Here is a 203119-nt window from a genome sequence, read left to right as displayed (position 1 = left end):
ATTGGCATCGGCCGATAATTGGCCGGGGCTGATAATTGGCCGGGGCTGATAATTGCCCCTGGCCGATTATCAGCCCAGCCAATTATCGGTCTATCCCCACAGAGCACCCAGAGGGATTATCATCCAATGCCGATTATCAGCCCAACTGATTATCAGTCTATCCCTACAGAGCACCCAGAGGGAATGCCGATTATCGCCCCAACCGATTATCGGTCTATCCCTACAGAGTACCCAGATGGATTATCACCCAATGCCAATTAGCGGCCCAACCGATTATCAGTCTATCCCTACAGAGCACCCAGAGAGATTATCACCCATTGCCGATTATCGGCCCAACTGATTATCAGTCTATCCCTACAGAGCACCCAGAGGGAATGCCGAATATCACCCCAACCGATTATCGGTCTATCCCTACAGAGCACCCAGAGGGAATGCCGAATATCACCCCAACCGATTATCGGTCTATCCCTACAGAGCACCCAGTGGGAATGCCGATTATCACCCCAACCAATTATCGGTCTATCCCTACAGAGTACCCAGATGGATTATCGGCGAATGCAGATTATCGGCCCAAACAATTATCAGTCTATCCATAATACAGAGATACATACATACACACACACACACACACACACACACACACACACACACACACACACACACACACACACACACACACACACACACACACACACACACACACACACACACACAATGACAAACACTAAAGCGCGCAAAGCTAATCAATGAACTAAAATTTCAAAACACAACCAGACAAACAATGGTGCACAACACACAAGCCCAAAAATGAGATACAATGCAGGGATGCAAGATACAAATAACTAAGCCATAAATGTGTTCATTGCCCCAAAAGGATGCAATGCCAACCCCAAGGGGTCACCTGATTTTCCTTCATCTCTGCGCAAGCAAGAACATTTTCTAGAGGTACCACAGAATTAGGTGTCGGCCTGGTGGATGTTACCCCCAAAATGGCTGTGAAGTGTCATCTAATTCGAGAAAAGTGTCCCCTTCCAAAGTACAAATTGTTCTAAATGCCTACATTCATTCATTCATGGGTTGCAGTGGCAGTACACCAACCCACACATCCCTATACTCAACTAAGTCCTCTAGCGTTTCCTGGGAGATTCCGAGGCATTACGATATCAACTGGGAGATATAATCCCTCCAGTGTGTCCGGGGTTTTCCCCGGGGACTCCTTCCAGTTGGATATGCCTGGAAGGCTTACATTCAGTCTCTGAGTGTAAGACCAGATACCCAATGGAAGAACCACGTTGCCGCAGCTTTGTTCTAAAAGCAGGCCAATATAATTTTAAGTCCATCACAAATAAAGTCCCTTCACATTAGTTCATCATATAACACATTTCCACCAGAGGGTTTCCACTCAGCTTGACTTGGTTTTGGTACCAGGTGCTTCCTTTTTCCACACTGAAAAAGAACTAACTTAAAAAGCATTGCAATTGGTAAAACCTGAATGAATTAAGTTGTTTGAACTTAAGTTTACAAGTTAGATCAACTCTAACTTACAAACTTAAGTTCAAACAACTTAATTCAAATATTGCATTAAAAAAATCCACAAACCTGTATGGGGAAATGACAGCTTTCAAATGGAACTGTCACTTTTAAAAAAAAATGTGTCATGTCTCTAAAAAGTGATTTTAATGTAGTCAAACCAATGACATGCTAGCAATATTTGCCCACAGTTCACACCAACTGTCGTATCAGAGAACCAAGTGAACTATAATCAAATTTTTAACTCTTCTTCATCATCATCATTATCATTACAATTATTATCATTTATGTCTTTTCCCATGTTTGTGTAGGGTTGACATTTTGGGGGCATGAGATCTTCAACACTCAGTAGCAATCAGGGATTGAACCAACAAACCTCTTGGTTGGACAGCCTACACAGCAAAAATCACCAGTGTTAAATTAACACTGCCATTGTACATATGGTCCTACACTGACCCAGTGTGGGGAGGTGATGGTCTAGTGGTTAAGCAGTGGACTTTATACCAGAGGATCCTCTGTTCAAACCCCAGTCTGGCCGGACAATCACTATGGACCCTTGGGCAAGGTCCTTAATCCACAAATTGCTCCTGTTGTGTAGTGAGCACTTTGCATGGCAGCACCCTGACATCGGTGTGTGAATGGGAGGCATCATTGTAAAGCGCTTTGAGCATCTAATAAAGATAGGAAAAGCACTATACAAATGTAGTCTATTACATTTACTATGACGAACTGAGGTTTTGTTCCTTGGTTGATAGTTTAACGTCAGTAAAAACACGGTACTGAGAGCAAATGTACTCTTTTTACACAATTGGTTTTGTATTATTGAATATCAAACTGGCCATACGAAGTGTTAGCTAGCATGACTCACAAAAGCTATGGCCATGCCACATTGTCTATTTTTTTTCTGTCCACCTAACGTATAAGCTGTTTGAAACACAGAATTTGTTTGAGGTAATAATGAATAGTAGAAATACACTGCCTTCAAATAATTGTTAATTTATTATTGGATTTTGGCCACAAGACATTGTGGCTAGCTAGCTAGCTAGCATAGTATAGTCTCTAAATGTGTAGATAAAAAGGAAAGATGTTTGCTCACATTTTACTGCATAAAAAAACCCCTACAATTCTGCCCAAATTAAATTTTACATAAAACAAGTAAACAGCAGTCAATATAAAATATTTAGTTTGCAAAAATAATTCCAGAGTTTGAAAACACAATAAGGAAAAACACTTTCAATCTCACAAACACTTTCATCCCTTTAATTACACTCAACAAAAATATAAACGCAAGACTTTTGGTTTTGCTCCCATTTTGTATGAGACGAACTCAAAGATCGAAAACTTTTTCCACATACACAATATCACCATTTCCCTCAAATATTGTTCACAAACCAGTCTAAATCTGTGATAGTGAGCACTTCTCCTTTGCTGAGATAATCCATCCCACCTCACAGGTGTGCCATATCAAGATGCTGATTAGACACCATGATTAGTGCACAGGTGTGCCTTAGACTGCCCACAATAAAAGGCCACTCTGAAAGGTGCAGTTTTGTTTTATTGGGGGGGATACCAGTCAGTATCTGGTGTGACCACCATTTGCCTCATGCAGTGCAACACATCTCCTTTGCATAGAGTTGATCAGGTTGTCAATTGTGGCCTGTGGAATGTTGGTCCACTCCTCTTCAATGGCTGTGTGAAGTTGCTGGATATTGGCCGGAACTGGTACACGCTGTCGTATACGCCGGTCCAGAGCATCCCAAACATGCTCAATGGGTGACATGTCCGGTGAGTATGCCGGCCATGCAAGAACTGGGACATTTTCAGCTTCCAAGAATTGTGTACAGATCCTTGCAACATGGGGCCGTGCATTATCCTGCTGCAACATGAGGTGATGTTCTTGGATGTATGGCACAACAATGGGCCTCAGGATCTCGTCACGGTATCTCTGTGCATTCAAAATGCCATCAATAAAATGCACCTGTGTTCTTCGTCCATAACAGACGCCTGCCCATACCATAACCCCACCGCCACCATGGGCCACTCGATCCACAACATTGACATCAGAAAACCGCTCACCCACACGACGCCACACACACTGTCTGCCATCTGCCCTGAACAGTGTAAACCGGGATTCATCCGTGAAGAGAACACCTCTCCAACGTGCCAAACGCCAGCGAATGTGAGCATTTGCCCACTCAAGTTGGTTACGACGACGAACTGGAGTCAGGTCGAGACCCCGATGAGGACGACGAGCATGCAGATGAGCTTCCCTGAGACGGTTTCTGACAGTTTGTGCAGAAATTCTTTGGTTATGCAAACCGATTGTTTCAGCAGCTGTCCGAGTGGCTGGTCTCAGACGATCTTGGAGGTGAACATGCTGGATGTGGAGGTCCTGGGCTGGTGTGGTTACACGTGGTCTGCGGTTGTGAGGCTGGTTGGATGTACTGCCAAATTCTCTGAAACGCCTTTGGAGACGGCTTATGGTAGAGAAATAAACATTCAATACACGAGCAACAGCTCTGGTTGACATTCCTGCTGTCAGCATGCCAATTGCACGCTCCCTCAAATCTTGCGACATCTGTGGCATTGTGCTGTGTGATAAAACTACACCTTTCAGAGTGGCCTTTTATTGTGGGCAGTCTAAGGCACACCTGTGCACTAATCATGGTGTCTAATCAGCATCTTGATATGGCACACCTGTGAGGTGGGATGGATTATCTCAGCAAAGGAGAAGTGCTCACTATCACAGATTTAGACTGGTTTGTGAACAATATTTGAGGGAAATGGTGATATTGTGTATGTGGAAAAAGTTTTCGATCTTTGAGTTCATCTCATACAAAATGGGAGCAAAACCAAAAGTGTTGCGTTTATATTTTTGTTGAGTATAATAAGAAAAAGGACTGGAAGTGTGGGGGACTATGGATGAAAAAAGGCACTTATGTTACAACGGTGCATTTTTTTTTTTTTTTGTCCGATCTGTGTCAGACGACCACTCGTGGATTCCACAGCACTGGCCAGTTCTTCATCTCCCTCTCGCTCTCTTTCCCCCCTCTCTCCCATCAAGAGCTCTCCACTGCCTCTGCCCCTGTTTCCATAGTGACACTTTCCCCGACTCCAGCTCCACATAATTAAGTGAGCGGGATAGGGGTGGGCGAGAGGAGGAGAGGCGGGGTGGCGGGGTTTGAGGAATTGGCCGACATGAGAAAGATAAAGAAAGGGCAAACAGTGAGAGATAAAAGAGCAAATAATGAATAAAGAGAATGTCAATAAATGGTTTGTCAGTGGAAAACATTGTGTTCGGCACTCGTCCATCACTGCCTACTGATTTCAGATCAGGTGGCTTAGAAAGCCTTGGCATATGGCTGAAATAATTATCATGCTCATCAAACAACTGGATGGCCACTTGTACTTTGCAACAATGCTGCCACCAGAGCAGAAATGAATTATGGGGTAGAGTTGATCAATCTGAATTTTAATGCGAGTGCGCTCAGCATGGGTTGAATGCATGGCGTTCGAGATGGAGACGCCCTGAACGCTGGAACATACTGCTTAGCTTTTAAAAGACATTTAACTGAATCTGTTGCAGGAAACAAAACCTTCAGTCACATTTAATCTTGATCTTGTGCTGGTATCCTTCTCTTTTTCAACTCTGGACAGTCCATCCATGGAGATACTGTAACTATCTTGAAGATAAATCTGGTATTTTTTTTGCTGAAAATCATCTTTATGCCGAACTAATCTGTTGGAGGTGATTATTGCCGATGGCATGATCAATGAGCAGCAGCATTACGGCTTGTGATGTCTCTTTATTGATCTCCGAGCTGTTGTGTTACCACCTCCCTACCCCCCACCAGCAAGGTCAGGTTGCAGGGTCAAGCCACTATTGGATCTGGAACAGATTTAGAGTTGTGATTAAAAGTGCATGTCTGCAGTGTGGAAGCCAGGGGTTATGAGGATCGAAGGTGGGACTTTATAGCTACAGGATGCTTCCTGTTACTACAAAGCTACTCTGCTGCTGCTACTGTCCCCGAAGAAGCACAAGATAAATTCACCCACACCCTTGAAAAAGCTCTTTATTACCTCTGCCAAGAAGGTATTGTTTTCACCTTCGTCTGTTCAGAATTGTTTCCGCTTATGTCACCAGGATTACTCAAAAACCTATGGACTAATTGTTAGGAAACTTTGTGGAGGATGTGGGGTATCAAGGAAGAAACCATTAGCTGTTCTCAATAATATGTGTTACCAAATGTTTTGGCATTTTTTGCAAGTTTCATTAAATAAAATAGGTGTCCTCATTGGCGGTTGAAGATTTTACTGATCTTGACTATGTGGATGATGTTGTGATCTCTGTGAAATCAATGGATGGCCTCCTTATGGGATTTGAGGAGCTGAGTGAGGAGTCAGAGTGTCTGGTTTTGCAATTGTCTAATGACTTCTAGACTCGGGCATCAGTGTTGAACTTTTGGACAAATTCACTTCTCCTGGCACTGACATTCATGCCTGTGGATCCTCGGACTTTGAGACTAGGAGACACCTAGGAAGAACTTATAGAATCATGAGGTCACTGCAGGTGGTAATCATGAGGTTTTGGTTATGCCAGTTGCCTTGCAGGAGAACAAATGTCCAAGTCTTTGTGGTCCTGTTGCTTTCTGTCTTACTGTGTGGTAGAAACAATGCATTTTGTTTAAGAATGGAATTATTTATAATGAATTGAAGCTGTTTAGCATTGTTGGTTCCCCACTTTTACTTGATATATAATGACCAAAAAAAAAAAAGAAGAATGCATACCTTTTTTTTTTCTCATTAAGACCGAAATTGGATGTCAGACTTTCCTCGAACCATCATCCAATTTGGCGATCGACCTGCCTGCACAAGCTCTAGCTGGCCGAGCGCAAACTTGCCGGGAAGATTTCTGTCTCTCGGCCTCTAAATTCCAATTGGAGGCGGTTAGTTATCCCTGGCTTTAGTTTAGTTGGCAGAATGATTGACACCTGGCTGATTGGAGAGTTGTGGATTTCTGTGTCCTGAAGTCAGATTCTAGAGGGATTCAACCAATTACTGCTCAAGGGCATCAAGGCGAGGTGCACAGGGTTGACACCACCAGTGCAGGTGCATTGAATCCCTCGCGATGCCTTTGCTCGCCACACGATTCAGTCGGAAAAGGAAGCGCTGCGATTACCGAAACACAGTCAGGCCTGACAGGCTGCGCGTGCGTCGTAACCAGACAACAACAAGACCACCGGCGGCGTACGATCTCGACATGTACAAATAAAAAGGAGGTGAGTGATAATTATGTGTCTTTTTTGAGCTTTTGTGTATTTGTGTGCAGGGGAGAAGAATCACATGCCCAGAACAGGTTGTTCTCCTGAAAATCCAGTTTACGTTCAGGCTTATTGCGATCAATAATGTAATCACGAAGAGACAAAAGGTATTATATACTGATAACTGCCATGGAATGTCAATCAGATCATCACATTCAGTGTATTTAGATTAGATTAGATTGAACTTTACTGATCCCTTGGGAAGACTCCCTCAGGGAAATTGAGGCTCCAGCAGCATTGTATAGCAGCACACAGGGTAAGAAGCACACAAAGTATCAAAAGTGAACTTAAAAACAAAAAAACAAAACCAAAACAAAACAGTTTGCACATACTGATCAATACAGGTTTACTGGCTACTACTGTTCCTCTCCTTCCTGTCCTCTGTCTTCCTGTTATTCCTCCTCCCTCTGAGTCAGTTATGGCAAACACGAAATTCATGAGTGCAGATCATTTCCCATTTATGAAGACCATTTGCTTAACATATAACCATACTTTTAAAACTATAAAGTACACATTTTCAGTGGTATGTGTGTGTAATGGGATTAGATTTGTTTCAAAAGTACTACAGTTTCTCAAACATAGAAATCATAATAAAAAAGATCTAAACAACAACAACATTATAGTTTGATTGTCAGTCATTATTTAATTTTCCACAGCACAGTTTTGTCTTAATTAATAATCATGTTGTTTTTATAAAACTTATAATTGTTTTGAAATCAAACTTTATTTTTATTATTGTAATGTTTTTTTTCTGTATTTGCATGAAGTGTTACAATTTCTCAAGCATAAAAACAGAAAAAAAAAAACTTAAAAACTGACTGCAATACAAATAATAATAAAATCTACGATTTAATTTTCAGTCATTCTTCTATTTTTTTCAGGTCATGACTTTCTCTTAATTATTAAGTATGATCTTCATGTATAATTACTTTGTAATTGGTTTCCAAATGAACCCCCGCCCCGGCATTTTTTATTTCGGTTCATCTTCTTTTTATTTGATGCGGTGATGGTAATACACACAAACAAACAAAAACTAAACAAATATATCACAGTTAAATCAAACACAGTTACATAACGGCCAGATACTTAACATTAACATACATAATTCACTGTTAACTCAGGAAACAAGAATCTAATTATTCTTTATTTCTACATTTTCTGGAATGGGGGGGAAAAAATTCCACAATCCTTTTAACGATAAGAAAAAAGCAAAATGAGACTTCAACAGCAGCATCAAAATTGCAGGAGGGTGGTTTTCAGTCATTGTTTTCAGTTTATGATTTCTCTTAAGTAATAACTGTAATGCATTTGCATAATTACATTATAATGAGTTTCAGTAAGTTCCAAGAAATTAAACGTTAAAGGTAGAAATTACATTTTCATTCCTATGAAATGAGTAATTCAACTTCATTGTTTATGGGACTAGATTTGCTTGAAAAGTATTATAATCTCCTCAAACATTTATGTACGTCTGGGAGCATGCTCTGGTGCCACCCAGTGCAGCATCCACTATAAATCCACCTTGGATCCTGGATGGCAACCACCCAGGCAGACAACCGGTTGATCCTCACTTTGCTAAAGTAACCATCTGCCTCAGCCTCAGTGAAATGTGTTGAACTGCTGGCCAAAATGTGGTCACTGATATTTTGAAGCTTCGTCACAAAAGTATGGACTTTACCAACTTGTACTTAGACTAGAAATGTGTGCACACAGGTCTGACCATGCGCACGCACAGTACCTAGTGGTTGAACAAGGGGACTGCAACCAGAAAGCATTGCTGCCGTCACAGCATGCAACGTTGTCTACATACAGTTTGTGCTTTATTTTCTCAAATTACTAACTTCACAATTAGTAATTATCTGATTGTCTAATTAGAAACAGGTGTGCAACCTGATTTTGACCTCAGTCACAAGCACAAGCAGGCGGAGGCCTGCAGTTTTATATAAAAATTGGGGCTGTGTTATTTTTGCTCCTCAAATTTCATTAGGAGTGATTTTATCTTCATAAAAACAGCAGTGTGGTGACACAACAGGAGATCAAAGGATTCTGGGACAACTTCAATGATAAATAATTGTTTCCTTATGGTGTTAATTGGACAGATTTTTGCCGGTTGTTGTGGTGAGCTTGTTAAAGTTTGTTAAAAGTGATTGTGATGTCTTAATTCAGAAGCAACGTGCAATACTGTGAGTGATTGGTTGCTAATAATATTTAGGTTCAAAACTACTTGCAGACATGTCGTCGCCACCAAGTGCGCCTCAGTCTCTGTTTTCTTCAACCCCTTTATTTTTTGCCATTATTCCGGTGAAGAACACAAGCAGTGGGTATTAACCTGATATTTTGTTCCTGTATATGGTTAATTGAGGGCATTTCTAAATGTAAATAACCATGAATGTACATGAGCATGTAGTATAGAATGCTGGATTTATGCTGCGTTTGTTAAATCCAAGTTGATATTTCTGATGTTTGATCTAAATGCGTTCCAGTGCATCTGGATATCAAACTCCTTCCTATATGATGGTAAATGGTAAATGGACTGCATTTATATAGCGCTTTTCCATCTGCATCAGACACTCAAAGCGCTTTACAATTATGCCTTACATTCACCCCGATGTCAGGGTGCTGCCATACAAGGCGTTCACTACACACCGGGAGCAATAGGGGATTAAAGACCTTGCCCAAGGGCCCTTAGTGATTTTCCAGTCAGGCGGGGATTTGAACAGGATCTTCTGGTCTCAAGCCCAACACCTTAACCACTAGACCATCACCTCCCTGATATTTTCTTTCTCTATCTTGGGAGGGGGATTAGTTTGTGATCCACGGCTGTACTGAGAGCAACACCAAGGTCCACAACTCAAGTCAGGACCCGCCTGACATATTTATTGCATAAACCCGCCATCAAAGTCAATACACAAGCAAAAATTAGTGAAAACGTTATGTGTTTACTGCTCACTGTGGGCGGCGCCACATTGCTGTGATGTCAGATTGACGATCTCAGTCTTCACGGATCCTGCCAGAGCTTCTGATTTGGAATTCCAACTTTAATGGCCATTCTGGTGCGCTTTTCTAATTGGTCAAGTGGTTAAAGCGGTGGGCTTATTTCCAGAAGATCCTTGGTTCAAATCCCCATCAGACTGAAAAATCAATTAGGGCCCTTGAGCAAGGTCATTAATTCTGGGTGTGTTTTTGTGTGAATGTGAGACATCACTGTAAAGCATTTTGATCATTTGAAAAAAGAGGCTATATAAATGCAGTCCATGTACCATATTTTTTTCTTCTTGATGATGCATTTTTTTGAAAGGTGCAACTTTTACTCCGATATGAGCTACAGTCTAGATAATCTGGTACACACGACATCGGATCTTTTTGTTCAACACTTTGGAAATTTGCTTCACTTTGATACTTTTGAAACAAATTAAATCCTGTACCTGTGCTGTTACACTGTGTGCGTGCGTGCGCGCGTGCAGGTGCCTGACAAAATGCAAACAGACGACGCTCAGACTCCTACTTGTAAATGATGCCTTTCATCTCTTGACTTCAGATGTGGCTGTCACCCACTTCCATTATGCAGCAGGATGAAGTGGACGCATAAGACAGACGGTAAGACAGAAGTGTGAGAACAAAGGAAGCCATGAAATGCGTGTGCACAGCAGCGCGTGTGCACATTGCCTTGTAAGATCTCAGGATGGATAATCTCTGGATGTCTAGGTGGAGAAAATGCGTGAACTCCCTCAACAAACACCAATGTGCCCATGAGGAAACCACTCAAAACTCTGATCACTCCACTGGAGCTTTTCAGTGGCTCACAGTTCTGGGAATATTGCATAATTTCACTCAGGGAAAGTCTGCCGGAATTTAAATGTGAAGGCTTAACACAGTCAAGGAATCCCTCACAGGGTATTCGGAATTGCAGTGCATTTAATCAAAGGTGTGATATAAATGTCCTTTAGAGAGAATTAGTGTGCTAAAACTGAACATTCAAGTATTACAGTAATATATCACATCATGCTCACCTTGGACATCCCAGATCCCAAAGTAATTCCATTTATACTCTCCGATCGCAGCTTGGTCTTATGTATTCAATTATGGCCCTGGACAGCGGTGACTTGATGAAATTGCTTTTCCAGTTTCACCAAACTCTCATTTCCCCACATAAGAAGACATCCAAGTAAACAGAGTCCCATATGGGTTTTCTTTATTGGAAGTCTAAATTGTCATTAGCAGGATATTGGCAAAATGTCCATCCTACACCCAGATTATACATATGAACCTTTTCTACAGGCTGCAGTCATTCAGTTTTAGTCGTGATATTTCGACTCCGGATCGGGAATGTCGTTCCTGTCATGTACTAAATCTTCCACTTCATGGTCTGTTTTGTAGGCGTGGAATTCCAAGTTGTGTAATGGTTTTGGCAGAAGACAGAGCGGCACAATAGAAGGCAGGTAGAAGCACATTTATTGTCCACAGAGACAACTGGCACAGTTTTCTGCAGACAATAGGCTTGATCGTGAAACAGGCAAATATCTGGTACACAGGCGGAGTGTCCAACAGGCAACTGTCCAAAAATAGTCTGGAATTGTCTGACCACAATACAGATTTCCAACACAGATGCCTCAGAGCCCAGAGAAGGTCATGCTGTTTCTGGACAAAGTTAACATTAGGCTTCTTCTGTTGTGAAAAGTGTGATGACATGGACCCACAACAGGGGGCGTAAAGGAATGGTCAATGGAAATACGAAGTAACAATTTTAATGTTGTGAAATGTGCACAACGGATACAGATACAATTCAATACTATGGTCAATTATAAAGTTGGTGTCGTGTGGGCAGGCTCGAGGATAGGAGATGCCCGTCCAGAGAAGAGTCTGGACCCACACGATTTCCACCGCCAACGGATCTGGAACACTCCAGAGCCACCAAGTCCTGAGTCCCCAGGTGGCCACCGTCTCCAGCTGTCAGATCGGGTACTGCTGGCAGGAAACAGAAACAGTCAAGAGTGGGTGTGTGCACACACCCAGTAAAACAGTCAGCTGAGTATTCCTGATGGAGGGAGAAAACACCACCTCCCAATCTCACTACTTCCTCTGGTTATCCGTGCAGACTCCACTACACAAGTGTAAGAGTGAAGAGTGGAGAACGCCAACTCTTACCACTCTCTTCGACTCGGCTGTCAGTGGAGAAGCTGCAAACTCAGAAGGTACATTAGCTACCAGTACAGATGTGAAAGACGTCACAACTTAGCTGAATCAATATTATGGCTGAGTGTCTACCTGAACGGTTTAGACGATTTCTCAGCAGAGGTGTGGTGTCTTCTCCAGGCTTTTATGGGTGAGGCATGATGAGTAGATGAGTGACAGCTGTCAAAGTTCCTGGCGGCGACTGCGCCCTCTGGTGCCTGAAGCCCGCCTTCAGGCAGGGCGCCCTCTGGCATTGGGCCAGCAGTACCTCCTCTTCGGGCGGCCTACACAACATCTTCATGGCACAACAAAGTTTTAAGTGGCATTTGTGAATGGAACTCCACATTGTAGTGTTTGACAAAGATTTAGCAATGTAATCCCTTCCCCATGTGGTTATATCAGCTATTTATGAATGACTGTTCTTGATGCTGTAGCGTCTGAGGGATTGGATGCCCCGTCATGAAAAGTGTCCCGTTTTCATGCCCCCATCACAAACCCATAGATTAATATACTTTTCATAATGCCACCACAAACTGCCGTGAGACAGGGTTGAGTTAAGTATGCACCATGAATTCAAATTCAGGGTGGGGAAGAGGGACTGAGTCAGAGGGTAAAACTAGTTGATTTACCTTCAGTCTGTGGTCTACGGAGGAACTATAAATGGTAAATGAAATGGTGAATGGTGAATGAAATGGTGAGATGGACTGCATTTATATAGCGCTTTTCCATCTGCATCCGACGCTCAAAGAGTTTTACAGTAATGCCTTACATTCACCCCGATGTCAGGGTGCTGCCACACAAGGCACTCACTACACACCAGGAGCAACTAGGGGGTTAAGGACCTTGCCCAAGGGCCCTTAGTGATTTTCCCTTCAGGCTGAGATTTGAACCGAGGATCCTCTGGTCTCAAGCCCAACGCTTAACCACTAGACCATCACCTCCCCCAAAAACCTCCATTGATCATGAAAACAGTCTCACTGCGTGAGCAGGAGGCTTGCAGATTCCTGTACCTGCTAACCCCAACTCTGAAAGATTCCACCAATACAGCTTTTTATGGTCTGTGATGGCGGCGAAATATCAGGAATAAAAGACCAAAAAAAAAAAACTATGCACACAACAAAGAAAACAAACAAGTGAAACAATAACATGAAATTGCTGAAGGATCTGATGAGAACATCCGAAGAACCGCAACATTCACTGAAAGGGGCCAAAGTATGATAAGAGCAAAAGTTCAGGAACCATCGCTGCACAGTTTGACAGAAACACGTCACAACGTTTCTGATCTGGTGTCGCTGACTGAACGGTCCCCCCCAGAAATCTACAACATCCTGAAGTTCAATAGATGCCTCTTTCTCAAGGTGTTCTAGGAAATGACCACACAGTAGACCCAGGATATGCTTGAAAGATTATCTCATGTAACCTTGGGTTGCTGTAGGATTTACCAGGTGTAATTGGAAGATGTGGATTGGGAGAAGGATATCAACCATGGATAAGTTTTGTGATACATGGTTGGATGGTTGGTTGGAAGGTCCACCAGCAAACTCATCAGCTAATAGAATTTAATTAGCTGTCATAAATCACATAATAACATTTTCCTGTGTTTTATCAAGGACCCAAATAGTTAATGCTGGCAGTGGCCACAAGGCCTACTCCTTGGCACTTCTTGGACATGCAATTAGATGAATATATGGTGCAGTAATTGACGCGGCCACAGGGATAAAGAAGTTTAACAGACATTTGAACACAAAATGGAGAAATAATGTTTCTCTTCAGCAGCAAACCTGATCTTAATGAGAACTGGATACAGAAAATATAAGCAGCACTTCGTCAACTTACATACCTAGACCCAAAGCTGCCGAGACGGCTTCATTAAGTCCAACAGATTCAGGGCTGTCACTCCTGAAAGTGGGTGAGGTGGCCAAAGCGATGGGAAACAACAACACAGTAATAACACTGACATTTACAATAGGCATTGGATATCATATCCAATTCCTCCCACTGCAACCTTAATTCCTTTTTAATTGCTTTTGTGCATCAGTTTCGTAATAAGGCTGTCCCTCTTCATTTGAGAAAGTGGAGAGATGGGGCCAGTGCAGGTGCGTGCGGGCGCATGTGTGTCAAGTTAGTTGCAGGCCAATATTGAGATAATTAGCACCAAATTTAAACAAATCAAACATTTGTCAAAGTGCTTGAATTAAAGTTTTAGAAATAAATAGAAACTTTGAACACTTTGCAAATAATTGGGAAAATAATGTTTTTCATTCATTTTCCGACTGTTTAGAGGTTTATTAACGGTCATCCTTAAGGAGTGAGTGACGCAAGAAACCAATGGCCCTTATCTTACACTGACGTTAGCAATATTCAAGCAGAGTGCAGCGCGCGTTGGACGTTGGTGAAGTAGATTTGCTCATTTGAGTGCATGGGTGTGCTTGTCTTAAAATGAGATGTGCACAAGTGCAGTATCCCCCCCACCCCCATTTTCCCTATGTTTCCAGTGCCCTATGTTCCCCGGATTAATATGGTCTAATATAGCGCAGCCGATAACTGAAACAATATTTCAAATGGTGATACAAACACTAAACTCAGCAACAAATACTCCTTGGAATTTGCTCTTTTGAAAAAGCTGATGGGCCACTTGAGTTTTCAAAGCAGCCATGTAGGGTTCAATTAAAGAATTACACAGGGGTGAAAATTAAAAGATGATCCAATCATATTGAAAACTATACCACATTATTTGTATGATCTTCAAGATTCCAAAAAGGTATAGTTTGGATTATTTGGTAAAAAAGTGATGCAGATTATTGCTTGAGTTAATAGGATTAATAAATGGAACAGGTTTGACCATGCTGAATGTTTGGTCTCCAAACTAAAGGTCAAACAATGTCACCCGTGATAAGCATGACACGTGGTGCAAACGTCTCCTTTTTAAAAGGAATAGCCCTTTGAATCAAATGCCTTCTGTTGTTTCTTAACACTTGATCTCAGACCTTTCCATTTTCTTCTGGAGCTTCCACTTTTCAACCGTGAATATCCTCCTTGTTTTTTGCAAGATTTTCTTTGCTTGCACAAGATCGTAACTCCACTCCAAAGAAACATGGATTGTGTTTACTGACATGTAGAAACAAAACATTATGTAAAACAGGTGACCCAAGAGATACTAAGCCCCTAATTTGGAGGGGAGTGGTGGAAAGAAGCTGTCGTATTAAGTCAAAATTAATTGGTAGTGGGAGATAGTACAAATAATGAGAAGTGACTGAGTACCTTTCAGATGTACCTTACCTAGGTGGTGGATTCATGATATGCTTCAGCACACAGATTAGTGCATCAAGCTACAACAAAACTGAACTGAAAATTAAAACTGGACAAACAATTTGAAATTTATAAAAAGTTATGATTTCTGTTTGGACTATATTTTACTCTAGTTTTCTTCTAAGATTTGCAGGTTGGGAGGACCAGTGATGGTCCAGGCACTGGATCTATCTGTAACTGATGACATATAGAGGAGTTGCAGGAAAAAGATATTCAATTGCTTCACCTCAGGGAGCTTTGGTGGCTGCTGCTATAAATGATCTGCTTGTGAGCTTTGAAGGTTTGTGTGCAGATCCTTGGACTAGTCAGAAAACCTGTCACTTGAGTTGGCCATCTAAACAGCAATGCACAAAGGTCAAGCGCATGTCACACTTCAAGGCAATGACAGATGACCGTGGGATTGATTTAAACAGTGTTACACACCCATGATTAGTGACTACCAGTCAGGTAGTCACTTTATTGGGTGAGCAGGAGCAGGAAATCAGATGCCTCAAGTGGGACTTGAACCAACAACTTTCAGCATAGAAGGCCAGTGCCCCAACCACTGGGCCCCTCCATAGTTTCAGAACTAAATAAAATAATCATAATCAACATAAATGAAGGAGGAAGGATCCACCAGAATAGTGGAACTAGGTAGTTGTTGCAGATTTTTCCCCCTTGGGTTCAAACTTAAAATGAAATACATGAAAAATACAGCAATTTTGTTCTGCTTCTACAAAAATTAAGCGGTAAACAACATCAAGCGAACATCAGGTCCATCATACCGCTGACTGACGACACAGCCCAGTGCACCACATAAGTTGGCAGGCCTGAAGTTACTTTTATCCAGCAGAGTGTGTGGCGGTTAATCAAAGCCCATAATTTCCATAATTCATGGATGCCCATCTGTTTGCCACCTACTCCTATGCCCAGCACAGAATAAACAAATCCAGGAGCGGGGCCAAGGGGCTATTTAATGACAGCGCCGGCCACGGCTTGTGCAAATATCCACACTCGCACACCAGAGCACACCCAATGTGATCTAATCAATCATGTTGCGTGACTATAACTCACTCTAAACACAATTGTTTAATCCATCCTCAGGTGCAATATTTGCATCATAATTGTGGAAGTGACTTGAACTAATTAGGCTTCGTAATCGTGATGATTTTACTCAGCCTGATTTGCCGTGGAAGACTTTGTGCTTGCAGCACAGTGGATTAGCGGTTTGCACTGCTGCCTCACAGCAAGAAGGTCTTGGGATCGATTCCCACCTGTGGCCTTTCTGTGTGGAGTTTGCATCTTCTCCCGCATCCAAAGACATACAGATTAGGTGGACTGGAAATTTTAAATTGTCCGTAGGTGTGCATGTGGGTGTGACTGTATTTGTTACGTTCGCCAAGGACGTAATAAAATCATCGGCATTCATTTGTTTTCTGTCCATCTGTCTGTTAGCAAGATCATGTCAAAACTACTGCATGGATTGTGACGACATTTTCACCACAGATAGCTATATTAGGCCAAGGAAGACTATTAAACTTTGGAGGTGATCTGGAGTCGCCGACCGAACGGTCCCCATACAAATCCGTCCCCCTGATGACGCGGTTCATGGACTAACACCTCTTTTCTGCTTCAAACTGCACACCACTCATCTATCTCAGTGACAGATATGTGAAGATTTTGTACAACAATCATTTCCACATGAATTCAGCATTATTTCGTCATAAAAGGCAGTGGAAGCGATCAGAGCGCCGTGGTTTAACAAGCTGCTAGCTGATGCATTCACTGTGCATCGGACATTTTAAAGTGTCACGAAATTTTGCCTCATTTCTGCTAAACACGGCCTCGTTTCTGCTCAAAACTGACCTTAGAATGACTGAATAATAATCCCATTAATCCATTTGATCGCTTTGGGTGAAGAGACTCTGTCTCAGACGTGCTGCTGTGGTTCGAAATTAACGCATGCACAGATGCAAAAGGCGGACTGATTTTTAGGGGCAGACCGTTCAGTCTGAGACAACAGATCTGGATCCGGATTCTCGATCAAGATTTCCCTTTATATAGGCTTTGAAGGATTAATTCAAAACAACTTCACAGAAAAATCTCACCAAATTTGCACCACAGATTGATATTAGGGCAGGGAAGACTCCACTGAATTTTGGAGGTGATCCAGATCCGGATTGGTGGAACAATCTCAGATTGCTTTTGTTTGTCCATATGTGGCCCTCCTGCGGTAAATTGTTGAGGAACAGACATTCTAGTAAAGGACAGCTTCATCAAGAAAATAATTATACTTTTTCTGTAACATGTTTGAACTCAGGAGTCAGAATATACTAAAAAGAAACGAGTCTTTTTTTTTATAGTTTCAACCAGATGAAACAATTACTGTCAAAAATGATCCACTCTTTTGAAATACTTGAAAAACATGAAAGCGCTGCTTCAGGAAAATTATTCACTGTTTCCATCTTTGTAAAATGCTGAATGAATCATTAGCTTCTGAATTTGAATCACTATTTCAAAGTTTCAAAATGGTAAATGAACCAGTTGCTACAGAACATGAATCACTGTTTGTGAAGGCTCAAAAACGGTGCTTCAGAAAATTATTCATTGTTCTAAGTGCTTCAAACAACAAATAAATGAGTTGTTTCAGAATATAATCCAGTCTTTTGACATCCTCAATACAACCAATGAAGCATTTAATTCAGAAAATAAATTAATATAACAACTGCTTCAGAAACATAATTTTCTATATTATAAGGATCTAAAGAGCATGGCACATAATGTGTGGTGAAAATGATTTTGGGGCATGTCAAACTCCAGCTGCTACTTAAGCTGCATGAAGTCTCGGCACAAACCGTGGCTCCGGGCACAAAGGAACGGATTAAGTCACCTAATTAATCATTGGCATGTTGCGGAATAAATAAGTCCTTTGCAGGCGCTGATGCACATCGGGCCTGCCCTTATCCCGCGGATACTGCAGTGTGAAGCAGATGAGAGTCTATGACTCCCCATGGATAGGAAAATAGTCCATCACAGGTTACTACCTCAGTCAAGGCTGGTACCCATTTACATTGTTGTGGGCAAAATATAAAAGCAATCAGTTGCAGCCCCTGTTATCCTGATTTCAGACTGCAGTATTGCTGTTGAGATGGTGCATTCAGAAATGAGAGGCTTTCTGGTGAGGAAGCTGTCCTGCTTAAACAGTCCTTGTACACGTGAAATCGGCAGACACAAGTGGCATAACACTGGAAGTGGAGTGACTGCTTGAGAATTGGATTAACACTTCGTTATGTGTGAGGATTGTTCAGTGATCACTGTGCCTGAGCCATTTATACGTAAGGTGCAGCTGTTTTGAACATCACTTAAAAAGTTACTGACACCTGATCCCTGCAGCACTTTTAAAAGGTAAGTTACAAACTGTTCAATGAGATTCTAACTGGCAAAGCCTCACTGTGTGCCTTGGAGTGTGCTCCATCCATCAATATAAAGCGCCTTGGGGCAACTGTTTGTTGTGATTTGGCGCTATATAAATAAAATTGATTTGATTTGATTTGATCTGTGCACTGCATTGCAGACTAAGCTTTAAAGTTCCTGCAAACCACTGAAAATCAGTGTAAATATATCACACAAACCAGTTATTAAAGTTTTGTTTTTCCATTAGTTATTAATTTTCCATTGTCCTATGATGCATGAATGTGGATCCCTGTGCACAGAGTGTACACACCATGGACCTGCCATATTAGTCTATTTGGTGCCCGATAACGCACCTGCATTGCACCTGAGCACACCTCATTGTTGGACCTACATGCCTGCATTGCCATTAATGCTGGTGAAGTCATGATTTCACAAACGTGGGTGTGGGAAGTGAAAAGTACAACAGCAAAACCAACTGTAATACTTGAGTTGCACTATGAAAATTTGGAACAGGATCTTGATTTTCCCCCCACAGTGTGTCATTGCTGGTTTTGAAAAAGAGCTGTTTTTGAATGGTTGTATTTTAATGGCTGGAGGCTTGCCTGCTTGCTGAGAGCTGCTGTCACTTACTTAGGAGTTTTATTCCCTAATGAGATATACTGTATAATGCACCAAGCCCCTAAAGTGATGTTTGGTAAAAATAGCCAGCCACTAAATGCAGTGAAGAGTTTACAAAAGTAAAGCAAAGCTGAATGACTGAATAACTCCACTGTGGCTGATCAATCCTGAATTTATTTATTATTGTTACGGGATTCACAGCATCACTTCATGTTTGTGACTGTTGCTTACAATGAACTGTCCTTTCAGTGTAACATTGTCATCATTGTCGAGATCTTTACTGTATGTTAGATTTCAAAATCACTTGAAACAGATGAAACAGATACAAATGTAGAAAAATTATATATATATATATATATATATATATATATATATATATATATATATATATATATATATATATATATATATATATATATATATATATATATATATATATATATATATATATATGAGGGGTTCAAATGCAAAACCCAGTATCTCCAAAACCTTACATTTTTAGTTGAGGCCATGTACTTGGCTGTCAAGGGGACCAGCAGTGTGCAAAATATGAAAGAATTTGAATAAACTGTTTTAATTTTATTGATGAAAGTCTATGCATTTCCAAATATGGTTTCCTTTAAATCTCCATTTTCAACTGCATTTTTCTCCATTAAAAAAAACCCAAAATATTTACTTGGTTTTGCATCTGAACTCTTCATATATATATATATATATATACACACACACACACACACACACACACACACACACACACACACACACACACACACACACACACACACACACACACACACACACACACACACACACATTTGCTCACACTTCTCCTTCACTCAGTTTTTGAAACTGACTACTCCACACAGATGGAGTAGATACATGAACAATGTTCATGTATCCATCCCCTGACTTGTCTGCATTAAATTGGCAATAAATTTGATTATTTACAGGTAATATGCATGTGCCGCAGACATGACTTCAGACTTCAGACTTTACTTTAAGTAAATGCTCCAGGGGAGCATTAGTATGGCAAAAACCTTTCAGTTCTGGGGGGGTGGACCCCCCCACCTTTTTAAGCATTTTCCTTATTTTGCCTTTCAGTTTCTAGAGGGGCTCTGCCCCCATACTCTCCACCTTTTTAAGCATTTTTCTTTTTTGCTTTTCAGCTGACCCCCCAATCTCAGCCGTCTTAACCCCCTGCCACTTGAAGCATTTTTTTTTTAATGTAGATGTAAATTAATATTCAAAGTTTTCAGCTAGTTGTACAATGTGGCCAAATTATCGTATCTCAATATTGTCATATAAATTGTCATGTAACTGTCACTTATATACATTCTGTCCATATTCTTGAGTTTCTTAGGTGGGTAGGGAGAGTTCCCATGGGATAAAAAAGATTTTCAACTGACCATCTCTGGTTCTCAGGTCCAGGCACCTAAGTGGCTCTACTCTCTCTTTTTTAAAGATATTTAGGTGTACCGTAGTAAACACTAGTAGAGTTCCACCTTAGATTTGGAATGTATAATAGAAGATATACGATATGACTATGATTTGACACAAAGTGCAGCAACAGTGAAAATTAAACATTTTCAAACAAAACAGTAATAATACCACACTCATTGTGCACTCATCATAATTTTAGGATACTGTGCCCTCCAAAAGTATTGGAACACTTGGAATTTCACACATTTTAATTTGTTTATGCCATTTTAAATACAAGAAATACAAGAAAATAAAGAATTAAAATTTCTAAAATTATTTTCCTCAAACTCGAACTGAAAGCAAATCTCTAAAACTTGATAAAACCTGTAAATAATAATGTTTTATTGCCAGTTTTCTTCAGACAAGTCAGGGGATGGAAACATGAACAATATGTCTTGGACTTTATTTACATCAATTATGAAGAAATACAAAAGTTTCCTTCACCAAAACATCAAATCTAGGCTTTCATCTCATCTGAAATGTACTTTCTGTCAAATTGTAGCTGAACTTTCAGGTCTTGTTTTTAAGAAAATCACATCACTTAGTCAGGAAGCTGGATTTTATATTTTTAATTCATTTATATCAAGTTGTAGAGATTTGCTGTCAGTTTGAGTTAAGGAAGATAATTTTAGAAAAAAAAATGTATTTGAAATTGAATAAACAAATTAAAAGATCAAATTTGGCACAAATAATCCATAGACATGAACTCTTTAAAAAAACTGATTGGTCACTTGACTTTTCAATAGGCAGCCAGGTAGGGGTCAACTGAAGAATTACACAGGGGTCTAAATCAGGAGTGGATAACTTGTTCCAGAAAGGGCCAAGAGGGTGCAGGTTTTCTTTGCAGCCACTGACTCCACCAGGTGATTTCACTGATTTGAGCAGATGGAATCAGTTAATCAGTGAAATCACTGGGTGGAGTCAGTGGCTGCAAAGAAAACCTGCAACCTCTTGGCCCTTTCTGGAACAAGTTGCCCACCCCTGGTCTAAATTAAAAGACGCTCCAATCATATATAAAACTACAACACATTATTTACCTGATCATAAAGATTCCAAAAAAGGTATAGTTTGGACAATCTGTGACTGAATGTTATGGAGTTATGAGGTAAAAGCAGCAAGAAAGGTGACAAAGGTCAGTTTCAATTTGTACAGGGGTCAAAACTTAAAGTTGCTCCATTAATTTTGCTCGAGCTGAATTTGATGCTTGTATCACCATTTGAAGGATTGTTTTAGTTATCTGCTGCACTAATAAGCCAACAACAATAAGCAACCCGAATTAAAGGAGAAATGCTGCTTTTAACAGCCTGGACCTCATTTCTGACATAAAATATGTGTTATGTGCAGACGCAGGTTGAGGAGCGGACCAACGTCTGACCGAACCCAGTGCTAAATAACCAGAAAGCAGTTCCACAAACAAAACGGTTTTATTTCCCCTCCAGTGCAATAATTAGTGTACAACATAAATATTTGGTTTGTCTGGCAGAGTGAAGGATGGCGCGCTCTCCAGCGCCCAAAAGGATCGAAGCCTCTGCGCTTCTGGACTCAGATTCACCGCCAAACACCCCCCAGGTGGACACGACAAACTGACTCTGTGAAGGATGGAAAAAGGTGAGGTAAGTCAACAGAGCTACAGCAAATATCCTTCAGAGGCACACACTATCAGCAACACATTCAGGTCTGAATTTAAGCTTTATGTAAATGAGCAGCTTCTCACAACAGGTGGAGGATCATCAGTCCGTACGCCACGGCAGTGAGAAGCAAACTGCACAATTCTCATCAATGTTCAAATATACTGCATAACAGAATGCCAAATTACTATTAACGATCATTCAGACAATAATCACGTCTGATGTGTGCTGACAGCATGTGTCCCTCACCCGTCCTCCTTCACAGGCACGATGTGCCAAACCCTGGCGCGGTCCTCAGCGTCTCACAAACGAACGTCACAAGGTCGTGTTCCCGGTAATTCTGCTTGAACCACTCATGGCTTAAATGCAGAATGCCATCTCATTATCTGCTTCAGCTGAAAGTCTTTAAGTTTGCACGTGAGCATCATCCACAGGTGCTGCGAGTCAGTAGGCCTGCACGTGAACATCCTCCACAGGTGCAGCTAATAATGCTGATGAGGGTGAAGGACTCTTCTGCCAGCACCTTCTCCACAGACAAAAAACAGTTTGCATACCACCTGGAGAGCAAAGAAAAGAAAACAACACAAAAACATCCAGCCAAACCCCCCAACACACAACAGTACCCCCCCATCAATGGGAAGCCTCCCGGCGACCGAACAGACCAGGCCCGAGAACAAGACCTTCCTCCGGGGTCCATGACAGAAAGCAGACGGCAGGACAGGGCACCGCGGCTGGAAGGCCGGCTGGCATCAACAAAAAACCCCAAAAAGTCCCATATACAACCCAACATAGAAGAAAAACACAAAACCCACCCAAACCCTCCCTAGGGGACCGTCCCATCCAACCCCAGGGAGAAAAGAAAAACTCCCAAATGCAATAACCCAACATAGCCCCAACACACAATACAAACATAAATTCACAAAGAAAAATAACAAACAACCCCCCCCCCCCAGAACGATATGCAGAGCCCACCCCCCAGAAGACCTTTACCGCCAGTTCCAGGAGAGACAACCAAAACCGGAATCTTACAGAGGTCCCCAGGTTTACACGGAGGAACAGCGCCCCCTAGAGGACCGTACCATCAATCCCAGGAGGCACCCTCCCCACAACCCAGGAACCCCAGAACCGGCCACACTTGGTCAATCGGCCCCACAATCAATTCCCCCCCAGAGGACCGTCCCATCAACCCTGGAGGTGGAACCTGGAAGGAAACATAACAACACAAAAATCCAACCCCCGGCGGACTTCATTAAAACACCCCGGGGGCAAAATAAAACAACTGTCAAACCCTGTTACCCCCCCCAGCACCCCGAAAGACCCCAGATCACTCCCAGAGCCTATCGTTAGCTCAATGTTGGCGAACGGCACAAAACTACTAAGCTGGGGAAGGAAACAGGAAAAACTAACCCGGTCCCATCCCCGAAGCGCAGCGGAAAACCGGAAATACGTCCGGTGCCCCTACCCGACCATACCACCAGCCCATCGGGAGGGGTGGAACTACCGAAATGGCGAACGGCAACAGATCGGCCCACCACTCTGACTGAGGTATGTTCCCGCTGCACCACACCCCGGTAACACCAATGACGAATGGTCAAAGGCCCACCGGGGCTGGAGAGGAACCGGGCCCTAACCAAACCCAAAAAAACGCCCCTGACAACCCCCCCCTAGGTGCAGAGGTCTTCTGAGAAACGGTCAGCGTGACCAACCTGCACCACCCCACAACCCAAAAGACAAACGGTCTCAGAGCAATGTGAGGTTGGGGTTAGGGAAGCAGGGAAATAAAAAACAACAAAACAAAATGACCCAATCCTCAAACAGAAAATACCTAAGTCCAAATAATGAAAACAAACAATTACCTGAGTCCAGCTGAGCTCCGAACTGCCAGTCGTTCACTCCACCAGAACCGCCTCTAAATCCCCAAACAATTTATAACCCCTTACAAAAAAAAACAAATATAGCCCAAATAACTAAACAACCAAAGGTTTTTTTTGTGTGTGTGTGTCCATTATTATGCCTGTCCCAGAACACCTGGAGATACGTCATCACTATCTTTCTTGACGCTTAGGTGACCGGGGCAATATGGCGGCTTCAGCTTGTCCAAGCTGCATGGGCTCATCCGCAAGAGGAGCCAGAGGTCCCGTCGGAGGAGTCTCAGTGGGGCGAAGAAGAGGCAGCCCAGATCTGTGTCGGGGAAAGCCCCGAGATGAAAAAACCCGCTCTGATGTCCGCCCTCTCTCGCGTCCACGCTCCTTTATCCGATCATCTAGACGAATAACCAAAGATATTAGTTCATCTAAAACTTTTGGTTCATCACGGACTGCTAGCTCGTCTTTTAATGAATCGTTCAAACCATCCACAAACACTCCTCTTAAAGCTGCGGCATTCCAACAGGACTGAGCAGAAAAAATTCGGAAATCCACGGAATAATCCGCTGCACTCCGCCTCCCCTGCCTGAGATTCAGCAACCGTTGGGCAACGGTATTTGTTTTTACCGGATGGTCAACAACCAAGCGGAACTCCCGGGAGAAATCCTTAAAGGATCCTAACAATGGAGAGTTATTACTCCACAATGCAGTGACCCAAGCTAAGGCGTCACCTCGGAGCAAATTTGTCACATATGAGACACGGCTACCATCAGAAGAGAAGGAAGCCGGTCGCTGAGCAAAAACCAGAGAACATTGCATCAAAAACGGAGCACAGGCTTCAACGTTTCCCGCATAAGGCTCCGGATGACAAATGATTGATTCGGAAGCCGAATCTCTGGGTGATGGAGTTATCTGCACCGGTATCGATGGTGCCGCAGCTGGAGCAGCAGGCTCCGTAACGCGGGCATCTGTTTGTTTAATTTGGTTTGCGAGATGCTGTAATTGCTCCCATATTTTCTCCAAGTGTTCTTGAACTCTTTCAGCAAATGGAACCGCTTCTGCCGCTGGGTCCATTTTGGAATGGCCGGGAACTACTGTTATGTGCAGACGCAGGTTGAGGAGCGGACCAACGTCTGACTGAACCCAGCGCTAAATAACCAGAAAGCGGTTCCACAAACAAAACGGTTTTATTTCCCCTCCAGTGCAATAATTAGTGTACAACATAAATATTTGGTTTGTCTGGCGGAGTGAAGGACGGTGCACTCTCCAGCGCCCAAAAGGATCGAAGCCTCGGCGCTTCTGGACTCAGATTCACCGCCAAACACCCCCCAGGTGGACACGACAAACTGACTCTGTGAAGGATGGAAAAAGGTGATGTAAGTCAACAGAGCTACAGCAAATATCCTTCAGAGGCACACACTATCAGCAACACATTCAGGTCTGAATTTAAGCTTTATGTAAATGAACAGCTTCTCACAACAGGTGGAGGATCATCAGTCCGTACGCCACGGCAGTGAGAAGCAAACTGCACAATTCTCATCAATGTTCAAATATACTGCGTAACAGAATGCCAAATTACTATTAATGATCATTCAGACAATAATCACCTCTGATGTGTGCTGACAGCATGTGTCCCTCACCCGTCCTCCTTCACAGGCACGATGTGTCAAACCCTGGCGTGGTCCTCAGCGTCTCACAAACAAACGTCACAAGGTCGAGTTCCCGGCAATTCTGCTTGAACCACTCATGGCTTAAATGCAGAACGCCATCTCATTATCTGCTTCAGCTGAAAGTCTTTAAGTTTGCACGTGAGCATCATCCACAGGTGCTGCGAGTCAGTAGGCCTGCACGTGAACATCCTCCACAGGTGTAGCTAATAATGCTGATGAGGGTGAAGGACTCTTCTGTCAGCACCTTCTCCACAGACAAAAACCAGTTTGCACACCACCTGGAGAGCAAAGAAAAGAAAACAACACAAAACATCCAGCCAAACCCCCCAACACACTGTTGTGTGGGCCGCTGAAGAGGAGGTACTGCTGGCCCACCACCACCAGTCGGTGCCCTGCTTGGAGTGCGGGCTTCAAGCATGAGAGGGCGCCGAGACAGAGAGTGACAGCTGTCACTCATTTACACCAGCTGTCACCAATCACCAACATCCCTACAAAAGCCGGATTATTACTCCACCTCCTCGCCGAGAAATCAACTACCGTCTAAGGTAATTCTCTGCTGTGATTAGTGTTAACTAACTGTTCTGTGTGCAGCCGTATTCCTGAGGATTCAGTGTTTTTGGATTGGCGTGCAGTGAGAGTCTGCGACGTCTTCACCTCTCACTCCATCCAAGGAGCCACTGTCAGGAGCTGCACGGGTGACTTTGTATCGGAGGTGGAGGTTTTCCCTCCTCGAAGATCTGTAGGTGAAGGATTACTGGGTGTGTGGATACACACTCACCATTAACTGTTTTTCATCTTCTGCCAGCAGTACCAGGGTCTGCAACAGAAGACGGTGACCACCTGGGGACTCAGGACTTGGCGGCTCCGGTGTTCTTCAGGCCGTTGGTGGTGGAAACTGTGTGGGTCCCGGCTCTCCAATCGCCAGAGGTCTCCTATCTTCGAGCCTGCCCGCACGTCACCTTGTGTTTAATTGGCATTATCTTTGTCTGTATCCAGTTGTGCGTTTCACAACATTAAATTGTTACTCTTTGTCTTATCCATTGTCCGTTCATTTGCGCCCCCTGTTGCGGGTCCGTGTTACGACACCTTCCCAACAGGATTTCTCGGCCATTCGTCATGGATCCCGAGGGGCGTCAACCACAGCTTGAACAGCCAATGGGAGAACAAGGAGCGCAGGCGTCAGCAGGAGGCGTGGTAAGTGATCTGCAGCAAATCCTTACCGCTTTCACCGCTCAGTTAAATCTGGTAGCCGAGCAGAATGTAGTCCTCAATCGGAGGGTGGAGGCTCTCACTGCCAGAGTGGAAGCGCGCGACTCGAGCGCTGCTGCAGTGACTCCTCCTGCTGGCTCTGGGCCACAGACAGACGTTCCACTGGCCGTTCAACAAACCCCCCCACCGTCCCCTGAAGCTTACATAAGCCCTCCAGAACCGTACGGAGGCTGTGTCGAAACGTGCGCTGACTTCTTAATGCAGTGTTCGCTCGTTTTTGCACAGCGTCCAGTTATGTACGCATCAGATGCCAGCCGGGTGGCTTATGTGATTAATTTGCTTTGAGGTGAGGCACGTGCCTGGGCTACGGCGCTTTGGGAACAGAATTCGTGGCTCCTGACGTCATACGCTGGGTTTGTACGGGAATTCAAACAGGTGTTTGATCATCCCAACAGAGGCGAGACCGCCTCGAGCGTGCTGCTGTCAATGAGACAGGGGCGCCGAAGCGCAGCTGATTATGCAGTCGACTTCCGCATTGCGGCTGCGAGGTCCGGCTGGAATAATGTTGCGCTCCGCGCCGCCTTCGTAAACGGACTGTCCCCTTTCCTGAAGGAGCATCTGCTGGCTAAGGAGGAACCGCAAGATTTCGACGGGCTTATCAATTTGGTTATACGCTTAGACAACCGGTTGAATGAACACCGTCGGGAGCAGGCCAGGGGGCGTGGTCGGGCTCAAGCTGTCCCTCTTTCCTCCGGGTCCGAAAGGGTGTCGTCTTCCCCACGTTCCACTGCCAGAGGGCTCCGTGTGGCAACAGCTCCCCCTGCTGATGAAGCTATGGACACGAGCAGGGCCAAATTAAAATCAAATTCAGACAAAGGAGGCTGGCCCGCGGGGAGTGTTTTTTCTGTGGCTCTTGTGAGCACAGGTTAAAAGACTGCCCCAAACGATCAAACTCCAACGCCCATCCTTAGGAACTGGGTTAAGGGTGGGCCATAATATGTACACGGGGAAAACCCATAAATCAGCACAAATCCCAGTAACAATCCTGAGTGGGGATTTAACCCTTCACGCCCCAGCACTGGTAGACACGGGGTCAGAAGGGAATCTGCTGGATAGCAGATGGGCCAGGGAAGTAGGGCTTCCTCTGGTGGCTCTGCCTTCACCATTGAAGGTGCGAGCACTAGATGGCACTCTACTCCCGTTAATTACACATCAGACACAGCCCGTGACCTTGGTTGTGTCTGGGAATCACAGGGAGGAGATCGTGTTTTTTGTGACACCTTCTACCTCCCGAGTGATTCTGGGATTTCCATGGATGGTGAAGCACAATCCCCGGATTGATTGGCCGTCTGGGGTGGTGATGCAGTGGAGCGAAACCTGCCACCGGGAGTGTCTTGGATCCTCGGTTCCACCCGGAATCACAGCTAAAGAGGAGGTCAAAGTCCCCCCCAATCTGACGGCGGTGCCCGAGGTGTACCACGATCTTGCTGACGTCTTCAGCAAAGATCTGGCACTCACTCTTCCCCCGCACCGACCGTACGATTGTGCCATCGATTTGATTCCGGGCGCTGAGTACCCATCCAGTAGATTGTACAACCTCTCACGTCCGGAACGCGAATCGATGGAGACCTACAACCGGGACTCCTTAGCCGCCGGGTTGATTTGGAACTCCACCTCCCCAATGGGTGCGGGTTTCTTTTTTGTGGGTAAAAAAGACGGCGGACTCCGTCCATGCATTGACTACAGAGGGCTGAACGAGATTACGGTTCGCAATCGATACCCGTTGCCCCTGTTGGATTCGGTGTTCACGCCCCTGCATGGAGCCAAAATGTTCACCAAACTAGATCTTAGGAATGCGTACCACCTGGTTCGGATCCGGAAGGGAGACGAATGGAAGACGGCATTTAACACCCCGTTAGGTCATTTTGAGTACCTGGTCATGCCATTCGGCCTCACTAATGCCCCGCGACGTTCCAAGCATTGGTTAATGACATCTTGCGGGACTTCCTGCACCGGTTTGTCTTCGTATATCTGGATGATATACTCATCTTTTCTCCGGACCCTGAGACTCATGTCCAACATGTACGTCAGGTCCTGCAGCGGTTACTAGAAAACCGGTTGTTTGTGATTGGCGAGAAGTGTGAGTTCCACCGCACTTCTTTGTCCTTCCTGGGGTTCATCATCTCCTCCAACTCCGTCGCCCCGGATCCGGCCAAGGTTGCGGCGGTGAGAGATTGGCCCCAACCAACAAGCCGTAGGAAGCTGCAACAGTTCCTCGGCTTTGCAAATTTCTACCGGAGGTTCATTAAAGGTTACAGTCAGGTTGTTAGCCCCCTGACTGCCCTGACCTCCACTAAAGTCCCCTTCACCTGGTCGGATCGGTGCGAAGCCACGTTTAGGGAGTTGAAACGCCGGTTTTCGTCTGCACCAGTTCTGGTGCAGCCTGATCCTACTCGCCAGTTCATAGTGGAGGTGGACGCCTCTGACTCAGGGATAGGAGCCGTTCTGTCCCAGAGCGGGGAGTCCAACAAGGTACTCCATCCATGTGCCTACTTTTCCCGCAGGTTGACCCCCGCTGAACGTAACTATGACGTGGGCAATCGGGAACTCCTCGCGGTGAAGGAGGCTCTTGAAGAGTGGAGACACCTGTTGGAGGGAGCTACGGTGCCTTTCACGGTTTTCACGGACCATCGGAACCTGGAGTACATCCGGACCGCCAAGCGGCTGAACCCCAGGCAAGCCCGCTGGTCCCTGTTCTTCGGACGCTTTGACTTCCGGATCACCTACCGTCCCGGGACTAGGAACCAACGATCCGACGCACTGTCCCGGGTGCACGAAGAGGAAGCCAAGGCCGAGTTGTCAGACCCCATCGAGACCATCGTTCCCGAGTGCACTGTCGTGGCCACCCTCACATGGGACGTGGAGAAGACCGTCCGGGAGGCCCTGGCAAGGAACCCGGACCCGGGGAACGGTCCTAAGAACAGACTCTACGTCCCACCAGAAGCCAGGGCTGCCGTCTTGGACTTCTGCCACGTATCCAAGCTCTCCTGTCATCCCGGAGTGCGTAGGACCGTGGCAGTAGTCCAGCAGCGCTTCTGGTGGGCGTCACTGGAAGCCGACGTCCGGGACTATGTCCAGGCCTATACCACCTGTGCTAGGGGCAAGGCGGATCATCATAAGAGCAGGGGCCTCCTCCAGCCCCTGCCTGTGCCTCATCGCCCCTGTTCTCACATCGGCCTGGACTTCGTCACGAGCCTCCCGCCGTCCCAGGGCAACACCGTCATCCTCACGATAGTGGACCGGTTCTCCAAGGCGGCCCACTTCGTGGCCCTCCCGAAGCTGCCGACGGCCCAGGAGACAGCAGACCTCCTGGTCCACCACGTCGTGCGTCTGCATGGGATACCATCGGACATCGTTTAGGATCGTGGTCCCCAGTTCTCCTCGCAGGTCTGGAGGAGTTTTTGTAAGGAACTGGGAGCCACCGTGAGTCTCTCGTCCGGGTATCACCCACAGACGAACGGCCAGGCAGAGCGGGCGAACCAGGAGTTGGAACAGGCCCTCCGCTGCACAACCTCCGTGCATCCGGCAGCTTGGAGTGACCATCTGGCCTGGATCGAGTACGCCCACAATAGCCAAGTCTCATCTGCTACCGGCCTCTCCCCTTTTGAGGCGTGTTTGGGGTATCAGCCCCCATTGTTTCCACTTGTGGAGGGAGAGGTCGGGGTCCCCTCGGTCCAGGCCCACCTGCGGAGGTGCCGCCGCCCGTTCTGCCCTGTTGCAGGCCCGGACGAGGGCTAAGGCCCATGCAGATCGCCAGCGTTCCCCGGCCCCTACATACCAGCCTGGGCAGGAGGTGTGGTTGTCAACTAAGGACATCCCACTGCAGGTTGAATCACAAAAACTTAAAGACCGGTTCATCGGACCTTTCCCTATAATCAAGATCCTCAGCCCGGCCGCAGTGAAGCTGAAACTCCCAGCTTCACTGCGGATTCACCCAGTGTTTCATGTCTCCAGGTTAAAACCATACCACGCCTCACCACTCTGCACTCCTGGACCCGTACCACCTCCTGCCCGTATCATCGATGGGGAGCCGGCATGGACTGTTCGTCGGCTCCTGGACGTCCGTCGGAAGGGCCGGGGTTTTCAATATCTGGTGGACTGGGAGGGGTACGGACCCGAAGAACGCTCCTGGGTGAAGAGGAGCTTCATCCTGGACCCGGCCCTCCTGGCCGATTTCTACCGCCGACACCCGGACAAGCCTGGTTGGGCGCCAGGAGGCGCCCGTTGAGGGGGGTGTCCTGTTGTGTGGGCTGCTGAAGAGGAGGTACTGCTGGCTCACCACCACCAGTCGGCGCCCTGCTTGGAGTGCGGGCTTCAAGCATGAGAGGGCGCTACAAAAGCCGGATTATTACTCCACCTCCTCACCGAGAAATCAACTACCGTCTAAGGTAATTCTCTGCTGTGATTAGTGTTAACTAACTGTTCTGTGTGCAGCTGTATTCCTGAGGATTCAGTGTTTTTGGATTGGCGTGCAGTGAGAGTCTGCGACGTCTTCGCCTCTCACTCCATCCAAGGAGCCACTGTCAGGAGCTGCACGGGTGACTTTGTATCGGAGGTGGAGGTTTTCCCTCCTCGAAGATCTGTAGGTGAAGGATTACTGGGTGTGTGGATACACACTCACCATTAACTGTTTTTCATCTTCTGCCAGCAGTACCAGGTTCTGCAACAGAAGACGGTGACCACCTGGCGACTCAGGACTTGGCGGCTCCGGTGTTCTTCAGGCCGTTGGTGGTGGAAGCTGTGTGGGTCCCGGCTTTCCGATCGCCAGAGGTCTCCTATCTTCGAGCCTGCCCGCACGTCACCTTGTGTTTAATTGGCATTATCTTTGTATCCAGTTGTGCGTTTCACAACATTAAATTGTTACTCTTTGTCTTATCCATTGTCCGTTCATTTGCGCCCCCTGTTGCGGGTCCGTGTTACGACACCTTCCCAACACACACAACAATATGGTCGTTTACTCACCAATATAAGTTTGGTGTGATTAGAAGTCCATAGTTCAAACAACGTGTTCAGTTCAAATCTGAAGCAAACATTTTTCTTCTCCTAAGGTGGATTAGAACTTTTTCTGGTACACAGCACAAACTACTGGACAGGAGGAACCTAGCAGTCAATGTGACTCACTGATTTCAAAATGCAGCTCTTTCAACCAGACGTGTGGTTCCGTGACATGTCAATCATCTGTGTCCAATCAGAGTCCAGTGAAACCCCGGCCTTCACTCTAGCTCCACTCATGCCAGGAAGTGTTTGACATTTGAACATTTCCTGTTTCACTGTGACTGATAAATTGGCACTTCCTGTTTGAGTGTGAGCTTGCCACTGAGTTCCCGTGAGATTCCATGGGATCTCATCTGTCAATCCAAGAAGTGTTTGACATGTGAACATTTCCTGTTTTACTGTGGATTTGAAAATTGGCACTTCCTGTTTAGGACACCCTGTACCATGAGTGAGCTTCGCACCACTGCGCGACGCTTGGCTCATACCAAAGAGGCCCATTACCTATGCAACCCATCATCTTGACTTTTACATTTTTAATTAATTTATATCAAGTTATAGAGATTGGCTTTCAGTTTGAGTTTAAGGAAGATACTATTAGAAATTTTTATATTAAGAGCCTGATTTACTTTTTGTATTTGAAATGGCATAAACAAAGTAAAATCAGGCTTCATTCATCCCACCTAGCTCATAGAGCCAGTGTTTCACCTTTTTTGCCCATTTATGTTTTGACCAGAGGTTAGGCGGTCCTAACCACTACCAAGATGGCAAACTGCAGAACTGCCCCATTTGAGCATCAGATTCGCTCTTCAGAAAATCGTTGTGTGACATCAGCGTGTATATATGTACTGTCTATGCTAAAAGCCACTACTACACTACTCAACCCAGTCTCACAAATTTTTTCATTCTCCCGTCACAAAATGAGTCACATTTTCGTAACGTTTTTTTTAAATTTCCTATTACTAACCCTAACACCCCAAACCCCCTCCACCACTTTTCATTTCGTGCTCCAGTTACAAAAATGTGGCACTTTTTGTAACAATATCACAAACCAAGAGATTAATAGATTAATGTATATTTCGTGATGCTGAATCATGAAATGCCATGAGATATGGTACACACTACTACAGCAGTTACAAGGAAACTAAATAATTTGATGATTGTAGTTTTACCTTTAAGGATTTTTTTATTTTATTTAAGATCTCTATTATTTATTAATAAAAATGTGATGTATATGTTTTAAAAGTCCTCTTGCTCAATTCGTGGATCTGTTTATATCAGGCTCTGTAACTCAAAATGGCTGGACACAATTGCTCGGCTCAGACACAGAGTGGAGTTGTCGAAAAAGGTTTACTGGTAAAACAAGCAGGGTTCGGTACATAAAAAGGCAGTCCAGAATAAGCAACACAACAGTAACAAGTTCATCTGGCAGATGCACGGTCCAAAAAACAAGCAGGTGGTCATGAAAACAGTGGAAGGCAAGCAGGATGAGAAAAGAATACAAGAACAAGGCTGGAAGTAAAGGCATAAAGCACAATAATCTGGCGGGGGGGAAGTGAACAAAGTGAGGCTTAAATACAGAAAGGTGATTAGCAGAAGGTGAGGAAGAGGTGTGAGGGAAAGATTCAGGGTGTGGGTGTGGAAAGACTGAGGGAAACACCCACCATCAAGCACCAAGTGACAGACAAGAGCAACAGAGACAGAAAACCCCAAGCAGAAAATGACAGACAAGAGAAATCACCACACAGAACATGATCAGAACCAAACACTCAAATGCATAACACAACAAAAACATCCCAGACCTCCCAAATCCAGGGTGTGGGTGTGGAAAGACTGAGGGAAACACCCACCACCAAGCACCAAGTGACAGACAAGAGAAACAGAGACAGAAAACCCCAAGAAGAAAATGACAGACAAGAGAAATCACCACACAGAACATGATCAGAACAAAACACTCAAATGCATAACACAACAAAAACATCGCAGACCTCCCAAACCCTTACAGTTTATCCATATTAAGTCCAAAAATCTTTTCTACCTTTCCTTAAAACTGTGCTAAATTTGGTGAAAAGTGGTTTTGAGTAATCCTGCTGATAATCAATCAAGTCCTCAAACAAACAAAAAACAGGTGAATACATTCCCTGCTAATCATGGTTCTTTAGCCTTAGACCTTCTCCTGTACCAGGTTTGATTGAAATCTGTGCAAATAACAACAGGAGACAGCTGGATGTTCTTCTTTAAAAAAATAATAAAATAAAAAAAATAAAGTTGCAGCATTTCTGACTAGAAATCTTCAGCCCCTGTCTGGTGTGAGAGGGTCGCAGATGTAATCAGAGCCCCTGTGACCCAGCAGCTGAGCTCCATTAAAGTATTAAAGCTGAAATACACTGGGGAAGTCTGAGGGACAAATGACTTTTCACACCAAAACACCTGCAAAGTTCTGAAACTCTGCAAAGTGCCGCAACAATGTCAAAGTTTTAAACTGAAATTAAACCAGGAATTGGTTTTATTTAGGAGAAACTTTATCTTTGCCGTGGCCTGTCTGGGAGCCATTCTGATGGTTACTTCACTTTTTAAGTACTGCTCAAGAGGCAATTATCAAACTATATTAAAAAATTTTTATCCATCATAGATCTAGAGAAGGTCATCCGTGGATAACCAGAAAATTCATCCTCTCATCTCCGGCAACTTTTTTCCAGCCTGTTTGAGTGCTAATTTCTCAAAAGTACTTTCCACACTCAAATAACTACCTTTGTCTCATATAATGAAAGACAGTAATATCACCAGGACTTGAAATGATTATGAGCTCTTTGACTTTGTTCTTGTCTGTCTTCCATCTTTTCCACATTTAAAGCATAAACCTTTAAAAAAAAAAAAAAAAACCTTCCCATTTTACATTATAAAATCAAATAGTCTTTTGGGCGATTTAAAAAGTTGTACTCTCAGCTCAAGCCCACGTTTTATTTTATTTTTTTTAAATATATATAACTCAATTTGCTAGTAAAAAAAAAAAAAAAATCATGAAACACTGTAAGAATTTGTTTCCTAATTTCCTGTCTTAGTTTGGATCCAACATTTTTAGCAAACCCAATGAAGATAATTTCCTCTCTTGCCTCCAATTTTGTTAAAATTTTTAGTAAAATTTTCCTGGCTCCACCCCTCTGCATCATAATGTAACTGTACCTTTTCCACAGTAGCCCAACGGTTTCACAAAATTTCATAATAATCTACTGTATTTATCAATTAAATGGCACATTTCGCTATGCAAGAAATAAAAATTAAATAAATTTAGCCACAACCATCTCAAAACTTAGAATCCACAGCAGAGCAGCCCCAATTACTTTGTCAACTTTTGCAAAATAATAAATAAATAAAAACAGCTCATTAGTTTTTTAGCATTTTTTAAAGGCAGACAGATGATCTCCTTGGCAGAGGTTAAAAGCACATTTATTTAAAAAACTCACTTATGCATATATTTTACATTAGTAGCCATATGATTACCCAAAGGGGAAAAATATTCAATTTTTGAAAAACAAAAAATACAGTAGACACATTCTAAGTACAAATTACAAAATAATAATCATGATACACAATACTTTCTCATAATTATACAAGTTAATTATATTAATCAAGCACAGTCCATCTAACCGGCATGAGGTTTATGGTGAAACATTCATGTTAAAAGTTGGTTTAAAGCAACAGGATGGCATAATTAGATGACTTTCAACTTGAATAATTTTGCAAAAAAAAAAAAAAAGTTACAACCCTGTTCAAACCAAATCATCTCTTTACATTTGTCACCAAGGCAACATGTCAGCTTGTCAAAGGACTGCAGAGAGTCACTAGAATTTTTTATCTTCCAAAAAGCTCAAAATACCTTAAACTGTTTAATTATCCCTGAGCTGCAACGTTTCGGAAACAGCTTTCAAAAGCATATGATGGTTGCTTCCATCATCATCATCTTCATCGTGTCACTTGCAATGATGGCAAAATTTTTGGAGAACAATGTCCCCAAGCAGGTGTTAGGAAAAAGATAGGGAAAACGGTCTGATGTGACTAAAAGTGACATTTTAACATGACAAGAATCTCTGTCGACATCGACAAACGTTTTGCCAGAATTAAACAAAAAAGACTGTGTTCAGGATATGGCCTCTTTTTTTCTTTCTTTTTTTGCTACTAAATGCCACATTGATGGACATCAACACATCTTTGCTCTTTGGAAAAACCCTCATTAGTTAAATGTCAAAAAGGCCCAAAACAAAACCAATCTCAGATGAATTGCATCCGTGCTACCCACTAATTGGAGTCCAAATGAAGCAGTCACTCATTATTGCATGCGCACGGCGCTGCCTACTGAACAGCGGCGTTCAACTTTTACTTATTTCTCACTGTGCATATTTCCCACTTCAACATGTAGTTAAAAATATTCTACAGACTGACGTGATATGTAGATGTTATTTACAGGCTTTTTTCAGTAAGGCATGCCATTATTCAAATCAGCCACAACTGTAACTCTCGTTTTCATACATTACAGCCTTCATACATAAATTTGTATAAAATATATACATACAAATTGGTGAATGATTTCTGAGGCTAGTCTCCAGCTCCATTTGCATTGTATAAGATAGAAATCACGTAGGAAAGGGGATTGTTATTTCATAGCAGAAATGCTAGCCTCTTCTAAAGTCTATTTTGATTCTTTTCAGTGTAATTTAATACAACTTGTGGATTTCGTCCAATTTTGTTACTTTTGAATAATGTGTGCAATATTATAAATTGACTTCAACATTGATTTTTGACATCCAAACACAATTAAGCCCTGTAGCGGTTGGGCAAAACAATATCCAACATGGTGGTGGCTGTTTACCTAAGCTACCAATGTTACCTAATCTAGGGTGTTTTTGTTGTTGTTGTTGTTTTGTTTTTTTATAATCCACCCCAGAGTTACAAAAATGGTTAAAATACATTGCCTTCTTTTAAATAATGTGTTATTCAGTATAGCAACCAAGCTAGCTAGAAAGCTAACTACGATAGTTTAGTCAGTGTAGTGCTGACTAAACTCTGGTAGCTAGATAGAAAGCTAACTACCAGAGTTTAGTCAGTGTAGTGATGACTAAACTCTGGTAGTTAGCTTTCTAGCTATCTTGGTTTAGCTACCAGAGTTTAGTCGGTGTAGTGCTAACAGCTACTTACTAGTTAACATGACTAGTTAGTATATACCTAGCTCCAGTCTACTGACCATGTTGTGAACAAATGTGTTCTTTTGCTAATTTACGCAGCTGCTACCATTTAGCAATTCACTAAAAACTTAAAACACTAAAAACTTGCAGTTGTGACATCTAGCACTCATTGCTCTAGATGATGTCCACAAAAGGTTACTAGAGGAAATATTGCTGTTTTCTTGTTTATCATCAACATAAAATTGTAGAACACTAAAAAAGAAGATATTTTGAGGTGATCTCCTATGTCGATGGGCAGAAGCGGGAAGATCTCTTTTGGAGTGTATCTGCTATCATTTTAGGAGCCAAATTATCTCCTGTGTCCATTAATTATCTTTCCGGCAAAATCTTTATCAACCATTTGCAAGCAAATGACAACAAGCTGTTAAAGACATACAATATGCAAATTCTACTTGACTCTTGGAAACACAAACCATTGGATGTATATCATACGTTGCATACATATGTCCTAAAAAGTACATTCATCTAGCTATTAATGTTTGTCACACTAGCTTTGGTTCATATTAGACATCTTTAGTTTCTTAACTAGAAATAAAAATATATATGACAACCTTGAGGCAAGATATGACTTCATGAGACATATGTTATCTTCTACGTCAGAGGACCAATATGAATATTTTCCACCATATTTGCAAATTGGATATTTCAGTCACTCCTCAAGTGTCCTAAAACCTTCAGTTGGTTTGAGGTATAACACTTGGTTTTAGAGTTAAGGTTTGATGAATTTAGGTTTAAATGTGTTGTCGTGCTGGTTAAGGTTATGGGACAGGAATGGGACATGTCGAATGTCACAGAGTCTTCACAAGAACATGAGTACAAATGTGTATGAGGTCTTTGTGGTCTGACAAACACATTGTCCAAAAAAGTCAACCATGTAAATAAAAGAAGCCAAAACATTCGACCAGGAGTAACGTCATGCTGCCTTTCCGGAAATGTTTTGGCGCCACCAAGTGGTCGGCAAGAAGGCTGCAGGCTGACTCAGAGCTCAAGCAGAATCTGTTCATATAAAAGAAATAAATGATGCTGCACGATGCTACAGAACTACTGAAATCCCGAAAGATCCCCAGAAATAATTATTTTTGTAGAAACAAGACAATACCTTGTTCTTACATCTTATTACTTTGTGCACAAAAGGACAACATCTTGTTTACAGAAGACAAAGTGATGTAATTATGATTAGAATAAGGTAATTCTCTTACTGAAAGAAATTATTCTCTAGTGAGAACAAAAATATTATCTTTTATGTAACAAGTTATTCATGTGCGCACACCATAACTACGAGAACAAATAAGTACCTTATTCCGACCAGATTTTTGACACTTTATTATCATGTGCGCACTACATACTTATCTTGTTCAAACAAGAATAAGGGAACCATCTTATAGGCACAAGACAAATTTACTAATTTACAGGGCTTACTAATTTATTCCTAAACATTTTTTTAATGCACAAGTAGTATCTTGCTCCCAGATGATAAGAACTTATTTCCACAATTATCTTGTGTATGTATGATATATATCTAATGTACAAGCTAAGATGCTTTGTTTTCCTCACAACTGATTAGATTGTGCACACAAGATAATGTTGTTTCTACAGTTTATTTTATTCGTCACCCCACTTGTTATAGCCACTTATTCATTTGTGCACTCTTGATTTCATCTTCTTCCTGCTACAGTGGTACAAGCATTTAGCATGCTTGCCTCCCAACCAGAAGGTTCCTAGTTCAATTCAACCATGGCCGCTCTTCATGCATATCTAAAGTTGTAAGGAGCCTGTGCCAAATAAACATGCAAATCCACACTGGTTCTGCTACTGCGAGTACAAAAAAAAAAAAAAAAAAAGGGAAAAACTCATAGATGGAAAGAAATTTGTAGACAATACCCATAAGAAATTATTTTTCCTGGCATTATCTCCATATAACTGTATAAAATGTTATACTATATGGTATGTTATTAATACACACTGGCATATCAAACCAATATTGTTCATTCTAACACAAGATAGAACACAACCTTTTTTTAAAACGGTATCTTTCCAAGCAATAAAATTTTGTTCTCACAAGATACACATCATGTTCCCAAAAGGTATGCATGTTGTTTCTACAGGACAACCATCTTGTTCCAATGTGACAATAAAAAATTGTTCCCACAACATAGAAATCTTGTTCACCAACAATTGTCTTTGCAAATATACATTAATAACATACCGCAGTGAAACAATTATCTTGTTCCGACAAAATTATAACCTTGTTCGAACATGATTAAAAAGAAATCAAATATAGTTATCCTGTTACCAAACAAGATGATTATCTTTTGGTAAACATTTACCTGTGTTTTGGGAACAAGATACCTATATTGCAAAACCAAAATATTAACTCATGGACACAAGCTAAATCTCTTGTTCCAACAATATAACACACTGTTCTCAGATAAGTATCCCCGTCTTATCGACTCATTTCTTTCGGTTTCCCACAAGATAGTTATCTTGCGTCCAGAATGTAATGATCTTGTTCCAGCAAGATAATAAATTGTTCTCACAATGTACAGAAATCTTGTCTGTCCAAAACAAGATACTTATTTTGCACCCACAATTGTAACATGTCCCCCAAGATCATTTTCCTGTGTGCATGATACAACTTGTGTGTTGAAGATAAAACAAACAAACAAACAAAAAACCCTACAATTTCTTGCACGTCAGGGCCTCCGTACGATGCAAATTAAAATTGTCCAAATCTATATTTACCAAATACTCATATGGCCTCCTGTCTGTTTTCTAAGTGTTTTTTTCTTTTATATCCAAGGTAGAATTTTCCATTTCTGTCTAAACATAGTGACACGTGATTTAATATTATTTTCAGTTTGAACATGAATACAAAAATTCATGTAGGGGAGGGAAAAAAGGACTGATTATTGAGTTACACTGACATCAGACTTAGAATCACCTGAACTGTGGCTACATATTTATATGACGCATAGTTTACAGTAGCTATCTTGAGTTCTGTTGCAATAAACATCTACAAACTGGTTCTTTAAATCCCAGAATAAGGCAATCAGATATGGCTGTGGTGTGGTGTTGCGTTTGTGCATGCTCGCTAATGTTACAGTTTCTGCGTACGAATGTTCGTGTGAGTCTGAATCCTGATTAAATCCTTGCTCTTGGTGTTTTAGGGCTTCCAGATAAGGTATATCTGAACCTTTTGCCCTAAACATCCTCAGCTTCGAGATACACGTCCTCCGATTAGTCGCTTTGACGAAGGAATCGTCATTCGTACAGATAGCAAGACTTGCTGTCAGGATTTGCACGCGTATGTTGACATCAATTTGACTTTTAGGCTGGAACACGAGGAATAGTGCAGGAAAAATGCAGAATACACGTGCAAGTTTTTCTTCATCGTATGTTTGTGATCAAGCAACATTGGAATCGTCTGGTGTCCGTTGTTTTGCTGCCTTGCACGAGAGCATGTTGACAGTTTGCAAGGAGACCGTCTCACTATCATCGGCCGGCGCCGCTGCAGAAATCCCAGCTCCTGTAAAAGCCTCTCGGCCCTTCTGCTCAAACATAGATGCCTTCAGGGTTAAAGCTGGAGGACACGGCGCTTTGCAGGATGCGTAGATTGCTGGGTAAGAGGCGTGCAGAGCCGAGTCTTTTCAGAGAATAACACTCCACTTCTGCAGCAAGACAGAGTTAAAAAAACAAAACAAAAACAAAAAACAAAATGAGACAGTTCCCTTTACAGACTAGATATTAAAACTCTTTAAGGGCCCCTTCACACATAGTGCAAATTTGGTCGAAGTGCACATGAAGCAGGAATCGTATGCAAAATGTGTAAATTCATAGCTGCCTCGAACCCCTCGTACACCTGTTGCTACAATTATTTATGCACACCAGCAGCTGAAAGAGTGTGTGCTCTGTGAGCCCATCGAACCCTCTCACGGCAGGTGTCGGCCAAATTCCAGGTGACACACACGAACATCTAACACCGCTTGCTTGGCACTTAGCAAATGTGTGGCCATTCGTACTGTCATCACAAAAACAGTTAGCAGACAATCGCTGTCGAGCTGGAGGTGTCTCCTCTGATCACAGAGTGACACCTTGGTCTGTGCGCAGAATGGACGGGGCGTGGCAGCTGTTGACAACTCGAGTACTTGACATCAGAGCTGCAGAACACGCACCGTGTTTTGACGGACACACGCATGTGTGTGCTTACTGTCCTCCCATCCAAATGCATAAAAACATATATCGCTTCTGCGACGGGCTGGAGAGCGCGCACATTGACAGGCTGTTCCAGCTGGACCAGACCGCCAGTTCATGTGGACATGCAGCAGGCGATCTGAACATCATGTCTGTCTGACAGGACAGTGAGCGGCACGCCGCAGGACCATATGACAGGTCAACAGTTTGACAAATATGCCACTTTCAGTCACATATCAGCAGAAATATGTCATATCTTGCTCAGTTATCACAGTGCTTTTTTTTTTTCTTTTTTTTTTTAGAAAATACATTTATCTGCTTGTTGATTTTAACCATTTCACACTCTTGTTATGAAACAGTAATTGTGGCGTAGTGGTAAAGTTTCCATCTGGTAATCAGAGTGTGTGGGTTCAGATCCCATGAGTGGCATTTTTTTTTTTTTAAACCAGGGTTATTTACTCGTGGGGTTCTGTATTGTGTCCCTTTTATGTATTATTTATATCACCCCAGTGATATTCACTAATTACACAGCTTTTTTTTTTCTTCACATCGGCAGTGCGATGTCATGCAACTCGAAAGACACCGTCACATGCACGAACTGTCGCACTGGGATCGTGCACAACTGCCTATCAGCGTGATGTTTCGTGGTGCGCTAGTTTGAAATGTTTCATCGTAATCTGACAAATTTCGCACAACGTGTGAAGGGGCCCTAACAAGTGCAAGTGGACCAAAGTTCTCAGCAAGTTCTCAGTGTATCAAAAGGAAAACTAATACTTGAAAAAACTTCTTTAACAAAATCTGGGTTTCCAGACTTAAATGTGTAGTGTCTGTCTTTTTTAAACCATTTAAGTAAAAAAAAAAAAAAAAAAAAGGTTTTCTTTAGAATATTTGAAACAGCAAATCCTCAGTACCTCCAACCTCCTGAACACAGTTTATTTTAACTTGAACTCACAGCAAATATAAAACTTTATTCATCTTATGTACTTACTGAAACACTGTACAAATTGTGTGAAAATATAAGATTTTATTCAGCTTATGTACTTACTGAAATGTTGTACAAATTGTGTGAAAATATAAGATTTTATTCAGCTTATGTACTTACTGAAATGTTGTACAAATTGTGTGAAAATATAAGACTTATTCAGCTTATGTACTTACTGAAACGCACAAATTGTGTGAAAATATAAGATGTTATTCAGCTTATGTACTTACTGAAATGTTGTACAAATTGTGTGAAAATATAAGACTTTATTCAGCTTATGTACTTACTGAAACATTGTACAAATTGTGTGAAAATATAAGATTTTATTCAGCTTATGTACTTACTGAAACGTTGTACAAATTGTGTGAAAATACAAGATTTTATTCATCTTATGTACTTACTGAAACACTGTACAAACTGTGTGAAAATATAAGACTTTATTCACCTTATGTATTTACTGAAATGTTGTACAAATTGTGTGAAAATATAAGATTTTATTCATCTTATGTACTTACTGAAACACTGTACAGATAGTGGGGAAAATATAGGATTTTATTCAGCTTATGTACTTACTGAAACATTGTACAAACTGTGTGAAAATATAGGATTTTATTCAGCTTATGCACTTACTGAAATGTTGTACAAACTGTGTGAAAATATAAGATTTTATTCAGCTTAAGTACTTACTTGAAATGTACAAACTGTGTGAAAATATAGGATTTTATTCAGCTTATGTACTTACTGAAATGTTGTACAAATTGTGTGAAAATATAAGATTTTATTCATCTTATGTACGTAATGAAACATTGTACAGATAGTGGGAAATTTGTTTGTGTTAGCAAAAAACAGATTTTAGCTAATGTCTCCTCAGTATTGTTAAGTTCAACTTAGTCGCAAGGAAAACTGACAGCATGAGTACAGTAAAGGTAAAAGTAAAATACAGTAAAAGTATTTGCTGGGATGCTGGCATTAAACATTTTTTGTGAAATGGTGCGAGCAACATGAACTATCTGACGTTGTTTAACTTTGTTACTAGTAACATCAGCGAGCCACTGCCATCTTGGAAGTACAAATGTTACAATATTAATCAAAATAAAGGTTTTGAAAATTAATTCCCAAGAATTACCTGAAAGCCACCAGACCAGCTAGAACCGAGTCATGAATTCCTGGACAGTTGCCTCTGTGCTTCTTCTCGCTGGTTTTATTTCTCATTTGTCATTTTCACACTGATGAGTCCAACTTTGCAACTCTGCAAAATCACTCTATTGTGCGCTTGTGTTCTGCGTGAATGCTCGTCTTTAGGAATGTTAAACTGTGTCTGATTTCAAAAGAATGAACAGAAAATCACTTCGCTGTTTGTTTGCACATTTAGGCTTATCTCCTAAATGTGGAGCTGCACAGAGGAAACAGGAAAAAAAGATGGATCACAGAATGCACGCTTTATACGATTTATACTCAACAAAAATATAAACGCAACACTTTTGGTTTTGCTCCCATTTTGTATGAGATGAACTCAAAGATCTAAAACTTTTTCCACATACACAATATCACCATTTCCCTCAAATATTGGTCACAAACCAGTCTAAATCTGTGATAGTGAGCACTTCTCCTTTGCTGAGATAATCCATCCCACCTCACAGGTGTGCCATATCAAGATGCTGATTAGACACCATGATTAGTGCACAGGTGTGCCTTAGACTGCCCACAATAAAAGGCCACTCTGTAAGGTGCAGTTTTATCACAGCACAATGCCACAGATGTCACAAGATTTGAGGGAGCGTACAATTGGCATGCTGACAGCAGGAATGTCAACCAGAGCTGTTGCTCGTGTATTGAATGTTTATTTCTCTACCATAAGCTGTCTCCAAAGGCGTTTCAGAGAATTTGGCAGTACATCCAACCAGCCTTACAACCGCAGACCACATGTAACCACACCAGCCCAGGACCTCCACATCCAGCATGTTCACCTCCAAGATCGTCTGAGACCAGCCACTCGGACAGCTGCTGAAACAATCGGTTTGCATAACCAAAGAATTTCTGCACAAACTGTCAGAAACCATCCCGGGGAAGCTCATCTGCATGCTCGTCGTCCTCATCGGGGTCTCGACCTGACTCCAGTTCGTCGTCGTAACCGACTTGAGTGGGCAAATGCTCACATTCGCTGGCGTTTGGCACGTTGGAGAGGTGTTCTCTTCACGGATGAATCCCAGTTCACACTGTCCAGGGCAGATGGCAGACAGCGTGTGTGGCATCGTGTGGGTGAGCGGTTTTCTGATGTCAATGTTGTGGATCAAGTGGCCCATGGTGGCGGTGGGGTTATGGTATGGGCAGGTGTCTGTTATGAACGAAGAACACAGGTGCATTTTATTGATGGCATTTTGAATGCACAGAGATACCGTGACGAGATCCTGAGGCCCATTGTTGTGCCATACATCCAAGAACATCACCAGCAGCAGGATAATGCACGGCCCCATGTTGCAAGGATCTGTACACAATTCTTGGAAGCTGAAAATGTCCCAGTTCTTGCATGGACGGCATACTCACCGGACATGTCACCCATTGAGCATGTTTGGGATGCTCTGGACCGGCGTATACGACAGCGTGTACCAGTTCCTGCCAATATCCAGCAACTTCGCACAGCCATTGAAGAGGAGTGGACCAACATTCCACAGGCCACAACTGACAACCTGATCAACTCTATGCAAAGGAGATGTGTTGCACTGCATGAGGCAAATGGTGGTCACACCAGATACTGACTGGTATCCCCCCCAATAAAACAAAACTGCACCTTTCAGAGTGGCCTTTTATTGTGGACAGTCTAAGGCACACCTGTGCACTAATCATGGTGTCTAATCAGCATCTTGACCTGTGAGGTGGGATGGATTATCTCAGCAAAGGAGAAGTGCTCACTATCACAGATTTAGACTGGTTTGTGAACAATATTTGAGGGAAATGGTGATATTGTGTATGTGGAAAAAGTTTTAGATCTTTGAGTTCATCTCATACAAAATTTTTGTTGAGTGTATTATGCACAGTTGCTGAATAAGAGATTTCTGCCTTACCGGTATGGCCGCCACACTGGTGCACTCTGGCGCATGATGTCATCGCGATGCCTTCTATACATTTTCAGCAATAAAACTAGCTGTAACTTTGCGATATATCACAGAAATAAAAGGTAGTTTATAATAACTAGATTTAACTAAAGTTTTTTTTTTTTTCAAATCTAAAAGGGACTAAAACTTTAAACAGTTGCAGCACCAAAATCTGATCTGTCATGCTCACTTTGACCTCTAGGTGGTAGTGTTTACACTTGCAGTAAAATCCAGAGTACCTCTCAAAATCATGTTTAGGCCTCATGTCAGACGTCTTATGGTGTGTGTGTGTGTGTGTGTGTGTGTGTGTGTGTGTGTGTGTGTGTGTGTGTGTGTGTGTGTGTGTGTACGTGCCGTTGACGTTCTCTCCTCCAGGCTGAGCGGGCAGCACGGTGACCTTGGTGCCCGTCTGCTGGATGAACTGCTGCAGGTTGACCTGTCGGAGCTCTTTCGTCAGCTGCTCGAGCTCCTCCTCCTTCTCCTGTGACAAGAACCCTAAATGAGTTCCACACCTGTAACCAGTCAAAGACTGAACTCTTTGGCGTGAATGCCAGGCGTCATGTTTGTAGGAAACCAGGCACCATCCCTACAGTGACGCATGGTGGTGGCAGCATCATGCTGTGGGGATGTTTTTCAGCAGCAGGAACTGGGAGACTAGTCAGGATTGAGGGAAAGATGAATGCAGCAATGTACAGAGACATCCTGGATGAAAACCTGCTCCAGAGCACTCTTAACCTTAGACTGGGGCCACGGTTCATCTATCAGCAGGACAATGACCCAAAACACACAGCCAAGATATTAAAGGAGTGTCTTCAGGACAACTCTGTGAATGTCCTTGAGTGGCCCAGACCTGAATCTGATTGAACACCTCTGGAGAGATCTATAAACGGCTGTGCATTGACGCTCCCCTTCCAACCTGATGGAGCTCGAGAGGTGCTGCAAAGAGGAATGGACAAAACTACCCAAAGATAGGTGCACCAAGCTTGTAGCATCATATTCAAGAAGACATCAGGCTGTAATTGCTGCCAAAGGTGCATCAGCAAATTATTGAGCAAAGCGTTTGAATACTTTTGTACAGGTGATTACTTACTTTTTTTATTTTTAATAAATTTGCAAAAATTAAAAAAAAAAATAATGTTGTCATTATGGGGTGTTGTGAGTAGAGTTTTGAGGGAAAAATGTATTTACTACATTTTGGAATAAGGCTGTAACATAACAAAATGTGGAAAATGTGAAGCGCTGTGAATACTTTCCAGATGCACTGGTTGGACTAGAACCTACATACATCTGCCTTTTCCTACATAAAAGGTTATTGGCTTTCTCAGCAGTTGTATCTCCACTACTGAAATGCAGCTTGGTGATGTCATCATATTTTCTTGAGTGAGTTTGACCAATTAGCATTGAGCCCTGCCCATTTCACCCCTAATAAATCACCTTTCAGGGGTGGTGGAGACATACGAAGGTGTCTGTCCCCCAAAAATGGCCTGCACGTTCCTTCAGTAGAAACAGGCCTAAAGTCCTGTTCGAGCTGCTAAGATTCCAGGGGGGCAAATAGAGCATGATGGAAAAAGCTGGAATGGGTCAAAGTAGGTGGGGGTTTGGGGGGGCCCACTCTCAAGAAACATTTTAAAAATAGTAAGAAATCTGGGAATAACTGAGACCAAATTCCCGAGTAAGAATTATGTTTTTGGGACACTTTGTGTGATATATATATATATACATATATATATATACTCAACAAAAATATAAACTCAACACTTTTGGTTTTGCTCCCATTTTGTATGAGATGAACTCAAAGATCTAAAACTTTTTCCACATACACAATATCACCATTTCCCTCAAATATTGTTTACAAACCAGTCTAAATCTGTGATAGTGAGCACTTCTCCTTTGCTGAGATAATCCATCCCACCTCACAGGTGTGCCATATCAAGATGCTGATTAGACACCATGATTAGTGCACAGGTGTGCCTTAGACTGCCCACAATAAAAGGCCACTCTGAAAGGTGCAGTTTTATCACACAGCACAATGCCACAGATGTCACAATATTTGAGGGAGCGTGCAATTGGCATGCTGACAGCAGGAATGTCAACCAGAGCTGTTGCTCGTGTATTGAATGTTCATGTCTCTACCATAAGCCGTCTCCAAAGGCATTTCAGAGAATTTGGCAGTACATCCAACCACCCTGATAACCACAGACCACGTGTAACCACACCAGCCCAGGACCTCCACATCCAGCATGTTCACTTCCAAGATCGTCTGAGACCAGCCACTCGGACAGCTGCTGAAACAATCGGTTTGCATAACCAAAGAATTTCTGCACAAACTGTCAGAAACCATCTCAGGGAAGCTCATCTGCATGCTCGTCGTCCTCATCGGGGTCTCGACCTGACTCCAGTTCGTCATCGTAACCGACTTGAATGGGCAAATGCTCACATTTGCTGGCGTTTGGCACGTTTGAGAGGTGTTCTCTTCAACTTTATGCGAAGGAGATGTGTTGCACTGCATGAGGCAAATGGTGGTCACACCAGATACTGACTGGTATCCCCCCCAATAAAACAAAACTGCACCTTTCAGAGTGGCCTTTTATTGTGGACAGTCTAAGGCACACCTGTGCATTAATCATGGTGTCTAATCAACACCTTGATATGGCACACCTGTGAGGTGGGATGGATTATCTCAGCAAAGGAGAAGTGCTCACTATCACAGATTTAGACTGGTTTGTGAACAATATTTGAGGGAAATGGTGATATTGTGTATGTGGAAAAAGTTTTAGATCTTTGAGTTCATCTCATACAAAATGGGAGCAAAACCAAAAGTGTTGCGTTTATATTTTTGTTGAGTGAGTGTGTGTGTGTGTGTATATATATATATATATATATATATACAACCCCAAACGAAAAGAAAAAAAAAATTCCTTTAACACCATACCAAAAAGCTGCCGATATCACCTAAGTCATCCAGAGGCATACGTTTTTAACTTACGGTTCAAATTTTAACCAAACAAATTTTGGACAAGTTACTTAAAATTACTGTCATGTCTAAAGTTTTATTAAGTGAAAATATCAGATATATGTTTTAGTTTTAAAGTAATATGGTAATTTTTAAGGTTTTGTGAGCACATCCTGTGACCCGCAATGCATTTTGGGTAGGATGATGTAATCTCAGTACATCACGACAGGACAAATGCATTTCAGACACTCTGTTCAGGCTCCACAGACAACAGCATTAAACTCTAGTGCCTAAAACTCTCTTGAATATATTCTCTGCGTTTATAGATGTTGGTTTTATTTGCGTTTGTTAAATTCCACGCATTTTAAATGTAACAGACAGGGATTACTGTATCTGGAATTTTGTTTTCAAGGCCTCTACCGCCATCTACTGGTCTGTAGTGTTCACTAAGCGTGTGGGAACCAGTAGATAGCAGTGTTCTATTTATTTTGACCCTGGTTATGTCAGATGATTGTCAAATCAACTTTTTGGCTTTGCAAATGGCTTTTTTGTGTGCAATGAATGTATACATTTACGTTTCACTTTTTTAATGGAATTACAACCTTATTTCTTTTACAAATTCTCCCATTTTTTGCATCCAGCCTTATTTCCTTTAGAAATTTCCTTGACAAATAATATCAGTCTATTAGGACGTCAGGTTATGTGTTACACATATACATGTGTGTGTATATATTTTCCAACTTATTCACATTGATGAAACTTTTCATTTTCTGCCTGAAAGCTTATTAGATGAGTGTGTTCAGGGCTCCGTTTGTTTACAAAATACACACGTGTTACAGACCTTGAAATCCAACAGCAGGGATTGATATTATCCAAAGATTTATGAACATACAAATTAACATGCTTACACTTTATCATGATTTTCTCCGTTGTGAGATATAAAAGTGTCTTATCGTAGCGTTCGTGTGTATATGCATTATAACGCAGTGCACGAGTGATGTTACGATATTCTTCAGAACGACAACATATGCAACATGCATCCAGCAGCAGACACGCTGCTGTCATAGACAACTGCCTGTAAAGGTTTTTGGCAAGTTATAACTTTCTAAACAGAGTAATTTGTAATGAAAGCCGCTTCATTTGTGCGGCTCTTTTTGTGCCATTTTTGTTTTTTCAGAGACAGCAGTAAGCTCCTGCTACCCCTCCAAACGGAGGAATTGGTAGCCCTTTGCCTTCCCCTCTGCCTCGCTCCAAAAAGAGGCACTTTTACCCAGAATCCTTTACGATCTGTCTGTTTGTTTCAAAACCTCAGAATTAGTGCCTTATTCAACATTAAAAGATATATGTTATATTTTAACTTTGTACAAATGACATAATTGACATTAATGGAGTTATTCTATCGGTATTAATGTTATTTATAATCAAAACCATAAGTCAGCATGACTTTATTTTTCAAGACCTGCGCCTGACCGGAGTGTTATAATTGACAGAAAGTTGGCTTTATGGCTGATCTCAGAGTGCCTGTGTGCTGGGAGTTCTATAGTAAACAAAGGCTTCCAGCAGGAGCAGAATGTAGAAAGAAAAGTGTGGTCTCATTGTTGGGGTGTGTTTTTATTTTTAATATTATTATAAGCTATTAAAGTTGTTCTACTACTAGTTGCAGCGCGCCCGCCACAGGAAAAACACCTCCGTGTTGATAACCATTTGTAAAATCCAGGCGGCTTTGGTGGCTTTCAGTTGAGTATCTGAGAAATTGTTTAACAGCAGGGCATGTTCCAACTTGTCCTTAAGGCTTCCAACTGAGGTGTTTTTCCTGTGGCGGGCTGCGAGCCGACGCACCAATCCGTCCGTACGTCTTTCATTAAAAAAAATCTCCTTTAACAGTGGAATGTCCGGATAAACTGCTGATCCCGACCTCTTCTGAAACTTCTCTGTTCTCTCATGACGTCCTGGGTCAACAGAGGCTTAAATTTGGAGGTTTTCAGCTTGAAACAGGATGAAGACGTCGCCTCGGAGCGTTGCGCGACGTCCCGCTCCGTGGGAAGTCCTTACAGCGATAGAAACAATCCAAAATCTCTCATCAGCCGTTAAACTTTTCACCGAAAACCAGCTTAATTTGTCGAATGGTGTCCACTCGGATGTGCCTCACACTTTTGGAAAAAATTTTGATGAAGCACAGCGCCAGTCTCTCAGCAACTTCTCAGACAAAGGAATTCCGACGAGGGGGGTGGACCACTCCTCCCACAAGGCGTGCTCACAGGCGAATGACGTCACCGACAGGCATGAAAAAACTCTTGCATGCCCACGAGGGTTCAAGCTTGGCTGATGTAATCACACATGATTCAAATCCATATGGTTTTTAAAAAAAAAAAAAAAGGTTGGATACTTTTCTAATAGACCTTGTGTATATATATATATATATATATATATATATATATATATATATATATATATATATATAATCTGAGTGGTATCTTATCCAATATTGTTCTTTTGGCTTTGACTCTATTGGCTTTGCTCAAAAAGTAAATGAGTCCACCCACCACTTTAATCATATCTTAGATCTTGTTTTGACTTATGGTATGGAAATAGAAGACTTAACAGTATTCCCTGAAAACTCCCTTCTGTCTGATCATTTTTTAATAACATTTACATTTACCCTGATGGACTACCCTGCAGTGGGGAATAAGTTTCATTACACTAGAAGTCTTTCAGAAAGCGCTGTAACTAGGTTTAAGGATATGATTCCTTCTTTATGTTCTCTATTGTCATATACCAACACAGAGCAGAGTAGCTACCTAAACTCTGTAAGAGAGTTAGAGTATCTCGTCAATAGTTTTACATCCTCATTGAAGACAACTTTGGATGCTGTAGCTCCTCTGAAAAAGAGAGCTTTAAATCAGAAGTGTCTGACTCCGTGGTATAACTCACAAACTCGTAGCTTAAAGCAGATAACCCGTAAGTTGGAGAGGAAATGGCGTCTCACTAATTTAGAAGATCTTCACTTAGCCTGGAAAAAGAGTTTGTTGCTCTATAAAAAAGCCCTCCGTAAAGCTAGGACATCTTTCTACTCATCACTAATTGAAGAAAATAAGAACAACCTCAGGTTTCTTTTCAGCACTGTAGCCAGGCTGACAAAGAGTCAGAGCTCTATTGAGCTGAGTATTCCATTAACTTTAACTAGTAATGACTTCATGACTTTCTTTGCTAACAAAATTTTGACTATTAGAGAAAAAATTACTCATAACCATCCCAAAGATGTATCGTTATCTTTGGCTGCTTTCAGTGATGCCGGTATTTGGTTAGACTCTTTCTCTCCGATTGTTCTGTCTGAGTTATTTTCATTAGTTACTTCATCCAAACCATCAACATGTTTATTAGACCCCATTCCTGCCAGGCTGCTTAAGGAAGTCCTACCATTATTTAATGCTTCAATCTTAAATATGATCAACTTATCTTTGTTAGTTGGCTATGTACCACAGGCTTTTAAGGTGGCAGTAATTAAACCATTACTTAAAAAGCCATCACTTGACCCAGCTATTTTAGCTAATTATAGGCCAATCTCCAACCTTCCTTTTCTCTCAAAGATTCTTGAGAGGGTAGTTGTAAAACAGCTAACTGATCACCTGCAGAGGAATGGTCTATTTGAAGAGGTTCAGTCAGGTTTTAGAATTCATCATAGTACAGAAACAGCATTAGTGAAGGTTACAAATGATCTTCTTATGGCTTCGGACAGTGGACTTATCTCTGTGCTTGTTCTGTTGGACCTCAGTGCTGCTTTTGATACTGTTGACCATAAAATTTTATTACAGAGATTAGAGCATGTCATAGGTATTAAAGGCACTGCGCTGCGGTGGTTTGAATCATATTTGTCTAATAGATTACAGTTTGTTCATGTAAATGGGGAATCTTCTTCACAGACTAAAGTTAATTATGGAGTTCCACAAGGTTCTGTGCTAGGACCAATTTTATTCACTTTATACATGCTTCCCTTAGGCAGTATTATTAGACGGTATTGCTTAAATTTTCATTGTTACGCAGATGATACCCAGCTTTATCTATCCATGAAGCCAGAGGACACACACCAATTAGCTAAACTGCAGGATTGTCTTACAGACATAAAGACATGGATGACCTCTAATTTCCTGCTTTTAAACTCAGATAAAACTGAAGTTATTGTACTTGGCCCCACAAATCTTAGAAGCATGGTGTCTAACCAGATCTTTACTCTGGATGGCATTTCCCTGACCTCTAGTAATACTGTGAGAAATCTTGGAGTCATTTTTGATCAGGATATGTCATTCAAAGCGCATATTAAACAAATATGTAGGACTGCCTTTTTGCATTTACGCAATATCTCTAAAATCAGAAAGGTCTTGTCTCAGAGTGATGCTGAAAAACTAATTCATGCATTTATTTCCTCTAGGCTGGACTATTGTAATTCTTTATTATCAGGTTGTCCTAAAAGTTCCCTAAAAAGCCTTCAGTTAATTCAAAATGCTGCAGCTAGAGTACTGACGGGGACTAGCAGGAGAGAGCATATCTCACCCGTGTTGGCCTCTCTTCATTGGCTTCCTGTTAATTCTAGAATAGAATTTAAAATTCTTCTTCTTACTTATAAGGTTTTGAATAATCAGGTCCCATCTTATCTTAGGGACCTCGTAGTACCATATCACCCTAATAGAGCGCTTCGCTCTCAGACTGCAGGCTTACTTGTAGTTCCTAGGGTTTGTAAGAGTAGAATGGGAGGCAGAGCCTTCAGCTTTCAGGCTCCTCTCCTGTGGAACCAGCTCCCAATTCAGATCAGGGAGACAGATACCCTCTCTACTTTTAAGATTAGGCTTAAAACTTTCCTTTTCGCCAAGGCTTATAGTTAGGGCTGGATCGGGTGACCCTGGACTATCCCTTGGTTATGCTGCTTTAGACGTAGACTGTGGGGGGGTTCCCATGATGCACTGTTTCTTTCTCTTTTTGCTCTGTATGCATCACTCCGCATTTAATCATTAGTGATCGATCTCTGCCCCCCTCCACAGCATGTCTTTTTCCTGGTTCTTTCCCTCAGCCCCAACCAGTCTCAGCAGAAGACTGCCCCTCCCTGAGCCTGGTTCTGCTGGAGGTTTCTTCCTGTTAAGAGGGAGTTTTTCCTTCCCACTGTTGCCAAGTGCTTGCTCACAGGGGGTCGTTTTGACCGTTGGGGTTTTTCATAATTATTGTATGGCCTTGCCTTACAATATAAAGCGCCTTGGGGCAACTGTTTGTTGTGATTTGGCGCTATATAAAAAAAAAGTTGAGTTGATTGATTTTGATTAAATTTGTTTGCCTGTGATTGCAATTATAAGCAACAGCGGTTGCGATGTGAAGAGGTTCTTTGTTGACAAAAACACTAATTTTCTGAGGGATTTTTTCTCTCCAATTTGCAACTAAATTTACAAATTTAAAAAAGTGTATCTTCCCCCCCCTCCCCGAATAATAACCCCAACATGCCCCCCCCTTTAAACCTCCTACAACCCTACGTAGTAACTGTATTATCAACCACTACTAATCATCTCAGTAACTGCAGTAGTACTATATATTCATCAAACCTCAACTACTGTATATTAACAGCAGTCTTTATGGACACAATATAATATAATATAATATAATAACATCACCAATCTGTCACAGTTTACCTAAACTGCTGTTAGCACATAAATGAGTCGCTGTAGCCGCCTCTTAGTTTGAAGGTGAAAAAATGAGGTGATTCCCACGTGGTTGGGAACAGCAGGCTTGGAGTTGTGCACTTATTCGGGCCCCTAAGTAATCATGCAAAGAATGCTGTAATACCTCCTCCAACCTCTCCTCATTACCTCACGCTCCCCACACCCTGAACCTCGCCTGTGCACATCAAGTGCCTGCACACTTTGGGTCCTACTCGGATGTCTGCAGCCAAGAAAACAAATTAAAATTTGCTTCGCCATCCAAAAATTTAATAACTCCACTTCAGTCTGTGTGCAAAATGCTGCATTTTCCACCCCGCAGAGAGACACAGTACTTTTCCAACTTTTTAAACCACATTCTGCACTCCCAACTTTTTCAGCAGCCTCCACATGTAATGGGAACTCTGAGGATATGATGGTGAAAAAAACAAAAAAAAAGTGCTCAGTGTAGAACCCGATCTGACCTGTAATCTCCTGCCGGACTGTCCAACTGAACGCTCCAACGCCCTGCAGCTGCTCTCCAGCCGCGCTGTGTGTCGACTCTGCATTTCCAGCTCGGCTTTCACTTTCTCCAGCTGAGCTTGTGTCTGAAACGCAGAGGACAGCAACCTTTCAAACCACATGCTTTGAGACTTGGATTAATGTAAGAAGGCACAACGTATTGTTTCATTTTTGTCATGGGCAGGGGAGGGGAATAAATGAATAAAATCAGATCTAGCCTGGAATACATTCTAATAAATAACAAGGTAAAATTGTGAAATGTGGCTGAAAACTAGTGCAATCCTTGTGGATGAATCCATTCTAGTCAAATTTCTCCCAAATAAAAATACTTAAAATTTGTATTTTAGTAAATGTGTTAAATTAAATGAATGACATATTTAAAATCTCCAAAATAAAAAATAGATAACTATTTTAGTAGATTTCTGTGGCCATAGTATTTATGAAATATGAGTTGATAAAATATACTTTATTATGATTGCAGCTAATAAATCTGGATAAAATCTGTTAAATCAATTTGTTTCTTTTGAGCAATTACTGGGAAAATACCAAGAAACATCTTCTAAATTATATACATTATATATATATATTGCAGTTCATAATTGGTAAGTGCTGTCATTATGTTGAAGCACTGTTTCCTTGTTTTAATAAAGTTACAGTCTTTATGTAATACGCTGTATAATTGGCATGGTGCTAGCTTGGCGTTAGCATGAACATCGTGACAAACAGGATTTATAATGTGTTTAAAAACACATACATGATAATGTTAGCTTGTTAGCATTGCTACTGTGTGAAGTTATCAAGTGCTAGCAACGATTTTGAGAATCGTGATGAAATTTTTGAACAGTTCAAAAATAGACCATTGTTACGTTGTTTGACACATGCGCACTGAGTACTCCACAAGTCGACGTGGGGAGCAGCGCCTTTCAAAGTGGGCATGCATCCTCCGTGTAACTACAGGTATATGACTGAATCTATGGAAAACACTGCGATAAATACCTGTAACTTGCTCAAAGAAACGTGGACAAAGTCTCTTAAATGTGTCCCAGATGTGACAATCAGAACAATAAGACAATATTTAATGGATAACATCGGCTCCGTGAGATGTAATCCTGTACGCACTGTGGGCATATTTTTGTCACTACTTTATTCGTAAAAAAATCATTCAGTATTACAACAGTAAAATAGCTTGTGTGAAACTGCATTTAACATCTTGATTCAAATGTACTGCGCACAAATTATAGCTGTGCTTGGGATGAAAGCCGGAAAAACAGCAGATCTTTCCATTGAAGTGCTGTCAGGGAGATTGCAGAACACTATGAAACCGCAATGTTCCATTCATTCATCAAAAACATCAAAGTGTACTGCTCCAGCCACCATGAAAAGAAAAGAAAAAACAACTCAATATTTTTCAAGCGTTTAGAAACAATAATAAAATGTGCACTGAAAGCAGCTGAGCCTCTGGCTGAGGGTGCAGTTTACTTTTGTTTTGAGTCGGGTTACCACGTCTGCACTTTATAAACCAGCCTATGAGGAGGCAAACCGGATTAAGCTGTTTCATCCTGTTTTAGCAATTTTTTTGGAACGTGGGCGATCAACAACAGCTCTTTGTTGAATAACCTGCGAGAGCCGTTACTCGTACATGTTTTGGACAAATAGGCAATTCACACCTCCCCATTTCAACAGCGGAGGTGGGATCTCACGCTTAGTCGCGCGAGATATGCACACTACTAAACATGTGCACTGAGAATGTAACAACGGTCTATTGGATCCCGATTACATGTAGAAAGTTCTTCAAATTCTCTGAATCTTCTGATTATACGTGGGCTGTCCGTAAATTATTGGTCCTTTTTATTTTTTTTAAAAACTATATGGATTTCATTCATATGTTTTTACGTCAGGCAAGTTTGAACCCTCGTGCGCATACGTGAGTTTTTCCACACCTGTCGGTGACGTCATTCGTCTGTGAGCATGCCTTGGGAAGGAGTGGTCCCGCCCCCTCGTCTGAATTTCATTGTCTGGAAATGGCGGAATGAAAAGGACTTTTTTTCCATCAGATTTTTTTCAGAAACTGTTAGAAACTGGCACCTAGAAACCATTCGAAAAATTTATCTGGCTTTCGGTGAAAATTTTGCGGGCTTCACAGAGAATAAGGACTGTTAACTGTCGCTTTAAGGACCCCTTTAAGGACGCTTGGCGCACCGCGCTCCGAGCTGCGACAACGCGGCACAAAACACCGTATCATTTCTAAACGGATAGCTCTGTGGATACAAGACGTTGTGTGCTCGTTCTCCGGTAATCACAAGAGCTGGACATCAGCCATTTTCCGGCAGATTTCACTTCTAACAAGAGATTTTGTCGTGGAACGCCGCGCGGAGGCTTCGCGCATCACGACCGATTCGCTTGATGAGCGAGACAAAGAACGCCTCCATTTCGGCATGTCAGTGGGCAAGTTTGGACATGTCTAGCTCTCCACAATTTCTCTGATACTTACTGGACTGGTAAGCACTGAAAGCCGAGATAGGCATGTCCTAACTTGTCCTCTGACACGCAGAAACGGAGGCGTTCTTTGTCTCACTCATCAAGCGAATCGGTCGTGACGCGCGAAGCCTCCGCGCGGCGTTCCATGACAAAATCTCTTGTTAAAAGTGAAATCTGCTGGAAAATGGCTGATGTCCAGCTCTTGTGATAACCAGAGAAAGAGCACACGACGTCTCGTATCCACAGAGCTATCCGTTTAGAAATGATACGGTGTTTTGTGCCGCGTTGTCGCAGCTCGGAGCGCGATGCACCAAGCGTCCTTAAAGGGGTCCTTAAAGTGACAGTTAACAGTCCTTATTCTCTGTGAAGCCCGCAAAATTTTCACCGAAAGCCAGATAAATTTTTCGAATGGTTTCCAGGTGCCAGTTTCTAACAGCTTCTGAAAAAAATCTGATGGAAAAAAGTCCTTTTCATTCCGCCATTTCCAGACAATGAAATTCCGACGACTATTTTTTCATGCAGTTTTCACAAAGTGGTGATCCTCACCCCATGTTTGCTATAACATTCATTGAAAGTTTAACTTTTTAAGCCTACAGTAGATAGAAATATATGAGGAATGTTGATGTACAGTTGGGAGATAATCTGATAATTCATCAGATAATTTTTTTATTGCATTCAAAAATGCTAAAATTTCTTTCAGGTTAACACAACATCTGTTTCATGCCATAAGTTGTGTTTTAGAGACAAATCTGGACTAGACTGTACCTCCTCCTCGTTTAGCTCGGCCTCCTTCTGCTGTCGCTCCTTCTCCAGACACACCTCCATACTCTACGCAACAGGTAAGGGAAGAAAAACTTTAATCAGCAAACACACAGAATTCTGTGAAATTAAAATTCAACTCATTTAAAACAAACACATATGACAAACTCCATGTTTCAATCTTCATGAGCATGAATTAGTTCTTCAGTTACTAATAAAATTCATTATTTTGCAATTGTTTTATTTATTTCAAGGATTTTAAAACAGTGAATTTTTCTCTGCAGGAATTGTTCAAATTATTGTTATTAATAGTTATGTGAAGCATTTTGTTCTTTTAGATTCAAACACTTCAAAACACTGAATCATTGTCTGAAGTGGTTCGTTCATCTGGAGGTTTGGGCATGTTTGAAGCAGGAAGTCATTGTCTGATGCAGTCTTAATTTTATTTTGAGCACTTTGAAGCATCCAGTTTTTTCTTGTATGTTTCATGAAGCATTATTTAGATTCACACATTTCAAAACATTCACTCATCTTCTAAAATTTGCTTAATTTGATGTTTAAGCCATTTTGAAGCAGTAAATTGTCTGAAGCAGTTGGTTCTGAGATTCAAACACTTCAGAACACTGAATCATTGTCTGAAGCGATTAATTCAGCTGGTGAAGGTTTGAGCATGTTTGAACCAGCAAGTCACAGCGTGTGAAGTAGTCGGGTAATTTTGTTTTCAACATTTGAAGCATCAAATGTCAAATTGTTGTTTTTTTACATATAAAACCGTTGGTCATTAGATTCATGCATTTCAAAATATTCACTTTTTTTCTGAAAATTGCAAAATTGCATTATGTAGAGTTTAAGTAATTCTGAAGCAGTAAATTGAAACAGTTGGTTCATGTACTGTCACAAGTATTTTGGAACTGTGAAGCATTATGTGTTGCAGTTTTTAAAATTTAGTATTTCAAACATTACAGAGAAGACATTTATAAAGTATATTTACTAGTTATGTGTGGTGTGTGTTTGTGTGTATATGTTTCACAAAGTGAATTATTTAGTGAAGCAGTTGGTTTATTGATTCAAGCAGTTTGAAAAAGTAAATCACAGTTTGAAGCAATTGGTTCAAAGTTGCATTTGGTTCAAAGTTTGTGGATGCTAAACACAAAAATGGCAAAATAAACAAAACAGACATTAAACAAAGTTGCTTCATTTGTGCTCCACACTCACCTTTAAGCAGGTTAAATATTCGGATAGCTTAGCTTCACAGTCGCGTACGTGGCCATGCAGCTCAGCTAGCTGCCGCCGCAGTTGCCTCTCGCTCTCCTGCTCGATCTGTAGCTCGTTCTGCCAGAATTCTTCCTCCTCCATCTCTGTGTCATTTCTCCTCACCTGCTGTTCCAACAGTAGCAGCGTCTCCTCCACGTTTCCTCCCTGAAAAAAAAATCCAATCTCAACGTTTTGCTTTTTGAGAACGCACAATCTGGCTAAAGGCAATTGATGCAGGAAGACAAACACACAAGCTTTGCTGACATGACTCGGATAGCCGAAAACTTGAAACCATTATCTTCATCGTGCTGCTGTTGTGGGTCTTTTTTCCTCCTTACATCGTTGACATCGCTGGCGGTATCCTCCAAGTCTTGCAACTCAACCTCGCAGCCAAGCAGACGATTCTCCAGCACCAGGAGTTTGTTGCTCTGCAACTGTACAAGCCGACTCAGCTGTTTGGCCGGACTCCCAGGTACAGATGCTGTTCCACCTCCAACCCGGCTCAGGTTCAGATTCACACCACGCTGCTGGGTCTGCTTAACTGGATGGAAGGATGGATGGATGAGCAGTAGATAAAGAGTGATTAACTAAATCATAGAGCCAGAAAGAATAAACTGCAAAATTTTTTGGAGTACCTTCTGCATTGCGGCTTCTCCCAAATATATCCCGTAGGCTCTTGGCCCCGCCAGTGAATGTCAGAGACTTCCACTTGGATTCCTTGTATTTGAGCGAACGTTCCGCCAAGAAGGGGCGGAGCTTGGCCAGCGGCGGCAGGCTCTGCCGATAGAAGCCACGCTCTGGGACACGACCCTGCCTGTCGGAAGTAGGCCGCTCAGTAATTGAAGGGCCGGTTCGTTGGAGAATGAGTTGAACATCGGTGGCATATTGACCCCACTTGTTGAGCGACACCACAGGATTCTCTTGCGGGGCCAGGTGGCGTTCTGTGTCCCGCCATTTCTCAATTAAAGTGTATCTGCCAGTACGTCCTACATTAAAACACACACACACACACAAACGTAGTCAATGATGTACTTTAGCTGTAAACATTTAATTCCCTGTAGTTGGCTCTTCCCAACTCAACCTCAGTCTTGGAGGCCAGTCAGGCCTGTGTTCCCCAAGAGTCTATTCTTGGTCACTATTCAGAATTTATTCATATATTATAGCATTCAGTTGCACCAATATGCAGATGATACTGTCGTCTACAGTAGACAATTTTGAAGACATTTCTGTATACATTTTCCCAAGTAGGACTTCATATATTAGTTAAACGTCTACACAGTCTAACTCTGGAAGTGTAGTCCATTCTTTAAAGTCCCTTCAGCGTCTCCTTTGTTTTCATTCGGGTCACAAAGGTTTTATGCTGAATACCCTTCCTGATGCAACTACATTTTTGGAGAATGGGCAGGTGTGGGTTTGAACCAGGAACCTTCCATACTGGAACCAAGCGCACTTAACCACTTGGATGGTTGGGAATAGCAGAGAATTGACACACCAAAACTGGAGAACTGCTCTCAATGTCTGTTGATGACAAACCAATAAATAGAAATGTGAAAGACCTTTGCTGTAATGGAGACACCTGTGTAAAAGCCAAAATATAGTTTTTGGTAATAGAAGGAGAGGGCGGCACACTGTTGTCATAGTAATGACGTGTGGTGGGCCACAATATGGATTATGCAATACTGTCAACATAGTGTTCAGTCAGTTTTTTCTGCTTTAATAGTACCAAACCCCTACCACGGCAGAAAGATTTGTTTAATAAAGGCAACAAAAACATAGCACTGACAAAATAATGCCAAATATCCCTGATGTTTGAAATCAGTAATCACTTTGGCAAAGCCCCAATCGGTGTTTTGATGATTAGAGTCAGAGATGGAGTTGGTCTGTCCGGCCTTTAATTGGTTTTTACCCACATCCATTCTACTGAGCGCCACATGTGAGTCTGAACACCTGTTAAATATGTTTCTTATAGCTGTAAAAGACCGTACAGTAATTTTCACATGAACACATAACAGTCACAGAAATGGTTAACCCTTTATCTACGGCGATGGTGCCCACGCCATATTTTCCCTATGCGTATTTTTTTTACCGTAACTCCACCATAGTTTGTCCAATCTGAATGATTCAAAGTGCATTGTTAAGCTAACACCAAGGGCTTTCCAATGATATATGGTGTATTACAGTAAACGTAAGCCTGTGACGTCATAACGCAGAGGAAAAACACGGAAGTTTCACACTAGTGCGCCACTGATTCTCATTACCGTAAATTCTCATGTAAGCCCTCAATCTGAAAAATTTCAACACTGACAGCAAGCCAAGAACCCGTGCTTTCCAACAGTATGCTATATGTTGCATACATTACGGTAAAGTGCGTTCGGTGACTTTTGAAATGAGGGAAAAGTATGAAAAAGAGCGCAAAAGTGATAGAAAAGTACAGAGACAGACAGGAAACATAAATGTAGTAATTTTTGAGGAAAAGGCAGGGTGTTAGTGTCATTTGTGAAGGTGTGTGTACGTGTTTGTGTGGGTGTGATGGCAAAATCAGCCACAAGCCACTGCCCGGTGCCAACAAGCAGTGGAAACCCAACTTGCCAGCGATCCACAAAGGGGCGGCGTTCTTGCAAGGTTTGCAAGAGGTCAACCTGCTGGATGTGCAAACTTTGTAAAATTGGCCTCTGTCTTCAGCCAGACAGAAACTGTTACAAACAGTAGCATACTGACTGATGTAGTTTAGATCTAATTTTGATTCTTGGTTATATATTTGTATATAGTTTGACACTTTATTGTTTTATTCATATTGTATAATTTTGCACGAAATGAGTGATCAAATGAGTGATTTACTGCACATTTTAATAATACAGATAACTGATATATTTATATATTGTTTTGCACTTTGTTGTTATTCATATTGTTTGGTTCTGCACTTTAAAATTGGTTACTTTTTGCATATTTTCGCCTTGTAAAATGTTTACTTTTGCACTGTTGCTGCACTGTTTCTGAGTTCTAGACACACAAAATTAATTATTTTGATTGTAAACACATACAGCTTCCTGTTAAAAATGTGAAATCCAAACATCCTTTACATAACAATCATTTTTCACTAAAAAACTGAAAAAAAATCAAGTTCGTTTTTGTGTTTTTCCTCATTTTAAATGCTAAAACTTACAAATAATGTGTATAAATAGTTAATCAGGTGTAATATAATTGAAATTCAGGTACTCTTGGAAAAGGGTACCAAAGCCCACAAACATAGAACATTATTTCTTAATTTTATTTATATAACCAATCGTCCATTTATAGCCTCAGTAGGTAAAGGTTAAAGTGTGATTGTATTGTGTGAACCAACAGACTTTTGCGCTGCATCTTTAGCCCTAAAGATCATTAATTAAATACAGCCACAGATTTGTTGAACGTAAAACTGTGGAAGCCTTTGAATCAGTACATTTTTATCCAACTTTGAAGGAGCAAATTTGAAAATTAACTTTTGCTCAAATAAGATAATTAATAAAGAGCTCATATATTGCAAAATCTGGGGTACCATGATATAACTTTTAGGTCATATCGCCCACTCCTAGCAAATGAAGTCCATAAACAACTGGACAAAGGCTTCAGATGGTAAATATATGGTTTATATATGGTAATATATGGTTACTTTCCAACCACAAAACCATGAAATCAATTCTGTAATGTTTTGTTTTTGCAATGCAAGAAATCAATTTTTATGTACACTCTGTAAATATCAAGTCACAACTTACGGGATTTTTTTTCACAGATCACTGACTCTTTTGACCAACAAATGACTCTGCCCGTCTTTTTTCAAACAAGAGGTCACATGTTTTTGTGTCATGATGGAGGTTATTTTAATTCCATCCTACAGAGGCCCCGAGGACCATCGGGTAAGTGTTTATCCACAGATTCCGCAGCGTGAAGGGGATGAGAGTCTACATCTTTCAGTGCTTTGCAGGTTACATCCCCAGCCTAGGCTGGTGTCACCGACCGAACAGTCCTCCCTAAAAATCAGTCCGCCCTGCCTTCACTGCGCATGCGTCATTGCAGCGCGTCAGTAGCAATTCAGTATCACCTTGTTTCTGCTTAAAACTGCACTCCAGTCATCATCTACCTCAGCGACAGTGATTTCCACATAAATTCAGCATTATTTCGTAATAAAAGATGGGGGATCGATCAGAGCTCATACGTCATTTTGGAGTGTCAGAAGCGATTCACTGATTATCACCTCATTTCTGCTAAAAACTGGCTTTAGAATGATTTAGGTTTTATTTTGTCATCTGATGAAGTCTCAGAAGTGCTGCTGTCGAGCTCTGATCGCTCCCCTGTCTTTTATTATGAAATAATATGGCATCAGATCAGTGACAAAACCCCATTCGCGTAGAAAATGCATTTACGCGTAGATATTAATTGCACGCACAAATTATGTCTGCGCGTTGGCGCAAAGGTGCTGCGCATGAGGACCAGCACTCCCCATTTGATTTATGCTCGCACGAAGTTTATTTCTGCTCGCGCGAAGCTTATTTGTTTGCGCGCAAAGAATTCCTTCTTGCTCGCTTGAAGCTTATGGCACTATGGGGGAGGGAACCATGTTGGCACTGGCTCTGCTGTGATTGGCCGTCTCTGGAAAGCGAGGTTTGACTGACAGCCCTCCTCAGGAATTCTCTGCGCGTGAGCAGAAATCAACTTTGCGCGAGCAGAAATCAAGTTTGAGCGGGAGGGAGGGAGCGCTGGTCCTCGCAGAGATAATTTGCATGCGCGGAGTGATTATTTGCGCACACGCAATTAATATCTACCTATGAGTGAATGCATTTTTTACGTGAGTGGGGTTTTGTCACTGATCTGACCCCATAAAATAATGCTAAATTTATGTGGAAAAGAATGTTGTACAAAAGCTTCAGGTAGCTGTAGATGATGACTGGAGTGCAGTTTTAAGCAGAAATGAGGTGATAATCAGTGAATTGCTACTGATGCACCGAAATGACGCACGTGCAGTGAAGGCAGGGCGGACCGATTTTTAGGGGAGACCCTTTGGTCGATGACAAGGTACCCATTTACAGCTGGTTGGACTGATACAATGCATGTGAAGTGCCTCATCCAAGCATACAGGAAACACAAACCTGGAATCGACCCCTGGTCTACATATTGGTGGTCCAACTCCTTTTTACGCAGCCCCACTTAATTCCACATGCTCCCTAAAATCTCTCAACTTCAAACATGCTATATATACTGTAAGAAAGAAGATCACGTTATCTGTGCTTGCTTTTATTCCTGGTTTTCCCCCTCGTGAAAGTCATTCTTTCACAGCCCTCCAATGTGTGATAGCGGTTAGCAACTTCAAAGAACTTTCCAGTGGGAAAATTCACATCGACAAACAGTAACAGCTCTGGCAAACAGACGCGGCTCACCGTGTGCGCATGCACGCCTGCATTCTTGTCTGTGCACATACAGATAAGAGCAAAAACACTGACCGCCGCCACCCACGTCTGACACAGTTCGGGTCCTTGCACAAGAAGGATGTTCATCACTGAGCTGCCTGCATCAAAGCGTCCAGGTCTGGACAAAAGGTAACGGAAGCACAAAGGACAGCAAATGGCATCATTCTTGCTCTGCTGTCACTGTGAAAGACACGCGTTTGTCTCGGAGAGAAATCTGTCCGACGAGAGCGAGCTGCTGAAAGAGTCTAACAATGAATCTGTGCAAAATCCAGTCTTCCCTCTGCAAGACACAGACTAGATCCCGTGTGGAGTGATCTTGTCTGTAGAGTTTTGGGATATTTTGCACATACAATACAGCACAAAAAGGTCACCAACCAGGAAGTCATGGCGTGAAAACAAGCTAACCGCTGGATGTTGCAGTTTTCAAGCATTCTGAAATACTTGTTCTGCCATCAGGGTGTGGAATTTTTAGAGAGGGGTTTAAACCCAATGTCCACTCTCATTAGCTACACCTATGAGTCACAGATGTAGTCCCATTTCTATGCGATTGCACATAACACATTGCCATAGCATGACTCATCACATTTTATTCTGCAGCCCATTTAAGGTGAATATCTTCTTTGTGTCCTCTGGTTTCGTTTCATTTTGGTACAATTCATGACCTGCAGCATATCTGACAACGTGCACTGCCAATATTAAAGGCAGCGCACATTACCTACGAGGCTTTATGTAGGACAAAATATCATTTACGCCTTTTTCAGTTCGTCTGTCAGCACAGGAGGGAGATGACAAGAGTTTAAATTACAGCTATTCTTGGATGCCATTTTCCATTACTTTTTTTTTGTTTGGTTTCACGTATTTGTGTTTGAGTACGAGCGAAAAACATTTCACACCCACTGCTCACACAATGACTCTGTGACGGTAGAGAAGGGAGATCATGTGAATCAACACTTGGTTGGAACCTTTTTGGACTTTTTTTTCCTCCCACAATCCAACACATGGATGTCAGCTAAAACATAAATTTTGTCGGCGTGTGCGTTTTTGGCCGTGCGATTGATTTCTGTCCAGTTTTACACCCTGCTTCACCTGGAATGGTTTTGTTGCCTGTTTGCAGAGGAACACAGTTTCCCACGTTTTGCAACAAGTTGCTCCGAACTTACCGATGGCTTGTGCCAATGCGATCACCACTTCTTGACACGTGGTGAACTCAGTGACCCCGCACACAATTCGCTGCACTCCATCCACCCACACTTTCAGCTCCATGGCCTTCATCCACAGGCCCTCATTCCTCCACACCACAAGGGGGCATTAATGTTTGTCTTCTGCATCCTTGAAGAAACAAAAAAACAAAGTCATGCTGCATTCGGCATGATTCAGAATGTTGCAGTCTTACTTTAAAAAGTAAAAAATAAAGATTAAAAAAAAAAAAACAAGAGCAACGCAAAGCACGGCATACGCCCATTTGTATATTAAGTTGGTGTATGTTTTCAAAGTAGAGGTGATAATAAAGCGTGGAAATTATTTCTATAGGGAAAGACTGGTGCTTTAAAGATGGCATATGGTCTATTTATATAGTGAAAGATTTGTGCTTGGTAATTGGTATGTGGAGTACAGAGCCCCATTTTTAAAAGGATACTTCCTGTAGCCTCCCTCAGTGCACCACCCAGAAATGATTTCAATCAGACAAGGTGTTCTTTAGTTATTACATGGAAATGACAATCAAGATGGCGTCTAAGTGGCCATATAGTATAACTGCTGATTGCCATTTTTGAAAGGAACCTTCCTCTAGCCTCCCCAAATACATGACTAACACATGGTTTCAATCAGACAAGGTATTTTTTAGTTATTGTACAGAACCAAAAACCAAGAGTGTGCCAATGGCGGCCATATTGGATGACAGACAACCCTATTTTTGAAAGAAACTTTTTTCTAGCCTCGCCCAATGCACCACCAAGAAATGGTTTCAATCAGACAAGGCATTTTTTAGTTATTGTACAGAAGCTAAAATCAAGAGTGCCAATGGCGGCCATACTGAATGACAGAAGACCCCATTTTTGAATGGAACTTTTCTTTAGCCTCCTCCAATACACCACCAAGAAATGGTTTCAATCAGACAAGGCATTTTTTAGCTATTGTACAGAAGCAAAAATCAAGATTGTGCCAATGGCACCCATACCGGATGACAGACAACCCCATGTTTGAAAGGAACTTTTCTCTAGCCTCCCTGAATACACCACCAAGAAATGGTTTCAATCAGACAAGGCATTTTTTAGCTATTGTACAGAAGCAAAACCAAGAGTGTGCCAATGGTGCCCATACTGGATGACAGATGACCCCATTTTTGAAAGGAACTTTTCTTTAGCCTCACCAATACACCACCAAGAAATGGCTTCAATCAGACAAGGCATTTTTTAGCTATTGTACAGAAGCAAAACTCAAGATTGTGCCAATGGTGGCCATATTGGATGACAGACAACCCCATTTCTGAAAGGAACTTTTCCTCTAGGTTCGCCCAATACACCACCAAGAAATGGCTTCAATCAGACAAGGTGCTATTTATTTATTGCACAGAAACGAAAATCAAGACGGCATTCGTATCGGCCATATTGGATAACAGACAACAACCATTTTTGAAAGAAACCTTCCTCTAGCCTTCCGCAATTCACCACCAAAAATGGTTTCAGTCAGACAAGGCGTTCTGTAGTTATTATGCAGAAATTAAACATTTACAGACATATGCCCAGATTTCCAGATGGCCGTAGGGAATAGCAACCAAACAACCAAACAAATGTGACAGTGGTGCCGATGTAAGAACAACAATAAAAGTTGTTCATTTGAAGCAGTTTCACATTACACTGATAAATTGCTGTCAGAATGCACTTGTGGTGCAGAAAATGAGACCGCCGAACATTTTCCCTGCTTGCTGGTGTCGGTACAGAAAGTCTTTTACAGTAGTCACATGCGTGCAGAATGAAAGCCATTTCAAACTGCTGACACAAGCACTTCAGCAGTAAGCCAGTCATTACAAACCTGGCAACGCCAGTGAGCCGGTGCAACAGCACAGAGTAATGAAGGAGCAGGTGCCCGATGCACAGATTTTGTGTTGGATAACAAGATTGCACTGTAGCTCGTTTTAGTGTTATTTGATGGCAAAGCTGTCACTTTCCTGGTCTGAAGTGGATGAATTACCAGTGCTTCATACAACCCCTGGCAATAATTATGGAATCACCGGCCTCGGAGGATGTTCATTCAGTTGTTTAATTTTGTAGAAAAAAAGCAGATCACAGACATGACACAAAACTAAAGTCATTTCAAATGGCAACTTTCTGGCTTTAAGAAACACTATAAGAAATCAGAAAAAATAATTGTGGCAGTCAGTAACGGTTACTTTTTTAGACCAAGCAGAGGGAAAAAATATGGACTCACTCAATTCTGAGGAATAAATTATGGAATCACCCTGTAAATTTTCATCCCCAAAACTAACACCTGCATCAAATCAGATCTGCTCATTAGTCTGCATCTAAAAAGGAGTGAACACACCTTGGAGAGCTGTTGCACCAAGTGGACTGACATGAATCATGGCTCCAACACGAGAGATGTCAATTGAAACAAAGGAGAGGATTATCAAACTCTTAAAAGAGGGTAAATCATCACACAATATTGCAAAAGATGTTGGTTGTTCACAGTCAGCTGTGTCTAAACTCTGGACCAAATACAAACAACATGAGAAGGTTGTTAAAGGCAAACATACTGGTAGACCAAGGAAGACATCAAAGCGTCAAGACAGAAAACTTATATGTCTCAAAAATCGAAAATGCACAACAAAACAAATGAGGAACGAATGGGAGGAAACTGGAGTCAACGTCTGTGACCAAACTGTAAGAAACCGCCTAAAGGAAATGGGATGTACATACAGAAAAGCTAAACGAAAGCCATCATTAACACCTAAACAGAAAAAAACAAGGTTACAAAGGGCTAAGGAAAAGCAATCATGGACTGTGGATGACTGGATGAAAGTCATATTCATTGATGAATCTCGAATCTGCATTGGGCAAGGTGATGATGCTGGAACTTTTGTTTGGTGCCATTCCAATGAGATTTATAAAGATGACTGCCTGAAGAGAACATGTAAATTTCCACAGTCATTGATGATATGGGGCTGCATGTCAGGTAAAGGCACTGGGGAGATGGCTGTCATTACATCATCAATAAATGCACAAGTTTACGTTGATATTTTGGACACTTTTCTTATCCCATCAATTGAAAGGATGTTTGGGGATGATGAAATCATTTTTCAAGATGATAATGCATCTTGCCATAGAGCAAAAACTGTGAAAACATTCCTTGCAAAAAGACACATAGGGTCAATGTCATGGCCTGCAAATAGTACGGATCTTAATCCAATTGAAAATCTTTGGTGGAAGTTGAAGAAAATGGTCCATGACAAGGCTCCAACCTGCAAAGCTGATCTGGCAACAGCAATCAGAGAAAGTTGGAGCCAGATTGATGAAGAGTACTGTTTGTCACTCATTAAGTCCATGCCTCAGAGACTGCAAGCTGTTATAAAAGCCAGAGGTGGTGCAACAAAATACTAGTGATGTGTTGGAGCATTCTTTTGTTTTTCATGATTCCCTAATTTTTTCCTCAGAATTGAGTGATTCCATATTTTTTTCCCTCTGCTTGGTCTAAAAAAGTAACCGTTACTGACTGCCACAATTTTTTTTTCCTGATTTCTTATAGTGTTTCTTAAAGCCAGAAAGTTGCCATTTGAAATGACTTTAGTTTGTGTCATGTCTGTGATCTGCTTTTTTCTACAAAATTAAACAACTGAATGAACATCCTCCGAGGCCGGTGATTCCATAATTTTTGCCAGGGGTTGTAGTACCTCGCTAGTATTGGAGACAGCTAGCAGCAATGCATTGTTATTGTTGGTAAAAAAAAAAAGAAAACAAAAATAGCAAAACAAAAGAGGCCGTTAAAGGTGTTAAATATGACAAGATTGAAATTGTTTAAGTGTCGTTTGGTTTTGAATAGAGGTGGGCGGATCGATCCTAATATCGATACCAATGCTGGTATTGATATTGAACAATCCTCCTGTAAAAAGATCGATACTCAAGCTTTTTTCTCTCCCGCACGCACTGACTGCTGTGCACGCAGATTCATTAAAGTCTACTCTCTGTCTGTAAGAGCAGCGCTGCGCTGTGTCACACAACACGGAGCAGCGCACCCTCCCCCCTCTGGTCTTTTGTTGTTGTGCCATCACGTGGCTCAGCAGTGCCAGCCAACAGCCATGCAGGTAGGCTCAGCCTGGCCCACCCACTCAGCGCTCTCCTTGAGTCAGCCCTCTACCTCAGGAGATTTTGTTTTAAGTTGTGTTGAGTGATTTTTTTTTTTAAACAAAAATGTTGATTGTGATAATAAAGTATTTTGTTGTCATGTACAATGTTTGGTGAAATTCTATCCTAGGTCTTTTGGATCCTTTGGCTCTATGAAGCTTAAATATGAAAAAGTATTGGTATCTGTATCGATATCGGCAATACTGGGCCTGTATTTACTTGGTATCAGATCAATACCAAAATTCCCAGTATCGCCCACCTCTAGTTTTGAATCCGTGACTTCCTGGTCCGCTAATGGCTTCATACAAATGCTGCATTCAAGGCAGCTTGGAAATCCAAATTTAGAAACTTCCGGAAACTGTTTTCACTTGATGAACTTGGAAAACAACATCGGTGCACGGAGTAATTTATCTGAGCTTTGTTCACTTTACAAGGAACGTTATTAATATTGTATTTTCCGGAGTATAAGTCGCAGTATTTTTTTACAAGTTTGGGAGGCCCTATGACTTACACCACGGTGCCACTTATAAACTGAAAATTCACAAGTCTGTTATTAATAAAAGTAATTATAATGACTATTTATATAGAAATTTCACAAGAATTAAAGAACTACACAAAATAAACACCAATAATAAAAAAATAAATGCCAGTAATAAAAAAATTACACTATAACAATGCACAAAAATTCCAAATTAAAGTGCTCATAACACAGAAAAAGATGCGACTTATAGTGTGGTACAACTTATATATTTTTTTCCCCTCTTCAAAAGCCATTTTTTAACAAGTAGGATTTATAGTCCGGTGCAATTTATATTCCGGAAAAAATGGTAAGTAGTAGTCTTGGAGATTTTTTTGCACTGCCTCAGACAACCTAAAAATATTGTCTTTTGCACTAAATATGTAAAATATACTAGAAAACATTCATCATATACTCTGCAATCATGTTACTGTGTTTTTGCTTTGCGCTACAACAGATGTCATCCCTCTGATATAGAGCCTCAAGTGGACAGATCTGGAACTGGACCCCTTTTTAAAGTTGGTACCTCAACCCCTGAACCCCAGAACCACCTGCTGTGCTCCACTTGGTGAGTACAGTTGAGAAATATCCTGATCTAAATAGTTTGCCATCCTGATGAGCTCAAGAAGACGTGAAGCCTTGCAAGCAACCTCTTTGTGGTATATGGCGGTATGGCGGTAACTAGATTAATATCAGATTTATTGGTTTCTGCTGCATAATGCTGGTTGTTCCACCATATTTTGTGGAGATCATCTAAAAAGTCTTTCAGAAAGTGATCAAAATGTTCAATCCCTGCAAAATATGGGAACACAATGATCCGCAATCCATAATTGGACCCAGATTAAATTGTTGTTAAGACTGATCAATCAACCAAAATGCGTGACTATCAGATGAAAATGTTGAAAAATGCTCAGTGTGGTGTTGCAAAAAAAGCCTTTTTCTTAACAAGATCGTTCATTTCAGCACATTTTGTGGAGATTTTGTTTTATCTGAGAAACGGGGGGTGTTTTGATGAGTTATGCTTTACAAAGTAAAGAAACGATTGAAAATCTACATCAGATGCGACGGATCAACACCAAATCTGAATTCATTTTTAAAATTGATCAACCAACCAAGTCGGGTGGAGATCAGCCGAAAATGTTTCAGCCGAAAATGCAATTAAATGATGCACAATCTGCATTTGGATCTGGATCAACACCAGAAATTAAAACCTTTTGAGGTTGATCAACATGTAAATGACATAAAATAATGTAATGAAATGAATCCAGATGAAGACAAAATGATAAGAATGTTTTATGTGAAGATTTGTTAAAAACCTTTGTAATAATCCTGCTCACAGGCGCATAATCTGGTGATCAGAGATTCTCTGGTGGTTGGAGGCTGCGGCGACTCGATGAGCTAAATCAGGGGTAGGCAACCTGTTCCAGAAAGAGCCATGTGGGTGCAGGTTTTCTTTGCAGCCACTGACTCCACCAGGTGATTTTACTGATTAATATCACTTTGAGCAGATGGAATCAGTTAATCAGTAAAATCACCTGGTGGAGTCAGTGGCTGCAAAGAAAACCTGCACCCTCATGGCTCTTTCTGGAACAGGTTGCCTACCCCTGAGCTAAATCCTAAATACGTATGAATGTAATGTCAGACGACTTCCGCTAAGGGGCGCTGTTCACCATCAACTTTGTTTTGAAAAGACTGAAGAATTTCTGCAAAGCCCATTGAGATGCACCGGATGGTTGTGACCTTTCATCTCCTGATGACGTAAAGTGTCACAGCTGAGGTAGAAATATTATAAAGGAATGTTTATTAACTGACACACAACATCTAAACATCAGGAGGAGGACGACGTGACACCAGCTTGTAAAAATGATCGATCTCTCGCACACAGTTGCATCTGTGCAGGAAAGTTCACTCCCGTGTAACACAATTACCACCACGCCACGACGTGGCCCACTCATTCACATACTGTGGTGCCTGAAAATTTGTGATCCCTTGAGTTTTTACACACACACACACACACACACACACACACACACACACACACACACACACACACACACACACACACACACACACACACACACACACATATATATATATATATAAACTCAATGTTAAAAGACCCTCAGCCATATCAATGAACGAGTGTGTACACAGAATGTGACCTTTTGCCCCATTAGAATACATCAAGGTTAGCCATCTTTGAACTTGTACAAGGTCTGTGTCCCAACAATGCTCCATGCGAATTTGAAGACCCTGGCAGTAACAGGATTTGACTTATACTGAGCACAGACGGATGGACGCAAAGTCTCCGCAAGACCCAATGGCCATATTCTGGCCTTGGGTAAAAACAAACATTCAAACTCACAAATACCTATATACAATAAAAATATAAAGGCCAAAATGATGGATTGGTGGATCTGTCAGGAGCACGCGGTTGTCAAAAACTGAGTGACTGTGCAAGGAGGAGACTGGTGAGGGAAGCCACCAAGACATCAAGACAACTCTGAAGACATTACACATTTCTGTAGATGCTACTGGAAAAATTTTGCAATGTGCAAGCTTTGCATTTTGCAACACCACTTACACGATATCGCGGTGGAGTGGAGCAGAGAAGGATTTACAGTTTGCCAGAAGGCACATGGGAAGGTGCAAGCCAAGAGTTTGTTGTACAAAAATCTTTTATGTAAATTAAGTCGAAGACATTGCCAGTGACTTAAAAAAGTCATGTATGCATCACCTGACTCGTCTGACCAAAACTGGCTATAAAAGTGATGATTCACCTGTGTTATATTAAAGGGTGCCATTGCTTATGCAACCCACCAGGTCGACTTTTATATTTTTATTTAATTTATGTCATGTTGTAGAGATTAGTTGTCACTGTGAGTTTAAAGGGCATTGTGTTGCCCTTATGGCAATTGTTTTTCTTTAATAAATAAATTCATGGGTTAAAAATATATTAAAAAGCGAAAAACGTTTGTACAGCGATTAAGAAAGTGTTACATAAATATTTCATGATTATTTGTAGTTTTGGTTTAAAAAAAAAATATATATATATATATATATATATATATATATATATATATATACACTCAACAAAAATATAAACGCAACCCTTTTGGTTTTGCTCCCATTTTGTATGAGATGAACTCAAAGATCTAAAACTTTTTCCACATACACAATATCACCATTTCCCTCAAATATTGTTCACAAACCAGTCTAAATCTGTGATAGTGAGCACTTCTCCTTTGCTGAGATAATCCATCCCACTTCACAGGTGTGCCATACCAAGATGCTGATTAGACACCATGATTAGTGCACAGGTGTGCCTTAGACTGCCCACAATAAAAGGCCACTCTGAAAGGTGCAGTTTTGTTTTATTGGGGGGATACCAGTCAGTATCTGGTGTGACCACCATTTGCCTCATGCAGTGCAACACATCTCCTTCGCATAGAGTTGATCAGATTGTCAATTGTGGCCTGTGGAATGTTGGTCCACTCCTCTTCAATGGCTGTGTGAAGTTGCTGGATATTGGCAGGAACTGGTACACGCTGTCGTATACGCCGGTCCAGAGCATCCCAAACATGCTCAATGGGTGACATGTCCGGTGAGTATGCCGGCCATGCAAGAACTGGGACATTTTCAGCTTCCAAGAATTGTGTACAGATCCTTGCAACATGGGGCCGTGCATTATCCTGCTGCAACATGAGGTGATGTTCTTGGATGTATGGCACAACAATGGGCCTCAGGATCTCGTCACAGTATCTCTGTGCATTCAAAATGCCATCAATAAAATGCACCTGTGTTCTTCATCCATAACAGACACCTGCCCATACCATAACCCCACCGCCACCATGGGCCACTCGATCCACAACATTGACATCAGAAAACCGCTCACCCACATGACGCCACACACGCTGTCTGCCATCTGCCCTGGACAGTGTGAACCAGGATTCATCCGTGAAGAGAACACCTCTCCAGCGTGCCAAATGCCAGCGAATATGAGCATTTGCCCACTCAAGTCGGTTACGACGACGAACTGGAGTCAGGTCGAGACCCCGATGAGGACGACGAGCATGCAGATGAGCTTCCCTGAGACGTTTCTGACAGTTTGTGCAGAAATTGTTTGGTTATGCAAACCGATTGTTTCAGCAGCTGTCCGAGTTGCTGGTCTCAGACGATCTTGGAGGTGAACATGCTGGATGTAGAGGTCCTGAGCTAGTGTGGTTACACGTGGTCTGCGGTTGTGAGGCTGGCTGGATGTAATGACAAATTCTCTGAAACACCTTTGGAGACGGCTTATGGTAGAGAAATGAACATTCAATACACGAGCGACAGCTCTGGTTGACATTCCTGCTGTCAGCATGCCAATTGCACTCTCCCTCAAATCTTGCGACATCTGTGGCATTGTGCTGTGATAAAACTGCACCTTTCAGAGTGGCCTTTTATTGTGGGCAGTCTAAGGCACACCTGTGCACTAATCATGGTGTCTAATCAGCATCTTGATATGGCACACCTGTGAGGTGGGATGGATTATCTCAGCAAAGGAGAAGTGCTCACTATCACAGATTTAGACTGGTTTGTGAACAATATTTGAGGGAAATGGTGATATTGTGTATGTGGAAAAAGTTTTAGATCTTTGAGTTCATCTCATACAAAATGGGAGCAAAACCAAAAGTGTTGCGTTTATATTTTTGTTGAGTATATATATATAGATAGCGAAATAATACTACTTCCGGGTTTACCGCGTCACTTCCAGTTCCTGTGTTTTTATGGTGAACAAGACACATACAACGTCTGGTTTGACATCCACCTGTCCAATCTGTCTGCATCCACCCTGAAGTACATACAAGGCAATGCCGTAAGTTTGGAAAATGTTAATCTAATGTCTGGACAGTGATATTTTTGTATTATTTTGTAGAGATGCTTATTTTGATGGACTTTATTTTCATGATTCTGCCAAGCTCCGTTTCTAAGAGCACGTTATATATTTTCTAGTTTTCACCATCCGGAGAGGGAAATTAAAAGCCTCCAAACGTCCTCTGTGGTCCCGGTCCTTCTTTGATGGTTTAGCTTGGTGTCATATTGATGGCGCTACAGTGAAAAGGCAGCATTTGATGCTTCAATGTGGACAAAATGGCAGCCAGCACCAAATCAGGAAAAACTGCTCTCACATCATCAACAGTATGCAGTGTCGTCCGTGCTCGAGCAAAAGCAGAGGCGGCGAAGGTGAGGGCATCATATGCAAGCAAGGAAGCACAGCTTAAAGTTGAAAAAGTAAAAATTGATGCAGAGCTCGAGGTGCTAATGCTAAAGAGAGAAGCAGACATGGCAATAGCTGAAGCAGAAGTGCTACAGGAAGCAGAAGCACCACAAGATGGATTTGAGAGCAGAAGATCGGTGTCAGACAGCGTTAAAAAGGAAAGAACAAAAGAATACGTACAGTCTCAAATAAACTTTTCCGAACCTCAACGCCCCCCACCAGTTCCAACCATTTATCACAATAGCAGACTCTCTGATGGCACATTGATTACATGGAACGAATCTGAAGGTTCAGAATTACAGCCACTACCTATCATCAGTAGGTCAAAACTCAATGACCATCACAAATCAACCCTCTTCAACACAAATCTGAGCCTACCAAAGTTGAGACCAAGCCAAAAGTTATACAAACAAAGAACGCTCTCAATCCACTCTCCAACTCGTTCACGCCTCATTATAATACACCTGCAAGCATGTCACATCCCGCTGAGCCATTCGCTCAATATATGGCACGCTGTGACCTAATCACTTCAGGTCTCTACCAGTACGATGATCGGCCAGAGAATTTCAGAGCATGGTACTCCTCATTCACTGGTGTAACAGCAGAGGTCCCTCTCACACCAACTCAAGAACTTGACCACATGACAAAATGGCTGGGAAAAGAGTCGAGCAATCAGGTGAAACGCATTCGCTCTGTACACGTCAACAACCCCACAATCGCTGTGCAAAAGGCATGGGAAAGACTTCACGAGTGTTATGCAGCCCCTTAAATAATTGAAAAATCACTCTTTCAGAGAGTGGACAGTTTTCCCAGATTAACAACAAAGGACAATGTGAAGCTACAGGAACTAGGGGATCTGTTACAAGAGATCCAAGGCGCAAAGGAGGATGGTTATCTTCCCGGCCTGCTTTATCTGGACACTTCACGTGGAATCGGACCAATCGTGGACAAACTTCCATTTGGGCTCCAAGAGAAATGGATGTCCCATGGCTCACAATATAAAGAAGACAATCACGGTTGTTTTCCACCTTTTGACTATTTCTGCAAATTCATATGTAAAGAGGCCAAGAAGCACAATGATCCAAGTTTCAATCAACAAAACAGCCAAACACAGCTAAAACTAGAAAGGCCGAACTTAAAGAACTTTCACTCTGCTAAACCAATCGCAGTGCACAAAACAAACATTACACCCCCTAACAATGACATTAACAGGAACTGCCCACTGCACAACAAACCCCACCCACTAAAGAAATGTAGGACATTCAGGAACAAGCAACTGGACGAAAGAAAGGCCTTCCTCAAGGAGAAAGGAATCTGCTTCAAGTGCTGCTCTTCAGACACTCATCTCGCCAAGGACTGTAAATCTACAGTAAGGTGCTCTGAATGCGACAGTGCAAGCCACGACACAATCATGCATCCTGGTCCTCCATCACAAACATTTAAGGCTCCATCCATCCATTTTCTTCCGCTTTATCCGGAGTCGGGTCGCGGGGGCAGCAGCTCAAGCAAAGCTGCCCAGACCTCCCGATCCACACACACCTCCCCCAGCTCCTCCGGGGGAACCCCAAGGCTTTCCCAAGCCAGCCGAGAGATGTAATCCTTCCAGCATGTCCTGGGTCTTCCCCGGGGCCTCCTCCCAAGGGGACGTGCCCGGAACACCTCTCCAGCGAGGCGTCCAGGGGGCATCCGGAAAAGATGCCTGAGCCACCTCAAATGACTCCTTTCGACGTGGAGGAGCAGCGGCTCGACTCCGAGCTCCTCCCGAGTGACCGAGCTCCTCACCCTATCTCTAAGGGAGCGCCCAGCCACCCTGCGGAGGAAACTCATCTCGGCCGCTTGTACCCGCGATCTCGTTCTTTCAGTCATGAGCCAAATCTCATGACCATAGGTGAGGATTGGAACGTAGATCGATTGGTAAATCGAGAGCTCTGCCCCCCTACTCAGCTCTCTCTTCACCACGATGGCCTGACACAGCGACCGCATCACTGCAGACGCTGCACCGATCCATCTATCGATCTCATGCTCCATCCGTCCCTCACTTGTGAACAAGACCCCGAGATACTTAAACTCCTCCATTTGGGGCAAGGACACTCCACCGACCTGAAGAGGGCAAAGCACCTTTTTCCGGTCGAGAACCATGGCCTCGGATTTGGAGGTGCTGATTTTCATCCCGGATGCCTCACACTCGGCTGCAAACCGCCCCAGTGCACGCTGAAGGTCCTGATTTAACGAAGCCAACAGAACCACATCGTCCGCAAACAGCAGAGACGAGATTCTGTGGTTCCCAAACCAGACCCCCTCTACACCCTGGCTGCACCTAGAAATTCTGTCCATAAAAATAATGAACAGAACTGGTGACAAAGGGCAGCCCTGGCGGAGGCCAACGTGCACTGGAAACAGGTTTGACTTACTACCGGCAACGTGAACCAAGCTCCTGCTGCGGTCGTACAGGGACCGGATAGCCCTTAGCAAAGGACCCCGGACCCCGTACTCCCGGAGCACTCCCCACAGGGTGCCCAGAGGGACACAGTCGAACGCCTTCTCCAGATCCACAAAACACATGTGGACTGGTTGGACGAACTCCCATGAACCCCCGAGCACCCGATGGAGCGTGCAGAGCTGGTCCAGTGTGCTGCGATCAGGAGGAAACCCACACTGCTCCTCCTGAATCCAAGGTTCGACCATCGGTCGAATTCTCCTCTCCAGTACTCTGGAATAGACCTTAACGGGGAGGCTGAGGCATTTAAGGCTCCTTCTCCTGCTAAAGAGGATGGCGGGGAGGGAGAACACCCAGACAACGTTGCAGTGACTGCAAGTTGTACAGCAGTTTGTGGTCCAGGTCAGTGGGGTCGTTCTTGTTCAAAAATATGTCTTACACAGGTGTATCCTAGACGTGACAAGGGCAGTGCAGTCAAAGCTTATGTTATTCTCGACAACCAGAGTAATCGTTGCTTAGCTAGGCCTGAGTTCTTTGAACTTTTCAATGTTAGAAATGACCCTGTCTGCTACAATCTAAGAACCTGTTCTGGGCTAGTTGAAACATGGGGCAAAATGGCTAAAGGCTTTCAGATTGAGTCTTTAGATGGGTCGGTAGTAATCCCACTGCCATCTCTCATCGAATGTCTGGACATTCCTAATAATACCTGTCAAAGCAGCACCTGTCAAACGAAAGAAGAGACATCGAGGGAAGCGTGGGGGTACTCTTGTCAAGCTGAAGTTTTGGCTGACACATTCTGCAGATTTGTACAATATCCCCATTGAATATATGGACTGTTTTCGTCGTTTCACGTCGCGCCGCACCTTAAACTTTTTTGGCGCCTGGTTGGTTCCTGTGGTTCCTCCGCTTGATGTGGAGCCCTGGACGCTACGTACCACAAAGCCACATCGAGCTGAAGTCTCTCCAGGCATAAACCACGCCAACCTCCGAGGCCTTAGCCAGGTAGCTTCGGAGGCTAATACACAGATTATCAACTGTGCCCTAGTTAATGCGCGTTCCGTGATGAACAAGACTTTCATTTTGCAGGATTTCTTCTCCACACACTTTTTGGATGTATTGTTTGTGACTGAGACTTGGATCTCTGCGGGTGAGTCCTCAGCTTTTGTTGACCTGGTTCCTTCGAACTGCTCATTCATTAATGTTCCAAGAAGCAGTGGTCGGGGTGGTGGCATTGCTGCTATTTTCAGAGACAGTTTGGCATATAAACGTATTGTGCCTGGATGTTTTTCATCATTTGAATTATGCTGTTTTGAACTGGGACACCGCAATCCTGTGTTGTGCGCACTTATCTATCGCCCACCCAAGCACAACAAAGATTTTTTAAAGGATTTCTCTGACTTGCTTGCAGCTGTTATTCCACAGTATGATCGAATCTTACTTCTGGGTGATTTTAATGTTCATGTTTGCTGTCCGTCCAAGCCTTTGGCTACTGAGTTTTTAGAATTGATTGATACCTTTAATTTTATGCAACATGTTACTGAAGCAACGCACATATTTGGTCATAGGTTGGACTTGCTTTTAACTAATGGTTTTGATGTCAGTAATGTTCAGCTTTTGGATGCAGTGTTCTCTGATCACCGTCCGGTGTTATTTAATTTTATTTTGGATAGCAGTAATAAACCCAGCGGTTCTGCATGCTATCGGCGGCAGCTGAGGCCAGGAGCGGGAGATCATTTCTCCTCCCTTTTTGTGGCCTCAAAAAACAATGTAGCTGTCACATGCCAAAATACAGAACAAATTGCATCTACTTTTCTTTTGGCATGCAATACCATTATGAACACTATTGCTCCACTCAAAGCTATGCGCCCTAAACCCAGGCAGGAGCCCTGGTTGAATGAAACTGTGCGACAGGCCAGACGTGAGTGTAGGAGGGCGGAGCGCAAATGGAAGAAAGATGGACTGACCGTCTCCTATCAAATTCTTTAAAAAAGTTGGAGAAAATTCCAAAATATGGTCAGGTCTGAAAAGGCAAAATACTTTTCCAATCTAATTTCTGATAACTGGGACAAACCTTGTGTGCTTTTTAAAACTATTGGATCTTTGTTAAACCCTGGCCAATCCACCACTTTGGAAGCAACTCAAGTTGTTTGTAATCGCTTTTTAAATTTCTTTTGTGATAAGGTCGCCAGTATTAGGGCTGGGATGACTGTCACTTCGGCCAGTTCAATCATGGCTCACACCTGTTCTGCTGTGTTAGACCGGTTTGAACCTGTGTTATTTTCAGATTTATCAAATATTGTTAAAAATCTCAAACCTTCATTTTGTCCCTCAGACTGTATCCCCCCACAACTCTTTAAAGAGGTCTGGGGAACTATCGGCCCTGATGTTGTTTTGGTCAACAGCAGCCTTATGTCAGGAAAAGTTCCTGCATTTTGTAAGCAGGCTGCAGTTGAGCCTCTTTTAAAGAAAGCATGTCTTGATAACTCTGTTATCTCTAATTATAGGCCCATATCTAAGCTTCCTTTTATTTCAAAGATTTTGGAAAAAGCTGTTCTTGTACAACTACAAGAGTTTTTAGAAACGAACAACATTTTAGACAGTTTTCAGTCAGGTTATAAATTATTTCACGGCACGGAGTCTGCACTTTTAAAGGTTTTTAATGACCTGTTTTTAGTCACTGATTCTGGTGATTCCGCCATTCTGGTGCTTTTAGACTTGACTGCTGCCTTCGACACAGTTGACCATGCAACTCTTTTATCTCTTCTTGAGAACTGTGTGGGTGTCAGGGGGACAGCCTTGGACTGGTTCCATTCTTACCTTCCAGGCCGTTCATTTACTGTCAGGCTGGGGGAGTCCACCTCGTCTTCTGTTCCTCTGAACTGTGGAGTCCCCCAGGGTTCTATTCTTGGGCCTATTCTCTTCACCCTATACCTTCTCCCGTTAGGTCAGGTGTTTAGAAAACATGGCATATCTTATCATCTTTATGCAGATGATACTCAAATTTATTTGCCTATTAAGAAGAACTCTAGCAGCCCCCTGACACCCTTGCTTGTGTGCCTGGAAGACATCAGGGCTTGGTTGGCTCAAAATTTTCTTAGCTTAAATGAGAACAAAACCGAGGTGATGGTGTTTGGGCCCAGTGTTGGTTCCACAGTTCGATTAGACCTCGGCCCTCTCAGTCAACACATGAAGCCCACAGCCACCAACCTTGGCGTCATTATGGACTCTGATCTTAAACTGGACAGGCAGGTCAAGGCGATTGTTAAATCCAGCTTTTATCAGCTTCGTCTTTTAACCAAAATTAAATCAATTTTATCCTTTTCTGACTTGGAGCGTGTCATGCATGCTTTTATTTCTTCACGCCTGGACTACTGCAATTCACTTTTTTATGGAATTAATGAAAATACACTTCACAGATTGCAGTTAGTCCAGAACGCTGCTGCACGCCTCTTAACTGGGAGCAAAAAACATGAACATATTACACCTATTCTTGCGTCTTTGCACTGGCTCCCTGTTAATTTTAGAATTGATTTTAAAATTTTATTATTTGTTTTTAAAGTTTTAAATGGACTGGCCCCACAATATATTGTAGACCTCCTCCAAATTTACTCCCCAGCGCGTGCTCTGAGGTCTGAGGGCCAGCTCCAGCTTGTGGTGCCTAGGACGAGACTTAAGACCAGGGGGGACAGGACCTTCTCTGTGGCTGGGCCCAGACTCTGGAACGCTCTGCCTCTCCACGTTCGAACAGCCCCCACAATGGAGTGTTTTAAGTCTCGTCTGAAGACCAACTTTTATTCTCTGGCTTTTAGCTCTGCATGAGTTGTATGGTCCTCTGTTGTCTTTGGCCTAGTGTTTTATTTATTTATTGTTTTATTGTTTTTATGTTTATTTATTTATTAGTATCTGAGTGGGTTTATTGTTTTGTATAGTTGTATAATCATTTTTATGTGCAGCACTTTGGAAACTTCTGTTGTTTAAATGTGCTATATAAATAAAGTGGATTGGATTGGATTGGATAATCGAAGTGAAATCCCAACTCCAAATGCTGTACTGCACCAGCTGCACCTCAAGTCCATTGCAAAACACATCCCAGAGCTAGACCCTAAAGCGGAAATACTCCTGCTGCTAGGGCGAGACGTTTTGCGTGCACACAAAGTAAGGGAACAAGTTAATGGCCCTCATCATGCACCCTTTGCCCAACGCCTAGATTTAGGGTGGGTTGCAATTGGGGAGGTGTGGTCCATAAGGAAACAGTTAGCTCATTTAAGACAATTGTTCTTGAAAATGGCCGCCCTACAGTCTTTGGAAAATGTGATAACTTTCTGCAACTAAAACAAATGTCACACACAGCTAGGCCCAGCAAAGCACCTGAACAAACTCTGGGACAAACAGTTTTCAACCGCACTGAAAATGACAATAAGCTAGCTCCCTCTATAGGGGACACTCTCTTTCTAGAAATAATGGACAACGGCATGTACAGAGATGACAACAACAGTTGGGTCGCCCCTCTTCCCTTTAAAGAGCCTCGCCAGCCCATGCCAAACAACAGAGAGCTAGCACTGAGCCGGTTTTCCTCTCTCAAAAGGAGCATGCAAAGAAAACCCCACATGCAGCAACAGTATGTGGAGTTCATGGAAGGTATCTTCTCTAATGGTCACGCAGAAACAGCACCTGAACTAAAGCAAGGAGAAGAGTGCTGGTTTCTTCCAACATTCGGGGTTTACCACCCTCAAAAGCCCAACAAGATCAGGGTGATTCCAGCGCCCAGCACTCCGGTGTCTCACTCAACAATGTACTCCTCACCGGCCCCGATCTAAATAACAGTCTCACTGGGGTTCTCCTTCGCTTCCATAAAGAGTGTATCGCTATCATGGCCGACATACAGCAAATGTTTCACTGTTTCATGGTGCGTGAAGACCATCGAAACTATCTCCGTTTCCTGTGGCACAAGGACAATGATATTAATAAGGAAGTCATTGATTATTGCATGAAAGTCCATGTGTTTGGCAACTCACCATCTCCTGCTGTTGCCATTTACGGACTGCGCAAGGCCATTCAATCATCATCAAAAGACTATGGGGCTGACACAGTCAAGTTTGTGGAGAGGCACTTTTACGTCGATGATGGCCTCATCTCTTTGCCTACTCCAGCAGAAGCAATCAATTTGCTCCAAAGGACTCAAGCCTCACTTGCTGAGTTCAATCTCCGCCTGCACAAGTTCGCTTCCAACTCTGACGCAGTCATGCAGGCCTTCTGCCCTGAAGATTGTGCGGCAATCGTTAAAGACTTAGACCTTGGTGGTGAGGAAGCTCAGTCACAGCGAAGTCTAGGTCTCATTTGGGAAACTATGACAGGCACTTTCACCTTCTCAGTGGCCACCACAGACAAACCATTCACTCGCCGTGGTGTCTTGTCATCTGTTAATAGCGTCTTTGATCCAATGGGCCTATTAGCGCCAGTCACAATCCAAGGAAGGGCTTTGCTCCGAGAACTCACCTCGGAAGGTTCAGATTGGGACACTCCACTTCCGGAGGACAAGCAAAGCAAATGGGAAACTTGGAGGAGTTCCCTTAAAGACTTAAAAGATCTGCATGTCCCGAGAACGTACACAAGTACCTCTTCTGAGTCAGGCAAAATGCAAAGAACTATGTATATTTTCAGACGCTTCGACTAAAGCAATAGGCGCCGTAGCCTACTTAAGAGCAGTTCTTCCAAACAACAAAGTTGAGATCGGATTTGTTATGGGCAAGGCAAGACTAGCCCCTCAGTCAGAACCCACTATACCAAGACTTGAACTGTGCGCCGCCATCTTGGCTGTGGAGATGGCTGATCTAATTCTGGATGAGTTGGATATCCAGTTTGATGCTGTTTGCTTTTACACAGACAGTAAGGTAGTCTTGGGCTACATCTGCAATGAGTCTAAAAGATTCTACACATATGTTCACAACAGAGTGTAGCGCATTCGTCAGTCCTCAAAACCCGAACAGTGGCATTACGTGCACACTGAGGAAAACCCAGCAGATCATGCTTCGCGTTCGCTAACAGCAACTCAGATAACAAAAACGACTTGGTTTACTGGACCATCCTTCATTCATCGTCCACCTACAGAAACAAAAAAAGAAACATCTGAGTTGATTGAACCAGACAAAGACACTGAAATCAGACCACAGGTAAAATCTTGTGCCACTCACCTCCAAGTACTCACATGCAAAAGCTTTGAACGCTTCTCCACCTTCAAATCCTTAGTCAGAGCAGTAGCGTTCCTCATCCACATCGCCAAATCTTTTAATGGCTCAAATCCAAACAGTGAATGCAAAGGGTGGCACAAATGTAACTTACCTCGAACACAAGATGAAATGACTCAAGCTAAGAACGTCATTCTCCAAAAAACTAGCTGTTGAGTCTTAAAACTAGCAAACCAATTCCAAAACAGAGCCCCTTGCTAAAACTCAACCCAGTCCTTAACAACGACCTTATTTCAGTTGGAGGTCGTCTCAAACACTCAGAATTGGAGAAACTTGAAAAGAGCCCAATTGTTCTCCCCAAAGACAGCCACGTCTCACTCCTGCTCACTCGCCAGTACCACGAGCAGGTCCACCACCAGGGCCGTCATCTGACGGAAGGGGCAATAAGGGTAGCAGGACTGTGAATAATAGGTAGTAAAAGACTAGTGAACTCAGTAATCCACAAATGCATCACCTGTCGCAAACTACGTGGAAAACAGGAAGAACAAGGCATGGCAGATCTTCCACCAGAAAGACTCAAAACATGTCCTCCCTTTAGCTACGTTGGCCTTGATGTTTTCGGGCCTTGGACCGTTACAACTAGATGTACTAGAGGTGGATACGCACAAAGTAAGCACTGGGCCATCATGTTTAGCTGCATGAGTTCGACAGCTTGTCATACTGAGGTGATCGAGTCTGTGGACACGTCCAGCTGTGTCAATGCCCTAAGACGCTTCTTTTCACTAAGAGGACCCGCCACAAAATTACTATCGGATCGTGGCACTAACTTCATCGGAGCTTCTAAGGAGTTGGGCATGGACAGGACACTGCAACAGTATCTAAAGGATCAAGGCTGCAGCTGGGAATTCAACCCACCTCATGCCTCCCACATGGGAGGCTCCTGGGAGCGCATGATTGGCGTTGCTCGGAGAATACTGGACTCTATGCTACTCCAAAGTAAGGTACAACTCACTCACGACATGTTGCGCACACTAATGGCCAAAATCACCGCAATTATAAATGCAAGGCCACTCCTTCCAGTTTCTTCCGACCCAGACAACCCCTTTATTCTCTCTCCCTTAATGTTGCTTACCCAAAAATCTTGCCTTCTTCCCCCTCCTGGGAATTTCCTGGACAAAGACCTTTACACCAAGCAATGGAGACAAGTTCAAGCTCTTGCAAACCAGTTTTGGACACGCTGGAGGCGAGAGTACCTACCTTCACTTCAAAAAAGACAAAAATGGACAGTTTCCCAAAGGAATCTGCAAGTTGGTGACTTAGTTTTGCTTAAGGACAAGCAGGCACCACACAACAACTGACCCATGGCTAGAGTCACTGCTACTTTTCCTGGGAAGGACAGTCATGTAAGGAAGATTGAGGTAAAAGTGAATGATCAAGGCAGTGTAAAGACTTTTATGCGACCAGTAACTGAAGTCATTATTCTTCTGCCAACGGACAGTTCTTGCAAGTTTTAGGAAATTACAGTGGCCTTAGAGGCCAGGCGGGGAGTGTGTTGCCCTTATGGCAATTGTTTTTCTTTAATAAATAAATTCATGGGTTAAAAATACATTAAAAAGCTCTCTGTGGTCCCGGTCCTTCTTCGATAGTTTAGCTTGGTGTCATATTGATGGCACTACAGGCATCATTGGTGGAGATTATGTTTTTGCTCGTTTGTGTGTTTGTTTGTGAACAGCCTGGAATCCACACTTTTTCATATATTGTTATGAAAGTTTTACTGAAGATTCATATCCTGACAGACAAGAACTGGTTAAATTTTCAAGGTCAAAGCCAGGAAAAATCTTGGAAAACTGGGAAAAAAAACCCTATTTTTAATATTGAACACATTTTCAAAAATTCATAACTCTGTCAAAAAATATCAAATTTCTTAAATATCTGAAAGTGTTATGTAGGATGGTATCCTTTAATGACTGACAGAGTTTGATCCAGATCTGATCTAGAATACAGATTTTGTGGCCATTTAATCTTGAAAACCCCATTTAATGTATATTTTGCATTGTATCTTAACCAAATGTGCACCAATCACGCTCATATTTGAAAGTGAGGTGCAGACTGGCACTCAGTATCGCCTGACAAAGTTTGATCCGGATCTAATCCAGATTGTGGATTTTGTGGATATTTGAATTTAATATTGAAAAGCCCATTTGGTGTACATTTTGCATTATATCTCAGTGAAAAGTGCCTCAATCACTCTCATTTGTGACAATGAGGTGCAAACTGACACACTTAGTAAATAGACTAAGTTTGATCTACATGTGTTCCGTATTGTGGATTTAGCTGATATTTGATTTTAACATTGAAAAGCCCTTTTGATCTATACCTTGTGTTATATCTATGAAAAGCCACTTCAAAACAGGACTTTGACCTTGAAATTTTTTTTCCAAGGTAAAAATTTGTGGAATTGGAAACTACTGTACTGTACTGTAGCTCTGTGAGCGCGGCACTCTAGATTTTTTTTTTTAGACACAGAAGTCTCATTATTTTTGTATTTTTTAAAAATTTTATGACATTTGTGACTGAGAGGCTGCGGTGAAATAATCACCAAAATTTAACCAGACAACCAAGACATCCAAACAGTTTCTCTGTGGAATGCTTCGCTATCAGAAATAAGATTTTTGGAGCCATTTATTCATCAGATGTCGGTATAAATTATCCAAAGAGGTGCACGCTGGGGGGGGGCGTGTGTGTGTGCTGAGAATCTAAACCAGCTATGAGCTGCAGACCGCGGAGTATGGAAGCTGGAACGTACGTGAGGCCCTTGAACGCCTCACGGGCCTCAGACCCATTTTCCTCAAAGAACAGCAGCCTTTGTGACCGAACCTGCTTCCTCGTGGAAATGAGCTTCGATTTTCCTCGGTGTCCTAATAACTCGCAGTGTTTAAAATTACAGACCCTCAGCCACATTTCTTCCTCCTGCCAGAGTCATTGGTCTGATTGTTGGGGAATTTTCATTATCCCGTTTCTGCTCTCCGCTAGTAACAGCTGTGTCTTTGATCTAAATTACAAATTACTTTGAAGCCCCGACTGGCAGAGCGAATAAATAAATCATGTCAGGCCTCGTACGCTGTGACGTGCATTTCTATTTTGAGCAACTTGGGCTTCATTGTGACTATATACGCTTCCACATTTATCACCGGAACAGTAACTAACGCCTGCACCTGTGGGGAAGGTAGAAGGCGGCGCAGTCGCTGGATTTCGTCTTTATACCCATGAGTCATAGGCACAACAACAGGCTGATTTAATGCTCCACATTCTCCCAAACAATCTGAATCCTTCACATATTATTGCGTTCATAAACCATTTTTCCCATCTTTGCATACAATCCTCAATATCAGATAATCGTGTGCGTTACCTTCAAAGAATGGAGGAATTTCCTCATTAACTACAGCAGCACTCTGAGGGCATACAGGCAGAACGCCTTCATCGTGGGCACGGTTGATGATCTGTAAAGCAGCCTTGCCATAAAAATCAATTAAAAATACGAAAATATAGAACGCAGTGCTAAAGCATCCTCAGCCATATGAGCATGTAATCAGTGACAGTGTGTCAAAAGAATGTGACCTTTTTACCACTTAAAATAGGTCAAGGTAAGCCATTTTTGAACTCGTCTAGGGTCTGTGCCCGAGGAATACTCCCTGTGAATTTGAAGACCCTGGCAGTAATAGGAATGGAGTTATGCTGAGACAAGACGTACAGATGGACGCAAAGTCTTCGCAATACCCAATGGCCATTTTTGGCCTTGGGTAGTGCAAGCCAAGAATCAACCCCTTCCCCCAAAAACCAAAGAAAACCCCTTTGTTTGAACCTATTTTAAATTTATTCTTGGACAAAATGCTATTTTTTGTTGTTGTTGTTTTTTAACATAACTCAAAAACAATACATATAACTCCACAAATTACAGCCACAAATAGGACAAACACAAATCTGGTGAACTTTAATGCACCAAATCAATAAAAACAAAATAAAAAGCTTTGTTTTTGCCCTATGCGATATCCCATAGATGTGTGTGCCCCCTGCTGGATGGTTAGTTGATGCTGGCTTGATAGTGGAGTAGTTGCATCTGTGTTCATCAGTCAGAGAGACCGTTTCTGCACAGAAATGTTGTTAAAACAAAGAATTTTCTTTTCTTTTTTTTCCCTTTTACTTAAATAGCACCAAATCACAAGACACTTTGAAATAAACCTTAAAGAAATAAACCTTTTTTGAATTATTATTTAATGGTTGTTATTTTCAAAACTCAAACAACCAGTGATGCCGGTAACGCGTTACTCTAATCTGACCACTTTTTTTTAGTAACGAGTAATCTAACGCGTTAATCTTTCCAAATCAGTAATCAGATTAAAGTTACTTCTCCATGTCACTGTGCGTTACTATTATTTTTGCATTGTGGGTCGATAGCAGCATTAAACTTGGTCTGTGGGCAGGAGGTCGGGGTTCGACTGAACTGCACACTTTAAGTGAGCTGTGAGCTTTTCATCCGCGGTTTTTTGCAGCTGCTACGACTCGTCCTCACCTCTTAAGGCGCGGTGATCAGCACACCTGCACTGAGCTTTACAAAGACATTTTTATACTTTTTTTCCTCCTTTATTTAGAATTCTGAGCTGAGCCGCTCCGTATCTGCACGTTAAAAACAGCTGATCCTCCGCGACGCGTCAACAACTAACACTGTTTTCCTCTCAAATGCACCTAAACTCTCTTTCTGAGGACCACATGATGTGAAAACACAATAAAACTTTCTTACCTGTAAATCTGGTCCTGTTTTCTGCATAAATAAATGTTATCCATTCTTTGTGCTCAAACGCCAAAGCAGGGGCGAATCCAGATGGAATGGGGGCGTGGGGCAGGGATGTGCCCCCCCACAACACCCCTAGATTAAAGGTCCAGTTTTGAAGCCGTTTTTTACTACAACTACTAATATTGCTTAAAATAATAATAATTTCGACAAGTAAAATGTTTAGAGAGAATTTAAATGTTAGAAAAATGTTAGAATTTAATAGTTACATTTCTAAACAATGTAGGTTCGAAATTGCAAGTTTTACTGTTACAGTGCTGTCAACAGTTAAATATGAGGTCAAGAGAGAGGTGTTTATTTTACTTTTTATAAAACAAGTATTTATTTTCATTGAAGTCAAGAAAGGGTGACTATAAAGTGCGTTTTGGCAAAACAGGTATCACTGTCTTGTTGAGGTGGCAGAGGGTTGTTGTCGGCAGCTGGGAAAAGTAACTAAAAAAGTAACTAGTAATCTAACTTAGTTACTTTTACAATTGAGTAATCAGTAAAGTTACTAAGTTACTTTTTCAAGGAGTAATCAGTAATTGGATTACTTTTTCAAAGTAACTGTGGCAACACTGCAAACAACATGATCACAAATCCACAACAGCCAGCAGAAAGGATTTTGTATGAATTTAACACCAGCGGGTCAGGCAAAAGGAGATGGTGGAGCCAAGTACGCACTGAATGTGGTCTGGCAGGGAGAGAGCGTTAATCCACACATTTAACTGGAGCGCAAACCTCCACCAACATTAGTTTCCAGTTCCATAAATTTTTACCTTGGAAAAAAATCTCAAGGTCCTGTTAGAAGTTGATTTTCATAAGCTAAAATATAAACTATAGATCAAAGGGGCTTTTCAACGTTAAAAGAATCAAATATCCGCAAAATTTGCAATACGGATCAGATATGGATCAAATTTAGTGTACTCATTGACAGTGCCAGTCTGCACCTCATTGTCACAAATGAGAGTAATTGAGGTACTTTTGATTAAGATATAATGCAAATTGTACACCAAATGGACTTTTAATATTAAATTCAAATGTTCACAAAATCCACAATCTGGATCAGATCCAGATCAAACTTTGTCAGGTGATAGTGAGTGCCAATTTGCACCTCACTTTCAAATATGAGAGTGATTAGGGCACGTTTGATTAAGATATAATGCAAAATGTACACTAAATGGGGTTTTCAATGTTAAATTCAAATGGCCACAAAATCTGTAATCTGGATCAGATCCAGATCAAACTTTGTGAGTCGATAAATGATACCATCCTACATAATGCTCTCAAATATGTAAGACAGTTGATCTTTCTTGACAGAGTTAGGATTTTTTGAAAATTGTCAATGTTAAAGATAGGGATTTTTCCAAGATTTTTCCTGACTTTGCCCTTTGATCTACGACCTTGAAAACTGAATCACTTCCTGCCTATTAGGACATGAATCTTCAGTAAAACTTTCATAACAATATTATGAAAAACTGTGGGCTCCAGACTGTTCACAATCAAATGGGCGATTTCATTGGCGGAGGTAAATTAATTGCTACTTAGAACAGGTAGCTCAGTGAAATAAGGCTACCAATATATCAGACATGGGTCTGATTCCCGGTCACACCATCTGTCTGTGTCTTTGGGCAGGAGACTTCGTCTGCATTGTCTCAGTCCAATCAGCTGCTGCTGGACCAAAATTTTCCGCAATATTTGGTGAAGTGATGTGATTGACTGGTGTCCCGTGTATCCAGTGTCTGACTACTGTACACAAAAGTTACTTGCTCTTCTTTAACTATTACATAGATTAAATAGTGTTTTTTTTTACAGTGGATATATTATTTCAGATTTAGAATGTTAATTACCTATAAAACATACATTTAAAGCTGTACTGCCTTTCAAATTTCAGAAAACTGACAAAATTTAGTTTCTACCCAAATCCAAACGTTATAATGTTGGTTTTTTTTTTGTTGTTGTTGTTGTTTTAAAAACGTGTTGCAAAATTACAGCTCATTTGAACAAAGAGAACATATTTACCTGGGGGGAGTTCCATGGCAAATATTTTAATTTTCCTTTTAATGTCATTAACAGGAGGATGTGCACGACTGCGCGTGTGCAAGCATGAGGTTTTGAAATTACCTTTGACCTCACATGATGCGCATACACGGGGCGCGCATGCTAATGCTAACATCCGTAAGATTTCTTGAAAATCACTTCAGAGGTGTTACCTGGTTTCAAAAACAGTGTTTTTTAGATTTAGATGTGTTTATTTCTTGCTAACTTTTACAATATATATGAGAAACATATTAGATTTGTACAGAAATAAGCTGTTCTCAGTGGGTTTTTTTCCACCATCTTGATTTATTTTGTTCACGCGAACAGCTAGCTGACGTTACCCTGCTTTTCTCTACTCTGATTGGCTGTTGCCATGTGCTTCCCAGCATCCCTCAGGCCAGTCAGGGGGAAGCCCTACATGATCTATGGTGTCGCTGTGGTCGATACTGAAAGTAGATAACAGCCATTTGTTCATTTGAAATTTTTCCCTTCAGGGGAATTAATTATTAACTAGTGCGTTGCTCGTGGGGATCCACGGGCTCTAGATTGGGTAGTGTTTATAAAATAGGTAGCTGACATTTTTTCAAGGGCGGTAATAAATTATGCAAAGTTTCGATAATGAGTTGGAATGGCGTAGACCTCAATACTTTTTAGAAGAACTCAACCCCTTTTTCCTGTTAATTACATAATATTTTTAATGTTAATTTACTGTCTTAATATATTTATCAATTATTTAGGTTCTTGTTATCATATAGACATTATTATTATTATTATTATTATTATTTTATTTTATTATAACTTCTATTTGATTTTTAAGTGGCCCACAATGGAAATGTGTTTTCACTTTCTTGTGTCATCCATATATTTTAACGCATTTACAATTACATTATGTACTTACATTGAACTTACAATAAATCAGTAACACAAATAACACTGTTAAACTAACATCAAATCAAATCAATTTCATTTATATAGCGCCAAATCACAACAAACAGTTGCCCCAAGGCGCTTCATATTGTAAGGCAAGGCCATACAATAATTATGTAAAACCCCAACGGTCAAGCACTTGAGCAAGCACTTGGCGACAGTGGGAAGGAAAAACTCCCTTTTAACAGGAAGAAACCTCCAGCAGAACCAGGCTCAGGGAGGGGCAGTGTCCTGCTGGGACTGGTTGGGGCTGAGGGAGAGAACCAGGAAAAAGACATGCTGTGGAGGGGAGCAGAGATCAATCACTAATGATTAAATGCAGAGTGGTGCATACAGAGCAAAAAGAGAAAGAAACACTCAGTGCATCATGGGAACCCCCCAGCAGTCTAAGTCTATAGCAGCATAACATAACATAGCATGAACCATAATAACAACATTTAAACCCCCAAAACCCCGAACTCCAATGGTGCATTGCAGCACAACATCCACTGTTTACTGGTTGCTAATTTCTCAAAAAATATTAGTCCTATCAACTTTCTGTTTTCACAGCGTTCATCCTTGACGGAAAATACACGAACAAACAAAATGGCAAATGTCAGCTCTCCCCGGTTTCTCCGTGATCAAAGCCATGCAAAAGCACACATATACACACACAAAAGCTACTTCACTTTTAATATATAGATTCCCACATTTTCCTGCATAATATCGTAGTGTGCAGTGCGTAGCATAATATTGTAGTGCGACATGATGCGTTGGTACATTATCATTTGTATCAGGCCAGCTGAACAAAATCTTAATTTTCAAAACCAATTAAATTGTTTGAACTTTGAAATAATTTTTAAGCCATAAAGCTCAAAAACATCATCAATAGACAACTTTTTTAGTACAAAAGGCAACATTTAGTGCCTGAAAATGGGTCTGTGTTTGAAGCAGTATTTGGTTTCAGACATGAATACTGTGTGAGTTTGCATCTAGGTTATAGAACGTTGGGCTAAACTTAGTTGTGACTTCATGCTGCCTCCCCTTAAGTTTCATTCTCAGGATGCCACAGGAAGACAGAATTAGGGAGGAGACGCCGTGGAAAATCAGAGTGTCTTATTTGCAGGAGGAATTGAGACAGAAGCTCCAAGATGAGCAACACGAGGGGTAAAAGCAACAATCACATAACACAACTATGCATGCAATTAAATCTGCACATACATGGACTCACAGTAATGCCCTAAATGAGGCGCGCGCAACGCACAAACCTAAAAATGCCTGAGAAAATGTTTTGAAGGAGCAGCAGAACTCTGCAGGGGGAAGCAGCGTCGGCTGAAACAAACGGTGCGCAAACAAAAGGGCCGAGTGCGTGCATGTGCAACGTGTGCATGCGGCATGACTGGATGCAAACAATCTGTCACCATGGCGACGAGGCCCTGGCTTTGTGCAAGCCTCGCACAGATCACTGGAGTGATCGGAGGGTATAGTCCATGAAAAGAAGCCAAACAATCGCTAACAGTTAAAGAAGCAGCGCGTCTGTTCCTGTCACTTTGTTTCCGCCACACAAAACACAGACGGGTCTCCTGCTAACTCAGGACTAACCGACCTGCTGCTGCAACGTCTCAGGGCTAGTTCCCCTCGCACGGGTTATCCATTTAAACTAGACAGTTTAGCTAACATCATGTTAGGCTACATGCAACGCGCAGGCTTCCACATGGGAAAAATCTTTTTTGGGTATCAATGTTCTGACGATCAAACGACAAACATCAATTATTTAATGTTTTATTGACACCGTACATGTTGACAAGCATCATATTTATTCACAGTTGGGTTTTTGCACGTGCGACGTACTGCTATTTAAACCGAACATGGTGCGTTTAACTAATTATCAACTGTATTACGCAAAACGATAACTGTGGCTGGTGTTTGAATACGTGGTGATGTGTTAAGGCTGATTTTCATAACTGCGCTGCTCAACTAACGCAGCGAAAACAGCCGGCGGGTTTCCATTACCATCCAAATTGCACAATTTGATGTAGCGAATGGACACACGTGTATTTAAAAATAAATCCCTCAAATATCATAAAACGTTTTTACGTTTGCATGAGGTGGTTATTCCAAGCAATTAAAAAAAAAAAAAAAAAACAGCAAACATATTTCGCAAAACTGAAATGGAAATTTTTTTCCCACAATTATAGGTCACATGATATAAACGAAGAGTCACATAACATTTCAAAATACAACACAAGGAGAGGGTCATTAAATGTTATAAGAGATGATGATATGGCAATATTGGATTTAACAAAACAAACAACAATAACGAAAGGGTAATATTTAGTGGGACTTACCAATCTGTCGCTGTTAGATTTGGAATTACTGGTTCTTGCAAAGCCTAGCTAGAATGACAGCTACTGCGAAAGGACAAAGCCCACTAGTGGCCTTCTATCACCTCAGTGGAGTCTTGTTTTTTTGGTCAACATTCTGAAAATATTGCTTAACTTTTGTGCAAATCAGTAATGGAAACCTAGCTAGTAATGAAATGGCATAGAAGGCGATGCGCCTCTGACAACTCGTAACTGTTACACTATGAGCTTGACGTGCAACAAAACAATGCAGACCATTAAGGAGCTTAATATTTATGACAAATGCTTGTATTTAAGAACATTTTCAGTACACTGAAGTTCGCTAATATGCATTGCTTCTGGTTTTCTTCTACACTGCACTTTTCAGGTTTGAAAATTTCCCATCCCCCAAGATCCTGCCACATTTCCAATGATTTATAGGGCGGACCAGTGCAGTGCTTTTCTAGTACTGGATAACATGAACAATTTTTTTTTGCCTAGTTATATTTTAGCCATTCGGCATAATTGTAACAATAGCAACTGTGACATCATCTAAGACTGGCCATTTGAGATGATGTCACAGTAGACCAGTGTAACATTTTATTATCAACTGTCATAATTGCAGCGGGAAACCACTCTCAATGTAAATGCCTGCAGGAAATTATCTACAAATATAGGCAACAGATTGGTCATCGTGTTCCTCAGCAACCTGTACTCAAGGATCTTGAAATGGAGCAATATCTCCACCTGATGGACATTTACCATTAATGCAAGCACAACAGAAGTTCAATAAGAGCTCTCTTCATGCATAACTTTTCGGTACTGTATGCAGCACCGCCCCCAGTGGTGAGCTGAAAAGGACAACAGACATGCATTTTAGTCAAGACCACAGTTAATGGTTACCAGCGATGCTGACTGCGTTCAGTGTGCAGTTGCAGTTTCAAGTTGGAGATGAACTCCACATCATCTCTGTCACCTTTAGAGAGCGAAGCTGAACATTTAGCAAAAGCTGTAAAAAGCTGCAGAGAAAGCAGTAAGGGGGAACCCTTAATATGTGGTGTGTGGGTCATTTAATATGTATTTTAATTTTAAATAATTGTGAACACTGAGCCACCAGTTTGACAAAATGAAAATTTAATTGTTGTGACGGGCACAAAACATGTGCACGTTAAGTTAATCACTATTATAGAGGTTGTCGTCCACAGAGCGACACTTTGCTGTCTCCAATGGCGACTTAATCATCTTGGTGCAGATTAGCCTTTAACCCTCCAACAGTTGGAGCTTAACTCACCACAAAAGTAGAGCACCACAGAGGGAGTGCACTCAAAAAATACAGGGTTCACCAAACTGTTTCAAATGTTTCAGCCGACACAATTTGAATCACATTTCTGTGTTCGCTACAGAATGGCAGAACAATGTAATGATTCGCCATCGTAGTGTTTCGGATGTTTTAAAATGTTGAATACCTTTCTGAAGCAACTGTTTCATTTACACCATCAGGTTTTTCTAAGCAAGAATTTTGAGATGCCAATGTTTCACTTTGTGTTTCAAATATTTTAATAGAATCATTTTCCAAAGTGTTTAAAGTTACTATTGTGAGAATTTTGAACACAGTGAATCATTGAATAAAGTAAGCATGTCAAAAACAAGATCTTCGTGAAGCAGCTGTTACATTTAGTGTATCACCATCATTTTCTGAAGCATTTATCTCATTTATTGTTTAAAACACTCCAAAACTGTCATTTTTGAAGCAACTGCTTTAAGTATTTTAAAATGCTGGTTCATTTTGAGAAGCTGTTTTGTTGAAAGGTTCAAATATTATTTTGGAATGGTGATCCGTTTGCTGAAGCCATGGATTCCTTTAGAAGCCATTATTTAATTAAAAGTTTCAAACACTTCAAAACTGTGTCATTTTCTGAGTGTTTCAACCATTTTGAAGCATTGAACCCTTTTTAGAAAACATTGTTTTGCTTGAAATGTTGTCAATTGCATTAAAACTTTTTATTAAGCTGGGATTTTTACGCATTTTGGATTGTTGACTTATTTTCTGAAATGTGTGATTAATTTAGCTTTTTGCACTTTGGAGCAGTCTCATTCTTTGAAGCAATTGTTTAATTGGCAGTTTTAAACACTTCAAAACAGCGTCCTTTTGTCAAGCAAACATTTCAACTCACTGAAATATTTTTAATAACTTAATATTTCAAATGTTTTAAAACTATTACTTGAAGCAAATTTGATTTTTTTGGGGGGGGGGGCATATATTGGAACAGTGAGTCATTCTCTGAAGCAACTGTTTCATTTAGCGTTTCAAACACTTCAAAACTGACATTTTCTAAAGCGAATGTTTCAAGCTTTTTCAAACACTGAACCCCTTTTAGGAACCATTGTTTTTCTTTAAATGTTTTCAAATGTTTAAAAACGTTTTATCAATATATGTTGTTTTAGCATTTTTGGTTATTGACTCATTCAGTCAAGTATTTGATTAATTTAGCTTATAGCATTTTGGAGCAGTGACTCATTCTTTGAAGCAGTTATTTTATTGGCAGTTTTAAACACTTCAAAATGGTGTCCTTTTTAATGTAAACATTTGAAATCATTGAACTATTTTAAAAGCTTAGTGTTTCAAAGGTTTTAAAACTATTTTCTGAAACAAATACTTCATGTGATATTTTGGTATACTGGAAATATAACAGCAATATATACATAAAATGCCTGAGAAAATATATAAACAGCAATACTGTTTCATTCAATAATTCAAATACTTCAAGACTGACATCTTCTAAAGCAAATCTTTAAAGCATTTTAAACTATTTTCAAAAGCTATTGTTTGCTTTGGTTAGCATTTCAAAAGTTCTTTGAATAAATTCTTTAACTTTTTGTAATGGTGACATTCTCTGAAGCAATTAGTGTTCCATTTAGTGTTTCAAACATTTCAAAGCAACAGTGATGTGTAGTGGAGTTGACTGCTGTGGTTCAGATGTTTAAAAGCATTTTATGTGGCATTGGTGTGTGACGTGAAAACCACCCTCCTAGCTACACGTGCGCAAGAGCGATCTGTAATCAGTATAAATCTAAAATGTCTCAAAATGTCCACGATATTGTGATGTTTTTTGACATCAATCTTGGTTAAAAGTCTCAGTGTAAGTACTTACATGAAAAAGATAAAAAAAAAGTAATTTGTACCTTACGCAAAACACGAATCGCAATTCTATACAGCCACTTCAACAAACTGTTATCGCCCTCTAGCTGTCGGAGGTATGAGCTCTGAGTGCCCATGTAGTTTATTTATCTACTAGAGGTAGGCGGATTGATCCTAATATCGATAATATCGATACCAATGCTGGTATTGATATTGAACGATCCTCGTGTAAAAAGATCAATACTCGAGCTTTTTTCTCTCCCGCACGCACTGACTGCTGCGCACACAGATTCATCAAAGTCTACTCTGTAAGAGTAGCACTCTTTCTTTATTTATTTTTACTTTCTTTATTTCATTTTCACTTAATGTTTTTATTTAGTTTAAAGCCAGAAGTGCACTGAAGGGAGAAAATTCCTTATTCTTTGTATTATTTTCTTGTATTGTTCGACTTAAAAAAAAAGAACAAGTTTTAAACTGTTTACAATATTTGTTGTGGTGTGTTAATTTTCTCTATTGTGGTTTGTCAGCTCTCTAACCTCAGAATATTGTTTTAATTTGCTTTAAGTTCTATTTTTTACACTCTTTATTTAAGAAACAACGTAGAGAAGTGCATTGAATGAAAGAAATTCCTTATTTTTTGTATTATTTTATTGTATTGTTCGACTTGAAAAACAGAATGTTTGAAACTGTTTACAGTATTTGTTGTGGTGTGTTAATTTTGTTGTATTGTGGTTTGTCAGCCCTCTACCTCAGGAGATTTTGTTTTAAGTTGTGTTGAGTGATATGTTTTTAAACAAAAATGTTGATTGTGATAATAAAGTATTTTGTTGTCACGTACAATGTTTGGGAAAATTCTATCCTAGGTCTTTTGGATCCTTTGGATCTATGAAGCTTAAATATGAAAAAAAAAGGTATCAGTATCGGTATCTGTATCGATATCGGCGATACTGGGCCTGTATTTACTTGGTATCGGATCAATACCAAAATTCCCATCGTTCACCTCTATTATCTTCAGCTTGTGGAAATGCAGTTGGTATGTTGATGAGCCTGCTGAAAAAGAAACATTTATACTTTTTCCAAACCTTCAAAGTAAAAGAAAAAAAAAGATTTTTGAAATTGTCCCAGATTGTTTTGTCCTTGTGGCTGATTGAAGTTCTGTGACTGAGAAGGACAAAAAGCCATCACAAACACACACTCATTAAGACGCAATAAAGGGAAACAAGTAAGATCTGACGTAGAATCACACAATTACGCAACTGTGCTTCCAGACACTGACGCAGAGAGACGTCGCTGATTGCGGCTTTTACCTCGTTTCAGCCGCAGATCTGTGCGCGTTCCCCGCATGTCCGAGTCCCTCGTGCTGTGCAGCAGCTTCTGTCCAAAAGGAAAAAAAAAAAAAAAAAAAAACATCCGATGCACGTTTACGCGTGTGATCCTTCTGCGCAGATCCGCGCCTGCGTCATCTTGCAGCGTGCACACATGCACGCCCGTAAATCGTGTGGTGGTGGATGTGGCCGAGCGTACCGTCCCGTTACCGGACAGCCGGTCTGCCGCTGAGCAGCACGACGACACGAGGGCATGACGGAGCTTTAAAAAAACAAAACAAAAAAACGCAAATCACCAACAACGTAAAAAAAAAAAAAAAAAACTACAATGAAGAAAATGTATCATTTGGTTTGTCAAGCATTTCAAATCAGCGACTCACTTTATGAAGCAATTGTTTCATTTGAAGTGAATCACTTTCTCAACCATTTTTGTTTCATTTGCATTTTATAAGTGTATCAAAAAGACAAATATTTTTGTGCAACGAATCTCCACTGTCCAAATGTTGCCATCAGTGTTTTTTAATATACTAACAAAGCAGTAAGCTGTTTTTTTTAAGTGTTTAGAGCAACTTTCTGAAGCAATTAATTCAAAATAGTGAATCCTCTTCCTCTGAAGCATTTCTGTTTCATGCAGGGTTTTTTTGTTTGTTTGTTTTTTAAGTGTTTAAAGACATGAAGTAACTTTCTGAAGCAGTTAATTCAAAATAGTGAATCCTCTTCCTCGAAGCATTTCTGTTTCATGCAGGGGTTTTTTTTTTGTTGTTGTTGTTTGTTTGTTTTTAAGGGTTTAAAGACATGAAGTAACTTTCTGAAGCATCCATCCATCCATTTTCTTCCGCTTTATCCGGAATCGGGTCGCGGGGGCAGCAACTCAAGCAAAGCCGCCCAGACCTCCCGATCCACACACACCTCCCCCAGCTCCTTCGGGGGAACCCCAAGGTGTTCCCAAGCCAGCCGAGAGATGTAATCCTTCCAGCGTGTCCTGGGTCTTCCCCGGGGCCTCCTCCCAATGGGACGTGCCCGGAACACCTCTCCAGCGAGGCGTCCAGGGGGCATCCGGAAAAGATGCCCGAGCCACCTCAACTGACTCCTTTCGACGTGGAGGAGCAGCGGCTCGGCTCCGAGCTCCTCCCGAGTGACCGAGCTCCTCACCCTATCTCTAAGGGAGCGCCCAGCCACCCTGCAGAGGAAACTCATCTCGGCCGCTTGTACTTGCGATCTCGTTCTTTCGGTCATGAGCCAAATCTCATGACCATAGGTGAGGATCGGAATGTAGATTGAACGGTAAATCGAGAGCTTTGCCCCCCTACTCAGCTCTCTCTTTACCACGACGGTCCGATACAGCAACCGTATCACTGCAGATGCTGCACCGATCCGTCTATCGATCTCATGCTCCATCCGTCCCTCACTCGTGAACAAGACCCCGAGATACTTAAACTCCTCCACTTGAGGCAAGGACACTCCACCGATCTGAAGAGGGCAAAGCACCTTTTTCCGGTCGAGAACCATGGCCTCGGATGTGGAGGTGCTGATTTTCATCCCGGACGCTTCACACTCGGCTGCAAACCGCCCCAAAGCACGCTGAAGGTCCTGATTTGACGAAGCCAACAGAACCACATCGTCCGCAAACAGCAGAGACGAGATTCTGTGGTTCCCAAACCAGACCCCCTCTACACCCTGGCTGCACCTAGAAATTCTGTCCATAAAAATAATGAACAGAACCGGTGACAAAGGGCAGCCCTGGCGGAGGCCAACGTGCACAGGAAACAAGTTTGACTTACTACCGGCAATGCAAACCAAGCTCCTGCTGCGGTCGTACAGGGACCGGATAGCCCTTAGCAAAGGACCCCGGACCCCGTACTCCCGGAGCACTCCCCACAGGGTGCCCCGAGGGACACAGTTGAACACCTTCTCCAGATCCACAAAACACATGTGGACTGGTTGGGCGAACTCCCATGAACCCTCGAGCACCCGATGGAGCGTGTCGAGCTGGTCCAGTGTGCCGCGACCACGACAAAAACCACACCGCTCCTCCTGAATCCGAGGTTCGACCATCGGTCAAATACTCCTCTCCAGTACTCTGGAATAGACCTTACCGGGGAGGCTGAGGAGTGTGATCCCCCTATAGTTGGAACACACCCTCCGGTCCCCCTTCATAAACAGAGGGACCACCACCCTGGTCTGCCAATCCAGAGGCACTTTCTGAAGCAGTTAATTCAAAATAGTGAACCCTCTTCCTCGAAGCATTTCTGTTTCATGCAGGTGTTTTTGTTGTGAAGGTGTAGGAACACGGACCCACAACAGGGGGCGTTAAATGAACGGGCAATGGATAAGCCAAACAGTAACAATTTAATGTTGTAGTGCACAACGAAATACAGACAATCACAGTTTAGGTACCACCGAATTAGAGATTTGAGTGACGTGTGGGCAGGCTTGAGGATAGGAGACATCCGTCCTGAGCCGAGCCGGATCCCACATGGCCTTCACCGCCAACGGATCTGAAGAACACCGGAGCCGCCAAGTCCTGGGTCCCCAGGTGGTCACCGTCTCCAGCTGTCAGACCTGGTACTGCTGGAAAAGAACAGAAAAACTATTGATGAGTGTGAGTTCGCACACTCAGTAATCCCACAGTCTGTATTCTTTTGGGAGGGAGCACCTCCACCTCCAATCACACACTCGTGCAGCTCCTGTCTAACCACTTATCTGGATGGAGTGTGGAGCAAAGCCGTCGATGATCACACCTAACGCCAATCCAACGGATAAGGAATACCACAGGAATACGGCTGCAAAAAGAGTCCAGACTATAATGCAGTTTCACGTTCAGCAGAGAAATTAACTCTTCTGATAGCTGATTTCTCAGCGGGGAGGTGGAGTTGCAGTCCGGCCTTTATGGTGGTGGTGATGTGATGTGGATGAGTGACAGCTGGTGCTGATAACGAGTGACAGCTGTCACTCCTGGTTGCTATGACGCCCTCTCATGCTTGAAGCCCGCACTTCAAGCAGGGTGCCATCTGGTGGTGGTGGGCCAGCAGTACCTCCTCTTCAGCGGCCCACACAACAGTTTTTTGTTTGTTTGTTTGTTTTTTAAGTGTTTAAAGACATGAAGCAACTTTTTGAAGCAATTAATTCAAAATAGTGAATCCTCTTCTTTGGAAGCATTTCTGTTTCATGCAGGTTTTTTGTTTGTTTGTTTGTTTGTTTTTTAAGTGTTTAAAGATATGAAGCAACTTTCTGAAGCAATTAATTCAAAATAGTGAATCCTCTTCTTCGGAAGCATTTCTGTTTCATGCAGGTTTTTTGTTTGTTTGTTTTTTAAGTGTTTAAAGATATGAAACAACTTTCTGAAGCAGTTAATTCAAAATAGTGAATCCTCTTCTTCAGAAACATTTCTGTTTCATGCAGGTTTTTGTTTGTTTTTTTAAGTGTTTAAAGATATGAAGCAACTTTCTGAAGCAATTCATTCAAAATAGTGAATCCTCTTCTTCAGAAACATTTCTGTTTCATGCAGGTTTTGTGTTTATTTGTTTTTTTTAAGTGTTTAAAGATATGACTCAACTTTCTGAAGCAATTAATTCAAAATAGTGAATCCTTTTCCTCGAAGCATTTCTGTTTCATGCAGGTTTTTTGTTTGTTTGTTTGTTTTTTAAGTGTTTAAAGGTATGAAGCAACTTTCTGAAGCAATTAATTCAAAATAGTGAATCCTCTTCCTTGAAGCATTTCTGTTTCATGCAGGTTTTTTGTTTGTTTGTTTGTTTTTTAAGTGTTTAAAGACATGAAGTAACTTTCTGAAGCAGTTAATTCAAAATAGTGAATCCTCTTCTTCAGAAACATTTCTGTTTCATGCAGGTTTTTTGTTTGTTTGTTTGTTTGTTTTTTAAGTGTTTAAAGACATGAAGTAACTTTCTGAAGCAGTTAATTCAAAATAGTGAATCCTCTTCTTCAGAAACATTTCTGTTTCATGCAGGTTTTTTGTTTGTTTGTTTTTTGAAGTGTTTAAAGATATGAAGCAACTTTCTGAAGCAATTCATTCAAAATAGTGAATCCTCTTCTTCAGAAACATTTCTGTTTCATGCAGGTTTTGTGTTTATTTGTTTTTTTAAGTGTTTAAAGATATGACTCAACTTTCTGAAGCAATTAATTCAAAATAGTGGATCCTTTTCCTCGAAGCATTTCTGTTTCATGCAGGTTTTTTGTTTGTTTGTTTGTTTGTTTTTTAAGTGTTTAAAGGTATGAAGCAACTTTCTGAAGCAATTAATTCAAAATAGTGAATCCTCTTCCTTGAAGCATTTCTGTTTCATGCAGGTTTTTTGTTTGTTTGTTTTTTAAGTGTTTAAAGACATGAAGTAACTTTCTGAAGCAGTTAATTCAAAATAGTGAATCCTCTTCTTCAGAAACATTTCTGTTTCATGCAGGTTTTTATTTGTTTGTTTTTTTAAGTGTTTAAAGATATGGAGCAACTTTCTGAAGCAATTCATTCAAAATAGTGAATCCTCTTCTTCAGAAACATTTCTGTTTCATGCAGGTTTTTGTTTGTTTTTTTTAAGTGTTTAAAGATATGGAGCAACTTTCTGAAGCAGTTAATTCAAAATAGTGAATCCTCTTCTTCAGAAACATTTCTGTTTCATGCAGGTTTTGTGTTTGTTTTTTTTAAGTGTTTAAAGATATGACTCAACTTTCTGAAGCAATTAATTCAAAATAGTGAAGCCTTTTCCTCGAAGCATTTCTGTTTCATGCAGGTTTTTTGTTTGTTTGTTTTTTAAGTGTTTAAAGACATGAAGTAACTTTCTGAAGCAGTTCATTCAAAATAGTGAATCCTCTTCTTCAGAAGCATTTCTGTTTCATGCAGGTTTTGTTTTGTTTTGTGTATTGTAATGGTGACCTGTTTTGCACAATAAATCCCCACTATTGTATAACAGCGCCTTTTCAATATTTAAACATATTGAGTAACCTCCTGAAGTAGTTGCATCACATAAGTTTCAAAACACTGAATTGCGTCCTGTGTGGGTGAGTGTGAGTGTGTGAGTGTTGTAATGGTGACCCATTTTCAAAACACTGTTTCATACAGGATCTCTGAGCGTATCAAGACTGAATCATTTTGCACAACGAATCCCCATTGTGACTATCCACTAGATGTTTCATAATGGTGACCCATTTTGCACAATGGATCCCCAATACTGACAAAATAGCAAGTCCATATTTTTGCTTTTTGAGTATTTAAACACAGTGAGTAACTTCCTGAAGTACTTGCATCATGTTTAGTTTCAAATCACTGAATTGCTTCATGAAGCATGTTGTTTGATACACCATTTTTGAGCGTATTAAAACTAAATCATATTGTACAACGAATCCCCACTGTGACTGTCCACTAGATGTCACCATTGACTTTTTTGCACACCTTGACAGCACATGCATGCATGCATGCATGAAGTTTTACCCATGCTAATACTCCCCATAATAAGGTGTGAAGGACCTAAATGATGGTGAGGATCCCCCAGAAGCTGAAGGTTTTTAGCCATGCTAATGCTCTCCAGAAGAATTTACTGAAAAAAAGTCTGAAGGACCTAAATGACATGGTGTGATGTTGAAGAGCTTCACTCGTTCATGTCTGCGACATATACGAGGTCTGTCAATAAAGTAACGGTCCTTTTTATTTTTTTCAAAAACTATATGGATTTCATTCATATGTTTTTACGTCAGACATGCTTGAACCCTCGTGCGCATGCGTGAGTTTTTCCACGCCTGTCGGTGACGTCATTCGCCTGTGAGCACTCCTTGTGGGAGGAGTCGTCCAGCCCCTCGTCGGAATTCTTTTGTCTGAGAAGTTGCTGAGAGACTGGCGCTTTGTTTGATCAAAATTTTTTCTAAACCTGTGAGACACATCGAAGTGGACACGGTTCGAAAAATTAAGCTGGTTTTCAGTGAAAATTTTAACGGCTGATGAGAGATTTTGAGGTGATTCTGTCGCTTTAAGGACTTTTCACGGTGCGAGACGTCGCTCAGCGCTCTCAGCCGCCGTCGTCAGCCTGTTCAAGCTGAAAACCTCCACATTTCAGGCTCTATTGATCCAGGACATCGTGAGAGAACAGAGAAGTTTCAGAAGAAGTCGGTTTCAGCATTTTATCCGGATATTCCACTGTTAAAGGAGATTTTTTTTAATGAAAGACGTGCGGACGGGTCCGCGCGTCGGGACGCAGCCGACGCGGTGCGGCGGCACAGGAAAAACACCTCCGTGTTGATAACCATTTGTAAAATCCAGGCGGCTTTTGATGGCTTTCAGTGGAGTGAGTATATGAGAAATTGTTTAACAGCTGGACATGTTCCAACTTGTCCTTAAGGCTTCCAACAGAAGTGTTTTTCCTGTGGCGGAGCGACGCGCGGACCCGTCCGCACGTCTTTCATTAAAAAAATCTCCTTTAACAGTGGAATATCCGGATAAAATGCTGAAACCGACTTCTTCTGAAACTTCTCTGTTCTCTCACAACGTCCTGGATCAATAGAGCCTGAAATGTGGAGGTTTTCAGCTTGAAACAGGCTGACGACGGCGCCTGAGAGCGCTGCGCGACGTCTCGCACCGTGGGAAGTCCTTAAAGCGACAGAATCACCTCAAAATCTCTCATCAGCCATTAAAATTTTCACTGAAAACCAGCTTAATTTTTCGAACCGTGTCCACTTCGATGTGTCTCACAGGTTTAGAAAAAATTTTGATCAAACAAAGCGCCAGTCTCTCAGCAACTTCTCAGACAAAGGAATTCCGACGAGGGGCTGGACGACTCCTCCCACAAGGAGTGCTCACAGGCGAATGACGTCACCGACAGGCGTGGAAAAACTCACGCATGCGCACGAGGGTTCAAGCATGTCTGACGTAAAAACATATGAATGAAATCCATATAGTTTTTGAAAAAAATAAAAAGGACCGTTACTTTATTGACAGCCCTCGTACATATTAACATAAAACCATTAAATGTTCAAAACATGATAATAACTACATTGGCAACTCTTAGAAAGTTGAGCTGATTAAGTCTTTGGAGAGTTTTGTGCATAGATTTGCATACTGATGAGAGGAACATGATATATTACTTTGGGATCATCCACGCTATAACAGTTTGGTTTTACCTTTGACATCTAACATAATTTCAGTGAATGTGCATAAAGAAACAGTTGCATATTCCATTTCAGACCAAGCACCTTTTGTTTAGTTGCCCTATGAGAGACAGAACAGGTGATCTTCAACACAGTGAGTGCAGGGGGAGGAGTTTGGCGTCACATCTCGCAGCAGTAATGGAGACAGCTGCCTGTTGTGCTGATCACGCAAAATCACTAATGACTTTTCTGCGCTCCTGCTCCGTGCAGGCGGGCACACCTCGAGAAGAGCAATTACAGAGCAGATCTGTTGACACACCAAGAAAATGCAGCAGCTGGTTGTTTTTGTCACTGGCGGCTCTAGAAGAGATGTTTAAGGGGTTGCAACCCTCTACCCACCCCAGCCTCTGACCAAAGGTGTGATAAAATATGGGAAAGGTCTTACATAAACTGGCTGATTGATGAATGCTGCTGCATGCAGAATTACATTTCCCTTGTTTAAAATAAAAAGTGTTTTAACCCTCAAGCGACCGAGCTATTTTAGCGACCAGTATGTGCGAGTGGGGTTATTTATGACCCCATTGAAGAATCAATCTCAATGCTTGTGCAGCTGTAAATCTTGCTATTCTAAATGGAATGGTAAATGGACTGCATTTATATAGCGCTTTTCCATCTGCATCAGATGCTCAAAGCGCTTTACAATAATGCCTCACATTCAGCCCGATGTCAGGGTGCTGCCATACAAGGCGTTCACTACACACCGGGAGCAATAGGGGATTAAAGACCTTGCCCAAGGGCCCTTAGTGATTTTCCAGTCAGGTGGGGATTTGAACCCAGGATCTTCTGGTCTCAAGTCCAACACCTTAACCACTAGACCATCACCCCCCCATTCTACATATATTCTACATCTGTAGGCCAATGCTTCCTTGCAAAACAGTAAAATATAATGATTAGAGTTGGCAAATTACAATACCATCTGAAGCTATAATGTTGAACATCTCATAGATCTTCCCAGGATCATAAGTGACCCCACACGTTTGGAGTATAAGTGCCACACAGATGGGCCGATCCTTGCAAAATTCTATGCAGGACAAATACATTGACAAATTAATGGCAGGAAACTTTTTTCTGATTAAAATTAGAAATATAACACAGTGCTAAAGTACCCCCGGCCATATGAACATTGTGTTCTTTATAATTTGCAGTTGTTTAATTAATTATTAACATCCTGTTGTCTTACGTACAAGTTGTACATGTTCAATAAAGCCCCTCAATCAATCAATCAATCAATCAAAAACAATATGTACGTTTTAAGAGTGGAAGTTGTGCAAATCAAGGAATATTTGTAGATCACCCTCTGTGCATTTGCAGCAGAAGGTAGCATGCACGCTAACATCTGCCACATGTTTTGTAAATTACTCTAGAGGTGTTATCAGGTTACAAAAACAGCATTTTAGAAGTGTTTATTTCTCGCTAGCTTTTACATAATATATGACAAAGAGGATCTATTTACACACAAACAAAAACATTTTGCAGCTAGCTACCAGCCTGTGATGTCACCATTCTAACATCTGCGAAATGTCTTGTAAATAAGTTCAGAGGTGTTATTAGGTTCCAAAAACAGCATTTTCAGTTTTGGAAGTGCTTATTTCTTGCTAGCTTTTACATAATACGAGGTCTGTCCATAAAGTAACGGACCTTTCTATTTTTTTCAAAAACTATATGGATTTGAATCACGTGTGATTGCATGAGCCAAGCTTGAACCTTCGTGCGCATGCGTGAGTTTTTCCACGCCTGTCGGTTGTGTCATTCGCCTGTGGGCAGGCTTTGAGTGAGCACTGGTCCACCCCTCCCGTCGGATTTCTTTTGTCTGAGAACTTGCTGAGAGACTGCCGCTTTGCTCCATGAAATTTTTTTCAGAAACTGTTAGAGACAGGCAGTTGGAAACCATTCGATAGATTCATTTGGATATCGGTGAAGATTCTGTCGGCGTCACGCGGATTAAGGACTGTTAAAACCTTTTTAAAGACGTCCCACAGCGGCGGAGGGCGCGTGGCGCGCTGAGCGACCATCGACAGACTGGATCGACCAGATCATTTCTAAACTGAACGCTGTGTTGATCTGGGACATCATGTGACTACCACAGAAATGGCAAGATAGCTGGACATAGCACTTTTGGGGCACATTCCACTGTTACAGGAGATTTTGTAATGAAAGACGTGCGGAGGATTTCGTGCTCAGGACGCGCAGCAAAAAAAAAAAACACCTCCGTGTTGGAAACCATTCAGAAGATTCAGACAGCTTTCGATGGCTTTCAGTCGAGTGAGTATCCGAGAAATTGTGGAACAGGTGGACATGCCCCAACATGTCCTGTGAGACTTCCAACACGGAGGTGTTTTTTGCTGCGCGTCCTGAGCTGCTTCGTGCAGAGGCGCGAAATCCTCCGCACGTCTTTCATTACAAAATCTCCTGTAACAGTGGAATGTGCCGCAAAAGTGCTATGTCCAGCTATCTTGCCATTTCTGTGGTAGTCACATGATGTCCCAGATCAACACAGCGTTCAGTTTAGAAATGATCTGGTCGATCCAGTCTGCCGATGGTCGCTCAGCGCGCCGCGCTCCCTCCGCCGCTGAGGGCCGTCTTTAAAAAGGTTTTAACAGTCCTTAATCCGCGTGACGCCAACAGAATCTTCACCGATATCCAACTGAATCTATTGAATGGTTTCCAACTGCCTGTCTCTAACAGTTTCTGAAAAAATTTCATGGAGCAAAGCGGCAATCTCTCAGCAAGTTCTCAGACAAACGAAATCCGACGGGAGGGGTGGACCAGTGCTCACTCAAAGCCTGCCCACAGGCGAATGACGCAACCGACAGGCGTGGAAAAACTCACGCATGTGCACGAAGGTTCAAGCTTGGCTCATGCAATCACACACGATTCAAATCCATATAGTTTTTGAAAAACATAAAAAGGTCCGTTACTTTATGGACAAACCTCGTATATGACAAAGAGGATATATTTACACAAACAAAACAAAGTTTTGCAGCTGGCTACCAGCCTATGATGTCACCATGCTAACATCCGCGAAATGTCTTGTAAATAAGTCCAGAGGTGTTATTAGGTTCCAAAAACAGCATTTTCAGTTTTAGAAGTGTTTATTTCTCACTAGCTTATGACAAAGAGGATATATTTACACAAACAAAACAAAGTTTTGCAGCTGGCTACCAGCCTGTGATGTCACCATGCTAACATCTGTGAAATGTCTTGCAAATAAGTTCAGAGGTGTTATTAGGTTTCAAAAACAGTGTTTTCAATTTTGAAAGTGTTTATTTCTGGCTCACTTTTCCATTATATATGAGAAAAATGTATATAAACACACAAAACAAAGGAATTCTGGAGACACCAGCTACTGACCTCACGGTGCAGCTCTGCTCTGATTGGCTGTCACACCCTCCATTCCAGAACAAAACAGATTGAAACAGAATGTGGCTTTTTAACCTCTTAAAGTAGGTCAAGGTTAGCCATCTTATAACTTGTCCAAGGTCTGTGTCCCAAGAATGTTCCCTGTGAATTTGAAGACTCTGGCAGTAATAGAACTGGACTTATGCTGAGCACAAACAGACGGACATGAAGCCTTCGCAATACCCGATGGCCATATTTGATGGCCTCGGGTAAAAATGGTGCACAAATACACTCAACAAAAATATAAACGCAACACTTTTGGTTTTGCTCCCATTTAGTATGAGATGAACTCAAAGATCTAAAACTTTTTCCACATACACAATATCACCATTTCCCTCAAATATTGTTCACAAACCAGTCTAAATCTGTGATAGTGAGCACTTCTCCTTTGCTGAGATAATCCATCCCACCTCACAGGTGTGCCATACCAAGATGCTGATTAGACACCATGATTAGTGCACAGGTGTGCCTTAGACTGCCCACAATAAAAGGCCGCTCTGAAAGGTGCAGTTTTATCACACAGCACAATGCCACAGATGTGGCAAGATTTGAGGGAGTGTGCAATTGGCATGCTGACAGCAGGAATGTCAACCAGAGCTGTTGCTTGTGTATTGAATGTTGAATACGGATGAATCCCGGTTCACACTGTTCAGGGCAGATGGCAGACAGCGTGTGTGGCGTCGTGTGGCTGAGCGGTTTTCTGATGTCAATGTTGTGGATCGAGTGGCCCACGGTGGCGGTGGGGTTATGGTATGGGCAGGCGTCTGTTATGGACGAAGAACACAGGTGCATTTTATTGATGGCATTTTGAATGCACAGAGATACTGTGACGAGATCCTGAGGCCCATTGTTGTGCCATACATCCAAGAACATCACCTCATGTTGCAGCAGGATAATGCACGGCCCCATGTTGCAAGGATCTGTACACAATTCTTGGAAGCTGAAAATGTCCCAGTTCTTGCATGGCCGGCATACTCACCGGACATGTCACCCATTGAGCATGTTTGGGATGCTCTGGACCGGCGTATACGACAGCATGTACCAGTTCCTGCCAATATCCAGCAACTTCACACAGCCATTGAAGAGGAGTGGACCAACATTCCACAGGCCACAATTGACAACCTGATCAACTCTATGCGAAGGAGATGTGTTGCACTGCATGAGGCCAATGGTGGTCACACCAGATACTGACTGGTATCCCCCCCCCAATAAAACAAAACTGCACCTTTCAGAGTGGCTTTTTATTGTGGGCAGTCTAAGGCACACCTGTGCACTAATTATGGTGTCTAATCAGCATCTTGATATGGCACACCTGTGAGGTGGGATGGATTATCTCAGCAAAGGAGAAGTGCTCACTATCACAGATTTAGACTGGTTTGTGAACAATATTTGAGGGAAATGGTGATATTGTGTATGTGGAAAAGGTTTTAGATCTTTGAGTTCATCTCATACAAAATGGGAGCAAAACCAAAAGTGTTGCGTTTATATTTTTGTTGAGTGTATATATGCCCAGGGTCATAAATGGCCGTGGATATCCCTAGAAGGGGCTTATCTTCAGCACACAAACCCCCTTCACCTGAAGTTAGACCCACCCCTGTTGGTGCTATACGTTTGACAAGATTGACCGTTTTTAATTAGGTCTTTGTGCAACCATCATTCATAAGTCACCACTGCATCACTTCAGGCCAAAAGCAGTCCCTTACCGGCCGATTAAGAAGACTCCCCTAGGGTACGTGGTTGCCTCAGTTGGACCATCTTGGGGATTTCATCTTTCCCAAAGCAATCAAAACACTAAAAGTTGCTCCTTTAGTCACTAAGACCTGCTCACAGTCGGCCACGTTGGCAGTCAGTCGTCGTAGAAACATAAGCACGTACGTGTGTCAGGACACGGATCAGTTTTAATGGATCTCTTTACGCTTATTTTTTGAATGAAAGTAGCTTCCAATATGACTTATTGGACTCGATGTGTTTCTACACATTAGCTTATCTTGTTCACACACATTTTTATCTCGTGGTAGTGCATTAAGCTCTTCTGTCCATGAGATAATTGATGTTCTCACAAAGGTCACGCCCTGTAATATCGACCCCGTAAAACTCCTCCAACCTGAAGGCCACCAAAACCCCGCAGAGACCTTTATTAGTCTCAAGTACGTGGAAACTTGAAATTTAACAACATAGTAATGTGTTGAAAAATGGGCATGATTTCAAATAAACCACACACATAAAAATATGTTAAGAAATCAGCGTGCTAAAAAGATGCCTTTCGTGCCAAGAAACTCAAAAGTTGGCACAAATGAAAAGACGTCATTATTACCCCAAATGTTCTCGAGTGACTATCAGTGGATTGTAATTTGCCCTGAGCGCTGACACCATTAACAATAGCTTCAGTGTAAGAAGAAGGAAAAAAGATCCTTGAGACAAACCAGCTTTCCTCGGATTCTGTCAAAGAATCCATTATTCGACTCTACAAACGTCAACGCCGTCTATTGAACGTTCCGTTTCTCACAACTCCACTCAGCGTGGTTCCTGTCCCACTCACATTCAGTAAATCTCTAACTGTGTGGAGGTACACACCAGGACATTCTGGACATTATTATGTCCATGTTGGATAGCAACTACAGTCAGATCCATAAATATTTGGACAGCGAGAAGTTTGCACATTTTTGCCCAACCATCACGACCGTGGAGCTCAAAATGAAACCACTTTGGAATTACTGACATTTTTTATATACAGTTCCTCAATTTTCCGAGGCCATAAGTAATTGGACAAATAAAATGAGCATTTTTGCGAATACAGATCGCAACTTTTACAACCAGTTTTCTTCAGGCACATCAATGGACGGATACATGGACATGTCCAAGTGTTGGACTTCACAATCATTTAGAAATTTTCTTTAAAAGATGTAAAATTTCAGCTGCAGTTTGTAAGAAAGCACATGTGAGACGTAAGCCTAGATTTCATGTTTTCTTGTATGACAACCCTTCTTTGTTCGTCAACAGTAGTTACATAATTTATTGTTTATTGATTTGTCTGTCTGTTTGTCCATTAGCAGGATTACGTCAAATCTCCTACACGGATTTTGACAAAATTTTTAGGCCATGGAAGACTCCATTCAATTTTGGAGGTGATCTGGATCTGCATTCTGAATCAAGATTTCACTTTACATAATATTTGAAGGATCACTTCAAAACTACTTCACAGATTCTCACCAAATTTGCACCACAGATAGATATTAGGGCATGGAAGACTCCACTGAATGTTGGAGGTGATCCGGATCCAGATTGGTGTACGTCAGAAATCTCAGATTGCTCTTGTTGGTGATGTAACAAACAAAAGTTGTACTGTACAGGTTCTCCAACCACAGCATGCATGGTGCATGCCACCGAGCTCCTCAGGTGACAGTGTCCCGAAGGTTTGTGAAGTAAAAATAAACTCAGTTGGACTTCTAACTCTTCCATTTTCATTCACAGTTACCACAGGTGCCTTGGTGGCTTCCCTCACTTGTGTATTTCTTGCACAGGCCTAGTTCACTCAAACATGAAGTAGTGAATAAGGATACAGATGTTGCACCATTCCCAGTTTCTCCACTCACATCCGCAGAAGCCTGTAAATCTATCAGAGTTGTCTGGGTGTCTTGGTGGCTTCCCTCACCCGTCTCCTTCCGGCATGTTCACTCAGTTTTTGAGAACCGAATACTTGACACAGATTTACTGAATTTCTTAATGAGTGATTTGAAAATCTTCAAGTGTACATCCCCTGACTTGGTTTTTAAAAAACCTGGTTGTAAAAGTGATCATTTGTATTCATAATAATGCTTGTGCTGTTTGTCCAATTACTTACGGGCTCCAAAAAATGGAGGGGCTGTGTATAGAACCATCCATACATCCTCAATGGTGATGTTTTTGTACAAGCCCTACTGGGCAAAACTACTAAACTGACTCTCCAAACACTTTATGGAGCATCTTTCTGTAGATTTCAAAATTGAATCCTGGCAGTCCAGGACATTATAACCATCGTGTGTCCAAAAGAGTGCGAGTTAGACTTCTAAATCCCTTTAGAAGAGAATTATTTCCCCCTTTATTTGAGGTGCGGGAGCAGTAATCGAGGACTGTTAATGCTACAACACCGCCCTCTGCTGGACACAATGTGCCACTTGTCAGTTTTGAAAGTGTGGCAACAAGATTCCTCACATCTGCTTTTTGTATGCATGCATGCATGCATGACCCCGGAAACCAACAGCACACGTTACAATGTCATCACATGTACGTGTACACCATGCTCGCTCCTCGTGCACGCCCTTGGATATCTTTCAAAGTGCAACTGATTTCAAATTGCAGGTGATGAGCAGCACTTTTAAAATCTAATTGGAAGCCGTGTCCTCTGGCGCGGGCTGAGGAAGGTGAGGCCTGTTGGCCCGCGGCTCCTGCAGCTGTACTGCAGTGCAGCTTGGAGCGCATCCTGTCAGCTTCCGCAAAGTTGACACTGCTTCAATACCTCAAAGTCACATTCAACTCAAATCACACAGCATCTTTCCAGTCCGGCACTCCTGTCCGTCCATCTATGTAAAAATAAAATCCACCATGTGAAGACAAATCCAGAAGGCTTTGAACATGAATTGGACCAAACATAGTGGAAGGGTTGAAGGTCAACGTTTTGGTCCAATACTTAAATATAGTGCATCTGGAAAGTATTCACAGCGCTTCACTTTTTCCACATTTTGTTGTGTTACAGCATTATTCCAAAATGGAGTAAATTTTTTTCCCCCTCAAAATTATACGCACAGTACCCCATAATGATAACATAAAAAGTTCTTTTGAAATTTCTGCAAATTTATTAAAAAAACTAAGAAATCATATGGAGAGAAATATTCACACCCTTTTGCTCAATACTTTGTTGATGCACCTTTAGCAGCTATTACAGCCACAAGTCTTCATGAATATGATGCCACAAGCTTGGTAGACCTATCTTTGGGGCAGTATTGCCCATAACTCTTTGCAGCCATTTTCAAATCTCTCCAGAGATGTTCAATCGGATTCAGGTCTGGGCTCTGACTGGGCCACTCAAGGACATACACAGAGTTGTCCTGAAGCTGATCCTTTGATATCTTGGCTGTGTGGATAGGGTCATTATCCTGCTGAAAGTCCAGTCTGAGGTCAAGAGCGCTCGAGAGAATTTTGTTTCTCATGGGCTGAGAGTTGTTCATGTGCCTTTTGGCAAACACCAGGTGGGCTGCCATGTGACTTTTACTAAGGAGTGGCTTCCATCTGGCCACTCTACCATACAGGTCTGATTGGTGAATTACTGCTTCTGGAAGATTCTCCTCTCTCCACAGAGGAATGCTGGAGCTCTGACAGAGTGACCATCGGGTTCTTTGTCAGCTCCCTGGCTAAGGTCCTTCTCCACCGATCTCTCAGTTTAGACGGGTGCTCAGCTGTAGGAAGAGTCCTGGTGGATCCAAACTTCTTCCATTTTCAGCTGATGAAGGCCACTGTACTCATTGGGACCTTCAAAGCAGCAGAAATGTTTCTGTACTCTTCCCCAGATTTGTGCCTCGAGACAATCCTGCCTCAGAGGTCTACAGACAGTTCCTTTGACTTCATGCTTTGTTTGTGCTCTGACCTGCACTGTCAACTGTAAGACCATATATGTAGACAGGTGTGTGTCTTTCAAATCATGTCCAATCAACTGAATTTACCCCAGGTGGACTCCAATTAAGCTGTAGAAACATCTCAAGGATGATCAGTGGAAACAGCCTGAGCTCAATTTTGAGCTTCGTAGCAAAGGCTGTGAATACTTATATATACATATATATATTTGATATCTTTGTTTTATTATTATTATTGTTATAAATCAATTTGCAAAAAAAAAAAAAAAATTCACATTGTCATTATGGGGTATTGTGTGTAGAATTTTGAGAAAAAAATTATTTCATCCATTTTGGAATAAGGCTGTAACATAAAATGTGGAAAAAGTGAAGCATTGCGAATACTCCAGATACACAGGATAGAACGCTGACTCAGAAAAGTGCAAAGAACAGCCATTCAATTAAAATTCAAAGTCAAAATCTCGGGCAAGATGTGTTGACTGAGCTCCCCCATCTGGTGGTGCACACTGAGCGGTAAGCAGGATTACCTATTTTTACATAGCGTTTGATGCCAAGTTTACACAATAAATGTATTTGGCAGGTCCGGGTACTGACTTGAGTTGTGGATCTTGGTGTTGCTGCCAGTACGACAGTAATTTGTAAACTCTGGACAATCCCCCCTCCCAAGATGGCGGATGAAAATATCGCAGAAAGGAGCTTGACACTCCTAGCCATGTTTTCCCGAGGAGATGCATGGAGACACATTTAGATCAGATGTCAGAAATACAGACTCGGGTCCTGGTGCTTCCTCTCTTACTGTATAGTTTTGAGGCTTGAACACTAATCTGACTGGCAGGTGGGGATCCCGCCTCTTATTCAATGGAAAGTGGGATAGGCTCCACCCACCGTGACTCTTAGCTGGACTAACCAGGCTTTGAAAATGAACGGATCCTATAAGTCTCCATAGTGTACACACATTGTCAATATCAAGTTTATCAACAAGCATTTTGGTGTAATGGGTGTTAAAAAAAAAAGTCACACTCCCTAATATGTAAATAAATGCACTAAACAATCTTCAAATCCAATCAGGTCATCTGCTCCCCAGGAAGTACCTATAGTGTAAGTATCAAGTGCCCACAAACTGTTGCTGTGGAGTTACCATGTTCAGAAAAAAAATGTGTCCATAAGGATACAGGCGTCACAAGATGTTATCTCAGTATGTAGACTGTAATGACCATCCAGCTTTCGAGTGACCGTTTGTCTACCATTTTCTGAACAAATGCACAAACACATTACAATAAAGATTTAAGTTTTATTTTTCTGGCTACAATTCAAATCGAAATGGCAAAAGACCAGCTTGTTTTTGAGGTGTTATACTAAGAAATTATTATATATATATATATATATATATATATATATATATATATATATATATATATGCACACACACACACACACGATATGTTGACAGACTAAAGTTGGTCAGATTCCTTCCACGTGCCAGATTTGTCGGATTATGATTTTCTGTATTAATGCATTATTTGTAGTGCTTTAAAACTCAACTACTGTCAAAATATTCAGATTTGAATATCAGTGCCAGTATATGTGTGTGTTGGGGGGGGGGGGGGGGGGGTTTACAAATATACAAAAAAATGGGATAGTTTGAGATTTTTTTAAACTCACACTTATGAAGTTTTTCCTGATAAATTTGTTTATTCTTACAATTTTATGACTACAATCTCAGTGAATAGCAGAGGGGTTTTTTTTCTTGTAAATTCTTTTTTTTTTTACTTTTATCTTTATCCTTTTTTCTCGCAATTTTATTTATTTTTTTTTTTTTTTGAGGGGCATCCTGTAAAATAATGATTATATAATCTCATTGAATGTCAGAGACGTTTTCTCTGAAATGTATCCACTTAAATTTGGAAATCCGCAACAGACTGGTGTCCTGTCCAGGGTGTGGCCTGCCTTTTTCCCATTGTCCGATGGGATAGGCTCCAGATCCCCTGTGACCCTTAAATGAAAAAGTAGCTATAGAAAAGGAATAGATGAATCATATTTGGAAATTCTTAATTTTTCCTCACAAGAGGTGAACACAGTTCTTTCTGTTCACCATCTGCACCGCCAACATCACAGAGACCGATAGAATCACATTTGCCCCTGCAGTGGTCATCCTGGAGATGCAAGATTCAGACTACAAACCACAGATTGCACCACGTCAACTCCCACAGAGAGGCAAAGGATGCCCGCAAAGACATTAGCCTGCTCACAGAGGTGCAAAAAGAGAGTCATCGAGGTCAGATCATGGTTGAAAAAAAGAAGTACAAGTTGCAAGCACAGTAGATTGTGATTCCCAAATTATGGAATACACACACACACACACACACACACACACACACACACACACACACACACACACACACACACACACACTTAAAATTCACAGCTGTTGTAAATCCTCGTTAAAACTGGACGTCACATGCATTTTTTTTTTAAATCACTCACTTCCTACATTTATTTTCACATAAAGTCACAAATTTTCAGTATAAATTATAACACACGACATGCTTGTCCTATAGCTTAACTAACACTCATGTCTGTCCTCATTAAAGCCGCTGTGCTGGACCCTCTTTATTCTGTCTGGTGCCGTGACCAAGGTTATCCAACAGTGCATTGAGACATTTGGGACCTCAAGTGCTGCAACATTATTTCCTCATTTTGGATCTCGGCTGCCGTCTCATCCCAAGTTCACCGCTCTCGTTGTCCGTGCATTGATGAAGCTGGTTTTCCTGTAACCGCACTGTGGAGAAATAAAAGAAATGGCATGTTTACAGACACAATGAAACTTGAGCTTTGACATATTATCACTAATCCAGTATTCAACTCTGCAGTTATGAAGTTATTTTACTAGTTTGGGATTCCAACAACCGATGGACTCATGTTGTTATTGTCGTGTTTCCAATGCTATGAGCCAGCAGACCGTGTCCAAGCTCCGTCAAATAATATGCCGTCTACCGCACATCTGTTTGCCCAGCTTGCTTATTTTTGGAATTTAACAGTGCTTAGTTGCACACCACAAGCTGACTGCATCCTGGTTAATCCACTGCTCACTTTTCCATGTTGCTGCACTGTAAAAAGCGTCCCTCTCAAAATAATCCAAATAAACCAAAATCTAGCCAAATTGTCTTTTATTAAGCAAAAAAAAAAGAAAAAAAGAAAAAAAAAAATCTGCCAATGGGGTAAGAAAAATTTACTTATTTAGAATTCTCAAAACTAGCAATTTAACAGTCCTTAGTTGCACACCACAAGCTGAGTGCATCCTGCGTAAATCCACTGCTCACTTTTCCATGTTGCTGCACTGTAAAAAGTGTCCCTCTCAAAATAATCCAAATAAACCACAATGTAGCCAAATTCTCTTGTATTAAGCAAAAAACAAAACAAAACTGCCAATGGGGTAAGAAAAAATTACTTGGTTAGAATTCTCAAAACTAGGAATTTAACAGTCCTTAGTTGCACACCACAAACTGAGTGCATCTTGCGTAAATCCACTGCTCATTTCCATGTTGCTGCACTGTAAAAACTGTCGCTCTCAAAATAATCCAAATAAACAAAAATCTAGCCAAATTGTCTTGTATTAAGCAAAAAAAAAAAAAAACTGCCAGTGGGGTAAGAAAAATTTACTTGGTTAGAATTCTCAAAACTAGCAAAATGTCTAGGCACTGAATAATGGAAATGTGCTTTAAACTAGATAGAAATCTTATTTTAAGATTAGCCTCTGTCTTAAAATAAGGAAAACAATCTTGTTCCTTTGCTTGGATGATTTGAAATCCATTGCCTTTCCCTGTTATTGGTTAAATAAAGCTTGATATCAGCTGGAAAAACGTAAGAAAAAGTGAGATACATTTTCCCAAAATAAGACATTTTTTTCTTATGTAAAAATGACTGACAAGATTATTTTTCTATTTAGACAAAAATTTTCTTTAAACTTTTTTTACTATCTTAGATATCAGTTTTTGCAGTGTTAAGCTTTGTTAAGTAGTAGCACAGCCTGTGGTGTGCACATGTGCTACACAGAGACACGTTAAGCTCCACATACAGAAAAAAATGTGCGACACAGCGAAAACTCACCTTCCGGAAGGCTCCATGCAGGTCGGTGTGTTTCCACATGGTGTGGAGCAGGAGGCATGCTGCCTGACTGGCTCTGGTTGGTCCATAACTAGGAAATGTAAACACCAGATTATTCTTTCTCACTCCTTATAAACAGTCATAAAAAAACTACTGTGTGTTCCTAGGGTGAATAAGTCATCAGTGGGTCAAAGAGCCTTCTTTTATAGTGCACCGCTCTATGGAACAGTCTCCCTACGACCGTGAGGCACTCAGATTCCATGGACATTTTTAAGTCAAGACTAAAAACATATTTTTAATTCCTTTCTTATGAATAGTTTTTTAATCTGTTTTATTATTTTGTTTTTTTAATTGTACAATTGAATCTTTTAATTTACTCACTTATTTTAAATTTGATTTTGAACCGTTTTGTGTGAGGCGCCTTGAGGCAACTTTTGTTGTAATTTGGCGTGTTATAAATTGATTAAATTAAGTTAATTAATAAATTAGTAAAATCCATTAAAAGTAATTATCCGATCACAGACACTGCAGCTTGTAACTCCTTCAGAGCAGTCATGTGATGCCTTCGAATACGCAAGCTAGCGTACTGTACATTGGGGTACATCAATTCATAGGGTATCTGAATACTCAGTATGCATTCAATCATAGTCGAATGGTACGCAGATGAGTAACTACCTCTATAGTGTGTAAAAGGACTCACAACGCTATTCCATGTGGCAGCTGGAGACTGGCCACTAAAGAAGAAGAATTTCCCAGGAAAATTCAAAGAACATAGTAGAACGACATGAAAGCAACAGTGGTGTCCAAGTTACTGTGATAGTTTTAAAACGTTGACCCTTGCAAAACAGAAATGTTTGCCACTAAGATATGGTAAGATAATAGCGGCGTACTTTGCTAACGGTTGGGTAGTATGTACTTAGCAAAGTTAAGTACTAAGATGCAGTGATGGTCTTCTTTGTGTAAAGTCAGTTTGCTTTCTGCAGGTTTGTCATTCTTTCTACACCCCTTATCGATTTAAATGAAGATGTTCTCTGTTCCTACGTAGATCTTGAATCTTGAGCAAGTCCTGTATAAAAATGATCTCAAGACTCTACAACACCACAACCCATTACGACATCAAAGAGACTTAATCATGATTGACCAATACCTGGTCTGGAACCCCAACTTGACAGGCATATCCAAGAGTGCAGCAGGATAAAGCAAGACAGCAGGTCAACAGCAAGAGTATTTTTAAAACTTCCACAATAGTTCACAATGGTTTTAAGCAGCTTTGGCAACATCTTGTACCATCATGACTCACCAGGACACCATCACAACCGTCAAATCATGGTGGGTTCTTGGGTTCTAGGGATAGTCTTTGAGATGTCTTGGTGAGTTTTGTGCACTCTTGACAAAGCTACAAGATGCCACCAAAACTGTTTCAATCGGGTGTAAACTTGGATCAAACCTTTACAGATCCCCTTGAAGAAGTTGTCCTGCAGTCTTGCAGCCGTCTTCAAGGTCAACCACGACGGAGCCTTGAGAGAATCGCAACAGTGCCTCATGCAAACTTAGAGTCTTGCTGGTGTTGCACTAAATCATGGTGTTTCTTGTTCATGAGGTCAGAGAGACATCTTACAGGATGTGGTCAAGATTCACCACAAAAAAATTTGACAGTTGCGGTCAAAGTTGTGGACGTGGGAATGGGGCTTGAACACTTTCAATTAACTTGATCGCTGTAAAAACGGACATCTAAAAAAAAAACAAAAAAAAAAAAACACTTTTTTTTTTAAGAAAATTTGACTTAATTTTTGTCTAAATACAAAAATAATCTTGTCAAGCATTTTTTTTTCTTACGTAAGAAAAAATGTCTTATTTTGGGAAAATGTCTCACATTTTCTTTAGTTTTTCCAGCCAATATCAAGCTGTATTTAACCAGTAACAAGGAAAGACAATGGATTTCAAATCACCCAAGCAAAGGAACAAGATTGTTTTCCTTATTTTAAGACAGAGACCAATCTTAAAATAAGAATTCTGTCTGTCTGTATTTTTAAGGCACATTTGGATTAAGAGCCTAGACATTTTGCTAGTTTTGAGAATTCATTTTTCTTACCCATTGGCAGATTTTTTTTTTTTTTTTTGCTTAACACAAGGCAATTTGGATAGATTTTGGATTATTTGGCTTATTTTGAGAGGGACAGTTTTTGCAGCGATCTCTTTTGTCTGACGACTTTGCAAATGAAATAACAAGGAAATAAATAACACACCTGGATAAGAAACAGCTCAACAGTCAACTGTTTAATAGCCGTGGTTCTTTAAAATGGGGGGAATTCTCTTCAAAGGAAAGAAGACAGAAACTGAATTTCACTCATTTCAGTCACGTGGACCAGCAGTCTCTTCTCAGGGTTAATGATGAGGACTAACCCGCTGTCCAATTTGCTGATGCTGATGACCTTTGGGAGGGCGCCGTGGTTGACGATGGCTCTGACGTTCTGCGTGTCGGTCTGGCTGAGGTTGACGAGGATGTTGCACAAAGACACGGTCGCCTCCGTGGGCAGCTCGGTGTCATCACTGGGTATCATCTCCACCACCTCCGGCAACACCTGCTTGACTTAAGAGTGACGGTGAAAAATGTGATCAACAAAGAGCAAGAGGCAACTCGAGTGCAAGTTACAGCGGTGGACTGATCCAAATGGAAACAAAAATTATGTCTGCGAGGTGCGACAAGTTGAACTAAGGTATTACATGTTGGAACTCGACCAGAATAACCAACACATGCAGGCAGTTTGGTACCGAATATGAAGAACCCCATCGTGGGCGAAATACGAAGCCTAGTTAACGGGTTAACCAGGTCGGTTAAACCTAAAGCCACAGTTTTCAGAAACATAAATGTACTTTTGAGCCTGGCTAGATCCCAGTGGTAACTTAAGTAGCAAACATAACCTTTAATTCAAGCAACCAGATCAACCAGATCTAGACTTGAGTCTCCTTTGTGCCTTCTTGCAACTGATGGACAAAATTCAAGAAAATTCTTTGTTCCACTTCACCGTGAAGCTGTGACGCAACAGACAAAAGCTGCACTGTGCACAGTTTCTCCAGTCACACCCACTAAAGCCTATAACTCTTTCATAATGGTCGTGGGTGTCTTGGTGGCTTCCCTCACTCCTTGTACGGCCAGCTTTTGTGAACGGCGTCCTCCGGACAAACTTATGTTTGCACCTCTGTTTCTGAACAGCCTGGAGCCCACAATTTATAATAATATTTTACAATAATTATAATTTTTTTTACAGGATTCATATCCTGATAGGCAAGAATTTATTCAATTTTCAAGGTCATAGGTCAAAGTGAGGAAAAAGCTTGGAAAAATCTCTATCTTTAGCATTGAACAAATTTTCAAAAATTTATAACTGTCAAAAAAGGTCACATTTCTTTCTTATTTCACAGTGTAATGTAGGATGATATCAAATAAAAGTTTCATCCAGATCTGATCCAAATTACAGATTTTTAGGCCATTTAACAATGAAAACCCAATTTAACGTATATTTTACATTATATCTTAACGTAAGATCTTAATGTATGCCCCAATCACTGTCATATTTGAAAGTGGGGTGCAGACTGGCGCTCACTATCACCTGACAAAGTTTGATCAGGATCTGATCCAGATTATAGATTTTTAGGTCATTTAACGCTGAAAACCCAATTTAATGTATATTTTACATTATATCTTAATCAAATGTGCCCCAATCACTGTCATATTTGAAAGTGAGGTGCAGACTGGCAGTTACTACTGACTGACAAAGTTTGATCTGGATCTGATCCAGATTGGGGATTTTTTTTGGATTTAATGTTAAGAAGCCCATTTGGTGTTCATTTTGCATTATATCTCAATCAAACGTGCCTCAATCATTCTGTCATTTTTCTGTTATGGATTTACCTGCACAACCAAAATTGGATGGAGGTTCCAATTTTATGCCTGTTTGTCTGTCTTCCGGAAACCAAGTGCCAAAAAGCAATGAGAAATTGTGCATAGCAAAGAGAACCAATGTCCTGTGAAAATTGTCTGAAAAAGAATTCAGAAACAAAAAAGCTGTGTGTTGACCACGACAACACCACAAAAAAAATCCCTTCGATTCAAGTGCATGAACAAAATACATACTCCGGATATTTGATCACATCTTATTTAGCATATGAAAAGCCTCTTCTGACAGGACTTTGACCTTGAAATTTTTTTCCACTTGAGGTAAAATTTAATTGGAAAGTAGTTATGGTCTAGTTTTTAGACTGTCCAATTACTTGTGGCCTCTGAAACTAGGGGGACTACATTGAACTTGAGATCTTGCCACCCCTTCATCCGCACTTGTTGCTTGCGCGTGTTATACATCACTAGTAGAAAATCTTATGTAATGAAGAGATCAAAACGTCAGCATCTCTCATATTTAATGGTTTACCAATGTCAGGGTGCAGGGTCCTGTAGCGCGACAGGTTTTTTATGAGCGACACGGCGGTAATCTTCACATCCCGCTCACCCTCCTGCAGCATCTTCCTGATGTGATGAAGGCCGTTTTCCCCGCTGAACAATGGTGTGGGCGATGGCTTCGGTCACCTGTTGGACCACAGAGGATTTCACGCCACTCAAAGGTGAGAGCTGCTCCAGTCGCGGTGAATTTGGTGTCTTACCACTCCATGTCCGGCGGTGATGTTCTGTAGGGCCCCCATGGCGGCTTCCTGGGTGTGGTGGCGCACGCTGCGGGCCATCAGCGACAGGTACATTCGTATCGTGATGGCGCTCCACAGCCACTCTATGCCACGGGGGTTGGCCTTCTCCTCCAGCAGGGGGCACTGTTGCTCCAGGTGCTAGGAGGAAACAGCAGCTTCTTTTACTTCACACTGCCAGCTACTGTTCTAGTCATTTTTGACTTTTTTGTTCTTTTCTGATGGATTTTTGAATTTCACATCACCAAATATTGTAGCATCAACATTCTGTACATTCACTAAAAAACAGGAGAAAGCCAAGAGATAAATCAGAATTGTTTTTGATATTCTTATGTCCACCAAGCACGTAATCCAATCACCGGCGTTTATTTATTTGTATGTCTTTTAGCAGGATTACGTCACAAATACTGCATGGATTTTGACAATTTTCAACACAGATACATATTAGGCTATGGAAGACTCCATTAAATTTGGGAGGTGATCTGGATCCAGATCCGGATTCTGGATCAAGATCTCACGTTATATAGGCTTTGAAGGATTACTTCAAAACTACACTCAACAAAAATATAAACGCAACACTTTTGGTTTTGCTCCCATTTTGTATGAGATGAACTCAAAGATCTAAAACTTTTTCCACATACACAATATCACCATTTCCCTCAAATATTGTTCACAAACCAGTCTAAATCTGTGATAGTGAGCACTTCTCCTTTGCTGAGATAATCCATCCCACCTCACAGGTGTGCCATATCAAGATGCTGATTAGACACCATGATTAGTGCACAGGTGTGCCTTAGACTGCCCACAATAAAAGGCCACTCTGAAAGGTGCAGTTTTGTTTTATTGGGGGGGATACCAGTCAGTATCTGGTGTGACCACCATTTGCCTCATGCAGTGCAACACATCTCCTTTGCATAGAGTTGATCAGGTTGTCAATTGTGGCCTGTGGAATGTTGGTCCACTCCTCTTCAATGGCTGTGTGAAGTTGCTGGATATTGGCAGGAACTGGTACACGCTGTCGTATACGCCGGTCCAGAGCATCCCAAACATGCTCAATAGGTGACATGTCCGGTGAGTATGCCGGCCATGCAAGAACTGGGACATTTTCAGCCTCCAAGAATTGTGTACAGATCCTTGCAACATGGGGCCGTGCATTATCCTGCTGCAACATGAGGTGATGTTCTTGGATGTATGGCACAACAATGGGCCTCAGGATCTCGTCACGGTATCTCTGTGCATTCAAAATGCCATCAATAAAATGCACCTGTGTTCTTCGTCCATTGCGCCTTGGGGCAACTGTTTGTTGTGATTTGGCGCTATATAAGAAAAAAGTTGATTGATTGATTGATAACAGACGCCTGCCCATACCATAACCCCACCGCCACCATGGGCCACTCGATCCACAACATTGACATCAGAAAACCGCTCACCCACACGACGCCACACACGCTATCTGCCATCTGCCCTGGACAGTGTGAACCGGGATTCATCCGTGAAGAGAACACCTCTCCAACGTGCCAAACGCCAGCGAATGTGAGCATTTGCCCACTCAAGTCGGTTACGACGGCGAACTGGAGTCAGGTCGAGACCCCGATGAGGACGACGAGCATGCAGATGAGCTTCCCTGAGACGGTTTCTGACAGTTTGTGCAGAAATTCTTTGGTTATGCAAACCGATTGTTTCAGCCGCTGTCCGAGTAGCTGGTCTCAGACGATCTTGGAGGTGACCATGCTGGATGTGGAGGTCCTGGGCTGGTGTGGTTACACGTGGTCTGCGGTTGTGAGGCTGGTTGGATGTACTGCCAAATTCTCTGAAACGCCTTTGGAGACGGCTTATGGTAGAGAAATGAACATTCAATACACAAGCAACAGCTCTGGTTGACATTCTTGCTGTCAGCATGCCAATTGCACGCTCCCTCAAATCTTGCGACATCTGTGGCATTGTGCTGTGTGATAAAACTGCACCTTTCAGAGTGGCCTTTTATTGTGGGCAGTCTAAGGCACACCTGTGCACTAATCATGGTGTCTAATCAGCATCTTGATATGGCACACCTGTGAGGTGGGATGGATTATCTCAGCAAAGGAGAAGTGCTCACTATCACAGATTTAGACTGGTTTGTAAACAGTATTTGAGGGAAATGGTGATATTGTGTATGTGGAAAAAGTTTTAGATCTGAGTTCATCTCATACAAAATGGGAGCAAAACCAAAAGTGTTGCATTTATATTTTTGTTGAGTGTACTTCACAGATTCTCACCAAATTTGCACCACAGATATAAATTAGGCCACGGAAGACTCCATTAATTTTGGAAGGTGATCTGGATCCAGATCCGGATTATGGATCAAGTTTCACTTTATATAGGCTTTGAAGGATTACTATTAGCAGGATTACATCAAAACTACTGCATGAATTTTGACAACATTTTCAACACAGATACATATTAGGCCATGGAAGAATCCTTTAAATTTGGAAGGTGATCTGGATCCGGATCAAGATTTCACTTTATATATGCTGTGAAGGATCACTTCAAAACTACTTCACAGATTCTCACCAAATTTGCACCACAGATACATATTAGGCTATGGAAGACTCCATTAAATTTGGAAGGTGATCTGGATCCGGATTATGGATCAAGTTCCACTTTATATTCGGCTTTGAAGGATTACTATTAGCAGGATTACATCAAAACTACTGCACGGATTTTGACAAAATTTTCAACACAGATACATATTAGTCCATGGAAGAATCCATTAAATTTGGGAGGTGATCTAGATCCAGATCAAGATTTCACTTTATATAGGATTTGAAGGATTACTTCAAAATTACTTCATTGATTCTCATCAAATTTTCACCACAGATAGATATTAGAGCATGGAAGACTCTATTGAATTTTGGAGGTGATTCGGATCCAGATCTGATGTCAAAAATCTATGATAGCGCTTGTTTTGAGCGCAATTTGTTTCTTTTCCTCTCTGCAAATCACACAAAAGAGCAAGGTTGCTGCAGCCACACTTAAGCCATTTTTGATGACGATCGCTCTCAAATCCTGGACCTCGAGAACGTCTTGTGTAGTGTCAAGGTGGATAAATGTCAGGGCGGAGGTGGGGTGGAGTACCTCTGTGATCTTGGCGCTGCGATAAGTGAAACAGCCCAGAGACTTTGGCTTTGGAGCCAAATTAAGCTGAGATTCTCCAAAATCCTTGAAGTATTTCTTGGGGAGCTCTGCCTCGATTTGGTAGGACAGGTTGTGCAGGATACACACGCAGTTTTCCGCCGACTACAGAGGAGACACATGAAATGTGAAATTCTGCACCACATGGCGTGCTGTATACACACACACACACACACACACACACACACACGGACATGAAGTCACACACTTGCTCTCACCTTGTCGTCTGCTTTATAGTCGGCGATGGTTCCTCGGACGTAGTAGACCAGCGAGTCGATAAGATTCTCACAATCTCTCATTGCTCTCCGACCGTCTGGACCAGCAGAGCTTAAATTTCTGGAAACGAGACCAAAACACTCGAGCTGAAGGCACATTTGTGTGTTTGACTCAGATATGTGCAATACAGCTTTTTTAAATTGCAAATTAATTATATTTGTCAATGAAGTGTTTGCAAATCACAACCACAGTTATCAATATGTCATCATATCTGTGACAGTAAACACACATAATGTGAACATGAAAATTCTTATTAGCGTTCTTCAAGTGTGGCTGTTGAAATGTAGACAAATTCGGGGCCTAATTAACACTTCTGTATGTATTCCTATTTCTTACTACAATACACACACACTGAATATGAATAATAATTTTATCTATATTAATATACAACTATATGCACTAATCTACCCTGAAATCAGAAGCACAACAGTGTAAGTGTGCATCATATTGTTCAAACATTGTATTCAGAAGAATACTTTTGTAAACAAGTATGGCAGCAATATTATTATTTCTTAATTGTTTAAATTTGCATATATAACATCATAACGTAGATTTTACTTCACAATATAAATGTATGGTATATGTAATTATATTATTTTCTAATACTGAAAATTAGAATAGACAGAACTTTATTGATCCCTTGGAAAGACTCCCTCAGGGAAATTGAGGTTCCAGCAGCATTGTATAGTAGCACACAGGGTAAGAAGCACACAGTATCAAAAGTGGAAAAAAGAAAAACAGTTTGCAAATAGTAATATCAATACAAATACACAATATAAATACTAGCCATACCGATCAATAATGTAAATGTAAAATAAAAATCGTCTAATAAATAAATATATAATATTCTACAATAAAAAATAATTTCTATTAAGTAAATGTATATAATTGAAACAACTGAAAATAGTTTATATTACGTATTAAAAATTCTTCAAAGTCTAAGCTGAAAATTGTCCATGTGAGAAAATGTCACAGGTGTCACTCTTAGAACAAAAAGAGCTTCTTCTTTTTTTAACTCCATATCATACAGGTTTGGAACTCAACACAGAAGAAGCTGTGCATGCAAATTCAGCCAAAATTTTAGGGTTCAGCCATTTAGAGGATGACAAACAAGAAGACATAATGATTGTAAATAGCTACCATGTCCAAATACGACAAACATGAAAGTGGTTGAAAAGTATGTGGTGTTTACACATAATGGCATGCCATGAATGCCACAAAGTATACATTCTTGGCCGTTGATCATGAATGTGATGATTTGGGGCAGAGGCGTGAAGTGTCCTCAGGAACTGCTGGAACCTTTTACCACGCGTTACGATTAATGGCACGTGTTGCTGGAGAATTATCAGGAAGCATTATGCACGGACAAGTATAATGTTCCGCGTTGTTGTGCACTATCGCGTGTAACAGCGTATCGTTGAGTTCTGTCACGTTGTGAATGAGGCCAATTGTCTCCACACACACCCCCATATTCAGATTGCTTCAGTTTGCTCCTCAAAATCCACAACAGAAGAATTTTGTGACTACATGCTTAGTTAGGCTCTGTGCCATGGAGTGGCACAGAGAGGAGGAGGAGATAGACAGAGCCAGATGTGTGGCTTCACGCAGCTCTCGTCTCACTCGTTTTCCCAAATATCAGTCACATGTAACAGGTGGAACACCTGCAGGAGCGCGCTGAGGAGCACTGGAACAAAACTTTTAGCCGACTTGGTGTCACTGTCCTTCTTCAGCATACTGCAGCAATGAAACTGAATGCTGTGCAGCAGGGTTTAATTGTGCGCACGTCAGAGAAGAACACTGTCATGCTCTATTAAGGATCATCACTAATCACGATGGATCAACACGCTCAGTTGCAACCTCCACAACATGAGGCAAAATGAGGGTGGTGTGTGACATTCGTGGAAGATTCTTTGACATCCAAAAACATGCTCCATGGAAATCACGAATATGATGCAACAACACGCACTATTAAGAAACTTATTCAGATGCGTTAAGTCACGTTAAGAATGTCAGCAATGGACTTCCGGTTATGGCGTCTTGGTAGATAGTCGCATGTGAGAGTGCTCGCACCTGAATCCTTGATATAAATATTTTATTTCTCTCCTGACCGGACAACACTATCAGGTAGTCTTACACTGCCTTTTTACCCATTCAATATGCCTCCGAAAGTTGCTAAATCTGGACAGCAACCTGCAAGAACAACCCCAACAAGCACCGAAGCTAGCACTGCTACAACTACTGCTAGCACGACGGAGCCGCCTCAACTCGCCCACTTTGAATAAACGAGTCATGGAACAACCAACACTGAAATTCTTGACGCTATTCACCAACTACGGACCAACATAGAAAAACAATCTACCGCCACACTGGAAGCAATCCGAAGCATAAAAGTGGATCGGCAAGCGCATTCACGAAGGATTGATAAGGCAGAAGAGCGGATATCGAAAGCCGAAGATGATGTGAACTCTGTGAAGGGAAAAGTTGCTCCAACTTGAACAAACTGTGAAAGATCTGTGCACCAAGATAACCAACTTGGAGGACAGAAGTAGACGGTCAAATCTCCGGCTGGTGGGATTACCAGAAAAATCCGAAGGAAAAGACATGTGCGGGTTCTTGGAGAAATGGCTCAAGGATACGCTCGGTGATTGTTTCTCATCGCCTCCCATTATCGAGAGGGCGCACAGGATTGGGCCAGTCAACCCAAGAGCTACAACACCAAGAGTGATGATTATGAAGTTCGTGAACTACAGAGATCGTGAGACCACCGTGGCCGCAGTCAAGAGGGCGAAAGAAGTGTTTTACGGGGAGCATCGACTCAGCTTGTTCCCTGACATATCGCCAGAGACCCGCAAGCTGCAGCGGCGCTTCGACAGAATTAAAGCCGAGCTTCGTGCATTGAACATCTGCCACGGAATTATATACCCAGCCCAGCTCATCATCACACACGACAGACGTGTTGTGTTCAGATCAAAAGAAGAAGCGGAAGAATACGTGAAGAAAGTGAAGATGGGGACTGTGGACTAAAATAATCATTTATCACTTTGGAAAAAGGGACTATAATTACAACTGAGTAAGTGACATTCTTTGCTTTGTCTCCAGTATTTTCTGACATTTGTTACTTTACACTAAATAATCTCATATATTTTTGCATTGGCGACTTGTATATTTCTGATAGGAGAGCAACGGGGGCTGGCGTGACTATCACGCTGGTCAGTGTCTGATGTTTAACGAGCACACGACACGAGTTATGTTTGCACAGTTACACGTTACCCACATTGTGGATGAAATGTTTTACATACCCGAAGTTCTTAGTTTAGAAATGTTCAAGAACACATTTCGTTTGGGGAAATGTGTGTGGGGCTGATTTAGGGAACTACACTCAAAGCGTTCAGTTACTGATGTTTCTACGTAAGTTGGTTATTGTAAAAGGGGGACGACTTTCTTTGGTTAATACAAATGCTAAAAATGAATATGTTAAGTAGCTCAACTATAGACATTTCCACGTGGAATGTACGTGGACTTAACAAAATTGTTAAACTTAAGCAAGTATTGGGCGGATTAAAACAAATAAAAAGCTCAATATGCTTCTTACAAGAAACCCATTTGCTTAATAAAGACATTAACTGGGTAAAGTCCAGATGGCCAGGTCAGGTATTTTCCTCTAGTTTTACTTCTCACTCGATACTCATCCATAAATCCATTCCTTTTCAATTAAGAGATAAATATTTAGATCCTTCCGGGAGATTCATTATACTCAGTGGCACCATCATTTCTACTTTAGTAAACTTAGTCTGTTTATATGCTCCTAATGGAGATGAACCAGCTTTCTACCAACATTTCTTTTTATCTTTGTCATCCTATAATGGTCAGTTTATCATTGGAGGTGATTTTAACTGTGTGATAAACCCTACAGTTGATAGATCTAATAGCTCGGACACCTCCCACCAACAAGCTAGAAAAACTATTGTAAAGTTCATGAGGGGCCTTAATTTAGTAGACATTCGGAGACAACTTAACCCTAATAAAAAAGAATTTTCCTGTTTTTCCAGTACCCATAAAACATACTCACGTATTGATTTCTTTTTGATATCCCCCAGCCTGGTATCTATGGTTCAGAGCTGCAACTATGAATCAATATTATTATTTGACCACACCTCAGTTGTTTTATCCATTCAAATTCCCAATTATGTTTCTAATCCTCTGCCATTCCGTTTTCAGGCTAAATGGCTTAAAACAGTAGAATTTGAGAAATTTCTCGAAGAGAAAATAACTGACTACTTTTCTTTCAACACAGACCAAACTAACACATGAATTAAATGGGAAGCATTTAAGGCCTGTATAAGGGGGGGAAATAATAAGCTACACCAGAAGTAAATCTAAATCGCATGTGAATAAATTAAAGGATATAGATAAACAGATTAAAGAATTGCAAAACCAATTATTTCACCATCACGATAACGAAAAAAAAATATAAGAAGCTTCTATTGTTAAAGTCTGAAAACAATGAACTCAGCACTGCTAAAATTGCAGCTAATTTATTATGGTTGAAGCAGTCCTATTACGACCAGGGAGAGAAGGCAGGAAAGCTCTTGGCCTGGCGACTTAAAAAAAATTCAATCCAATAGAGCCATCAACTCAATTACATTAAAAAATAGAGAAAATATTGTGGACCCAACAAGAATAAACAATGCCTTTGCTGAATATTATGAAGAGTTGTACAGCTCTGAATATCCTCAAGATGAAGATACACAAAATCAATTTCTGGATAACCTAAATTTTCCAACTCTCTCTGAGGTGATTAAAAATACTTTAGATGAAAAGCTAAATACTGAAGAACTTAAAGAAGCGCTCAGACATATGAACAGCGGCAAAGCTCCGGGCCCAGATGGCCTCTGGATAGAAATTTATAAGAAATTGCCAGATATATTGTTACCCCATTTACTTCAGATATTTAATGAGTCATATGAAAAAGGTATTCTTCCACCATCCCTGAGAATGGCAACCATTTCTGTCATCTTAAAACCAGGCAAACCTCAAACAGACATGGGGTCGTATCACCCCATATCACTGTCATGTGACACCAAAATTTTATGTAAAGCTTTGGCCCAGAGAATTGAGACCCATATCCAAAAATTAATTTGTAATGATCAAAATGGATTTGTTCATGATCGGCAAGCCTTTCACAACACTCGCAGACTTTTAAACATATTACATGAAAAACATTTAGCCATTGACCACGCCTTTCTATCGTTAGATGCTGAAAAGGTGTTTGACAGAATTGAATGGAGATACCTTTTTGAGACCCTTAAGAGATTTGGTTTTGGAGAAAAATATTTGAAATGGATTCAGTTATTATACACTGAACCAGTGGCCAAAATAATAACTAATAAGCAGATGTCAAAACCCATAAAACTTTCTCGATCAACTTGCCAGGGCTGTCCCCTAAGTCCACTGTTATTTATTTTTGCTATTGAGCCACTTGCTATGGCTATTCGCAACTCCCCCAAAATGTCAGGGATTAAAATAGGAGAAACAGATCACCGTTTGTCTTTATTTGCCGATGATATAGTTTTATTTCTCAGTGATCTGGAAAGGTCCATTTACACAGTAAGTAATATTTTACAAAATTTTGGTCATTTTTCAGGATACAAAGTTAACCAGGCAAAGAGCTCCCTGTTATTTCCGAATAAAAATAACCCACCTATTCAAACACGGTTTACGTGCACTTATGACAGCTTCACCTATTTGGGAATACAGATTACTCCCGATTTAAAGAAAATAATTGCGTTAAATTATGATCCTTTAGTACAAAAAGTTCTGGACTCATTAGATAGATGGGATGCAATGCCAATTTCCATGATAGCTCGTATCAATATTATTAAAATGTCAATTCTTCCAAAGTTTCTTTATCTTTTTCAATCTATTCCTCTACACATTACTAACTCTTGTTTTCCTCGTTAAACAAAAGTATAATTAAATTCATCTGGAATAACAAGTGCCCAAGGTTACGTCTTTCTCTTCTGTATGTACCCTACGACCGTGGAGGGCTCAGACTCCCTAACATGATGCTGTATTACTGGGCAGCTCAGCTGTGTGCCGCTACTTCTTACTTTGCCCAAAAGGATATTCCTTCATGGATGCACATTGAACAAAGCATAACAGATTTGCCATTGCAATCTTACCTTTACTCAGCCAAAACTAAACAATTGCTTAAAAACACAAATAATCCATTTGTTAGAAACAGTATATCAATTTGGCATCAGGCACATGTTGCTTTGAATGAGGTGTCTGGGCTCTCTGCTCTATCACCGATCTGGGGCAATAGGGAGTTTAAACCGGGACGTGCCGACATGGGCTTTAAAATGTGGATGAAAAAAGGTATATGTAAAGTTCAAGACCTGTACAATGATGGAGTGCTGATGTCTTTTGAACAGTTAACAACAAAATATAACTTGCCCAAGAACCATTTTTTAAAATACCTCCAGATTCGAAGTTTTGTCACCAAATTATTGAAAGGTACAACAGAGCCCCCATTATCCACTATAGAGAATATTGCTGTGAATAATAAGAACAGAGGCCTTCTCTCCAAATGTTATAATATCTTGTTGGAAGCATCAAAGGACAGCAGTAATTCATATCTGCAAGTTGGAGATCTGATATGAAAAGTGACATTACTGTTGAAGCGTGGAATAATTCCTGTTTAAGTGCCCAAAAACAAACAGTCAATACAAGATTCAGACTATTACAGTACAAGTGGTTGTTCAGAACGTATATCACTCCAGTAAAATTGAACCATTTTAACCCCAATATCCCTGATGATTGTATAAAATGTGGTAAAGAAGAAGGAACACTGTATCACTGCATGTGGCAGTGTGAAGAAATTATTATTTTCTGGCAACAAATATCTACAATAATTTCTGATATAACTGATTGTAAAATTCCCCTTGATGATAAATTGTGTATACTACAAATATATCCCACTAACTTTAAATGTGATGCAAAAAAGAGAAAACATCAACTTTAGCCTGATACAAGCAAAACTGGTAACTGCTCTGAAATGGAAAGACACTGAGAAACCTGGGGTCAAGCAATGGATGGACCTGACATCGAGCAACTTGGCTCTTGAAAAATTAACCTATGTGGCCAAAGGAAATATAGAAGACTTCAAAGATATTTGGATGCCCTTTCTACGATTTGTAAAAGACTGATATGTAGAAACTAACTTTTTTGAGTGTAGGGGAGGGGAGGGAGGGGTTATGTTTTGTTGTATTATTATTATTCATATTCTTTCTGTATATACTGTCTCTGTATACTGTTTTTGCCTATTGTAAAACTAAAAACTTCAATAAATACAATTGTGAAAAAAAAATGTCAGGAATGTGCCACGAATGATGCAAATATGACATTCCTAACGCATCCTGCCTATGTGTAAACGCAGCATTAAGCATTTTCTTTGGTTATGTCATAATAAATCCCTTTAAAATCTATGACTATCATTCATCTTTTAAATCCTAGTTCCACAGGAAGCTGAGGATGTTGTGTGGTTGGATACAGATTTTATAATTTTATGTACATATCAAGGCCGAGCACACTTTCATATAGAAGCTGTGGAAATAACTTAAAAATTCTAGGAACAGACTATGGACCACCTGTAAGGACCTTATGTCAGCTACACAACTGTACAAATTAATAGCTGAACCTTCTGGGCTGTTTTGCACCAGTAGACGTGACATTTTGGTGCAATAAAACATTCTCAGTGAAATGAATCCAACAATGAACGTTCACTCATACAAACAGGTTCTTCTGTACAACGAGGAAACTCAGCACTTTTCTCATCCAAAGGAGGGAGAAACATTACTCAAAAGGTTGGGAACATGATCAGTGGAACCTGATAGGATGAACTGACCAGGACTGAGTGCCACCACTTCTGGGAGAGAAGGCTCGCTGAATTATTCATTCTTAGGGTCAGAGTTTGTGTGTTGTGTGCTATTTTATCAACAGGTGATATCTGTCTAAATATCATGTGTGGTATCAAATGTCTGCGCCACATTTGGTCCAAATCCTACTGCAAATCAATTCCTTGGGTACTTGTATCAAATAAGAGTCTAAACTGTGCTTATTATTAATTAAATTAGTATAAAAAGCTTCATTTGCAACTGGCATAGCACCTTGATAATCCTTCTAGGTGCACCTCAAGTCTCAAAGGGCACCTTTTGCGATCGAACCTCCTTAGGACTGGTAGAGCCTCCGTAATCCAAGCCATCTACTGTCACAGTTTAATTGTTCCAAGTAAGTTCAAGAGGCCTCAAAGCGCCACCTTCATACAGTAATGTTCAGAATAATAGTAGTGCTATGTGACTAAAAAGATTAATCCAGGTTTTGAGTATATTTCTTATTGTTACATGGGAAACAAGGTACCAGTAGATTCAGTAGATTCTCACAAATCCAACAAGACCAAGCATTCATGATATGCACACTCTTAAGGCTATGAAATTGGGCTATTAGTAAAAAAAGTAGAAAAGGGGGTGTTCACAATAATAGCAGTGTGGCATTCAGTCAGTGAATTCGGCAATTTTGTGGAACAAACAGGTGTGAATCAGGTGTCCCCTATTTAAGGATGAAGCCAGCACCTGTTGAACATGCTTTTCTCTTTGAAAGCCTGAGGAAAATGGGACGTTCAAGACATTGTTCAGAAGAACAGCGTAGTTTGATTAAAAAGTTGATTGGAGAGGGGAAAACTTATACGCAGGTGCAAAAAATTATAGGCTGTTCATCTACATTGATCTCCAATGCTTTCAAATGGACAAAAAAACCAGAGACGCGTGAAAGAAAACAGAAAACAACCATCAAAATGGATAGAAGAATAACCAGAATGGCAAAGGCTCACCCATTGATCAGCTCCAGGATGATCAAAGACAGTCTGGAGTTACCTTTAAGTCCTGTGACAGTTAGAAGACGCCTGTGTGAAGTTAATTTATTTGCAAGAATCCCCCGCAAAGTCCCTCTGTTAAATAAAAGACATGTGCAGAAGAGGTTACAATTTGCCAAAGAACACATCAACTGGTCTAAAGAGAAATGGAGGAATATTTTGTGGACTGATGACAGTAAAATTGTTCTTTTTGGGTCCAAGGGCCGCAGACAGTTTGTGAGACGACCCCCAAACTCTGAATTCAAGCCACAGTTCACAGTGAAGACAGTGAAGCATGGTGGTGCAAGCATCATGCTTTGGGCATGTTTCTCCTACTATGGTGTTGGGCCTATATATCGCATACCAGGTATCATGGATCAGTCTGTATATGTCAAAATACTTGAAGAGATCATGTTGCCTTATGCTGAAGAGGACATGCCCTTGAAATGGGTGTTTCAACAAGACAATGACCCCAAGCACGCTAGTAAACAAGCAAAATCTTGGTTCCAAACCAACAAAATTAATGCCTCACAGATGTGAAGAAATCATGAAAAACTGTGGTTATACAACTAAATACTAGTTTAGTGATTCACAGGATTGCTAAAAAAGCAGTTTGAACATAACAGTTTTGAGTTTGTAGCGTCAACAGCAGATGCTACTATTATTGTGAACACCCCCTTTTCTACTTTTTTTGTACTAATAGCCCAATTTCATAGCCTTAAGAGTGTGTATATCATGAATGCTTGGTCTTGTTGGATTTGTGAGAATCTACTGAATCTACTGGTATCTTGTTTCCCATGTAACAATAAGAAATATACTCAAAACCTGGATTAATCTTTTCAGTCACATAGCACTACTATTATTATGAACACTACTGTATCAGCAAGGCTTTTGCCAAAGGTAGCCTACCTTTGGACCTACTCCACTCCAGCAATACCAATTGCTGTATTTTATGAAGTACAGGTCCCAGGATCTCCAAGACACTTTGTAAAATGTGACTTGTACACCAGAAAATATGGCAATTGCAGTTCCTGGAATGGGTCCAAAGGTAGGCTATCACCAAAAATAGCCTACATTTGGATCGACTCCAGCAATACCAGTTACTGTGTTTTCCAGAGTAGAAGTCATGTTTTACTAATCTTTTGGGAGGTCCTGCAACTTATACTCCAGAAAATATGGTAATTGTTGTTCCTGAAGTGGGTCCAAAGGTAGGCAATTTTTGGCGATGGCCCAACTTTGGACCCGTTCCAGGAACTGCAATTGCCATATTTTCTGGCGTACAAGTCACATTTTACTAAGTGTGTGGGAGATCCTGGGACTTGTACTCCAGAAAATACGACAACTGGTATTGCTGGAGTGGGTCCAAAGGTAGGCCTACCTTTGGACCCACTCCAGCAATACCAATTACTGTATTTTCCAGAGTAGAAGTCGCAGGACCTCTCAAACTATTAATAAAATGTGGCTTATACTCCAAAAAATACAGTAAGACTCACTAAAGCTCTCGGATCAGTTAGCAAGTAAATGACAAGGTATTTTCCAAGTTGGGTGGCACTGATATCAAACTTTGTTTGTTGCCACATTTCAAATCCTTGCTCTTTGTAAGATGACACATTAATTTGTGTCGCCAAGTTACTGCCCAACATTCACTATTATATTGAAATCTCATCCATAATGCACACTGATAACAGTGTGATCACCGATGGTTCAGTTATAATGTACAATCAATTCTTCTTCAGGCTAAGCATTGTAGGTTTTTTTTCCTCCAGTACCAGTAGGCTGATCAGACCCCATCAGCGACGTCTGTCTACCTCAAGCTAAATAGTAAGTAACCTACCGCAGGCAGCCAGTAGCATTATGGAAGACCTCGTTGTCAGCTAGGAGGTCATCTTTTGGATTCTCCCCCTCGGAAATGCCTGAACTGGGGACGAGGACGGACTGGGTAAGGACGGGTAAAGCCTGTCTGGAAAGGCGTTCCTTCAAAAGGTCATGGGAAGACAGATTCCACAGCAGACCTAACAATAAGGTGCAGAAAGATTCAGACTTTAAAACAAAACAAAACAAAAAAGCACCACACATGAAAGGCAGAGTGGGTATTGGCCTTATGCAAAATTTGATTCAGCTGAAGAGTGAACAAACAACCTTCTTTACCTCCAGGCTTCACCAGTTTGCCTGAGTTTGTTTGTAGTAGCGTGATACTGAATCAACAGATACCACAAACCGCAAGATTGGAAGCATTTAGCAAGTACAAATAATACACAATTATAATACAAAATTATTCTAATTAATCACATTTGCCATTCACAAAATACTGACCCGTAAGTTGTCGTCTGGTTTCTGTGTCACGGCTACTCTTCAGTGCCCGCAATATTTTGGCCAAGCCTGTGTTTTCCTTCACCTCCATCTTGTTCTCGTTGCTCTGGAAAACCACGTTGCGTAGCGCCCCGGCGGCTGCGTGCTGCACCTCCTCGCTATCACTGCTGAGGAGCTGCAGAAGCTTTTCAATCCCGTGGAGATAGAACACCTACAAGAGAAAGGATCACTGACTCACATCTTAATCAATAATTAGCCAAAATAATAATATGCAGAGGCAGTGAGCTTTCATATGGATTCCACAAACACCACAGCATGGCCTGCAAAGTCCAGTAAGTGAACCTTTTCTTTGCTAACAAAGGCATCAAACTGCCAGACTCCACAACCTGACCAAACACCCAGTCCATTCAAGCACTGAACACAGTAGGACCCAGCACACATCCTTGATGAATGCCAGAATTCACTGGGAAGATTCTGTTCCACCTCTGCACAACACTTGCATTACCAGTGTACAGGCCAGCTATGATGTCCAACTGGGACAAATGGAACTAGGGATGACTACGGGACTTGAGAAGCTGAGCGAAGAGCTGGAATGTCTAGGTTTGTGATCATCCTGGACCCAAACTAAGATTCAGGTTTGTAGTGAATTCCAGAAGTGTATCTGTGGTGAAACTGTTGATCTTGTTTCCTTATCTCAGCAGTGAATTTCATTTCCCTTGGACATCAGCCTTTGAGGTCAACAAAACACCTGGGAAAAGCTTATGGAGTCATGAGGATGCTGGACAGAAGTGGTCGCTGGCAACAATACCCTTGAAGGAGAACAAAGTCTAAGTCTTCAGGATCCTGGTGTTCAAGGACAACCCAAAACTAAGGCTGGATATCTTTGCGAGTAGGTCTCTCTGACTCAATTGGGTATCCTTGGAATGACTGTCAAAGAAACAACTACTGAGGTGGAGTCGGATGAAGTGCATGACTTGTAGAATGAGGGAATCTCAGCTATGACATTAAGGCCATGTGGAAGAGCTCTCAAGTTGAGATACGCTCAAGGAGTTATTTTCCACTGAATCTTGTCTTGCAGGTCATAGCGTTCAAATGTTGGAGAATGTCATGCATTAACATGAGAGCGTGACAACACGTTGAGTCTCACGCCAAATGCGCGAGACCTGATAGGACCACTTTAAAGCGTGAGCCTCACTCCAAATGAGCGAGACTTGAGAGCTCTGCCATGTGGGGAACTTCCCTGATCATGATCCAGTGTGCACGTGCCTCAGTACCGAGGAGCTAATCAACTGGAAAAGGCCAAGGGGATGTCCATTTTTGACCTGGCTGCACCAGATAGGTGGCTGCTTTCGGAAGGTGGCTGTCGTCAAATGGACTGTATTTATATAGCGCTTTTCCAACTGCATCAGACGCTCAAAGCGTTTTACAATAATGCCTCACAATCACCCCGATGTGAGGGTGCTGCCATACAAAGCACTCACTACACACCGGGAGCAACTAGGGGATTAAGGACCTTGCCCAAGGGCCCTCAGTGATTTTCCAGTCAGGCTGGGATTTGAACCAAAGATCCTCTGGTCTCAAGCCTAACGCTTAACCACTACACTGCAGAAGCTGATATCTAAGAAAGTAAAAAAGACTTGTTTAAAGAAAACTGGACTTATTTTTTGTCTAAACAGAAAAATAATCTTGTCAAGCATTTTTTACATAAGAAAAAATGTCTTATTTTGGGAAAATGTTTGCTAGTTTTGAGAATTCTGACCAAGCAAATTTTTTTTTACCCCATTGGCAGATTTTTTTTTTTTGCTTAATACAAAACAATTTGGCTAGATTTACGATTATTTGGCTTATTTTGAGAGGGGCAGTTTTTGCAGCGTAGACCATCACCTCCCCTAGGAGTTGTCCAGTACTCTACCTCGTTGGTTGCCAACCCTAACTCAGGGTACTTCTGTAATGTAGTGAAAACTGCAATGCTTGCATATCTGTAGTAATCGTACACCTTACCTTAGACTGACCTGAATGTTCGTAGCTGTAAATGTCCTCAATGAGTGTTCAGCCTACTTTTGTGTCTAGGCAAACGTCATGAAAAGTAACATTAATGACATCATTCCATATCTTTTGGGGGGGGGGGGTCACTTTAATACTACAAACTAGTGTTGTACTCGAGTCTGGCCTTGGTCTTGGGACCCCTTGAACCCATCTCTGCTACAGAAATTTCAAATTTGAATACTTATTCGGGCGATGTTAAGTTGAATTAAATTCATGCTCTGGAAAACAGACTTGTTTTTCGGTCTCGGTCTCACCTCTCCAAAGACTCCGTCTTGACTCGCACTCGACCCTTGAAGGTCTTGGTCTTGGCTCACCATTTTTGGGTGACATGTTCAATAGAGACGGGTCAAAAGTCACAATTGAGCAAAGCATGCGACAATACAGGAGACATCTTGAAGCTTCATTACCAACAAAGTACGAAGTATTTATTAAATTTTAATAAGCGTGTTCAATACTTTTTCCCTGTGTCATTCTATTTTATTACACATAACTTAATTTCTGTACTTATTTGTTTTGGTTTCTTTGCATGTATGGATTAGTTGGGTTGTTATTGGCATTTGGTGAAAATTTCATGTCAACAGCATGTTTAGAAATATGTTTATTTTAACCACTGTAGGTGGTCTTTTCCCCATCCCTACTACAAACCCAATATATTCCTTCTGGCCTATTTTAGATCTCTGCAAATTATCTTTCACATCAGTTTATCACTAAATCTGCACATATTTAGCTGTTGGTTTATTTGGAATCCAGTTGGACACGATGATCCACCAGACTGTAAAATGACCCTGATCCGTTTGCACGATTAAACACACCATTTTTTTCGCGTCGGCACTCTTAAAACACTGATTTTGTAGGTAGTTGGCTGCACAGATCAATGTTTCCTCATTATCCTGTGTCAACAGGTTGACGGCCCTCTCTATTGTCATCTCTGGAATCTTGTTCTCTGCTTTCCTACAAAAAAAAACAAAATAAATCATTTAAGTGGCTCCAAATAGGGATTTTAATCTGAACTTTCAGGTACGTTGAATGACAGCTGCAATAAGGTGTTGAAGGTCTTACATCGCCATGACGTTGTTGATTTGCATTTGCTGAACAGGCGGCTCTACTTCCATCGGTTTCGTCAAGTCGACCTCCACGCTGGTCATCGATGGCGGGTGTGAATTCCGTCTGCGGAGCCCCTGGACCTCCCGCCTGACTTCAGCCTGCAAGGACTGCCCCTTTTCTGGCTGACTAGCGGCAAGTGTCGCATCAGCCATCTGTCTGTTTTCAACTTGCGCCTCCCTCTTGACGACAGTGTGGTTCTGACTCCACCGAGAGCCGTAGTTACCACTTTGTTGAAATGCTGCCTCTCCAAACGTCGTATGTTGTCCCACTACCTGTCTGACTGATTTATGGTGGTTCCTCCCATGTGTAGATGTAGACGCCTGAAGCCGCGTGCCTCGTGGTGATTCTGAAAAGGCATATCGCTGATGCAAATGCCACCCTAGGGAGGGATGCGGCGCAGTGCTAGGCCCATTTGCCTGGATGGAGCTTGGGAACGTGAAGGTTCCAAAGCGGTGAAGGAGAGTGCGAGGGTACTCTGGACTTGGTGGACGAGATACTTCCACCCTCCTGGATGGTCTTCGCAAGTGGCTGCTTGAAAGCGAGCGAGGAGTGACGCTAAAAGCATTTACCTGTAGCCAAAAATAAGAGCAAAGAGCAACTATTAAAACATTTACTCTGCTGATGGTCTCAATTCAGGGATGACAACACTGAAAGGTCCTGCTTTCAGGTTCAATTACTCAGCTAAATACCCTGTGCAAAGTAAGGTATTGCTTTCACTAGTGCGCGTTTGTATGCATGTGCATTTTTGGTCAAGATGACTCAAAAAATGGTTGAATAGATTTCCTTCAAACTTGGTGGGAATATGATGAATAGATATCAAGAGATGATTCAGTTTTGGAGCAGTTTGGTCAAAGGTCAAGAACAAGAAAAACAATTAAGAGGTTGAGTAGGCGTGGTGTAAACTCAAATACATTGCTTTCATAAATTAACAAGACCTTCCATCAATATGCACACAGTCTATACTGGAATCTTTCAATCCAAAGAACTTTGTTTTGTACTGTCGGAACGACTAAAGCAGATGGTCATCCCACTAAGTCGAATCTGGTTTCTTCCTGCAAAACATAACAATAATAATAATCATAATAATAAGCTTAGGGAGGTTTTCCATACCACTGTCGCCAATACGCTGACCCATGATGGAAGACCTAAGGACCAGATGGAGTCTACATACCGTAGGATTATGCAGGATGCATTGTCATTATTTACAACCCCAAATCAGAAAAAGTTGGGACAGTAAGGAAAATGCAAAACCCCACAGTGATTCTTACATTTACTTTGATTTTTATTTCAGGAAGGCCAGTCCAGTACCAGTTCCCTCTTCTCTAGCAGCCACGTTTTTGTAATGTGTACATAATGTCATGTGGGTTTGCATTGTCTTATTAAAATAAAATTCCATTTTGAAGGCAGCCTATGTTAGTGTAAAATCTCAGTTTACTTTTCTGCAATCATGCAGTCATCATAGATTCGTAAAGTGCCTTTGCCAAGGGCACTTAAACAACCCTGTACTATGACAGACCCTGGCTTTTGGACTCATTGCTGAGAAGTCTGGATGGTCGTTTTCATCCTTGATCCAGAGCGCACAGCATCCATTTCTTCCAAAATAATGTGGAATACCAATCCATCTGACCACAATACACATTTCCACTGTGTGATGGTCCAACCCACATGATTCTGGACAAGGTTAACATCACGCTTCTTTTTTTTTTTGCACAGTGAAGTTTTAAGTGGCATTTGTGAGTGTTACTCTTTTTTGCAGTGCTTGACAAAGATTTACCAAAGTAATCCCTTGCCCATGTGGTTATATCAGCTATTGATGAATTTTTTTTGCATTTTCCATATCATACAATATTTTTCTGATTTGGGATGGTATTAAATATAATCTTCATGAAGTTTCCGTTGCGCTATAAACAAATCTTAGGAGGTCAAAGCAATATATAGATCATGAGCAGACATTCTTTTCATTGCATTTTGAGTGAGGAGGCAACAGGAAATGGTCATCCTGCCAAGTCTGGTCAGTTTGAGGTTTATTTCTATAAAATCAAAAAATGCTAAGGGAGTTATTCCTTAGTGGTAGCAGTAGATTGTCTTGAACGATCAATGGGGTTGCAAATAATGATTATTTTCATAATTGATTAATTACGTCCGCCAAGGACGTAATAAAATCATCGGTGTTGGATTATGCTGGATTATGTAAAAAACTACTGGATGGATTTTGATGAAATTTTAACCACAGATAGATATTAGGCCAAGGAAGACTCCACTGAGTTTTGGAAGTGATCTGGATCAAGTTTCACTTTATACAGGCTTTGAAGGATTATGTCAAAACTACTTCATGGATTCTCACCAAATTTGCGCCACAGATAGATATTAGGGTATGGAAGGCTCCATTGAATTTTGGAGGTAATCTGGATCCAGATTCTGGATCAAGATTTCCCTTTATATAGGGTTTGAAGGATTACTTCAAAACTATTTCATGGATTCTCACCAAATTTGCACCACAGACAGATATTAGGGCATGGAATGGAAGACTCCATTAAATTTTGGAGGTGATCTGGATCCGGATTCTGGATCAAGATTTCCCTTTATATAGGCTTTGAACGATTACTTCAAAACTACTACACGGATTCTCACCAAATTTGCATCATAGACAGATGGGTGATCCAGATCCAGATTGGCAGATGTTAGAAATCTCTGATTGCTCTTGTTAATTTATTTTCTCAATTAAATTATTAGATATTACGTCCATAATATGTTAAAAAAAAATAATCATGAAAAATATTGATCAATGTTGTCTAGGCCGCAAGACGTCACCTTCAAATTATCCTGTTTTGTCCACAGCCAAGAAATATTAATTTTACTGCCAGACAGGAGTAAAGCAGCTAGTAAAATAAACCAGAAAATATTCACATTTTAAAAGCTGAAATCAAAGAATTTCAAATTCAAAACAAAACAAATCCTTATCAAACTAACTGCAGATTAAATTAATAGTCGATTAATACATTTTGGGTTACATTACATGAGACAAAGTGGAATTGTGCTTTATTCAGAGAAAGCTGGAAGAAAAACACCCTTTAATATTTCTTCAGTGTTTGTTATTCATCAGGAAACACACAACAGTATACGTTTAAAATTCGCCGTCAGATGTCATAGTCCAATTGTTTAATTAAATCATAAGGGACGAGCTTTGAGCACCGCCACGTTTGTGCTTTTCTTCATAATTTCGGGCAAAATATACGAGATATATAATCTTGTACACACAGTTTTCACCCTGACAAAAACAGCTCCTGAACCCCCTCCATTTTTTTTTTCAATTTTAGGAATTTGAATGTATAAACGAGTGAGATCGGTTTTTGCAGGAACCAAAAATGATCTTATTTTTTTCCAAAGCATCAATAAAACAGCTCTCTGTTTACCTTCAGATTTGGCAGCAGTTCATCCGTTGTATCAGGACTCTTTGATGTCTTCTGTAAATGGACACTACCTAAAACAGAACAGCTTTTGTTAGTCTACTGACTCATATAATTGCCTGTATGAATGAATGAACGCAGTGCTGTTTGGAGAGTTACTCCAGCTGGGAGTGCCCGTACACGAGCACGAGGAAACACAGACACTAAAATAATCAACCAAATGAAACAGGATCTGCAAGGATGAAGGCGGACGGAGCAGCGGGGAAGCAAAAAAGGACAAAACTGTTGAAAGTGAAACACACACATAAATGATTCATATTGTTGAGTGAGCAAATACCACACGGTAAATCTTCCCAAATTTCACATAAGCCTAGAATTCATAGACACATTATTAATAATTGAGGACAAAATTTCAATTATCGTTAACAAGATCATTTTAGCTCACGTTCATCTATAAATTAAAAGCCAAGTGGCCTCCGTGTACGTGTGTGTAACTTTGATAACAAACCGGGGAGAGCTGACATTTGCCGTTTGGTACGTTTATGTACTTTGGGTCAAGGATGAATGCTGCCAAAACGGAAAGTTGATAGGACTAATATTTTTGGAGAAACAACAATGTACAACAGACATTGATAATTACATTCTGGACTCTCACGCCATTCCAGCAGGGGGCGGTAAATCATTTATATATTAAAAACGAAGTGGCCTCTGTGTACGTGTGTGCGTGCATGAAACTTCGATCATGGAGAAACTGGGAAGAGCTGACATCTGTCGTTTGGTATTCTTATGTATTTTGGGTCAAGGATGAATGCAGCCAAAATGAAATGTTGATAAGACTAATATTTTTAGAAAATTGCAGATATTACAATGGACGTTGATATTTACATTCTGGACTCTCACACCATTCCAAATCATTATAGAAACTCTGTGTAATTTATTACCACTCTTGAAAAATGTCAGCTGCCTATTTTATAAACACTACCCAATCTAGAACCCATGGATCCCCACGGCAACACGCAAGTGAAAATATAACTGCCTTTTACATGGATTTGTCTTTATTAGTATCCGTTTGAAAATCATCCATTAAGAAGCCTCCTGTTGTGAGGAAAGCCAACAAAGTGGGCGTGTTGCTACATCTAAAGATTTAACCAAAGTATTTGGTTAAATATTTACTTCACACATCAGTGTTTCCTCACGTGGTTCTCAGGGGAAACTTTTGTCTGTTGTACTACCAGTTATACAGCTTCACAGTGGAGTGATCAGCTCCAGTTTGCCACAAAGCCTGGAAGACTCCAGTCTAGATTTTGATGAGTTTTCTTGAATTAAAATTCCTTCTTAGTTCCACTCCACCATGGAGCTGTAGAACTGGTAGTACAACACACAGAAGTTGAAATATACCGATTTTATCCAATCACATCCACAGAAGCCTATAACTCCTTCAAAGTAGTCTTGGTGGCTTCTCTCACTCATCTCCATACTGCATGGCCACTTATATTTGAGAAATGCCCCCTCCAAACAGATTGCTAAATTGATTTAAATGAAGTCCAAGACATTTTCAGTTACTTGGAAATGTTTGTGTGTCTGTCTCCCGACTTGCCTAAAGACAACCGTAATGATGTGTTGCATTAACAATAATGCTTATATTTAGTTTGTCCAATTACATACAGGCTCTGAAAATAGAGGAACGGAGTATATAAAATATAGACCATTTAGCTCAGTGGAATAATTGGGCTATCAATATGTAGACCTGGATTTGGTTCCTGGTCAACCTACCAGTCTTGTTAGACAATATGCTTTGTAATGTCCCAGTCCAAGCAGCTATACATGGGTACTGTCCTTGGTTGGAGAAGTAGCCTGCGTCGTACAGGCGTCCCCTCGTAGGACAGTCATAGATTCTCACCTGGTTCATTCTACGGAATAAGCACGATCACCAATGGACCTTCGGACGTACATATGACTTACTTCTACTTCTTATAGCTAGCTTTTCCAAATACTTATAACCTTTAAAAAAAAGGCATGACTGTGTATAAAATTCCAAAATACTAAATGCAATATTTATGTTCAACTCCTTGAATAAAAGTAAAAGTCATCACTACAAACACAAATTGTTCAAATTCAGCTCCATTATGGTGTGTATAGAGTCCACAATCTGGGGCACCACCAGGGATTTTGGGCCCCATACAAACAAATAATACTGGGCCACCCCATATTATTTTGTCAGTATTATAATTGTATTAGGGGCCTCCCTGGGCACCTGTCAATCATGGGCCCCTAGAAACCTTCTCCTTATTCTCCCCTTTTCAGGACCCCTGTAGACAAAACAAATAGAGTTACTTATAGACCTGACTAACTAATGTAAAAACTGATTGGAATATAACAAGTTCTACGTCGGGAACGTCACTGTGGATAACGAAGAAATAAAGAAATGACTCCACTGGAAAGTAGGGCAGTAGGTGATATAGAACATTTCTGATATACATTTTTGCTGGATGTCAGTCGTGGGCGGGCGGATAAAACCGCAGAAACCTGTTGGACGAGGGAACGACGCTGAATGAATTCCAGTCACAGAAAGTATTTTTATCTGTACCTGCTAGATGACAGTAGACCTCAAGGTAAGGTGCATACTGGAGTAAAAAATTAAAAAGTAACAGGCGCTGAAGAGCTGAAATAATAATCAAATGTTAATGTGGCTTGTGGCGGCTTGTCACATATGAAGAAATATGCCTTTGAACTGGTTTTAAACCACCTCAGTAAGATATTTTAAGAAGATGTGCACCAACAACAGACTGGATAAAACATTTTGAGAACTCAGACGACTCGACACCAGCGGTGGATTTGATCAAATTGTCTTTAATTTGAAAGTAGATGTCTGTCTGTTAGCAGGATTACATTAAAACTACTGCATGGAATTTGATGAAATTTTAACCACAGATAGATATTAGGCCACAGAAGACTCTGTTAAATTTTGGATGTGATCTGGATCCGGATCCAGATTCTGGATCAAGTTTCACTTTATACAGGCTTTGAAGGATATGTCAAAACTACTTCACAGATTCTCACCAAATTTGCACCACAGATAGATATTAGGGTATGGGAGAGTCCATTGAATTTTGGAGGTGATCTGGATCCGGATTCTGGATCAAGATTTCCCTTTATATAGGCTTTGAACAATTACTTCAAAACTACTTCACGGATTCTCACCAAATTTGCACCACAGACAGATGGGTGATCCAGAACCATAATGGCAGACATTAGAAATCTGATTGCTCTTGGTAATTTATTATTTTCTCAATTAATTGATTAGATGTTAGGTCCATAATATGTAATAAATAAATAAATAAATCATGAAAAACATTGATCAATGTTGTCCGCAAGACGTCACCTTCAATTATCCTGTTTTGTCCACAGCCAAAAAATATTAATTTTACTGCAAGATAGCAGCTAGTAAAATAAACCCGAAAATATTCACATCTTAAAAGCTGAAATCAAAGAATTTCAAATTCAAAACAACAAATCCTTATCAAACTAACTACAGATTAATTTAATAGTCGATTGATATGTTTTGGGTTACATTATTGGAGAAGTTACATGAGACAAAGTGGAATTGTGGCTTATTCAGAGAAAGCTGGAAGAAAAACATCCTTTAATACTTCTTCAATGTGTTTGTTATTTATCTGGAAACACTCAACAGTATACGTTTAAAATTCACTGTCAGATGTCATAGTCAAATTGTTTAATTACATCATAAGGGACGAGCTTTGAGCACCGCCAGTTTTGTGCTTTTCTGCATGATTTCAGGCAAAATATACTAATCTTGTACACAGTTTTCACCCTGACAAAAACAGCTCCTGAACCCCCTCTATTTCGGCAGTAGATTTGATCAAACTGTCTTTAATTTAAATGTAGATGTAATCTATGTTAAGGTACAACTGCAAACAACTCCAAGGTTGTGTGAACCAGTTTAGCTGCATTTACACTGGCTAAATTTGATTTGGTTTTGTGTATATCTTTGGATATAAAATATATTTATCAGAAGGGGGGTTTCTCTGTCAATGCAGGTGAAATCTTGCATGGTGTAGTAAAGTGTATACTTAGTCTAGTATTATATTAATAGTGCTTAGTTCAGTAGCTAAAACAACTAAGACAATATGTATTTTTCTTAATCTGTTTATTTCATCAGAGGCATTAATAGGGTAAGGTAATTGTTGTTATAACAAATTTAGACAGGCTGATCATGAGTCATTGCAGTTTAAAAAAGATCTGAACTCAAGAGCAACTGCTCATTGTTTTAAATGTGGCTGATGATGGAATCAGCTGCTGCACATAATGAAATTGGAGTCACCTGTTCATTTGCCAGTATATATATATATATATTGTATCAGTGAGGAATGCATGTATTGCTTTGTTTGGAGTAATTAATTACAGCTTATGCAGTTCTTACGCATAAATATATTTTACTTGGAGAAAGTAAATTCTGAAATATCAAAATTATCTCTCAATTTACTCTCGAAGTACAGCTCTTCAAAACTTTGTAACAAAATTGCGTTGACTGAATTGCTAATTTTATGATGCTATGAAAGAAAAAAAAAATAAGCTCAATAATCTTTCTTTCAAAGTTGATCCATTATTTTGGGGTGCCAAATAATGTAAATACCAAATTTGACCTTTATGCTTCCATTCAGAGCTGATATATTGCTTTCTGAATGTGCAAATAAAGTTTCAAAATTGGTTCGTGACACCTTACGGTACTCTACTTTGCAAATTTTTTTCACGATGAAGGCATTTGAGCTTGATAAAAAAAAATGACATAAAGTTGGTATATCAATATGCTCGCCACAAAAAAACATACAAAAAAAAAAGTGGCTGAGCACTTGCCCACATGGTCAAATCACAAAGAGACTATTTTTTGACATTCTATGATCATGTTCAATTTTTAAGAGTCAATAATTCAAAAACCCTTCAAGTTATGACCACAATGTTTTACACACATATAAGTAGTCCCCCAGATATGTGTATTCTACAATATGAAGATTATCCATTGTATCCCTTCTTTAGTGCAGCTCTTTGAAATTTTGTAATTTTTTGTGAGAATGGACAAACTGCCATTTTTGTGATGATACAGAATGAAAAATTAGCTTTGTATCCCATCCATCCATCCATCCATCCATCCATCTTCTACCGCTTAGTCCAATTAAGGGTCGCGGGGGGCTGGAGCCTATCCCAGCAGTCATAGAGTGCGAGGCAGGGTACACCCAGGACAGGACGCTAGTCTGCCGCAGGGCCACAAATAGACAAACAAACACAGACACACCCACACACATTTTTGAAATTTACTGCTGTATCCGGGGTGCCCAAATAGGGTGTATTCCAAATTTGAGCTTCATATCTGCATTTTTAGTTGAGATAATGCCTTTTAAAAATGAAAAAAAAAAAAAAAAAAAAAAAAAAAAGCTCAAAATGCATTCATGGGTGAAAAATAGGATTGTGGGTACCCTTACTAAAAAAATTATATCTAAAAAAAACTACTTGGAATTAAGCAGAAATATTATGCATGTGTTCATCAAACATATGTAGGTATTTGCAAAAAAAAAAAAAAAAAAAGAAACCATGAGAATCCGAGTCGGTGACCTGGGAGGGACTTGATTTCACACGGAATGACCCAATTGTCTGTAGACCTCTAGAGAAACAAAATTCTTTGGTCTGATGAGACAAAGACTGAACTCTTTGATGTGAATGCCAGCTGTCATGTTTGGAGGAAACCAGACACCATCCCTACAGTGAAGCATGGTGGTGGCAGCATCATGCTGTGGGGGTGTTTTTCAGCAGCAGGAACTGGGAGACTAGTCAGGATTGAGGGCAAGATGAATTCAGCAATGTACAGAGACATCCTGGATGAAAACCTGCTCCAGAGTGCTCTTGACCTCAGACTGGGGCGACGGTTCATCTCTTAGGAGGACAATGACCCTAAGCACACAGCCAAGATATCAAAGGAGTGACTTCAGGACAACTCTGTGAATGTCCTTGAGTGACCCAACCAGAGTCCAGACCTGAATCTGATTGAACATCTCTGGAGAGATCTGAAAATGTCTGTGCACCGACGCTCCCCAACCTGATGGAGCTTGAGAGGTGCTGCAAAGAGGAAAACTGTCCAACGATAGGTGCACCAAGCTTGTGGCATCATATTCAAGAAGACTTGAGGCTGTAATTGCTGCCAAAGATGCATCAACAAAGTATTGAGCAAAGGGTGTGAATACTTATGTACATGTGATTTCTTATTTATATAATAAATTTGCAAAAATTTCCAAAAAACAACTTTTTCATGTTGTTATTATGGGGTGTTGTGAGTAGAATTTTGAGAGGAAAAAATGAATTTACTCCATTTTGGGGGAAAAAAAATGAAAATTTGCAACCTGGTTGTTGAGTTTCTTAACAACATGACAATTCACTTTTGATTTTTGTTGAAATTGGAACATTTGAGAATATAAAATTTGATTTTCTCTTCGTCCATAGTGAAGGAAACTTAACCATTAATTTTCAAAATTGCAGGGGGGCTATTATTAATTTTGCACAGTACTACATATTCATTTAACCTTACAATTCGTAAATAAAAAAAAAAAAAATCAAACTTAGATTTCAGAGATGTGACGGTGTTGTTACCACTGGACAGGGTCCGTCGGGTTCTCCGGGCCAGTGTGAGCTGGACCTGCTGGTGGACCCGCAGGCTCCGGTCGTTTGAATGAACTCTGGCTAAGGACCGTGGGTTCGGTTCGGTCGGTAGAGCCAAACTCGTGTCGTCCAGCACGAACGAATCCTGCGCAGGTAAAGCGGATTTAAAAAACACCTCGTCCATTCTGAACGCTGTTTTATTATTATTTTTAGTTTTTATTTTATTTCCGCCCCTTCATTGAACAAACGGTGGGAATATTTTTGGAAGTTTTCGTTCCTGCTTTGTTCGTTGTTCCCACAGATCAGTCAGGTGGGCGGGGCTTCACCGTCAGGCGACACACCTGTGGTATCAGGTTACAATTAGGGGAAGCAGGGGCTGTTTGTCACACTTTTTAAATTTCATTTTAATTCAGCCATAATGTGTAAGAAAATGACCCTGAATGTGTTGCTTTGTCAACATTCCTTTTTTTGGTTTGTTTTCATTCAAATTAATTTCCAGTGGCATTGTTTACCATGCTTGACGTCTACATTTTATTATTATTATCTTTTGTATGTCACTTTTAGCCCCAGTGTTAAATGTTTTTTCAATGACAAAATGAAAAAAGAAATGCAAAATGAAATCAGAACAGCAAAATAATAAATAAATGTCCCAACTGCCTGTGTGTCACATCAATTCCAGGCAAAAAATTTTTTCTTTGTCAAAAATTAATTACTGCACTAAATACTAGACTTAAGAAGAGTAAGGTAAAGGGAAACAGAAACAACAACAACAACAAAACCTCAAGTAACTCCACTAGAGTGTCTCTTTTGGGTCACTTGTCAGTTCCAAGGCCAAGAATCAACCAAAGAAAGGTAATTTGTAGTTCTAATCATATTTAGGTTGTTTTTTACTCACTTTTTGTTCTTCCTGCAACGTTATTCCTCTCTCCAATAGTGTCAATAACAATTACATGCACATGGCCAGTTATGCAAATTTGGTGTTGATGTCATTTAGCAACTTCTAGCAACTTTTAGGACAGCCAATAGTGACTTTCCTTACTGAGGAGTTGGCAACAGTGTCTCACCTGGACAGCTGTGGTGTGGACACCGGACGTTGGCAACGTCTACATTTACCTACTTATTGACTGTGGCTGGACAAATGAAAGAATCAAAGGAGACAAAGGCAATTAGATGTTGAATGACCGTCATGTGGAATGTGTGGAACTTTGAAATTTGTAAGGTTACGAAGCTGTGTGAGGCAGGAAGCAGCATCAGCAAGCACTATGGTTTACACTTATTGCATGCATTTTTAACACTGGTGGAACATACATTAATGGTAAATGTCTACCAGTTGGAAGCATTGCTCCATTTCATGAACCTTGAGTATAGACTGCTGTGGGATACTGTCAGCAACAACCAACCTGTTGCTTATATTAGTAGATATGGAAATACTTCATCTTATACAATTTTCAGATTTCAGAGTCACCCCTGGTGTTCTGAAGTTTGGGAATGGCTGCTCTAAGGTTTCCCACAATATAAAAAAAGATTAGAGGACGTGGAAGAGGATAGGGAAGTGTGAGATGAGCTGCTTGGTCTGCTGCCACCGCAACCCGGATAAGCAGCAGAAAATGAATGAAAAGATTATTAGTACTGTTATGTTTGAAAACATTACTTTTAGAAATCAAACAGCTTTCTTAAAAAAAATAGTACTAAAATAAAATTTGTAATAAACCAAGTTCATCAGTATTCTTGGATTACCACATTTATCAATTGTAAATTTTTAGTTAATGGATAATACACTGTAAAAAAAACTGTAGTGTGCCGTCAAATTTTCCCACAAGTACAAATATCCTACAATCTAATGCTTCATATTTAATAACTAATTATATATTGCGGATATGGAAAGATGCTCCTGTCTACTTCCAAATAGCAAGAAGGCTACAGAAATTGAATGCAAACATAAAGCCAAATTTACATGTGCTCACCCAACATTTCAACATTCTTATATGGAATAATATATAAAAGAATAACTTGAAATTATTACATTACATGGTGTCAATATGATACAAAATAAGAGGTTCGCTGGTCCTCATCTGTATCTACCAGAATCCCAATTTTAGAGTTGAATATGTCGTAGTTTTTATGAAATTATTTGTGGAATATTTGTAGTCCCTCCCAACGATTCTTGTGCTAATCAAAAGGAATCTAACTAGAAATGAGCTCATTACTGGGTTGTGACTTCACAGAAGAAAACAGAGGGTCAGTGCTGAACAGTGCCCTCTAGGGTACAAGACAACACCAATGTGACAAACAGCCCCACTCTCTCCTACATCATGGTTTTTGACACACCTCAGCTTTCAGATCACTTGTTTTTTTTTGTTTTTTTAATCACTCATGTAGCATATTTTCCAGAACAGTGAGTCAGTTTGCTTTCAGGGCAACTGAAATCTGCATGTGACGGCGAGTCTCTGGTGGGACATCGAGGAATATAAGTGTCTCACGCTCACGTCCCACACCGGCGGCAGAGCGCTCCGCCCCATTTGGCTGGAGTTGTAAAAGGTGAAACCGGCAGCCAGCAACAGATCTGGTTTCCTCCAGGTGTGTACAGACAAAACAGAGGACTGCTGACAGCCTGATAATGCGCTGCCACACGTAATCACGCCAACATCTAGAGAAATAAAGTCATGAAACAGAAATCACTGTCTTAAATCTTGCAGACGCTTGTGTCTGAGGCCTTAGACCATCAAGGGTCCTCAAGACTCCGGCGAGAGTCGCTGGCATTTTGCAACCAGCGAATCTCGCCGGAGACTTGAGGACCCCTGATGCACATTCTAAGAAAGGTCAAACAGCAGGTCGTCATCCAGGAAACGTGGGACACTAATCCCCGCCAGCCAGGGTGGGCGCAGGCCACGACTGCATTCTCTCCCCAAGGCCGAACAGTGGGTTCATCTGGTCATGAGTCCAAAGCATACACTCAAACTTTATTATTTTTTGATTTAGGATGAAACAGCTTGCCAGCTTTCACACTTGTAGAAAAAAAAAGCCTGATAAAGTTATTAAATCTCTAGACGTTATGTGCATCCAGGTCAAAGGCGGCAGAAGCAACTTTTGCTGGGGGGGGGAGTTGAATTTAAAAAAAACACACACACACAAAAAAAAGATCCGACATTCCTTGTAGGAGACACTCATAACCTGCCCTGGAAGTGCCACAAAACAGTGGAGATGATCGGAGAGAAACACTGCTGAGCAAGCCCAGCAGCTTCAGCTACCGGGGACAACACTAAGGAGACAGAGAGGGGGGCGTCACTCTGCTGGATGAGGTTTCTGCCATCAGTGAGTGCGTTGCCACCGCTCAAACCATGTATTATTAATTTATTACTTTATTATTATTTGCAGAGATGTTGCTTCTGTGTCTCCAGTCGCTGGGGATATTTCCACAGCCTCTTTTCACATAACAGCATCATAACAGACCACAGCCATCCTGAGCACTTTGTTCGCATACGTCATTATTTTAGTGAGATTCCAACTGTAAAATTCACACTAACTCGCATGTTTTGTTGCCAATTTGTGTCTCAGTCGCAACCCAGTGAGTTACTACCCTAACTGGAAGTTTCGAACGTACCAGTCCACTGACAATTGTACAACAAATGAGGAAACTAACCAATTATGTGTTTCTTTATCTGGGATGTCTTCTTGCTTTTATCAAAACGTATGTCTAAAAAGTGTGGGGTCTGACCCCACCTATCTGCTGCACTTCTGCCACCTACGTAGTTTTTATGATTTGCATTCTGAGCCACTGGCTCTTAATATCAAATTGCACGGCCATATTCATTTAAAACATTGAAGCACTCTAAGATTTGTGCAGTATATGAATATTTCATGAAAGTTTAAAAAAACAAAAATGAATATATATATATATATATATATATATATATATATATATATATATATATATATATATATATATAAGCAACAGAATTTGACAGTTCTTTACCTGAGAGATGTCCTAACTCATAGTTTCAGTAGTTTTGTAATCACTTTAAAAAAGTGAAAAAACATCCTTGCGTTATAATAATCATACAACCCAGAAAAAAAAAAATTAAACCCCTTTTTAATGAAACTTTCCATTTCAGAGGTTTAAAACAAATTCCATCTACAATTTTACTATGCATATTATTCATGAAACATGGTGATAAAAGTTAAGTTTATTTCAATTAACACATGCTGTAACAGCACAGTGTCATCAGCAAACAGCTGAACCATCCACAGGCACGTGTTCCAACGACATCTGCGTTGTTTTATCCAACATACGCACTGCACCTTGTGATTGTGGATGTCTTTTCTGGGTTCTCTTATATTGTGTGAGCTGTCACAGTCAAAGCCCAAGCACCAAATGTTAATGTAAAAAATATATATATATTTTTTATTTATTTGGGGGTTAACCAACTAGTACGGTTTATGTATTACATTGTAGCCCTCTGCATAATGCTTTTTATACCACTGGTTACGGCAACAAGACAATGACTGCCTACCTTAATGAGAACAGTTAACTGCAGTTTTATCGGATTATACTCATTCTCCCATCACAGGGCCCAGGCCTCTCCACCCGAAATTCTGCTTGAAGAGAGGGTGGACCAATCATGTACATCTGAATGTCCATTTCAATAAAATGTCTATTTCATCACAAATAACTCACCCGATTGTGTCATTTTTTTTTTTGTCCTTTGTTCAATAATTAAATTTATTTCATGCAATTTAAGGTGGGCATTTGATCAACTTTCTTAAAAAAAAAAGGGGGGGGGGGCAAGGGCTGATGCTTGGCGCTGGGTCCTCTGACGGCCAAATACAATATATGGTTAGGCAAACCACAAATTACATTAAATGCAGTCAACATTTTATTTAGTCCGTCATTAGAAAAACGCACCATATCAGGATTATGTCAGGTATAAAGGGCTGCATGATCCAAATCGGAGCTGTACAAGCACCTGAGTCATGCGAGTTGTGTTTTAAGTACATTAAAACATTTTAGTATCAGAAATGCAATGGTTACCTTTAATAAAAAAAACAAAAACACACACCTGTATTATATATGCTAATACTCTTATATAATACAGGATTATATATTAGCATTTTCCACACCCGAACACAAGAGTTTAAAAATTTGGCACAAATATTTCATTTTCAATGTACAGTACACAGTTTTGTAGTAGGTAGAATCTTTAAAATTTTCTGACAAAATACAGTTAAAAAAAGAAAAGAAAATGTGCATAACATGATACTTGATTGTATTAAATTGTTGAAACATTCCATTAAATCAATCCCCACTTTCTAAAATGTTTAAGCTTATTATCACAGCTTTATAGCTATTGACACTTTGCTTCAAAGAAAGATTGGTGTGTAGTGTAATATTGAATATTAAAAAGTTATACCAACGCTTCTGTGCATTGTTGCATCTTCATTATCAAGATGTAAACAAGTCTGTCAATCAAAAACTACAGCCCCATAAGCATCTCATTCTTAAATTAATTTATCCATTTATTATTACAGACATCACCATGAATTTAATAAACTTTTAAGACCATTTCAACTGCCGATGGCACGTTGTCCATACAAATATACTGTACAGAAGAAATTTTTTTACTACCTTTTTGCCATTTATACATTGTTAAAAATATATAAAATGTTAGAAATTTTACAGCTTTTAACACGTTTAATATTTTTCTTCAGAACTATTTACAAAATCATTTAATACTCTTCATTCAGCTGTTGCAGGAGTGTACGAGTGTTAAATAAGCGTCCGACCCCCACGAATGAGCTTCTTTGTACAACTTCTTAAAAATCCAGATTTTTCAAGCCAATAAAAGCAGTTTAAATATCTAAGAAAAAAAAAAAAAAAAAAAAAATTCCTGAGCTGACATATAATTCCAGTTATTCAAACAAAACGATCATTGCATATCTACAAAAAAAACTTTGTGGATATATATGTGTGTGTCTTCACGAGTGTGTATTTTTAAAATGACTCACTAATAAAATTCCCCAAACTAAAGTGTAAAAAAGCTTTTTAATGATTAACAGTCTGTTTCATTAAAGGTAAATACTTTTTTGGGCGGCAGTGGGGGGGGGGGGGGGGGGGGCATAGCAATAATTGACAGGGCTGAAATGACGGCGGTTTGAGGTGGGACATAAAAACTGATAAAGGCATCCTATACATACTAAATGTTCTGACGGATTCTTAAATTAAAATCACTGCTGGACGAGTTGAGGTTGAACTGGCCGATCTGAAATCTGGAGGCACTGGTTGAAATTTAACTGACGTAGAATTGAAACTGACAATTAACTGACAAAATCATCACCTATTCTGATAACAGTTTAGCCACAAACAGTCGAAACAATTTCTCCACTTATTGAATTTCTGTATTTCTCAATTTAACAAGAACTGAAAATTAACTTTTGGTTTTTGAGTGCTTATAGAATTACAAAAATAAAAATACACAACTGAAGATGTTAACTTGAAGGGTTATAAACTGAAAGGGTGTGACTGCAGGTACGAGACATTTCCACACAGTAGTACTCAGTTTACTGCAGTACTACTACTTTATGAAAGGTTTTGCAAGACTCTCCTAGATAATTATTGGTCATTTTTGTCAAACTTGATTTGCCATTTTGGCAGAAATCCAGAGAAATCTTGTCCAAGTACAATCGCACAGAAATGTTTCGTACATGTAGCCATGTTCAAACTGAAATGGGCCTCGATGTTTCAGACTTGAGCCCCGTTACCACGTTCCCAGACATGTTTTCTGGAAGGTCACGTGAAGCTCATGGCTGCCCGTGAACGCTCTAGTGTGTGATGTAACCGGCTGGACCACGTGACGTGTATAAATAACCATAGCTCACATGTAGTACATCTTTGACACAACCTTGGCACATCCAGAAAACCTCCCGGTAACGTAAAATGCAAAGGATTACCAAAATACATCAGAGTTTGCAATGAAAAGAAGAAGAAAAAAAAAAAAAAGAATGTGCATCAAGAAAATCCAAATGCTGTAAAGACAAAATCACAGCAATATGACAGAACATCCTGCTTCATCACAAATATCCTCACAAACCCTCGAAGGTTTTCCAAGGTATGGGCCACATTTCAAGACAGGATGCAAATCCATGAATGAGGGTGGGGCTTAACAGCAATACAAAAGGGGTCATGTTAGAGGAACAATGAGTAATCTATAAAAAAAAAAAAAAAAAAAAGTCAAGGGCATGTATTTAGCTCATGCACTTGAATCAAAGTTTTTTTTTTTCCTCCAACCTTTGGTTTCTGAATTCTTTCAGATAATTTTCACAGGACATTGGTTATCTCTGCTATGCACAATTTGTCATTTGGCACTTGGTTTCCGACTGAAAACAAAAGGCATAAAATTGGAACTTCCATCCAATTTTGGTGGTGTAGGTAAATCTCAAACTTTGTCAGGCGATAGTTAGTGCCAGTCTGCACCTCACGTTTAAATGGGAGTTTGGGGCAAGTTTGATTAAGATATAATGTAAAATATACATTAAATTGGGTTTTCAAAGTTAAATTTAAATGGCCACAAAATATGCAATCTGGATCAGATCCAGATCAATCTTTGCCTGCTGATAAAGGATGCTATCTTACATAACGTCCTCAAATATGAAAGAAATTTGATCTTTTTTTGACAAAGTTATGAATTTTTGAAAATTGGTTCAATGTTAAGGGATAGGGATTTTTCCTGACTTTGACCTTGAAATTTAACCAGTTCTTGCCTGTCAGGATATGAATCTTCAAAAAAAAAAAAAAGAAAAATATTCATAACAATAAATGAAAAGTTGTGCTCCAGGCTGTTCACAAACCAACAAACAGGACAAACATGACCTCCATCTTTGTTGGCGGAGGTTTAAAAAAAAAAAAAAAAAAAAAAAAAAAAAAATCCACATTCTGATTTCTGCTTCTTAAATATGTATTTTATTGTTTTCTTTTTTTATGTCCAGTCACCAGTTTGCTGAGGTAGCAACTCGAAGACCGCTGGTGTGCTGCCCTTTGACCTTAACATCCATCTGACTTAATATAGAAAGTCTGGTGGGACCGAGGTGTTATGAAATGTGAAAACACTCCCCTACGCGGGTCGTCTTCAAGGACCAATAAGATTCTGCCGACAACAAATGACAGTGTGCTTAAAAAACAAAAAGATATCAAAAAAGTGACAGCAAGGCATTCCTTCACGCCAGCAGTCTGCAGATCCTCTTCTCACAGTTTGACTTGTTGAAGCTGTAGTTCTTTTTGCGATCAGAGGTGTGAGCTTTGCCAACTTTTCCTGCTTAGTAATGAGTTTGTTTTTGTTTGCTTTTTTTAAACATATTTCCAGCATCATCTTTGGTCTGTCCTGGAGATCAGATTAGAAAATGTACACCAGAGCCGTCACGTATCATTCTGACTACAGACTTTGCGTGGGACGGGGCTACGTGCAGTCCTATCTGCAGGAGGATGCCAGCATGCTCCCGGCTGGGGGCGCGGTGGCGCTGTAATGTGGGCAGTTGTCGTTTCCCGACGGGCTCGGGAGAATGGTGTTTCCGTTGGTGGGGGAGCAGCTCAGCCTCCGCAGGTACTCGGCGTGAATGGGTTTGTGGATCTGCAGCACTTTTATGGCCTCTTCCACAGTAAACCACTCCCGCTTGCGACCTGCAGAGGGCGACAGCACATAAAACAGGACTCCACACTCAGTTGTCCACCCCTAAATACTGATGTGTGGAAACTCATCCACCAGATTCAGATGAGTCACACAGTCTGGATCACTTTGTGCAGACTGGTAGTGTGGGAAAGTGCCCGTCTTTGTTTTAAATCTCTCGGGACAAAATGTGGAAAACTGGCTTTTAATAGCAAAGAATGCTTTAGATAAAATGTAGAATACAGGCGTCAATCTGGGTTACAATAATAAAGTCATGATCTCGCTTTTCTAGTTGTGATCATGAAGTTCTATAGGACCTTTAGACCAAAAGGTCTTGACAAACTGTTTCCAGGCTTTGTATATCTCTGTAAAATAGATTGTGGGGGACGTTGTGCCCATCCAAGATGTTTCTCCAGACGTTTTTGACTGACCATATTTCTGGAGTACAAGTTGCAGATTGTTTTACTAATTGGGAAGTCCTGCAAATCGTACTGTGTTGCAACTTTAATACCGAAAATGCATGCATTCATTATTATCCAGGAATCAACGCATTAAAAAAAAAAAAAAGAACCACCAATAATAAGAAAAACAAAAATCCCAAATTAAAAAGATTTAAATAAATAAAAATCAAATTGACACTTTTTTAAACAGCATTTCCAACTGTGAATCAGCATTCCATGTTCATTTAAATAAAGTAACATGCAGACGGTCAGTCTCTTATTTTTGGAATTGAAGTCCTTTTGACATTCATCACAAACTGAGGGCTTTCTACAACGTAATCCACTGTTCAGTTCTTCATCAGTGTCCATCTGACTTTTTTTTTAATCTAAAATGGTAAATGGACTATTTATATAGCACTTTTCCATCTGCATCAGATGCTCAAAGCGCTTTACAATAATGCCTCATATCCACCCGATGCATCAAATAAAAGCAAATACGTTGTCTGTCACACATGTTAAGTAACAGCACATGCTGTGGTGTGTACATGTGCTACACTGAGCTCCTGTCTCTTGTTAAGCTCACCTCCAGGGAAACACTGTGTTCCACATACTTTGACAGGTGCACAGTAATTCTCCACCACTAGACCATCACTAAGCGTTGGGCTTCAGACCAGAGGATCCTCGGTTCAAACCCAGTCTGGGCAGACAATCACAGAGGGCCCTTGGGCAAGGTCCTTTAATCCCCAAGTTGCTCCCAGTGTTGTAGTGGAGCACCTTGCATGGCAGTACCCTGATGTGTGTGTGGGAATGTGAGGCATCATTGTAAAGCGCTTTGAGCTTCTGTTATAGATGGAAAAGCACGATAAAAATGCAGTCCACTTACCATGTTTCTGTGAGAGAACACTTAGTACATTTTAGCCCTTAAATAATGCTAAAGGTTCCCCAATTATCCCTGAATTATGCCAATTAATAATTCAAAAGCTTTAAAAGGTAATTTCATCTTTTTATGTCATATTTCATCCTGTATGAAAAGGATTCGTCTCTGTGCGTAAACTGGTGACCCAACGATATCAGTCACGCAATTAATAAAAACTGAAATTAACCTATTTTTAAATATCTTTAAGGAAATAAAGCAGACATTCTAAGTGACTTGACAGCTTTTAATTTTAAAGGAATATACGAAATGTGGAAAATCAAGGTAGATAGTTTTTATGCCCAAGACTGCAATGACGCAGTATATTAAATGGAACAAATATGAACCCTACAGAATACTGTAAGAAGAACCCCACCACACACACCAAAAACCAAGTAGTAATCCAATGCTGCACAATGCTGCAAACACTGTTGAGTGTGTGTAGGTAAATCGTACCGATGTTGACGGAGTCTTCCCAGGCGTCCAGTGTTTCTGTGACCGTTAACACATACACATACGTCCGGTGCTTCCGGTCCTGGTTGTGCTGTGAGGATTACAAAGAAATAAAAGTGTATACTTAGTGATAAGATTATACAGCTGAGTGCTACAACATGTTTATACCTCTATTTTTTACTGTCACTTATTGTGTTTAAATGTGTAATTTGACTGAACTTTGATCATTTCCTCGTGTTGAAATGGGTCCATTGACGGCACATCCAGTAAAGTATTCACAGCGCTTCACTTTTTCTACATTTTGTTATGTTACAGCCTTATTCCCCCAAATCCTTAATCCCCCATTTGTTCCCGGTGTGTAGTGAGTACCTTTTATGGGAGCACCCTCACACTGGCGTGAATGTGAGGCATTATTTGTAAAGCACTTTGAGCGTTTGATGCAGATGTTAAAGCGCTATATACCGTAAATGCAGTCCATTTTAATTCTACGCACACTACCCCATAATGACAATGTGAAAAAAGTCTTGGGATTTTTGCAAACTTATTAACAGGCTTGTCTCAGGGCACAAAAACATCTCTGCTGCTTTGAAGGTACTAATGACCACAGTGGCCTCCATCACGCATAAATGGAAGAAGTTCAGATCCAAAAGGACTTTTCCAAGAGCTGGCTGTTCATCTAAACTGAACAATCGGGGAGAAGAGCCTTAGTCAGGTAGGTGACGAAGAACCTGATGGTTACTCTGTTAGAGCTCAAAATGCCCAAAGATAGGTGCACCAAGCCTGTGGCATCACAGAAGATCTGAGGTTGTAATTTCTACCAAAGGTCCATCACCAAAGTATTGAGCAAAGGCTTTCAATACTTATGTACATGTGATTTTAGCTTCTTTTTTTTTTCTCAGAAATTTGCAAAAATGTCAAACTTTTTTCATGTCATTATGAAATGTTGTGAATAGAATTGTTTTTTTGGGGGGGGGGGGGGGGGGGGGGGTTACTCCATTTTGGAATAAGGCTGCAACATAAAATGTGGAAAAAGTGAAGTGCTATGAATACTTTCCAGATGCACTGTATTCCTTATTCTAACATTAGGTATTCAAAAGGTACAGTATGTTGACAACTAGGTACACACTGTTCAAAAGTTCAGTATTTGAGGATTTTTAGACAGGTTTATATTAAAGGAGCTCTTAACTTCTTAAAAATATACTTTGTTGTGAAAATTTTACCTCAAAGACTCCAAGCAGGCGGCCAAGTTTCCCCTTCACACCGGCCTACGGAATAAACAGAAACACAAAATATAATTGTGTTTCATACAGGACACATGACATAACTTTTGAGATTTTAAATTTCTAGCAACAATGTCCTTAGAATGAAATTAAATACCCCGAAGGTGGAAACATAATATTACTTTAATGCCGACATACAAATATTTCACATTTAAAGCAAAAGCTGTAATTTTCTCACTATGGAACCAATGACAGCATTATAGCTAAACTTAGTATTATTTATTACCAGAGGCCATCAAATATGGACATCAGATATTGCAAAGGCGTTTCGTCCATCCATCGGTGCTCAGTGTAAGTCCAGTCCCATTACTGCCAGTCTTCAAATTTGTAGGGAACATTCTTGGGATGCAAACCTTGGACAAGTTCAGAAATGGCTAACTTTGACCAATTTTAAGATGCTAAAGAGTCACATTCTGTTCCTATTTTTAATGGTAGGGTGACCAAACGTCCCGTTTTCCCAGGACATGTCCTGTTTACACATTCTGTCTTGGTCATCCTGGGTTTTTTCCATAACAACTGTCTATCCATACAGAGGAAGCATACGTTAAATGTATTGAAATTACAAGGTATTTTTGAGTAAAGTTGGAGTGAGTATCTCACTGCCAGGCTGAGTGTCCTGGTTTTCGGTAATCAAAATATGGTCACCCTATTTTATGGCCATGATGTCGCAGCTGTAGCATGGTGATGTCACTTTCTGGTGTTGTTGGCTAACGTCGCTTCATTTTTGGCTAGAAAGAACACATTCTCATATATTATGTAAAAGCTCACGTGAAATAAACACTTCTGAAACCGAAAATGCCGTTTTTGGAACCTAATAACACCTCTGGAGTGATTTATAAAACATTTCACAGTCGCCAACTTCCGCTAACTCAAAGCCAACTTCCTATGGAGTTAAATGTCTCATTAATACCTGCAAATGCACAGAGGGTGAGCTACAAATATTCCTTGATTTTCACAACTTCCACTCGACAAAAGCTCAAGTACACGCACACACACGGCCTCCTGCAGATGCCGTTAAAAAGTAAATATAATTTTGATTGATTGATAGATGGATAGAGGGGCTTTATTGAACACGTACAAATTGTATGCAAGACTAATTAAATACCACAAATTATAAATAACTCAATGCCCATACGGCAGAGGGTATTTTAGCATTGTGTTATATTTACTTCCGTCTTTTGCTGTGACAATTCTAAATGTTAAGCAATAAACATAATTACATTTCTTTGCCAACAGCTGCTTCATGTAGATGAAGCTCACAGGAAACAAAATCCTAATTTGACATCTGAACCTGTCCTTTGCCTGCTCCCTGCTCATCATACTTCACAAGTGTCACTGTCACACTGATGCGTCCAGTGGGCCGGACTCCAGGAAAGCAAAGGAATCCAGCGAGGATCCAAGTTTAGACCACTGACACAGTTGAGAACACAAGGTCCTCAAGTACAGACTTCTGGAATCCCTCTAGACTTCATAGTCACCCAGAGATTGACACCGTGGCCTTTCTAAAACCTCGCCCCCTCTGCATGCACAAGGCGGCCACCGGCATGGATCCACAGTCCTTCGGTTCCAGTGGATTCAACAGATTTTAGTTTGGAGTTGTCAAAATACCAAAATATGGAGTGACACCACTCAAGTACCTCAGAACAGATGCAATACTAACGTGGTTTGCTCTTGTCTGCCCACAGAGCTAAGCCGGGAGAGATACACGTTTTGATTTGGAACATGTTTTACACTGGCTGTCGCTCCTGATCAAACTCCAGTTGTGGATGGAGAAACGTGCAGATTCTGGTGTTCCTAAACTGTTTCATCGCCAAGTGCTCACCAGGAAATCTGACCAATCAGGTATATGGCATAGCTGCATGGATGTGATACTGATGCCAAAACACAAACTTAAAATGTTATTTAAAAGTACTGAAATTCCACATTAGACATCAGAAAATGGAAATCAGGCCTTTAGAGTGATCCTTATTAACAATGCAGGAAATGTTGATATTTCTGATACTACAACAACAACCTCCTGTGTTTTCTATCAATTAACTACCCTGTGATCTATGTGACCATTTGTTGAAATAATAATAAAAAAATACCCTTTGTCCTCACATTCTGCTTTGAGAAGTCAATTTTTTTTTTTTTTTTTTTTTTTTTTTTTTTTTTTTTTTTTTTTAAAGCAGAGACTCAGTTGATAAGACATTAAAACAAATTTTACTCACCTCCTCTAAGACCTCTCGTACTGCGGCACCAGACGGCTCCTCTTCGGGCTCCATCCCTCCTCCAGGGACGATCCACTGGTCTGGATATCGACTGCTGCTGATCAACAGGACCTGACAAAGAAAGCACGACTTTAAAAACCAAGAAAAAATAATAATGTAATGCCTTCATTCTGATGTACAGTAACAACTGTCCGTGTACCAAATGAACACATCAGGAATAGCCAGGACCTGCTCGCCCATACTGGCTTTACAGAACACTTTGGAAGGGATTTACATTTATATTTCTTCCCAGTCAAACAAACAGGGGTGAAAACATAACCTCCGCCCAACGTATCCTGATAGTCATGAACTGATTCAATTTTCAAGGTCTAAAGTCAGGAAAAATCCCTTTCTTTTAACATTGAACAAATATTCTTAAATTCCCAACTCTGTCAAACAAAATAGAATTTTTTGAAAGTGTTATGTAGGATGGTGTCCTTTATCGACTCAAGGTTTGATCCGGATCTGATCCAGATTACAGATTTTGTGGCCATTTAAATTTAACACTGAAAACCCAAATTAGTGTATATTTTACATTATATCTTAATCAAACATGCCCCAATCACTCTCATATTTAAAAGTGAGGTGCAGACTGGCACTCACCACTGCCTGCCAAAGTTTGATCAAGATCTGATCTGGATGACAGATTTTGTATCCATTTAAATTTAACATTGAAAACCCCATGTAATGTATATTTTAAAATTATATCTTAATCAAATGTGCCCCAATCACTCTCATATTTGAAAGTGAAGTGCAGACTGGCACTCACTATCACCTGATAAAGTTTGATCCAGATCTGGTCCAGATTGTGGATTTTCCGGACTGGCACTCACTATCACTTGACAAAGTTTGATCCGGATCTGGTCCAGATTGTGGATTTTCCAGAGATTTGAATTTAACATTGAAAAGGCCATTTAATGTACATTTTGCATTATATCTCAAACAAAAGTGCCTCAATCACCTCAGTTTGATCCACATCTGATCTGTATTGCGGATTTAGCAGATATTTGAGTTTAACATTGAAAACCCCTTTTGATCTATACTCGTATTTTGTATTATATTTTTATCTTATGAAAAGCCACTTCAAAACAGGACTTTGACCTTCAAAGTTTTTTCCAAGGTAAAAATTTATGGAACTGGAAAAACTAGTGTTGGAGGTTTGCTCTCTAGTTTATACTGTATTTGTACCATCTTTACTGTAAATGACTAAAACTGTTTTATTTTTCAATTAAATGAATTATTGCCTCATCATCGCCAACAACCTCCCACTGCACAACAAGAGTTCTGCTTTGGCATCCAGCATGACAGTTTTTCTGCAGTCAACATGCGAATGCAGCATTACACAGATGACCTTGTGTACAGAGTTTCCCCTTGATATATAAAGGGTTTGTCAAGATATCACATACACAAAGTTTCAGCAACTCTGCCAACAATTAGGCTCCAAACACTGCAACGTGCAACTTGTGCAAGGTCTTAATAAGGGGACCTTGCCTACCCAAATTTCCACCTTGATAAATGAAGTCCATTTCATGACACCTCATACACACTGAGGCAGACATACTGACACCAGGGTTATTAAAAAGTGTAAAAAAAAAATGGGTCTTGAGTTTGCTTTTAAAAATAAACATTCTCTGCTGCCCTCAGAAAGCCATTATGCCGGGCCAGAGAAGAATGACTCACTGTGGGGCTTTTGTTCCCGACTTTGAGGACACTTAAATGGCCAGAAGCAGAAGACCTGAGGTTTCTAGATGGTTCACACATAAAAGGATAAGCCTGATAAACTAAAGCTTTTAAATATAGAAAGGAAATGGGGAAAAACAAAAACAAAACAGCACAATCCTGAAGCAAACCCGTAAGCAGTGCAGGGAGTAAAATTGTAGTACGTGGCTCTCTTTCTGGTTACTGTCAACTTGTGCATCTGGGTGTTGCAGTAATTGCAATTTAGCTATATCCCTTTTTAGTGCAGCAGATAATATTTGCAGAGGAATCCTTCAATCCGGTTACAAGCACCAAAGTTTGACTGTGTATACCTTTTGGTACATATTTTAGAAAATAATGTTAGCCATTTGAATCTTCAATAGGGATCCTTGTAGGGGTCAATAAAAATGTTCCAATCATATTGAAAGCTATACCACATTATGTGTCTGATCACAATGATGCCAAAAAGGTATAGTTTGGACTATCTGTGACTGAATGGTTCTGGAGTTATGGGGTAAAAACAGCAAGTAAGTAAGTTTATTTATGAGGTCTATTAGATAATAAACCGACTATATGGGTTTGAATGACGTGCGAATACACCAATCATGCTTGAACCCTCGTGCGCACGCATGAGTTTTTTCACGCATGTCGGTGACGTCATTTCCCTGTGGGCAGGCCTTGAGTGAGATGTGGTCCCGCCCTCTCGGCTGAATTCCTTTGTTTCACACGCTGCTCGAGCTGGCGCGCATCGCTTTATCAAATTTTTTCTGGACCTGTGAGGAATATCCGAGTGGACACTATTCGAGAAATTAAGCTGGTTTTCAGTGAAAAGTTTAACGGCTGATGAGAGATTATGGGGTGTTTCTGTCGGTGTAAGGACTTCCCACAGATGTGGGACGTCCTGCAGCGCTTCCAGGCACCGTCGGGCTGTGTCGAGCTGAAACATCCTAATTTAAGGCTTAATTCACCCAGGACGTCGTTGAAAGAACAGAGAAGAGTCAGAAGAGGCCGGCATTAGGACTTTATGCGGACATTCCACTGTTTAAGGACATTTTTTAATGAAAGACGTGCGCACCAAATTCGCCGAGTCATTTCCGTGACGACCGACGAATCTGTGTGCGCCGCGACAGGAAAAAACCTCCGTGTTGAAAACCATTTGTAAAATTCAGGCGGCTTTTGATGGCTTTCAACAAGTGAGTAACTCGAGAAATTGTTTAACAGCTTGGGCATGTTCCAACTTGCCCGTTAAGGTTTTCCAACGGAGGTGTTTTTCCTGTCGCGACCCCCGCGGTAGGGTCCGGCCCGACATGCGACTCTGCCCGCACGTTCTCTCATTACAAAATGTCCGTTAACAATGGAATGTCCGAATAAACTCCTCATGCGACTTCTTCTGAAAGTTCTCTGACGACTCCTGGGTCAACAGAGCCTGAAATGTGGAAGTTTTCAACTTGAAACGGCGAGACGCTGCCGCCTCGAAGCGCAGAGATCGCCGTCAGACGCCGTGGGCCGTCCTTACGTGCGACACTACCAGACCAAAATCTCTCAGCCGTTAAAATGTTTACCCAAAACCAGCTGAATTTATCGAATGGTGTCCACTCAGTTGTGCCTTACAGTTTTGAAAAAATTTTGATCAAACAAAGCAGCAGTCTGAGCCATTCCTAAACAATGAAAAATCGACGAGAGCGTGGGCCACTCCTCACTCAAAGACTGCCCACAGGCGAATGACGTAACCGACAGGCGTGAAAAAACTCTTGCATGCCCACGAGGGTTCAAGCATGTCTGATGTAATCACACGTGATTCAAATCCATATGGTTTTTGAAAAAAATAATAAGGTCGGATACTTTTTCTAATAGACCTCGTATATAGCACCTTTCACAGACAAGGAAAGTCACAAGGTGCTTCACAAAAGACACAGATAAAAATTCTGAGAATAAAAGACAATGTACATCACAATAAAATAACTCTAAGACACACACAGTGGTCATAAAACAGCCCTCTCACTACTAAGGTTTGAATGTCTGGAGAAATAGAAGGGTTTTAAGTTTGCTCTTAAAAACATTGACAGAGTCCAGCGAATGAAGAGGACAAAGGGAGATCATTCCAGAGCCTCGGCGGCAACGGCCTGGAAAGAGCAATCTCCTCGGGTCTTAAGTGGGTACGAGGGACCCTCAGAAGGTTCTGATCCACTGACCTCAGGCTCCGAGCGGAAGAGTCGGGACATAACAGGTCTCTAATGCAGGAGGGAGCCTGGCCATGCAAAGCTCTAAAAGTCAACACTAGGATCTTAAAATGGAAACGCAACAACACTGGGAGCCAATGAAGAGACTTTAAAATAGGAGAGATATGAGCCCTTCTGCTTGAGCGAGGATAGCAGCCTTGCTGCAGAATTTTTGGACCTGCTGCAGATGGGACAGCTCCTTTTGTTCAGACAGGAAAACAAAACTGTTGCAGTAGTCCAACGAGAAGATACAAGGCATGAATAATCAACTCACGGTCATCTTTTGAAACAACTGATCTGAGTTTGTAAATCTTCCTCAGCTGGTAGAAACAGTTTTTGGTTAGCTGCTTGGAATGATGCTCAAATGACATTTCTTTATCAAAGATAACACCTAGGTTTCTCAGGCTAGATTTTGCAGATGAGCTCAAAAGACCTAAAATACTGTTTAATCCCAGGACTGACATCAGGGGCAACCACCAGCCCTCAGTTTTATCCGAATTTAACTGCAGTGAATTTGCACCGAGCCATTGTTTAATTTTCTCAAGGCAGTTCAGTAGAGTCTCCAATTTCTGGATCTCAGGGGCTTAAATGAGCAGTAAATTTGGATGTCATCAGCAAATAAATGATAAGAACAACTAACTCCAGGATAATCTTTCCCAAGGGGAAAACAGAGCAAAAACAAAACTGGCCCCAAAACAGAACCCTGGGGTACACCACACATCAAACTGGCAGAGTCAGAAATTATCTGATTTGCAGTGACACTAAAGCTACAACCTGAGAAGAGATGAACCACGCTAGAACAACTCCCTGACAAACCAACCAAACTGCGTAGTCTTGTTTGCAGGATTTTATGATCGACAATGTCAAATGCGGAGGAGAGGTCTAATAGGACTAGAACGGTGCATTTTCCACAATCCGCAGACATCAAAATATCACTAGATACTTTGAGTAGGGCGGTTTCTGTAGGGTGATGCCTGCGGAAACCAGACTGATAGGTGTCAAACATGTTGGAAGTCACTAAGAAGGAAATTAGCTGATCATAAACCACCTTCTCCAAGACTATGACAGGAATGGAAGTTTGGAGATAGGGCGGACATTTTTCAGATCAGAAGGGTCCAGATTAGACTTTGAGAAGTGGTTCCACAAATGCATGTTTAAAAGAGCTGGGAAAAACACCAGAAGACAGGGAGACATTTATCAACTTGGTAACCCAGGGGCCAATGACATCAAACACATTAACAAGGAGTCTACACGGTAGCACATCAGAAGAACATACAGAGGGCTTCATCCTGGTTATCAAAGCTGAGACATCAGCCTGTGTTACAGGATTAAAATGTCCATGTACAAGGAGCAGGCTCAACAACATCAGGGACACCTTATGTGTGCAAAGGGAGATTAGCTTTGACATCCTGAATTTTGCAGACAAAAAACTTAAGGTTTTAAGCTTTGCAGGATACAGGTGTTAATGGAGCAACAGGACACACAATTGAGCTGATAGTGTCAAACAGCACCTGGGGTTTTTTCTTATTTAAGATGATAAGCTGACGAAAATATTCAGATGTGGCATTTTTTATCATTTCATTTAAAGAGGACATAAGTTCCCTGAGGTGCAACCTATGGACCTCAAGGTTAGAAGACTTCCACAAACGCTCAGTTTTCCGACATAGTTGCTTCAAATCTTGGATACAGTCATTAAGCCAAGGATTTATGGTCTGCAAGCAAGCATGGCGACAAAGGTCACTTTCAGTGTGTACGGGGTCAAAAGTTAAAGTTGCTCCAATTATGGTAAAACATGTTGCAAATTATTGGTTGAGTTAGTAGGATTTTAAAAAGGAATAGTTTGTACCATCTGTCATGCTTAGTTATCATGTTACGGGGTAACATATGTCACATGTCAGAATCCAATGGACGTCGAGATTGTTTGACCTTTACTTTGGAGACCAAACATTCAACACAGTCAGAACTATTCCATTTGTTAATCCTATTCAACCAATAATTTGCATCATGTTTTACCATAATTGGAGCAACTTTAACTTTGACCGCTGTACAAACTGAAACTGACCTTTGTCACCATTTTTGCTGTTTTTACCCCATAACATTCAGTCACAGATAGTCCAAACTATACCTTTTTGGAATCTTTGTGATCAGACACATAATGTGGTATGGATTTCAATAAGACTGGAACATTTTTTTGACCCCATGCAGTTCTTCAATAGACCCCTACTTGGTCCCCTATTGAAAATTCAGACAGCTAGTTATTTTTCTACAATATGTACCAAAAGGTATACACAGTCAAACTTTGCTGCTTGTAACTGGATTTGAACGATTCTTGCAGTTATCTGATGTACTATTTAGGGACAACTGCAATTTTGGAAAGTTGTGCGCTAATGTCTCTCGATTGGTAAGGGTAAATTATTAGTGCAATTATTGTGTTGCCGATGCTCATTCAAAGCCAGAACTGATCAGGTTCTAAACGAGACAGCCTGAACTGAGGAAACAATGCCTGCCAACCTAACCGGAATGCATCAAACGCCCCCCTCGAAGCATCCAGCGGGACTTAAATTACACCACACTTGCAGTGTACAGTGATACACACAGATCACATGTGCCTGTAATTTGGGCCGTATCCATATAGCAACCACAGCAACACACAAACAGCTGCTGTAACCATTAACACATTAGCCTGGAGCAATTCAACATCTCATTAAACACAATCTGGAACAACATAACTGAAGGGGAAAAAAAAAAGTCTATACACATAACTTAATTTCTTGTTAAACTTTTTCCCCCTGAATTTTTAATGACATCACGACACAAAAGTATCATTTCATATGATTAAAAAAATGCAATAAATCAAAGAGAAACTAGCAGATTGCACGACAGGTGGTGGCGCCAACCTTTGCCACCCACCTGATCACCGTATCTGCCACCAGAGTCAGTCTGTCGGTTAATCCTAACTCCACCCTCGAGCACCTTCACTTATTCTCATCTTAACTGAGCAGGAACCAGACAATTTGGATGTCACACACGGGGAACTTTGAGCACTCGACTGCACGTGCTGCGCTCAGCCGAACCAGCCACCTGCCGATTACCACCAGATCTAAGGTAGCATGGCGGGAGAGAGGCGTAACAACGTCGCATGTGTGGAATAATGTTGAGCATGATGTCGAGGAGGACACAGCATGCCCAGAACACAGTTTCCGGGAACAGGAAGGTTATGAGTATAACTGTGTACTGTAGACCATAAACTACGCAAGTGTGTTTACAGAAGACATGATGCGCATAAAGATGAACTCGTGTCGGACAGGTTTGGGATATTTTTCAAGATGCTGGAAGAGGTGGCTGAACTGCCAAATGTCCAAAGTTTGAGACGCCTTAGAATTTTGATAAAGGAAAAATAATAAATACAGCCAACCGACCGAGCAGATTTATATCATCATGTATATTAAACAGTGATTTATACACATTAATATTCTAATTTTTGTACAAGTCGTCCTATCTGCGCCACCATAACGTACTCAAGGGGGCAACCAATTATCAGCACAGATATTCATTAGTATGGTTTTCAGTATCGGTATTTTCTTTTTCCAGTGGGACAATTTCATTTTAAAATGCACTACTTTGGCTCCAATGCTGCAGTCACTAATTTCTTGACTTTCAGAATGTCCCTCCCACAGCACGACCTGATTAGTTAGATGTCATGATCAACGCTAAAGGCTACTGCACCAGAAGGGCACTTAAGAACCAGGAGTGCAGACTAGAGCTGCATTACCTGTATTTATTAATTTATTTGTTCACAATAAAAAGCTGTCTGTAGCTCTCTGCACTTTTTGTGTGAATGTCATGTTGAAAAGGTCCTGTGAATTAAGTACACTTTTTTTTTTACACTACAGGGAAATCTCTGTTATCACCTCCTACATTAGTAATGATCAGTATCAGTCCTGAAAAAGTGCTATCAGTCTATCACTAATACACACCCTGAATTTAAAGTAAATCATAAAGTATTATGCATTACAAAAAAGCCTTTGGTCTCAGTAAAATGCAAATATATACCAAACAACCCAACAATTTAGTACTCCTGATGTGCAACTTAAATGTGTACCAGGTACTGTGAAGGCATCACCAAATACCTCTGTCCAACAACAGCCCTATCTGGCTTCATGACTCCAAAAGCTCTTCCAGTGGGCAGTCAGCAGTCCTCAATCTTCCCCTCCCCTGATAACAGGATGCCATTCTACTGCGATCACCCACGATCCAAAAATGGGATGAAATGGCTTAATGGATAGGCTCCAGGCTGGCTTATAAAGTGCAGACCTGGCAACTGGCTGGTTTATTATAGTTGCAGACCTAGCAACCCCAAAAACAAAAGAAAGGAGCTGTGCTCTTGGCCAGACCAAATCAAAAACTGGAACAAAAGCTGCTTCAGCTTCAAATTTTTACCGCGATGAGCACGATCAAATAACTTTCACTCCAAACACCCCGTTTAAAGATGTTCGAACATCACTGAATCCATTAAGCCCATGAATACCTGGTAGTTACCACATACTACCAATGATTTTGAGAATTGGGATGAAATTTTGAATAGTCAAAAAAAAAAACAAAACAAAAAAAAAAAAAACCCAGACCCTGATTTCAATTTAGTGCCAATGAAGGCCGTACTACTACTATGTACACCAAGTTGTTCAAGACTGACAAAGATGGATTACTGTAATGTTTCAAAATTTGCCTGATTTTCTATTCAGGATTAAACGTAAGGAACGGTGCTCTGTGGATTAGCTACATAACAGCATGGCTGACAGAAACACTCGCTCATTTCTGCAGAATGACACCAAGAAGCAACTCCGGTGGCTGTATCAGGAGCAACAGTGCTTTGTCAATCAAACCAAAACACACAATAGGGAAAAAGTAAAGCGGACAGCTTACCAAACAACCCTAACAATAGAGTCCTCTTATTTATTCTGGAGATAAAGCATGCACACCAAGTGTTTTTATTTATTTTATTTTTTAAGTCTTACCATGTCCCTGTACAGGTCATATTTAAAGGAGACCTGCATTGAAAAAAAATGCAGTCAGATTTTTTGAACAAAAAATGACTTACATTTACACATGAGATCCTTCTGAATGTAGTAAAGTAAATCTGCAAGCCCAGATCTGTCATTCAACAGAGAAATCTTCATTTGAAAATGACAAATTTACAGCTAACATTTAGCCCTCCGCAAATTGTCCTCTCATCATGGACGCTGCCGAGACGTCATGGACAAGACCCTCTCCCAGCATGCATTGCGCCAACTGTAATTTGTGGATTTACGTCAGTTTGCATCTGCAACCTTTTTCTTGTCTTATACGAAGGATCTACTTTTTTAAAACTTCATATTGTCTTGCGGCACGTTTGGTGAGTACACATTTCTTTTATTTGTGCTTGGACTTTTTCATACGCCCGTTTGAGTGGTGACGTAATGAAAATCTACTGTCTTTCGCCTCAGTACCATCGCGGGATATGGAGGCGAGATCCGCAAAGAATCCCAGTCATTAAAAATACATAAACCTCTCTCAGCGTCCATGGAGCTCTGGGGCTCCGATTGCCGAGACGTGCGGTGCTGTGGATTTTGCCGCAAGAAGTCTGTCCTTGCAGCAACAGGTGTACCGGCCGTTTCGCATTAAAACAGCGAGCGTAATCTCAGGACTTGTGCCAAGTCTGCTGCAGCTCCATTCAGTAGACAGAGAGGTGATGCTGGTGTTGTGCACACAGGCTGCAAAGCAGACACGGGCGGTGTGAGTGGCCCGTGTTGGCGGTTAACGAGCTCGTTAAAGAGCCCGCAGACTTAATAAGGACAGCGGAGGCAGAGAGCAGGAGAGGAAGAACGGCGCCCACTGTCGATGTCGTTGCTGATCTGAGCACACAGATCTGTATCTCACATTCATTGCAGCTTACTTTTGGATGTTGAAACCAGGACATGTATAAGTAACATTACTAACAGATAAAATCAATTTCAATGCGGGATCGGACTGAAGACGGGAGTGCGTTGTCTTGTCCCTGACATCATGGAAATGATACGGCTATACAAACTGTTTTCACAGAGGGCTAAATTTTAGCTGCAAATTTGTCATTTTTTAACGAAGATTTCTCCGCTGAATTACAAATTTTGGCTTACAGATTTACTTTACTGCATTCACAAGGGTCATATAAATACATATCAGCTATTTCTTTCTGAAATCTGACCACATTTATTTCAATGCAGGTCTACTTTAACATTACACAGCCACCAAACAACACTATATGTACTGTTATTTGATTTGATTCGATTCTCTCTCTGGTGCCGCTGCCGTCCTGGCCTTATTGTGTGCATGGACAGCTGCTGTTTCATTATAGTAGTTGTGCTGCTGCGCTGCAGCCAGTGGGAATTAAAAGGGAGCTCTCTGGTGTCAACATGTCCCAAGCCCACAGTGCGGACGTATACAAAACAAAAGCCACCGTGAACAAAGTCGCACTGTAGCTGCTCTCTCGTTGCCACAGTGGAATATTCTCATTTGCACAAACAAAAGGGTACAGCAAACGTTGCATCCAGACGTGCTTAATGAATATAGAGCAGTGGAGCAACATCTTACAAACTCTATATAATTAAGAATCACTTTCTTCACATCTTCTGGCAAACACACTTACAGGAATCAGAGTGGAGACATCAGCAGGGGTTTGCAATATTAATGCATGCAAGCATGATCGATCCAACATCACAACAAACTTAAATCTGCAAGCGTACATGCATCCATACCCAAAAACGTCATGTAGCAGCAAATATGGCATGAAAATAAAATGTAGAAGTTTGCTTGTTTTGTTTTTTTAAACTGCTTGGCTGCCTTTTATGAAAACTCGCACCATCCTGACAGTTCCTGGGTCAGCCGGGCCCACTGCTCAACACAAACAAAAACTCCCATTTATATTTGGAAAGAGGTGCAGGGTGAATGAGTTCCGTTTCCTAGTGACTTAAAAGGGTTTTGCAACAAAAACCCCTCTCAGGGGCCCACCAAAGTGAACAAGGAGGTAGGGATGTTCTGGGGGATCATGCACAAAACCTCATCTGCACAATTAAACAAGATGTAAATGTTGGAACCAATAAACATTAAAAACACCCTCTGATCCAAAACTGCAAAGGCGGCTCCAGAAATATGGATGGGGTGCCCAATACTACCATTAAAATTCAAGTTATGGGGCTATTCCACAGAGCGCTGTTCCCTCCCGCTTAATCCTGAATAAGGATGGGTACTGATAAGATTTTATCGATAGATGCCATTATTGATTCTGCTCATCGATCCGATTCCTTATCGATTCCCTTATTGATACCTCTTGTGAATTTTGTACCAAAAGTAGGCTTTACGGGTTTTCTATATATTTCATTGAGTCTTAAAGTAAATAAATATGAAATTGGTCATTGTAGGGGGTTGGTCCTGTCTACTACAGGAGGGAGGTGGACCGGCTTGGAGCTCAACGCCCAGAAAACAGTGGAGATGATCGTGGACTTCAGGAAAGCGACAGCCCCCCCGCCCTCACCAACAGCCCCATCACCACTGTGGTCCGTCACCGCTTCCTCGGCACCACCATCACCCAGGACCTCAAGTGGGAGTCAACCATCAGCTCCCTCATCAAGAAGGCCCAGCAGAGGATGTACTTCCTGCGGCAGCTGAAGAAGGCCAAGCTGCCTGCCCAGCTGATGGTGCAGTTCTACACGACCATCATCGAGTCCATCCTCTGCTCCTCCATCACGGTGTGGTACGCCGGGGCCACAGCCAGGGACAGACAGACTGCAGCGCATTGTGGCCTCTGCTGAGAAGGTGATCGGCTGTAGCCTTCCATCTCTCCACAACCTGCACATCTCCAGGACTCTGGGCTGAGCAGGTCGGATCACAGCTGACCCTTCTCACCCTGCACACGGTCTATTCAAACTACTCCCCTCGGGCAGGAGGCTACGGTCCATCCGGACCAGAACCTCCCGCCATAAGAACAGTTTCTTCCCCTCTGCCGTTAGACTCATGAACTCCTCATAACTCAGTCACCTTAAGCTTAACTCTGTCACTTTATCATGGGTCACTTTAGACAGTGTACTTTGGTTTTAATTGCACTCCTCCCACTGCACTGTTTTTTTCTGTTTCTGTGTTTTTCTGTTGCACACAGCCTTTCATATTTCTTTTTTTTATCTTATATTTTATCTTATTTTGACACATATGTTATATTTTATCTTAGCATTTTATCTCTTCTTAATGTTTCACCATTGTACCGAAGCAAATTCCTAGTCTGTGAATCCTGTTCACTGGCAATGGCAATAAACTTCTTCTGATTCTGGTATCCTTGATCTCTGGACATAAATAAAAATAAACAAAATGGTGTTTCTCTTTGAAGTTATTAATTCCAACTGGATTCTATCGTTCTAACTTGACTCGGCAGAGAGCTGCGCAGCGTTTGGAGCTGTGTGAACAGAATGGAGGATGATTCTCGTTTCTTTCTCACAACAAGACAGGAGTCCCAGTTAGTAACTTTAATCCGCACAAAAGTGACTCACGATTTCACATATTCAGGGATGAAAGTGGTGAAAAACAAAAAAAGCTGAAACCCAAAATTACCCCCCAACACCACCTGCACAAAAATGTTTGAATTCTAGAAGCTCTGAAATGCAATCTGGGACTATTCCAGACAATAAATTGCAGTGAGTGCAGCATCCATTTAGTGAAAAAAACAACAACAAAAAAACAAAACAACTTTCCTTATTCAAATTCATTCCAGTAGTATTCTGCTCTTACTAGGATGCAGCAGTTTTCTAGTTTGGCAGATAATTCTGGAGGAAATCACTGAAGAAATGAACACATTGAAAGTATGGTTTGACCGAAACAAACTGTCATTAAACTTAAATAAGACAGGGATGAAATGGAGGTGTAAGAGTCACTAGGTGTTCACAGGAAACATTTATTTATTTATGTTCATTGTTAGTTGGTTTTATATTTTCTGTTGTGTTTTTATTCAGGTTCTTTTTGTCTCTTTCTCTAAAATTGTATATAATCATTAGATTAGTTATTATTACTATTATTGTTGTGCTTGCTATTATTAATATATAAAAAATACATTTAAAAAATATTACAATTTGTAATACATTTGACTCTTATGACAAACGCTTGACAGCTGCAACTGCTTAATGCTAATTTTAACATTGAAAATGCCATAGACATGCTAACATTTTAGCATCAGTCCCATTTTTAAGTTATAAAATACATCAACTGTTTCAGAAGACCATAACAGGTCAGTTTAACATAAAAAACGTAAATAATACTCACAGCCATATGCTCTTTAGGGTTTTAGCGGGGGAAAGTGAAAGAAAGAAAGAAAGAAAAAAAAAAAAAAAAAAAAAAATCAATCAACGAAGCAATGATCGAATCACCGCTTCGATCTGCGAATCACCGCTTCGATCTGCGAATCACCGCTTCGATCTGCGAATCACCGCTTCGATCTGCGAATCACCGCTTCGATCTGCGAATCACCGCTTCGATCTGCGAATCACCGCTTCGATCTGCGAATCACCGCTTCGATTGCTTCAAGGTTCAAAGCAAAGCCACGCTGCAGAAAAGTTGATTACAGACCCGCTGCAGGGTCTGTAATCAATGTAGAGAAATTATAATTTTCCTGACAAACACCCCCAAAAACAACGGCCACTCTGAAGGACCAATAAGAGAATCATTAAGTAAAAAGGATATTGATGCCGGTGGATCGAATTATTTCTTAACGATACCCGAAAGGAACCGGTTCTCGATACCCATCCCTAATCATGAATAGCAGATAAGGACACGTTTTCAAGAATCATAGTAACTTCTTGATCCATCTTTATCCTTTCTGAACAAACTTGGTATAGGCTACATGGTAGTTGCGATCATCGCCAGCATCAGATTTGAAATCAGGATGTAATTTTTGAACTGTTCAAAATTTCATCCTGATTTTCAAAATTGTTAAGCATACATGGTAACTTCGGGGTATTTGTAGTCGTAACAGCATCAATCATGTTTGAACTTCTTTAAACAGGGTATTCGTAGTGACGAAAGCTTGAATTCGAAGCCAAAGCAGTATTTTTTTGTTTTTTGTGGATTTTGTTCAAAGTTGAACAGCTCAAGCTTCTTTTTTTTTATTTGAGTGGGTTGCCAGTTCTGCACTTTATAAGTCAGCCAGGTAGGAGGCAAGCTGGATTAAGCCATTTCATCCCATTTTTTGCTCTTTTTTTGTATCGCGGGCGATCGTAGTAGAACAGCACCCAGTGGAATTGCCCTAATAAGTTTTACTTTACTTGAGTGGGAGCATTCTGTTGCACATTAATGTTTACTTTTCTACTTTTTCTGCGTTTTCAGAAAATACCCTGTGAAACTTTACAAATTTCTAATATAGTCACTACAACTCTACACCGTAGCAAAAATAAAATAAAAAATAAATAAATTCACGCTCTTAGCTCTGTCAGATACAAGCAATGAAAAGCACCCAATATATACCCTGAACCATCCCTTAGTTATGCTGCTATAGACGTAGACTGCTGGGGGGTTCCCATGATGCACTGTTTCTTTCTCTTTTTGCTCTGTATGCACCACTCTGCATTTAATCATTAGTGATCGATCTCTGCTCCCCTCCACAGCATGTCTTTTTCCTGGTTCTCTCCCTCAGCCCCAACCAGTCCCAGCAGAAGACTGCCCCTCCCTGAGCCTGGTTCTGCTGGAGGTTTCTTCCTGTTAAAAGGGAGTTTTTCCTTCCCACTGTAGCCAAGTGCTTGCTCACAGGGGGTCGTTTTGACCGTTGGGGTTTTACATAATTATTGTATGGCCTTGCCTTACAATATAAAGCGCCTTGGGGCAACTGTTTGTTGTGATTTGGCGCTATATAAAAAAATTGATTGATTGATTGATACATTAAAAAAGGTGTTTTTTTATTTAAGAAAAACTTGGGAGGAAACAAATAAATAAATAGATACATAAAAATAAAAAAGCTGAATCCACGTCAAAACTTACTTTATAATTTCTAAAATCTGTACAAAAATACACTTTCTATTCCTCATCAGGATGAATTCTATTTTGCAAAAACTGCTACAAAATCAGTCACAAGTGCAATATTCTTGTGTGCTCTTCTCACACAGTCCCACACAGTTCTCACCCTGATACAAGACTCGACCCCAGCTTAGCCACACAGCCGTAACACTGCGGCGCACTAGCCCCTGTAAAACTGCCACCGATGTAACATATGGGCCACAAGAGTGACTCCTCTGACAAGGCATCAACAGAACAGCATGCAGGAATACTCTGGATGCCAAACACCTCCTCCTTTACCGAGGAGGAACTGCTGCAGCTGTCAGATAAAGAACTCTCCAAATGCCAGGTGCTGGAAGACAAGAATGTCTCAAAGACACTGGAGTAGTAGAGTTACCCAGGCATGCACAAATACATACAACATCTGAAGCATGATTATTTTCAGTTATTTCATGAGTGGAATAACCCAAATTGCAGGGAGGCACCTGGGGACCAGACATATGATAGTCGGGCTCAGCCAGAAAAAAAAAAAAACTCCATGTGTTCTCGCCACCTGAAAGCCTGGTGTGCTGATCTACAGGCAGCGGACAGAATGACACTCAGAGATACAGGACTTTGCAGAGGATAGGGAAGTGCAGGATGCACTGCTTGGTTGGCTGCTATCAATACCCAGAAAGCATCAGAACATGAATGAATGAATGAATATTGTGACTAACATGCCATAATACAGTATCACCAACACAGTGGCACCTGTGGGATAAATGACAAAATCTTTTGTGCTTCCAAACAATGTGGTCCCAAGTCTATGTGTCAAGGTTGGTTTGTGGTTGTATGTCACAAATAGGTATACACAAGAGGGTGGATTTGTTACGCTCCAATATTTTTTCAGCATTCAATTTGGATTTTCTTGGCTTGTAATGAAGACATCTGAATAAATCTAGTACCATTTTGTTCCTTATTGTCTTGGCTTATATAACTGGCAATAGCTGTGGAGTTAGGGGACATAAACTAAAAAAAAGTCAGCGGTGGAGAGGAGGCAGCGGAGGGGGTAAATACACTATGTATTGCTAACAGCTGGAAACCTCGGTTTGGTTCAATGATTTGCCCCCAAGTGTCTCGAGCGACAATACCTGTCACTCGAGACACCTGGGGGTAGGGATGGGTATTGATAAGATTTTATCGATATCGATGCCAATATCGATTCCGCTTATTGAGTCGGTTCCTTATCGACACTGAACTGACCTGGCTATGTGCTTTAAGAAGTCTCCTTGGTGTAATTAGAGACTTGGACTGTCCTGTATATTGAAATAGCAATTTCTGCCCATGAAAAGGGTAAAAATTTTTGTTGATTTTTAAAGCTTGGGGCATGGACCTTCAAGTACATAATTTGTAGAGTTGATGGTTTTATCTGAAAGAGGCATCGTTCTACTTTTTTTTTTTTTTTTTTTTTTTTTGCAAAAAGAGACAGTTGTGTTGAGTATCAAGTGAAATATGACCAATTCATCACAGGTACCCTGTGTTAAGAAAACAGACAAAACAGTTTCATGATCTAATGTATTTTCCATTAAATCTGAAGTGTTTAATCTCTAAAATCTCAAGTTTAAAACTGAGTTCTGCTGTTTTGATTGGATTTCCTGAAAGTAATGTAATGAAATATCAAAAAATTAAAATTTGATATTTCTGACCATGTAATACAAATTGACACCTATTTGTGACATGCGGCCATGTAAAAAAACAAAAAAAAACAAAAAAAAACACACATACATACATATATACATACGTATACATACATACACATACATACATACATATATATATATTCAGTTAGTGTTTGTCGAAATATGACCGCGCTTCCCATTTGGCAACTCGTAGACCATCTAAACCATGTAGATCATATTACTGTGAGACTTAGTCTGAATATCAACATTGCCAGTTTGTTTGTTTGTTTATTTATTTATTAGTATTGTGCAAAAATTTGTAAGCCATGAACACTGTTTAAGACTTTCCCACAAAATCCAACGTGGTGGAAAATCTGTTTACACTGGAAATTTTACATCATTGGTGCACAGAACTCTGCTTGAGCCAAAGAATCCAACAGTACCTTATTTTTTTAAATTTGCATGTATTGTTCAAAACTTCCATGCATAAAAACACCTCCATATGTGATCCATTGGTGGCACCAGATTGTTTGAGGTGCAGACATGAGACTTTGTAAAAAGAGTGATGGACACACCAGTAAGTGCTCCAAATTACACCACTTTTTAACCATGTAGATATCTAGTGGTGGAATGAAACACGACATACAGAACGAGGCCCTCTAGTATATCACCCATCCAGGCCTCAGCCAGTGGGAAATGAAATAACAATAAATAAATAAAAATGCATTTTTTGTTCTATTTAGAGTTTCCAGTTCAGCTAACCTGCCTGTCTTTGAAGGCAAGATGAAGCACCTGGAGGGAAGCCAGGCAGACAGGAGGAGAACCTGCAAACTCCACAAAAAAAAAAAAAAAAAAAAAAAAAAAAGCACCAGGTGGGATTCAAACCTGGGACCTTCAAGCTACAAGGCAGCAGAGTTAATCACTTATCCACTAATGCCATGTCTTCATGGCCCCAATTAAATTAATTATAATCATCAAAGACAAGTAAGGAGCAAAGCTATATAGACACCCCCCCATATCAATACCGAACCATATTACGTTTATGTATAGCCATCTGGGAGGAGAGGCGTTAATGAGATTTTGTTAGGGAAGGACAGAGGTGATGGACGAACCCCAGTCCTACAGCTCCCTTGATGTGGAGCTAAAAATGGAAGCACAAATCAGCAAATAGTGTAAAGCCATCAATCAAACCGTACCCTAGACTTCATGGTTTTTAAGGAGGACTTCCTCTGTGCCACTCGAGCATGAAGCTGCCTGAGACTCACTAATAAAGGCCCCCTGACACTTGCACGACTTTGAGCCGCACACATCGTCGTGATGATCCCACCCGCTGTGTTCCCACCCGCTGTGTTCCCAGTTGGATGCTGCAGTTTGTTCCACTGGCTGCCACGGCCACGCGTTGTGCACTGGACGCTGCGTATATAAAATAATTATTTTGCAGCGGATTAATCATTTTCGCTTCAAGTTGGCTGTTGAAAACGCCTCTAATCGCTTCCGGAATCACAGAGGACTGCTGCGGCTGCAGTTATCTCTTTCTTGCGTGCACTGAACAAGGTGGAGAAAGCATTTGGAACCGTCTAAAAAGGTAATTATTTGTAATGTTTATATTCTAATAGCTTGGTAAGACAGTTGCATGTTCTTTCCTTCTTGTGTGCAGCTGTAAAAGTGTGCGTATGATAGATATAACATCTCGTTATAGTTGATCAGACAAGCTGCGCTGTGATGCGGTGCACTGACACAATCACTCGCACTCACGCAGTGTTTTTGAATTGCTTGCGCAATGTTCACGTGATTAATGTATGATGGAGATTTTGAACATCTCAAAATTTTCTTTGCACACTTGCACGAAGCTGCGCACAGTTTACGAGTTTGAGACGATTTTACTCGCATGCACAGCAGAGTGCGTGCAAGTGTGCGGACCAGAGTCATGCAAGTGTCATAATCAGCAAAAGGTCTTGTCTCATGCACCCTCTCCAATCAGAGCCACTGAAGCTTGAATGATCTCCTGCAGAGTGATAATCTGAGCTCCCTGTATGGGTACAGAGACTCTTAAGTCTTACTGTCATCATGATGTAAAGTGATTATTAATTAAAACAGCAGGCATGCAGGCACCCTGCTCGGCCCCCTCAGGTTGCTGGTTTCTCCCTGTTAGGAGTTTAATTGCCGTCACAGGGTGTCTCACCCTGAGGGCTCGACTTTCTCTCCAAAACAAAACACTTAGGCTTCGAGTGCAGCTCTGATTTCACACACGGGTCTCCTGTGTGACTGTTTCTGTGCAGACTGATGGATTCAACTGTTGTATTAATGTCACACAGCCCCAACATCTAATCAGAGCCCTGAAGAGAAAAAAAAAAAAAAACACAACAACTAAAAATCTCCATCAGGGCACAGTGCAACTGCCCTCAGAGCTTCACACCGTGTTACCTCTGATTTCATGAGCAGACATGCCTGTCAGAGCCTGAAAATCCTGAGTGGAACGGTCACACCTACTGTACATGTTTTTGTTGTTGCAATATTTCCTGCTGTGTCCTGCGATTACCAATTATTTCCACAGGTATCAGAATTAGAGCACAAACATGTTTACATGTATTGTTTTTTTGGGGGGGGGGCAGGTGATGTCAGAAAGCTGCATGCAGAAGTATGGCAAAGAAAAATTTAATGTGGATTTAAAAAAAACAACAACAACAACACCACCACCAAATTTCTTATGATCATGGTTGTCAAGGTGCTTGCATTTAAAACTTAATTAATCATGAGTCTCACTGGTGCACCATGTGCAAGAACAGATGCTGAGGGCGTGTGTGTGTGTGTGTGTGTGTGTGTGTGTGTGTGTGTCATCTTCAGAGTGTTGTATAGCCAACCACTGGAGTGGAGGAGTGTAGTTCTGCCAGAATGAGCAGTTACATAGTAGATTGCATAACAGTTTGTTTATGCCACTATCATTATAAAAAAAAGGTTAATTTAAAGGTATTTTTATACAGCACAAATAAATGAGATTACGCTGATGATTTTGAGCCAAATACTTGAGACGATCATGTTTGTTTGTCATTCTGACATTGAACATTGAGAGAAAAAAAACAAAACAAAACACAGACTTTGGTTTCTACCAAGGGTGTACCTTGGATATTTTTTTGGGGGTGGGGGGTGCAGAACTCCAGCCTGCATCCATGGATGCATGAAAATTAATTCAAGTATCATTATGTTACACATAGCACAATATTGCTTGTCAATAATGGAGTATTTAGTCTGTTTTTCAGGCACAGAATAGTCAGTCATTCCCGTTAGCGATCAAAAAAAAAATACTGTAACCGAGGAAGTCTATTGCTCATTTCAACAGCCAAGATCCATCTCTTCTAAATAAATTCGAAATTTGAGGATTTACAACTGTGTTTTGACATATCAGTCACCTTGCATCTGAAAGACTTACAGAACATAGTTCCAACAGTAGGCCGCCACGCAGTTGCATCATCAGCATTTTTCGAGTGGTTTCAAAGCATTTCTGGTTTTGAATCACTTTGAATGCTGGTGCCAAACAGCAGTCAGACCGTTGCATGAAATTACTGTCAAAGCGATGGCATCACAAAGCAAAGAGGTCTGGTTTTCATTATGACATCATAAGGTAGGATGGTTGGATTTTTTTTTTCTTATGACATCACCAGATTTAAGTTACGTCAGAGTTACAGCGGTGTAAAAGTTTTAGATACTCTCAAATTAGGAAAATAAAGTACCATTTGGTATTTTCCCCAGTGAAATGTATAAACAAATGGTGCCAAATTACACCTGTATACACAAAACTTTCTTCACCGCCCAGTACAAACCAATTTTCTCATAGATTGTCAAGTTCACCACCTAAAATTAGATATTTTAAGGATTAAAAGTGGGTAGACCTTTAACTCATTTTGATGTAAACCTGTTTCCATAATTTTTTGTACAGCACTGTAGATTTTTTTGTATTTAATAGTTTTTTTTTTCCTTTCTGACAGGAAGAAGGATAGGAACCATGGAGAAAGTGGTTTATGACATCACAAAGAAACTAATGAAGTGCAAACCTTATTTTAAGGCATCCCACTAGAAATCACACAAATGCCAATAAATAAATTACCTCCGAGGCAGAGTTTTTAAGTTTTCATCTGTATATGAAAACAATACAAAAAAAAATGCTATGTCATTTTACACAAAGTCAAGGTCCCTTTAAATATCATCCACTGAATGCCCGCCTAGGATGCGACAATCTTATTTTAAAAACTCATATATACATTTAGATACTTTCTGGCATTAGATAAGCATGTTTTGTAACACTGCCGTGGCCTATTTTCTTATCTATTTACTCAACACTGGGGGCCTTAAAACCCCTTTTAAAGAAAACGTGCAGCAGAGCGCCTCGCCCCCTCCGTCTCAACCAATCAAATTAGCAAAAAATGAAAAAAACAAAACATTACAACAGAAGCCGGGATGCACCTTCAGAATAAAACACTGCTGTTAAATCAAAGCATCGCTTCGGCGTGTAGTTCCGACCACGGGTTTTATTGTGAAAGTTCTCACCAAGCATTATGCACATACTGTCGCGCGCTTAGCAAATCTAATTTTTCTCTTTTTTAACAGTTCCTAAACCGAAATATTGAAACAATATTCTCGCCCTTTCATTTTATGCATTTTTTAAAACTATACATGTTTAAAATATATATATATATATATTTTTATATATATATATGCTTTTTGAATGAATAGCGGCACCTCACCTCTTCTTCACGTTCGTTCTTGAAGCACAAACACGCCGCTCGTTTTCTGAAGCCCTCACCGTCGTAGGTCCTGGTCTGGTTCGGCTTCAGCTTCATCCCGAATTTATTCAGGCAGAACCGGCACATCAAAAAAAAGGGGGGGAGGAGGGGGGTATCCGACAGTTACCAGCCGAGATGCCGCAATGTCGTTGCGCCAGTCTGTGGCGGATTCCTCCGCGTAGCGAAGGAGCTGTGGGTCCAAATGTCTCCGTCCAACACCGTTTACTTAAACTATGCTTCAATGACACGTTTCTTATCCGCGTCCGAAGCATTTGCCGACTCCTCTGACATGCTCTGCGTCCACCTTTATATCACTTTACCGACGGTGACGTCGGCGACGACGCGGCAGTACATCTGTCAAACCACGCCCACTTATTTCACCGAAGTGCTCACACGTTTTTGTTTTGATTTGTTGTGTTAGCTATTTGTTGTGATATAATATATATAGATATAATTATATTAGATCTTTATTTTTATATTTGAATTTTTTAAAATATATTATTTTATTTTTTATTTATATCTGTCATCTATGAAATAAACAAACAAACAATTTAGCAGTTTTTATTTGCAAAAGTAAATGTATATTGTATCATATTAATAAAAATATCTGTTGTTCATACTTTTTTCACAGGTTTATCCTTGCACTGGAGCTGGTGGGTTATTCTATCTCAGCCACAGTTGCAGACAATAACTAAAAAACAACAAATGCTATCAACTTTTAATTCACTAAATACAGAAAGTGCACAATGAGGATTAACCTATTAGTATGTGGTTTCCATTGAGGCAAGAGATCAATAAAAATGCCTTTGTTTTGCTTATGTAATACACCATAGATACTATCTGCTAGATAGGGATGTCTATAAATTTGTGAATTTGGTTGTTCTCGCTTCGGCAGCTGGGGGGGCTGGCAACCATTGGGAGTGCAAAACAGGGGCATCAGGATGTAATAGCAGCATTATAATGAATTCCCACCAAAAGACAGGGTCAGACTTGACCAGAATGCATACTTTATCCATGCCCATTTCTCTATCTCTGATGCTCTACTAATGTACTTCAGCATTTGTTGATGTACCCCAAATACCAAAAGACAACATCCTGCATTAATGCCATAGGTTACCGTTCATGGCACATCATCAATGACATCAGTGTAGACAGACTTATGGATTGTATAGAATTACAAAAAGCTGTGGTTCAGTTTGCAAGTAGTTTGCCACCTGCTGAACACCAGGCAAGTAAGTTGCTTGTTGTTGAGCTCTGTCCAACTGGGTGCCCAATTGCACCCACCTTACAATAAGTATCAGGTAACAATTTAACCTAGCAACAGAGGGGAGAAAGATGATGCCCACTATGTGGCATAATACAGAATATATACAACACAACAGATAAGTAAAACCAGAATTTAAGAATAGATAGACTGTCTGGCTGGGGATGGTGCCTTTTTTATGACTGGACTACAAATTAGTAATGGCAAACTCAAAACACTGCTCAAGAATGTTTTGAAACCTGTCAACACTGTTGCCTCACAGCAAGAATGTCTTGGGTTCGAATCTGACCTGGTTCTCCCTGTGTTTGTGGAAGCTCTCTCTGGTTTTGTCACATTTCCAAAGACATACTGGTAACTCTAAACTGACTGTATGTGTGAGTGAGATTGTGAATGGGTTGACCAATACGTGTTGGCCCTGCGATATACTGGTTGCGTGTCCAGAGTGTACCCTGCTATTTTTCCCAGTGACCACTGGGATATGGTCCAGCCCCCTATGATCCCTATGACAGGACTAAGCAGGTTTTGAAAATGGATGGATATTTAAAGATGACAATGAACGCAGGGTCTATACGAGCACTGGCATGTATGTCACTCGTTTTTAATAATGACTTGGAAGTGATTCATCATGGTTTTTAAATTCTTGCATTCATGTATTAAATTTATGAGTCAAGATCACTTGATTGAGTTTCAGTGTACTCATGAATTCTGAATTATATACTCTTCTATTGTGTATTAAATTAAATTAAGAACAGAGATGATGCACGAAAGCTCTTTGCTTGGTAAGTTCCGTAAGTCCAAAATATCTAAATATGTGCCAAATATTAGTGCTGAGAGGAAATCATTACATTTCTTTGAGTATACTTTAAAAGAACAACAATACCATGAAGGTATTAGAATAATTCTGAATATTTTACATTAAGTTCGTGGATTTCTTTTTCGAAATTTCATAGCTGAACCGAGAGAAGAGCCTGGAGAACCTAGCGTGAAAAGACGGGTTGATCCTGGTTAACAGTGAGAATGAACTAGTGTGATTGAGGGAGAAAGCGAGAGCAGGAGCTCTCAACTCGGACAGTGTGATGTGCCTTCATTTCCCAATGTGTACCTCTGTGCTTTGTGAGTGAACCTTGTTACAAGGACACATTCCTGAGTGTTACCAGTTTTGTTTATGCTCTCCATTTCAATTAGGTGCCAAATATGTCCAAAAGAATACAAATTGTGCACTTTTTCAACGGCCAAGGTCAGTTTATTTTAGTGTGGGGTTCTATTCTACGCCCTTATCTTTGATACTTTTTAAGGTATCAATCAATCCTGCGTATGTGATGACTAAATCTTTATTAAATATTCATAAATCCTTTGTTTTTCCTCAAATCTGCATATTAAATGTGGTAGAGTTGGGACAAAATGATCATTGTACAACCAGGATTTGAAGGTTCAATCCCTACAACAACCCACTTGTCTATTGTTGGTCGTCCATGAGCATGGAACTGTCATTGTAGGCTGTCACTTCTAAGAGTATTAACCCTTGGAAAAGTGTTCAGATGTGAAAGCAAAGCTGACAAAGGGTCTAAAATAGTTTTAAAACACAATATGGAGTAAACAGGCTGCACGGTGGATTAGTGGTTAGCACTGTTACCACACGAGAAGGTCATGGGATCGTTTCCCACCTGTGACCCTTCTGTGTGGAGTTTGCATGTTCTCCACATGTTGGCGTGGGTTCCCTCTGGGTGCTCCGGCTTCCTCTCACACCCAAAGACATGCAGGTTAGATGGATTGGAAACTTTAAATTGTCCGTAGGTGTGCGTGCGGGTGTGACTGTGTTTGTCTGTCTATACGTGGCCCTGTGGCAGACTGGCATCCTGTCCAGGTTGTACCCCATCTCTCACTTTATGATTGCTTGATGAAGATTAGTGAGTGAGGGAATATGGAGGAAACACCATTGAGTTAATTGATTTTTAATTTTGGTGAATGCTATCAGCATTGGGCTGAGCCAAAGGCTTCCCAATGGTGTCTCCTAGGGAGGTTGCCATCCATCACACCGAACTGCATTGGGTCTTGGATGGCAACTTCGCAGGCAGACAAAAAGTCCATTCCCACATCTCTAGTCTAAACTAGCCATGCTTTGGGTAGGTGAAATGTGGGCATCGCCTTGGCATACACTAGTTACCGTGGTCCTCAACACTGAGCCAGCTGCATGTTGGGTTCGAATCAATGAAACGCACCACACGGCCAAATTATCGTAGATGCTCCCTCATCATGCGATAATCCTAATCCGACTCTCTTTAAGTAACCGCTTGTTTGACACAAAGCTATTCCAGCGGTACCCAAGGATCCTCCAAGGAGACCTCATACTAAAACGCATCCAGTCATTGCCCAAGGACGTTAGCATCCAAGTGTCACAAAGACAGGAAGCACCAGGACTAAACCCATGTCATATTGTTCCTTTGGGGATAATTACATCAGATTCTGTGTTGGGAAATCAATCAGCAGCTCCTCTGTTTCATTTACATCACAAATGTTCCTTTGCTGAGTGCAGCACTAATCAAAGCACAGAATAGACTAGTGAAAAGGGCATTAGGCAATCTGTTTAAGCATATATTCAAAGTGCATTGAAATATTGGAGGTTTAAGAAACAATATGGTGTTTTTGCTTCAGGTTAAAACTGCATTGTGAAATTGCATTTGAAGGTAAGTTGCTCTTTAAATAAGAAGTCACTTTGCCTTAACTAAACACAAAGTATTCTGAAATCATATAAAATGACATGCCTACCTTGTGTGGCCCAGTTCATAAAAAAAAAAAAAAAAAAAAAAACATATCACAAAGGTACATAAACAATGTTGACCCTTCCCCCAGTCACTATAATTTTATTGTTATGACTGTGGTCATTTCAGCTGTATTATATAATTCCCTTAAAAAAATGTTTCATGGCGTTAATGTGCTTAAAATGAAGCCCATTTTCAGCATGAAAAAAATGTTGGTGACATGTCACAAAAATACACGTAAAATACATGATGTTGGCACAAAAATCAGACATTAAAATAAACACTTATAATAAAACTGAAATGAATACATTTAATTTATTCTGGCTTAAGTGACATAAGTTACTAATCCTCAAATAAATAAAAAATAAATAAAATAAGGTAACAGCTTTCATGGACATTTCTGTGTAGAATGGAAGTAAAATAAAGAACTTATAAAAAATAATTTCACTACATAATAAAAGTAAAAAATTTGGTGCACTAAACTACTTAAATGCTTTACTAAACTTGAATTAGTCAATTGGCTCATTGCATTTTCGTGGCAATAGCTGAGTTGAAATTACTTAAAAAAATTCATGCAAATCGTTACCTTGTTTTTATTTATTTATTTACACCGAGTCTATCATAATTTTTCATATATATATACACTCAACAAAAATATAAACGCAACACTTTTGGTTTTGCTCCCATTTTGTATGAGATGAACTCAAAGATCTAAAACCTTTTCCACATACACAATATCACCATTTCCCTCAAATATTGTTCACAAACCAGTCTAAATCTGTGATAGTGAGCACTTCTCCTTTGCTGAGATAATCCATCCCACCTCACAGGTGTGCCATATCAAGATGCTGATTAGACACCATGATTAGTGCACAGGTCTGCCTTAGACTGTCCACAATAAAAGGCCACTCTGAAAGGTGCAGTTTTGTTTTATTGGGGGGGATACCAGTCAGTATCTGGTGTGACCACCATTTGTCTCATGCAGTGCAACACATCTCCTTCGCATAGAGTTGATCAGGTTGTCAATTGTGGCCTGTGGAATGTTGGTCCACTCATCTTCAATGGCTGTGCAAAGTTGCTGGATATTGGCAGGAACTGGTACACGCTGTCGTATACGCCGGTCCAGAGCATCCCAAACATGCTCAATGGGTGACATGTCCGGTGAGTATGCTGGCCATGCAAGAACTGGGACATTTTCAGCTTCCAAGAATTGTGTACAGATCCTTGCAACATGGGGCCGTGCATTATCCTGCTGCAACATGAGGTGATGTTCTTGGATGTATGGCACAACAATGGGCCTCAGGATCTCGTCACGGTATCTCTGTGCATTCAAAATGCCATCAATAAAATGCACCTGTGTTCTTCGTCCATAACAGATGCCTGCCCATACCATAACCCCACCTCCACCATGGGCCACTCGATCCACAACATTGACATCAGAAAACCGATCACCCACACAACGCCACACACGGTGTCTGCCATCTGCCCTGGACAGTGTGAACCGGGATTCATCCGTGAAGAGAACACCTCTCCAACGTGCCAAACGCCAGCGAATGTGAGCATTTGCCCACTCAAGTCGGTTACGACGACGAACTGGAGTCAGGTCGAGACCCCGATGAGGACGATGAGCATGCAGATGAGCTTTTGGAGACGGCTTATGGTAGAGAAATGAACATTCAATACACGAATAACAGCTCTGGTTGACATTCCTGCTGTCAGCATGCCAATTGCACGCTCCCTCAAATCTTGCGACATCTGTGGCATTGTGCTGTGTGATAAAACTGCACCTTTCAGAGTGGCCTTTTATTGTGGACGGTCTAAGGCACACCTGTGCACTAATCATGGTGTCTAATCAGCATCTTGATATGGCACACCTGTGAGGTGGGATGGATTATCTCAGCAAAGGAGAAGTGCTCACTATCACAGATTTAGACTGGTTTGTGAACAATATTTGAGGGAAATGGTGATATTGTGTATGTGGAAAAAGTTTTAGATCTTTGAGTTCATCTCATACAAAATGGGAGCAAGACCAAAAGTGTTGCGTTTATATTTTTGTTGAGTGTATATATATACACACACACATACATACATACACACACACACACTCATGTTACTTCAACAAGTAAATTTTGGAGCCTGGTACATGCTAAGTGTAGTAGCTCAGCTACTATTTTAATTGAGCTAGCCTAGCTAGTGCACTCACTAGGAAAATATTAATTAAACGGAGAATAATTACACAATTCATTGTTGTCTTACATCTGGCTGTTATCTATGTCAATGTGTTTTTGAAACATTTTATACTTTAATGGAGCAAAACTCCTTCCAAAATTGTTTTATGTTGCATGGTTAGCAAGCATGGATAGCGAACCTCTATTTTGGGCATCATTTACTTCCTCAGTTCTGTCAACACATTACATTTTACTATTGAATATTTGTCTAGAGGACAAAGAAATTGATTCAGATCACTTCATTTATTTGTGAGTAGTGTGGTCTAAATAAATTTCTCACTGTAAATTAGGTGTAGTGTAGGTGTATCCAGGGAAAAGGATTTTTGAATTGATCCCCTCCTGAAATATTAGTATGCCAGAAATAAAGCTTTATGATATTTTGAATCAAATAAGCTATTTTCTTTTTTTTTTTTAGATTTATTCAAAAATACATTAAATAATTGCTATGGAAAATTATTCCAATTCACAAGAATTAAATGCTAAAATGAACCAACCGTTTCAGAAAGTCATTCACTGTATTGAAACATTTGAAGAACAAAATGAAACAATTGTTTCAGAAAATTGTATTCCGCCTTGAAGCACTCAAAGCACTACATGAATCAATTGCTTTACAATATGGCAATATGATTCTCACATGCTCAAAACAATGAATCATTTGCATCTGAAAATCACCTTTTCCCCCAGGAACACTGTGGTATCTAGTGAACAGTGGAGATTTTGAAGTAAACAGTTGCTTCAAAATATGGTTCAGTGTTTTGAAAGGCTTGAAACTATAATGAAACACTTGTTTCAGAAATTCCATTTCATCCATCCACTAAATAATACAGCTGCTTGAGAAAATGTTTCAGTTTTGAAACACTTGACACACTGGCTTTGTCAAAAAATTCACTATGTTCATGCTCAGTATGACATGAAAACACCTCGTGACCTCCTGCAAACACACTGTTCAAAGAGTGAGATTGATCCAAAATGAGAGACAGTCAAGTTGTTACACCATAAAGTCTTTTAAGAGTCTTTATCTAATCTGAACGCTGAGTTTCAGGCTTGGCGACTAATCAGAAAATCAATGGTGCTGGTTCTGGGATCACAGTGAACTGATGAGCTCACTGTAGGTGTCATGGGACTAAATTAAACCAAACTGTGATATGTCAACCTCAATAACAGGTTCTTTAGCCTGTATTTTTCAGTGGTTACGTACATATTTTATGTTTTGGTGGATAGCTAAAAAAGCAGCGACAGCCAAATCATGTTACCAGCTAAACCACGGCGGCCCGTCCTCTGATTGTAGCAAAAATAAAAACCATGCACAGGTCATCGTGTTATGATGCATTACACTGTGTTTACAGCCAAGTTCTATGTTTATTTTTGCGCTACTTTTATAGCAGGGTTACTGAACTTGTAGAGATGACCTGTCAGTTTGTTTGTTATGTATAATAAAGGTTTGTCATGTGAATTGAGCTTGGCTGTCTGAATTGTCTTACTTTACAGAACTACTTAAAGGACCCATAATTAACATACTTGTTATTTTACTGTCAAAAATGTATATTCAATTTCAGTGGTAGTTCATCATACCAAAACTAATTTAAAAAGTGGTGGCTTATGGAAAATATACAATCCGATGCACCCTGCTGGATATTTTGAGGATGCTGGGTTTGATGATGGATTAGGAGCAGGTGTGGTTGTCAGCGATAACAACAAACCATTTTCACACAAAAATGTACTAAAATCAGAGAAGTAAACTGTTATTTTCTGATCGCTTCATAGAGGTTACATTCTAAAACTCACATACGAGTGACTATACATAAGCTAAAACAGACAGAAGCGTCTGCTTTGGTTATCTTTATATAAAACCCTTTCTGCAAGGTTGTACGGACTTGTGACTCGCTTATTTGAGATTCTGAATATACGAGGTGTGATTGCGAAGTTTTGAGCCTGACCCAGAAAAAGTAGGGCATGGTTCTCCATCTTTTGCATGTTGAGGAACCAACATTTCTCAAGAATATGTGAAGTTTTGACTCACTGGGTGTAATGTTGAGAAATGTTGATTTCTCAGAATGCAAAAGATGGAGAACCACGCCCAACTTTTTCTGGGTCAGGCGCAAAACTTCTCAATCGCCCCTTGTAGCTGCTGTTAAAACATGTAATGATTGCGTTTTCCCCCTCATTAAGTACATTTCTATGCAGAAACAAACTCACTCACTCTCTCTCACACATACCCCATTCACTGCGTACCTCACTCTATCATCTCCTTCTCTCTCCCACGCTTTTGCTTTTTGGTTGTTTTTTGGTGACTAAATCAATACAAAATCCTTTCTGCAAAGTTATGTGGATATGTGACAATGCTATCTGATTTACAGAATGTACTGGATTTATTGCATTTATGTGCAGAGAATGTTATTGACAGCCACACCTGCTCCTAATCCACCATCAATTCAGCATCCACTAGCTGTCCTTCAGGTGGCAGATATGTCTGTGGTATTATACAAGCTAAACAAAGTTACCGGTAATTTTTCTTTATCTTGTGCTTCAAAGTTCAACAGATTTGTGGAGCTTGTCCTCATTATATGCCCTTTTAAATTAGTGCGTTACAAGACGATAGCATGTGATACTTTTGAGTCATCTATTCACTCCCTTCCAATTCTAAGGTGGAACTATGCTAGTATACTAAGGTATATTTAAATATCTAAAAAGGAAGAGTAAAATAAAAGAGTAGAGTAGAGCCACTTAGGTACATGATCATGTTGTAGGTCTTTGGAGCAGGCCTGTGGGTTGACTATGGCTGTTCTCACCATTAGTGCAGCAGATAACTGAAAAAAAAAATGCTTCAAATGGTGATGCAAGCACCAAATTTGGCACACATACTCCTTAGACATTACTCTTTTAAAAATGCCGGGTACCCACTTGAACTTTCAATAGGCGGCCAAGAAGGGGTCAATTGAAGTATTACACAGGGGTCAAAATTTAAAAATGCTCCAATCATATTGAAAGGTATTCCATATTATTTGTCTGATCATAAAGATTCCAAAAAGGTATAGTTTGGACTATCTGTGAATGAATGGTCTGGAGTTATGGAGTAAAAACAGCAATAACACTGAGAAAGGTCAATTTCAGTTTGTACAGGGGTCAAAAGTTAAAGTTGCTCCAATTTTGGTAAAAAGTGGTGCAAATTACTGGTTGAGCTAATAGGATTAATAAATGGAATAGTTTTGACTGTGTTGCGTGCTTGGTTTGCAAAGTAAAGGTTAAACAATATCAGCATCCATTGGATTCTATGACATTTGACATATGCTACCCTGTAACATGATAACTAAGCATGATACATGATGCAAACTATTCCTTTTTAAAACCGTATTCACCCAACTAATAATTTGCATCACTTTTTACCAAAATTGGAGCAACTTTAACTTTTGACCCCTGTACAAATTGAAATTGACCTTTGTCACTGTTCTTGCTGTTTTTACCCCATAACTCCGGAACAGCTTGCATCACCATTTGAAGGATCCCTCAGTAAATATTCACTTATCTGCCCGACTACCATCCTTTGCTTCAGCTTATCTGAGATTTTTCTTGGCCTGCCACTTCGGGCCTTAACTAGTACTGTACTAGTACTGTATCCTTCCCCTAAACCATGATGTTTTTCAGGTCATTTGAGAGTTGTTTAGAGGCTCCCATGTTGCCACTCATTAGAAGAGATGCAAAGAGGGAAAACATTTGCAAATGGCCACCTTAAATACCCTTTCTCATGATTGGATTCACCTGTGTAAGGTGGTCAAGGGTCAATGAGCTTACCAAACCAATTTTGTGTTCCAATAATTAGTGCTAAATGTATTCAAATCAATAAAATGACAAGAGTGCACATGTACGCATGTACTACCCTGCTTGCCTGCGCTTTTAAAACACCTCATAGAATCATTTTTAGAGCAGCACTGTCATAGCCTTTGACAATGATGTACATGCTAGTAAGTAATTCATAAGTGACTGAAATTAGCCTGGTGATGGTCACAGTAACAGATGCTGAGTCATCATGCTAATAGGATCAGGTCGCTTCAGAGGAAAATAAATTGCTATGCCATCATGCTACTTTAAGAGGTTCATTGCTTTGACCACACATAGCAAAGTGTGAGGGAACAGAAGGTTCCAGTTTCAAGTGGTTCACTTTGAGATAGCGGAAGGAGATGAGACATTTAGCAGGACTGAAACCTGACAGGACACCAAAAACACACTGCATATACACTGTACACACGAAGAATGCCTCATTGCTAAACTGCCTCTTATCCATCAGTGTTACATGTCAACTCTAAGCCTGAGCTGATTAAATTACCCATAAGTCTCCTCTTTGACCTGCAGCAACGTCTTTGGACATGAGACATGTGAGCTAATGGTTACTTGCCAAACAAGACAAACTTCCACCACAAGCTTGAAACACAAGCAGTCTAAATGTGTCACTAGTAACGACAAGGCGTAATTTAGTCACTCGCCAACTCAGTTTGTGTATTATCACATGACAGTTGGCATTAATTTTAAGGTAGACCATCTGTTTTCTTGCCATCAGACCTCTCAAAGGCTTGTAGGACTTTGTGAATAATTTCACCACAAAAAAAGTACCATAGATATGAATGCCTTAAATTAAATGTCACTCGGTCTTTGCATCGCAAGCGACGTGAACAGTTTTATAGAAGGAAGTCTTTGACAGATGCGAGATATTCATATCCAGCCCCTACACACTTTTTGTTTGACCAGGTTTGAGGCTTTCTACACTAAAAAAAAAAAAAAAAAAAAAAAATTGTTTTAATGGAAAAATTCTGGTAGCTGTGGTTGCCAGGGGAATTCTGTAAAAATTTGTGAATATGTAAATTGGTTTACGTAAAATATGTAAATTTTACAGTTTAAACTTGTAATTTACAACAACAACAACAATAAAAAACAACATTTTAAAACTAATTTTAATGCCCCTTATGGACATGCTGGTATTAAAACAATTTTTTCTGGAATATTTACACTTATATTAAGTCCCTCTGGCTGCTCCCTTGTTTTCACTCAGGATCGCTACAAGGTGGCTGTGCATGTTGATTTGGCACAAGTTTTAGCTGGATGCCCTTCCTGACGCAACAACCCATTACATGGAGAAATGTGGCAGGGGTGGGGTTTGAACCAGGAACTTTCTGCACTGAAATATGATTATAAATTAAACCAAAAGCACTAGCCGCTTGGCTCCAACCCCTGCTATCTGTCAAGCATTAATAATTATTTCAATGCAAAATGAACATGTTCTTTATTTCTGCATGTTAATAATTACACTGCAAATATAAGGAACAGAGCTACTGTCTATTTAGAAGATTAAAAAAAACAGCCACCTTATGTTTAATTATATCCTCACAATGTAGTTTAAACAGACACATCACCTGTTTCAAACCCTTAATTTACAGTACGTATTTTTGAAAATTCTTATTTGTAAACTCTAAAGCAACAGTAAAATTCAAATTAACAGGAAAAAAAACGTTAACAGTGTCATGTTGTAATTTTAACTGTATTATACAGTTTTTGGTATAACAATTTTTCTGTTTAAACTACAGTCATTTGTAAATTCTACAATGGTATATGATTATTTTAACATATTTGATGTGTTAGATTAACAGTTCAGTTGCGTTCCACATTTTAAATATTACTGCTGTCAATTAAACACTTGACCAGGATTCCTTGAAAAGTGGTCATTGTTGTCATGTTTTGGTGTATTCCAAAGTCTTTCCAGCGATAAACCGGCAAGGAAATCTACCCCCCCTTCCAAAAAAATAAAATAAAAACTGTTTTTCTTTTCACAGTTTATGTTGTGATTTTACCTGATTTCTGTCAAATTCAGACTTTTTTTTTTTACAGTGTACTTATTCTGAGGCTTGGTCTTCACAGTAAGTCCTATAGGTCCTGAGGCCTGTTTTTACCGGTGCTTATCTCCAGATTTTGTGGCGTCAGGCGGATGAGAGTCTACATCTCCCCCTGTTGGATGCCAGTCAGACACAGGTTACTTTCCATGCCAAGGCCAGTGCCAATTTGTAGCTGGGTGGACTGATACAATGTAGATTGTCTTGTTCAAGGACACAGGCAGGTAGCATGAGCAAGCTTCGAACCCAAGTCTACGTATTAGCAAGCCAGCTCCGCATCCACTCAGCTACCTGCTCTACATCATCAACAGTAGAGGGAAATAAATGTTTTAGGATGTTAACAGTTTGTTTCCTAGAAGTTTTACTCAAAAGGAAAAGCAGGAAACTGATCTGGCAGACATTCCCTTAAATTTTTGCAGTAGATCTTGATATCAGATTTTGAACCATTTGTGTATCCAGGATCATGTTTATCTCTGCCAAGGAGATTAAGCTTTCAGTGTTATTTGTCTCTCTGGTTGGTTGTCAGTGGGATATATCAAAAACAAAAAGACATGAAATGCTAGAGATAGACCTTGGGCCAAGGAAGATGTAATCAAAATTCAGATCAGTGGGTGGATCCTGCCTTTGATTTTTTATATATATATATATATATATATATATATATATATATATATATATATATATATATATATATATATATTTCAAAGAGGCATGAATCAATTTCTATGAAATTTGGTGGAGAGGTTGGACTTGGATCAAGGGAGATCTTATTGTCTGGATGTGGATCCACATCACGTCGCATGACTTTCCTTTGATCACAGGTTTTTTGATACTGATGCTGCCTTTGAAGAATCAGTATTAAAGATAATGCTCAACAATCAACGCTCAAAGGCATGAGCTGCTCCCGGATCACAATCAAAGGCAAGATCAGGGATCAAAGGCATAATCCCAGAACCAAAGCAAAGATATTTCCTTTGATCTTTCATCCCAATCCAGATCCTACCTCTGACTCAGGGGTGGATCATGCCTTTGATTCTTGATATTTGACTTGACCTTTGATTCTGATCGGGGGTGACTCGTGTTTGAGTCTTTATCTTTGATCCTGAGTCTATTGATCTTGATTAATTAGAACAAGGTCAAATTGAAATGACAGCTGATAAATGTCATTATTGGCAACAGAGGCATTGGGCTGACCAAGACCCGGGGATTGAAGCACAGATTTTACCTTGAAAATAATTAAATATGCATTTTTTTTGGCCGGAACTCAGGCTCATAACAGAAATATTGTTTGCCCTCGCATATCTCTGTCTTTAATATTAATTTTTTCACTTTAAAGACTAAGATACGCGTGGGCAGTGGCCCTCGGTAGCAGTGAAAAAGTATTGAGACCTTTTATTTCTTCACGTAGTGGCCTGTTTGGTCACACGGGAAAACAGTGATAACGGTTTATAAAACAGAACAAATGTGTGTTTCCAGGCTGCGGATGGACCGTTTATGAGTGCTGAGGGACACAATGGGTGCTTGTTGGCATCCACATTAAGACCCGTCATTACAACAGCTGAACGTAAAATAGTCTTAACGCAGGTAAACATCACTTAGGGCAGAATTACATATTACAAAGCAACCAGGGAGAGACTGGGCGTGGCTACGTTTTATGTATTTTCTTTTTTAAACTCCAAATTCATTTTAAAGCAAAATAACATGTAGCTCCATTTCCTGATGCTCAAATTCATTTTCATCATAAAGGAATAAAATGTTTTGTTTGTTGGCGGCGCAGACAGAAGAGACTGCATGCGGGGAAACATGACTATCAAAGATGCTTCTGTCTCCTCTAGCTGGAACGAAAACACAGACGCTCTGTAATCATGTGAAGACTAGGATTTAAAAGGCATAAACAAAGCCAGACGGTGACAGCGTGAGTGCCAGAATGTGGGAAAGTCGTCTTCCAGTGATGACACGTTCACCTGAACGCGTGGGTTCAACCTCAATCCTGCAGAGAGGCCTGAGTGCTGGGAACGTCCACCTGGTCCAAACACCAGCACCGCCCTGTGGGACAATCTTCTACGCTGATTAACAGTTCTAAACCTGTCTATTGGCAAGTGTGTGTTTGTGTGTGTAGTTGTTTACAAAATAACTCGAAAATGGCTTGAATGATTTCCTTCTAACTTGTTGGGATTATTTCTGTGATAGACGTCTAGATGTGATCAGATTTTGGAATGGTTTAGTCAAAGATCAATGAAAACATGGTCCAAAAAAACAAAAACAAAAAACATTTTTTGTATATCTCAACAACCAACAAGCCTAGATGGATCAAATTTGGCAGGGGTGTTACTTTGATAGATATAGATGGCTTCCTCCTTGCCACCTCGAAGGCAGCGCGGTTTTTATTGCTGCAGCCTTCAACCCCCAGGCTGGGCGGCGCGGGCCCCTCCTGCTGCGGCCTTCAACCACTTTGCCTCAATTCTGAAGACGGACTACTTCAAGTTCAGTGCACATAAACAATGTCAAATGTATATGTGTTGTCTTTAATTTTGATGTGTGCCATTATTACGGTAAACAAGTAATTGTGGATTAACTGCTGTATCTTGTCTGAGGTAATTGGAGTGTAAACGTAACTGCCCTTTTTTTGGGATCAATAAACTTGTCTGAAGTAATCTAAAGTGATTAGACTTTAGGTCATGGTAATCATGGTCAGAAAACCACCATTTTATATCACCAACCAAGAAGCCTAGATGGATCAAACTTGGCAGGGATGTTACTTTGATAGATATCTAGAGGTGATTAGACTTTAGGTCATAGTAATCATGGTCAGAAAAAAACCCATTTATATCTCACCAACCAAGAAGCCTAGATGGATCAAACTTGGCAGGGATGTTACTTTGATAGATATCTAAAGGTGATTAGACTTTAGGTCATAGTAATCATGGCCAGAAATTTTTTTTATTTATATATCACCAACCAAGAAGCCTAGATGGATCAAACTTGGCAGGGATGTTACTTTGATAGATATCTAGAGGTGATTAGACTTTAGGTCATAGTAATCATGGCCAGAAATTTTTTTTATTTATATCTCACCAACCAAGAAGCCTAGATGGATCAAACTTGGCAGGGATGTTACTTTGATAGATATCTAGAGGTGATTAGACTTTAGGTCATAGTAATCATGGTCAGAAAAACCCCCATTTATATATCACCAACCAAGAAGCCTAGATGGATCAAACTTGGCAGGGATGTTACTTTGATAGATATCTAAAGGTGATTAGACTTTAGGTCATAGAAATCATGGCCAGAAAAAAAACATTTTTATTTATATATCACCAACCAAGAAGCCTAGATGGATCAAACGTGGCAGGGATGTTACTTTGATAGATATCTGGAGGTAGGCAGATTTTAGAGTAGTCTGGAGAAATATCAAGGTCAACAAGGTCATGTTATTACTCCAACATGTGGGATTGCACATATATGATTATTCTTTACACAAAAGAGTTTTGATCCAATTTGGACCAAGCTTGGTGGAATGACTGAAGGTCAGCCAAGGACAAAATAGTGTGGCTTTTAGAAAAATTGGTTAAATTAGAAGTCAAGGTCACAGGCCAAGATCCAAAACTGGGCCTCATTTTTATGTATACACTCC

The 203119-nt window shown here is 40.8% G+C and overlaps 3 protein-coding genes across 4 annotated transcripts; all 3 read right to left on the bottom strand.

The window, feature by feature from the left end:
- Window positions 1-39975: 39975 nt before the first annotated feature.
- rassf8b (Ras association domain family member 8b) lies at window positions 39976-99373 on the bottom strand. Of its 2 annotated transcripts, XM_034163525.1 has the most exons (10): window positions 99131-99373; window positions 65994-66162; window positions 60028-60378; window positions 59731-59933; window positions 59354-59557; window positions 58145-58207; window positions 54865-54987; window positions 46106-46232; window positions 40993-41154; window positions 39976-40949 (listed from the first exon to the last, which is right to left on the bottom strand). In XM_034163525.1, exons 2-9 carry the CDS (start codon window positions 66103-66105, stop codon window positions 41039-41041), a joined length of 1299 nt encoding a protein of 432 aa, XP_034019416.1. In that variant the 5' UTR covers window positions 66106-66162; window positions 99131-99373; the 3' UTR covers window positions 39976-40949; window positions 40993-41038. The 2 variants fall into 2 exon arrangements, with proteins under 2 accessions (XP_034019416.1, XP_034019415.1); XM_034163524.1 differs by having other exon boundaries at window positions 39976-41154.
- An 18373-nt stretch (window positions 99374-117746) lies between these two features.
- pkp2 (plakophilin 2) lies at window positions 117747-152281 on the bottom strand. Its single transcript, XM_034163516.1, is given in 14 exon segments — window positions 117747-118071; window positions 119400-119487; window positions 121800-121986; window positions 123824-123941; window positions 123943-123978; window positions 124053-124229; window positions 127203-127364; window positions 127478-127595; window positions 138278-138455; window positions 138757-138964; window positions 141612-141750; window positions 141859-142472; window positions 145317-145384; window positions 151968-152281. Coding segments are annotated over 14 exon segments (2349 nt in total). The 5' UTR covers window positions 152161-152281; the 3' UTR covers window positions 117747-118008.
- Window positions 152282-160309: 8028 nt separating this feature from the next.
- nudt4b (nudix (nucleoside diphosphate linked moiety X)-type motif 4b) lies at window positions 160310-187660 on the bottom strand. Its single transcript, XM_034163526.1, has 5 exons — window positions 187320-187660; window positions 165927-166037; window positions 163657-163701; window positions 162440-162527; window positions 160310-160644 (listed from the first exon to the last, which is right to left on the bottom strand). The coding sequence occupies exons 1-5, from the start codon at window positions 187443-187445 to the stop codon at window positions 160436-160438; spliced, it is 579 nt and encodes a 192-aa protein (XP_034019417.1). The 5' UTR covers window positions 187446-187660; the 3' UTR covers window positions 160310-160435.
- Between the last annotated feature and the right edge of the window lie 15459 nt (window positions 187661-203119).

The sequence above is a fragment of the Thalassophryne amazonica genome, chromosome 22 (genome assembly GCF_902500255.1).
Source record: "Thalassophryne amazonica chromosome 22, fThaAma1.1, whole genome shotgun sequence".
In the NCBI taxonomy this organism is placed as follows: Eukaryota; Metazoa; Chordata; class Actinopteri; order Batrachoidiformes; family Batrachoididae; genus Thalassophryne; species Thalassophryne amazonica.
This window is presented reverse-complemented; position numbering and strand designations above follow the sequence as displayed.

Bases quoted from the DNA above. Each gene is read 5' to 3' on its own strand.
- rassf8b (XM_034163524.1), bottom strand. From the start codon at position 66,105: ATGAAGGCCATGGAGCTGAAAGTGTGGGTGGATGGAGTGCAGCGAATT. The intron at 60,379-65,993 runs GTAAGTTCGGAG...GTTTTAATGTAG, and splicing joins CGCATTGGCACAAGCCATCG to GACGTACTGGCAGATACACT. The intron at 59,558-59,730 runs GTAAGGAGGAAA...TTTTTTTTTCAG, and splicing joins CCGCCAGCGATGTCAACGAT to GGAGGAAACGTGGAGGAGAC.
- nudt4b (XM_034163526.1), bottom strand. From the start codon at position 187,445: ATGTGCCGGTTCTGCCTGAATAAATTCGGGATGAAGCTGAAGCCGAAC. The intron at 163,702-165,926 runs GTGAGTAAAATT...TTTATTCCGTAG, and splicing joins TACGAGAGGTCTTAGAGGAG to GCCGGTGTGAAGGGGAAACT. The intron at 162,528-163,656 runs GTAAAATTTTCA...TAATCCTCACAG, and splicing joins GCCTGCTTGGAGTCTTTGAG to CACAACCAGGACCGGAAGCA.